Source organism: Bos indicus, chromosome 17 (genome assembly GCF_029378745.1).
Source record: "Bos indicus isolate NIAB-ARS_2022 breed Sahiwal x Tharparkar chromosome 17, NIAB-ARS_B.indTharparkar_mat_pri_1.0, whole genome shotgun sequence".
NCBI lineage: Eukaryota > Metazoa > Chordata > Mammalia > Artiodactyla > Bovidae > Bos > Bos indicus.
This window is the reverse complement of record NC_091776.1, coordinates 72727604-72995913: the sequence shown is the minus strand read 5'-3', so window position 1 is coordinate 72995913 and position 268310 is coordinate 72727604. Positions and strand designations below refer to the sequence as shown.

At 64.6% G+C, this 268310-nt stretch overlaps 13 protein-coding genes, 1 long non-coding RNA gene and 1 other non-coding gene across 50 annotated transcripts in view; 7 read left to right on the top strand and 8 right to left on the bottom strand.

The window, feature by feature from the left end:
- The window catches only part of RTN4R (reticulon 4 receptor), an 18839-nt gene extending 1938 nt beyond the window's left edge, over positions 1–16901 (top strand). Inside the window, exon 2 of the mRNA XM_070770090.1 lies at positions 15224–16901. Within this exon, the coding sequence (XP_070626191.1) occupies positions 15224–16623 (1400 nt within the window). The 3' untranslated portion in view covers positions 16624–16901. The remainder of the gene's footprint in view (positions 1–15223) is intronic.
- Positions 16902–61751: 44850 nt separating this feature from the next.
- Positions 61752–68078, top strand: CCDC188 (coiled-coil domain containing 188). Of its 8 annotated transcripts, none has more exons than XR_011561279.1 (9): positions 61756–63813; positions 64083–64448; positions 65016–65087; positions 65191–65250; positions 65342–65406; positions 65583–65640; positions 65746–65795; positions 65883–66685; positions 67838–68078. XR_011561279.1 is itself a non-coding variant. In XM_019978050.2 (9 exons), exons 1-9 carry the CDS (start codon positions 63067–63069, stop codon positions 66067–66069), a joined length of 1452 nt encoding a protein of 483 aa, XP_019833609.2. In that variant the 5' UTR covers positions 61945–63066; the 3' UTR covers positions 66070–68078. The 8 variants fall into 8 exon arrangements, 6 of the variants coding, with proteins under 6 accessions (XP_070626189.1, XP_019833606.2, XP_019833607.2 ...); XR_011561278.1 differs by having other exon boundaries at positions 65883–67644; XM_019978050.2 differs by having other exon boundaries at positions 61945–63813; positions 64083–64190; positions 64344–64448; positions 65883–68078.
- Positions 66687–81415, bottom strand: ZDHHC8 (zinc finger DHHC-type palmitoyltransferase 8). Of its 3 annotated transcripts, XR_011561277.1 has the most exons (12): positions 81215–81413; positions 74037–74158; positions 73730–73887; positions 73347–73519; positions 73041–73143; positions 72518–72609; positions 72272–72413; positions 71958–72078; positions 71775–71884; positions 70006–70970; positions 68106–69170; positions 67462–67600 (listed from the first exon to the last, which is right to left on the bottom strand). XR_011561277.1 is itself a non-coding variant. In XM_070770081.1 (11 exons), exons 1-11 carry the CDS (start codon positions 81316–81318, stop codon positions 67375–67377), a joined length of 2316 nt encoding a protein of 771 aa, XP_070626182.1. In that variant the 5' UTR covers positions 81319–81415; the 3' UTR covers positions 66687–67374. The 3 variants fall into 3 exon arrangements, 2 of the variants coding, with proteins under 2 accessions (XP_070626182.1, XP_070626184.1); XM_070770081.1 differs by lacking the exon at positions 68106–69170 and having other exon boundaries at positions 66687–67600; positions 81215–81415; XM_070770083.1 differs by lacking the exon at positions 67462–67600 and having other exon boundaries at positions 68008–69170.
- On the top strand, positions 81403–82987 carry LOC139176812 (uncharacterized). Its single transcript, XR_011561280.1, has 2 exons — positions 81403–81704; positions 82511–82987. It is a non-coding gene; the product is annotated as an uncharacterized lncRNA (long non-coding RNA).
- A 6-nt stretch (positions 82988–82993) lies between these two features.
- Positions 82994–89741, bottom strand: RANBP1 (RAN binding protein 1). 2 transcript variants are annotated; one of them, XM_070770089.1, is made up of 6 exons: positions 89523–89741; positions 86728–86864; positions 85289–85446; positions 83930–84058; positions 83566–83631; positions 82994–83238 (listed from the first exon to the last, which is right to left on the bottom strand). In XM_070770089.1, exons 1-6 carry the CDS (start codon positions 89592–89594, stop codon positions 83123–83125), a joined length of 678 nt encoding a protein of 225 aa, XP_070626190.1. In that variant the 5' UTR covers positions 89595–89741; the 3' UTR covers positions 82994–83122. The 2 variants fall into 2 exon arrangements, with proteins under 2 accessions (XP_070626190.1, XP_019833083.1); XM_019977524.2 differs by lacking the exon at positions 89523–89741 and adding an exon at positions 87807–88126.
- On the bottom strand, positions 83416–83537 carry LOC139176862 (small nucleolar RNA SNORA77). Its single transcript, XR_011561342.1, has one exon. It is a non-coding gene; the product is annotated as a small nucleolar RNA SNORA77 (small nucleolar RNA).
- Positions 88253–92420, top strand: TRMT2A (tRNA methyltransferase 2 homolog A). The gene is made up of 12 exons (XM_070770086.1): positions 88253–88518; positions 88637–89172; positions 89369–89477; positions 89666–89847; positions 89974–90088; positions 90181–90296; positions 90368–90479; positions 90756–90878; positions 91034–91109; positions 91604–91720; positions 91828–91924; positions 92019–92420. Exons 1-12 carry the CDS (start codon positions 88495–88497, stop codon positions 92248–92250), a joined length of 1839 nt encoding a protein of 612 aa, XP_070626187.1. The 5' UTR covers positions 88253–88494; the 3' UTR covers positions 92251–92420.
- A 500-nt stretch (positions 92421–92920) lies between these two features.
- Positions 92921–111961, bottom strand: DGCR8 (DGCR8 microprocessor complex subunit). Of its 3 annotated transcripts, none has more exons than XM_070770085.1 (14): positions 111816–111961; positions 106507–107505; positions 105926–106085; positions 104341–104483; positions 103967–104210; positions 102813–103010; positions 102617–102718; positions 102001–102099; positions 101107–101189; positions 96227–96327; positions 95981–96087; positions 95104–95231; positions 94251–94364; positions 92921–94066 (listed from the first exon to the last, which is right to left on the bottom strand). In XM_070770085.1, the coding sequence occupies exons 2-14, from the start codon at positions 107224–107226 to the stop codon at positions 93983–93985; spliced, it is 2283 nt and encodes a 760-aa protein (XP_070626186.1). In that variant the 5' UTR covers positions 107227–107505; positions 111816–111961; the 3' UTR covers positions 92921–93982. The 3 variants fall into 3 exon arrangements, with proteins under 3 accessions (XP_070626186.1, XP_019833081.2, XP_070626185.1); XM_019977522.2 differs by lacking the exon at positions 111816–111961 and adding an exon at positions 108983–111564; XM_070770084.1 differs by lacking the exon at positions 111816–111961 and having other exon boundaries at positions 106507–111564.
- Positions 111962–115764: 3803 nt separating this feature from the next.
- Positions 115765–133863, bottom strand: TANGO2 (transport and golgi organization 2 homolog). 2 transcript variants are annotated; one of them, XM_019977889.2, is made up of 10 exons: positions 133804–133863; positions 126423–126516; positions 123423–123511; positions 120341–120460; positions 119876–119990; positions 119313–119383; positions 117274–117427; positions 116877–116981; positions 116399–116563; positions 115765–116160 (listed from the first exon to the last, which is right to left on the bottom strand). In XM_019977889.2, exons 2-9 carry the CDS (start codon positions 126476–126478, stop codon positions 116443–116445), a joined length of 831 nt encoding a protein of 276 aa, XP_019833448.2. In that variant the 5' UTR covers positions 126479–126516; positions 133804–133863; the 3' UTR covers positions 115765–116160; positions 116399–116442. The 2 variants fall into 2 exon arrangements, with proteins under 2 accessions (XP_019833448.2, XP_019833446.2); XM_019977887.2 differs by having other exon boundaries at positions 115765–116563.
- LOC139176811 (keratin-associated protein 10-12-like) lies at positions 128703–133539 on the bottom strand. The gene is made up of 2 exons (XM_070770080.1): positions 131298–133539; positions 128703–131201 (listed from the first exon to the last, which is right to left on the bottom strand). The coding sequence occupies exons 1-2, from the start codon at positions 131756–131758 to the stop codon at positions 130658–130660; spliced, it is 1005 nt and encodes a 334-aa protein (XP_070626181.1). The 5' UTR covers positions 131759–133539; the 3' UTR covers positions 128703–130657.
- Positions 133864–136992: 3129 nt separating the features above from the next.
- Positions 136993–167601, top strand: ARVCF (ARVCF delta catenin family member). Of its 12 annotated transcripts, none has more exons than XM_070770064.1 (19): positions 136995–137176; positions 150879–151087; positions 158347–158505; positions 158612–159138; positions 159843–160342; positions 160706–160889; positions 161422–161539; positions 161781–161952; positions 162432–162449; positions 163325–163396; positions 164258–164385; positions 164540–164690; positions 164781–164979; positions 165210–165321; positions 165416–165506; positions 165768–165821; positions 166148–166236; positions 166538–166657; positions 166956–167601. In XM_070770064.1, the coding sequence occupies exons 2-18, from the start codon at positions 150893–150895 to the stop codon at positions 166643–166645; spliced, it is 2877 nt and encodes a 958-aa protein (XP_070626165.1). In that variant the 5' UTR covers positions 136995–137176; positions 150879–150892; the 3' UTR covers positions 166646–166657; positions 166956–167601. The 12 variants fall into 12 exon arrangements, with proteins under 12 accessions (XP_070626169.1, XP_070626165.1, XP_070626170.1 ...); XM_070770065.1 differs by having other exon boundaries at positions 136996–137176; positions 166151–166236; XM_070770068.1 differs by lacking the exon at positions 165210–165321 and having other exon boundaries at positions 136993–137176; positions 165355–165506.
- Positions 167541–182538, bottom strand: COMT (catechol-O-methyltransferase). 2 transcript variants are annotated; one of them, XM_070770079.1, is made up of 6 exons: positions 182419–182481; positions 174437–174503; positions 172699–172990; positions 171810–172003; positions 171469–171600; positions 167541–169396 (listed from the first exon to the last, which is right to left on the bottom strand). In XM_070770079.1, the coding sequence occupies exons 3-6, from the start codon at positions 172988–172990 to the stop codon at positions 169196–169198; spliced, it is 819 nt and encodes a 272-aa protein (XP_070626180.1). In that variant the 5' UTR covers positions 174437–174503; positions 182419–182481; the 3' UTR covers positions 167541–169195. The 2 variants fall into 2 exon arrangements, with proteins under 2 accessions (XP_070626180.1, XP_070626179.1); XM_070770078.1 differs by lacking the exon at positions 174437–174503 and having other exon boundaries at positions 182419–182538.
- TXNRD2 (thioredoxin reductase 2) lies at positions 182437–210596 on the top strand. 2 transcript variants are annotated; one of them, XM_070770076.1, is made up of 18 exons: positions 182437–182579; positions 184274–184339; positions 187537–187593; positions 187712–187853; positions 188222–188296; positions 188921–188999; positions 189396–189458; positions 190336–190406; positions 197458–197477; positions 198079–198170; positions 199307–199481; positions 205672–205808; positions 206872–206967; positions 207193–207285; positions 208491–208562; positions 208633–208730; positions 209403–209583; positions 210434–210596. In XM_070770076.1, the coding sequence occupies exons 1-17, from the start codon at positions 182486–182488 to the stop codon at positions 209524–209526; spliced, it is 1554 nt and encodes a 517-aa protein (XP_070626177.1). In that variant the 5' UTR covers positions 182437–182485; the 3' UTR covers positions 209527–209583; positions 210434–210596. The 2 variants fall into 2 exon arrangements, with proteins under 2 accessions (XP_070626177.1, XP_070626178.1); XM_070770077.1 differs by lacking the exon at positions 182437–182579 and adding an exon at positions 182607–182659.
- Positions 210597–216968: 6372 nt separating this feature from the next.
- GNB1L (G protein subunit beta 1 like) lies at positions 216969–247628 on the top strand. 7 transcript variants are annotated; one of them, XR_011561276.1, is made up of 8 exons: positions 219332–220484; positions 234546–234663; positions 235059–235184; positions 236677–236839; positions 238840–238938; positions 241266–241481; positions 244463–246998; positions 247196–247628. XR_011561276.1 is itself a non-coding variant. In XM_019977791.2 (8 exons), exons 2-8 carry the CDS (start codon positions 221269–221271, stop codon positions 244712–244714), a joined length of 987 nt encoding a protein of 328 aa, XP_019833350.1. In that variant the 5' UTR covers positions 219332–220484; positions 221203–221268; the 3' UTR covers positions 244715–247628. The 7 variants fall into 7 exon arrangements, 6 of the variants coding, with proteins under 6 accessions (XP_070626163.1, XP_070626164.1, XP_019833350.1 ...); XM_019977791.2 differs by adding an exon at positions 221203–221281 and having other exon boundaries at positions 244463–247628; XM_070770062.1 differs by lacking the exon at positions 219332–220484 and adding an exon at positions 216969–217156 and having other exon boundaries at positions 244463–247628.
- Positions 247629–253027: 5399 nt separating this feature from the next.
- TBX1 (T-box transcription factor 1) lies at positions 253028–260279 on the bottom strand. Of its 4 annotated transcripts, XM_070770058.1 has the most exons (9): positions 260067–260273; positions 259454–259564; positions 257983–258340; positions 256253–256354; positions 255479–255650; positions 254947–255102; positions 254308–254375; positions 254130–254230; positions 253243–253849 (listed from the first exon to the last, which is right to left on the bottom strand). In XM_070770058.1, exons 2-9 carry the CDS (start codon positions 259485–259487, stop codon positions 253380–253382), a joined length of 1461 nt encoding a protein of 486 aa, XP_070626159.1. In that variant the 5' UTR covers positions 259488–259564; positions 260067–260273; the 3' UTR covers positions 253243–253379. The 4 variants fall into 4 exon arrangements, with proteins under 4 accessions (XP_070626157.1, XP_070626156.1, XP_070626159.1 ...); XM_070770056.1 differs by lacking the exon at positions 254308–254375 and having other exon boundaries at positions 253028–253849; positions 260067–260279; XM_070770057.1 differs by lacking the exons at positions 259454–259564; positions 260067–260273 and having other exon boundaries at positions 257983–258463.
- Positions 260280–268310: the final 8031 nt, after the last annotated feature.

Sequence of the window (268310 nt, the reverse complement as noted above, 5' to 3'; positions counted from 1 at the left end):
CTTCCCATCTGTAAAGTGGGTACCCTCCCCGCTCCTGCTCCAAAGGAGGTGAGAGAGGAACCAGTGCCCACGTGAGGCAGGAGGCTCCTCACAGACCCCAATTCCTGGGTGTGGAATGGCAGGAGAATCAGGGCCCGGATGTGGTCCCAGCTCCGCCACCGGCCGTGGTGTGACCTTGGGTGTGCAGTTCACCTCACTGGGGACATGGGTCAGTGATCAGGCCTCCCTTGGGAGTAGCTAGGGACACGTACAGGGTGAGGCCCCCACAGAGTGCTGGCTCCAGTGCTTCTGCCTGCAGCCGACTGAGAACACCAGCACCCCGCGCTGGTCTGCAGTCCCACACAGGGAAGTCCTCCTGGAACCCTGCACTGCCGGCAGGACGCTCCCCACTAAGATGGGGAACAAAGGCCCATGGAAGCCCCTGGGGAGCTGGAGAAGGGAGGGGCAGGTGGGGGCAGAAGGGAGAGAGGGCGTTGCGGGAGGGGGCATGGCCACGTGTGTCCCCCACGCCAGGCTGCTGAACCCCGAGCCTTGGCTTCCTGACGTGACAAGCAGTGCCAGCCAGGGGCCGCGGTCAGGGCCGGCTCTCCCTGTGGTCGTGGAGGAAAGGTGGGGCAGGCGAGCCTGGGCTGGGAGTCTCAACCAGCAGGAGGTCTTGCGGGGGGGTCTGTGGGAGACATGCTGGGGCTCCAGGAGGCAGAGGGGAGCCCCCCGGGGGGCCGTGTTTCCTGCTGTCCTGGGCCTGTAGCCAGAAAGTCCTCACAGAGCCTCAGTCTGTGCGTGCACAGGGGGTCAGGAGCCCGAGGGGAGAATAGGGGTGTCGCTGGGAGTGGGGGGTAGATGTGAGTGCCTCCCCCGCCCCTGGGCCCCGTCCTGGCCTTCCTGACTGCTCTTGGCTCTGCACGGTCAATGTGCCCTGAACTCCAACCCTCAAGTCCACCCGCTCCTCCCTTCCCAGCGGCCAGTCCCCAGATCCCACCTTTGCTCCTGGGTGGCCCTTCACTCACTCCCTCACTGACTCCCTGGCTCTCCTGGCCTGTCAGACCCCCTCTGAACCCAGCAGCTGAGGGCTGTGGACCTTGCCTGTCTTGAGCTGCTAGGACCGAATGCTTTTGAAGGACAGGTGACCACGGAGCTGGAAGCATCCGCCCGGGCCCAAGGGCGGGCAGCACCCACAGCCTGCATCTCCGCCATCGCTAGAGCCTGTGGGCCTGGCCGGGCGTCCTCTGCCACAGTTTCTTCCTTGGTCGCTGTATCTTAAACTCTGCGCACGATGGGACCCGCTCCTGTGTGTCCGGGTGTGCGGGTGAGGGTGGAAGCCCTTTCCAAGGACCTGCCTTCAGTCGTGTCCTAAGCGGCCCTGGCCTCTCAACACGGCCGCTTGAGCAGCAGGACATGAGACGGGGTGCAAACACCACACAGGAGCCGGGGGCGTGGCCGGGTGCCCCATAGGAGGCGGGGCCTGGCCCAGCCCCGCCCACCTGCCCAGAGCCCGGCTCCGAGGGCCTCTCACACCCCGCCTGGGCCTGCTGGCGGCACCCAGGTCCAGCCCTGGTGCCTCCGGCGCCCTGGGCCGGCCTCTCCTCTGCCGCCTTCTGACAGCCCCCACCCCGGCCCTCCACAGTCCTGACTGCCGTCTCCTAGCAGGCCTGGGGTGGACAGTGGGCCATGGGGGCCCTGGCCATGGCCTTGCCCCCTGCCCACGCTAACCCAGAGGTGGAGCTGAAGGAGTCGGGCAGCCACGCTTACACCCGGCACGTGGCCTGCCCCGGCAGGGCCCTGGCACGTGGAGCTGGGCCCATGCTGACACGGGGAGCCCAGGACAGGAAGCGGGGTGTCCCAAGCTGACTCAGCTTTGTTCAGGCAGCCGCCTGGCACCCCGGGGCGGGGGGGGCGCGACAGAGGAGGGTGCTCCTTGGCCCAACACCATCACAGAGCAGGCTCCAGGGGACCTTGGTTCCATGGAGTGTTGGGGGGACTGGACGAGCGTTTCGTGGTCGAGCTGGTTTGGGATTGGCTGGATAGGAGGTGCCGATGGAGCTTCTTTATTGCAGGGCATTGGATGGGCAGAGCCCCTCTGACGGGCACCCTGTGTAGCATGCTCAGGGCCTGTGGTGCCCAGGAACCTGCTTTGGGAACTGGTGGCTGAGATCCAATGGAAGGGCTGGGAGGGGGACCTTGGGGCCCCCACCCAGGGCCCCGGGGAGGGTGGGCTGTCCCACACAAGCCCTGAAGCCATGCACCTGGTAGGCGGAGGGACCTTGCTCTCCTGGCAGCAAGGCAATGTGCAAATTTAACCTTTGGGTTTATGGCTCTATTTCTTTGCAGCAAATGTCACGGGAAATGTCAGGCTGAGGCTGAAGCTGATGGGTGAGGGGCCCATGGAGGAAGGGGGTGGGGCACTGAGGGGCTCAGGCCATGGCAGGGCCCTGGGCCCCTCACCTCCTCCAGGGAGCCCTCTGAGATTGCCCCTCAACTGCTTGGGCCCAGCATGGTGTCCCTGGTCTGTCCCAACCTTTGCGACCTTGCTGAGACAGTGCCTTTATTTACCTCCTGCCAGAGCCCAGATGGGACGGGCTCGGGGACCTGCCAGAATTCTCCTCAGCCTGAAGTCTGGCAGCCGTTGGATCAGCCCGGGCAGGGCCGGCCTGCTGTGTGACCTTGGGCAGCACCACCCTCTCCCGGTCACCAGAGGCCTCGTCCATGACCCACAGTGGCCAACTCCCGGCCCGGTGCCTTCATGGGTGGGAAAATGCCCTGAGTTGGACGTGTGTGGGGTGCTTGCTGGGTGTGTGTGCGGGGCCCGTGGGGGTGGGGGGCTGGCTCATGGCGTCCTGTGGCTGCTCCAGGCAGAGAGTAGGTGCTCAGCACACACAGAGAGGACTTGCACGGCGGGGCGGGGTCGAGGCTAGTGGGCAGTCCACAGCCCCTGGGCCTGCTGGCCTCTGGGCCAGCCGGGCAGGGCCAGCTCTGAGGCCTCAGCCTGGCCTGCCACGGAGTGCCATCTGGGCCTTAGCTCCCAGGGGTTGGTTAACAAATGTCTGCTGCCTGCGGGCTGTGTGCCAGGCGTGTGCAAATGAGGGGAGTCTCAGGCCCCTGGGCTGCCACCCCTGGCAGCTCTATACCCATTTCCCTCCACGTGCCTCTCTGGGGGTCTCAGGCTCCCCAGCTTCAGTCTGTCTGGTGGTCATTGCCCTGTACCACACATCCCTCCACCCCTGCATCCGGGCCCGAGGCCTAGCGTCCTGGCCACCTCCCGCTACCCTTCCCCAAGGGCAAGTCCAATGTCAAGCTGGACCCCTCCCCGCCCCTCCTCCTCCAGGGGTCTGCTGTGGACCGGCCCACTCCTGGGCCCATGGCCACAGACGCCCACATATGCTCGCCACCATCTCATCTTCCTTTCAGGCTCTGAGACGCTGTCCTAAAATGCTGCCAGCCAGGCTCCTCCTGTCCCGAACTCTCCTGTGTCCGCCCCCCCTCAACGAGGCCTGCACTGGGGGTCTTGTTCGGAAAAGTCTCTTCTGCTCCGGCTCCCAGATCCCAGCATCTGGCACTCACACACCTGCTTCCCCACCGTCCACGTCTCCAAGTTCAGCCCGGGGCTGGCGCCGGGGCGCAGGCTGGGGTGGGTGCAGGAACGGTGGGGTGGCCTCAGGACTGCCCTGAGTCAGTGCCCAGGGCCCCGGGCGCCAGTGGTCTTTGGGGCCAGTGGCTGTTGAGCACGGGCCGGGTGCCCAAGGTGGTCCCCAGGGTGCAGGTCTGCAGAGGGTGCCCACCTGTGAGCAGTGCTCTCCACAAGGACGCGGGGGGCCTGCGTGGAGAGCCTGGGCTTTGGCCCCAAGCCAACCATGCCCCAGCAGGCCCCTCACCCTCTGGGCCTCCCTGCCACTCAGGAGGTTTCGAAGGGAGTCAGTGGAGACTGCTGCCCGGGGCCCCACTGCGGGCTTGACTGTCCCAGCTCCTGGGGGCCCTTTCTGCTCAGCTGGGACCCCCCCTGCCCTGTGCTGGGCCATGCTATGGGAATAGAGGCTGTGATGGTGCTGCCTGAGACCCCCACGTCCTGCCCTGCCCCGAGGACATCGGGTGGCGCTCAGACTGGAGTGTGGGTTCCCCTACCCATGCGCCCCGTCCGGGCCCCCACCCACCTGCCCGCCCGCCACGTGGCAGCCTCCCCTCGGGACGGTCGGTTTGGCTTAGCAGCTGAGGCCAGACTTGGGGAGCACCCTTCTCAGCCCTGCTGGCGGGGTGAGCTGTGCCCCATGCTTAACACGACACAAGGGGCAGGGGGACCCCTGACAGGTCCCTGAGAGAGGCTGGCTTCCAGCTGCATCCCCAGCAGGTGTCCCATGCAGGGCCACGGGGACCTTGAGATTCCTGTGACATAATCAGGCCCTCGGGTCCCAGGGAGACGCCTGAAAGTCCACGAGGGTCCCCAGAGGAGCTGGTGTGGGTGCTGGCAGGCTGGTGAGGAGCCTGAGGCCTGGGCCCCATCAGGCCCCCAATGAAGCCATACTGGGACCCCATCCTGGCCCAGGACCAGGGACTCCTGGTGCGAGCAGAAGCCCCGAGACCCCGGGACGGTCCACCATGTGGGGCTCGGGAGGGCGGGGTCGGGGTGGGGGTCAGATGAATATGGGAACCAAGAAGGGTGCAGGGAGGGGTGAGGGGAGCTCGAGCTGGACAGACGGGGCCATGGGGGTGGGGATGGCGAGCCCCAAGCTCCCGCCAGTGGGCACAGGGCCCCTGGCCAGGTCTAGGCTGCACATCATCTCCCAGCCTCAGCCCCAGTTTCTGCCAGGCAGAGGCTGACACGGGGACAGGTGTGACAAGCTTCTGGCTTCCTGTGCGAGAATCTGCAAAAGAAAAACTCTCCCCATAGAGACGTTCCTGCTGCATCCCTCCCGGACATCACCGAGAGGGCCCGTCACAGCCAAGACAGATGGTGCCCCTCGGGACCGCACTCGTCACCTGCTCCCAGGGCGGCAAGCGGGGCGGCGGGGGTGGGGGCAGCAGCCTGGGGGTTCGGCGCCTCTCCGGAGCCCTCCCTTCAGCACCAGGCCGTGGCAGGCGCTGGGAATCAGGAAGGCTCCCCGTCCGACCCCTGCGGCCCATTTCCTGCCAGAAGGACAGCTCGGACACGGAGCAGGGATCACTGTCCCCACGTTGCCAGGTCTGGCTGCATGCGCTCTTCGGCTGAGGGGACGAGTCTGCAGAGAGTAGACCACCGGGCAGGGCCCTTGAGGGGCTCCCGCTGTCGGGACAGCCTCCCCTGCTCCTCCTCCCAGGGAGCCACCCCGTCCATTGTGAGCATGTGAGCCCAGATGGACCGACGGAGAACACATCTGACTCACCCTGTTCGTGCCTGTGGCCCAGGGTGGGGGGTGGGGCAAAAACAAGCAAGGAGACCGTCGAGGTGACCGTGGAGGGAGGGTGACGGGCCCCCACCCGTGGGGGTCTGTCAGGTTCACAGCCTCCACACCCCCGTTCACAGACCACAAACCCAGGTCTGAGAAGCCGAGGTTGCCGGAGTCCCCGGGCTGAGCAAGGAGAGAGGACGTGAAATAAATCAGGAAAAATCTGGGGGAAAAGGCAAACGTGTGTGTCAGGCTGGGCAGAGCGCGGAGGCCCAGGCGGGAGCCAGGTGGGCGAAAGGCAGGGCCTCAGCGGGGCCAAGCGGTGTGACGTGCGGGTGGCCCCCGGTGCCCAGCTGCGGGCGTCCCCAGCAATGCTCGGGGCCTTCCGGGGCTGCTCCCCAGCCCGACCTCAGCCTCAGGCACTTCTGGGCCCAGGGGCAGGTGCTCAGGAAACCAGGCCAGCCTGCCCGCCCCGCCCCGGGGTGCCTGGCACAGCGGCCGAAGTGCCCTGACCTGCTTTCCACGAGCAGCGGCGCCCTGTGCCCCCACCCTCGCTGGTGAGAAGCCGCCAACGAGCTCCATCCCAAAGTGATTTCAAATAAGGCAAAGTTATCACACAATCATATAGGAATAATTTATCACTCGTTAATAAAAGAGCAATTACTTATTCACGTCACCCACCCCTTCCGCACGCCGGGTGTTTGGACGCAGGCACACGACTGAGGCTCGCATAGAGGCAGAGGGGAGGCCTGTCCGCGCTCTGCCAAAGTCAGCGGACCCCCACCCCGATGCCCCGGGGGTTTTTCCCCCTGGCTTCCCTGCTCCTGAGGGTCCCCAGTCTGGTGTCAGGAGTCGGATCTGTGACCTGGGAGCACCCGGGGCGGGGGACTCTGAGGGGCCCTGCGCACGGATGATCTTCATGCTGGAAGCGATCCCTCTGAGAGCCTGGATTTCCAAGGCCTCGGAGCCGAGCGCCCGGTGCTCCCTGGAGACCGGGGGCGTCCTTGGCCACCCTTGGCCGAGCAGCGGCTGAAGAGCAGCCAGCCGCCCGCCATGCGCCGGAGGCTTGGGGAGAATCAGTCCCAGTTTCTCCCCCGCCCCACACCTTGGAAATGCTGCTGCTAACCCACGTTCCTCTTCACCTTCTGGCAGAGACACTTTATTTTCTTCTTTTTATTTATCTCTGTTTCTGAGGTTTCACTGCCAAGCCTGCAGTCTTTTTAAAAAGATAACACCGTGGTCGGCCGCGTCTTGCTCAAAGTTAAAGCCTGCACCGGGCCCTGGGAGGCTGGTCCCGGGATTCTGGTGTGCGGTCCTCCTCCAACCCACCTGCTGCCGCCGCGTGCCCCATTCCTCCAGGTGGTTACCCCCATGTGTCCATGGCTCCGACCTCGCCCCGCCCCCTTCTACAGCACGCTCACCAGCGAGGCTGCCAGTTGAATTCATAACCACTGTTTCCTAACCCAGGTCACGCAGATGCTCATCACCGCATGGCCACAGAGGGTAACCCCTCGCTCTGGCATGGCCCTTGGTTTTTCCTGGAGTTTACAGCTGACTTTGTCTTTTGCCCTCGTCCCAGGTGCCACCCTCTGGGACCTCCTCTGCTCCACAGCAGGCACTCTGCTGGCGGTCTGGTTTCTCCCCGGGGTCGGGGGAGTATCTCCCTCCAGGCCTTCACCTGCCATCCCCTCCTGGGCCAGGCACGCGGCCGTCCCTTCACAGCTGCCCCTGACTGCCCTTCACCACCCAGTCTTTCTTGGGGTTCGTGTTTCTCTCTTTCTGGGTTCACGTCCAATTTTAGCTGAAGCATGTTCCACTATCTAAAAAAGACCCCGTGAAGAACCAGTCTCTGAGCCCTCGAACGTCAGCAGGTCTAAGCCGCGTGCCCACTCCTAAGTGAGTCTGCAGCCGTGCCGCGGCTCCTCTCCTGACCCTGAGGCCTGAGGCCGTGCCACGAAGGTCCCGCGTTGTGCCAGGCACTCGCCCAAGGGGGTCTTCAGCTCCGGGAAGTTCTCAAGTATCATTTCTCGGTAATTTCCCCTCTTCTCTTCTGTTTTTCTTTCTGGAGCTTCCTAAGACAGGTGTTGGCTCCGTGCTCATCTTTTTCTCTTCTGTTTTTTTCTTTGTTGTTGTTCTTTCTGGAAGACTTCCTTGACCTTGTTTTCCAGACTTTCCATTGATTTTTGGTAACTTTAGCAGGTCTATCTTTAGCTCCCAGGGCTCTTCTTGTTTCCTGACGGCTCCTTTTTCATAGCAGCCTGTTCTTGTTTTATATCCTCTCCTGTCCCTGTGAGGACACTGGTTGGATTTCCCTAGTTTTTATCTACTCACCGCACAGTTTCTGCTTCCTCTAGAATCATTTCCACTTTTGTCAGCATTGGCACCTCTTCCAGACACCTGGTTTTCTGGTAATGTTTACCGGGGAGGCATGGAGGCTGGTGGGGTGCTCTGTTGAGAGAGGGGCCCATCGACTGGTGGGTGTGGGTGATCAGGCAGGAGCCACTCTGCATGTCCCAGAGGCCACAGCGGAGACCAGGGCCGCCGGACCTTGGGGTCCACCTCAGGCAGCCCATGGAGTGGGACTCCTGGGCTGAGGTGGCAGCGCTCAGGGGGTCAGGGAACCCAGAGCCTGCACTGGGCAGGGGGCTCAGCAGCTCACCCGCCGCAGGGGCTGCTTCTCCGCCCAGCTCTCTGGGTCCCTTGGGGCTCAGGGCCTGCCCTGGTCACCTGGTGTGGCAGGCGGCGGTATTGTACGCTGTGCCCAGGCACCTGGTGAGCCCCTGCAGTGAGCGTCCTGCTGGCTCCCCGTGGTCGCTGCCCCTCCATCAGGCTCTGTGCCCACATCTGAGGCGTGGGGTTGATGGTCATCTCCTCGCTGCACTGGGGGCATGTAGCTCAGCCCCCAGGAGTGAGGGTGTCGGTGCCTTGGGTGTTCCCAGGAGGCCCCTGGCGCTGGACGCATGGGAAGCGGGGGTGCCAGGGTGGACAGTGCCTCCCTGGGAGCCGAGCTTGGCCACGAAGGCCTTGCATGACCTAAGGCCCTGATGCTGGAGTGCTCGGGGCTGCCTCGCGTCTGCCCTGCGCTGGGGCGGAGGGTGGGGGGGTCTCTCCTCCTCCGGGGCTTGGGGCCGGGTCACACGGGAGCGGGGCGCTCACTGGCCCACCAGCACCACGCCATCCACTTGGTGGGAGGCGGGGACAGAGAGCTGGGTTTGACGCACTTCCCCCAACGTCAGGATCCAGGCCGTGGCTGACAGCTCTTCCCATTTAAGGACGAATAATAAAAGTGGGGCACCTTGGTCAGGAAAGGGGAGACACCGTCGCGTGCAGGGCCTCCTTGCCAGCAGGCCTCCCCGGAGCCTCTCATGGACACACGGCCACCCAGAGGCGGTGGCCTCGGCCGGTGGCAGCGTCTCGGGCTGAGGGTCCGGGCCCCCCGTTTGCCTCTAGCCGGGGTGTTCCGTGGGCCTTGCTGCTTCTCCCCACCGTCTCCCTTGTTGGTTGCTGCCCCACCCAAGCTCTGCTGCTCAGTTTCAAAGCCCCCAAGCACCCCTCCCGGGGTAAGCCCATCTCGGAGTGCAAACCACCCCAGTCAGGAGCGTTTGGGAGGACTTGACCCTCCTGAGACAGCAGGAGCAGGCTCCCAGTACAACTGCCCCTCCGGTCAGTGGTGACCGCAGCAGTCAAGAGCCAGGACAGGCTGATCCCCAGGGTGAGCGGTCCAGGGCCTCCAGAGCCCGGCCGTTGTCTTCTCAGAGCCAAGTAAGTCCCGCTCTGCAGAGGCTGCCGCTGGCCTCATCACCGATGCCGAAAAGGGCCGAGGGCTCGGGAGCCACTGAGGTGATGGCCCATCAGCTTCCACCACAAAGGCCGGCCGACCCCTCGGCCCAGCCCTGGGACTCCCACGTCTGCCGGTGTCGCCTCGTCACAGCAGCCCTGGGGCCGTCCAGCAAGCTCACCTCTAAGCCCGGGTCACCCAGGCTCCAGCAGCACACGTCCAGAGACGGTGTGTGTGTGTGCGCGCGTGCCCACAGTGCACGCCCGAAGTGTGGGCCCCGGGGCGTGGGCTCCCCCACTGCAGTGGCCTTGCCGGAGGCAGCCAACAGGGCCTCGCGGGAACAGTCAGCTTCGAGCTGACCGCAGAGGCAAGGTCCCAGGAGGACGGGGGAGGGCGGGAGCCAGCCCTGTTGGCCCTGCCAGGCTCGGCATTTGGTCCAGGACAGGAGGGGGCAGTGGATGGCATCGAGGCAGGCTGGTGGGCCTGGTGGTAGCTGTGTGGCAGCAGGGCCCAGGCCCTGGCATGGGGCACGCCCCATCTCTGAGCCCCCCCGGGGCAGGGGCATGTCGGCCAGCAGCCACTTTCTCATTAGCATCCTCTGGGGACGCGAGCCGACAGTGGCCACTGCATTGCATTAGCACAGGACCCTGACGAGCCGGGCCGTGCGGACAGAGATCCCCAGGTAATTAGGCAGCCGGTGTATGCTGCGGGCCTGATGGTGTGCAAGGTCGGAGGAGGAAGTGCCTGCTGAGTCCCTGCTGGGAGTCGGGCGTGGTCTGTACCAGTGGTCCTGGGGCTGGACCAGGCTTCCGGTGTGGTGTCATCAGTGCCACCCCCACCCCCAGCCCACCCAGTGGGGCCCCGGGGAGGTGGGCGCTGTGGAAGAACATGTGCCTGGACAGGGCGGGGTCCCAAGCCCTGCATGCTGGCGGCCCAGCCTTGGCTCCGAGGCCTGCAGCCCACACACCCTGTGTCCCACCTGTCAGAGGGTACTCTTGGGTCCTCACTTTGCAGCGGGCTCCAGCACGTCTCCCTCGATGTCTGCCTGCGGCCAGCTGGGCTCCGTGGCCCCCAGACGCCGTGTGGTGGGGTCCAGTGTGCGCCTGGACCACAGAGTCCCAGCAGGGCCACGACCGTGCCACCCTCAGAGCACATGGGTGGGTGCGCTCTGCACCCAGGCCTCCCACTTCTGTGCGGCCAGGCCCCCCTGCCCTGTTACCCTCTGTGTAACTGCCTCCCAGGGGCTTGAGGCAGGGCTGCTGGCTGAGGCGGCGGTAGGAGCTTTGGCTCTCCGCGGCTCAGGCAGGCCTTTCAGTGCCCGGACCCCCGAGACTGGGATGCCTGCTAGTTCCTGGGCTGTGAGCGGGTGCCCCACCCACCACCCCAAAACCGCACCCCCTCGCCTGTAAAACGGGCGACACGCTAGTCCCCCAGAGACCGCTGGGCCCGCTCAGCCCTGGTCTGCCTGTCACGGGCTCTGCCCACAGCAGGCCTGTCTCCCCTACTGCTCAACCCCATGTCCCTCACCCTCCTGCCACAGGGGGTCACCTTGCCCGCTAGGGATCGGGCCAGCCCATACCCCCCGCCACCCACCCCCAAGCCGGGCAAGGGGCCCAAAACGGCCCAGCCACGTGTGCCGCACTCAGCGTGTCTGTGCCTGCCGGCCGGACGGAAGGTGGGCGGTGAGGATGAGAAACAGCGATGACCGAGGGGGACAGATGGACGTCGGGGGCGGGCGGTGAGCCCATCGCGGGTGGGGCCGGCAGGGATGGGGCGCGGGCGCAGCCGCACTGGGGAGCCGTGACCCTCTGCGGCGCGTGGACACCACCCCCACCCGAGCTATTTCTGGCCTGGTTAAGCTGGCTGTGGCCTCCTGTTCTGCCTTGTACCGCAGTTGGCGATGTGACCCTCCATGGGACGTTCTTGGTGCTCGAGAGGGTCCTGGGCAGATGCTGCCCGAGCCCGCCACAGACCACCGACCCCAGGCTCCGGGACCCGAGGCCAGCTACCCACACCTCCAAGCCTGGGCCCCGCTCTGGCCGTGGCCACACTGGCTGCCCTTTGGGCTGGGACTGCTGGTGCCTCCTGCCCCTCCTGGCTGTTCTGTGGCTCCTTGTTTTGCCCATGTTCCCCCAGGACCTGCTCTGAGTGGCAGCAGGTCACAGCTTAGCCTCTCACTGCCTCAGCTTCCTAATCTGAAGGTGGGCTCACACACCAAAAAGAAAACGGGTTCTCGTGCGACTGCGACTCCGTCTCAGGCCTTTCTGTACCAGCTGGTGGGCCCTCGTGACAGCCCGCAGAGTGGGTGTCACAGCCACCCCCTTGCCGCAGGGAGGCTCTGGGCCTCAAGGCTGGCAGCCCTCCTCCATCTCTTTGGTGCAGATGGCCTTGGAGGCCACGCCAGGCCTGACACCTCCCAGCCTTGTCAGCCAGTCAGGAAGAGAGACCCTGAACAGTATCTGGTCCCCAAGCCCCTGCCCTCAAGGCCCGAGGAGCTGGTCCTCCCCCGAGTGCAGCCCTGAACCACGGCTCCAGAGCAGACCTGGCCTAAGCTGGAGGTGCCCCTCTACGGGGAGAGTACCGGAGGAGACCCTGGCCATTCTGTGCAGAGGCCCCGGGACAGGAGGGCTTGGCTCTGGGGGAAGCTGAGGGGGCCTGCTGACCTGGCATGGGACCCAGGTCGTGAGGTGCAGGGCCTGAGGGGGCCTGCTGGCCTGGTAGGGACCCGGGTCGTGAGGCTTGCAGGGCCTGAGGGGACCTTGGCCTGGCAGAGACCCGGGTCGTGAAGCTTGCAGGGTGCCTGAGGTCACCTGGCTGGGACGCGGGTCATGAGGTGCAGGCCCTGAGGGGCCCTGCTGGCCTGGCAGGGACCCGGGTCGTGAGGTGCAGGCCCTGAGGGGGCCTGCTGGCCTGGCTGGGACCCAGGTCGTGAGGTGCAGGCCCTGAGGGGCCCTGCTGGCCTGGCAGGGACCCGGGTCCTGAGGTGCAGGCCCTGAGGGGGCCTGCTGGCCTGGCTGGGACCTGGGTCGTGAGGTGCAGGGCCTGAGGGGACCTTGGCCTGGCTGGGACCTGGGTTGTGAGGCTTGCAGGGGCCCTGAGGGGGCGTGGCTGGGACCCAGGTCATGAGGCTTGCAGGGCCTGAGGGGACCTTGGCCTGGCAGGGACCCGGGTCGTGAGGCTTGCAGGGTCTGAGGGGGCCTGCTGGCCTGGCTGGGACACGGGTCGTGGGGCTTGCAGGGGCCTGCTGGCCTGGCAGGGACCCGGGTCGTGAGGCTTACAGAGCCCTGAGGGGGCCCGGCGTGCCGTGCTGTGGTCTCTGTGAATGAGGTCCACGCGCTGGGCAGTTTTCTCACCTTGTGTGCGGGAGGTCAGCTCCCATGGGGGCCCAGTGGGGCCGGGGCAGTGGGCGGCCAGCCGGAGCCTGGGGGGGATTGAGGGGGAAGAAAGGAGAGGCAGGTGAGCAGGGCGCAGCCTGAGGGCATCTGATGGGGGCAGACCCGGAGGCCTGAGAGGCCAGGACCGTGGAAGCCAGCAAGGAGCGGGCGGCGGAGGGGGTTGCGGGACAAGGGGATGGGCTGGGAGACAGTCTGGGTACGGCTGAGGGACGGGGGGGTGGGGACACCTTCTAAGGTGGGAGGGATTAGGTGAGTGGTGGGGTCCAGGCCCTGGGGCGTGGCCAGGGGCAGCCTCCCGCTACCTGGTGGGGGCTCCCGCGTTCCAGGGCGCCCGCCGTGATTATGAACACATAACCCAAAGTTGGGCTTGATTATCTCATAAAGAGATGCCCCCTCTGCTTGCTCAGCAGAGGGGTTGCCATGGAGACCAGCGGGCAGGCCCCAAGGGGGCCAGGCCGGAGCCAATTACCGCAGGCTGAGGCAAGGAGCGGGCCCACCGCCGGCCGCTGTGCTGACAGCAGGGCCCATGCAGAGGGACTGACCCTCAGAAGTTGGTTTCCAAAAAGCCACCGGCTGGGCGAGAGGGGAACCATGTCTGTGTGCCTGATGCCTGCCTCCTGGCAGGGCCCAGACACGTGGCCCATGGCCTATGGTCCTCTGGAGGCCCCGCACGGGGACGGCTGGTTCTGGTGGTGAGCCGACCTCAACCCAGACAACTTCACAGACCGTGGCTGCTGGCATGGGAGCCCCGGGTCAGGGGGCGAGGGTAACAAAGCTCAGTCGGCAGGCATGCGGCGGGTTGGTCACGATGGCGTGGCCCAGCCGTGGTGGTGAGGTCCAGAGTTTGGCCTGATGAGGACCTGCCCCCCGCCCGGCCCCCACCCCAGAGAGTCCCCTGCCACAAGGTTTCAGGAACAGGAAGTACCATTTTTATAGCACAGGCACATTCTGCGGTTAACAGCAGTAGGAGGCCACGGAGCTGGCTTCACCGGGCCCTACCTCCCAAAGGAGGCCTGGAAGGAGACAGTAGGGAAGGGATGCCAGCTGAGATGCTACCCGGTCACCTCCTGTGTGCTGCCAGCCCAGGGAGGGGTATCCAGGGCTTGCAGGGGGTGGGCCTGGGGCTTCCGTGTCCCCAGCAGCCAACAAACGGCCCAGCCCCAGTGGATACACCCAGCCTGCTGGGCCTCTGGGCTTGGGGCAAGCGTCGGCACCTGCCCAGGCAGAGAGGACCCAGGAGGGGGCGGAAGCCCAAGGTCACAGTCCTGGGTTGGGGAAGCTGGCCCGTGGTCCTCTCCTTTCTCCCTCCCGGCTCCAACCCCAGCACTTTGCTGGCCTCGGGTCTGCAGAATCCTGCTCTTAGCTAGCTGCCAAGGAAGGTGTTAGCTGTCAATGCAGGTGTTAGCTGTCAACGAAGGTGTTAGCTGATAACTCAAGTGTTAGCTGATAAGCCGTAACCCTCCCAGGGGGATTCACATTTTGATAGACTCACTCCCGAGGCAGAAAGAACCTCTGCATTCAAAGAAGAGGCTCCAACAGTGGGGTGACAGGCAGGGAGCCCAGTGCTGGGCATGTGACCCTGCCAGTGAGCCCAGCCTGGGGAAAGCACCCAGGAGCGCTCTCCCACCCTCTCCAGGTCTTGGGTGAGGCCCCGCGATGGGGGAAGGAAAAGGGGAGCTGCACCCCCCTGGCTGGGGTGGAACCCCTGAGAGAGTGTCTGGGCGGGAGGGTTGGGGGCAGCTGGACTGGAGTAAGCTCCTCGCCTGGGTAGGAGATGGAGCAGAAGATGAGGCGGAGGGGAGGAGGCGGCCGGAGGTTCACCAGGAAGCACATCTGCCTGGAGGGGCTCTCAGCCGGGGCTGCAGCACCCCAGTCCTGGACCTGCCTGCCCCCTGCCTCTGCCCTCGGGGCTCCTGATCCAGGGGCTGGTGGAGCAGATGAGTCCGGCTGTGGGACCAGACCCCAGCTGAGGGCCGAGGGGCTGCAGCTCCCAGCTCCCTAGGTGGTGAGGCCCCCTCAGAATCCAGGCAGGCCTTGGCTCCAGGGGCTCTGGGTCACAGCCCCACCCTTCCTGCAGCCCGTGAGGACCTTCTTGGGGTGGGTGGTGCTGCTGCAGAAGCTGTCAGAAGACAGGCCTGGACGTGAGCAGTAGCCCTGGGCTCGCGGGGTGAGTGGGGCCCACCTGGTGCGCCAGTGTTTGCCAGGGGCTTCTCTCCCCGCCTGGCCTGTGAGCTGCTGGCGCTGGGACTGCGCACAGGCCAACCGGCGCTCTGGCGTCTGCAGGTGTGAGTGTCCATTCCAGGAGGCCTTCCCTTGGACCCCGAGTGGTGGCTGCGGCGTGGCAGCTCGTGTATTTGAGTCCCAGGCGGCAGTCAAGATTTCCCGCGGAGCTTAAGACCCCTGGCGGGTTTGGGGGTGCAGCAGCTTCCTCATGGCGGGTGGGGCAAGGATCCCCGCACTAGAGGTCTCGGGGCGGAGCCCCTCCTGCAAGCCCCGCCCCCGATGGCCCCACCCTCCACGGGGGCGGAGCCCCTCCTGCAAGCCCCGACCCAACAAGGCCCCGCCCACTCACAGGGACAACAGCCCCTTCCGCACAGCCCCCCCCTCGCCGGCCCCGCCCACTCACAGGGGCGGAATCCCTCCTGCAAACGCGGGCCCCGACCCACCCACCTCACCGCCCTCCCCTCTGCCCGCAGGAAGCCAGCTGCTGGCCTGGGTGCTGTGGCTGCAGGCGTGGAGGGTGGCGGCGCCCTGCCCAGGCGCCTGCGTGTGCTACAGCGAACCCAAGGTGACCACCAGCTGCCCGCAGCAGGGTCTGCAGGCTGTGCCCGCCGACATCCCGGCCGCCAGCCAGCGAGTCTTCCTGCACGGCAACCGCATTGCGTACGTGCCCGCCGCCAGCTTCCGCGCCTGCCGCAACCTCACCATCCTGTGGCTGCACTCGAATGCGCTGGCCCACATCGACGCGGCCGCCTTCTCCGGCCTGGCGCTCCTGGAGCAGCTGGACCTCAGCGACAACGCGCAGCTGCGGGCCGTGGACCCCGCCACGTTCCGAGGCCTGGGCCGCCTACACACGCTGCACCTGGACCGCTGCGGCCTGCGGGAGCTGGGCCCCGGCCTGTTCCGCGGCCTGGCCGCCCTGCAGTACCTCTACCTGCAGGACAACGGGCTGCAGGCGCTTCCTGACGACGCCTTCAGCGACCTGGGCAACCTCACGCACCTCTTCCTGCACGGCAACCGCATCCCCAGCGTGCCCGAGCGCGCCTTCCGCGGCCTGCACAGCCTCGACCGCCTTCTGCTCCACCAGAACCGCGTGGCACGCGTGCACCCGCACGCCTTCCGGGACCTCGGCCGCCTCATGACGCTTTACCTGTTTGCCAACAACCTCTCCGCGTTGTCCGCGGAGGCCCTGGCGCCCCTGAGGTCCCTGCAGTACCTGCGGCTCAACGACAACCCCTGGGTGTGCGACTGCCGGGCGCGCCCACTCTGGGCCTGGCTGCAGCAGTTCCGTGGCTCCTCGTCAGAGCTGCCCTGCAGCCTGCCCGCGCGCCTGGCCGGCCGTGACCTCAAGCGCTTGGCCGCCACCGACCTGGAGGGTTGCGCCGTGGCCACACTGCCGGCCCCTCCCATCTGGACCGGTGGGCCTGTCCACGAGGAGCCTCTGGGGCTGCCCAAGTGCTGCCAGCCGGACGCCGTGGACAAGGCCTCAGTGCTGGAGGCCGGGAGGCCCGCCTCGGCCGGCAACGCTCTCAAGGGACGAGTCCCGCCTGGAGACAGCGCACCAGGCAACCGCTCTGGCCCCCGGCACATCAACGACTCGCCCTTCGGGACCCTGCCGGGCTCGGCCGAGCCCCCCCTGACGGCGGTGCAGCCTGAGGGTTCCCAGCCCCCGGGCTCCCCCACCACGGGCCCACGAAGGCGGCCGGGTTGTTCCCGCAAGAACCGCACACGCAGCCAGTGCCGTCTGGGCCAGGCGGGCAGTGGGGGCGGCGGGAGCGGCGCAGTGGAGGGCTCAGGCACCCCATCCGGCCTCGCCTGCAGCCTCATCCCCCTGGCTCTGGCGCCGGTGCTGTGGACGGTGCTCGGGCGCTGTTGACTGGCCCCCGAGCGCAAGGCCTCACTCAGCAGTTGGGTGTGTGTACATACGGGGTCCCCTCCCGCCACCAGCCAGCCGGCCGGCCGCCCTCCCTGGCGGCGTCGCCCACCGTCCACCCGCCTGCCCTCCCCATCTCCACCCGTCATGTTTACAGGGCACGGCGGGGCGTTTGTTCCAGAACGCCGCCTCCCGCCCGGAACGCAGTATATAGAGATATGCATTTTATTTTACTTGTGTAAAAACATTGGACGATGTGGAATAAAGAGCTCTTTTCGTAAGCTGTGGGCTCTCAGGCTGGGGGTTGCTGTGAGCCAGGGGAGGGGGGTGAGCTGGGAAGTGCCGCCCCACCCCCTTCATGGCACCCGGAGGCCCAGGAAGGTGGAGGGCCTGCTGCGGGTGCTGCGGCCTGGGTGGGCAGCAAGACCCCTTTCAGCCCAGCACTTGTGCCAGCAGGGACCTGGAACACTCTGGCCGCCGCCCCTCCCAGCCCTGCTGGCCTTAAGGCCGACCCCCGTGTGCCTTGGCCCCCTCCCTCCTGACTGCCCTGACAGCAGTGTCTACAGCGCAGACCATGCCCAGCAAGACAAGCCTGCCTTTGTGGGGCCATCTGCTCTGCGGTTGCATGGAGTCCCTAGCGGTCCCGGCCTCCCAGCACCACTTTGGCTGCCCCCACTAGCTCCCGTGTGGGTTGGGGGGTCCCAGAGGATCCTGCAGGTAGGCTCGGGTGGCCCTGATGGAGCCCTGGGCAGTGAGAGGCCCTGCAGGGACTGTGTGCCACCCTCAACCCTGGGCCTGGTGGCTGACAGCAGAGCCGGAGCCGGGCCTGCGCTCCACACGCCCACACCATTCTGCACACACGTGCATGCACAGGCCGGGCAGGGACCACACGTGTGCACACATATGCACGCGCACGTGTGCTCACACGCAGCACGGGCAAAAATATCAACACACACGTTTTCCCAAAACCTGGGCGTAAGGACTCGAACTAGAGAAGCCATGTGGGCCCCCCACCCTCCCCCGGGGGCAGGGCCTGGGGAGCTGAGGAGGGAGGAACACACATTCCGCTGGGGTAGGGGGGTGGGGGGTGCGAGCGTTGCCGTGGAGCCAGCTGGCTGGCCGTGGGCGCGGCTGGGGCTCCAGAGCGCAGGGGAGGGGCAGCGGACCTGGTGTGCTCAGCCCCCGCTCCCCAACCTAGCCCCTCCGCGCCCCTGGTGGGGGCTCAGACCCCCACCCCTGCCCCGGCCCAGAGCAGAATCGGACTGCTGTGGGGAGGGGGTCTCTCTGTCTCTCAGGTCCGGCCCCTTCCCCTCCACGGCTGGGTCTTCCCACCACCTTCCTGGTGGCCAGGAAACTGCAGACGCCCATTTGCACAGAGCCTGGAGGCACACCTGAGCTCCTCGCCTTGCACACCTCCTGGGATGGGGTGGACACTGCTTCTCAGTGAGAGGCACCTGTCTGCCCTTGGGGCATTCCTAAGGCTGACTGTGTCTGTTCCCACCAGCTGGCCCTCAGGTGGGGGTTCCTCCCAGCCCCCAGGACAGAGAAACCCAGGCCACAGCAAGCAGGGATACGGGACAGGGCTAGCCAGGCCTCTGAGGGTGAAGCAGGTGGACTGGGGGCGGGGGTGTGGTCTCACGGACTTTGTTCCCGTTCTGATTTCCCGAAAAAGCCCATCTGGCCGCTGCGAGCACAGTGGAGACTCGTGGGTGGGCACACCGGCCTGGCCAGGCCCAGGTCAGATGGGGCCCAAGAGGATGGGCATGTTTGAGCCGGACCCAGCAGAAGGCAGCAGTGGGCAGGGCTCCCGGTCCTGGTGCTGAGCAGCCTATGCCCGAGGTGGGGGTGCCCGGAGGAGCAGCCCCCGTTGTCAAGGCCTAGGAGACATCTGGGCGGGGGTGTCGCGTGGGCTGTGCAGGCTGAGCTCAGGAGAGGGGCCCGGGCTGGAGGACAATTTGGGAGTTGTGAGTTTGGGTGATATTTACAGCCCAGGAAGCAATGACATCACCAGCTGGCACTGGGCCCAGGGCAGCAGGCTCAGCTCCTGCGTGTCCCACCCAGCCCGGACCCCCACCCATCACTGGGTCCCTGGGGGTCAGGCCCACTGGACACTGGGAGCCAGGTAGGGAGCTGATTCAGGCCACGAGAAGAGCACCGAGTGTCCACCGCCCCAGCCTGGCTGCTGGTTTGCCAGGGCGCTCCTGGCCCTCGTCCAAGGATGGCAGGCCAGCCACAGGGCAACGGCGCACGGGTTCCTCATGGCTCACAGCACTTCCCGTCCCCACCCACAGTGGTCAGGGCAGGGCAACTCCCGGGGCCTGGGCTGGCAGGGTCGGTGGGAGATGAGCAGCCCTCTCGGGTGCTGGGTTCAGGCTGGGCTGCTCCCGGGGATCACTTCTCTGCCGGCCATGAGCCCGGAGCCTGGGAAGGACAGGGTGGCCTGCCTGTGGGCCTCTGGGGGCCAAGGGGCCCCGCGACCGCCCCGCGCTGCCACCAACCTGCAGGGCTGGCCCAGGTCCCCACACGCGAAGCACCCACCCCCATCTGGTGCCCGGGGCTCCGCACAGAAATTGGAAGAAACATTAGGATAATCCTTGAATTAGTTCTGAAATAATAGAAGCAGCAGAACGTTCAGCAGCTGATGGTGGACCAACGTCCACAGAGACCAAAAACATGTCAGGAGCACGTTTATGGGAAGGAAGCGTTTATTGGCGGGTAAGCTGGGCCCCGGGGCTTCAGGGCAGCTGCCCTCTACAGGCATGGTAACCTGATCCTGCCTTGGCCCCCACAGAGCCTCTCTGCCCCCATGCGCCGCCCTGAGGCTACCCTGGAGCCCTGCATGCCTGGTCCAGCCTGTGCTTGTCATGGGGGTCGGGGACAGCAGCATTCCAGATGCAGCCCTCCCCACGTGGCCAAGCTGGAACCCTGGGGGGTATAGATGCCCAACTACTGTCCACCCAGTGCCCAGACAACAGTGCCATGGGGTCCTCCTCCCAGCACCCTCTGTTCACATCAACACTCAATTCTGACATTAACCTCTCCTCCAAGAAGCCCTCTGGGATCCCCCCCAGGCTGATCCCTCCCCAGGTGGTCGTGGAGGTCCTGGAAGGCACCCACAGGGCCCAGACCCAAGGGTCCAGGAGGTCCGGACGTGGGGCCTGGGCCAGGGCAGGTCAGCACACCTTGCTGGCCCTCGGTTTCCCTCCTGTCACGAGGAATGAGTAAACCCCCACAGTAGGGTCTCTATAGAGACTCATGGAACCTCTATGAGGGGGGGTCCAGGCCGAGCCAGCACCAGAAGGACTCCTGGGCCGCTGAGACAGCTGCAGCCCCCAACAGGGTGGGCAGCCCATTCCGGCCACACCATCCGTGAGCTGTCCCCCCAGCGGACACACCCCCAACCCCACAGGCCTGTCTTCTGTGCCTTCAGAGCTCGCGTTTGGATTCCCGGGCTGTGCAGGCCACAGTGGGGCTGCTGGGGCCACAGCCGGAGCACCCACCGAGAGTCCCAGTGGCATCCGGGGCTGGGCAACAGGAAGCAGACAGACACCCAGCCTGCGGCCCCCGTGGGAGGCCTGGGGTCCTTCATGCTGGCGTTTCCCAGGCTGAGAGCTGGGGGCCAGCAGGGGTGCGACTGGGCTTGAGGCGTCCACCCCCTCGGCTGCCTGGGACGGGTGAGGGGAGGCCAGCTGTGTGGTCTGGCCTGTGGAAGCCCCCCAGGGTGAGCCTGGTGGCACCCCCAGGAGAGGCCTGGGGCCCTGGCCCCTGCTCTGTGGGGAGCACTAATTAAAGCCGCCACTAATAACTCAGGGGGCAGGAGGCTCTGATCTGTCGTCACGAAGGGCTGTGCAGAGATTTGTGGGCCATAACGGAGCATCCATCTCGGGCAGAGAGGACGGGGAGGCGGACCCTCCCCTCTGACGTGGCCCAGGCTGCAAGGGCGCTCACCGGGGACAGAGGAGCAGTGATGTGAACCACATGGGGTGACGAAGGCTGAGCAGGGGAATCAAGGCCAGCCCCCCGGGAGGGTCTGAGGATGAGAGCCAGCGGCCACATGGTGCACACAATTATTTGTGAAAAATGGTGGAACAGAGACGAACAGTGGGGTGGATGCAGGGGTGCCAGGGGCTCCCAGGACGCAGTTACTGTGCCGAGTCAGGGGAGTCTCCAGGCCTCGGGAGCTTGGTGCAGGGGGGGGGGTCTGCCTCGGGACTGTCGGGGCCTCTGAAAACAAAGGGGGACTTCATGGCTGAGCCCCCTGAGGGGCCCCTCTGCCCCCCAGGAGCAGCTTCAGCCACAGCTGGCCATCTCCAGGCTCTCACCCACCCCCGTTCCTGACTCCTGTCCCTCCCACCCCAGGGCCTCTGTCCTGTCTCCCCTCTGTCGGCACCCCGGGCAGGGCCGAGGGCCCCTTCACACACCCGTCCACCTGCTCGCCATCCACACACACCCTCCACTCTTCCCTAAACAGGCCCTGCCGCCAGGGCCAGGGAGGGGGCCCAAGGTTCTCCTGTCACCAGGACACACATGGCCTTCCAGCCCTGGACCCTCCAGCCCCGGACCCCCAGGCCGGCAGGGGCACAAACCAGCCCCGAGGCCACGTCCTGGGACAAGCCTGACTCAGAGTGACCACCCAGGCCGGGACGGGGGTGTGGCTTTGCCCACCCGCATGCCCACTGCTAGGTCCAGGCTGTTTGGGGGGCCCGGCTGGGGACCCACCTGATCTGCTGGGGACAGACACCCCCAAGGGGCAAGACGGCCCCCACCCGCTCTCCCCACGCAGGTGAACTGGGTCCAGTGATGTTTGCAAGTCTCCTGCCCATGAGGCGCAGGCTGAAAACCAACCCCAATTAACACCACCACACAGAGCACCCAGTGCTGCACTCCAGAAATAGGACGTGCGCCCGGGTGAGAACTACGGGAAGTGAGGGGGCGCCTGGCACCTGCCGTCCCCGCAGCGGCATCTCCGGGAGCTGCTGTGTCCTCACCGCCTGTGCTGGGCACCCAGGCAGTCAGTGCAGCGTCTGGCTCCCAGCGGTCTCCACCCCATGAGTCCTACGGATGCTCCAAGTCCCGGATCAGAGGCCACCTCCTCCTGGAAGCTGGCCCTGACTGTACCCACCAGCCCCAGAGTCTGAGCCTTCATCTGCCTGCAAACAGAGCCCTAGCCATGTTAGGTGTGGACTCAACCCAACCCTCCATGGCCGGAGGGGAACCTAGCCTCCTGCCTGGGTTGAGCCAGCATGTGGCCTGGGCTGCCTCAAGCCTCCCCTAGAAGGCCTTTCTTGGTCTGGAGAGGGGGCGTGGGAGCAGCCATGATGCCTGAGCAGCACCGCCTTCCTGGGACCACGGGGCAGCCTGAGGTGGAGCAGAGCCCCCAGAATGGACAGTGCCACATGGGGGGCCTCGGCTTCTGCCGGCCATGTGACCTGCCGCCCTCCTGGTCATGGAGGGTCTGTCTCCTGCAGCCTGGCTGGGGCCCGGGCTCACCTGTCACCTGTAGCCCGTGAGGGTGGGGCAGGGTCTCCCTGGGGAGCCCGGTGAGGGGTGCTGGGCAGAGGGAGGTGACTGGGCGCCCCTGGAAGGATGCGTCTGGAGGGTCTGCCCATCCCACAGCCTCTGGGGTCTCCAGGCCCCACGACGGGCGGCTGTCTTTCCCGAGCCATCCCCTTTCCCGAGCTAGGCCCACAAGCTAAAGACACTACGATGAAGCACCCTACTCGCGAAGTCGGCCAAATGGCCCTGATGAGAGGACGGCTCAAGTGGGGGTGCGGGGACCTGAGTACAGGGCGCCAGATCTGCCTCAGCTGTGGCTGAGAGCGCAGGAAGTGGGGGCACCCTGTCGGCCCAGCCCCTGCCACTCAGAGCCAAGGCCGCGGAATGCTTGAGCAGGGAGGCAGCCAGGGAGGGAGGGGCAGTGCCCCCTGCTGCAGGCCCAGAGCCCAAAGAAGGCCCGGCCCTTCCCTGGGCCCCTGTGGGGGGCCTGGGTCGGGGTCTTACTCTGGGGGCCTCACAGACTCCCCTGTCCCAGCCGGGACCCCCCTGACCCCATCCAGGAGCCCCCACCCCAGCCAAGACCTCCCAACCCCAGCCAGGACCCAGCAGCTGTGCTCTGCGTGTGGGCCCTCAGTCCTGAGAATAGCAGCTCGTCCCCCCTTTCAGGTCCCCGCAGAGTGGGGAGGGGAGCTGGCAGGGTGGGTCCAAGTGGTCAGAGAGCTGGCACCTCGTCACAGCCTGAGCTAGGCACACATGGGGTGGCCTGCGGGCAGCGTGGGGGGCTTTGGAGTCAGATGTCTCCTCGGAACAGGCTGCAGGCATGCGGTTGGGGGCGGGCTGAGGACAGGCCTTGCCAGAGCTGTGCCCACAAACCTCCTGGAGCCCTCCCACCAGATGGCAATGGCGGGAGGAAGGGCTGGGGCAGGACCCTGCTGAGGCCACTGCCTCCCCAGAGTGTCCCCATCACAGTACAGCCATGCCCTCCACGGTCCTGCCCCTGGCACCAGGGAGGGCATGGGCCAGGCGGGACGCTGTGGCCAGTTGTTCATTAACCAGGAGACTCGCCAGTGATGGCTGTTTGTGGCTGGCTGTCAAGTGCGCCACCCAGAGGGAGCTGAGCAAGGACACCACACCCAGGAGAGCCTTGAGCCCACCAGTGCTTTCCCGGTGACACTACATGGGCAGCGGGGGTCCCTGGGCCCAGAAGGCCCTGGTGCTCCTGTGTCCCGGTCGGGGGCACTGTGCCCAGCACCCACCCCCTGTGACCCCGGCTGGAGGCTGGGCCCCGAGACAGCGCTCCGGCTGGGCAGGCAGGGCTGCATGTGGGCTCCCGGGGGAAAGCTCCCACACCCCGGCCCCCAGCATAGTCACCACGCGTGTGCTGTCCACCCGCTGTCTGGAGCCCCGAGGGCACCCCCACCCTGCCCCACTCTCCCCTCTATTTGGGCCTTCTCCCTGACACGTCCACACAGGCGCCTCGGTGCCCACTTTGTTGACGTCGGCACGATCTTTGCTCGCTGGAGCCTGGCACCGCAGAGAGGCCTGTGCAGCCTGAATAGGTCCTGGTCCCTGGGCACCGGAGGAGCACGGGCCCCAGGGCGGGGGGCAGCCTGGGGCTGGGGGAGCTGCCCCGACCTCCCCTGCTCAGGCCGGTGGGCTGAGCTGGAGTGGACGGTTATCATCGCAAGGCGGCAGGACACGAGAGCCCGGTGCTCCGTCCAGTGCTGAGCACAGCGGCAGGGAGGTGGCTGGGGTGGGGAGGGGCCGGCAGGCTGCGGACCCAGGGGCCGCCCCGCCAGACCAGGCCTCGTTTTTCCCTTCTGTGAAACGGGGTGATAGGGAGACCTCCTCGGGGAGTCCCCAAAGGGCCCCCGGCCTGGGTTCCTCCGCTCAGCCGTGGATGCTCTCCAGGGACCTCACGACGCGGGCCCGGTGTACGAGGAGCCCCTCGACGTGCACGCGGACTCTCCCGCATGCACAGCGTGCACGGCACCTGCACGTCACCCGCCCGCCCCCCGCCCGCCAGCGCTCCACCTTCTTGCACGGTGGCTCCTCTCTTCCATCCTAAGGCCCCATCTGTCGCCCAGCCGCCCTTGGCCGCCCCTGGCAGATGGGCTGCCTGGGCCTGACCATGCGACCCTGGGCACAGCCCCTCAATCCACTGGATGCCATGGGCTCTGGACCTTCACTTGTGCTCAGCCCTGGGCCGTGGTGACAGTCGGGGGGCCCCCTCGTAGTCTAACCCCCGTTTGCCTGGCGTTAACACACTACAAGCTGCTGTGGAACCCCAGGGAGATCCCTGCCCCCAAGGGCAGGTGCTGCGGTGACCGTGGGGCCTGGGCTGGAAAGCCCACCAGCCTCCAGCGTCCACAGCTGGAGCCTCCCGAGGTCTTGGGGCTTCTCTGGAGATGCGCCCAGAGCAGGTGTGGGGGGAGCAGCCCCAGGGCAGCAGGAGACCCCGAGTGTGTGCGCAGGGTCCTGTTCTCAGTGCCCCATGGTCCGCCACGGCCACGCTCCAAACTCACCCAGTGAGCCTGCCCTGTGTCCATGCAGCTGAGGGAGGCAGGTACAGGTCTGTGGAGCTGAGAGAGCTTTTGTGTGGCCCGCGTGGGCTCCAGGCCTTGCATCCCCACTGCACGTCCTCTGGGCACAAGCTCCCCCCTCATCTGGCCTGTGCTCACAACCCATGGCCTCCAGGGGCCTCCCCACCTCCCGAGGACAGGGTCCAGAGGCCTTGGCCTACGGGAAAGTGGACCCGGGGGCTCTGAGACGCCTCAGGGTCACGGGCCCAGCCTCCGTCTGTCCTGAGCCTCGGGCCCCACAGGGCCCGTCCTCACACAAGGAGCCGCAGGGACGCTGGATCCGCAAAACGGCCACCCCAGGGAGTCGCTCAGACACGCTGACTGTAAACAGCTGTTAGTTTCTTGGAGAGCAAAATAAATTGTTTTAACAGCAGAGCCGTTATTCTTCTCTGTGCAGCCTGGGGCTAAGGGCCCTGGGAATTCCACACCCTGCTCCAGCTCGCACCCTGGTCCCACCCCTGACAGCAAGGCAGCTCAGCCAGCCCGGATTCTAAGTGAGCCCGTCCGGCCTGGGCTGCTTCCTGAGACCCTCCAGGGCCCGAGCCCGGCCTGGAGCCCGATTCCCCACCTGCTGTAGGGACACGGTCACTGCCGGGAGCGCCCCCTCCTCCCCTCCACCTGCACCCCACACCTGCACCCCACCCACCACCGCGGTGCTGGGGCCTCTGAGCAGGCCCTGCCGTGGGGACCACACCACGAGGCCCACGCGCCAGAACACTGTGGGCTGGGGTCGCGCCGGGCCGTGACTGCCCCAGGGCTCTGGGCAGGCGAGCAGCTGCCAGGGGCTAGTGATCACTGCTACAGCCTTGACACCCGCCCGTGGCTCCTGCGGTCCCCGCTCAAGGTTCACAGCCAGTTCTGTGTGTGTGTCAGTGAACACGCCGCATGAGAGGCACGCCTGTGTGCCCGTGAGGTCACGGGGTTGGCCCGCCTAGGAGGGAACCCGGCCTCGGTCTTGAGCGGAGCTCCCCTTCCCCCCAGACCCTGCGCAGCACCCTGGCCTTCAGGCACTCGGAGCGCTCCTCCAGGGCCCGGCTGTGAAATGCCGGCCAGCCAGTGACCCCTCTCCAGGCCGGCCGCCAACACACAGTCCCCCACGGGAGGCTTGTGCCCTCGTCACCCCACTCAGGAAAGGGCCCTGGGGTGGTGCCCTGGGCTGGGCAGAGGGTGCTGGCTGGGGATGGGTCTGTGCAGGGTGAGGCCATCTCAGAGCCACGGACAGAACAGCAACTCAGCCCACCCGCCTGCCCTCTGCGACCGAAAAACATCGTGGGGCCGGCCATGCACTGAGTGCCTGCTCGCAGCGCAGCGGCCTCAGTGAAGACAGGAAATCCATACTGGGCTGAGTGATGCTTCCAGCGAGGTCAGACCTGCTGTGGGGACAGGGAGGCGGAAGGAGGGCAGGCCAGGCTGCCCACCCTCACTGCTCACAGGCTGGGCCCACACCTTCATGCCTCCTGAGGCTGACCTGGGCCGTCCCAGGGCCAGACCCCACCAGGCTTCACTGGCCCTTGGGGAATCCTGAGGTCAGGCTCTCGCAAGTGGAAGCAGGTCACAGGCACCATGCCATGCCGCTCCAGGACAGGGGCACTGGGATGGGGTCTGGCAGCCTCCTTTCCCCCGCCCTGCCCCAGCCCACTCCAGCATGGCAGAGCTTCAAAGGCCACTGCTGGGTGTCCCCCACTGCTGCCTGCCCGAGGGCACAGCTCATCCCCAGAGCCAGCTGTCACTGTGGATACCACCTGTACCACCCGAGGCTGTCAGTGCCACTCAAAGTGCTTCTCTGGCCCCCGCACCCTTTGGCCTGGAGGGGTGGCCAGCAGGATTGGCATCCTGTGCCCCCCAGGGGACCCACCTGCCAGGTGTGAGGTCAGGCTGCATACTGTTGGGGCTCAGTGGTGTTTGTGAATAAATTGAATGAGTGAGTGAATGAGTGAATGAATGAATGAGTGAGTGAATGAATGAATGAGTGAATGAATGAATGTGTGAGTGAGTGAATGAATGCATGAGTGAGTGAATGAACAAACGAATGAATGAGTGAATGAATGCATTAGTGAATGAATGAATGAACGAATGAGTGAGTGAATGAATGCATGAGTGAGTGAATGAACAAACGAATGAATGAGTGAATGAATGCATTAGTGAATGAATGAATGAACGAATGAGTGAGTGAATGAATGCATGAGTGAGTGAATGAATGAATGAGTGAATGAATGAACGAGTGAATGAATGAATGTGTGAGTGAGTGAATGAATGCATGAGTGAGTGAATGAATGAACGAATGAGTGAGTGAATGAATGAACAAATGAGTGAGTGAATGAATGCATGAGTGAATGAATGCATGAGTGAGTGAATGAATGAATGAGTGAATGAATGCATGAGTGAATGAATGCATGAGTGAGTGAATGAATGAATGAGTGAATGAATGCATGAGTGAGTGAGTGAATGAGTGAACAGGATAAAAGGACAAATTCCTGGGGGTCCTCCAGCCCCAGGTGGTGGCCAGAACTTGCGCTCCAGGCCCCATGCCTGGGGGCCCCGTGGAGGGCTCTGGGTTCAGCTCTGTTTGGGGCTCCCGTGGTGCCTGCTGCCCGCTGCAGGGTGTCCGGGGCCTCCTGGGTCCACCCACTGCCCTGGGGGGCAGGATGTGTGGTGCGGCCTCTGCAGGGCAAAATCATGCTAGCCAAGCATTCTCATCAGTACCTTTCCTGCCCAAGAGTCCAGCCCTTCTGACACAGTGGCAGTGGGCAGTTCTGGCCAGTGGCCTGTGGACAGAGTGGCTGGGCATGTGGGGCTGGGCGCCAGGCCAGGGACTCCCTCTCACCCTCGGCCAGGGTCCAGCGAGGTCCCGCTGGCGGCTGCCCGTTGGCCTGGGTGGGCAGATGACGCTGACCTGGGTCCCCCAGTAGCAGCGGGTTCACGTGAGCAGGAGCCCTCTGCTGCTGCTTTACAGTTGGGGCTGTTTGTTACGCCAGCAGCTGGTGTCCACCTGACTGATACAGGGTCAAGCCCTGGACACAGAAATGGGAGACGAGCAGGGTCTGAGGCTGCCCTGGGAGGCGCAGACATAACGCCCCCTCCTGAGCGAAAGTCTGCAGGCTTGAAGCCCACAAGGCGGAATCTGACGGGCCGGCCAGCAGCATGGGCGTGTAGCTGCAGCCTCTGGGCCTTGCCGGGCAGGGACGGGCCTTGGGCCCGTCAGTGAGGTCGGCCTCTCCCTCAAGAGCCAAGGCCCCGTGGTCCGGCCTGGCTGGCGCAGTGGGCCGTGCACCCAGCTGTCCTGGGGCCTGAGTCATCCGGCCTCCATCCCCCTTCCCTCCCGCCCCAGGTCAGGCCCCACCCCACTCCCCTGGGCAGGCTGTGGAGGGGTGGGGGTCCTGGTGACCATCACCCGCTGGTCACTCCTCCAGGCCAGGCCGTCCCTCTTATCCCCTGCAGGGTCCTGAGCGTTCGAGCAGCCTGCCTGGCACACAGCAGGTGCTCCCCTAGCAGGATTGAGGGGGTACCTGGTCCCCCATTTTACATAAGGGGACACCGAGGCTCAGGCTCCCTGCCCCAGCCCTCGGGCCAAGCTTATCAGGGAGCCCCAAGACCCCATGGAGGGCATGTCTCCTGCAAACGCATGTTTTCATTAGCAAGAAATGAATAATTAATACCACGGCGCCTTTGAAACTGTTTTGGTTTTTATTTTAAATCTTTTTTCTTCTATGTATAGAAACAACACTTCCGTTAGATACCAAATTTATTCTTTCATAAGCACTATTTAATAGTTACTTATTCCACCCTAGGCTCCCCGGGGTGGCCTGACAGAAGCCGGTCAGCCCCCACCAGCTGCCCAGCCTCCTGAGCACACAGTAGGGCGGCGTGCAGAGGGCATGGGAAAGGGTGCACTCTTCCCGGAGTGCGCCCCCCACCCCGGGTCCTCTCTTGTCGCCCCCGCAGGCCTGGGCTGGGGCGATGGGCGGGTGGAGCCCAGGGCCAGGTGGCCTTGCGGAGTTCCAGGTGCAAGCAGGGTGCCCCTGGCAGAACAGTGCGCGGAGGGTGGGCCCAGCAAGCCTTGAGAATGTGCGCCCCCCCCTCCCTCCGCCGCTGTGAAGCTGCCCTCCTCACACACTGAGCTCGCGACAGAGCTGGCGGCCTGGACCATCAGCTCAGTGAGCGGAGAGTCAGCGGGCGATGATTTCTGGGCTCTGGGAGTCCGTCTTCAAACGCTGTTATGAGACAATGATTTCTTCAACTACAAGCCAGGGCGCGTGCAATCAATAGAACGGCCTCCAAAAGTGCCCCCCCAACCTGAGGCTCCACTGGCCCAGGGCACGATGCCCCGTGTGCCCACAGAGGGGTCAGGGGTGGACGTCACGACCCCCACACCTCCATCCCGCCGCCTGTGGCTAGAGCGCAATGCTGAACAAAAGAATTGGGGTGTAGACATTTTTCTTCTTGCAAAACGTGGTCATTAATTTTTTAGAGCTTGCGATATTGTCCTCAAGAAAACACGTGAAAAATGAGTCGTCTGCTCCTAATAAATATTTTCTAGATTAAGTATCTGTAACCCTATCAATTATTTATCTCCATATATGGAGAATACATAATTTGTAATAAAACGCAGAAAGGATTTAATTTTTCTGCACAATATATGAAATTGAGTTTTTGACTAATACACAAATAAATTGACTCTAATCCCTCCCTGTCACAGTGTATAGTATTGTTTTAGGTATAAATCTCTTAACTTTATACATGTTTTCAAAAAATTAATCTCCAATATTTAAGGACCGGCATAAATCTCCATAATGGGGCATTTCAGCAGATTCCCATTTGTAAAGCCTGTCGTTTCCCACGCCCCGCGGTCATCACCAGCACACGCTAAAGTCACACCAGGGCTCCCCAAACACTCGCAAAAGCTCGCCATCTACAGAACACTTGCCGAGCTGGCTGTAGGAGGTGCAGGCCAGCCCCGCGCTGCCGGCCAAGGGCTCAGTGAGAGTCCAGGCACCCGGTCCGGTCCCTGACGGGCAAACGGGAGGCGGGGCCACCCCTGCAGGCCCTGCACACGTGAGCAGGCGGCAGACGAAGAAGCAGGACTAACGCCTGTGGCCCCGAGGAGACATGGGCCCCAGAGAGCCCACGGCGGTCGGCGGCGGGGGAGGGGGCGTGCCTGGTCACTCCACAGTGTCAGGGTGCAGGGGGCCACCTGACCCCCACCGGGCTGGAGTGGGGATACAGACTGGGCCGAGGAGCAGAACACACCCCCGCATCGGACGCTTCCGTGGGGTTTCTCACCCTGAAGCACAGTTGGATCCACCCAGTCGGGGGTACAAGCCCTACAGTACTGTGGCCTGGGGTCTGGCATGGGGACCCGCCGGTCAGGAAGGTTCACCAAGAAGGGGCATGGCACCAGGGGCCCGGGCACTCAGTCCTGGGGCCACCTGGAGCCCGGCCGTTCTGGAAGACGTCCCCAGGCCTGGGGGTTCGCAGCAGAGCCTGGGCTCCCAGCCCGCGGGACTCAGCATGGCAGTCTTGTTGGCCCCGGGAATGGGCTGCGGGGCTGCGGGCCCCCAGGGCTCAGGCTCCATTCAGGCGCCGTCCACAGCCTGCTCCGCGGGAGGTCGCAGGAACCCCTTCCTCACAAGTGCCCAATCCTTGCAGAACCAGAGAGGCCGTTGCGTGTTTGAAAACTGAGACTCAAGCCCTCGAAATCAAGAGCAGGACATCCGCCCACCCGTTGCTGCAGGGCACAGAAAGCCCAGGTGTCAGGAGGCAAAAGGCATGCAGCAGACACAGGCCAGACGCAGACGGAGCGAGGCAGCGCGGCTCCAGTCACGAGAGGCCCCTGGGGCCATCAGAGTCACAGAAGCAGGACGCGGGCTTCCAGGCTGCAGTGGGACAGCATATGTAACGGGCACAGGGTTTGGAGGTGACTGTTGATGGCCGCAGGACGGCCTGAGCATCAGCGCTGCTGAGCCGCGCACCTGGAAATGGTTCAAATGGCAAGCTTTGTTACATCTTACCACGTTAAGGGGCTCCCCTGGTGGCTCAGACAGTAAAGAATCTGCCTGCAGTGCAGGAGACCCAGGTTCGATCCCTGGGTGGAAAAGATCCCCAGGAGGAGAGTAGAACTATCCACCCCAAAGTTCTCCCCTGGAGAATTCCATGGACAGGAGAGCCTGGCGGGCTGCAGTCCACAGGGTCTCAAAGAGTCAGACATGACTGAGTGACTAAAACACTTTACCATGTTGAAGATAAAAGGGCCGTCTTTCCTCCAGAAACCACCCCTCACCTTGTAAGTCTGTGTGCCGTCAACGCGTTTAAATTTCATAAAAATAGTCCGGGCCTCCATTCTAGGTTGAGGTGCAGGGTCATCTGCTGAGAGGATGTCCCAGTTACATAACCTCTGTCTCCGCATGCAGGTCATCGCGGCCGCAGGACAGAGGCCCAGGTTGGCCGGCGCTGGCTCCCCCGCAGCTGCTGGAAGGCAGGTGCCCCTGTGGGGAAGGGCCCTACGCGTTCCTGTCAGGGAGGGGTCGTACCAGGATCCTGGCAGGTGGGGGGTGGCGGTCAGCAGCCCCTGACCCAGGGCTTCCCACACCTTCTATTTTCTGTGTTCTGATGCTTTGTCACGCTCCTCACTGACCCTGGAGCGACCGCCCCCCAACCCCAAGCTAGCCAGCTCCCAACATTTCATCCACAGCCAGCCAATCCAGAGCCCCACCCCGGGGTTCCCACACTGCAAGCCACGTCCCCCCTCCCTGGTCACCTAGGGGAGGGGCCAGACAAGCAGGGACACCCCAGCACCCCGAGGCCACTCTCCCAGCCTCCCTGTCCTTCCAGCAGGATCCTGCTGCAGTTTCCCTGCACGGCCCCCTCCTCTCGGGATCTGGGAGGAACAGCCCTCTTCCCGGCGATGGTGGTCTCCTGACTGGCCAGCTTTGCCGTTGCTGTTGTTCAGTCACTTGGTCATGTCTGACCCCCGTGGACTGCAGCACGCCAGGCCTCTCTGTCCTTCACCATCTCCGGAGTTTGCTCAGACTCATGTCCATTGAGTCAGTGAGTAATAATACCTGAGTAATATTAGTAACAAGACCTACATTTAAAACAGGCAACCTCCCGAGATGTGTCAGGGCTGTGGAGGGGGTGTCATCTGCAGGTGAGCAAGGGTGCAGAGACCCCATCCCTCTGGGCCAGCCCCCCCTCAGGTGGGGCCCCCCAGGGACCACTGGCTCCCCAGGATGGCACGTACAGTGGACACGGGGCCCTGGGCCCTGGGGGTGTAAGGACAGCCCTGGGCACTGGGGGGCATGGGGCCTGGGCACTGGGGGGCACGGGGCCTGGGCACTGAGGGGCATGGGGCCTGGGCACTGGGGGTTGGGTTGGATCAGGTGGATGCATTCCCCTCACCTCAGTCCGCCGGGTGGGAGCGTGTTGAACAGCAGGGGGCTCTGCCCAAAGCACTGGGGCTGAGATTAGGAAGTGGGCGGCCCCCAGGCCTGGGGTCCAGGACGGGCAGGTTGGATCAGACCTAGGACGGAGGAGATGCCGGGGACGGGCTCCTCCTGCACGCGCACCTTGCCTGGCCCGGGGACCACTGGGAGCTGGGCTTTCTGCGGTCAGTCCCTGCTGGGGGGAGGGGTGGGGGAGGGCGGGGAGGAGTGGGGGAGGGCGGGGAGGAGTGGGGGAGGGCGGGGGGGCACCCCCGCAGCACAGCGGGCACAGCTCAGGGAGGCCACCAGGAGGCCGGGCTGCCGGCTGGACCTCGGGGGCCTGGGTGTGTCCTCGGGCCTGGTGGTCTCTCACCTCCAGGGCGGCCCTTGAGTCTGTCCAGTGGTGCTCAGACCTCAGGGCCCTGGCTTCGCTGGACCCAGGCCAGGTCCATTCCAGATGCGGCCGCTCCCGGGCTCGGGATCCACCGCCAGGCCTGAGGCGCCTCCGAGACTCCTGCATCCGGGGGTGGGGCCCAGCTGGGCAGGGGGACAGAGGCTGGGCCAGGTCCAGGCTTGAGGCGATGGGAGCGGGCAGACTCAGCTGGGCCCCTGGAGGCTGTCATGCTACGGACCGGTCACTTGGGGAAGGACAGGCACATCCAGCATGTGAGAGTGAGGTCCCTCCTCGGAGGACAGCAGCCTTGCCCACCAGGGAAGCAGGTCCCCAATTCTTAGATGGGCGTCTGGCCTGCCAGGCATGGAGACGCAGGACAGGCAGCGGTTGGAACCCTGCAGAGGACGGAGACGCCGCCCCGTCCAGGGAGGGAAACTGAGGTTCCAGGGACGCGGGTCTTGACAGAGGAGCCAGGACCTGCTGTAGAGCCTCAGAGGGGACCCGGCTCTCAGAGCAGGCTCCCTCCTCAGGGAGACGAAGGGGGCTATGAGGGAACCCAGAAACGGCACACATCACCCCGGCAGGGTCCCAATGAGCAGGGGGCAGGGGGCTGCTGAGGCCAGGGAACTGAGAGCCCCAGAAGGCCCAGTTGCATCAGAGGTGGGGTTGGCGCCCAGCTCCCCCCAGGCTCAGATCCACGCCACTCAGGACAGCCAGGTGCCTCGGGTCACTGCAAGGCCTGCAAGAAGGTGGGCATCGCAGAGTCCAGGCTAGACACACCTCCCCGTGCTAGGCCACCCGCCCCAAGCCTCAAGCTACCCCGTCCTCATTGTCTGGAGCCCGGGGACGCATCCAGATGGCAGCCACAGGCGGGGTGCAGCACAGCCCAGCATCCGCCCTGTGTCCCGGGGCCCAGCCTCCCCCACAGCCGCCTTGGCTGGGCTCCCAACCTGTGCCCGCCGGTGCTGGCGGGACCCTGGGGTTGCAGGGTCAGCAGTGCCCCGGATAGCCGCCTGATGAACCCAGCAGCACCCTGCGTGCCCAGGGCACACAGCTCTGGGGAGGGTTAGGCTGAGTCGCCCTCCACTTCCTGAGACGTGTCATCACCTGACGTGGGAATCGTGAAGAGCTCTGCTTCCAGCCCTCTTGCGTCCTGGGAGACCAGCCCCAATCAAGGTTGGAAGGTGACGAGGGCCGGCCCGTGTCTCCCCACCCGGAGATGCGGCCAGAGGCTGCAGGCAACATCTGGCAACAAGATAGAGTCTGGGAGTGGCAATGGCAGGGTGGCTGCAACCCGAGGACGGGGTGCAACGGCCTGAGCCAGGCCAGGCCAGGCCCATGCGGGGCCAGGGGTCCAGCCCAGCTCCCAGCCCAGCCATCAGGCACCCACCAGATGCCCGTCCTGCAAGCAGAGCCCTGCCCCGTGTCCCCCCGCCCCATCCGCCCACCTCTGCCGTCAGTCACTCTGTGCCCCCCCAGGCTGGAGCCAGTTCCCTGAGTGACAGCAATTAGGGCCGAGGCTGGCAGAGCGGCCCGTGGCTCCCCCAGCCTCTGACGCGGGCGGCAGCAGCTCCCCTGGGGGCCGCGCTTGGATCTGCTGTAAAAATGGAAACATTCCCTATGTGAGACACAAGCTGGCGGGCGAGGAGCCTCCACTGCGAAATCTCGCACCGAGAAGGGCGGTGGTGGCCAGGGGTGCGCCAGGCAGGAAGGCAGCCTGGGGAGCCAAGAGCCCCTGGAAGGGGGCTGGTGCAGGGGTGAGGCTGAGCCCCCCCCAGCCAGACAGCCCCGCCTCGAGCGGCCATTTCCCCAAAACACCAATGGAGCCAGCGCCGGGCTTGCCACATCTGCCTGGAGCTGCTGGAATAGTTGTGATGGAGATGGGTGTGCTGGCATGGAGGGGCGGGGGGCATCCAAGCCGGCAGGGGGTGCTCCCCACCCCCCCAGCCCCAGAGGCGTGGCGTCCCCAGTCCAGTCCTGCTTCCCAGAGGGGACAGAGCTCAGCCATGGCGTCGAGGGCCCAGGGTGGGCTGGAAGCTGGCCAGGTTGTCCATGAGCCAGGGGACTCAGAGGAAATCCACACAAGCCAAGCACACGGGACCTGGGCCTGCGCCCCCGGCCGTGGTCAGGCTGGCCCGGGGCGCCCTGGGGCCCCCACCTGGTAGCACAGCCCTGGGGTGGAGTCACCCCTCTCCCGGCCAAGGTCCTCCATGTCTCCCCTCGAGCTCAGCCCCTGGCTAGCGGCTCTGAGCTCCCTGACGGCTGAGTCGGTGCCAGTGAGCTCCCGCTGGCTGGTGGAGCCGTGTTTTGTGTGTGAAACTACCCTCAGCGGGCTGTTCCCACCCCCTCCAGGTCCGCAGCTCAGCCCAGCGCCCGCTTGCTCTGCAGATGATGGGCTGCAGGCCCTGGGCGGTGTCCCTGGGGGGCCGGCTGTGGAGGGCCTCCGTCTGCCTGCCCTGGGGTGTGGGCAGGGGCTCACGGCAGGCACTTTCCACATGAGGCACCGGTTTTCACGAGACCCAGTGGAGGGGAGGGCTGTGTCCCCCGCACCCTGAGGCCCATGCCCAGCTCCAGGCTGGTGAGGGCTGCCCGTCTGAAGGCCCCTGGCCTCTGGGCACATCACCACCCAGGGCTGGGAGTCGGGCATTCCGGCCTCAAGACAGACCAGGGGCTCAGCCGCCCATCCCGTGGGCTCAGAGGTCAGGAGGAGGCCGCAGACAGGACAGGGCCCGTCCCCCTCAGATCTCGGCCCCGAGACCCCCAAGGCCTGGAGACACCTGATCCGCGGGTGACTGGGGCTGGGAGGAGATGGGCAGAGGTCATGACCTACCCACAGGACCCAGTGCTGGGGGCAGAGAGAGGGGCGGGAGCTGTCCACAGAGCCCCTGCTTTGTGGGGCAGCAGGCCCCACACCAGCAGTCTGAGGACCAGGTGGGCCCTGCGCAGGGGTCCCCGTCGGGGCTCTGAAGGCCTCTGTGCCTTTCCAGCTGGTCTGATGAAACCCTGAGGGTGAGGGCACCTGGGAGTCCCTCGGGGCTGGACACTGTGACGGAGTGATGGACCTGGCGGGCCTCCCCTCGGGCAGGGGCCTCCAGCCCCTCCAGGCTCCAGGCAGGGCACCAGGCCGGGGGCAGCAGGGAGGCTGGGGGCCATGCTGGGCTTGGCTGTCTCTGGCAGGGCCCTCAGGGCAGCTGTGCCCGCAGAGGACACTTGGGAACCTGAACTTCAGGGGCCCGTCCAGAAGCGTGCAGCGGTGTCTGCTCGGGCCGGGGCTCGTTCCATACCCTCCCCTGGTCGCAGACAGTCGGCCGGTCACCTGAGGGCAGCCCCTGTCCAGGCCTGCGCTTCCGACCTCCTCTCACCCCCAAGCCCTCGGTGCCAAGCAAACAGGTTTGTTGATTTGCACTGGGTCTGATCTGAGCCTGGGGCCCCCACAGCCGCCCACCTGCACATGCGTCCATCTGTCCGTCTGTCCTGGACGCCAGCTCAGGTAGGCAGTGGGCTGTTGCCCCTGGTGCCCCATCCCAGAGGGCCTGGCCTCAGGGTGCCCACTGCCCTCCCTGTGGCCCATGGGGCCCGTGGGGAACGTTGGGGGCCACGGTCCTGTGGGTCCCCCTGAGGACAGCAGGGAGGGGCTACCAGAGACCACTAGGTGGGTTGGTGTTGTCTCACCCAGGGGTGTCAGCAGCCTGGATGTTAAGTGGGGGTCAGAGGGCTTCTGTGCTTCATCGCTCCCCTACGTTTGCTCTGCTGGTCGGCTTGCCAAACGTGGGGGAACCACACCCGGGCACTCCCCACGGGCACCCGTCACCAGGCGTCACCCCAGCCAGCTGAGTGACTGCAGCAGGGCTTTACTTGGGGGGCAGTGCTGGAGGGGTGTCTGTGATGAATTCAGGCCTCAGAGGCCCCAAGGTCAATGCTGCTGACACCACCCAGCAGCCCCCCAGGCCACGGGGCCCTGGAGCACCTGCCCTCCGGACGGCCCCTGCCAGGCCTCCTGGGCCCCTCACGGCCTCCTGAGCTCAGCCCAGTGAGGTCACACCCGGCCCTGGCGCATCCGCCCGTCCTAAGCCCGTCAGTGAGGTTGGGCACAGTGGTGACGACACCCTGGCCACTCAGGGGCCGTCCTGAGCCCCAGCCTGGGCGCTGTGCCACCCAGGGCCACCTGAAAGGGCCCACAGGGCCACAGCACATGCTCAGGCCCAGAGACAGGTGCGAGGAGGGGGGCTGGCCTGAGGGGATCCATGCCGGGCCCCTGCCGCAGAGGGCAGCAGGAGGGAGCCATGGGCTCCGTGGAGAAGAGGACGTGGGTCCTGAGCCAGCCAAGGGCACAGGCTGGGGCCCCACACACCCGGCCCGGACTGTCAGCGCCGCTGCTGTGCGCCCGCGAGGACCGCCACCCGCTGCTGCAGGGCCAGTCAAACGCGTGAGTCAGTGAGTGAGCGGACGCAGAGTCCCCCACCACATGCACCTGTCACATAAGCACAGCCACAGCTCGGGGCTGGGACGGCCCGGTGTCCTCGCCCAGCCAGAGGAGGGGGGTGTCACACGGCCGCAGGGCTGGAGCCGGCCTCTCGGTCCCTGGGGCCGTCCGGCCCAGGAGATGATCAGCTGATGGAGAGCAGCGTTTAAGTGCCCAAGGGAAAAAATCAATTCTCCCGGTTCCACTTTAATCCATCAGATCCGTTGCTGATGAATTTCCTGGTGCCCAGCAGACACAGGGGGCCGGGCCGTGCTGGCCTCAGCCGCCCCCTCACACGGGGGTCCAGGCTCACAGCCGCCCTCCAGTACGGACCCTTCCCGCTGCCCACCCGAGCCTCAGCTGGGAGGGTGGGGGCCTGAGAAGCTGGAGGGTGCCCCTCCCTGACACCCTCCCCTCCGGCCCAGGCCTGGACACCACACAGAGCATCCAGGTCCTGGACAAAAAGCCGGGCCCACCCTGCCCGGCCTGAGCCCCTGTCTCGCCAGGCATGGCTGTGGGGCTCCAACTCGGGTGAGAGTCAGACCCCAGCTCCAGCCCACCCGCCCGGCCACAGGCCCCTCACCGTGACCCAGCAACACTGCGACCTCGACGGGGCCTGGATTAAGCGTGTTGATTCAGCCGTCGCACCCGGCGCCGCAGAGGAAGCTGGCACCGGGGGCAGGGGATTAGACAGCAGTCAATATTTGCGGAGTCGAATTGAATCTGTCACCCGCGGGCTGTGTGTGTTTTGGTTGGTTTTGCGGTTTCTGCTGCAGGCGGATAGCCCAGTGAGGAAGCTCTTGAGGGGCCCACTTGGAGCCTAACCCGGACGAGGGCAGCTGGGCTGGGCTGGGGGAGGGGAGCATACCCAGGGTGGGGTGTCAGGCTGAGGGGCCCACCCCGTCCACCCTGTGTCCTGCTGGCCCTTCAGGCGAGGGGTGTGTGGTCTCCCAGCAGGGAAGGGACTCCGGAAGACCCAGGCTGGCCTCCTCCCGGGCGGTACGCTGGCCAGTGCTGCCTACCTCCAGTCCCCAAAACCCAAACGGGATTAGCTGTGTTTGGACAGCAGCAAAGCCGCTTACGTCTGAGCCAAGAGGGCGCCAGGCTGTGTGAAGGGGACCTGACAGCACGCGGCACGAAAACGGTGCTAAGCGGCAACTTCGTCGAGGGCACAGTCTGCCTGGCTCAGCTTGGCCCTGGGGACCCGGGGAACAGACGCCATCTGTCCGGGCTGCCAGTGCCCAAGGCCACGTGTGGGGCTGGGACACCCGGGAGAGGGCGAGGTGGCTGGGGTGAGGTCCCCTACGGCGCCCAGGACCCCGCATGTGGGGGCGGGACGCGTGCTTTCTTATCACGTCCCTCCAGCATCTGGGGAGGCGGAGGCCCTGCGGACCAGACCTGGTCCCTGGCCCTGAGCGCAGGCCTGGGCCTAGAGGGGACACTGGCGGGGCAGGGGGAGCACAGCCCGTGGGCAAGGCTGACCCTGCAGCAGCGCCTGGCGGGCCCGTTCACCTCACCCTCCGGGCCCCTGCCCCAGGTGCCACAGGAAGTAGCCCACCGTGAAACCCTCCAGACACGTGGTCCCCAACAGCCCGCTCAGCAGGAAGGAGGGCTGGGCACACAAGGACCTCAGTGCGGCCTGGGCTCCTAGAGGCCCCCATCCCCACCCCCTGGCTGCTTGGGGGTGCTCCGCCCTTAGGCAGGGGAGTGGCCCCCAGGCTGCAGGAGATGGTGGGGGAGGGGGCAGGAGAGCATGGGGATGAGGGCAGGGGTGCCCAGGGGGGTCTCCTCGGGGGAGGCGGAGGCCAAGACTGCCACCAAGGAGAGCTGGGGGCCCCACAACCTGTCCCCACGGCTCATGCGGCCAAGAGACGAGCCCAGGGCAGGCAGAGACCACGTCCAGGCCCAGTGGTCAGGGTGGGGGTTACCAGGCTGCCAGAGCTGCGAGGTTGTTGGGTGGTGGACGGGCGCCAGACAGAAGGGGCAACCGGCTCCGGAGCTCTGAACTCTGCCCCAGGGCCCCGAGCCCGGTCCCAGCCCTCTGGCTGGCCTCCCCGCTCTCCATGGCAGGCGCACGACCACTCGCTCCCGCCCGGCCGGCCTCCCTTCAGATCCCACGGAGCCAGGCCGTCAATTATTCAGCTCCTGCCTCCCGGCCTCTCTCTGCCGGTGCCTCATAAAGTCAGAAAGATAAATCTCCCCTCCGCTGCTGGGGAGGCTGGCAAGGCCGAGGGCCCGCGGAGCACCCTGGCCGCCCGCTGGGCCCTCCGCTGTTAGACCCATCCTTCAGGGCGGGAAGCGCCAGGGCTGAGGGGGTGCTGAGGAGGGGGGTTCCCGCGGTCAGGACTGCGCCCGCCTCCCGAGAGGGTGACTTCTCCGAGGATCTAGGATCTGCGAGCGCAGGGTTAGGGCAGGCGCCTGGTCCACACCAGGACTGAGCGCGGGAGCAGCCCATGCCCTTCAGAAGGCAGAACCACGGCCGCCACGGCCACGACCACCGCCCAGGGCCGGGGCGGGGTGGGGCACTCACAGCCCCAGAGCCCCGGAGAGGCGTGTGTCCCAGGAAAGCAGACAGACTATGCTGATGGGGGCCTTCCGTCGGCCCCATCCCTGCAGAGCCAAGGCTTGCTCTGCCCAACATCACTCATAGCCCTTGGGGTGGCCCAGCGTGGGGTGGAACATGGCGCTCCCTGACTGCCCCCTGGGCGGGGCAGGGGCGGTCCCGGGCAGGGTTGGGGGCAGTCCGGGTGCGTGCAGGACGTGGTGGCCGGGGAGCGGCAGGGCCCACTCTCAGAGCCCCTCCCTGTTGGTTGTCTACCTCTGGGGCTCAGGGCAAGACCGAGCTCCAAGTCATGGAGCTTCCTGGACGGCGGGCCCAGTGCCTGCCGAGCAGAGCTGCCTGGCCACCCGGCACTGGGGTAGCCCCCACCAGGGTCCCCCAACACCCCCAGGACAGGGAACGGGGGGGCCGCCCCATCCCCACAGTTAGCAGCAGTGAGTGACGAGCCCCCACGACCGCCCAGCCTGCTCACTGGCCCCTACCCTGGGGACGGGGGACCCAGCCAGCCATCCCAGGAACATGTCACAGCCAGTCATCAGACAGTCAGACATCGGACAACCTGGCCCTCTCCCCGGAAATGACCCCGGCCACCGGCCACCACCCAGGGCAGCTCTCTGCATCCCACCCTCAGGCACATGTCCAGCTTTGGGTGCCCACCCCCGAGTTCCTGCCTCTGCCTGGGCCTCAGGCCGCGTGCTCCCAGCAGACTGGCCCCCTGTCTCCCTCTGGGCCCTGGCCTGACCTCTGGGAGCGTGCCCAGTGCTGGCATCCAAGTCGGCATCCTGCCACCCTGCGGACCCGTGGACTCGGTGGCCTCATTCTGGCCTCTGTCCTCGTGACCGGCCAAGCCTGCTTCTCCTCCTGACCCTGAATCATCGGGATTTGGGGCAAAGATGAGCCAGTCCACCACGCTCAGCCCCATCTTGTCCAGGCCACGCATCGGCCCCACCTCATGCCCCACGCCATCCCTGGGAGCCTCCTCGTGGGCCCAGTCCCCTCCTTGGAGGGGCCGCGGCCACTCTGCATGTCTCTCCCTGTCCACTTCTGAGGGCTCCCCCAGCGCTGCCACATTCCCCACTCCTGGTTCCCAGACGCCCGACCCAGGGACAAAGTGGGCCTCCACAGAGCACCGCCCACCCTCCGCCACCGGACCAGATGAGGCCCGGCAGGGGCGGCTGTGGCTCTGAGAGTGCGCGGGGGTCCCCGGCCCGCTCCGCGCCCCCCACCCACTCCAACTGTAGCTGTCCCCTCAGTAGCCGCAACTCAGGCCGTGGGGGGCAGTTTCCTCTGAGACAGGGGGTCCCAAATCCTGGGGGGCCCACGAACAAGAAGCCAGAGCCAACAGGCAAACCTGCCCGCAGGCCGAAGGGGAAGGACTTCCTGAGGACAAAAGCAGGCATGCTGGGAGCTGGACTCAGGGGCTCAGCTGGAACCACGCGCTGGAAAGGCCAGCGATGAGCCCGGCAAAGTCTCAACACTAACATGACGGGAAGGGAACACTCTGACGGTAGGCGCGCCGGGCATGAGCAGACCCGGGGGGCGGGGCCTGCAGCCGGCGAACACCCACTGCCCACCCGGGAGCCCCAGACCCCCTCACCCGCCGCCTGCCCTCTAGGTAGCACAGAGGGGCCCATCCACAGCCTCTGGGGCTTGGCAGGCCAGACATCCGCCTCCCAGGTGGTCAGGGGCTGAGGCTTCACCCTGGGTCAGGGGGTCTTTCCTGTGTGGAGGGGTGGCCAGGCCAGTGCCTGAATGGGAGGGATGGGTGGAAGGATGGAGGGACAGACAGTATGTGGAGGGGCGGCTGGTGGATGAATGGGGGGTCAGTGCAGCCACTGACCCCTCCCCCAGCCTGTCCCATGGCCCTTCCAGGAGCTCTGAGAGGGGGGCCCCCTCTTTCTGGGAGGCACACACTCCCTTTGCCATGGCCACATCCTTGGTGCCTCAGACGGTAAAGCGTCTGCCTGCAATGCAGGAGACCTGGGTTCAATCCCTGGGTCAGGAAGATCCCCTGGAGAAGGAGAAGGCTACCCTCTCCAGTTATTCTTGCCTGGAGAATTCCATGGATGGAGGAGCCTGGCGGGCTACAGTTCCTGGAGTTGCACAGAGTCGGAGACGACTGAGTGACTTCAGTTTCCTACTTGCCTTTCCTACCTCAGCACCCTTAGCCCAGCCCCTTGCCGGGGGCTACAGGCCGACCCACTGCTGCCCGCCCTCTGGTTCGCTGTGTGGAAGGACAGAGCCCCGCGCGGCCTCCATGAGTCTTGCCCCGGCCCTGCTGCTGGTCAGTCCCCACCCAGCTCCCCAGCCCCTGCACTTCTCAGCCCCTGCCAGTCTCAGCACTCCACCACCTGGCCTGGCTGGGGGCTGCAGCCCCACCAGCTCAGGATGCCTCTGGCTACATATATTGAACCTGAAGCATCAGATTACATGTTTGTTCAATAGCCATAAACTCCCAAAGTTTTATGGGGTCGTAAAACCGCTGCCTCGGCTCCCACTGTGGCAGGGGGAGTGTGATGTGCACAGGCTGGCTTCCCTGCTAATGGGGCTGCACGAGTGATTTGGGCTTGTTGGCTGGAAACATCACGTCTGCACTTCCCAAACTGTCGTAAATAAAGCCACCCGTCAGAGCGCCCCAGACCTAGCCTCAAAGTTCTGGGAGAAGGGGGAAGGCCGAGAGCGCTGGAGGCCCCCCGAGATGCCTGGAGGTGGGTGACGACGGTGGGAGACAGGCAGGGCCGCCGTACCCTCACCAGGTGGCCTGGAGCGGTCCTGCCCGCCTGTGTCCCGCCCTCCAGGATAGACTCTGAGTGCACCCTCTGAGGTCCGGCTCCAGGAAGATGTGAACTCAGAGGCCCAGCTCTCAGCTGGGGGACGTGTACACCACGGGAGCTGGGGCCAGCTGGGAGGTCAGACTCCTTCGGGGAGGAAGGGGCTGGGCTGGAGGGGCTAGGGCAGGCAGAGGCTGCCAGGAGGGTGTGGGCATTCAGGAGGGTGCCACATCCATGCCACATCCAGGGCTGGGCTGGGTGAGTGCGGAGGAGAGGAGATGGAAGCGGCCGCACGAGGGGCAGTGAGCCCCCTATCCTGGGGGCTCCCTGTCTGGCGGGCTCCCTCTCCTGGGGGCTCCCTGTCCCGGGGGCTCCCTGTCTCGGGGGGCTCGCTATCTTAGGGGTTCCCTGTCTCAGGGGGCTCCCTGTCCCTGGGGGCTCCCTGTCTTGGGGGGCTCACTATATCGGGGGCCCCCATCTCAGGGGCTCCTTGTCTCGGGGGGCTCGCTATCTCGGGGGTTCCCTGTCTCAGGGGGCTCCCTGTCCTGGGGGGCTCCCTGTCTCGGGGGGGGCTCCCTGTCGCACGGGCTGCAGAGATGGCCCTGAGGAGGGTTTCTCCACTGTGGCCTAGACCCTCAGCCGCCAAGCCCACTACCCATGGGAGACACCTGGACACGGCTGGCCTGAGGCAGGTCCCTCAGCTTCGGCCAGGAGAGGGCTACAGGGTGCCCGGGTCTCCCGCACTGCAGGCAGATTCTCCACCGTCTGAGCCACCGGGGAAGCCCCTGCCCCCGCTCACATGGGCACAGCTCCCACACTGGCCCCTGGGTGGGCACACAGCCCCGGCTCAGTGGGGGTGTCCAGCGAGTGGGTGACTTTGCCCTGATCCTTGTAACTCTGCTATCGAGCTGGTCCTCAGAAACACATTGATTTGCCCGAATCAATATTTATTGCAGCTTCAAAGGCTGGGGTAGGGGAGCTTCGGGCTGATGAATGGACAGCCAAGCAGCCCACCGGAGGCTGCCCCGCCCTGCGGGCCTTGGGCCCTGCTCGCCCCACCCAGGGATGGAGCAGGGTCGCTGTGCCTCGGACACCCCGGGGTCCCGGTCCCTGGGGCCGTCTGCTTGCTTCCAAGAGTACCTGGGGAGCCAAGGCCTCTCTCGGCCTCGGCCCGCACATGTGCGAGGCCCTAGAGGCGCGGGGCAGTGTGCACTGGCCAGACCCCTGTGGTCGGTGCCCTCCCTGTCCTCCCCAGGCTGCTGTGTGGGCGGAAAGTCAAGGCACAGCTGGTGTTGCCGCAAGAGCCACGGAGGAGGTGAGTGCAGGTGGGTGGAATCTGATGTCTTGAGCCCAGAATGCCTGCCAGAAACTCAAGGCACTTTACTGGATACTTACCCTAAAACAACTCGTGACAGCCACCCATGAAGACACATGTCTCTTTCTCATGTCTAGCGCAAGAGGCTTTTGCCTTTACAAGCCCCTCTCTCTTCCCCAGAGAGCTCTTTCTGTTTTACCCCAATCTATGTCTTCAGAATAAACTCTAGTGTTTTGCATCTCGGAAGCCCAGGTGTGGCGACATCTCTGGGAGGCTTCTTGGAGGAGGAGGCCCGTTCCTGGCCACTCCCGGGATCCCACAGATCAATCTTCAAAGAAGGATGAAAGTTGGGAGAAGGCCAGGGCCTGGCAGACCATCCACCGTGTCCTGGAGTTGTCTCAGTGGCGCCCACCTCCTTCTGTACTGTGCCAGTCCCCCATCCTGTGCGGTCGTTAGGGCGGGTCTCCGGCTCCTGCCTGCTGACCCATCACCGCTAACACTGAGCCCCAGCATCTCAGTCTTCCGCATTTAAATGCAGCTGTGCCTAGGCCTTCTTCCAGGAAGCCGGGAATTCTGACTCTTCCTTGGTGGGGCCGGGAGCAGGGCCTGGGAGGCGGTAGTCCTGGGCTTCAGGGCCGGGTCCTCAGGGTCTCAAGGCAGTGAGACCCCCAGAGCCCAGCGTAGCCTCAGGCAGAGCGCCTGCCCCGGGGGAGAGGTCAGGCGGGCCGTGGCCCCCGAGGGGCACATGTGCGGCGGGATGCAAGTGACCTTCGGCTCCAAATAGACTGCAGCCCCTCATGCCAGCCCCTCCACCCGTGTGGGCCGTGGGCTCCGGGAGCAGCCCCCTGCCAGCTCAGGGCGCCCCAGACACCCCAAACACTCCTTTCCTAGACGCCCTCCCAATGAATATATGTGCTGAAGGTTAGCGGGCACAGAACGAGCACACCTGAGGGTACAAGCAGACCTGAGGCCCGGGGGAGCCCAGAGCTGGACAAGCAAGGCCACGGCCACTTTCTCGTGCAGGAGCCAACGGGCCTCCACCTCGCGACAGTGGGCAAGGAGGCTCACGTGACGGGGCAGCAGGGGGTTCCCTCCTCAGCCCTCCCCTGCCCCGCCCCGCCCTCACCCCTCCCCAACCCTCCCCACCCCTTCCATCCTCGTCCCTCCTCGCCCTCTCCCCATCCCTCCCCACCCTCTCCTCGCCCCTTCCCCTCCCCGCCCCTCCCCTCCCTTCCCCTCCCTTCCCCCGCCCTCTCCCCGTCCCGCCCCGCCCCTCCCCACCCTCTCCCCGCCCCCCCGCCCCGCCCCTCCCATCCATCTCCCCACATCACCCGCTGCCGCACCCTGCCCACCACCAAGGCTCACTCCACTCCATCCTGCATCCGCCCACCTGCTTCACTATTGTTTACTGGAGGGTTTTCTTCAAATGGATTTTTTTCACTTAAATGATTATATTTTGAAAAGAAATCTTACAGCACCACTGGAAATGGAAAACAAGCCTTGCAGGCGGCAAGGAGAAGGTGTCCGTACAAACAGAATGTAAACAAACCTGTCAGGAAGCTCCGCGAGGCCCAGACCGGCAGGCCTGAAGCCCTGGTCGGAATCTCGGCTCCACACGGAGCTGGGGGGACAGTGGTCCCGGCGTGGAGGCCCCCACCTGAGGTCAGAGAGCCCTTCCTTCACCCAGTGGGCATTAATGGGGCACCTCCTGTGAACACTGTCCAGTGGGCCCCAGTTCAGAGGAGGCATCTGGGGATTGGAAACCTGTAACCGGCACTGTCCTGGGTGGCTCCAGCCTCACCCCGAGCCCACACACAAGGCCCAGGACAGAGCTAGAAGACAGCAGGCCGCACCTGGCAGCACCTGCCACAGACTGGGGCAGAACCAGGAAGGAAGGGGGAACTCCAGGTTAAACACAATCTGGGGTTCCCTGCAGGACTTCTCAGCACCTTGAGTCTGCGCCCAGAGGTGGCCCCACCCAGCTCCAGCCATTGGCCACGCGCTCCCTGCAAGCCTTAGCAGCACCCTGACAGAAGCCCCTCTACCTGAGCCTAGAAGAGGAGAGAGGAGACGTCCTCCTCCTGCATGGAGTCACTTCCTGGGTGGCGGGCTCTGTCCTTGGTGTCAACAGCCAGGGGCATCATTAGGGGGGCAGCACCAGGACCAACCCTCCCCGCTCCAGCCCTGAGCTCACGGAAGCCCCTTGCCTGAGTGGCTCACTGGCCTCGCCCGCTGTGTGCCACCCCAAACACTGGCAACCTATCACTGTGCCTTGTTCGGTTTCCAAGGTGTTCCCTGAATTGGTGAGGTCGGAGGTGGACCCAGGGTGCAATGGAGCTGCCACACCCGGAGCCAGGCGGGCCTTCGCGGTGCCATCCTGCAACCACGCGGACTCACCCCTCAGGTCCAGCCCCAGACCCCTGGGTTCCCTGCTGGGTCTTTCCGCCTATGACGGGCCCCACAGGGGACACTCCAGGTGAAGGCAGGGCCAGGCTGCAGACAGCCCAGGCGCACCTGTGGGGGCCCCGCCTCAGGGGAGACAGCACGGAGGCAGCGAAGCTCTCACTTCCCAGAGGCAGTGTTGGCAGGGTTGTGAGCGCGGCCAGGTCCACGGGACCTGTGACCTGCCGGGAACCAACCACAGGAAGGAACGGGCATGCTCGTGTGGCAATTCACTCCTGGGCACATGCCCCTCCCCGTGCTCCCCAAGCCCCCAGTGCTGGCCCCAAGTCTCCCTGGGACCCTGCCACATCTGGATCTCCCCTCTGGGTTTGCTGGAAGCTGTGCTCCATGCCAGCCAGGAGCAGCCGGTCCTGCTGAAACCCATCTATCCCCCCTGTGCACCAGACGCCCCAGGCGGGATTCTGTGCCAGGGACTCAGAGCAGCCACCTGTCTCCGTGCCCAAGCCTGAACCCCCGAGGCCCTGCACCAGGGGCTGGGAGCCAGGCACTGCCCTGGGGACCCTCAAGTCTGCCCTGGGGAGGGAAGGGTCAGACAAGGGGGTGGAGACCAGCGCCTCTCTGAGTGGCTGGATCCGAGGAACACCGCCACCGGACCTCGCTGGGCTGCCTGACCGCCTCGGACAGGGCAGCTATCCACAGCCATGGGACAGGCGGGGAGACCAGGGTAGGGACCGCCGGGTGCTCAGGACGTGTCCTGGCCCGAGCCCAGGCAGGTCACGCGGGTTCAGCGTCCACGCGCCTGGACGAGCCCACGCGGCCCGAGGCCGAGCGGACACAGACCCGGCTCTAGGGTGGACACGCGAGCTCAAGAAGGAAGGACTTTGTCACCCAGAGGAGCGAGAGGCTGAGGCTCGGAGCAGAGAGAAAGGGCTGGGGCAGCGCGGCCGTGGGGAGCAGCCTAGGGGACCAAGGCTCACGGTCCACCGCTCGGAAGAGGGGCCCGCGGGCACAGGCCGGCTGAGCCTGGCCTCTCCGGAGCGCAGGCCGCTCGGAGGTCGTGTGGGAAGGTTCTTTACGCAGAGCCACTGGGAAGCCCTGCCCTCGCCCCGCAGCCCTCCCCCTCGCCCCGCCTCTACTCCTCCCCTCGCCTTAAGTCCTCCCCTCGCCCCGCCCCTCACTCTCCCATCGCTCCGCCCCTCACTCCACCGTCCTGTCCCTCACTCCCCTCGCCCCGCCCATCTCCCCGCCCCCTCATTCTCCCTCGCCCGGCCCCTCACTCCTCCCATCGCCTGCCCCCAGTCTCCCCGCCACCCCGACTCCTTGCCGCCCCCTGCCCTCTGCGCTCCCAGGTCTAACCGGCCCGGGCGTCTGCACAGCCGGTCTCACGGCCCCCACCCTGGGCACCTCAACACACCGGAGCTCAGGGAGGGACGCCGAGGCCCAGAGACTCTCCAGGCCGCCGGCGCGGAGCTGAGCTGAGGCCCCGCCAGCTCCAGGGCCTCTGTCCCGCAGGCGGGCCCTCAGCGGGCGGACCCTCCTGCCTTTTGGAAACCTCCCTTCCTGGGGGTGGGGTGAGCACCGCCCAGGACACCCCTACGTGCGCAAAGTCCACGTGCAGAGTGCGGGCTCCTCCAGGACTGCTGCCCCAGCTACCTCCTGGGGGACTACGCGCCCGTCCCTCTGGAGCGCACCGCACCCGCCAGCGGGGCTGATTGATAGGCGGTCTCTTCTCCGTGCAGCCCGAGCCCAGCCCCATAAATCTCAGCCCCGGGGCCTGGCTGACAGGGGGCGACACCGGAGTTAAACGGCGGTGTCACGATTAACAGCCTGTCAGAGGGTCCAGAGTGGAGCCCAGCCCAGTGGACAGGAGACTCTCTCCCCTCTGGGGGTCCTCGCCGGCCTCAGTCGTGTCAGCAGGACCCCAGGTGCCCTGGGGGGGGTCTCCCAGAAGGTGCGGGGTCTGCCGGCCCCACACCTGCCCCACCCTCCCCCGCTTCACCCCCCAAACCAGCCCCCCACCAGCATGGGGTCAGGGTCGCTCGGAGGACCTGCAGCGAGACAGGGTTAGTGTGCGGCCCGCGTCTGCAAGGGCTCACATGTCCTGGTGTCGCCCCTGTGGCCACGCTCCCCAGGTTTCCGCGTGCCCACCCCTTCCAAGCAAGCTCAGTTACCCTGCCCACCCTACCACCCCCCGGCCAGAGCATCATCCACCCTTCAGGGCACCCAGGCCCCGGGCTGATGGGACGAGGAGCAAAGCCTGCCCGATGCCCGCGGTGTGACTTGAGCTGACCGGTGTGTGTTGGCGGGGGTGGGGGGCACCCATGAGCCCCAGACCTGGAGGCCCAGCTCCACAGCTTATGCTTTGAACGACAAGACCTTCTCCTGGGGAACACAGCTGAGCCTCCACCCCCAACATGGTCTGAAGATGAAGACCACAGGGCCCATGGGAGCCCTACTGACCTGCAGACAGACACCTCCAGGGTCCCATGGGGGTTGCATGGGGATCCAGGCACCTGGCCATGGGCTTAACACGCAAACCTGTTACTGGGGCAAAACAGAGCCCAGGTGAGACTCCAGTGGATCAAAAGCCCAGACCTTGCATTGGGAACAGTCAAATGGTTAGCACCAGTGTTAGTCGCTCAGTCGTGTCTGATTCTTAGCAGTCCATGGCCTGTAGCCCACCAGGCTCCTCTGTCCATGGAGTTTCCCAGCCAAGAATACTGGAGTAGGTAGCCATTTGCTTCTCCAGGGGATCTTCCCAACCCAGGGATCGAACCTGGATCTCCCGCATCGCAGGCAGATTCTTTACTGTGAGCCACCAGGGAAGCCCAAATGGCTGCTGTCTCTTAATTGCCCTGGAGCTCCCTGTTTTGTAACTCGATAATTGTGATTTTGTTTTCTTATTAATGTCATTGTTTTAAACCTCCTCCTCCACGCTCTCTGCTGGGCCTCAGGGTGCAGAGTGGAGGAGGCACCACTAAAGAAGGGGGACATGGGAGCAGGATCTCAGGGGCGGGAGAAGCCTGGGTGGACGAGGGCTGGGGTGCTCAGGGCACGGGGACCGCTTGGACGAGGGCAGGAGGTGTGAGTGTGGGCACCAAGAGGGTTGGGTGCTGGGGGGTTGGGAGGCACAGAGTCAATGTTGCCAGTGGCGGGGACAGGGGCGTGTGGAGGAGCATGAGCTTGACCTTGGATGTGTCACAGTGAGCTGAGGGGAGGAGCGCCCAGTGGCCCAGGGAGGGTGGCGGGGGGAGAACCCAGCCAGAACAGGGGAGAGGGCTTCCTGTGGAGGGGCGAGCCTTGGGCCCACAACACCCCAGCGACCCCCCCGCCCCCCCCACCCCCCCCACCCCCCCCCCCGCCGCCAGGCCCCAGGGAGCTGCCTGCATTGGGAATTCAGGGCAGGTCCGGCCTGCTGCTGTGTCGGAGAAATGCAACACGATTAATTAGCCCCTAAAAAAAGCGTTTGAAGTGTTTATTGCAGGACGGAGCTCCTGGTTTTATAAGCAGATGGGGAAATAAAGTGGTGGGGATGACAAGCCAGGAACAGCTGCACAGGGACCCAGAACCTAATTCATAATTCAGAGGACTAATCAGAGAACATCTTCTGCCAGCACCGTAAGGAAGGGACGTGAGGCCGCAACTCATGAGCCGCCCTCGCCCAGCCCGCGCCCGCTCTACCCGGCGCCGTCCCAGGTTAGGGTTAGACCCACATCACTGGGCCAGAATTTTCTCTGCAACCCAGTTACTCGTTCATTCTCTTTCCGGGAGGAGGAGCTGAGCCCCAGGGCGCATGAGCCTGGGGACCGGGTCCTGGTGGGCGTGCAGCCCCTCACCCGGGGCCAGGATCCCCCAGCCCTGGCTGCAGCGACCACTGAGGTTGCCCGGCTAGCAGCTGGGGAGGGGACCAGAGTCGGGGTACAGCGCTCAGAGTGCTCCAGGGCCCGGGTAGGGGGGCCCAGGGTGGGGAGAGGGCTGAGGTGGGGTCAGGGGTCTGGGAGTACAAGAGGCAATTCACGGGCCCCCCAAGGGAACGGGACCATTGAACATCAAAAGTCACGTTCATCCTGTGAATCTTCCGCTCCGACAGGAGTGTGTTCACGGCACACGAGGGCTGTAAAACGCGCAGGGGGGAGTAGGTCAGCCTGTTTGCTCCTTGACTGCTGTTGCAATAGCGGGAGGTGGAGGATGGGAGTTGGGTGCCCCCCGCCCCACTGGCCCCTGCCCCTTCCAGGGGTCTGCTGAGCACTGGCCCCAGGACCTTCACCAACAGGCTCTGCATTATGGTCCTTGTGCCCCGTGTGTGCCTGGCACGTGCTCTGAGCAGCTCATGGCCTCCCAGGCAGACAGACCGAGTCAAGCAAACCTTGCACGAGCCTTCTCCTGAACACAAAACCACAAAGTGCCGATGCTGTAGCAGAGGAAGGCCCACTGGGGGGTCGCGGGGGCCTGTGGGCTAGGCTTGGCGGTGTCAGTAGGAGCTCGCTGGTGTGAGGAGCCCCTGTCACCATCCTGTGTGCCAGTGGCTCTGGATCGGATCTGGACCTGGGTTAGAAAGTGAGCCAAGTCAGACCCAGGCCCCACTGCTCTTGGGCCCTCCAGCCCAGCCCAGCTGGGTCTTTCTCAGGAAGCCAGGCCCCTGGGCACCATCTCTCAGCCCACGGACCGGTCACCTCCCTTCATGCTTGAAGGGAGGGCAGGGGAAAGACAGGTACCCAGGCACCTGCCACAGGGACAGACAGGCCCAGAGACCACAGGCTCTAGGGCCACATTTTGGCCCCAGGCTGGCCCTGCCCCTCCCTGCAGCCAGGCCCCCGGAGCCCACATCTGGGGTCCACGCTGGCCGCCTCCCATTCTTCCTGTGCCCACCAGGGGGTTGAGCTGCCTCCCTCAGGGAAGGGGGCCACTCCTCCGGCCTCGGGCTCAGGGCTGGGGCCCTCCCAGGGCAGCTCAGAGCCCTGGCATCTGGGCGGAGGGTGGGCAGCAATGGCCACCGGCTGGACACCAGCTCTGGCCCCACAGTGGGGCCCACCCGCGCCTACCCCACCTCTGCCCTCCAGCCAGGGCTGCCCGCCGCCCGCCCCAGGCCGTTGTGGGAGCCCAGCCCCAAGGCAGCCTGCGCCCACGTGATGGCCTTCCCACTGGTTCACTCCTCCACCACCCAGTTACTCCTGAAACGGAACCAAGACTCGGGGGTGACAGGCCCACCAGGCAGGGCCCCCTTGGCCCCTGGCAGAGTGCCCGTGAGGACTGCCATGGTCAGCGGGCCATCAGGGCAGGAATGCCCCGAGCTGGCTCCCAGCCCTGCCATCCCCTGCCCAGGGGTCCTGCTTGGAACAGCTGGGTCCTGGGGTACAGGGCTCCCCACTATTGGCCTCTGTGCCTACTGCCCACCCCCAGGACCCCCACCTCCAGGACCTTGTCCCAGTGATGGCTGTGGGAGCCCAAGACAGCGGAGGGGCACCTGTTTTTGTGAATTCTCTCTTCTAATTTGTCTGCATTTCCTGTTCTTCTTACAGGGGCACACACTTCTCAGGCAATCAGAACAGACAGTGTCAGCAGGGAGAAAACAACTCCCCTCAGGAGAGGGGAAGCTGGCAGGTGGCCCCAGGGCCCAAGGGTGCCAGGCTCCCTTGTGCTGGGCCCCCCAGCACATGGGCCAGTGAAGGGCCACCTCCTGGACCCAGGCTGGGCGCTGTCCCTGAGCGCGGCTGCCCACCCATCCATCCGGCCTCCTGGTGTGGTCTGGGCCTGTCCCCAGGGACACGCCAGCCTCTTTTCACAGCCACTGCGACGGTTGCATTAACTTGCATCTAACAGGACACAGACGTGGAGCAATTCCAGTTTAATTAGGCATCAGGAAGCTGGGCATTAATTAAAGTAACAAAGTCAGCATAACACAGGCTGGGCCAGCCACGAAGGCTGCAGACAGTGCGCAGGGTGGCGGGCTCAGCTCGGGGAGCGCGAGCCCCCGACCCCTCAGCCCCGCACCCTCCACCCTCGGCCGCCAGCCAGCCTGGGACGTGCGCTGAAGGCCAGCGGGTCCTCGCGTCCTGCACGCCAGGCCCCGCAGCCTTGGGGCCCACCTTGAAGGAGCCTGACCCCTGCCCTGGACACAGACCATGCTCAGCACTCCCACCTCCCACCGCTGGCGGGCACAGGGGCACAGGCCCGGGGATGGGGGCCCAGGGCTGCGGACAGAGACGGGACCCAGGCAACCAGGCCCCCTCGCCCTCTGCCCAGCCCCTCACCTCCCGCCCCCTCACCCCCACCCTGGTCGACAGTCTCAGCAGGGTAGAGGGTTTGCTGCATGTATGGGAAGTGCTTTACTCGACTTTTTATTTTAAGGGCAGGAGAGCTGAGGGCTGATACTTTTTTCTCTAAGGACAAACAGAAACCAGATCAGGTGGTTTCCTCCCCCAGAACCCTGGCTGTCTCCCAGGGTCCCTCTCCACCGTGGGCTGCCCTTGAGGCCTCGCCAGGGCTGTCTTCGGCCCCCGGGGAACAGGCTCAGGGGTCTGTGATGGCTTCTCCCACCCAGCACAGGGTCACCTCCTCCCTCCTGGACTTCATGGATCTGTGGATGCGCCCTGATCTCCGTCCTCACTTCCCTGGGGAGGCTGAACCTGGCGGTTTGACCCAAAGGGCACAGAGCCCTGGGTGTCCCAGCAGGTCACTGGCCAGCAGCCGTCCAGTGAGCTCCAGGCCCCCAAACCTGCTTGAGTGAGAGGGTTCCCATCAAGGCCACGGGGCTGACAGAGTGGGAGCCATGGATTCTCCGTGAGATGACGCAGCCAGGGGTCCCCACGGCCGCCGCCGACTCCGGGGAGCCACCCCAGGAGGCATCCGTCTCAGAAACTGGACAGAACTTCTGAGCCAGCAACGGGTGGACCCGGGCTGGAGCTCAGGAGGGCCCCAGCCAGCTCTGCACGGAGATGGATGGTGGATGCCCTCGTATCGACGTTTCCCACAATGATGACCGTATTTTCCCCATCGGTCGAGCCCCAAGTCGATGGCATTTGAGTAATCAGAGATTGATTTTAATTAAGTCTTAGAAGTTTTGTGACTGTGCCTGACAGAGAACGCCTGTCCGTGGCTGCAGAGGGGACGGTGGAAGCCTGCCCGGGAAGGGGCATCCGTGGGCCCTGGCCTCCCTGGGGCCCGCCGTGTCCTCTGCCCTGGTCTGCAGAATGAGCCTGGGAAAGAGCCTGGAGGTGGGTCGTGGCCGGTGCTGGGGCCTCCCCTTCCAGCGTGAGTCCTCGACTGTGAAAGGATAACGCCCCTGCTCCAGGCCCACCCTGCAAGAAGGGACGCCATTACTTCTCCACATAACCTAGTGGGATCACCCCAAAGATGAGCTCCAAGCCTCCTTTCCCCCAAACCTCCTCTTCTGTGTTTGCCACGGTCCGCAGGGTGGGCCAGCCCAGCCGCAGACCACACCCCATGGTTGCTGACCGCAGGACACAGACCCCTCACCTGGGTCCCCTGCCGGGTCCCGTCCACCCTCCGGAGCGTCTCCCGTCAAGGCCAGGAGCCAGGGAGCCCGTATAGGGCTCCACACCAGCCCCTCAGGGCAGTGGCACCCCACGGGGACCCCAGGCCCCCAGCTGCCTCCCACCAGCCACCAGCCCGCTGACAGTTTCAATGCCTCAGAGGCAGGAAGGTCATTAGCAGGAATGAATTATGAATGAGGAGGCCTTGTTAGACAGACCAGTGAATCAGCTCTCTCACCCTGAGTCCCTGAGCACAAACGGGAAAGCTCTCAGGGAGAGGGTCAGCCAGGCTGAGGGGGGTGGGTCCTGGGCACAGAGGACCCCATGGGTGTCCGGGCCCTGGGGCAGAGCCCCAGGACTGTCCACTTCAGTGCCCTGGGGACCCCAGTGCCGCCGACTGGCTGACACAGGTCCTACCTGCTGAGCCTGTGCAGCTGGCCGTGGGCTGCAACTCCCCGCCCCAGACCCTGACCCAAGACGGGGAGCAGTTCCCCCCGCAAGACTGACCCCCAGCCGGGGAGACAAAAAGGTCTCAGAGTTGCTGACACCTCCGGACAGAACTGCGACAGGCTAACAGTGGGGCGCTGGCCACGGGTCGCTCAGAGTGGTGACCCTGGGCCAGAGGTCAGGAGAGTCTGGACCTGAGAGCTTGGGCCACAGGCGGGACATGGGTGGGGCAGTGGCCAGGGGCCAAGCTCCTGCCTTCGGGGCCTTGGGCAGCCCCAACCCTCTCGGGGCCTCAGTTTGCCTGTCCAGGGAGCCCTTGGGACAAAGCTGATAGACCAACAGGTTAGATAGACCCAGAGCCTTCAGAGCCTTAGGCAAGTATGATTTACTTAATTCCTGATAAGGATTACATCAATTGAATGCAAATCAACCACTTTAATTAAGCTAAATTCTCCCTAGATTGGTGGAGGGAGGTGGAGCCCCACACGGTGGGAGACAGGGGGGAGCCAGGCCAGGACACACCTGCCCACCCCGCCCACGGAGGCCAGCTGTCTGCGCTGAGCGACAGGGGTCCCCACCCAGCCCTGCCTGTAGGCTGCGGTCTTCTCTCTGTCTCTCCACCTGCCCTTAGCTTGTGCTTTGAAAACTGTGAACTCTCAGCAGAGCCGCAGGAGCAGGCCTGAGCGGCCATCCACCTGCCCAGAGCAGGGCCAGGGGCTTCCCTCTCCCACTACTGCCTTGGGGCCAGCTAAGCGGGAACCACTGGCTCGGACAGGGGACGGGGTGCCTCTGAGGGCTCGGAGGAGGGGCGTGGCTCAGGTGAGCCTGCCTTGAAGCCAGGGTGACAGGGCCACACGGCAGCTGGGAGTCACACCAGGTGGGGCCAGAAACCAAGATCGGAAAACCGCCAGTGTGAAGGGCAGCAGGCCCCCCAGGGCTGTGGGCTTCCTGGCTGTCCAGGGCTGGAAGGGTCCAGAGACACAGGCGACCAGCGCCAGGCCTCTGTCACCTGGAGCTGCCCTCCTCCTCGCCCTCAGGTGAAGGCTTCCGAGACAGGGTTACGGCAGCACTGAACAACCACTCACACTTTAGTGAGAACTGGTGGCTGATCCAGGAGACTCAGCATTAGTCTAATGGCAGAGGGGTACTCACAGGGCCCGGAGCGGGCGGAGGCCCAGAGGCCATTCCCACGGGGGCAGAGAATGTCCCTGTCTACCGGCCCTGAGACCCGGGACACCCACAGGTACTGGGTGGAGATTCCTGGGCTCACTGAACCAAGCCAACAGCCCCTCCATAAGCTGCCAAGGGAGGGAGACAGGCTCCTCTCACCTGGCCCAGTGACTGGGCATGGGATCCTCACCCTATGTGTGTGGGTAACACCCATGCCCGGGGCGCAGGCCAGGAAGTGGGCAGCGGAGGGCCCAGGGAACCACACCCGTGTGTGGTTCCAGGATGACTCCTCCATCCCCCACCAGCACTGAGGTTCCTGCAGTGTGTAGAGAACCGGCAGTTCTGATGGGCTTTCGTTTAACATTTTCTTTACCACAATCACTTCAGAAACTATTAAGTGCAGCTATTCATCATTAGGTAATTATTATCTGCTCATATATTAAGTTTCTGGTCACCAAGAGTGTCACGAAGATTTAAGATCTTTAATTGTTAATAGTGTTTCCCAAACACAAGCGAGGTTTAATACCCCTCAATATGTTCCCCCCACCACCACCGCCTGGATGAGGCAGGGATGGCCCCCCACTACATGTGTGTTCTGGGCCCTGGGCATGACCCAACCCTCCCCAGTCCCACTTAGGGCCCTAGAACACCAGGCCAGGAGTGTGGCCCTCTCCCATGGTCCACACCCACCCACATCTGCTGACATCTCGGAGGCCCTGTCATCAAGGTCGACTGGATAGTGGCTGTGCGAGGGCCCTGCTCTCCCCAGGTCAACTCCAGCCCTGTGACCAGCAGACCAGGAGGAGCCGTGATGGTGCGGGTGCCAAAGGGGGTGGTGGAGGTGGTGGTGGTGGAGGAGGTGGTGGTGGTGATGGTGACTGAGGTGGTGGTGGTGGAGGAGATAGTGATGGTGATGGTGATGGTGGTGATGATGGAGGTGGTGGTGATGGTGATGGTGGAGGAGGTGATGCTGATGGTGGAGGAGGTGATGGTGATGGAGGTGATGGTGGTGATGGTGATGGTGGAGGTGATGGTGGTGATGGTGATGGTGGAGGTGGTGGTGGTGGAGGAGGTGGTGGTGATGGTGGAGGAGGTGATGCTGATGGTGGAGGAGGTGATGGTGATGGTGGTGATGGTGGAGCTGGTGATGGTGATCATGGAGGTTGTGGAGGTGGTGATGGTGATGGTGGAGCTGGTGATGGAGGAGGAGGTGGTGCTGGTGGTGATGGTAGGGGAGGTGATGGAGGAGGGGACAATGGGGGATGAGGTGGTGAAGGCAGTGGCAATGATAGTTGTGCCCATGGTGACAGCAGTGATGATGAAAGCGGGTTCTCCTGGACGCAAGTTTCCCAGACAAACGCGGTTTTGCCGCTGCCCTCACCCCAGCCGCTGGCAGGGTGCCCACCTGGGAGCTGCCCTCGGAGGCGGCAGGAGAGAGAGCCTTGACAAGTCCTGACAGGACAGTGGGCTATCCTGAGCTGACAGACAGCGTTTAATCTTAGTTAAAAATAAATAAGTTCAATTATTTTTGAAAGGGAAAATACAGCCTAGTGTTTACTGCAAGTGAAAGGAAGGTGATCACTCAGGGAGAAGTCCACTGCGGGACACTGGGCACCTGTCCCAGCTGTCAGGGGCCCTGTGGGCCGGTGGGGCCACCTCACCTCACAGGCCTGGCGGGAGGGGGCCAGGCCTCCGCTCGCGATCTGGGGCCTCCCTCCACCCCTCCTGCCCCTGGCTGAGTGAGGTCACCTCCCCAAAACTAGCAGCAGGGAGTGCCAAGATTTGGGGGCTGGCAGAGACCCTAGCCCCGACCCCGGGCGGCATAGCTGATGAGCAGCAGAGAGCCCCGGCCCGCAGTAATTAGCGTGAAACGTGACGCCTTCGCCAGGGAGGAAAACCTCATCTTGGAAACACATGGCCAGAGCAGGTTCAATTTCACCCGAGGGGCCATAAAACCCTTTTCCAATCACCTGGAGCCATGGGCTGCCAGCGCCGTTAATCCTGGGGATGTTATTTAAAGCTGAGACGTCACTCGGGAAGAATCAGACCCGAGCCCCACAAGGAGCCCCTTCGGTTTCCACAGGGGCCCTGGGAGCCAGACATGGCTGCCCGGGTGCTGGGCAGGCCAGGGGTGTCCTCAGCTGCTCTGGGTCTCCCCAGCCGCCACCAGGCTGGCGGGGCCCCGCATGGGCCCACGGTGGGTGCAGCTCCATCCCCCCCGCCCCCCCAGACTTCCATCATCCCAGACTCTCTTTAAAAGTCGTTTCCTTGATTACCAAGGGTAACAATGAAAACATGTAATTGAATCTCCAAGAAATTACCATTTTTATAACTTGTGCCCAGTTCCTGGGGTAAATGAACAGCTCCCTGCACACAGCAGGGGCCCCAAGGAGCCTCCGCCAGGGGTGAGCCTGCCCCCTGTCACTGATGTGGGCCCCATGCTATTTCCCGGTGGGGCGGGGGGGCGGAGGTCTCCCCTGCTGGAAAGCCATCGGTGGTTGGAGGGAGTAGGGTCAGGGTGGGTCAGGGAGGGCTGCAGAGAGCAGGCCTGGCCAGGGGGAATGGGGGCTCCCTACCTGCCCCCTCCTGCTGACCACCTGCCCCCAGGAGCCAACTGCCCAGCAGGCCAGGTTGGGCACCCAAGGATCCTGGGGCATCTCAGGTCAATGCCAGCAGGGAGGTTGGAGAGGTGACCAGTGTTGGAATGGTCATAAGCTGGTGGGCTGGTGGGGCTGGTAGGCTGGTGTGTAAGGTAAGTGCCTCTTGTGGCTGCGTGGTTGCTGGCTGGGTGGCTGGCTGGGTGGCTGGCTGGGTGGGTGGCTGGGTGGCTGGCTGGGTGGGTGGGTGACTGAGTGGGTGGCTGGGTGGGTGGGTGGGTGGCTGGGTGGGTGACTGGGTGGGTGGCTGGCTGGGTGGGTGGCTGGGTGGGAGGGTGGGTGACTGGGTGGGTGGCTGGCTGGGTGGGTGGGTGACCGGGTGGGTGGCTGGCTGGGTGGGTGACCGGGTGGGTGGGTGGCCGGGTGGGTGACTGGGTGGGTGGCTGGGTGGGTGGGTGGCTGGCCGGGTGGGTGACTGGGTGGGTGGCTGGCTGGGTGGGTGGGTGACTGAGTGGGTGGCTGGCTGGGTGGGTGGGTGACTGGGTGGGTGGCTGGCTGGGTGGGTGGCTGGCTGGGTGGGTGGGTGAGTGTTGGTCCCTGCTCCCTGGGGAGGGGCACACCCCAAGATCAGCGCGGGAGCCTTAGCTGTTCCCAGCCTGCAGCTGCCACCCTGGGAGCCCCGCCACGCCCAGGCCCTGCCCACTTCCCTGACTTCTGAGGCCCACCCCAGAGCCACAATGGTCCACTTCACCCCCGACCAGCGATTGCTGCTGCGCCTCACCAGGACACAGCCTGGCTCCACGGAGCAAGGGCTGGGCCCCAGGGCTGAGAGGTGCGGGCCTTGGGGCCCGGTCCCACATCCAGAGAGCCTGCCCTGAGCAGCCCCAGGCTCCGTGCCCAGCACATACACCAACACCGGGTGTGTCTGTCTGACCGGCTCTGAGAAGGATGAGGCCGGGCGTTGTGGGCTACAGGTGGGTCCAGGCTTGTTTCCATGGCAGCACCGCGAGGTCAGCCAAAAGCAGCAGCTCTGCCCACGGCCCGGACGGCCCCACCCCAGGCCCAGGGCGGTGGGCACTTGGCACAGATCGCCCCCCATGCACCCCACCGCCGCCTCAGGGGCTCCTGGCTGCCTGCCTAGCCTCCCAGGCACCTTGGAGACCCTGCAGGCAACCGCCTCCGGCCCATCCTGGCCCATGGGGAGTCCTGGACACCAGCCTACCCCGCCCCGAGACAGGCTCTCGCCTCCCAGCGCCTGGGCCTCAGAGGCTGGAACTGGGACCCCCCGCCAGCTGTGTGCCCACTGACAACCGGGCAGCCTGGGGCCAGCCCAGGGCTGCTGGAGGGTCCACACCCCAGCGGAGTGGGGTGGGGAGCCCCACCCCAGGCACCCGCACCCCAGGCAGGGAGCAGGCGAGGGGCTAAAGGAGGCGGGATGAGCCCCAGGGTGAACCCCGGGGAGGCGCTGGCAGGATGTGGTCAGACCCCCACGGGAGCACAGGTCCAGCTGCGGAAGGCTTTCTCCCCCGCACTGGCAGACGCGAGCAGGGATCACCCGCCGGACCTCAGGGTCCTCGCGCCTGCAGCCCTTCTGTGGGCTTGTGTGGCCATCTGGTGGTGGATTCTGGGACCTACGCCTGGCTGGCCTAGAGAGGATGGACTGTCCTTCAGAGCCAAGGAGCCGCGGCCACGCGGTCTCTGCCCTCCACCTGACTCCGGGTCTCACTCACCCCTCCACGTCCACTCCCCAGGGGCAGGGATGGGCCCATGTGCTCCCCACCCCCCGCTCCCAGCGAGTGCGGGCCGGGGGCAGGGTGGACAGCATGGTGCCCATGCGTCCTGGACTCTGGCCCCAGGAAGGGTCTCAGGAGGTGACCCCAGTTTCGGCTGGCTGGGCTGGCTTCCCGGGCTCACTGTGGGCTAGCTCACCGTGGGCAGGTGTGAGCCCAGCTGGCAGGGACCCCCTTGGGGGTCTCTGGGCAGGTTCTGTCCACCCGTCTTGGGTGGGGCCTCAGCATGGCCACCCCCCAGCCTGCAGCCCTCAGCCCCTGCTGACGGTGCCCCGCGGTGAGGATTTTCCTTGACACTTGTATTCTCTCTTCTGATTCTAAAATAAAAAATGCACAGCAGCTGTCCAGAGGGGCTCCAAGGGAGGGAAGAGGGGTGGGCTGCCCAGCGCACACCCGGCGAGCCACCCGGTCACCCACTGTGAGCAGGCATGCCTGACCCCCAGCTGCAGCCTCTGAGACGGACCCGCCGTGGGAGGACCCCACAGGCACCTGCTCGCCCTTCAGCTGCGCCCCACTCCCAGGGCCTGGCCCGGCCTGCTCCCTGTCCCTCAGGCCAGGGCGGGGCGGGGGCCCCCAGCAGGCAGTGGCCGGTGTCCACTCCCCTGCAGTGCGCTGGCCCTAGTTGGGGCGGTCAGTCCACAGGCTGCCCCTCACTCGCCACTCCTGGTGGATCCATCCTCCTGCCTACGGGTCTGGCCACTCCCTTGCGCCCCAGGAGGGCACCAGACCAGCCTCGGAGCCCACAAGGCCCAGCCTTGGGCCAGCGGTGTCCGTCACAGACTCGGACCCCCAGGCCCTGGGAGTGGCCTGAAGGCCCAGAGAGGGGGGGTCCCCAGCCTGGGGCTGCCCCAAGAAGCCTGCAGGCCCTAGGGTCTGAGGAGGGGGTGGGTCCGTGTCAGGGGCCTGCCTTGGGGGTGCGAAGAGGGGTTTCCCTGAAGGCTGCGGCTGGCCCAGGGGCCCCGAGTCCCACGTGCCCCGGGCCTGTTGGCCCACTTGGGAAGCATGCCTGGGGCCCTGGACACTGGGGCCACAAGGAGGCCAGGCCGGGCAGGAGGCGTGTGGCCTCCAGGCCTCTCCCTCGCGGCCCAGCCGTGTTCGCAGCACCAGGCTCCCCGAGGCCCCCAGGCGTCACAGCACCTTGGGCAGGGAGCGGCCGCCATGGCAACTGGCGTCCAGGGAGGCACGCTGCCTGGTAACAAGGGCCGCGGCTCCCCGTGACGCTGGATCTGGCCCAGCTTCCCGCTGCGGCACGGAGCTCGGCCACAGGGACTCACCCCCAACCCCTACTGAGCCTCCTGGGGCCTGGACTCGATTTGGGTGTGTGGGGGCACCCCCACGCTAGTGAGATTTGCAGGGCGCTCTGCCGTGGGCATGTGTGTGTTCGCACACGTGTGCTCGGTCATGTCCAACTCTGCGACCCCAAGGCCTGTCTGTGGAAATGCCTTCATAGCTGGGGTTCCCTCTGAGAGCCCGCCACCCGCTGGGCCACGCCCAAACTCAGGGCTGCACCGCAAGGGCCACAGGGATGGGGCGAGGAAGGGTCCAGGGTGTGGGATCTTCAGGGTTCCAAGCCACCACCAAGCTTCCCAGGCAGGGCACAGCGAGGCACAGGCTGAGTCCAGGAGCGGGTTCCAGGCGGCTGGGGGAGGCTCCGGTGTCATTCGGCGTCCCAGGCACCCCCTCCTGCAGACCACCCTGGGGGCCCAGGTGAGACGCGAGGCCGCTGCCAACAGTTCCCGGGGTGTCTTTGCTGTCAGTACAGGGGCCCCGTCTCCACGAGGAGCTCCTCTCCCCCACATTGAACATTCCCCAGCACCTGCTGGCTCCTGATGGGACGGTGCCCCCACCTCACCCCGGGGGTGCCATCTTCTCCAGCGGGGAGTGGCCTCAGGAGGCCTTGGGGGCCTGAGTTGGGCTCCTGGCCCCGTCTTTCCCGGCCCCTCCCAGCAGAGCCTGTTGCTAGTGCCCAGATGCACCCCCAGAAACACAGAGCAGCCTGCTGGGGCCAGGCCACATGCATCCAGCTGGGCACAGCCTGTCCTCTGTGGGTGTTCCGCACTCAGCAGGGGCGCCAGACCGCCAGCAGACGAGGGGTATTGACGGACTTCTTCAGACAGGAAGCGGGGGGTGACCGCACCTGGGTGTGGACGAGGCAGGGCTGCTGACCCGAGCTGGCTAGGGGGCGGCTCAGGGGGCCACCCAGCACGTGCGAGAGTCAGCAGGTGGCAGGGGACCCACAGGCAACTCCCCAGGCTGGCCCCCTCCAGACGTCTGCCCAGAGAACTCCCCGGCTGCTAATGGGGAGTAGCAGAGCCCTTAACCATTCCTGGCAGGAAGGCCTTCCAAACAGAAGATCCTGAAGCAGAAGCAGCAGGAAGTGAAAGCTCCCCTCCCCCCCAAATTCACTTTGTCCCTAAAGGAGAACAGGAAGCTCTAAGAAAAGACTAGGGAGAGGCAGAGAACAATGGAGACGTCCTGGAACCTTATAGCAGGGTCTCCCACGGGGAAGGGCCTGAGCTACCGGGAAACACTGTCTGACCGGCCCAGCCTCACAGGCAAGCAGCCTGAGGTCAGAGTGAGCTGCCGGCTGATCCCCAGGGCTCTCCCGATCTAGCTCCCCACACCAGAGGCTAAAGCAAACACCCGTCAGCCAGGCCTGGACCACTTGGCTGGCCCTACCGGGTGGGTCTCTGTGGTCTCGCTGGGCTTGTCAATCCCCTCCGGGAGCTGGGGACCCGCCGGATGACCAGAGCCCCCCCTTCCCCGTGACCTGGAATCCGAGAGCAAGGTCACAGAGGATCCAGAGAGCAGCGAGAAAGTCACCGCCCGACACACAAGCGTTGTTCAGACCTCCTGGTAAGAGCCCACAGGCCCAAGCAGGCCCCCTGGGCTCAAGCTAGCCCAGAGCCCAGGGTCACGTTGCCGAGGGTCAAGGATGCAGGGACGGCCGGGGTCTGCAGCTGTGTCCCCCACACGGGCACTCAGGCTTCCGCCAACCCTCCTTTCTGAGGAAGCTGCTTGCGGATGCGCTTCTGTGAAGCAAGGGAGGAAACTCAAAGAGCGGACTGTGAGCTGGGGGCTCCAGGAGTCGGGGCACCGTGGAGGGCGGGGGTGCAGTGGGACAGAGAGCGGGACACCGCGTGACGCTGGTAGGAGGGGAGGGGAGGGTGGGGTGCCGGAGCCGGCTGTCGCTCAGTCCCTGAAAAGACCCCTGAAGCGGCGAAAAGCTGGACCAGTGTCCAGCCACTGAACAGGCCATGGCCATGAGTGGGTGACTCAACCTTGGATAACAGTCCTTGTGGGACCACTGAATGTTCAATAAATGACTTAAAAAAACAACAACAACAAAAACCTTGGAGATTCACAGGTGAAAAGGTCAGGCTGTGGGATGGTCTCTTCTGGGTGGAGAGAGGCATGGCCACTGCCTCTAGGAAGGCCTCAGCCTTGGGGCTCTCGGGTGGGACAGGGCCACATTGGACTCCTGCTGCTGTTTGACTTTGCTTTTAGCTCACGGCTGCAGGACCTGCTGTAGTTTAAGAAAGTAGCTGATGGGACGTGGTGGGAGGGGCCCGGTCAGCCCTGCTCCAGCCACCGCCCCAGCCCATTATGACCTCCCTGGTCCTGCCCAGGCCTTTGTGACAGTCGTCCCTGAGGTGCCTATGAGCCATGACACCCAGAGCTCCCTTAGTAAGAGGGTGGTAGGACAGGCCAGGCCAAAGCCTGGACCTGGGGTCAGGAAGGGGTCACAGGGAGGAATGGAGGGGCCGAAAACCCTGGGACCCTGTGGCCACACCCACCCCCAGTGCCCCCAGCCCCCAGCTCCGGGCAGCCGCGGGGGGTGCCTGGACCCACCCTGCCCGGGGTTCGCCAGGTGGCCCTGCATGGCGCCTCTCAGCCCCACCCACTCGATGGAGACTGCCAGGCCTTTCTCAGCCCTGGGGACAGGGGGTGGGGGGCCCAGGGTCGGGGGCGAGGTACCCGGGAACTTCATCACAAGCGAGGACGGCGAGCTGCAGCGACAGAGGCCGCGAGACCCGGCAAGAATGAGACAAGGACAGATGGACACCAGGCTGGGGTGGGGCTGGGCCCTGCACTCCAGCCACGAGCAAGAGCAAAGGGCTTCCCGGCAGGTGGCAGGGCCCAGCTCGGGGCCCCGGCCCTGCCCGTGCCCACCCCTGATCCCGGGCACAGGGGCCTCGGCCTCACCCAGGGCAGACCCTCCCCAGCTCCAGGGTATTCCCCTGGGGCCCGCAGAGCCGTCCTTCCTCCAGCTGGAGCAGGAGAACCAGAGTCTGGTGAGCACTGGGCCCCAGCCCTGCCAGACCCCAACGCCCCACAACCGGGCCCCACCAGACCCTGCGCCCCGGCCCCATCAGACCCCAGCACACTGAGGACCTGCCAGACCCCACGCCCCGGACCCCACGCCCCAGCCCTGCCAGACCCCATGCCCCACACCTGGGCCCCACCAGACCCCGCGCCCCAGCCCCGCAAGGCCCATGCCCTCTCTCCAGCCCCACCCCAGACACGGCTGTCCCCATCTCCCCATCTCTGTGCCCCACCCCAGAAGAGGCAGAACCAGGATCTGCGGGAGCAGCTGGGGGCCCTCCTGGGGCCGGGGCAGCAGTTCCTGCCCTTGTGCCCCGAGCACTCGAGCTGCACGGCCCTGGCCTGGGTGAGTGCGGGACGGGGCACGGCCCGGCAGGACTGCGGGTGGCACTGTGGAGCGCCTTGTGGCTCCATGCGTTCCCCCCACCCCACTCCCAAGCAGTCCATGACCACGGACGCTGCCGATGGCCTTGGGGCTGAGCCGGGGGCTCCTCCACAGCCCCCTGAGCAGGCCTGCGCCCAGCCCCTGGAAGACAGGGCCCCTCTGCAACTGCTGCGGCAGGAGCTGTGCAGGGGCGAGGAGTCCTTCGTGCAGCAGTCCCAGGTGGGCCGGGGGGCGGGGGAGGGGAGGGGACGGGATAAGGCGGGGCCAGGGCTGGGAGGGGAGGGGACGGGGCGGTGGGGGGAGCGAGGAGTCCGTGCTGCAGCCCCAGGTGGGCCCGGGGGCGGGGCCTTGGAGGGCGGGGTCGGGATGGGGAGGAGCCAGGGAGTCGTTCCTGCATCAGTCCCAGGTGATCCGGGGAGCGGAGCCGGGGGCGGGGCCAGGCCGGGGAGGTGAGGAGGAGTTCGTGCTGCAGTCCCTGGTGGGCCGTGGGCCCAGGGGGAAGGGCGGGGGCGTGGCCCGCATGGGGCGGGGGCGGGATTGGGCGGGGCCAGGCACTCTTTCCTGCAGCAGTCCCAGGCGGTCCAGGGGGCGTGTCCAGGAGCGGCGTGGTCGGGCCGGGGCGGGGCCGGGGCGGGGCGGGGCGGGGGGGGCGGGGACCGGGGCCGGGGAGGGGGAGGAGTCCGTGCCGCAGTCCCTGGTGGGCCCGGGGGGTGGAGCGGGGCGCGGTGGAGCGGGAGCCGACCACTCTCCAGCCCTACCTCGGCCCACACTGCGCCCCCTCCCCAGAACGAGCTGCAGCAGATCCGACTGTCCTTTGAGAGGAAGAAAATGGCTATCACCGAGGTGCCACCTGCAGGGGTGGGTGGGGGCGCCGGGCGGGGGCTCCACCTGTGGAGAGAGGCGTCCAGCACGGGTCCTGCTCCATCCTGAGGGCGTGACCCAGCCTCGCCCCTCCCACCAGGTGTGGGACGGCGTGGCTGAAGTACACATGGCCCTCAACAACCAGGCCACCGGGCTTCTGGTAGGTCCCCAGAGGCGCGAAGCCCAGAGGATGAGCAGGCGGGGAAGGGGCCGGCGAGCAGAACCCCCACTTTACCCTCTCTGGCCCCCAGAACCTCAAGAAGGACATCAGGGGCGTGCTGGACCAGATGGAGGACATCCAGCTGGAGATCCTGGGGTGATGTGGGGGCTGGAGGCCCGGGGGCGAGGGCTGGCTGAGCTGCGATGGTGTCTGGGTCAGGGTGCGGTGCACCCGTCCCTGACGGGTCCGCAGTTCCCCAGCGCCAGGGCAGTGGTGAGGGCTGAGGAGGGGGTATACCTATGGTGCTGACTGCAGCACCCCCGCCTCCCCAGGGAACGGGCCCAGTGTCGCACCCAGGCCAGGAAGGACCAGAAGATGGCATGTAGAGGGGTAAGCCCCCACCCCCACCCTCCCGGAAGCCGCGCTCGGGCAGCGGGGAAGGAGGCGGGTGAGCAGGCCTGCCCTGACCTCACCGGCTCGGCCCCTTCTCCGCAGAAAGCGCGGCTGCAGCTGGGATGCTCCGAGGGCCTCAGAGGCCAGCTCTGGTAGGTGGCCCAGCCTGCGCAGGGACCGAGCCCAGTGCCCAGGGCCGGTCCCCGGGCGCCCCGCCCCCTGACCACCAACGCCCGCAGGCTGCTGGCCCTGAGGCTGCTGCTGGGCGCTCTGTTGGCCTGCACCGCCGCCTACGTGTACGTGGTCGACCCCGCACCCTTCGAGGGGATGGTGCCGCCCCTGCTGAGCCGCGCCGCTGTCTGGAAGCTGCGGGCCCTGCTGGGCCCGTTCCTGCGCCTCGAGGTGGACGGCTTCCTGCCCTTCTAGGCCGGAGGCCCAGCGGCCCCAGCGAGGAGGAAGCCAGCAGGCCGGCGCGGTCCCCAGCGCCCAGCGGCCGCGCCGGCCCCGTCCACGGCACTGCAGCGCACCGTCCCCGCCCGGAGGCTTGGAGAAGGGAGGGGGCGGGGGCTGTCCTGAGGGCCGGGCCTGCGGCCGGACATATAGTCGTGACTCTGGGCCTGTGTGCGTGTTTCCATGGATACCGGGGCTGGCGCTGCTGGAGCCTGTGACGCCTTCCCGGGCTGATCTTGCAGCGAGGGTCCCCGGGGCGGCGCCCCTCTCTGGCACCCCTCGCCCACCTGCTGCGGGGGTAGCCTCTCCGCAGCCCCCTTGTCACCAGGAGGGGGGAGGGAGCCCCAGTGAAAGTGAGCTCCCCAGGCCTCATCCCCAGGCGGGCGGACCTTGGGGAGCAGGTTCTGTCCCAGAGGTGCTGCTGAACCCAAACAACCCGCATCCCTGTCTGGCCTACCACCCACCTCCCACACCTGCCCAACCACCACCCAGCGCCCTCCCCCCCATTCCTGTTTACCTCCCCAACCCAGGGGGTCTGTCCAGTCCAGGCTTGAAGGACAGGGGCACCACGGTGGTGGACAGAACCATGGAGGTAAAACACCAAAGATTTTATTTACTGCATTAAACTGGGGCGAGGGAATACCTTTTAGAACAAGAGACCAGATTTGTGGCTGCTCGTCCCCATGTGGGAGAAACAGCTCTGCTGGCAAGAGACGGGGGCTGGCCAGGGCCCCGCCCCGCCCCTGGGGGCGTCGGGGGGCCCAGCTGGCTGGGGGCTGCAGGGCTGGGGATGGCGGGGCCCTCTGAGTACCCCAGGTGTGCAGAGAAGGAAGGAAGACCGTCGGGGCAGGGCTGGCGGGCTGGGGTCTCCTCTGGCTGGCTGCTGCAGGAGCTTAAGGCATCAGTTCATGTGCAGGGTGCAGGGGGAGGGGGCAGTGCAGAGACCTGCAGGGGCTGCCTGAGACCCCCACCCGGCCCGGCCCAGCCCACAGAGGCCGGGCTCCCTGGGAAGGAAGGGAGTTGGCGTAAAGTGCTTGGTCAGGCAGGGGGCCGGGTGTGGGGGCAGCGACAGCCCAGAAGGCTGTGGTGGCCCCTGCAGCTCGGAGGCCCCCGCCTGGGGGGTCTGACCCTCTGTGGCGGGCGGGGGCCTCCTGAGCCGGGAGGGCGCAGGGTCACGGGCCCTGGCAGGCTGGGGATCAAGTCAAGCTGTGGCTGGTGGAACGGAGGCCCCGGGGCCCCTAGGGTCCACAGCAGCCCAGCCCTCCGGGGCCCCAGAGTGGCCTACTTGGTGCCCCGGTCGGGCCCCGAGAGGCTGGGGAAGAGGCTGGAGGCAGCCAAGTGCAGCCGGCACACAGCCCCCCGGGGAGGCGCCCCTGGGGCTGGGCTCCAGGGGGCCCGCAGCGGCGGGCGGTCCTCTGGGCGGCCGAAGTGGCACAGGTGCAGGCCAGGGGGCGCCCAGGGCTGGCCGCGCCGCCCCCATCCACGGCTGCAGGTGCCGATCCAGCCCCTGCGGGTCGCAGCGTCCAGTGAGAGAGAAGCAGAAAGGCGGAGGTCAGCGGACCAGGCCCTACCCCCGGGCCTCCAGTCCCCGGAAGGCTGTGGATTCCCCCCACCCTGCCCACCGCGCGTCTGAGGAGGGGCGCAGGGACCGGTCCAGCTGCCCAACATCCCAGCCACAGGCACCCCCTGCTCAGGGGCCCCGGGGTGGCTCAGCCCAGCTCCCCCAACACCCTGTTACTTCCAGGTGACACAGACACGGGAGGCCACACACCCCTGCCTGGCCTCCAGCCTGGCACCAGTTCAAGAGCGCCCACAAGGAGCAGCCAGGCCCGGACAGGCTGCCATCCCCTCTCCCGCGGCCTGACCCCTCTGCCCCGCCAGGAGCCCTGGTCTTGCTCAAGGAAAGGACCCAAGTGACTCTTTTTCTTTTTTTAATAAAATTATAGATATATCGATGTAGATATAAAAACATAGAACAGACACAATGCAAGCGGACGCTGCCGTGTGCTTACTCTCGGGTCCCTGGCACCAGATGAAACTCCAAGCCCTCCCGATGTGCTTCCCACGTGGGCCCCAGGCTCCAGAGGGGCCTGGGCTTTGCGTGCCTTGGGTGGGGGTCTCCAGTTTGCAGGGAGGGGCTCGGGGTGGCCTGGGCCCCCAGGGGCGGCATTGGGCCTCCTGTCTGCTCCCCCAGCCCCCGTCACCTCCCACAAGAGCGTAAAGCAGAGGTTAAGGCTTCAATTAAAGCGCGTTTCCAGGCGGGGCAGGGGAGGGGGACGGCAGGGGCCTGAGCGTTGACACGTGGGAGGCAGCATGGCAGCTCAGAGCACAGACGTGGGGATGCGCCCACCAGCGGGGGTGAGACGAGACACATGGAGCCAGGACCCCACCCACAGCTGGCTGTCTGTCCGTCTGTCCACCTGTCTGTCAGAATAGCTGGGTGCCTGTGGGCTGGGCCCATGCTCCCTGTGGGAGAGCTGGCCGTGCCAAGCTACAAGCTTGCAGCAGGTCCCTGAAAGGCAAGGGGTAGGGGCAGCCGGGCAGCGGGGCCCTCGGCCAGGGGCTCAGGCCTCTCTCTCCGTCTCTGGGCCACGGGAACCCACGCAGAAGGGAAGCGGGTGGGGCCGGCCGGGTGACAACCTCAGGGGCACAGGTGCGCTCCGTGCCTCTCGCGGCCCCAGCTCACGGGAGCAGAACCACCAACACACAGGCCCTGCAGCCCCATGGCCCACAGCCCCGCAACACCTGGTGAGCAGGTGCGGACGGGCGGCCGAGGACCAGGGACGGGCCGTGGAGGCATGGCTTTCCTCGCCGAGGCGTCCGCGCCAGGGGCAGAGAAGCTGGGAAGGGTGGCCGCGGGGGGTCGTGGTTCCCATGGCGCTCGGCGACGGGGGGCAGTCGGTCCTCACACCGAGATCTCGTATGTGGTCCCACCCACGCCGGACACCTTCTTAACCAGCGTGTGCCGGGCGGGGCTGGCGGAGGGTCCCGGGGGGCCAGGGGCCGGCCCCAAGCGGGTCAGACCCGGGGACTGCCCATTAAGCTTACTTGGGGGGGTCTTCAGCTGAGGGTGGTCCCTGCATCGAAACAAGCAGACACACGCACACTGTGAACACGGGTACACGGCAGAACACGGCCAGCGGAGGCAACGGACAGAGGACACAGACAGACGGAACCCTGGGCAGCCCCTGCCTCTGAGCTGGACAGTCCCACGTGGAGATGGGGGATGGGGGGTGGAGGACAGACATCTGTCAGAACAGCCACCATCCCTTCTTTCCCAGGCTGCTCAGCACAGACCAAGAGCACAGGGAGGCCAGGTGGACCCTGGCCAGTGCATCCGTGTCCTGGCGCCCTGAGCTGGGGAGCCCACAGTCACCCTCTGACCTCCTCCTTGCTCCCTCTGAGGAAAGAGAGGGGCTGCCCTTCAGCCCTGCAGCCACTGGGCGCTGACCAATAGCATGGACCTTGCCGCCCACTGGGCCTGTCACCCAGCCTGCCTCCGCCCCCTGCCTGAGCCTCCCTTTGCCCGTCTCTGAGCAGGGAAGGCCCTGGACGGCCAGGACCATGGTGCCCAGAGTGCATATCCCGCTGCAGGATGACATCACCCTGACTTGGCCTTCTGAACTCGGGCAGTTGACCATCTCTAGAAAGACCCAGGATGCCCCACGTGCTGGGTCTGTCAGCCCGGGAAGGGTGCGGGCTGTTGGCTCAAGGTGCAAAATCACCTGCCCCCACCCCAGGGTGTCCAGGGCGTCCTTGGAGCCGGTGACCCTCACGCTGGCCAGCAGGAGCCTCCAGGCCGGATGAGGCCCACCCCCCAGGGTAGCCTCAGGCCTCCTGGGCAGCCTCCCAGCCAAGAGCCCCGCAGACCCCTGCCCCGTGCCCGGTGGCCAGCCACACTCCAGCACCCACCTCTGCACAGCCAGCGAGGGCGGCGGTTCCGGGAGGTCCGCATGGATGAAGGCGACGGCCTTGGGGCCGGCATAGGAGGGTGAGCAGGGGGTGCCAGGTGGGGACGGGGGCACCTGGTGCACCGGCGACCTGTGTGGGCCGCTGGTGGGACGGACCCCTGGGCCGCCGCTACTGGCCAGGTCTGTCTGCAGGGAGGAGGAGGAGGTCCGTGGTGCCCGGCTCACCGCGCTGGACAGCGAGGACAATGAGGTCTGCAGAGCGGGGTTGCGGGCGCCCCCGAAGCCAGGCCCGGCCACCAGGTCATCCCGGGAGCCGCAGCGCAGCCCGAGGCCGCGTGGGCCCTCGGACAGCACGCCGGCCTGCTGCAGGCTGTAGGAGCTGGGCGTGTCATAGACTCCCGAGTCGCCAAAGAGTGAGTCGGCCTGAGAGCGCAGCAGCCGCTCCCGCTCCTCCCTGTCCTTGCGCTCCTGGATGGAGGCCATGATGGTCCGGGATAGGTTGTCGTAGCGCACCGGCGAGGGCTCCCGCGGCCGGGGGCCCAGCACCGGGCTGAAGCTGCGGGGCGGCGGCCGTGGCGGGTCGCCTGGAGCCCCCGCGTGCAGGTAGGGCGAACGGTAGCCGGGGGCGCCAGCTGCAGGGTGGGCCGGGCAGGCGTGGCCCCCAGGGGAGCCGGGGTTCAGCAGGCTATCGTAGGACAGGCTGCCATTGCGGTTGGGCAGCGCGTGGGGGGCAAAGAGGCTGCGGTGGGGCGTGGGGGGCCCACCCTCGGAGCGCAGGGGCTGCAGGGCCATGTGGTCCCCGCCCCGCCGACTGGCCGCCTTGAGGCTCAGGGAGCGCAGGGCGCCTGAGAAGGTGTCGGCCGCGCTGAGGGGCGGGTAGTCAGGCAGGTCCAGGCTGGGCTCGGACGCAAAGTCCAGGCTGTGGATGCTGTCCTCCCCCAGCGTCAGGGAGTCGGTGCCCGTGACCTGCAGGGAGAGAAGGCCTGTCCACGTCTGCTCACCCCAGGCCCTGCCAGATGCCCTGTGCCCTCTGGGAAGCTGCCATCAAGTGGCGACAAGTACAGCGACGAGCTGCCCCCAGAAGCCCACAGTCCCCTTGCCCCCGGAGGGAAGAGACCCAGGGTGGGCACGGCAGTGTGGGTGGCCTCAGGGCACATGGACAACCAGCCAGACCCTCTGTGGGGTCCAGGACAACCCCAGGAAGGAGGCGACCATTCTAAGGGCCACGGGACCCTGGCCAGGCAGGCCATCAGTCCTGGGGGAGCTCCCTGGGGATCCGGGTGTGCTGGCCCATAACAGGCCTGCCCTCCAGTGGCCATGAAGGAAGCATGCAGCCCGGGGACCTCAGGGCTCTTGTCCTCTGCTCAGGCCGCCCACCGCCCCACGTGAACGCAGAGAATAAATGTGCTTCCTCAAACAATCTCAAATTCCTCTGAAGCCTTCGCGGGGGCCCTGAAGGCCTCAGGCAGTGACTAACGTGGAATTCCAGGCGCCCCGCACACAGTGCTTCCGGGGGCAGCGCCCACAGTGGCCCGGGGAACAGAGCCGAGCCAGCAGGCAGGCAGGCCAAGGGCCAGAAAGACCAGGACACCCTGCCCCAGATGGCACGCTAACCCTCTGTGACCCAGAAGGGGTCTTCCCGAGGGCCTCACGGGGGCGGGGCCTCCTCGGGTAGGAACGCCTGGGGCGGGGCCTCTCGGGTAGGAGCTCTTGGCTGAGGGGCCTCCCGGGCAGGTCCTCGGGACCCCGGGCGGGGCCAGGCTTCCTCACCTGCTCCGCCGGCCCGCAGAATGGCGCCTTGGGACCCGTGGGAAAGGCGGGCCGGAACTTGTACATGGCGGGTGTCGGGGGGCTGGTCCTCTGCGCCGACAGGGCACTCTCTGGAGGAGACGGGCCGCGGTCAGGCTGGGATCGCTCGGCGCCCCTCCCTCCACTCGGGTGCTCCCGCCTCACCAGCACTCTCCGGGCGCGGGGTCTGCAGGTCGCTGCCAAACGTGCCAGCCTCCACCTTAGGGGGCAGTGGCGGCCCCAGGTCCAGGGGCTTCTCATCCAGCCGGTCCAGGCTGCCCTTGGACTGGAAGGGGATATGGTCAGTGGTGTGCAGGTACCGGCCAGGGGCAGGGCTTTATTGGGAACTCTATCCTAGCGCCCAGGACCCTGACCCTTCCTTTGTTCGGCTCGGTGGTCCTCTTCCTTCTACTTCGTGGTCCCGCCAACCTGGCGGCTTCCCGCCGCTCCCCATCCCCCGCCCACCCCTGGGCGCCCACCTTGCTGCGGCCCAGGCCAGCCTTCAGCCCATTGTCACTAAGCTTGACCTTGAGCGGTGGCGCTCGCTCCAGGAGCTCCGGCCGAAGGAAGGGCGGCTTCAGGCGAGCAGCCAGCGGCAGCCGGGGCGGCTCCACCACATACCTGCGCCAGGGCAGAGGGTCAGTGGCCAGGGCGGCCGTGCTTGAATGCGTGCCGAGGGGAGGGCCCGCCAGGCGAGAGCAGATTGGACAGGCTGAGAGCCTCACCGGGGCGCCAGGGGGCTGCACAGCACGTGCTCCACGTTCCCGTAGCAGCCGCGGGTGAAGGGGTTCACGCCCCCACGGAACTTCCCTGTCACCTGTGGATATGGAACCCCTCAGCCAGCCTGGCCACCCAGGGTCAGCCAAGGAGGGAAGACAAACAGGGACAGCGGGGTTCCTCAGAGGTCAGTTGGGCAGCGTCAGCACAGGGATGTCCCCCACCTAGGTCACCAGGACCTGCCCCTGCATGCAGTGGGACTTCTAGGTTGATTCACTGGTGGCCACAGTGGCCACCGATGGGGGTCTGGAGGGGTACAGGGCAGGAGAGACCCTACGTGCCAAACCCCACTGGGGGCTCCAGGGCTGGAGCCTTCCCCAGCACTGCTGCACGTCAGCCAAGGGCCCCCAGGCCCCTGCTCCGACCATGCTCCTGCACGGCATCGTGTGGCCCAGGCTCCTCGCTCAGCCGGTTGGGGACCCGCCCACACCCATCCCCGTCAAGAATGCGCGGCACCCCCCAGGTCTGCACCTGCTCGTTGGTGGTGCGGCCCCGAGTGACCAGCACCACGTGGAAGCCCGTGAGGCCGACGACGGGGATGAAGAAGAGGCCGGCCACACACATGACGGCCATGCTGGCCCGTTAAGGCCAATGGCCAAGGGCGAGGACGGAGCAGCTGCCTGTGGCTAGACGGCTCAGGCCCTCCCCACCACCCCACTCAGGGAAGGGGACCCACTCCCCGGGGGCTTCCGGGCTCCGCCCCAGCCCTCCGGGCCTCGACTTCCCCACGAGATGTGTCCCCGGGCCACACCGCCTTTGTGGTCAGGCCAAGGATACGTGATGGTGGTGTGGGCGGCGCCCAGCCCCTCCGCGTGGTTCAGCACGTAGACCAGCCCGAAGGCGACGACGCCCACCATGTGCGCGCTGAGCGACAACAGGAACAGGAAGAAATAGCGGTAGTTGCGGCGCCCGATGCAGTTGTTGACCCAGGGGCAGTGGTGGTCGAAGTCCTGGGTGGGAACAGCGCGTCAGCACTGGGGGCCAGACCCAGCAGAGGAGGGGCGGGGCCAGGGGTGGAGCAGAGGTGAGGTCAGGGAGGGGCGGAGCGGAGGGGCGGAGCGGAGGGGCGGAGCGGAGGGGCGGAGCGGAGGGGCGGAGCGGAGGGGCGGGGCGGAGCGGAGGGGCGGGGCGGGGCGGGGCGGGGCGGGGCGGGGCGTCACCTCCACGCAGTTGTCGCAGACGCTGCAGTGGGAGCACCGCGGCGGGCGGTAGAAGTGGCAAGTGGCGCACCACTTCATACGGACCTGGATGCCCCGCACATCCACGTTCTTGTACAGCGGGGCCCGGAAGTCGTCCTCCTTGTCCTCGTCCTCATCCGCTGTGGGCCGGGGGCGGCAGGAAATTGACCGCCCTGGCAGAAGAGGCCAGCCCTTCCCCAGCCACTCCGCTCCCGGCCCGGCTTGCCCTCGTCCAGCCACTCACACTCGAGCGAGAGAGAGTGGGGAGCCGCCCCGCACAGGGCCCTACCTCGGGGGAAGACGCCAGGGTCCATGAAGGTAGCCATGCTGAAGTTGGCCAGGACAAAGAGGAAGAGGATGCCATTGTAGACAGGGACGGCTGGGGACACGGCGCGTGTCAACCATGGGCACCTGTGTCGGACAGCAGGGAGAGCTCAGTCTGGGGTGTGGCAGGTGTGTGGGGAGGGGACGTTGGGGCAGCGGCCTTAGGCCACACACATGCAGTGCTCAGGGTGGCCACCAGAGCCAGCTCTGACCCAGCCACCCCCCAGCGCCTGCCAGGAACTCAACTTCCAGTTGAGAAAGCTGAGGCTCAGAGAAGGGCAGGAGGGGTTGGCCAGAGCCAAGCCTTGTCCTCCCATCCCCACTGGAGATCTTTGCTGGGTGCCCTGCCCTGGGAGGGGTGGACACAGAGGGTGAGAGACCCTCTCTGCGCATGCGGTCTGATGGGCAGAGGCCAGTGACCCGCTGGGCAGCTCAGGCCAGCCCTGGGCCTCACTGAAACCTGTCCCTGGCCCAGCAGGCCCCTGCTTCCAGGGAGGTTCTGGGGTGTGATGTGGGAAGCGGCCTTGGTCTGTAAATGCACGGTGCGGAGGATGCGTGCCGTCCCCTGTGGAGTGCGGTCTCAGGGCCTGGGCCTAGGTGCATCTGCACCCAGACAGCCTTGTTTCATTATCTTATGTATTTGTCTGTGGCTGTGTCAGGCCTCAGCTGCGGCACGCAGAGTCCAGGCGTGCGGGCTTCTCCCTTGTCGAGGTGTGCAGGATCAGTAGCTGCGACCCACAGGCTGAGCTGCTCCGCGGCAGGTGGGACTCAGCTCCCCAAGCAGGCATCCAACCTGCATCGGATGGGCAGGCGGATCCTCAGCCACTGGACCCCCAGCAGCCCCAGTCCCTTCTTAGCTTGCCGCCTTTCTCTCCACAGGGCAGTACAGAATCCCTGTGGCCTCTGAAGGCACATGCCCCTACCCCTTCGCCGTCTCTCATCACCCCTCCACACTGGGCTCCAGGGCTGTCCCCTCTTCCAGTAAGCCTTCCCAGACTGCTAGCTCGCTGCGGAGGTCTTGCACATGTCCCTGGTAGACACTCTGGCACCAGAGTGTCTTCCTAGCCCTCACAGGACCTGCCCGCAGCCCTCTCTGAGGATGTGCCTGGCCTCAGGCAGTGGCCGGGGGGCCCCTGCCTCCACTCTTGGCGGTTCCCTGAGTTTGCCCACCAGGCTACCCTGAAGCGCCTCTGGCTCCAGGCTCCCTGTCCCTCCTGTGCTGAGCAGCGGGTGCCCAGTGGGTCCGCTGTGCACACCCAGGCCCTGCATGGAGGCCAGGAGCCCCTGGGATCCCCGACACCGGCCTCAAGGACAGGCCCTGTGGCCACGCGTGAACGAGTCGTGTGGGCGGCCCTGGCCAGCCAACACTGGTCACACTGGCACCCAAGCCTGCCTTGGCCAGCTGCCAGCCCTGCCACCCCAGCAACCACCTCCGTGCGGGTAGAACTTCTCTATTTTTAGTGGAAAGCGAGAGGCTATTTAAAGACTCCGCTCCCACGGCAGCACACTGGGCGGGCTGGGAGCCGCGCGTCACCCCTTCCTCTTCTCCGGGACCCGCCGTGGAGGTGACACACGGCCCAAGGACACAGCGTCTATGTGCCAGGCGGGCAGCCCGCCTCCACCGTGCCTGTCCACGGCCAGGAGCAGACGCCTTCCCCGCTCCCGTCCCTGCGTGCTGCCCGGCACACAGGCGGCAATCGGTGCGCGTTCGTGGGCTCTGGTCCAGCGCCATTTGGAGGGTCGGCGGTGGGCCCCAGAGGCGTGCTCTGCCCAACGGGATGGGAGGGGCTACCGGCCCAGATGCCAATGGAGAGGGGTGGATGAGACAGAGCCAGGCCCGGCCGGGACCGGGGACAGGTGGGTGCCGCAGACCCGCCCTGGTGCGGAGAACTGGCTCTCCACGCGCCTTCTGGAGACGGCTGGCCGCGGCCTCCATGTGGAAGGAAATGTGCTCTCCTGCACTGGTGCCGTGGAGGAGCCAGCCCGCTCCCAAGGAAAGGGCCAGGACAGGAACAGACAGACACGTGGACGCAAGGTGCAGCGGGGTGGCACACCTGTCAGCTCCAATTCACTGTTGGGTGTGGGTATCAGGGTTGTTGCCCCACCCCCGGCAGCCCATGCCGCCCTGTCCTCCCTGAGCCTCTGTGGCCCTAAGCAGCAGCAGGACCAGGGCGAGAGCTGCAAGGCAGCGGAGCCACCCTTGCCAGATGGCCTCTGCCCCGGACAGGCACCACCCGCCCCCCAGCGCCCATGGGCAGCACGTCCCAGGGAGGGCACGGTGCGGCCTCAGCAAGGGCAGGGCAAGCCTAGGGGGACACGGGTTTTCTGACAGGGGCCTGAGCCCCCTCCATTCACCATCTCTAGCCCCCTAGGCTTAACTCGAACACAGGGTCAGGGGCTGCCCTGCACCCTGGCCCCCGTCCTTCCGCTCGCAACCTCCACCCCGGGCGTGCCGAAAGGGGTCTCAGGCCTGGGTCCCCCACAGGGACCGGCTCAGTCACCAGTGCTGCCAGGGCCCAATTCAGCTAAGCAGGGGAGAGAACAAAAGAGCACACGTCCCTGTGAGCATGCACACATGCACATGTGTGTGGACACTGCATAAGCATGCACACACACAGGACAAGTGCAACACGACAGCCAGGTGTGCACTGACGTGTGTACAGACAAGCACACTCGTGCACACAGGACACGTGATCAACACGACAGCCGGGTGTGTGCTGACGTGTGTACAGACAAGCACACTCGTGCACACAGGACATGGGATCAACACGACAGCCGGGTGTGTGCTGACGTGTGTACAGACAAGCACACTCGTGCACACAGGACATGGGATCAACACGACAGCCGGGTTTGTGCTGACGTGTGTACAGAAAAGCACACTCGTGCACACAGGACATGGGATCAACACGACAGCCGGGTGTGTGCTGACGTGTGTACAGACAAGCACACTCGTGCACACAGGACATGGGATCAACACGACAGCCGGGTGTGTGCTGACGTGTGTACAGACAAGCACACTCGTGCACACAGGACATGGGATCAACACGACAGCCGGGTTTGTGCTGACGTGTGTACAGACAAGCACACTCGTGCACACAGGACACGGGATCAACACGACAGCTGGGTGTGTGCTGACGTATGTACAGAAAAGCACACTTGTGCACATAGGACACGGGATCAACACGACAGCTGGGTGTGTGCTGACGTGTGTACGGACAAGCACACTCGTGCACACAGGACACGGGATCAACACGACAGCTGGGTGTGTGCTGATGTGTGTACGGACAAGCACACTCGTGCACACAGGACACGGGATCAACACAACAGCTGGGTGTGTGCTGACGTATGTACAGAAAAGCACACTCGTGCACACAGGACACGGGATCAACACGACAGCCGGGTGTGTGCTGACGTGTGTACAGACAAGCACACTCGTGCACACAGGACACGGGATCAACACGACAGCCGGGTGTGTGCTGACGTGTGTACAGACAAGCACACTCGTGCACACAGGACATGGGATCAACACGACAGCCGGGTTTGTGCTGACGTGTGTACAGACAAGCACACTCGTGCACACAGGACACGGGATCAACACAACAGCTGGGTGTGTGCTGACGTATGTACAGAAAAGCACACTTGTGCACATAGGACACGGGATCAACACGACAGCTGGGTGTGTGCTGACGTGTGTACGGACAAGCACACTCGTGCACACAGGACACGGGATCAACACGACAGCTGGGTGTGTGCTGATGTGTGTACGGACAAGCACACTCGTGCACACAGGACACGGGATCAACACAACAGCTGGGTGTGTGCTGACGTATGTACAGAAAAGCACACTCGTGCACACAGGACACGGGATCAACACGACAGCTGGGTGTGTGCTGATGTGTGTACGGACAAGCATACTCGTGCACACAGTGACACATCCATACCCACAGACACGGACGCAGACACTTCCCCCTCCGGTGGACTCTCACCCCCACCCTCTCTGGACCCTGAGGAGTGAGGAAGCATGCGCTCGGTGGGCAAGGCCTGGCAGGCACTGCCCAGGCGTCTGAGCCTGCGCCAGGCTCCCGGGGGACCTCTTGGCCCTCGGGACAACCCCCTCAACCCCCCGGGGAACGGCGTGCTCCAGGCCCCCCTGCCAGCTGGGGTTGGACACCGCCCACCACGGAAGCTGTGCTGCGGGCCCAGGCCGGCCCCCTCCCCCCGAGCCTCCCGTGACCCCACCTGGGCCTGCAGGAGGCCCCACCCAGCAGGATGGGGGTTCCACAGAGTAGCAAGCAGCCACGGCCAAATGTGGAATGGAAAATTTTAGCTCAGACGTTTTCATTTAAATCGGATTCTTCATTAACACTGGCTAATGAAGCTCAGGCACGGGGCAGCCCGAACCAGAGGTGGGCGGCCACTCTGCCCTGGTCCGGCCAGGAGGGCCTCTGGCTTCCTGCACCTACCCCACGGACCCCCGAGCAGAGGAGGAACGTGCCTCAGGGCACCGGGGCTCCTCAGGCCACACGTGGCAGGTCGTGGCAGGGGGCTCACCTCTCCCTGCAGCCCCTGCAAGGGGGCCCATCCATGTGGGCCCACTGCAGGCTGGCTTGGTCCTAGGCCAGGCCTCATGGCCCGACTGGGCATAGGGACCACTCAGGTCCATCGTGCCTACGCCTCTGTGCGACATCCAGAGTGGAACCCAGTGGGTCCAGAGAGACAAGACAGCACAGGCCCGACGTGGGTCCCAGCCCCACAGCCCCGGCTCTCTGATGCTCACAAGGTCCCCGTCACCCTGCAGGGTGGCTCCAGGAGTGGGAAGGGGCGGGTCAGGGACCTGGCCTGGGGCTCTCAGACACCCCCGACCCAGCACCTAAGCCGGCCTGGCACTGAGCCTTCTGGTGCCCAGGGGGACAGGACTGTTCTGAGAACCCAGGGAAGCTTCCTGGAGGAGGAGGGCTGCCGGGCAGCTCCCCTGTGGCATGCTGCCCTTCCTCAGCGGGGGGACCCCACCTCTGGGCATGCTCGCCATGCCCAGCCTCTCCTGGTGGCAGGTCTGAATGTCCTGCCAGCCAAGATGCTCAGCAAGCTGGCCCAAAGCAGGGGTCCCCAGTCCCCTCAGTCTGGGCTCCCACTCCGAGCCACACCAGGAGCTGCTGTCCGCGCCGACCTACCTCAAACAGGCAGCTCATATTTCCTGAGCGCAGAAAGGGGCCAGGGGCCCCAGTGTCCAGCAAAGTCCAAGAAGCAGAGAACACAGAGTCCCGATCCCATGGGGGCCCAAGGCAGGGTGGGGAGAGGCCCGGAGCGGGGGTCTGGCTCCGCGCAGGGCCTGGGACCAGAGCTAGGGGGACGCGAGGCCTGTCCGAGGAAGGCACTGCCCGGTCCCCTGCCCACCCGGAACAGCCCACTGCAGGCGGCACCACTGGGCCTGGGTGGCCTGGCAGAGCCCGTGCAGAACCGCACCACCTCGGTGGAGCCCAGCAGGACTGGGCTGAGAGCAGGCCAGGGTCCTTGATGGTCACTCGGCCAAGGAGCACGGCCCGGGGGTGCAGGGAGGGTCCCAGGCAAGAGGACGCTGCACCTGGACACGGCCCGAGCCCCCGCGCCACCTTCCACACCAAGCTGCCCTGGGGCGCTGAGCACAGAGGCAGGGCAGGGACCCTGCATGCTCGCCCCCAGGGATGGGGCCATCGGGACCTTCTGAAACCAAGGGAAGCCACAGGACGAGAACCCTGCCTTGGGGGGTCAGGGTGCTCTGAGCAGGAGAGGGGATGATGCTAAGCTCAGCTTCTTGTTAAACTTTTCCCTTACATCTCACAAGTTCTCACCAAGAACACGAATTCCTTTTAAAGTCAGAAGGACTAAAGCTGAATTGCACTTGGGGGTGAGGAACCAGGACCAGCGAGCGGAGGCCAGGCTGCGAGGAAGCAGGGCTGAGGCTCCCCCGGGGAACCCCACCGGGGCCCAGAGGCCAGAGCAGGGAGCCCGCCCCCCAGAAGCTCCCGCGGGACACGTCCCCCCTCGGCCTGCGCCCGCTGCCCACAGCCAGCAGCATCTCAGTGACGAGAACACGTCTGCTCGCCAAAGCCAGAAATAAGCCCATCCACACAGCCTTTTTTAAACACGCTCCTGGCAGCCTGTGGCGCCCACCCAGCCCAGCAGGGCCCACTCGCCTGCGGGCGCCCACTGCAGCCTGGTCAGCCTTGGGCCGCTGCCCGCGTCCCTGCCGAGGGGAAAGGGTGCCCGGCTGGCCGCAGTCACCCTAAGCCTCAGGTCCCCAGAAAGGCTGGAGCGGTAGTTATTCCGGTCACCTGGCCACGTCCCAGTCTGGAAACCATGGCAGGAAGTGGCCGCAGACCTGCATGGCTAAAGCCGGGGTTCCCAACTGCTCCCTGTGCCTGGGGTGGGGGGCAGGGGGCAGGGTCACGACAACGCAGAGGGAACCTTTTCATCAGCACCCGCCTGGTCTGCACTAGCCCAGGACCGGCCGGCCCCCTGCCTCAAGGGTCCCAGTGCCCACTGGAACCAGAGTCCCTGGGTGTGGCCTGGTTGGGTCCTTTGGCCATGACCACTGGGCCTTCCTGAGGACGTCAAGGGAAAGAGGAGGGCACTGCCAGGCCAGCGTCGGCAGTGGCCGTGGGGCAGGCACGTGGCAGCCGGGCCAGGCCACACCTACACGGGAACAACTTGGCTGGGGCCTGGGGCCGGACGGCCGGGAGGGCACCTGGGAGCCACCGTCCACTGCTTGCAAGGGGGGGTGGTGGCCCTGGGTGGCCGGCGTCCCCTCCTGGGCCCACAGGGAGGGCAGGGCTGCAGCCACACCCCGTGCAGACCCACACGCACTCCGCTGCCCTGGGCGGGCGCCTTGCACCCAAGGGGGCCTGCCTGGGCACTCCGGGGTGCGGGGTGGGTGGGGGGGCCTGCAGGATACCAGGGTCCTCACACCCAGGACTCACCTGGCTCTGCCTGGCTGGCATCAGCCATGGCCCAGAGTGGGGGCTCGCGGCGCCCACAGCCCTGTGCCCCCCACCCGGCCCAGCCCACTGTCCAGTCCCCGGTGGGGTCCAGTCCCGCCGGGCGAGTGCAGCGCCCTGCGCGCAGCCCTGCCCCTTCTGGCCCCGGCGCCCGCCGCGGCCGACTCACGTGAACACGAAGAACAGGGTGCTGGAGCCGACCAGCAGCGCGGCCGCCGTGGCCACCGGGATGTACTTGGCGGGTTTGAGGCGCGTCCCGGGGCTGCGGGGCATCCTGGGTGCCGCGCCGCCGCATCCCTCCCCGGGGCCGGGCGGGCGGGGCCGGCAGGACGGGCAGGACCCGGCGGCGGCGGCGGCCCGGGAGGAAATCCCACCCCGCGGGCGCGGCGGCGCGGCGGCGTGCTGATGTCAGCGCGCCCCTTAAGGTGGACCGGCGCGGGGCCAGGGGCCAGGCGAGGCCCCTCGCGACCGCCGCCCCGCCCGCCCTCCCCGCCCATCGCTGGGGGCGGGGCCGGGCTCAGACCTGCCTGGAGCGCCCCCACTCCCACCCCAGGACATGTCCAAGGGTGGCGGATCGTGACACGGCAGGGCGCCTTGGTGGTTTATCCCCTGCCCACTTCACAGGCCCTGAGCTGGACGAGAGGGCGGCAGCCGGCAGGGTAAGAAGGGCGGCCGGCTGGCCCTCTCCTGTCCCAGGCTGCAGGCCTCACCGGACAGAGTGGGGTGCCCTGCCCCTGCCTAGGACAGGCTGTCTGGGTAGGCTCACCCCTTGCAGGAAACCCCACCCCCAGACCCCGCGGCTGCCACTTAAGGTGGACCTGACCACAGTGAGATCGGGCCAGCCTGGGTCCGCTGCTCTGAAACCAAGACCTTCAGCCCCTCCCCAGGTGGGAATCCATGGGGAAGGGTCTGCTGTTCTGTGGCCAGAACCCTGTGCAGCCCTGTGCCTGAGCCCCTCAGGCTGGGAGACCCCACCTGGCCCTGGGGCCCCAGGCAGCTACTGGACAGAAGAGAGGGTGTGGGTGTCCTCCCACCACTCCTGGCCATAGCCTCTGCCTGGCGAGGAGCAGCCCCCTGGAGGCCCAGGGCCGCAGGCAGGCAGGAAGCGGACACCTCCTGGCTCTACCGGCTGCCTCTGCCTCCGGTGGCCCGAGGTCCTGAGGACACACTGCGATTCTAGCCCTGCCCCTCAGGGTCTCTGGGTCTGTAGGGGGTGAGTGCAGGGAGTGGGCAGGATGTGTGTCCCTCTGGGCAGAGGGTCCCAGGGAGCTGTGGCCCAGGGATCCCCTTCCAAGGGCAGCGGGGAGCAGGCCTGACCTGCAGGCCGGGCTGTGATACAGACGCGGCAGCCACTTCCCTTCCCCACGCCACCCTCTCGCCCTGCCCCACACAGCCTGGCTCAGGGCCAAGCACAGGCATCCTCCGGCCTGGTCCTGCCGTGTTCCCTAAACCCCTGCCCCCACAGGACTCCTTCGGAGCCGGTGGTGTCTGCGGAGGACACAGGGCCGCACTAGACCAGCGCCGACTGTGCACTTGGGGAGACCCACCCCCCGAGGATGCCCCACCTCCACCCAGACAAGAGGGCCCAGAGCTGCGGGGGACAGTCTTCTCTGAGGACGGTCACGGGGCTGTGCCCGGCTCCAGGTCAGACGGGTGGCTCTGCCAGGGCAGAGGGCCACCCAAAGATGCCCGGTCAAAGCCCGGGGCACACCGAGGGCACCTGGTGGGCGTCCCCACCCCAAAGCCGGGGCAGAGCGAGGGGGCGGCGCACACACGTCCTGCCTCCGTGCAGGTTTCAAATGTGTTGTTTATTCGCTATTTTGATGACTATAAATAAGTGTTTCCACTATGGAAAAGAAAGTTAGCACGGTACATTCTCGTGACCAGGGAATGGATTTTCTGAAGTTGTCTTCATGAGGGCAAAAACTTGGAAAAAAAACAACCTGAATGTTGGAAGTCAGTTCTTTATATAAAGTCCCTTGTAAAAACAAAACAGAATAAAAACAAACCGAAAAGAAGGCGCAGGGCAAAATTAAAAAAAGAAACGGGGAGACGGGGGCAAGGTGCCCGGGGCGCCTCACTGCTCCTCCTCGACTGCCGCCGGGGCCGCGTCCTGGGGCTGCTCGCCCTCCTGCACCGATAGCGCCTCGAGCTTCTCCACCACCTTCTCGGTGCTGTCATTCTTGCCGGACCCTGGGGGACACAGGGGTGAGGTCAGTGGGAGGCGCAGCAGCCGGCCGTGCCCCAGCGTCTCCAGGCGAGCGTGTGCCCGGGACTCTGGCGGCAGAACAAGCCCAAGCAAGCAGGCACAAGCACCTCCCCAAGCCCCCACGGCCCCAGGGAGACACAGCCAGCCCACCCCCAGAAAGCACCCGTGTACCGGGGTAGCTGTGCTGCCCGTAACAGGGCAGAGGTCACAGCCCCCGCAAGTTCCTGTGGCAGACGGAAAAAGCACCCGCCTGGGGCTGCGGCTGGGTGCAGAGTGAGTCTGCAGAGCCCCCACCCACAGGCCCGCGGCACCTTTTTTTTCTTTCTCTTCAATCTCTTTCCTGCATTCTTCAAACTTCGTCTTAAATTTCTGTGCATCTGCAGAGATAAGAGAGGTTGCCCCCAAAGATCCCTGAGCAGCAAGGGGGACACAGTCCTGGAGGGTCCCACGGACACCCCGCTCCCATCTGGGCAGCCCATCCTGCCAGGCACTGTGCTGGAGCAGGCCCCACAGAGCAGAGGCGAGGCCGCCTCAGCACCAGGCGGCCAGCGACTGGGTGCCACGCTCGACAACACCAGCGAGAGGACGCCGCAGCCCGGGGAAGGCAGGCTGGACACAGCCCTGTGAGCGCGGGCCTCCCCGGAGGGCCCCCCGCACACGTCCAGGCCCACTTACTCTCGGCGTTGAGGAAGCGGATGGCCAGGAGCTCCTGCTTGGGGCACTCATCGGCAAAGTCGGCATGGGTATTCCAGACCCAGGCACGGTCGCTGCCTGCGTTCGGCTTCAGCTCCATCATCGGCGTGACTGGAGGGAGAAGCCCCATGAGGACCGCATGGCTGCCAGGCCGGCCCCCACCCCGACCCCTAAAGGCCCGACTAGAGCAAAAGCCTGGTTGGGGCTTCGCCAACCAGGCCCAGACAAAGGCTTGTGGGTCTGGATCTTACCCAAACCCCTGAAAACCCCGTGTCCACTTAAAAGCAGGACTGTCCTGAATCTGGGAAGAGGGCAGCCATTCCCTGACCACGAGGACACCTCAACAAGGGCCTCCGACGCCACGAGACCTGTTCACCACCAGCTGCCATGGCCCTGTCCCTGTCTGAGCAGACCCAGGGCAGATGTGGACCGCAGCTGGGCAGGCCCAGCCTTCCTGAACAGGGTGCCCACCATGTGGCCAAGTCCATGCCTGGCCACACATCAGGACCCAGCCCACAGCAGGCAGGGCTGTAGCCGAAATGCATAAGCCACAAGTGGGGTGAAGGAGACCCACCACTCTCGGCCTTGCACTGCCCAAGGACATCCCAGGGAAAGAGGCCTCTGGAAGTGGACACCGAAGGCCCATGACCAGCGTGTACACCACAGAGATTGAGCCACATCCAGGAATCTGCGTGGCCACCCATCCCTCAGGCCATGCAGGGACTCAAGGAGACCAGCTTCCCAAGAAACGAGTGCCCCACGGCTATACTCGCCCCACGTGCCTGGCAGAAGTCTCCCAGGACCAGCCCCAGGAACACGTCAGGCTCAGCACCGAGACCACTCATCCCAGCCCAGACTCCCGGTGAGCCCACGTGCCTACCAGGCACTCAAGGCCCCTCTCTGCCACCACACACCTACAGGCACACCAGGCCGGAAACCCGGTGACCAGCCAGGCTCTGAGAGAAGCAGGGTCAGGGAAAACCCCTGGGAAACACCTCAAACTGGGCTGGAGAACAAAGACCAAGCCAGAAGCGACAGGCGGGGCGGGGCGGGGCAGGGCGGGAGGACCTCGGAGCGCGGGCATGGGGGCTGGCTCACGAGTGTCGATGGGGCCGTGGTACTGGGAGGCCCGTCCCCGCCTGTCCAGCCACATCACCCTCCCGGGCCCTCTGGTTCCTGCCGGGTCACCTGTGCGCCGAGATCCCCGCCCCTCGCCCCGCCCCCTGCAGTGATTGGTGTAGATAGTGAGGGGCCCTGCTCCTCGCCCCGCCTACTGCAGTGATTGGTACAGATCTCGCGGGTCCCCGCCCCCTCGGAGGCCCCGCCCCTCCCCCCGCCTACTGTAGTGGTTGGCGCAGATCTTAAGGGTCTTGTCCCTGCGCATGAGCAGGCGGATGGTCCCCTTCTCCTTGTGCTTCAACAGCTTGACGTCCCCCGTGCCCCGCTCCTTCCACTCCGGAAGGTCGTTCTCTGAAGCAAACCGGAACAGCTTGGCCCGCCTGCGAGGAAAGCCGTGGGGCGAGGCGTTAGGCGGGCACAGAAGGGACGAGACCGGGTCTACACCCGAGGCCTCGCCAGACATCTCTGCCTTTTACTCCAGAACTGCAGGTCAGGACATCACCAGAATAGCGAGGAGGCCCAACGAGCCCCAACTCCTACAGGAAAGCCTGACGTTTCACAGGGCCCACTGCACTGCCGGCCGAGGCGGCCATCACGGTGCGGGGGCTCCCTAGCGCCACGGATGAGGGCAGGGGACGAGGAGCCTTTCCTCTGCTGGGAAGACAGGCTGCAGGCCTCCACTCGGGGCACAGGTTCTGGGCCAAGAGCTGGCCTTCCCACCCACAGCAGCTCGGCCATCTGCCTCGCCAAGGATCCCAGCTCTGCCGGTCCCTTTCCTGCAGAGACTACTCTCTGCGCCACACGAAACCAGCAGGGAAGCAGTGAGCCCACGAGGAGGCCCCTCCCGTTGGCCCGGCCTCCCTGGGGAGGCTGGGAGGCACAGACGCCCCTCCCACCCCAGGAGCTTAGGACTGGTCTCAAGCCTCCCGGTCTTAGAGGAGAGGTCACAGTGCTGGTGATCCCCTATGCTTCCCTCCTCTGACCCACAGCAGAGCACTCAAACCGTACTCTGGTGTTTCTAAGGGAACTTGAAGCGGTGGAGAGTTGGCCCTTCCGTCCCTCCCACCGCCCAGCGATTCCCACTAACTGGCAGCTGTGTCTCCCAAGGCCCCGTGTCATGCGGTGCCAGCACTCTCTCACAATCACCTGGCCACACAGCTTCCGAGAGTGCTGCTTCAAGGTGCGTGGCCACCATAACATCTTGTTGAAGGCACCAAAATCACAATGATTTTTTAAAAATATAACTTCAATGACTAAGCACCCACCTTTTATCTGTAATTCCGAGCATCATTTCATACATTAAAAATACTAAATCGGAAATTCAGGAGCTTCAAAGGATGCCAGTGTCGAAGAAAATAAGACAGTGTTGGTAAAGACCCGATGCTCAACCAGACACGGGGCTGTGGGAGTCTTAAAGGCAAGGTGGCAAAGACAGGGGTCTGTGAAGATGTCAACTGTGGGCAGAGTGGGACAGGCCTCAGGGCAGTGTGGGTCCCAGGGGCCAGGAAAGAGTGTATTCAAGAGCAGCTCAGTCTCAACATGGGAGTAACCATCACAAAATTCTGTGGTTAAAGGTCAAGCCAAGACCTTAACACCTATAAAAAAAAAACACTTTCGACCTCAAAGTGAATGTGTCTACTTCTGAAAAGATGCCAACTTACATTTTAAAAAGTTCCTCTTCATCTTCTTCCAGCGTTTTAATTTCTTGCTCGGGAAGAGAAACTATTGGCTCAAACTGGGGGTCGTGGTTGGACTCATCAGCATTCTCGGTGGAGGTGTCGTGGTCCTCGTGGGTGTCCTGCAGAGGCGGGTGGAGACGTGAGTGACCCTTCTGGCTGCGCCAGACCCCACCAGTGTCCAGAGCGAGGCATTCCCACTAGTGAAGGGCCTATCCCCCTCAAAGCCTTTCTCCAATCTGCAGTGAGCCACTAGACTCCGATATTTTCTTTCAGATGCAAGACACCACCTCAGACTCCCCAAACTCTCCCGTGCCCCCGCACTTCATTTGTAAGATGGGAACGCAGATACTGCCACGTGCAGATTAAGGGCACAACAACGGGGTGGGGGGTGGGGGGAAGGGCCTCGAGTCGATCACTTCTCTTACAAAGCCTTTTTTGAGTTTTTACTGGGTGAGAAAAATCTGTGCTCTTGCTTAAAAGTTGCGGCGGCGTGCTACTATGTATGCAGAATTCAGTTCTGCCAACTTTATCTCGGTTGGTGAAATGACGCGTGAAAATCAAGAGGATTCACGCAAATAAAAGCCACAGAGTTCTGATCCAGTGCGGAGGACTAACTACAGGGCACAAAGGATCAGGTTTTGGGTTGTCTCACGGAGCACGTGGCTTGGAGATCCATAGCCCCAGAGGGTAAGACGCCCGAACTAAGCTCCCCGGCTCGGCCCAGGAACGCAGGCCTCCGCCGGCCACTCGGCCGGACGGCAACCACCCCCCCCTCCCCAGCCCAGGTGGCCACGGGCCGCCAGCCAGGCCGCGCGGGCGCGGAGGCGGATAGCGGCTCGCGGACCGGCACCGGATGAATGGGGAGCCGAGTGGGCCGGCCGCGTCCGCGCGGGGGGCCGGCGGCGGCCAGGGGCGGGCGCGAGGCCCGGCCACCCCAAGGTCACGCGGTGCGGCGCCCGGGCCCGCGGGCCGGCGGGGGTTGGAGACGACGCGGCCGCCCACGTGGCTGCCGGCGGGTAGCGGCCCCAGAGCCCCCCGACGCCCGCCCCGGCCCGGCCCACCTTGGCGGCCGCCATGGGCGCGGCGGCGGCGGCGGCGGCGGCGGCGGCTCGGCGGGCTCGGTCGTCGCGGGCTCCGCGGCCTCTCGGCGGCTGCTCACAGGTCCTTCCTCCGCGTCTGGCGCCGGCGCCTCCGCCCGCTCGCTCGCTAGCTCGCTCTTCCCTCCGCCCCGCGACCCGAACCCCGACCCCTGACCCCGGCGGCGGGAAACGCGCCGCGATTCAAAACCGGCGCAGCTTTATTGGGCTTGGGCGGCGGACACTCGCATTGTCCGGCCCGCCCCGCGCTTCCCGCCAAAACGCCCGCGGCGCATGCCCGGCCAGCCAGGCAGGCTGGGAGGGGGACGGCTGGGGAGCACACACTCCGGGCGGCCCTCGCGCGCACTTCCGCCCCGCGGCCGCGCGCGCGCGCCCCTGGAGCTAGAGGACTGGACTGCGGGGGCGGTGGGGGGGCGTCGAACTGCGCGTGGTGATGACGTCGCCGGAAGCGGGGACGACAGAGACGCCCCTCCTGCCCTGAGCACGCCGGCGGCCTGGCGGGAGGGCGGCGGGCCCGGGGAGCAGGCGGGCGGCGCAGCGCGTGGCCGAGGCCCGGCCCCGAGCACCGCGGGTTCGCGTCCCGGCCCCTCCCAGGCCGCAGCCGGACAGTGTGCGCTCCAGGCCCCAGGCAAGGCGACGGACACTGCGGACGATGGGGGACGAGCTAGACAGCGAAGTATGGTGCTGGGGAGCCGGCAGGGTTGGGGGCCGGGGCGGCGATGGGCTGGGGAGGCCGGGGCGGGGCTCCGGGCGCGCGGGCCGCTGCCAGTTCCGCGCCTGCCGTCTGCACGCAGGGCCCGGCGCATGTTGGGGACCCCTGCCGGGACGGCGCCGAGGCGCCTGGCCCGCGGCGGGAGGAGGAGCCGGCAGCGGCGGCCGGGCCCGCGGGGCCGGGGCCCTACGGCTACATCCGGGCCGGCCTGTTCACCTCGGAGGTCTTCAAGCTGGAGCTGCAGAACGTGCCGCGCCACGCCAGCTTCAGCGACGTGCGGCGTTTCCTGGGCCGCTTCGGGCTGCAGCCCCACAAGACGAAGCTCTTCGGGCAGCCGCCCTGCGCCTTCGTGACTTTCCGCAGCGCCGCCGAGCGCGACAAGGCTCTGTGCGTGCTGCACGGGGCGGTTTGGAAGGGCCGTCCACTCAGCGCGCGCCTGGCCAGACCCAAGGCTGACCCCTTGGCCAGGAAGAGGCGGCAGGAGGACCGTGGGGAGCTCCCCGCTGGCCCGGCCGCGTGCGTCGCCGACGTGGTGACCCCTCTCTGGGCCGTTCCTTACGAGGAGCAGCTGGAGCGGAAGCGGCAGGAGTGTGAGCAAGTGCTGCAGAAGCTGGCCAGGTGAGTGTAGGCGCGGGCATCGCGGGCTGGGCGCTGCGTTCGCTCAGCCCGCTTCCTACACCTCGCACACAGGCTCTTAGGGAGCTAGCCCGGTAAGAGCCATGTGTTATGGCTCAGACAAAGGGGTCCTGAGCGCCCCCGGGGCCAGGGGGGTGGGGTGTTTGGAGCCCCACCACCGCCCCTCCTCTGCCCACAGGGAGATCGGGAGCACGAATCGCGCCCTGCTGCCCTGGCTGCTCGCACAGAGGCACAAGCACAACAAGGCCTGCTGCCCCCTGGAGGGCGTCCGGCCCTCCCCCCAGCAGGTTAGGCCTTGGGGACCCGCTCTTAGAGCTGCTTCTGGTTCTCACCAAGCACCCGTTGGTTGCCGTCGGCATGGTGCCCTCAGCTGCCAGGCCCGTCGGGGAGCCTGGGCCTCGCATCACCTCTGCACTGCCAGTGTTGGACGGTCAGAGTGAGAACCAGCATCTGTTTCCATTGGCCCTTCCTGCAGACCGAGTATCGGAACAAATGTGAGTTCCTTGTTGGCGTCGGCGTGGACGGGGAAGACAACACAGTGGGCTGCCGGCTCAGCAAGTACAAGAGTGGGACATGTGCCGTGGCAGCCCCCTTCGACACAGTGCACATCCCTGGGGCCACCAAGCAGGTGGTGAGGGCGTTCCAGGAGTTCATCCGGTGAGGTCACTGGCAGCCTGGGATGTCCAAGGCGGTCTGAGAGCAGAAGATGGGGTCCAACCCGGGAGGGGGCTCTGGTGGTGGGGCTGGAGGACACAGGCACTCAGGGCCCTCTGGCTCCCTCAGGTCCACTCCCTACTCGGCATACGATCCGGAGACGTACTCAGGTCACTGGAAGCAGCTGACCGTGCGTACCAGCCGCCGCGGCCAAGCCATGGCCATTGCCTACTTCCACCCACAGGTCTCGGGCGGGCAGAGTGTGGGAGGGGCGTCCAGGCTAGAGTGAACTTGGACACAGTCTCACCAGCCCTTTCTTTCTACCACCTGCTTCAGAACCTGAGCCCGGAGGAGCTGGCGGGGCTGAAGACATCTTTGGCACAGTACTTCATGGAGGGGCCGGGCAAGGCCAGTGGGGTGACCTGCCTCTACTTCGTGGAGGAGGGACAGCGGTCAGTAGTCAGGATGGCTGGGGCAGGGGTCCACATGAGGGCTGTGAATGAGCGCTGTCTCGTGCCCACAGAAAGACCCCCAGCCAGGAGGGCCTGCCTCTGGAGCATGTGGCCGGGGACCGATGCATCCGTGAGGACGTGCTGGGGCTGACCTTCCGCATCTCCCCCCACGCCTTCTTTCAGGTGGCCGGAGTCAGGGCTCAGGAGGGCGATGGGGTGGTGGCCGTGGAGCAGAGTATCTGGGGGGAGCCCAGGCCCACTGGCGGGGTCTGCGGTGCCTGCTGCTGCGGGGCCCGAAGGGCTTGCGCTTGGGAGGAAGCAGGGTGCAGCAGCACTGACTGAGCTGTGTTCTTGAGCCAGGAGACTGGGAGGGGCCCTGGGGTGCCCAGGGAGTCGGAGGCAGGGAAGCGGTGAGGGAGTCAGGCGGAGGGCTACTCTGACGGCCCGGTCTGCACACAGGTGAACACTGCTGCAGCCGAGGTGCTCTACACGCTCATCCAGGACTGGGCCCAGCTGGACGCAGGCAGCACGGTGCTGGATGTGTGCTGTGGCACGGGCACCATCGGCCTGGCTCTGGCCCGGGTGAGCCCCACTGCGCCGGCCGGGCGCACCCCCAACACCGCTCCTGTCGTCCCCCTTCCTATCTGTTGTGCGACCCCACCCTGTACCAGCCCCTCCTTCACTGCCCCAGGACGCCCGGGCTGGGTGCTCATCAGTCCTTCCTGTCTCCGCTCCAGAAGGTGAAGAGAGTCGTGGGGGTCGAGCTGTCCCAGGAGGCCGTGGAGGACGCGCGGGTGAATGCCCTGGACAACGGTGAGGGCCAGCAGTGGGGGGGCAGCCAGGCGGCCATGAGCCGTTACTGCCCGCGTGGCGTGGGCCCCACTGCAGACCTATGGTGCACCACGACGCCTGGGGCCACCCCGCTATGCTAAGTCCCTTCAGTCGTGTCCGACTCTGTGTGATCCCATAGACGGCAGTCCACCAGGCTCCCCCATCCCTGGGATTCTCCAGGCAAGAACACTGGAGTGGGTTGCCATTTCCTTCTCCAATGCATAAAAGTGAAAGTGAAGTCAGTCGTGTCTGACTCTTAGCGACCCCATGGATTGCAACCTAACAGGCTCCTCCATCCACGGGATTTTCCAAGCAAGAGTACTGGAGTGGGGTGCCATTGCCTTCTCCAGGGGCCACCCCGCAGGGAAGGGCTTTCCTGAGGCATCTTGGTCCCTGGGCTCTGGGCTCTGGGACACAGGGTGGCCTGGCGGGCCTGTAGGAGGCGTCCCGTGACACAGCTGCCCTGCCCCTTGCAGAGTTGAGCAACGTGGAGTTCCACTGTGGCAGGGCTGAGGAGCTGGTGCCCGCCCTGGTGAGCAGACTGGCCTCCCAGCAGCTTGTGGCCATTCTGGACCCGCCCCGCGCCGGCCTGCGTGAGTGGCAGCCTCCCCAGGGGCTGCTGGGAGGCAGAAGGCTGCCCAGGGGCCTTTCCCTCGGGGGGCTCTTTGGGGACCCCCCGTGAGGCTCTGTGTCTCCCCAGACTCCAAGGCGGTCCTGGCCGTGCGCCGGGCAGAGAACGTCCGGAGGCTGCTGTACGTCTCCTGCAACCCGCGGGCAGCCATGGGCAACTTCGTGGAGTGAGTGTGGGGTCGGGTGGGTGGCTGGGTGCCCGGTTCACCCCTGCAGGGGACCTGCCACACCCACGCACTGACCATGCTCTGTCCTGTACAGCCTCTGCAGGGCCCCGTCCAACCGCGTTAAGGGTACTCCCTTCCGACCGGTCAAGGCTGTGGCTGTGGACCTGTTCCCTCAGACCCTGCATTGTGAGATGCTCATTCTGTTTGAGAGGGTGGAGTACCCTAATGGTGCGGGGGCCCTGGAGCCCCAGAAATCTCTGGTCCAAACCCCACCAGCACCCCCAGGTGACACCCCACCGGAAGCCAGGGTCTCCCCCGCTTCTTAGGGGCTGCGGAAACCAGCCTTCTGGAACAATGCCTGGACTGCCACAGGCGGAGCCTGGGGTCCTCAAGGCCCGCCTGGGGACAGCCAGGCAGCAGCCACAGAGGCCACCAAGCCCGTCCCTCACCCACAAACGAGCCACAAGGGCCAGAATAAACAAGTGCGGAACTGCCAGTGTTTGTGATATGAACCTGGGGGGCAGGCCCCGAAAGGCGCCTCAGAACTGGGAGTGGCGCTTTCAGCACCCCACAGCCTACGCTGCTCAGAGGTGCAGGGCCTGGAGGCCCACCACACCCCACGGGGCACACAGGGCACGGTGCCGAGCCCCCATCCATCTCTCCCTGCCCCAGAGGCTGCCCCTCCTGGTGGCGGCAAGAGCTGAGAGGAGCTGGGGACCCCCACCCTCTGCGAGGCTACAGCCTGTGGAGGACCCGCAGCCCCAGGACTAGCAGGCTGGCTGTTCCCTTGGGACAGCTCCGCTTCCCACCCGTCAAGACTCATGCCTATGGCCGTGGCCCAGCTGCCCCCACAGGCCCTCCCTGCCCTCTGCCCCTGCAGCAGAGCCATGCCCACACCCAGGGAAGGGGACAGAGGGAGGCAGGACCATGGTGAGGTCACCACCTGCTGCATGACGCATTGGGTCAGGGTGGTGCACTGGCTGCTTTAAGGGCAAAAACAGTTACAGTCAAGTTATTATTCGCCACCGTAGACGGGACAGGACAGAAGCAAGCGTATAATTACAGCGACTTGATTTGTGGATTGCTTAACAAAGGTCCACAGGGGCTGACCTCAGTCACGTGGGGGGCGTTCAGAAGGCTCCGCAGCTAAGGGTGGGGACAGCAGCCCCCCGCCGGGGCCTGGGGTGGGACAGACCCGCCCCCATCCCCGGGGCCACCTGGTCACGCCGCACAGCCACAGGTGAACTCGAGGGCCACCTGCACCAGCATGAGCATCTTCAGTTCCTCTTTAAGTTCACGAGCTAAAATGCATTAACTGGTCACATCTGCTACGTGATTCCACACCTATCTTCTACCCTCACTGTAAAAGCTTCTTTCCAAATGCTAAAATATCATAAAAGCTTTAAAAATTGATGGGTTGACAGACTGGACTGTGCAAAAACTTAGTAAAAAGTTACCAGAGGCCAGCAAAGGTGAGGGGCCTCTACCTACGAAGGCGTGTTCAGGGCACTAAGAACGGACGCCAGGCCAGCAAGCAGGCAGGGCAGCGCCCACGCCCGCAGGCAATGCCTCTCTGGTGGTGGTTTGCCTGCAATCTCTGAAAAATAGCTGTGGTACTAAATCCTGTTCATTTTAAACAGTCCTTCCTACTGTTAACTTTTTCAGAAAAAAGAAGGAAAACCCAGGAGGCTGGAAGGGGAGGGGACCAGCCTGCGCCTTCTGGCTGGGTCACTCCACGCCTGTGGGAGCCGGGGGTGCGTGGCCTTCACATTTCACGTCAACTATCACTTCTGGTCAGTGCACGTTACATATAAAATTCATGAAAACCTTCAGGGTCTGTCCACACGACCAGAGCCTCACAGCGATCTCCCAGCTGTCCGTGTCTGCCTGTGCGGCAGGTGGGTGGAGGCCGGGACACAGCCGCCCGGACTGTAGGTGGCCTCCAGGGGAGCTGCGTGGCCTGCCGTCGGGCGTGCGGCGGGGGCGGGGGCCAGAGGCCTGGGTGGCAGGGTGTGTGGGGAGGTCCCCAGTGCGCTGGCAGCCCTGCGCCGGCCGCCCTCACACATCCACGGTGCACAGGGGCTCGCCGCCGGGCTGTGCGGAAGCCACGATGGACATCTTGGGCTTCTTGCGCGTCTCCTCCTGGAAGGACACTGAGGTCAGGCGGGGCCGCAGGGACTGCAGCCCAGGCGCAGTGGGGCCCTGGGGAGGGAGCGAGCCCAGCACACAGCACCACGCACTGGTGCTTCCGGGGCGTCAGTCGGGATGCACGCCCCAAGAGGAGGGTCAGGGTCGCAGCCCCCAGGGGCTCGGAGCCAACGCATACCCGCTCCTCCGCCAGCCGCCGCATCTCCTCCTGCAGCTTGCTCAGGATGTGCAGGTTGGGCTTGTTCTTGCGAGCGAACTGCTGCAGCTCGATCACACTCTTGTCCGAGGTCTCCTGCGGAGCAGAGCCTGCTGGCAGCACCGGCCGGGGCCTCCCCTCCCACAACCCACCTGCCAAGCTGCTGGCTGCCCCTGCTTCAGCCGCCTCCGGTGTGGGGCGTGTGCCAGCCCCCACAGCCTGCCAGCCAGGCATGCACCATGCCCAGAGGCATCCGGCGAGGGTGGCCGGGACCCAACGTGGTCAGGGGGACGGCACGCGCCGGCCCAGGCTTGCCCAGCCCCGCGGCTGCCAGAGGGCCGACGCCACACTCCCCACACATCCATGGGGTGAGCGCGGTGTGAGGGTGCCTGCAGGCCGCGCCCCACCCGATGGCTCTGGGGCCTCCTGGCAGGGCCGGGCACACTTCTCCCCGGCTCCCGGACCAACAGGACGCTCTCCACGCAGAGACAGGAAGGCAGCGGCTCAGCCACACACGGCCCAGCGCCTCAGGGCCCCCCACACCCCCCAGCCCAGAGCCAGGAGCTCTCCGGGAATGGCTGGGGTGCCCCCCGCAGTCCTCACCCTCCATACCCACCACTCACTGGGGACTGTTTCTGAAGTCGGGGGAAAATAATCAAAAACCAGACGTCACTTTCCTGTACTTTCCCGTAAATGCACAAAAACTTAACAGCATTGTGAAATCTCAACATCTCGGCCGAAACAGAGAACAGACACGTGCGGGCTGTTGAGAGGCACATGGTGCTGGTGCCCGGGACAGCGCCCGCCCGGCCGCCGTGCCCCCCAACTCCGTTACCTGCTTGACCATCTTGCTGCTCTCACGGCCATACATGCGCAGCAAGGACCCCCAGTTCTTGACATGCGGGTGCAGCAGTTGCAGGATCTTCTGAGACGCCAACTGCTTCCCAACGCGCTTGTTCTTGCCTGGGCGGAGACGCGGACAGAGTCAAGACACCCATGTCCACCGGGCACTGTGTGCAGACGGCACACTCCACACAGCCCTGCCCACCAGAGGCACAGGGGGGCAGGACGTCCCCCAGGCCGCAGCTGTCAAGGCCCCCTGCCTGCAGCTGCAGACACATAGATGATGCATCCCGCAGGGCAGGCTGGGGCCGGAGGGGAGTGCTGTGCGGCGGATGTTTCTAGACGGAGGGAGGAGAGGCCGGGGTGCAGAGCAGGCTGGAGGGGCACGGGGCTTCTGGCCTGGGTGGGTCTGTTCCCACCCTGCCCCCTGCTCAGCGCTGGGCCTCAGCAAGCACTGGTGTCCGTGGGGGACGGCCCAGTCTGCACAATCTCCCGCAGCCTGCTCGAGCATGACCTTCTCCCTTACCCGGTGCTGGGCTGTGTTTAGACAGTCCCACAGTCTCTATGTGAGGCTACCTCCAGCCCTGGGCGAGGCGAAGAGCAGCGGGCCCGGTCCCCTCCCACGGACCCAGCGCTGGGCAGGCCATGCTGGCAGCCGGGGCCACGGCCCAGCCAGGTGAGCAGCTCAAGCCCGGGACACTAGCCACTACAGCGGTGTGCAGGCTGGCTGGGTCTCAGGGTGATGTGCAGAGCGGCAGGCATGCCCGGAGCTGCCGGCACAGGGCTGAGGCCCCAGTGGGCCTGGACAGCGGACCCTGCGGCCACTGAAAGCAGGCCCACGTGTGTGCGGGGGGAGGGGCGGGGCTTACACCAGCCGCGCACTGTGTGCTTGCCGCACGCCATGACGTATTCGCTCTTCTGGTTTTTACCAGGAACCACTTCAAACTTGATGGAGGTATCTCCCATCCCGTGGTTTCTGGTGGATAAAGCAGACAGTAAGCAACATCGCCCCGAGACGGCACCCACCGTCCTCCCCAAACCGCAGCTCCCAGCCCAGAAGGGCTCTCCCAGGCCCCACCGGTCCCCTGGGGAGGCCCCCAGCAGGGACACCCCACCTTTTAAGGCACTCGTGGAGGATCTGGTAGGGGGAGAGCAGCCCGGCCTTGCTGGTCAGCTCGTAGACCCGCGAGTCCTCGATACTGATGTGGTTGAAATACTACAAAGAGAAGCAGCCGGTGAGTGCCAGCCATGCCCAGGGCCTGTCCAGCCGCCCCAGCCCTTGTCACGGCCTCTCAGCGACACTGCACCACACCTCGGGCCAGGTCGCCCAAGACACGCCTGCCTGCTGGCCGCGGAGCCCATCCTGAACCAGAGTCTGATGGGATGACTTGGCCAGAAAGCTAAAGACACACAACCTTTGGAAAAAACCTTGAAAACCATTGTAAGTGAATTTAGAATAGAGAAAGTGACCAGACACAAAAGAATAGAAACTCAGCCACGGTGACGAAGAGGAGGCGCCCAGCCGGTTCACAGAGAAGGAAACTGGCAACAGGGGCCTCGCCAGCCCGGAGCCAGCTGGGACCCTCAGGAGCACAGCCCCTCCATGGCAGTGCTGTGTTCACCTCGCAGGCTGGCCGTGACCCAGAACCAAACACTCTGTCAGAGCCTCTCGGGGAGGCCCCTTCCCCGACTGTCCAGCTCCTGGGGCCCCCAGCCCCACCATCTTCATACAGAACTCCAGGAACCTGCTCCTCCAGGAGCGAGGGGGCTTCCTCCCCCACAGCGTCAGGAGGGGGCCTTGATCCCAGCGAGTGGAAAAGCACCCTGTCTGAGTGTGCCTCCCTCCCAGCACCTCTGGGTGTTAGCCAGCCAGGGCACCCTGAGCCCCGCAGTCAGGGTGCTGCTCAGACCGCCGGCCACGAGGGAAGAACCCACCCCCGGGCACGGGGGGCAGAGGATGGGGCTGCAGGTCCTACCCCCTGACTGCACAGCGGCGCCCCCAGCAACCAGCCCCCTGCCTTGGGCCACCTTGACGTGAACTCAGGCGGAGGGAAGGGGTTAGAATAAAGGGTTCCCTTCACTTAAATTGTTTTTACTTTCTGGCTGCACCTCCTGGCACGCAGGATCCCAATTCCCCTGCATCAGAAGTGTGGAGTCCCAGCCATAGGACCGCCAGGGAAATCCCAAATGTCCCCTTCACTTTTATCAGAAGGAGCTGTTTCAGGAACTGGGGACAAAAACCAAACGGCAATTTCTCTACTGCAGTAGCTCTTTGCAGGGACCAAGGACAGAGACCAAACGTCTATGTGTTTCTTTATTACATTATCACAAAGACATATGTGCCTAACAGCCCCAAATATAGGGAGCAAACCTGAGGGCAGTGAAGCGACAGCTCGGCAGTAGCTGGGGACTCGCCGCTCTCTCCAGGACAGACCCCCCAGGAGGGCGCACACCCCTGGACAAGCCTCGACAAGCGTTAAAGGGACCAGCTGGAATCACACAAGCTGTGGTTCTGAATCACAATGGAATTAAGATAGAAATCAGTAACTGGAGACCTCCCTGGTGGTCCAGTGGCTAAGACTCCATGCTCCTAATGCTGAGAAGCAGGGTTCGGTTCCTGGTCAGGGAACTAGATCCTACATGCTGCAACTAAGACTTGAGTCAGCCAAATAAAGAAATATTTTAAAAGAGAATAACTGAAGGAAACTGGGGAGATGCACAAATACATGAAAAGTAAACGGTCCTAAACGGTACAGAAAAAGATCTTCACGACCCAGATAACCACGATGGTGTGATCACTCACCTAGAGCCAGACATCCTGGAATGTGAAGTCAAGTGGGCCTTAGGAAGCATCACTACGAACAAAGCTAGTGGAGGTGATGGAATTCCAGTGGAGTTATTTCAAATCCTGAAAGATGATGCTGTGAAAGTGCTGCACTCAATATGCCAGCAAATTATCAGCAGTGGCCTCAGGACTGGAAAAGGTCAGTTTTTATTCCAATCCTAAAGAAACGCAACGCCAAAGAATGCTCAAACTACCGCACAATTGCACTCATCTCACACGCTAGTAAAGTAATGCTCAAAATTCTCCAAGCCAGGCTTCAGCAATACGTGAAACGTGAACTTCCAGATGTTCAAGCTGGTTTTAGAAAAGGCAGAGGAACCACAGACCAAATTGGCAACATCCACTGGATCATCGAAAAAGCAAGAGAGTTGCAGAAAAACATCTATTTCTGCTTTATTGACTATGCCAAAGCCTTTGACTGTGTGGATCACAATAAACTGTGGAAAATTCTGCAAGAGATGAGAATACCAGACCACCTGACCTGCCTCTTGAGAAATTTGTACGCGGGTCAGGAAGCACCAGTTAGAACTGGACATCGAACAACAGACTGGTTCCAAATAGGAAAAGGAGTACGTCAAGGCTGTATATTGTCACCCTGCTTATTTAACTTATATGCAGAGTACATCATGAGGAATGCTGGGCTGGAAGAAGCACAAGCTGGAATCAAGATTGCCGGGAGAAATATCAATAACCTCAGATATGCAGATGACACCACCCTTATGGCAGAAAGTTGGCTTAAAGCTCAACATTCAGAAAACAAAGATCATGGCATCTGGTCCCATCACTTCATGGGAAATAGATGGGGAAACAGTGGAAACAGTGTCAGACTTTATTTTTGGGGGCTCCAAAATCACTGCAGATGGTAACTGCAGCCATGAAATTATAAGACGCTTACTCCTTGGAAGAAAAGTTATGACCAACCTAGATAGCATATTGAAAAGCAGAGACATTACTTTGCCAACAAAGGTCCATCTAGTCAAGGCTATGGTTTTTCCAGTGGTCATGTACTGATGTGAGAGTTGGACTGTGAAGAAAGCTGAGCACCGAAGAATTGATGCTTTTGAACTGTGGTGTTGGAGAAGACTCTTGAGAGTCCCTTGGACTGCAAGGAGATCCAACCAGTCCATTCTGAAGGAGATCAGCCCTGAATATTCACTGGAAGGACTGATGCTGAAGCTGAAACTCCAATACTGTGGCCACCTCATGCGAAGAGTTGACTCATTGGAAAAGACCCTGATGCTGGGAGGGATTGGGGGCAGGAGGAGAAGGGGATGGCAGAGGATGAGATGGCTGGGTGGCATCACCGACTCGATGGACGTGAGTCTGAGTGAACTCGGGGAGTTGGTGATGGACAGGGAGGCCTGGCGTGCTGCAGTTCATGGGGTCGCAAAGAGTCGGACATGACTGAGCGACTGAACTGAACTAAAACGGTCCTAAAATAACCACTGGCTCAAAGAAAAAAATCACAAGAGAAGTCAGGAAAATATTGTGACACAGATAAGAAGAAAAACACAACATATATTAAAGCAAAATTATGGGATGCAAATTAGTACACAGAAGAAAATTGACAGCTGTAAACTCCACATTTAAAAAGACCTCAAATCAATACCCTAAACCTTAAGAAACTAGAAAAAAGGACAAACCAAACACAAGCCTGGCAGAAAAAAAAATAAATAAATAAGGCTGGAACTGAAACAGAGAATAAACGAGAACTGCCACACAAGCAGCAGCCGCTGTGAGAAGACCAGCGACGCACAGACACCGAGAGTGGCCGAAAGAAAACAAGACTCAAACTGCTGACACTCAGGGACGAACGCAAGGATGCCACCAGAGGGCACGGCGAACGCCAGGCCCCAGGAGGGCCCGGCCAACCGGGAAAACTCCTGCACAGACCCAGAATCCCACAGCCGGCTCGAGCAGCAGCAGAAAACCTGAAAACGCATAACAAGTAAACACCTTGAAAACAAGGAAAAGTCCAGGCACAGACGGTTTCCCTGGTGAATTCTACCAAGTGTTAAAAAAATTAACATCAATCCTTCACAAACTATTCCACACGATGAAAGAGAAAGGACCACTTTCCCACTCATGCTATGAGGCAAGTACTGCCCTGATACCAACACCAAAGACATCATAAGGAAAAAAATACCGACCAGCACCCCTTAGAAACACAGCTTCAGAAATCCTTAACAAAACGGCAGCGAGCCAAGCCCGTCCACACACAAAGGTAGCTGTGCGGCACAACTGAGGGCACTCATCCCAGGAAGGCAAGGTCTGTTTCATGCTCAAAAGCTAAGAAGCACAACCCCACACCAGTGGAATCAAAGATAAAAACCATGTGATCATCTCATAGAAGCAGAAAATTCAAAACCCAACATCCACTGCAGACAGAAACAGTCAGCAAACCAGGAGTGGAAGGAAACGTCCTCATGCCGATAAAGCCCCGGCTCAGCAGCAGGAGCACGTGGGTCTGGCCCCACTAACTGCAGAGGTCAGAGGCCGCGGGCCCAGCACAGAAAGCAGCCAGCACCGCAGGGCTGGCGGGCGGGACAAGCCTGGGCTCAGATGGCGGGCCGGGGCTTCCTTCCGGAGTGATGAACACAAGCTGAGCGCACAAAACCCACTGTGCTGTGTAGCGTAAAAGGGAAAAACTACGGTGTATCTAAGTTACACTTCAACAAAGGTGCTGTGGAAAAAGAGTGCAGGGCTTCCCTGGTGGTCTGCTGGTTGACAGCATGCTTCCACTGCGAGGGGCCGGCCTGGGTTCTGTCCCTGGCCAGGGAACTAGAGCCCACGTGACGCAACTAAGCCCGGCACGGAAGAAACAGAGACAGCTCGGTATTTAAAAAAAGGATGCATCCTTCAGTGTGAGAAGCCCTCGCTGCAAAAACCCACAGAAGCAATCCACCCAAAACAGCTCACAAACAGTTCTAAGTGGTTCTCAACACAAAGAACAGTCCAGCTTTTGCAGCCTCTGCCTCAAAGGCTCGTCCACCACACAGCTGTCGGTGCAGCATGACTTCATTGCAATATGGCAAATGCAGCCTCTCACACCCACAGCGAGATGGGGACGCAGACCCGACAGGGGACGGCCCCCGCCCACAGAGACAGGCGGGCTCCCGGTCCCGATGCGAACGGCGGGCCCATGCTCACCTCCAGCTCCTCGCTGTCTCTGGGCTTCTCCTCCGACGTCTGCTTGACGAAGTCGGGGATGAGGATCTCCAGCGTGGCGCGGGCTGTGGGGAGGAGCACCAGGTGAGGGGCCAAGCTCAGACAGGATGCAGGCCCCAGGGGTGGAGCAGCACTCGGGGAGTTCTGCGGGCCGAGCGTGGGTGCCCTGGGCACAGCACTGGGCACAGGAGCGCGCCTGCAGGAGCCGGCCTCGCCAGGGTGGGCTGGGGATGCTGAGCACCTCACAGCTTTCTGCCCTGAGAGCCCGCAAACAGCCCACTGATGGGTGGAGCCGGAAGACCCTCTGGAGCCTCTCTAAAGCGGAGGGGCCTCCTGGGCGGTGGGGGAGAGACCACGTGACCCCGGCGCAGCCTGGCACAGTGCCTCCCCAGGAGAGGGGCTAGACAGCTCCCAGAAGCACGCTGCTGCGCTGGCAGGGGTACAGCCAGGCAGCAGGCTTGACAGGAGGAGCCCCCAGGGCCTGCCCAGCTGTGCTCCAGACTGGCAGCCCCAAGTTTCACCGGAAGCACTCGGGAGCGGTCCTCACGAATGTCAGGACCCCCAAGGAGCATGCCTGCCGTGCGGGGTCTACACAGACGGCACCCAGGCTCAGGCAGCACAGAGCGCTGTGTGTGTGGCGGTGGGGGAGGGCGGGGTGTGGAGGGCCGGGGCAGGAGGCGTGGGCACCCCGCCCCCCCGAGCGGACGAAGGTCTTCTATGTTCGCTTCTCACATTCTGCCTTCTTGGTGAATCCTTCCCAGTGAGTGTATGACTTAAAAAGATCCAAGTGGATCACTCCATAGATACCAGACTCGCCCGCCCCACCTCCAGCCAGGATGGTTCACATGGTCCCTCTGACACCAGGAGGCACGTTACCAGCTTTGTTCTTGGCCAGTTTTTTGCTGCTCGCCGTTCCAGATCCATAGGTCACACCGTCAATGGTCACCGAGGCACCAAAAGGCTCACTTGGGTTCTCTTAAATTAAAATGACCACTTTAAAACACACATGGCCAGGATGTTCACAGCACACCAGCACACACACACTCTGCTCACCGCAGAGTGTGGGGCAGGGCTGCTGCAGGAAGGCAGGGCGGGGGTCCCCGGGGCACTGGGCAGCCACACAGGGAGACAGGCCAGAGGCAGAGCCGCCAGCGACAGAGACCAAGGTCTGAGAAAGATGGACGGGCGTGGGGTGCACACAGAATGCGAGGGGCAGGAACCCAGACTTGGTAAGCCCGAGAAAAAGGGAGACCACGGTGGACCTGAGCTTCCAGCCTTCACTCAGGAGTGCTGAGGGCAGCACCGAGGGAGCCGGCAGCCCTGCGGCTCCTCCAGCCCGAGGCCTGGGCGGGGGGCTGTGGGAAGGAGGGGACAGCAGGCAAGGATGACCCCCTCCATTTCCTGTCTCATCCCAGCAGGCGGGGCTGCCCCTGACTGATGCCCGAGGCCGAGACGGAAGGCGGGACGGGGAGGCTGGGATAGGGGCACTCACCGCACTCAAAGAAGCTATACACGGGGCGGACCTTGAGCACGCGCTGCATGTACTCGTGCAGGATGCACACCTCAGACTTCCCGTTGGGGTTGATGACAAACTCTGTGACGTGACGACAGGGGTCATCTCAGAACAGCCTGAACCCCCGCCTGCGGGAGGGACCCCTGGGCCGCAGGGCGGACGAGGCCAGGCTCACCTTTCTTCGTGGGCGCGTCCTGCACAGACAGCGTGATGAGCTTCTGGTTGGCGGGCAGGATGGGCCTCTCGGACTCGGCCTGTTTTCGCTTCATTTCTCGGTTGAACTGCCGACGCTCAGCCCACGTCCTGAACTTCTTCACGGTCACTTGCTCAAAGTCAAAGCGCTTCTCCAGGTAATTCCGGAACTCCTCAAGGTCTGCACGGATCGACCAGACACCCGAGTGACTGACTCCCAGCCAAAGTCACCCCCTCGGTGGCAGGACGGGTCCAGCCACACAACACCCCTCCCGCTTCCCCTCAAGGATGAGGAGCCAAGCAATCAAGCTCCTTCGCTCTGCCAGGTCCCCCAGGGAGAAACTTCCAGGCTACCCTTTTAGTTTATTTAGAACAGAAAAACAAAAATAAACAAAGAAAAAGGAACGCTTAAAAAAAACACCACTATTAGCCTCCAGGACCTTCTACCCATCCAGAACCAGGTGCCAATGGCTCACAGCAGAGGCGTCAAGCCCAGCACGGCCTCCTGCCCCCGCCTCTCCCCCAGGACCCCAGGCCTCCCGTCAGCACCCCCCCGCTGTGTCCCCCAGAGGCCTGGACGCCACGCACATGCTTGCACACTTAGGGACGGAGCGAAACCACAGAGCTCCCCACACAGCAGTGTAGACCAGTGGGCACATGCTGAGGATGGTGCCACAGGGAGACCATCAGGCAGATGGGAGCCCCTCCAGCTGTGTCTCGAGAATACCCTCGTGCCCATGGAGCACCAGCGTGCCCCCCGGAGGCTTCCCCACCAGCCCCAGATGCAGCCCCTCCTTGGGAGCAGCCCCCAGCCCCTCACGGGCAGGAGCACAGACAGCTGGGATCAAACACGCACCACCCTCTAACAGGGACTGGACAGGGGCTAAGAGAGCTGCCCCTACAGAAGAGACGCGGGCCAGGGAGGGGTGACCCAGGACTGAGGGCACCCGCGGGGCTGAGAGAGTGGCTGCGCCCACCCCAGCAGTGGGACCCAGGACCAACACGCACACACCCTGCGCCAAGAGGCCCGACGGTCGTGACCAAAGGCTGTCTGGGCAGCGGCCCCGGTCGGCGGGCGGGTCTCCTGAGCGCGGGGGCGGGCTCCTTCTTGGGGACCAAGTTCGCCCCGAAGCTTACCGACCGACTCGTCCTTGCACACCTCCACCTTGGCCTTCACCTGCCCCAGGGCCCCGGGTGCCGCCTCAGCCCCCAGCGGGTCCTTCTCGTCCGGGGGCCCCGCGTCGGTGCCCAGCGGGTCGGGCTCGTCCGGGGGCAGCTCCGGCTCGGGGGGGGCTATCCCCGCGGCCCGCTCCCGCTCCTCACTGTCCTTCATCTTCCGGTAGTGCAGGCAGGGGATGCTGGTCAGGGGAGGGCCGTGTTTCTGCGGGCGGGGAGACCGCACAGCTCACCAGGCCGGACGTGCGGGCCTCTGATGCCCCCACCGGCCTGCCTGGCGACCACCCTCCTCCTGCAGCTCGCAAGACCACGTGCAAGACGGACACGGCCCCTACCCGGATGCTCCCCGTGCCCAGGAAGTAGGGCCTGGACCAGGTGACCACCCGCGACTCCCGGTGCAGGTACACGGGCACTCCGGAATTGTGGAACGTCATGATCCAGCCATCGGGCAGCGGCTCCGTCGGCGGGCGGCCACGGCCTGCGCGGAGCAAGAACAGCTGTGGTCACAGGCGCATGGGCGCCGTCAGGACAGTCACAGTCAGCCCCCGGGGGGAAACAGCAGCATGCTGGAGCCAGCCTTACAGAAAAGCTCTGAGCAGGGTGGGGTGGCCCACCCCCACCAGGAGAGCCCAGCCCCGCCTGCAAGCCTGCTCCTCTGCGTGCTGGGCCCGAGCCTCTGGGGGACCCACGGGCACCAGACCCTCCTCACCTGCTCTAGTCCCCGGACACACCGCAGAGCCCTGAGCAGCGCTCCGCAAGACACGGGGCCTCGCTGCAGCTCTGCCGCCCTGACACTGCCTCTCTGCCCGCCTCCCGCGGGTACAGCCACAGGGGCTGGGTAGGCTCCGCTAGGAACCACAGACTGTGGGTCACTGCTCCCTGTGACCAGGTGGCAAGCCTGCACTGTCCCGAGCTGCCAAGGACAGGCCTGCTGCTGGGAGATGCCTTAAGGACAGCTTGCTCTTCTTACTAATATCGGGAGCCAAGTGAAAAGCTCAGAAACAAAAGTGAAACGCCACGTGGAATCTAAAAAACACACGGATGAGATGAAAACCACCCCACCGACTCTTGTGGAAACGGAACGACTCCCTCGTGCCAGGTCTGACACCCGCAAGCGGCTGACGCCAGGCGAGCACCAGCATCAGGACAGCCCCGGGAGGGCAGGCAAGGCTGGGCACGCACAGGCCCCCTCAGGCACCCCTGCCCCGAGGGCTGGGCCAGGAGCTGCCTGCAACCAGCCCCGGGTACCCGAGGAGAAGGAGGCGTGTTCGTGACCGTGAGCAGACCAGAGCCCACGCGGCAGACACACGCCCTGCCCTGCCGACGGGAAACGGCGCACCGGCCACGCCTCAGTTCCTCCTGTCATGCCGGCCACCTGCACGGTGCTCAGCAGAAGGCATCGCCTGTGTGCCCGAGTCTCTCCAGCCCCTTCCCACCGCCCACCCGACACCAAGAGGCACCCCCAGGCCAAGGCAGAAACAGGGAGCCCGAGACGTCCCCGTGTCAGCAGGTGGCCGCACAGGGCAGCTCTGGGCACCCCAACCGCTCTTTCCAGTGTACCCGTGACCCCTCCACCTCTGCCCACACACGGCCATGGGTCGTGCTTTCAGAGCAGACTATGGAATGAGTCCTGCCTGCTTCCAGTGGCTTCCCCAGCACTCGGCACAGAACCCAGAACTCAGACGGGGGCCATGAGCAGCCCCTACGCTCAGCACCGCCTCCATCCGCGGCCTCCACACCCCAGAGCCCCCTCCCCCACGCCCTGGCAGTGCTGTGTCCTCACGCTCCAAGCTGCTGGCACCAACGGGACCCTCCTGCCCACAGTCGCACACAGCCGCCCAGACCGCCTCCCGGCAGCCTGAGGGCTCTCCCAGAGTGTACATGCGCCCGAGAGCCTTGCTACTTCCCGGCCCTACTCACTTTTGAGAACGGTTTTAATCTTGGTCATCATTGGCTGCACGCTTGTCTCCCCATCCGACGGGTGGTCGCTGTCTCCTCCGTATTTCTCCTCCATTCGCCTCTTTTTGGGAGCACAGAGGCCCTCTTCCAGAAGGGCATCAACATCGTTGTCAAAATCATCCTGCAAAACACGCTGTTCAGAAACCGCGGCCCCTGGCACCCGCATTCCTGCCCGCGGCAGGCATCAGCGACAGCACAGAGAAGAGGTGGTCTCAGGGGCCTAGGTGCGCCTCTGTGGTGCGCGAGCATCTGAAAAACAAACAGGGTGAAACAGCAGCCGAGGCACACGCTCGTGACCAGCAGGTCCTTCCAAGTCGGCGGAGACAAGGGTGCAAGGCAGACCTGCCAGCCAAACTATCTGTTAGCAGAGCTGGGACCCCTGGACTCCTGACGGCTCTCTCTTTCCGCATGGACCTTTCCACCTCCTGTGGGTTTTTTCCTCTGCAACATTGCAACATGGGCTTCCCACAGATGCTGCAACTCCCAAACACCTCTCTTTGGGTTTTGCTAACAGTGCTCCAAAGGAGGGGACGCCGACATACCTCGTAGGAGAAATTCAAGGCCTCTTCGTCCACTCTGTCTCTCTGCACGATCGCTTTAGCCGTGAACCCGCCTGCGCCTTCTTCATCTAGCTCCAAATTGTCAGTAAAATCTTCTAACTCATCGAGCACTGCATACTCCACTCTCTTTTCCTGATCCAGCTCATGTTCCTCATCCCTCTTACCCGCACTCTCACCCCCTGCGCCTACCCCGTTCCCCACGCTCCCGCCAAAGGGACCAGCATGCACGTCCCCAATGACAGGGCTGAGGGCCAGGCCACACTCTGCCCGCACGTCGCGCTCCGCTCCCGTGTACAGCACCTTCCTGTCCTCACTCCTGCAGCTCTCCGTAAAGCTCACGCTAATCTTTACATCCTTAAGCAACTTAAGGTCAGGGGAGAACTTCCGGACCGCAGGTGCATGCCGCGCTGTGCGCGGGCTGTGGCCACTACAGTTCGGGTCTACGAGGAGGCGGGCCTTAGAGGAGGATCCTTTGGAGAGAAGAGAAGCTCCGTAGAAGTTGAGCGGGTCCTCGGCAGGGGGTTCGGCCTGTCCATCACCACCAGAGCCAACGTCCATTACCTCTGCATCACTGGACGTTTGCAGGGGAGGTGGTGGAGACTGTCCACGGGGCAGCGCACGGAGGGGGCGAGCTCGGTCCTCCATCGCCACTCCTCCTGCGGGCTCGCGCGGGAGAGGAGAGGGGCTCCCACATGTCTCCATAGTACAGTGGTTAGGACTACTTTAAAAGACCAGAGTTTTTAAAACCCTGACATAACTCTAGACAGCTAACATGCACAAGTCCGTCGAGACCCGGGTGCGTCCTGCCCGCGCTGTGCACGCTGGCGGCTTAGTCAAGCTGGCCACATTGCTCTTTTCATTAATGTAGACAGCTTTTAGAACCACTGCCTCAATTATTGGAAATCACAATGCACTCAGCTTAAATGACTGACGACTACGCGAGTCTGTCCTCGAGCCGAAGGGGCACCCGTCTTCCTCCACCTGCAAAGAGACGTAAAGGCGCCGTCACACAGCGACCGAGGCCTCCGCTTCCCGGCACCGAGAGTCCAGTGACACTGCCTGAGAAGGGCGCCTTCCATGCTTCAGAACGGGCAAACTTGACTCCCTTCTTCAGAACCTAAATTATAACTTAAATCCTAAGTCAAGTATTTTACTAATTGTCCGCTGTATTTCCAGCTTCAGAAACACAAAAACCGTATTATACTTAGGTTCAAAAAGGATTAAAAAAACCAAAACTCCTCTACTACACTGCACCGCGGCACTCCCCTGGCTCGGCTCACGTGGCCGACCTTCCACAGCACACGGGGGTGTGTGGCTTCCATCCAGCACCAGTGATGTGGGTCCACTCACCTGCTCGGGCCGGTCAGTCAGAGGGCAAGCGGGCGGCCCTCCGCTCAGCTCTGCGGCACTACGGCCTCAGAGGCATGGCCGGGGCTCCGCCACCCGGGACCCCAGGGCACGGGGGCAGGGGCAGTGATGCGGCGGGCTGGGCATGGCTCTGCTCCCAGGAGGAGGAGCGCTGGGAGCCACGGGGACGGAGCCCGGCCGGGCGGGCAGGGAGAGGCTGCGGGGGTCGGCTGAGCCCAGGCACGGGGGTCCTGGCAGCCTCTTGGAGCCTGGCTCCATGCTGGGGCAGAAGGCAGGCCCAGGGTGAAGGTACCCTCAGGCCACAGTTCAGTCCCTACACAGAAGGGAGGCCCACACCCGCGAGAAGAGCGGACACAGAACTGACCACACTGCCGAGAGGGTGGAGGCGGAGAGCGGGACGAGGCAGCCCCGAAGACCCACAGGGCCTCTCCCCAGGGGACACTCATGCCGAGCGGGTGGAGGCGGAGAGCAGGACGAGGCAGCCCCAAGGACCCACAGGGCCTCTCCCCAGGGGACACGCAAGCAGGGCCCGCAGAGAAGGGTGCTCGGAGCCTCTGGGCAGACCCGGCCAACGGGGCCGAGGCCACCAGGACGAATCAGCCAGGCGGTCACCCACTCCACAGGAGAGGCCACCCAGAGAGCGAGGGCAGACCAAGAAAAGGGCTGGGGACGCAACCCTGGGGAGTTCGCGCCAGAGGGAAGACACCAGGCTGAGAAGGCAGGGCGGGGCGTCCAAACAAGGGGCCGCGGCAGGGAGGTCCCAGCAGAGCAGAACACGTGCAGACACGCACGCAGGCGCACACACGCACGCACGTGCACACACGCACCCCCACACCGTGCAGACACGCGCACGAACATGCCATGCACATGGATGCAGACACACATGCGTGCGCACACCACTCGGGGCGGCTTGCGGGTTGCAGACAGACAGGAAACAGCAGACACCACACGTTTTAAGAGGTTACGGTGGAGGGACAGGACATCAAAGACAGAGACTTGTTTAGGTGTAACCAATTCATCCAACAACTATTCACTGACCACCTACTCTGATGGGGGCAGCAGCATCAACAAGAGGGCAGCAACCACTGACCTGTCTTCTACTTCCCGGGTCCCAAGGTGTCCTCATGTTTCTGAACACAATACCTCCCCCGCAGGCACGTCTGCCAAAAGCGCTAAGGACCAAGGAAACAGGGCACGCAGGTGGTGACGGACACGGGGCCGGGAGGCCACGGAGGCGGCGCTGGACGCACGAGGACCGCCGAGCAGGGCACGGCCAGTCTCCTGGCACCAAGAAAGCTCATTTCAGACAGGCAGGCCAGCACGCCCAGCACTACAGAACACTGACACGACCAGGACCAAAGCCCTGGGCACCAGGCAGGTCTGCCAAGACCCCAGCAAGAGCCCACCCGTGATTCTGGGGGCCAAAAAGGCTAAAAGAAAAGACGTGAAGAGGACGGGGACACCTCCGGCCATGTTCAGAGGCTGAGCAGCTCAGTGTAGAAGCACAGAACTAAGATGATAACGAGGAAACCTGATGAAGGGAGGCCTTGAAGAGGTGCCCAGAGTGCAGGCTGGGAGCTGCGGCAAGTGGTCCTTGGAGTTTGGGGAGCCGCCGGGCCCCGGGGCAGCAGTGGGCTGAGGGCTCCGCTGCAGGCTGTCCCGAGCACGCTCCTGACCTTCCCTGTTCGCTATCTGCACCCGTCAACGCCTTCCATGCGGCGCACACAAAACACTGCAGATGCTGAGGACGGGAGACAGACGAAACCCCCGGCCCCAGAGCTTACACGTTAGCAGAGAGACGGACAAGTAACAACTAAGAAAAACTGAGACGCGTTCAAGAGAAAGCAAAGCAAGGAGCTGAGGAAAGGTGGGCAGCGAAGGCCTCACAGCCAACACCCCCTGAAGGCAGAGGAGGGGATATTCCAGGCAACATCGAGAAGAACAAAGGCCCCGGGGTGGGAGCACGGGGTGGCGGATGACAGCAGTGTGCCCGGGGGAAGAGGCCAGGGCAGTGAGGGTAAGGAGACCAGGACTCCGGCTCTTATCTCGAGAGACAGGCCCCTGGACGGGAGGGTCCAAGCGGTGAGGTCACATGATCCAAGGTCAGCAGTCACGACCAGCCCCCGGGCAGGCCCTGCTCTAAGCACGTTGCACACTATCACTCACCAGTTCTCACACAGCACCGTGAGAAAAAGGTTAAGGACAGAGAGGTTAAGCAACTTGCTCAAGGTCATACAGCGAGAAGGTGGTGGAGTGCTTTACCACCCAGGTAAGGTAGCTCCAGTCTGTACTGCCTTGGATTACACTTACGGTTGAAAAGAACAGCTCTGTGTCCTGAAAATCCCTACGTGGGTAGATAATAGGAGGCACAAGGGTGAGAGCAAAGAAACGAATAAAGAGGCTCACCAGACAGCCTGGACCAGCACGTCAAGCTGGAGGTGGTGAGAAACCGCCCTGAGGAGTGCATGGAGACCGAGGAGACTCCACACTCAGGGACAGAGGTGTCGCGCGCAGAGGTGGTGAAGGCAGCGTGGGGAGTGTTCGGGCGGGTGAAGATCATAGCCTAGGTTTAGACACGGCTACTTGGCACCAAAGTAACACGTGGAGGTGTGGAAGAGGCAGCCAGAAGCATGCAGCTGTCAGAAGGGAGGCCGGGGCTGGAGACGGACATGCAGGTCTCAGGAGAGACAGCGTTAAAATCAGGGACTGGACGAGATCGCCAAGGAAGGGAGCGCAGATCCTACAAGAAGCCAAGACTCACTTCCCTACCCTGAGATCACAGTCAGATTATAAAAGCCCGGAGACATGCCCCACATGGTGGCCGGGGCCACAACGGGCTCAGAGGCGGGCCCTCCCGCCATCGCTACTGCTCCAGCTGACGGCACACACGGATGCAAACCCGGGCGTCAAGTGGACGGTGAGCCAGCAGCAGGCTTGCAGCAGGCACCCCCGGGCCCGGCACAGTGCAAAACCAAGACACTCGGACAGCGCCCTTCACTTGGGTCCACTTGCTGGGCGGGCGTGGAGGCGCTGTCTCGAAAGGTCCAGTGCTGTAGCTGCCGCCTTTCGTCAAGCCTCTCGCTGCAGCCTCCCGCCCAACCCAGCGGCAGAATGACCTCACCCCGTCCTTTTCTCATCTTCCCTCCGCCTCGCATCCCACACTCACTGGCGCCACTGCTGACTGGCCGTCCCCCCCCTTCTGGTGGGTGACCACCTGCGGCAGGGTTTCTGGCCCGCTCTACCCGCCGCCCAGGACTGGAGTCCAGTCTGCGGCCAGGACACAGGACACCCGCCTAGCATTTGGGGCCTAGCAGTCCCCTGCCCTAGCCCGGACGGCTGGGCGCCGGGTAACCGAGGCACATGCGAGCATGCAAACAAGTCAAGTTCCTACCCTGAGCAACCCAGGTCCATCGGAGGACACCTGGCGGGGACCACTGTCAACAGGTGGTCACCTTCCACTTGTTTCTACCCCAGGGTCATTGTTACGACAAAACCACATCCCGATCGTCTACGTGACCCTGGGTCCGTGAGCGTGTGGTGGAAAAGACGGAAGGCTCCTCACGTTTCCCAGGCTCTCGTGCCCGGCAGGGTCCCGGGCCGGCACCGCCGCGGTAGGGACCTTGCCCGCCCGAAAGCCCCTTATGGCTTCGGGCCCACCGGACGAGGGGTCTCCTCACACCCCGGGGCCGGCCCGCGCGGAAAGCGAGCGGCGCGGCGGCCCCCGGCCCCGGCCCAGACCCCAGCGGGCCCCGCGCCCGCGCCCTCGGCGCCTCACAAAGGCGGACGGGGATTCCGCGTGGCCGGGCCCGCCCGCGCCCGCCGGCCCCGCGGCCTCGGCCCGGGAGCGGAAGGGCGCGCCTCACGCAGGCCACAGCGCCGCCCACCCGCCCGGCCGCGGGGCGCCCCTCGCGCCCCGCACCTACCTCCGGCGCCCGCGGCCCGCCTGCAGCGCAGAGCCTCGCGGCCCGGCCGCCGCCGCCGCCGCCGCCCTCCAGAGGGGCCGCGCGGGCGCTCTTCGCTCGGCGGGACCCGCCTGCCGCGCGCGGCGAGCGGAGGGCGGGCCTTGGCGCGCGCAGCCAATCCGGCGCGCGGCCTGCCCGCATTGGGGGAGCCGCCGGGCGGGCTGCGGAGACCGCCAATCGGCGGCGCGCGGCGCTCGCGGCCGCGGAGCGCGACCCAATGAACGGCGCGGCTGCGCGGGCGCGACCGGGCGCTGAGGCCTCCGCCGCGCTAACGGTCGCCGCCGGGGCGGGTCTCGGCGCGCGGAGGGCGCCGGGAACGGGGGGAGCGCGGGGGACGCCGGGAACGGGGGGAGCGCGGGGGACGCCGGGAGCGAGGGAGCGCGGGGGACGCCGGGAGCTCAGGACGCGCCTTGGGTCTGAGCGAGACCGCAGGCACGCCGACCTCCACGCTCTCCGTGTGAAAGCGGTGAGCGTAACGATAAGGGGGCCAAAGTCAGGAGGGCGCCGCTGTCCGGCCCTTCTCGGCTTGCTGGTCCTGCGCGAGGAGCCAGGATTGCCCCTGCCGAGGCGGGAGCTCCCCCGGCACGGAGACGCCTGCAAACCAGAGCCGGCGGTGCGGACCGAGGGCCGAGAGCGAGGGCCGGGCGGGGCCCGTCAGTTTGACGGCGTTACAGAGCACCACCCCCCCCCCCCCCCGCCCCGCGCCACCCCCCAACATTCCCTGGCTGCAAGGCCAAGGCGGTGACTTTGCAGGAGACAATTGGGAAGACCGCTCCGCCAGGCGCCCCAGCAAAGGTGCGCACGTCCACCATCAGAGCGGATAAAGACGTGTCGGTTTGTGTCTTCAAGATGCCTCGATTAAAAAAAAAAAAAAAGGAGGGAAAAACGCCAGTAAAGGGACATACGGAGGGCCTCCCGAGAAAGACATACTAAAGCCGGAAGGGCAAAACCCATGTGTAATCACAAAGAGCCGGCAAACTCACAGGAGGGTCCTTCTACCCCCAAAATGGCCAGTGCTTTTCAAAAAATGTCAAGATCACTCAAGTCAGAGAGAGACTGGGGAGCCGTTAGAGCTGGAGGAGCAACAACTAAGTGTGATGAGGGGTCAGGCAAGGGTTATTAGTGGGACAAAGCTCAGCAGATTAGGTAACAATATTGTATCAATGCTAATTTCATGGTTGTAAATGTTCACTGTGGTTAGGTAAGGTGTTGAGATTGGATCTCTGGGAAGGATACTGGATTCTTTGTTCCATTTTTCAAGTTTGTAGCAAGTTGAAATCATTTCCTAAAAAGAGCCAGGGGAGGGGTGCTGCAGGTCACTAAGCTGGAGGCCCACCTAGGTCTTCCCTCCCTGCCTGCCCTCTGCTTGCCAGGCTGTGCCACAGGGTTGGCACCAGGCACCCCACAGCGGGCACCGAGCCCTGTGAGGGTCTGGCTCTCGGACTCAGCCAGCTGCTGGCCTTGCCCAGTGCACTTAGAGCCCATGGGAACCCCCCAGCCCACCACCCTCCATCTAGCCGCCTCACCACACTTCATTGCCTCCTGAGGTAGGGACCCCACCTACCCCAGTCAAACCTGAGACAGCCCTGCACACTACAGCCAACTTCCCACTTGGCCTGGCACCAAGCAGGTGACAGACAAGGACCTTACCACGGGACCACCCCGCTGTTCTCAGCTGGCTCCAGCATCGGAGTCACAAAGATCAATGCCTGGAAGCTGGAACTCCAGCACAAGCTGGGGGAGGAAACCTTTTCCCTTGGGGCTTCTGAGTTTCCACCTCAGCCTGGCTCACTTGAGGGGGTCTCTGCCAGCACAGGAGATCAAAAGACTCCGTGGGGGGCGGGGGGGGGGGGTCGTCTCTGCAGACAGGAGCCAGGAGCCCAGGCCCGACAGACTGACAAGACCTGAGGATCCCTGCATCCCTCACTGATGGTGTGCTCACAGGAGATCAAAAGACTCCGTGGGGGGCGGGGGGGGGCGGGTTGTCTCTGCAGACAGGAGCCAGGAGCCCAGGCCCGACAGACTGACAAGACCTGAGGATCCCTGCATCCCTCGCTGATGGTGTGCTCACAGGAGTCAGGCGCCCAGGCCCGACAGGACTAGACCTGAGGTCTCCGAGGTCCCTAGCTGGCTGTGTGCTCACAGACGTGGCTCTGTGCCTGCACACCTCCGCTCGGCCGTCCTGGGGCTGGAGAACAAGCAGCTCATCGGGGAAGGGGCATGAGAGACTCCAGCAGGGACTCGGATCAGATGCATCTGGTGACAAGCACAGAGGCCTCTTCTGGGCATGTCAAAGGCCCTTCCAGGAGACAGCTAACCCGGGTCCTGAATCCTCCAAACAACAGAGACCTCGCTTCCAGACACTGGCCTGAGCCAAGGGGGTGTGCAAAGGGTTAGGCTCTACTATCTATCTGGCCAGGGCATCAGGACACAGGAGTGGAATAGATGAAAGGTCTTCACACTCTTGTTCCGACTGGGAGACACACAAGCAACACTCGGTCAGTGCAAGGCCTGCCTGTCAAGACAAGGGCTTTCTGTTGTGCAGCAGAGACCAAGATGGGGAAGCTGCCTCAGACAGGGTGACTGTCAGGACTTGAGCCAAGACCTGTGGGGCAGGGGAGGGGGAGTGCAGCGTGGGCATCTGGGGGAGGAGCCCTTCCGGCAGCGGGAGCCGCAGAGCAAAGGCCCTGGGGCACGAGCAGCCCTGGGCACTCGGGCAAGCCCGAGCCGGCACGGCTGGGCCCCGAGGGCTGCCTGGCCGCACCCTGCTCCACCCTGGCCTGCGGGCTGTGGCGCTGTCCCTGTATCTCCCCAGGCCTGTTTCCTGGTGTGTAAAACAAGGTCACAATTTTTTATTTTGCTCAGCTGCCAAAACAAAGTATGCCAGTGAGGGGCTTACACAACAGAGATTTATTTACCTGGTTCGAGACTGGCCGTCTGAGGTCAGGGTGTCCGTCACAGGCCCTGCTCCTCTGAGGGCTTCAGGGGACAGCAGGCCCCCCTCCCTGCTTCTGGGGCTCCTTGGCAGGAAGCAGCTTGGCCCCAGCCTTCGCAGGCATCTGTCTGCGTGCCTGCCTGTCCCTGTGCCCATGTGTCCCTTTTCATAAGGACATCGCTCCTACCGATTCTCTTCTGATTATCTCTGGAAACACCTGACGAAGTCACCTGAGGGGCCAGAGCCCAGCGCCATCTCCCAGGGGGCACCAGGTCAGCCTAGATCCACAGAACCAAGCCTGGAGCTACTTCCTTGGGCCCAGGCTACCCAGGGGCACAGGGCAAAGGGTGCATGGGGAATGTGGGCAGCAGACATCTGAAAGCCTCTCCGGATGGCCCTGCACCAGTGCAGCAGTGCCCCCAAGGGCGGCATGGCTGGCCAGGGGGCCTGTGAGGCAGGCAGAGGGCACTGGCCGTACCAGAGCCGGGGGCTTGGCCGATGGCAGCTACGCAGGACGCGGTGGGTGGGGAGCGGCACAGGCTGCCTCACACGGGGCCGCCTCCTGCTGGGCCGTGAGGGGTGAAGAGGGGACAGAGGAGGGCCAGGGAGCCAGGGAGGGCCCGGGGTGTGCCCAACCCGCCTGAGCTGTCAGTGCGCTGAGGAAGCCAGGTCGGGGGTCGGCCGCCAAGGCGGAGGGAAGCTGGGTGCCCACACTGGACGCAGGACTCCAGATGCCCAGCCCCAGCTGGGGACAGGAGCGCCAGGGTGCTTGTCCAAAACCAGGGCCCGGGGCTGCGCGGGGATGGACGCCACTGCCCCCTCAGCTGGCGCACAGCCCCCAGCACCCGCGGGCCTCCGCAGGCCTGACCCCACGGCCCCCGGGGTGCAGGGCGCCCACCTGCACCGGAGTCTGTGGACCAGAAGGGCGGCGGCCCAGCCCACACGGGCACCCTGTCTCACAGTCAAGGCGTGGAATGCACTGGCCTCAGTTTTATTGTCAGCATCCCCCATTCACGTACAGGGTCCTATGCCATTTAGTTCTTCGGGAAAAGGAGAACGGCAGGGGCCTCTGTGTGCCCTCCCTGAGACGGGCCTGCCTCGAGCTGGGAGCCCCGGGCAGCGCAGTGCGCATGGACACCCGTTGTGGGTGGCCCCAGGCTGTGTCTACCTAGGGAGAGGCTTTCATCCCTCCAGAGGGCCCGTCCCCTTCCAGGAGCAGGGCCGGGGTCAGCGTGGACCATGGCCAGGATAGGAGGGGCTGCTCTGAAGCGGACGTCCACTGTCGTGTCTGGATCGTGGCGAGACTCACAGGACGAAGCACACAAGGGTGAGAGGCACTCGTCGTGGGGCCGGCTCTTGTGGGTGGCACGCCTGGAGCATTTGTGCGTCTGAGCATGTGTACACATGCCTATGGCCTGCAGTGTGTGCACACCTGCATGACGTGTGTCACATGGGGCTCTGCACACGGGCAGGGGAGGCCCAGCACCCTGACTGCAGGCCGCTGTCATCTCCAGGGCCCAAGGCTGGACCCCGAGCTAGACCTAAGGATGCAGACGGTTCACACAAAGGGCTCTGCCCTGGGGAACGCTGGCCGGCTCACGGGCAGTACCTGTGACAGGGCCTCCCGGGAGCCCCAGCCACAGCGGCTGCGGGCTAGCTCTGCAGCCGGAACTCATGGGTAGTGGTCTCCCAGCGGGTGGGGTCCGAGCCCAGCATGCTGCGCTCCGTGAAGGTCACGTGCCCATCTGCATCCACAAGGATGACCGTGCTGGTCCTGAAAGAGTGCAGGGCCCATGTTCAGCCCCGAAAGGTGCAGATCCAAGGTGGGAGGGGCCTCGATGGGCCCTGGCTTGGTCCGGTCTCAGGGCGCTCAGGCCCAGCGCCTCTGGGCCGGGGTGGGGGGGGCGGGCACTGAGCTGGGGGCCCCACAGGTTTCTGCCCAGCGGGACCACCCCGCCACCACTCGGCGGGTGGGCCCTGGGCTGACGAGGCTGAACGCCCAGGGCTCCCAGCCAGGGAGGTGGCAGGAGGGGCTGGGGAGGTGGGCCCCCCGGGGCGGAGGCAGCACCTGTGCCTGCCCGTCCTACCTGGTGCCGTAGTCCGGGCAGCGCACGCACACAGCCGCGTACTTGCTGAGGATGGGTCGCACGTACTCCCTGCCCTGGGCCTCGATGGCTGGGTCTGGCAGCTGCCTGAAGGACAGAGGCGGCGTTCTTGCTGCCAGCTCACAGCCCTGCAGTGCCCGGGAGTCCACCAGACTGGGTGGGGGAACCACACAAGATGCTCCCTGCACGTCCCAGGTCAGGGCCCAGAACCCCTACTCAACCTGCTACTAGGGGCTCCGCTGTGGGGGCCACGGGACAGCGACTGCCAGCCTGTCCCTGTGTCAGGGCCCCCAGGGCTGCCCGGGGCTCGACCACGCAGGCCCCACAGATGGAAGCGACCGGCTCGCAGAGCCTCCGTGTGTGTGCAGGGGGCACTCACGCCTCGTCATTGCTGAGCACAGCTAGGAGCTGGGCCACCAGCGCATCCCTGGGGAGCTCCCGGCCCCGCTCCACGGCCTCCAGGAAGAGCTGCTTCCCGAAGCACAGCTTCCTCCAGGGCGTCTCCAGCAGCGCGTTGCTCAGCCCATAGGTCCCTGCAGGAGGCCGGGGGTTCTGCCAGCGTGGGGGTGGGGGACTGTGACCCACACTCCACCCACCCACCCCTTCTCTGCACGCCTCTGTCTCTAGGAACTTGCCAGGGCTGGTTGTGGGGAGGGCTCGGGTGATCAGAATCAACACCAGGATAAGGTCTGTCCCTAAGTCGGGGGAGCCCGAGGTGGGGTACACCTGAGAAGGTTCAGGCTGGGACCCCCACAGCCTCAGGCCAGGAGGCTGCCCGCCAGGGTCAGCCGAGGTCAGGGAGCCCGACCCTAGGAAGCCCCAGGTGCCAACACGTAAACTGGACGTCATCACAATTTAAAATGAGTCCTTGCTTCAGGAGACAGCAGCGGGAAAGCAGGAAGACAGGGTGGAAGAGAACATCAGAAAAGTCAAATATCTGATGGGCAACTTGTATTCAGAACACATAAGATAATTCTTGCGATTCAGTAACAGAAAGATGACCCAGCTGAAAAATAGGGAGAGGACTTGAGTAGACATTTCTCCAAATAAGACACAAGAACGACCAACAAGCAGGTGGCAAGTTGCTCAATGTCATTAACTACCAGGGAAATGCACACCAAGGCCACAGTGCGACCACATCGCGCTGGGGACAGAGGCGACGAGAAGTCGGCCAGTGACAAGTCCTGGCGAGACGCGTAAAGTTGCTGCTCGCAATGCAAAATGGTGCAGCTGCTTTGGGAAGCAGCCTGGCAATTCATCAAACGTTCAGTTACTTTACAATCTGCCAACTCCACTCGAACTACCCACATAAGAGAGATGAAGGTACCCACGCTAAAATGTGGAACCAACATTCACAGCAGCCAATTAACAGGGACAACCAAGTGTCCTTCACTGGGCAAGGGATAAACGAGGCAGAAAACCCACAGGACGGAATACTATTCAGTCACAAAAAGGAACGGAACCCTCACACCACGGAAGGGCGAACCTTGAAAGTGTTCCCCAAAGGGAAAGGCCAGACACAAAAGGCTGGTACTGTCTGCGCCTGTCTACATAAGTCGTGCAGAATGGGCAAACCCACAGCGATAGAAAGCAGACGGTGGTGTCCAGGGCTGGGGGTAACTGCCAGCCCTGGGGTGGGGAGCGTCCCTTCTGGAGCTGGATTTTGGTGACGGCTGCACCACTTTGGAGACAGTGAAAACGACCAAAGCCATGCTCCAATGGGTGGGCTGGATGCTGCACGCATGGCTCGATGAAGCAGTTCCTTTTTTTCTTTTAAAGTAACATGGAGGGCTTCCCTGGTGGCTCAGTGGTAAAGAATCCACCTGCCAATGCAGGAGACAGGGGTTCGATCCCTGACCTGGGAAGACCCCACGTGTTGTGGAGCATCTCTGCCCCTGCACCACAACTACGGGGCCTGCCCTAGAGCCCCTGCTTCGCAAGAAGGGAAGCCACCGCGGGGAGCAGCCCCGCTCGCCACAACTAGGGAAAGCCCAAGCAGCAAGGGAGACCCAGCACAGCCAGAAATGAATAGATAAAAAGATGCAACTTTTTAAAGAAACAGAAAGCGACAGGGATCGGGGCGGGGGGAGGCTCTGGGATGACACAGCAGTGGAGAGGTGACAAGAATTTTGTCCCAGCAGCGATTCGCAGATGAGCAGCCTCTCTGGGCGTGGCTGAGGGCAGCGGCGGGGTCCCGGCGCTGCCACAGGGGTCACAGAACTGGGAGCACCAGCGGCTCTGCACGGGCAGAAGCAGCCCGCCTGTGGGCCAGGTGAGGCCACAGCCACCACGGGCCACAGGGGCACGAACGGCTGCGAACAGCGGAGGAGAGACCCCGGCAGAGCCCCGGGCCCGGGAGGCGGCAAGGGGCCCCCAGGGGAGCAGCCCACCCTGCACCGCCCGCCGGGGCAGCCTCACCTGGCGCCAGGACAACAGGCTCCCGCTCCCCCCGGTTTCCGTAGTAGCAAATGACGTCTCCCTTCTCTGCGCTGCAGCCAAGGGCAGAGAGGGTCAGCCAGGGCCACGGGGGCCACACCCTTCCACACAGGCGCCCCTGTTATGAACTACCTGTGCCTGACCAGCCCGACACCTCTCTGCGCATCAACACGGGCCTGTCCACAACCTGACCACTGCGTCCCCAGGGCCCCCTCAGGGCCCAGCAGCCCAGCTCCTGAACCTCACAGCCAGGGCGGCCGCCCAGGGCTCCAGGGCCCCAGCCTCCCTAGGTGAACCGCTCCTACCGCCTTGGGGCAGGCCCCCACCCCTGCCCCTCGCTGCCCACTGCACCCCAGGCAGGGAATGCCCCTTGCCCCAGGTCCTCTACCCACAGGGCCCACGGCTGGTTTGGCTGGCATCACAGCCCCTTGGCAGCTCCAGACAGGCCGACAGACAGCTCCCTAGCCCTCAGAGGACCTGGGGTCGCCTCATTGCCCTCGGCCCAGCCCCAGGTGGTGGTGGGGCGTCCCCGCCTGAAGACCCACCTCAGGTCGGCCGTGATGAGGTTGAAGCCGTTGTACAGATGGCCCTCGGCCGAGACCTTCTTTAGGTAGGACAAGCTGTCCATGTCCGAGGTCAGGAACTGGGCCACGAGCTCACCTGTGGCAGGGGACACACGCCCATGGAAGGGCGGCAGGACTGAGCCTGTCTCCCGGGAGACAACAGTCCCCCCGGGCCTGCGCCTCCCTTGCTGACCGGCAGCCTAGGAGGTGGGTGTGGAGGCTTCTGACTCTGAACATCCCCTGCTGAGCCCCCACGGGGAGGTCCAGCGCAAGGGGACGTCGGAGACAGCGTGTGTGCACAGGACGGGGGTGACCACACAGTGGTCGGGAGCCAGGCTGTGGCCTGGCCGAGGTGGCTCCCGGTTTCACCAGCCAGGGGGCTGCAGGGCCCCTCTCCTCGCCCCGCCTCCCACCCCTGCAGGCGTCTGCGAGCCCCCAGCCCTGTACCTCGGCCCCGGGCATTGCGGTTCAGCCGCGGCTGCAAGTAGTTGGTGAGCGCGGCCAGCTTGCCCCGCGTGCTGATGCCCAGCCACGTGCCGCCCTCCTTGCCTTCCTCCATGTCCAGCCCTGCAACACACGGCAGCGTCGCCAGCAGCCCTGGGGCCGGCCGGGGCTCAGACTCCGCGGGACGAGGCAGCCTGCAGGCCCACAGATCTGTGGGGGGACCTTCATCCGGGACAACACCTGCTGTCCCCGGGAGCCCCAGCCCGCGCACACGTGCCGGCACCTGGGTGGGCGTCAGGCCAGGGCGCACACAGCACCAGCTCTGCCACGGAAACCGCGCCAGGCCCCAGCCAGGTGCAGGGACACTGGCTGTCGTCCCTGGGCAGGACCAGGCTTCACTAGGAGCCCTCCTGCTGCCACCCTCCACAACCACGGGCCCGCCCTGGGCTGGCAAGGTAGCCACAGCCACCAGCAGTGAGTTCCTGGCCGGCGGGGTCACTTTGCTTGAAGACTGGGGTGAAAACAACTACATCATTAACACGTTATTATTACAACAATAATAAATTGCTATAGTACGTGCTACATCGCTCAGTCACATCCTACTCTTTGCGACCCCATGGACTATAGCCTGCTAGGCTCTTCTGTCCATGGAACTTACCGGGCAAGAATACCGGAGTGAGTTGCCTTATCCTCCCCCAGGGGAATTACGATAGTAGAAGAACTAAAAGAGGGAAAGATCTGAACAAGTATTGAAATAAAACTGCCCTTATTTGTATGTGAAGAAGATCCAAAGAGAATCTACAAAAAAAAAAAAGCCTTCCATAACTAATGAGTAAATACTAGTAAGAACTGGAAAATGAAAATTTAATTAATCATTTACAACAGCAGCAAATGATTTTCAAAACACATAGAAAAACGTTACAGGAAAGACGTGTGTGCTGAGGACGCACGTCAGGCAGACCTGACTGAAGGAAGAGCCCTGCTAGGCGCTCAGACGCGCACATGGTCAAGAGGAGCTCTGCCAGAGCGCGGGCAGAAGGGAGCCGTCCGACACCGCTGGGGAGTGCACGCTGGTGCAGCCGCTATGAAGTCCAGGACAGAGGCCCCCAGAACACTAACACAGAACTTCCATAAGATCCGACAAGCCCACTCCTGGGGTGCATATCTGGACAAAATAACACGGAGAGATCCATGCAGCCCGATGCTCACTGCAGCGCTATTTACAGCAGCCACAGTGCAAAAGAAAGTCAACGCCCATCATCAGATGCATGAAGATGCAGCGTATTTATACCACAGAACACTATTCAGCCTAAGAAGCACAAAATAATGCTATTTGCAGCAACATGGGTGAACCAGAGATTGTCATATTGAGTGAACTAAGTCACACAAAGAAAGACCAATACCACATGGTACGGCTCATACGTGGAATCTAAAATATGACCCAGTGGCTAAGACTGTGCTCCCAATGTAGAGGGACCAGGTTCGATCCCTGGTCAGGGAACTAGACGCTGCGTGTGGCAGCTAAAGATTCCCGACCCACAACTGAGACCCGGCACAGCCAAGTAAACACTCAGAGCCAGAATGTGACACCGACGAACCTACCCGTGCGACAACAGACGCACAGACACAGAGCACAGACACAGAGCACAGACCTGTGGCTGCCAGGGCGGGAGGGGAGTTTGGGGTGAGCAGAGGCAAACTCGTGTACACAGGGGAATAAACGGGATCCTACCGCACAGCACAGAACACCAGACTCAACGTCATGTGATAAACCACATATAAAACATATGAAAAAGAATGCACATGTACACATGGAAAACTGAGCCACCGTGTCGAACAGGAGAAGCCAGCGCAGCGCTGTAAATCGACCATAAAAGCAAGGGTGAGGGTTCTCTGCAAATGACCAAGAGTGACCACAAGCAAATGAAGACCCGGCAGGCTGGCATTTTATAGAAGTCACAGACCTAAGCATAACCAAAACCAGAAGGGTTCCAGAACCACACAGAGGAAGGTACCTTTACAATCTCACGAAAGGCAAAGCCTTTGGGTAAGATGCAAGAAAACCTATGACAAACCTAGACAGCATATTAAAAAGCAGAGACGTCACTTTGCCAACACAAGTCTGTATTGTCAACGCTATGGTCTTCCCAGTAGTCATGCATGGATGTGAGAGTTGGACCATAAAGAAGGCTGAGCGCCGAAGAATTGATGTGTTTGAACTGTGGTGTTGGAGAAGACTCTTGAGAGCCCGTTGGACTGCAAGGAGATCCCACCAGTCCATCCTAAAGGAAATCAGTCCTGAACATTCACTGGAAGAACTGATGTTGAAACTGAAACTCCAATACTTTGGCCACCTGACGCAAGGAACTGACTCGTTTAAAAAGACCCTGATGCTGGGAAAGATTGAAGGCAGGAGAAGGGGACGACAGAGAATGACATAGTTGGATGGCATCACCTATTCAATGGACATGAGTTTGAGCAAGCTCTGGGAGTTGGTGATGGACAGGGTGGCAATAGCATGCAGCAGTCCATGGGGTCACAGAGAGTTGGTGACGACTCTGCGACTGAACAACACCAAACCTAGGATGCTCCTTGGCCATGCTCACGGGCTCCCCTCAGTCCTCCTCCAGCGGCTCCCAGGCCTCTGGGAAGCCAGGCCAGCCCGGGCAAAGACCCCACACACAGGACCGCCATGCCCAGAGCTCAGGGCGCAGGGGCCAGCCCGCCCACTGCGCCCCCAGCGCTCTCCCCACCTCCCGCAGGACCTGCTCCTTCTTCCCGTGCCCAGCCTCCTCTGCCCGACTCGGCACACGGAAGCCTTCACGGATGTCTGAGGGCCCTGGCCCGCCCACAGTGCCGGGCGCTGCTCCCAAGAGGCCCGTCTGCTCCACAGGCCCCCCGTTGGCCCCCGAACTCCGGCGGCCCTCCCTGGGGCCAGGGGTGCGCGAGGGCACCATAACCACGTGCGGCTGACAGGACAGACTCGTGCAAGACCAGCCCCAGCGGAGGGTGGATGCAGGTACAGCCCCCACCTTCCGGCCGCTTCCCCGGGGCACCTGGGTGCGTGGAGGGCGGAGACACTCACCGCTGAGGACCTCGTTGTTGCTCCCCCAGAAGTCTGCGGCCCTGGCCGGCCGGTGGTAGAACTCGTCCCTGTTGGCGGCCAGGATGAGCCTGAGGAGAGAGCACGAAGAAGGGTCTCGAGGGAACTGGAGCGTCTCGCATGGGCAGGCGGTCTCGACGGAACAGCCGCGGTTTTCCTCTCATTACCAAGACGACGGCGCCTCAGTAGTCAGGCCGCAAACCCCCGGGAAGGAGAAAGCGGACTCGGCCCAGCCCCGCTCCCCGGTCACCAGGTGCCTGCTCCGGGCCGTGGGCCCCTTCCCTGAGGACACGCTGTGAAACCCCCGGCAGCGCTGAGGGTGTCCCCAGGCTGCTCCCTCCTGCACTTTGGGGCGTCTCTGGAAGGGACAGCTGAGGACTTCTCTGTGTTTTCTTCCTGTTTAGTATTATGAATCAAACAAGTATTTTTTTGGCAACTAGAAAACATGTTGATGTTTTCAGATCACTGGTTTTGAAGTACGAAAAAGAAGTTTCTGGTCAGTTTTGCCATTTAAAATAACTGCGTGAAAAGAGCCCCTGGAGAAGGGCATGGCAACCCGCTCCAGTACTCTTGTCTGGGAAACCCTATGGACAGAGGAGCCTAAGGGGTACACGCCACGCAGTTGCAAAAGAGTCCCACGTGATTTAATGACTAAAAACAACAAGCTGTTCCTCTGCCTCCAGTTTCTCGGCTTTCGATCTAGGAAGTCCATGGCCACGAGGGTCAGCAAACACAACCTCCCCAGTAGGTCTAAACGAACATTCAAAACTACCCCAAGCTCTAGAGGGACTTCCCTGGCAGTCCAGTGGTTAAGACTCTGTGCCTCTGCTGTGGGGGGTGTGGTGGGATCCCTAATCAGGGAACTAAAATCCTGAGTGAGGCTTGGCAGGGCCCAAATACCCCAAAAACAGCAACAGAAGCAACTATAAACACAGGTGGTGATCAGGTGGGCGGGGCCAACGTGAAGGCTCCGAGACCCAGTGTCTGTTTCTGATGAGGGACCCTCCGAGCAGCATGGCATGGGCTGGCACTGGGCCGGGGTCCAGCCCGTATTCGGTCGTCAGATCCTCAAAACTCTCCAAGAGTACCATTCGCATGGACGCCTGACTCCATGAACACTGGCTTGTGGGGAACACTGGCGTGTGCAGCCCAACACCCACCCACCGTCTCAGCCAGGTGCTCAGCTTGGGGCCCCGGGGGCGACGCAGGTGCTGGCCCGTGGGGTCTCCGCTGCTGCAGGGGTCAGTCCCCTGAAGCCGCAGGACCGGGCCGCCTGGTCTCACCTGTCGTGGGCCAGGATCACTCTCCTCCTGGAGGCCACCCGCAAGCTCTGGCCATGGGCCCCTCCAAGAGCAGCAGGGGTCAGATGCCCCCCCAGGACACACCCACCCCCGTGTGAACTCAGGGTCACCTCATTCAAGACTTCCATCATTTGGCAAAACATGGAGGTTCCAAGTGCTGGACAACAACAGGCAGGGGGGTACAGAGGCTGGGACCTCCCGGGAGGGTCATACCCAGGCAGGGCACAGGGGGTGGGGCGGGCGTGTTGAGCCAAGGCCAGCCCCAGGAGGGTCTGACACCAGTGCATGAGGCCGAGTGCGCAGCCTGGGAGGCAGGCCAAACCCGAGGGCACCTGAGGGGTCATCCCAGGGGTGATGGCAATGGAAGGTGACGTGAGGAGGGGTGGGTACCCCAAAACAGGGCTGTGGGGCGGCAACCAGGGGTGCAGTGCAGGGCACAGACGAGGGATCCAGGCGGCTTCGGCCTGGAGCTGCTCAGCTGAGCCACTCACATACCCCAGGACCCCACATGTACCTCAGCCCCCCACCAGCCACGCTGTCTCCCTCCCCCGACACCGCCACGGGCGCTCCGCCGAACAGCCCACAGGACACGCACTTTCGCACTGTGGGCCCAGTCCTAGGAGAGCTTGGCAGCGCGGCACCGGCGCCCACCACCGCCCTTCCCAGGGCTCCACAGAGGCTGTGGGCCCAGTTTTGTCAGCAGAGAGCACCGGAGGGACGCTGCTGGGGAGAGGTTTTCACTCCCTGGCTCAGGGCATGGCCCAGACGGTGGCCAGTGCAATCGAGCAGACTTCCAGCAAGTGCCCAGAAAGCTCTGGCCACCCAGTGTGCCAGCCCGAGCTGGGGCTCAGCCCAGGGTGGAGGACGGGCTCTGCCCCCAGGCACCCCGGCCCCTCTAATCACAGCCCTGGGGCTCTGTCCACTGGCTGGACCCCGACTCCCAGCTCACTCTGCTGGGGGCTGTCGAGGGCCAGCCCCCAGCCCCCAGCCCCCAGCCAGGCCCTGCGGCCCACTCCCCCGCAGGAAGGAGACGCTGGGCACCGTTCACTCCCTGGCCTGGAGTGAGTGACCTCAGCCACATGTCAGGCATCTGAGAAGCAGCTGAAATGACCCAGGTCCTGGGACAACGGCAACTTCACAGCAACCGCACCGGTGACTCATCTGTGGTTGGGGGTCACAACTCAGCCTCCCTCTCCGTGTGGATCAGTGTCAGGGGGGTCCCCACCACGGAGCTGGAGGACGGAGGGGTGCTCCCCAGAGCCGGCGTCCCCTCCCTGGCCTCAGCCTCCTGCCTGCTCCGGTGGGTCCCCCAGCTCCCCTGACCCCCGCCCAGGCGGCCCTCAACACGCAGGCTGCTTGCTGGCCCAGGGCCCCGGGCCCCAGGCCAGTCTCCCGCGCGGCCACTCTGCCCTGCTGCCACCGGGGCCCCAGCTGGGGGCAGGGGCTGTGCGCACGCCCACTCCGCCCTCCGTCTTGCCCACGCGGCCATCTCCCGAGGCTGCGTCTGAGCACCTCTGCACATCGACGCGGGGTCCCCGCCCTGGGAGGAACCCCCTGTGGGGCCCACCTGAGCAGCTGCTGTCGGGGGACCCAGGCACTAGCCTGTGCCCCAACCCCGCACACGGTGCCCACACGGGCTCCCGAGGCCGAGTGGGACAGCGGGTGCAGCCAGGGGGGTTACCTGTACGCATTTTTGGAAACAGGGCGAGGATCGAACTTAAAGAAGATGATGCACATGAGTCCCGAGGGGGGCTTGGCTCCACAGGTCACGGGCTCTGCAGGAGAAGGAAATGTGTTGAGTGGATGGCAGATGACAGGCCCACCTCCTGAACCGGCAGCGCCCCCTTGCCCAAACTGAGCCGGCCTCAGTGCCCAGACCCTCACTGGACGAGGGGCCTGCATGGTGCACGCTGCGGTGCTTGCCCGTCTCCGTAAACGTGCTCTGGCGCAGCGGCCAGACACATCCCCGAGGCCGGTGACCTCGCTGGCCCTGGTGGCCGGCGATCACTCCCTGGTCTGGGGCCTGAAACAAAGGATCTCCCATCTCAGGAGTCACAGGAGGACGTTCCCAGCACACCGACCCGCCTTCAAAGCAGGCAAGCGATGAGGGAGCCCTGGCCGCCCCGCACGGAGTCGCCAAGGAAGGCTGGAGCCCACGGCCAGCACCACGGCCGCGACCGCGATGCAGAGCCACGCGGCAGCCGCCCAGCTCGTGGCCTTCCGTGCCCCCTCCCCTCACTCTGCTCACGGGTCTGGCCAGGGTGGCCGCCAGGCACTGGGTGCACCCGGAACTCTCCCCGGCGGTGCCCACGGGCCCGGTGGGACCTCCAGGACTCAGCCCCGTGCTTGTCCAGGCACAGGTGTGCTGATGGCCCAGCCCACCAACCTCTGCCCTCAGTAAGGCGCCGTGGCCGTGCAGGGGAGGTGCAGCTGTGGTGACCAGTGCCATGTGCAGGAGCCCAGGGCACCGCACCACACGAAGTGCCCACACAGAGGGGCCTGGGGGTAGTGTGGACGGGCCAGGTCCCTGCCCATCAGGGGCACTGGTGCCCATCGTCCCGGGAGTGCCCGGCAATCCCCATTCTGTGGGCAGACCATTGGGACCAACCTCCTTGGTAAAAGTGACTCAAAACACTTGAAAAAATATGGAAAATCCTCAAAGCCAAGAGCTGACAAGGTCATGCAGGATTTAGCTGACACCTGAGAGAACAGAAAAACCCAGAGAAGAGAGCAGCAAACGGTGCCCATTCCTGCCCCAGGGGCCGCCCATGGTGCAACCTGGGCTCTGGCGGCCTTGGGGGGTTGAGGGAACAGGGACCCAGTGTGTCTGCATGGCCACACGGGGGCTAGGCAGGTTAGGTGCACAGAAATGGTGGGGGGGCGGTCTCTAAGAAGCTCCATGTGCAGAGCCAGGGCCACCCAGGGCGCCCAGGGACTTGGTCTGAGGGGTGTCTGCACTGGCGGTGCCCCTGGGCACTGGGCACACTGAAGTTTCCGTCTTCATCCCAGACTTCCGAGAGTCTCTGGAATGATTTCCTGGACAGAGAGCAGCGCAGTGGAAAAACCCGCATAACAAGATGGAGCACCACGAGCAAGAAGTGGCGGGGCCCCCCGCGCGCCCCACGACCCGCCCATCTGAGTGCAGGAAAGGGGCTCGGGAACACGTGTGCAGAGAAGATGCCAGGGGCCTCCCAGCACCGGAAAGATCCTCCAGAAGCAGCAGCCTCAGGGACCTCCCTGCACACCCAACACAGGCACGCGGGTTTGATCCCTGGTCGGCGAGCCCCGCGGCACGGGCAGGTCAGACACGGAAGATGGGACAGTCAGCAGGATCACCCAGGAGGCAGGGCAGGGTGACGGGCAGCCACGGATGCCTCAGAACCCTGGCATCCCACCTGCCCCGTGACCAGCGTGCACATCCAAGACACAGACCCCTGCCCACCCGGGGGCTGCTCACCCCCAGACACACGGATGCCCTGAGCGGGTGGGCCAGGGCCATCTGCGGCGGCCAGGCTGGCACAGACTGCGGGAGGAGCCCCGCCAGAACGGAGGGAACACACCAGGAACACGCCACGCCGAATGTGCCTCCCCTGGCCTGCCCCAGGCTGCGTGCCGGGCTCGGGGGCCCACCAGCCACTGCTGAGCACAGGCCGGACCCAGAGCCCCTCTGCTACAGGGCCCCCGCGTCCGAGCCACCTGGGGCGGGGGTAGACGAGCCCCCAGGATGCAGCGGTGAGCAGGGCTCCCGGTCCCAGGAAGGCCGCAGCGGGTCTCCAGGCAGGTGTGGGCGCGGGCCCAGGGCTGTGGCCTTGGTGCAGACGCAGTCATCAGGAAGGAGGGGCCGGAGGAAAGCCAGCCCCTGGGGAGGGGACCATCAGGAACTGCCTTTCTCTCCAGTCCCTCACCCCCCACTCAGGAGGCCTGCTGCCCTGGCCCCTCTCCCCGCCCCCACGCCCTCCTCACACCCGCTCCGGATCTGAGTCCTCCCTGACGGCCCCGTTGCCGTCCAGGGCTCCCAGAGCAAGCCCTGGACACTGCACTGGCGTCCCGCCACAGCCGCGCGGCGGGGCACCCAGGCGCTCCCCTCCGCTTGCTTCCAGAGACTTCTGAGGTCAGGGGCGGGCGGCAAGCTGAGGGCTCAAGGTCGCAGTGCTCCAGGTGAGCCGGACTCCTCCTCTCCGAGTGACACCAAGGCTGGAGTCAGGACAAGGTCATCCTGAAGGGCACTGGGCTGAGGGCACTGGGGGACGCCGTTCCTGGCCCTCTCGGGGGGTCCCCACCCTGCCTAGCCCAGCTCCACCTGCAGCCCAGGGTGCCCACAGGCCCAGGGCAGCCTGAGAAGTTGGAACTCTGCAGTCCTGGCACAGCCCCGAGGGCCGGGCGGGCAGGAAGGTCCCAGGCTGGAGTGGACACATGGAGATGGGCGAAGCTGGGGGTACCAGGCGCTGGAGGAAGCCATCCAGCCCGGTGGGCAGGGGGGCCACGGTGCTGACAGCCCCCTGCCAGGGGTGCCAGCCACAGTTGGACACCAGCCGCCCACCCTCTGCAGGCGAGGGGGCTCAGCCCACGGCAAGCAGGGTGGCCAGGGGGACCCAGGCCGGGGGGTAGGGTCCCCACTGATGGGGCGGCTGCCACGGAACTCAGCTCTCTGGGCTCAGGACACGCGAACCTGGAAGCAGCGTGGGCCCCAAGGCCGCAGGCGGGGCAAGGACAGCAGCAGTGTGTTCCCAGGCGGGCTCCTCCCACACCAAGTGCTCAGCAGTGTCGTTGCTGAGCCCACATGCGTCCCGCTGGGGCTGCAGCTAGGCCCCAGAGCGTTCCCCAGGGAAGGAAGCCCCCAGATGGCGGCCTGGGCTGAAGAGGGGAGGCCGCCCAGGACCACAGCTTGGAGACTGAGAGATGGCTGAACACACGGTGGGTAGGGGGCGGCATCCCCGGTCACCTAGGAGTTTCTCGTTGGCTGTGTGCTTCCAGACCTTTCTTGGCAAAGTACGGGTGCACGCCGGGGTCATCACTCACACAGGACCCCGCCACCCCGTCTTCCTGCCCACTGGCCGTCAGTCTGCATCCCCTGTGGCAAGAGGTGCTCCATGCGTCTGCTGGCTGCTGTCCCGCAGTGCAGTGGCTGGGGGGTGGCCCTGCCCGCTGCCCGAGCTGCCCCCGTGCAAACCTGCCTGTCCTCCCAGAGCGTGTCTCTCCATCCAAGCTGCACGGGACGTGCCCCCTCGTCCCTGAGCAACACCCCTTTCTCCTGAGCTCCAGGCACGGCTGCCTTTGGGCTCCATTCTTGGACATGTCTGCCCGGGTGGGAGGTGTGAGCCAGGGACCCCCGTGCTCCCCAGTGGACAGTGTCCCATCTGCACCACCGGGCCTCCCTGGACGCCCACCATGCGACCCTTTGGGCCCCGAGCTTCAGCACACGCTGAGCTGTCTCGGGCAGGGGTCTCCTGCTCAGCCTTTCACAGAAGCCGCTGACACTGACAGATCGGGCACGCCAGGCGCCCATGTTCGTGAAGTCACATGGGCGAGGAAGTCCACTGGCGGAGCTGGAGGCCAGCCTGCCTGTCCGGGACCCACAGGGGTTCCCAGTCTCATGCTGGTGGCGGGTCCACACCCTGATCTGGGTGGCGGCCACGGGGCTCACTCCACGCCATCCCACATGCTGGCCACTTGGAACGGGTGCCCTTCCTGGGGGAGCCGGAGCACCCTCCCGGAAAGCTGCCCACAAGAAGACCACGACAGACCCCGCTGTCTTCCCCATAGGCTCTGAGCTGTTCCAGGGGCAGGCAGGAAGAGGGGTTCTCAGCAGACCGGGGAGGCCAGATCCAGCCCCGGCTCGGAGTGGCCAGCAGCCAAGAGTTTGCACAAGGACCCACGTGCTCAGGTGGCTGCTGGCTGGGGTGGGGGCCTGCACCCTCAGCTGAAAAGGCAAAGAGGCACCAGGTCAAGGGGGCACACCGGACAAGGGGAAACACTCGGATACAAGGGGGCACACCCGGACAAGGGGAAACACCTGGACAAGCGGGGCACACCTGGACACAAGGGGGCACGCCCAGATGCAAGGGCGCATGCCTGGACACAAGGGGGCACACCCGGACAAGGGGAAACACCCAGACACAAGAGGGCACACCCGGACACAAGGGGGCACGCCCGGACAAGGGGAAACACCCAGACACAAGAGGGCACACCCGGACAAGGGGAAACACCTGGACACAAGGGGGCACACCCGGACAAGGGGAAACACCTGGACAAGCGGGGCACACCCGGACACAAGGGGGCACGCCCAGACACAAGGGTGCACGCCCGGACAAGGGGAAACACCCGGACACAAGGGGAAACACCCAGACACAAGGGGGCACGCCCGGATGCAAGGGGAAACACTCGGATACAAGGGGAAACACCTGGACAAGCGGGGCACACCCGGACACAAGGGGGCACGCCCAGACACAAGGGTGCACGCCTGGACAAGGGGAAACACCCGGACACAAGGGGGCACGCCCGGGGACAAAGGGGCACACCCAGGGACAAGGGGGCACGCCCGGACAAGGGGAAACACCCGGACACAAGGGGAAACACCCAGACACAAGGGGGCACACCCAGACAAGGGGAAACACTCGGATACAAGGGGGCGCACTGGCCAGAGGAGCCAGGAGTGGGGGACTCAGGTATGCAAGCGGCGGGGGCTGGGGGGGTGTGCGCGGGGGAGGGATCCAGGGCCTGGCAGTCAGCCTCTTCCAGCTGCTCCCCAGGGCTCTGGGCAGGGGTGACCGAGCCCTGGGGTCGGCACTCCTTCTGTTCGGCACTGCACACTCTTGGCGGAAGGCGATCAAAGACCAGCCAGCCAGCCCATCTGGCCTGGAGCCCAGGCGCCGGGCATCCCACCCTCAGGCGGGGCGGAGCTCGGAGCTCCAGGCAGGAGCTGCTCACAAGTGACATGTGACGCGTGACTCCGTGGCGGCTGCCAGCACACGACATAAACACACGGGGACACACGCCCTGCCAGCCTAAACTAATCATTCAGAGCAGTCAGCTGCCCACCCCGCCACCACCCACCGCGCCCCCTCCCCGCCCAGGACTCCACAACCCAGCTCTGCAGCTCTGGCTGATAAGTAGCATTTCACGAGGATGCATTTTCTACGGCGACAATGTTTCCTGAGATCTTAGAACTGGCACTCATGCAGCCTCACAGCGAGTGTCATTGTCCCTTCAGGGTTCAAAAGAGCAACACCAACAAGGGACACAGGGAGTCACGGTGCACGCTGCTCACTCTGCACTTTGGTCCCCATCCCCCCCAGGAACAGGCTTCCCCACAAGCCAGGGGCTAGCCCTGCGGCTCGAGGGGTCAACAGGGGAGGAAGGGGGCACTCCCACCAGCCCCTGAAAGGAGTGTGGAACCAAGTACTTCTACTGCGCATGGTCTTGAGGACCCGGCAGACACACCAGGGGGTGGGGCCTGGGCCTCTTCACTGTGAAGCGTGTATCCATCACTCTGCAACCCAGAAAGAAAGTCAAGAAGGAGGGAACACAGCTGCACCAATACCCGGAAAAGGGAAGTCAGTGGCCCGGGGGCGACCTTGTTATCTCAGAACCATCACCAAACCCCAAGGTCCAGACCAACCAATTGTCCTCACACACTGGCTGACACAGCCTTACTCACACACCCAGGGTGTCAGTGACGAGTGTGGCCCCACTTGCAGTGGCCTCCCTGCCTGGGGCCACAGACAGACCCTCAGAAGCAGCACGCAGGGCACCAAGCTGCCAGCAGGGGCCTTCTAGAGCCGCAGCCAGCACAGGATTAAGTCCCCAGGACGCCACACGTGACTGTACCGCGGTGAAGCACAACCTAAGTGACAGCCCAGAAATGAACACACAGAGGACGAGCGAGGCTGTCCTAACAGCTCAGGGACGGGGCAGTGCGGCAGAGCAGACGGCCGGAGGCCTGGTCCGAGCGGCCCGCGTCCTGCCGACACACCGGTGACGCGAAGCCACAGTACTGGGGCACGCGTGCCTCTGCAGCCAGCGGTCAGGGGTCCCAACAGGTGGGGGCGCCAGGACAGCACGCTCCGCCCACCGGGAGCCCTGGGCCCCAGGGAGGAGGAGCGGAGGCTCTGCTCTGTCCACCTGCCAACACGCCCACCCTCTCATCCCACCCCACCCAACAGGTCACCCAAGGCAGGAAGGCTTCTGGGAGAGGGGCTCGGGAGGACAGGCCAGCCTGGCTCTGAGTGACCTTGGGGACAACACTGGCCCTCAGCCTGAGTTTTCTTCATTGTGAATGCTGTCATCTGACACTTGCCCTGAAAGGCTGCCCAGAGGACAAGGAGCAAGCAGCAGAAAGCCGTTCCCACGAGCTCCCGGCTGCAGGCACCCCTCACAGCTCCATCCCTTGTCCACCGAGACCAAAAAAGCAACACACGGGTGGGCAGGCCCGCAGCAGGAGAGCAGGGCAGGCCTGGCTGACCATGAGACTGCCCCAGCAGAGGCCGGCTGGGCCTCAGGAGCTGTCCAAGGGCAGAAGGCCCATGCCAGATCTGTAGCCCAGAGGCGCCCGGGGCTGCTGGAGCAGGAGTGTCTTCAAAACCAGTGGCTACAGGGCCTTACCCAGGGTGCAGCCCTGTCCAGCCCCTTGCCCTGAACTCCCATGGGGAGGGCCTGACCACCGAGCCAGCCCAGGAAAGCCTGTCCAGGAGCGCTTATGACATGGCCCCGGCTGCCTCCCCGGACAGGCATCAGCTATCCCCTGCAGCAGGGCGCAGGGAGGGAGCAGCGTGACTCAGGGCTCCCCGGCCCACCGCCGCGTAGCCCACCCACCCTGGAAGGGACACCGGCCGGGCCTGCGAGGCCCGCGCCCCGTCCAGGCGGGGACACTGGAAACGTGGTTTCAGGAACGCGAGGGACTCTCCGGCTGGGGTCGGCTCGGTCTCCGACCGGACCAGGCGCTGGACGGGCAATCACCGCTTCGAGAAGGGGAAATCGGGGCGGGCGCGGTGGCCACTGCTGAGTCCGAGCCCCGCGCCCCGCGGGGAGTGCCGCCCGCCTCCCGCATCCCGGCTGACACTCACCGCCTCCGCCGCGGCCGCCGACTTCCGGGTGCCGCGCCCGCGCGCCGCAGCCGCCACGGCCCGGGCCCCACCCCCGCTGTCCGCGTGCTCGCCATTGGGCAGCCAGGCCAGGGGGCGGGGCATCGAGGCGCGAGCCCGGGCACCATTGGCTGCCCACGCCGTCGCTCCGGGCTGCACCTCCCGGCGCCCCGCCCCCGGGGCTGCGCCAAGCGCCTGGGGGCGCCTCGTGACCCCCGCGGGCTGGAAGGTGCCGGCCCGCAGCCCTACTACCCTCGTGGACACGTCCCTGGCCAGCGCCGCACAGGGCCCTACAGGAGGCTCCGCAGGGTGCGCACTTGGGGGCTGCCTCCCCGCCTCCCCAGTCCATGCTTTTGGACTGGCCATCTTTCCCCACTGCAGCTCTGACCGCGGACATACCTGCTGCGGTCAGGACAGACGTCGGACCGGTCACCTCAGCCGTTAACCCGCCTCGAAGCTGTTCGGCAGGGCCGACCCCAGGATGCAGAGCTGCCTGCCTGATCTCCGCACCATCCGCAACAGAGCAAAAGTCACTGACTAGGTCCCTTACCGGAGGACAGAGGCGTTCGCTGCGGCTCCCTGCCCACAGTGGCCTCTGGGCTGTGTCTGGGGTCTGAGTGGAGATTCAGAGGCCCAGGGCTTGCTCCAAATGGGCCCTCAGCAAACTATGACGAGGATGACAATTGTATCAAGGTTGCTAATAATGGTGCTTCCCAGGTGGCATAGTGGTAAAGAATCCGCCTGCCAATGCAGGAGATGCAAGAGATGCTGGTTCAGTCCCCGAATCCGGAAGATCCCTTGGAGGAGGAAATGACAACTCACTCTGCTCCTGTATTCTGGCCTGGGAAATCCCATGAACAGAGGAGCCTGGCAGGCTCTATATAGTCCTTGGGGTCAGAAAGAGTCAGATAGGACTGAGCACACACACACACAACAACGTGCCTTGTTGCTCAGTGATTAAGTTGTGTCCGACTCTGAGACCCCATGGACTGCAGCACACCAGGCTTCCCTGTCCCTCACTATCTTCCAGAGTTTGCTCAAATTCATGTCCTTTGAGTTGGTGATGCCATCCAACCATCTCATCCTCTGTTGCCCCCTTCTCTTCCTGCCCTCAATCTCTCCCAGCATCAGGGTCTTTTCCAATGAGTTGGCTCTTCACTTCAGTGTGCTAAATGCTCTAACCCAGCATTCCAGGACCCAGCTCTCATTTTTCCATTTTACAGATGCAAACATTGAGGCTTAGAGCAATTATGTGTCACTTGCTTGAAGTCAGAATTAAGTGGCCAGTGGCAGTGGCTGGATTAATTCCACAACCCTGCAGTGAGGATGTAGATGCCTGATCCTTTCTTGGAGAGCTGATGCCCTGTGAAAACTGGGACTCAGAGAGGGCAAGGGCCTGACTGGTATTAACCCCAGGCAAGAGTCCAACTCAAACCTGCATGACACCCCTAAAAGCCCATTCCACTCCACTGTTGTGCTGCCTCATCTGTGCTACTCCTGGAAGTCCACAGAAACTCTTTGCAGGCAAGGAAAGCAACGACTCCCTGTGTCCCGGGGCTCTCCCTGTTCCGGGGTTCCCCGGGTCCAAGGGCTCTTCCTGTCCCGGGACTCCCCAGGCCCCCCGTGTCCAGGGCTCTGCCTGACCTTGGGCTCCCCGTGTCCCAGAGCTCCCGTGTCCAAGGTCTCCTCCTGTCCCAGGGCTCCCCATGTCTCAAGGCTCCCCCTGTCCTTGGGCTCCCCGTTGTCCGAGGACTCCTGACCAGCAGGTGGCAGACCCAGCGAGAGACATTCAGTCCTCCTCCCACCACCTGGCAAGAGAGTCAAGCTGGGTGGTGCCAGTGATTCCCCTCCAGGCAGCTGGATTCTGCAGTCCAGCTGAGAGGTGGTAGTGTTGGATAAGCAGAATCTGGGGTTTGGAGGTGAGTGGCAATGCCCAGGAGGACAACAGGCAGCAGCCGCAGAGTGATCTGCCCCAAACCACTGGGCCCAGAGGTGCGGGACCCCTAGTGGCCAAGCCCTCCTGACCAGCACCTTCCCATTATCTGCAAAGGGGATGCAGCCATGCTTGGGTTGGGGAGGTGGAAATCCCACTCCGCTGTCAGCCAATGAGATGGGTCAGAGTGGGGGTCTCAGGGCCACCACGGGTTCCCTGTCACCCTACCTCTGAACACATACATCCTTAGATGGGAGATCATGACCTCGTGTGGTCACCCTTTTGACTTCAAGCATCTGCAGCTGGTGGGAACTTCTAACATCCAGCTGAAACCTGGCCCTCCCTGCAGCATTTCACACATGCCCGAGGGATGGCCCTACAAAACTGGCCAGAAGCCAGGTAGAGGGTGGGTGAGAGGGGGAGACGGGGCTCCTGGGCCCTGTGGCGATGGGCCAGGGGCGGAGGCCCCCTTCCCTGAACTCTGACTCCTTCCAGCCCCCATCTGCAGCCTGGGTCAGGGAAGGAAGCCAGTCCCGCGGGCCCTGCTGGGTGGGCGGAGCCCACGGTGTTGTAAATTCACCCCTGAAGGAGGAGAAAAGCCACCGTTCCCCGAGGGGTCCCACCCATTCGGATCTCCACAGTGGGAACGGTGGAGCGATGAGGGTGGGAGACCGCCCAGATGGACTGGGTTGGGGCCCCACCGCCTCCTCCCAGTGACCTACAGCTGGCGAGAACCTCTCTACGCCTCGGGCCTCGGTGGGCTTCCCGTCTGTAAAACGGGAGAGCAGCAGAACGCTCCCTCGCGAACTGTGGGGAACACAACTGGTGCCGATGGGCGGGCACGGCGTGCAGCCAACAGCAGGCGCTGGAGGAGGATACCCAGGAACTGGGGGTGATGATAGAGCCGACCGGCCCAAGTCCTGGGATGGGGCGCCAGGCCTGCCCGGCTCCCCACGCGGGCCGCATGGCCTGGGCACGTCCTCGAAGGCGGCCGGGAGAGGACGGCCAGCAGCCCGGGCCACAGCCGCATAGGTCCCGGCAGGTGCCCCGGCCTCCGCCGCTCCACGAGGGGCCGTGATCGGCAGAGACGGACACCCCCAGCGCCCAATGGCAAGCCGGCGTCCCTTCGCGCTCGTCCAATCGGCGCCGGTTGCCGGGCCTCCCGACCAATGAGAACAGTGGCGGCGGCGGGGAGGGGCGAGGGTCTCGGCGCCGGCAGGCCGGCTTTGCGCACGGGCAGCGCAAGGGGCGGAGGGCTGGCCAGGGTTGCGCTGGGCGCTGAGGGTGCGCCCCGCACCGGCGCGATCGGAGGCCCCCGGACGGTCATCCGCGCCCTCCCGGGGACGCCGCGCGCCGAGGGACCGGCGGACGGCCGTCTGGGGCTGGGGCCGTGCTGCGGCACCGCCCACAACCGCGCTCCAGGTAGGCTCCGGCCGGGAACCCGGGTCGGGGTCGGGGCCGGCATCCGGGCTGCGGGCCGGGCAAGGGCTGGAATCGAGGTCTGGGCAGGGGTCAGTGCCGGGAGTCCAGGCCAGCCCCGCTCCACCCGCACCGCGCGGCGGTGCGCGAGATCCCGGACCGGCGGGGGCGGGTCCCTTTGTGCGCGGCCTGGGGTCCTGCCCGGCCGGCCGTGCGCCTCGCTCCGCGCACCCCTCCGGTCGCGGTGCAGCCTGAGCCGTGTCCCCCCTACTCGACCGGGCGCCTTGGGCCGGCGCCACGCAGCCACGGAAACTTTCCATCGGCCGAACCGATCAGGGGCTGGGGAACTTTCCCGGGGCTGCTAGCTGCAGGGAAGCACCCGCACGGCGGGGACGGGGAATGCCCGGGCGCCGGCGCCGCGCCCGCCGCCCAGAGGACAAGGGAGGGAACGCTGCCCGGGGTCCCTGCCCGGAGCCCCAACCTGGCTCCCCATCCTCGCCTCCCCTGCGCCCCGCTGGTGGGTCCCCAACCGCTGGTGTGAGGCGCGTTCCCCCCGACCCGGAATGGGACTCGGACCAGATTGGCTGTTATCCTGAGCACGCAGCCGGAGATCCCCAGCCTGCCTCTTTTGATCTTAAATAATTAAATATTGGGTTATTACAACATGTCACCATTTCTAACCTCTGCATAACGTGTCACAGTGAAAACAGGAGTTGGAGACTCCCGTGCCCCTTTCCCTTTAACCCAAAGGTTTTAGGAACAAGGAGAAAAGCTGCTCCGAGGGTCTCATTCCGTGTGTAACCCCCTCTCCCCCGCACCCCTTTCACAGGTCACCCGAGTCGCCATGCAGGGCATGCGCCAGGTGAGGGTCTGTGAGCCCAGGGGCGTCCTTCCGATGAGGGCATGCCCAGCCCCACACTGGGAGCCTTGGGGTCCAGGCTCCCGCAGGTCCTCCTGGCCCAAGCAGGTCCCACCTGCCCTGTCTCAGTGTATCTGGACGCGCAGCAGTTCCCGAGCAGGTGGTCTGGGTCTGGGGTTCGGCCACAGCGTGTGGAGCCGTGAATCTGGCACTTGTGTTTTCCCGCAGCCTCGCCCGTCCCTTCCACAGCGCCCTGTCTCTCCCCCATCGCCCACACCCCCAAGTCTGAGGTCCACCGGCACCCAGCCCAGGGCCGGGCATAGAGCACGCACTGCACTCAGGACTCTGGTCTGGCCCTGGCCTGGGGAGGAGGTCCCACAAGCACAGCCCGGCTAGCCCCTACCCCGCTCTCCACATGGGCATGATGCCTGCTAACCACATGCCTCCTGGGGGAGCGGGGCCCGCCCTCAGTCCTGCCAGGCTAGAGCTGCACCCCCCCCACCCAGCCTGGGCCACATGCCTCCCCCCAGGGTGGCCCCTCAGGTCGCTTCTCGGACCCAGGGGTCCCTCTGCATCTCCCAGTTTCCCTGGGGGCTGCACCACCAGCCCCATCCGTGCTGCCCAGGATTCAGGCGGGTTCCCTCTCCTCCACCCCTGGGCCACCAGTGAGATCCTCCACCTCCAAGAAGAGCCAAGGGGCGAATGGAGACACCAGCCCACCTGAACCAGTGGGAGGGAGGGAGGGGACAGCCGGGGCGGGGGTCCTGGGGGTAAGTGCTCTGGGGTGCCAGGGAGGTGGCCAGGGTTCCCGGGGCTTTCCCCAGCAGAGGCTCAGTTGGGTACCTGCTCCTTTGCTGCCTCATCCATCAAAACTCAAATGAGGTGTCAGCCACTCCGCAGGAACCCCAGAGTCAGAGCGTAAGTGGGAACTAGGGGTCGGAGAGTTACTGGGGGGACTCAGGGTCAGAGAGGAACTGAGGCAACTCAGGGTCAGAGAGTAACCAGCGGGACTCGGGGTCCAAGAATAAGCAGGGGGAGTCAGGGTCAGGAGCCCCTTCCTGGGGCTTCTCCCGGGAGGGCTGCACAGCCGACCTGCCCGGAGCTGGGGGGCATCCTCATCACTCGCGGGGCCCCCCCGCCCCGGGTGGTGGGAGGCGGTGGGTGTGAGGCACAGCCCTCACCGAGGCCCCGGCGCACCCTGAGCACCGGCGCCCTCCAGCAGAGCAGGCACAAGCTGAGTGCGGCCACCAGAGGGCGCCCGGGGCCGCCACAGCCAGCAAGAGCGGCTCCACCCAGCCCCCCAGTGCGAGGGTGGGGGGAGTGGGGGGGGGAGGACCTCTTCCCCAGGCGCCCAGAAGCACTCACTGGAGCTTTGCTCTGTCCGGGTCCCCTGCCCAGAGTGGGAAGCTGGAGAGGGCAAGGCCCCTGGGTACTGGACACAGCAGGGGGAGCAGGCTGGGGCCGGGCTCCCAGTGGCCATCCTGTCATGCACGGCCCCTGGGTCCAGGCCAGGCCTCAGTGCCAGCCACTCAACACCAGGCCGTGCCTCTCTGCCTCAGTGTCCTGGGCGGCATAGAGGGCACAGCCAAAGGGGGTCCTTTCAAGATGCACAGAGTGACCAGTGGCCAGCAGGGGCTGGCCAGGATTTCCATGGTGGAGCAGGATTCCAGACAGGGCAAGCTTGGGCTCCTCGCCACCCTTCATGGCCCAGAGCTGCTGGCCCATCCCCCCCAGCCCAAGCCCCATCCCCCGTCCCCCCCATCCCCCCATCCCCCCCCAGCACCCAGCCTGGGCCCCATCCGTCCACCCCCCATCCCTGGCCCCAGCCCGGGCCCTACACCCCTCCAGACTGGGACTGTGCCGTGGGGGCTCCCTCACACTGCCAGGTGTCTCTGGTCTGTGCTTGCTATCCTGGCTCTTGGCCGGCCTCTGCAGGGGGTTCCTGCCCAGCCAGGGGCACCACAGGCCTTTCCGGGGCAGGAGCAGCCCTCTCGGACCCCGGGCTATTGGTGCAGGGTCCTTGTCCGGCAGGGACCCCCAAGCCCGCTGACCAGCTCTGAGGGTTGCTGAGGAGGGCTCCCTGCGACAGGCACCCTCAGCCTCGCAGCACAAGCCCCGCTGCTGCTGCTGCCTTCACGTCTCAGGCCTGCCCGTCTGTCTGTCCATCCACAGCCCCAGGGCTCTTAAGAGGCTCTGCCCCCAGCACCCTAGGGTACAGTGCTGCCGAGGTGAGGTGCCCTGGGCACGCAGACCCCGCCCAGGTCCACACCCACCACGCACCATCCAGACCCTCCCGGTTCTCAGTCCTTCTCGCCCTGAAGATGCCCCCCACCCCTCCACCAGCCTGGACCCCGGGTTGCCTCTGCTTTGGTGGCTTCTTGGCCCACTGGAGCCCCCGAGGTGGGAGCCCTGTTCTTCCCGTGGTTGGGTGGTTATCAGGACTGATAATAAAGGCACGTTGTTCTCGTGGGACGAGGTCTTTGTCAACGCTTAAGCCAGAAGCAGATGCGCCCCAGACATATCACATTCGGAGCAAACGCTGATTCCTGACCTCGGTGGGGGCCGCAGGTCCTGCCACGAGCGGGCAGACTCCCAACCATGCCTCCCTCCCAGGCACTCACGCACACACATGTACACACGTGCACGCACACGCCTGGCTTGGGCCCTCCCCCCCGCCCCCCGCCTTCTTTCTTGCCTCTGGCCCTGGCCTCCTGCTCTCCTGTCACAATCCTGCCCCAACTGGACGCCCTTCCCCTTGTTGAAGGGGCTGCCAGGAGCCAGAAGGCCGCACCTCAGGCCCCTGAATGAGCCATGTCCGCAAGGAAAGGTTGGATGGAGGCTTGAGACCACTTGGGTGACACTGCGGAGCCGGGGGGGAGCTCCCGTCACTGTGATCCCCGGAGGGGCCTGCCGCCCGTCACACCACCCTGTTTTTCATTTTTCAGCAGTATCGCCAGGCCTGGCTGCAAGCAGAGAGAGGGGAGGCATCCCCAGGCCTGGACACAGGGAGGGGAGGCATCCCCAGCACCCTGGCTGAGACAGGCAGCTGCAAGGTCCTTGGTCTGGGCCTGGGAGGCTCGCTGCCTGCCTACGAGGCACACGGATGGGGCCAGCCTCAGGGGACCTGGGGGAGGTGGGGCGTGGACCCCTGCACTGGCCTTGGTGTAGGAGCATATCACAGCAGAGTGCGCCCAGCCTCGGGAAGCCGGAGAGGTTATCCGCTTACAACTCTGAACGCTCCAGGTTTTGAAGGATAGTCGTAAGAAACACCCAGGCGGCCAGTGCTAAGCGCGGACGCGACAGACCCATTGCGGAGGAACGAGAACGTGCTCAGGGTCCTGTGGGGCGGGCCCCTGCCGGCGCGCCGTAAGATGCCCCTGGGCTGGGATGACCAGGGATGACCAGCCGGGGTCTGACCCTGTCCAGGAGGGACTCAGCCCCACAGATTGGCCTCAGCGGGTGCCCTCTGGACGAAGAGCCCGCCAATGGGTGTCTGGACGTGCTGACCTCCCCAGGGATGTTCCGTCCTCACACAGGTGGAGGGCAGGGCGGCTCGTGGTCAACAGAAGGACGGACTGTGGCCTGAGTGTGTGTGGGCGCCTCTGGTCAGCCTCAGCCCAGGTAGGCACAGTGCCCCGGGCTGGACAGGGCTGGATGTGAGGCCTCCTGCCAGCCCTGCTCGAATCCACCAACGGGCTGGGCGTGGACCATGGACACTGGCTTGCGGGACGCCCACTAGGACGTCAGCCGGGCAGGTCTGTGCTGCCCTGACGTGGGTGCCCAGCGGGTCAGTGCCCATGTGTTCCACAGGCTGCCGGCTCTGATCCTGCTCGGGGCCGTTCCTGACAAACCAGAGAGTCTGGAGCCGCCAGCAGTGACGGGCCACAGGCCCACGTGAGGGCCCAACGGGGCCCGGGGGCCTCCAGCACACACAGCCACACTTGGCCACGGTCAGAGGGGGAGGAGCTGTGCCTGGCGTGCGCCGGCCCTGTCTCGTGGGCTCCTCTGCGGTGACAGCTCCAGGGCACAGGGCGCGGCGTCCAGGGAGGGGGCAGGGACGGAGGCGGAGGGGCGAGGCCGGGCAGTCCGTTTGCTGTGCCGATGGACTCGCTGAGGGTGGCGAGCTCTGAGAACACCAGCCCAGCATCTCAGTGGCCAGGCTGCAGGGCCGCAAGGGGCCTGCTCGGTCGGGATGAGGAGGCTCGGCCGCGTCCAGGCTGTGGGGCCTCTTGGGGCCAGGGTCGTTGCCATTGGCCACTGCGGGCGTTTTGCAGCCTTCAATGTTTGCCTGTGGTTGGTGACTTTCTGTTTGAGAAAGTTTCAAACTTTGCATGTTCTGTGTGGAAGCTATGGAAGTCTTCTTCCGATGGTTCCATGTCCCACGCATGTCCTCTGAGCACGGCCGAGCGAGCACACATTCGTCCACCCTGTTGGAGTTTCCAGGTCGGCGTCCACGCCCGAGACTTCACCCACCTGGAGTCTGTGTTGATGCAGATGGGAGGTGAGGGCTGAGCTTGGTTGACACAGTTGTATCTGAACTGTTCCCTGACCGACGTGTCCTGTCAGTGGAAACTGGAAACAGGACCCCCGGGTCCTCGTTGGACACTCAGGCCAACCAGCCTCTGTGTGGGACAGTCCTGGGCGGCCTCGAGCTGGCCCCGCAGGTGCGGACCGGTCCACGCTGTCGGGGGGCCCCTGCCGTGCTGGCCTGTGCACGTGGGTCCTGCTCTGGTCCCCCTGAGTCTCCAGCCCATCTGAGCCCCCTTGGTGACCAAGAACAGGTCCCTGCTGTGGGGAAGCCTCTCAGAGGCCCGCAGAGTGATGCGGGTCCCCTTTGTGGCATCCCGCCTCTGAGCGTGAGGCTGCCCGCAGCTGGGCGGGCCTGGGGGTCCCCCGAGGCTCTCCCGCTTCTGGTGGCCTGCAGGGAGTGTGTGGGCCTCCTCCTCTAGGTGTGGGCTTGGCACGCTCGTGACCTCCAGTGGACGCAGCACCAGCTGCACCCACACCTGCCTGTTTGCGTCTCTGCACGGGGTGGGGCCTCACCAGCCACATCAGCATCTGCCTGTTCCCTGGGTGCTCTGCTCTGCTCTCGGCCTGGGCCAGCCTGTCAGCTTCCTTCCCCAGGCCCTGAGCCTGTGCCCCGGCCCGGCCAGGCGAGACCCTCCGCGGGGCACCCCGAGTCATCAGCCCCGCCCTGACTTCAGTCTTGTGCTCCGATCTGGGGAGGGCCGCCTGTTGTCAGGTGGGGTGAGGCCCCCGCGCCCCCTACCCTCCCGGCACACGTTGCCGGGTTGACATTTGCAATTGATGACTTTGGTATTTCAAATATGCCTTTAGTTAAACTTTCTCTTTTCAAAATATTTTCACTCTCTGTGAAATCCTAATTAGGCCATTCATTCGTCTGAATGTACTTTGCTGCTCTCTGCATTTTGCAAGATAACGAGACTGGGAGCGGGCTGGCAGCCCGTCCTCTGGGGCCTCCGCTTGCTCGGCTTGCTCGTGCCCTGCAGGGAGAGCCTGGCGCCCCGCAGCCATGGATGGGGTTGAGTGTGCAGGTAGAGGGGCCTGGGTGGCCAGTCGGCCCTGACAGTGGGAAGTCTGCCTGATGTTTTCTTAGAATGTCCAGAGCTGGGTTTACCCTCGGAATGTCGGGATGTCATGAGAAAGGAGAAAGGGAGGCGCCCGGCTTGCAGAGCTGTCAGCCGGGGCCATAGAGGAGCGTCTGTCTGTGGCTAGGGTGGGTGGGCCGCTGGGGGCTGAGCCGACATCACAGACCGCCTGGTGGCACCATGGACACCTCGGTGCTCCCTGGGGTGGCCCAGCTCCCGGGGCACAGAGCCCGGGGAGAGCGAGCCGTGCAAGCCCAGCTTGGCGTGAGCACAGCCTTCCCGGCTTCCTCCTGGGTGAACAGCTCAGGCCCGCCGTGACCCCGCAGCCCTGCTGGAGGCCGCTGTGTGGGCCGGCTCCCGGCTGGATCTGGGGTCTCTCGGGGACCCCGTGCCAGCGGGCGTAGCCCGGCGCCCTGGCCTCACGCTCCCTCCCCCGTCCCGCCGGCTCTGGGCTGTCCCCACGGTTCGGCAGGCCTGCCTCTGGCCTGTGTCCATGGCCTCGACAGTGTCCTGGCCGCCAAGCCTCCACTGCATTTTTCTTCAAATCCCTGTGGGGTCCACGATCAGTCCTTCTTAAAGTTTGTTCCCAGTTCATCAGATCAAGGTCGTCTTTCACCTCTCAAGGACACGTATCAACAGCTCCCTTAGGCTTGTGCCAGTTAACTGCCGCTCTCTGGGGCGCTGGAGCGGCAGGGGCGGCCCGGGCGCTGGGGTCTCTGCCGCCCTAGGGCTTCTGTCCAGGGTCCTGGCCCAGCCACACACCCCCTCCCATGTGGGGACCTCCAGTGTGGACCAAGGCTGGGCACTGCAGGCCAGGCCTCACGGGTCTGCCCGACCCTCCAGGAGCCAAACTCTTGCCTCCCCCAGCACACGGATTTCAGAGACCACTCACCACCCATTCCCCAGGGCAGGCGAGGCCACTTGGGGCAGCTTGGTGGGCTCACAGCTGCATAGCGTGGATGGGCGTGTGTGCGCATGACCGTGTGGGTGGCTGGAGGTGTGTGCCTGCGGGCGGGTCCGAGGAAGCCCCCAAACTGCCAGTCAGCCTGCCGCAGTGATCCGCGTCCTGCTGGTGAGGCCGGAGCACACGCCTCCTTTGGTCTCACAGGATGGGGGCGTCAGGGAGCCAGGCAGGGGCACTGAGGAGGCGCAGGGGAGGGTGTGGAGGCAGTCTGCACGGGGTGGGGTGGGGTGAAGCCCCTTGCCCCTGCTGGGGCGTTTGCATATAAAATATGAGACTGTGCTGTTGGCTGGAGACTGCTAGTGTCTGGACCTGTTGCCATGGGCACTCCCGGGCTTCAGGCACCGGTCTGGTCGGGGGGAAGGGCAGTCTGGAGCAGAGGAACTGGCATAGCTCAGCTTCTGGGAGGAGGTGGGGGTCTCGGGCCCCCGGGAGGGGCCGGTGCCAGCTGGAGGCCACACGGGACCCTGGACGAGGGCAGACCAGCGGGGCCCTTGGGTGCTGTGGGCTGGGGGGCAAGGCTGGAGGGGCCCGGGGCCCCCTTCCCAGGGCGAGCTTTGCTCGGTCGCCCGCTCATTCAGGCCCCGGTGACCCAGCCGCCCTGCCTCTGCCCACAGCCACTGGAGGGTCTTCCTAACACCGTCGCCCCCAGGCTGTGGGCTCTGTGTCTTCAGGGCCCCCATTATTCCCCAATAAGGGGATAGGCGACCCGTTTCCTACTCTCGAGCTTCCCAGGGAACCTCCTCAAAGCTGAGCCACAGGACCGCGAGGCCCTGGGCTGGGCTTGGTGGGGGGAGGGCCCGGGACTGCTGACAGAGGTCCGTGCGCCCAGAAGAGTCAGCAGCTCCCAGGAATGCAGGCGGGGCAGCCGGCCAGGCGGGTGAGGAGCCCCCACCCCTGACCGGGAGGGCCGCCCCTTGGCAGCCCGTGCCCCTGCCCCGTGTGGGTCTGCCCACAGAGAACCGACCCGACCGGACCAGCGCGGCCCTGTGTTGCCCCCGAGGCTGTGGCCCCTGCTCTGGGCGCTGGGTTAGCAAAGCTGCAGGGGTCAGACTGAGGTCACCCAGGGAGGGTTGCCGGGCAGGGTGCCCGGCACACGGGGCACTGCCAAGTGCCTGCTCAGCAGTGGCCAGGGTGGCTGGGGCCCATGGGGATGGGGGGCAGCGGGGACCAAGCAACACGCTGGGGGGCTCCACACTGGGCCCACACCGCCCCCGGGGTCCCATCTCCCCTCCCCGGCAAGGCCCCCTCCTGCCCCAGTCTGTCCTGAGGTCCTGGCTGCGGCAAGCCTGCCCCAGGCAACCCGGCTGGCCCAGCTGCACGCCCTCGGGGCAGGCAGGTGAAGGTGGGGTGGGACGGGGGACAGGGCCAGCCTGGCCCCAGACCTGCACTGTCTCGGACACCATCCACTGTGTCCTGAACCCGACTTCCCGTCCGGCAGGGGGCTTCCCTGCTGCCTCCATCCCCTCCCCTTTTCCAAGAAGAGTAGGTCTCCTGTCAAAGGTGGGGAGGCCATGGGAAGTCCCCAGGCCCCCTCAGGGAGCAACCCCCCTGGGGACAGGGGCTCACCCCAGGGTCCCTTGTGTGAGCAAGCGGTGCTGGGGGTGGTATCCCGAACCACCAGACTCTCCGGCTCCCTTGGCTCTGCAGCCTCAGGGCGGGGGCTGGGCTGACGGGCCCAACCGTGTCCCCCAGAGATTTGCTGGCCACAGGCTCCCCGGAGCTGAAGCCCCTCAAAGGGACTTTGTGCTGCCACAAAGAGCCTCTGTCCCTCTTGGGGAAGCTTGGGCGTTGCCATGGTGACAGAGGGGGCCTGGGAAGAAGGGGTCCTACATCTTGGAGGGGAAGGGGTGTTCCGGGCAGAGGGCACCAGTGCACGCGGGCCGCAGCCCTCGGCCTGGACGGACAGCTGCCCTGCTGTGGCTCCCTGCGCTCATCGAAGTCTCAGTGACCTCTTGGCTGCTGGGCAAGCAAGAGCTGGACTTCCAGGCCTGGGGGCCAGCAGGACCCCCCGGTTTGGTCCCCTCTTAGGAATGCCTCGGCCTGGCATCCACCTAGAGCACAGTGCGGAGGGGTTCTCCCAGGGTGGAATGGGGGTGGGGGAGCCACCTCCCAGAGGGACCCTGGGGCAGGCGATGCAGACAACAGGCCGCTCCCCAACGTAGCTCACTGTGGGCTCCCCTTTTGTGGCCGGGCTGGAGGGGGTGGGCTGCTGGTGCAGAGAGCAGTGTGCCCACCAGCCCCATGCCTCCCTGCCCTGCCCTCCCTTGGGGCGGCCCTGGACTGGCTGCTGCAGACACCGTGGTAGGGGGTGGTCCTCAGCGCCCAGCCCCCGCTCAGAGCCTGTCGGGCTTTGCCCTCAGGCTGTGACGCAGCCAGAGTCTGGGGCAGGGGCGGGGGCAGCCGTCCACCAAGTCTCCCCAGAGCGGCAAGGCCCCGTGACTCGGAGCATGTGTCTGTAACCCGCCCCAGCAGGAATCTCAGACCAAGACCCTTCTCGAGTCTGACGGGGGCTCCCTGTGTCCCAGGCCTCCCATCCCAGCAGCTGGCATGCTCACCCACCCTCTGGCCAGGGCCAGGCCTGTCCCTGCTGTGTGCAGCCTGCGGCCCCCTGGCTGCTCCCAGGCCTCGGCCCTGGACCCAGCCCTAGGCTGTTGGATGTCGGACCTCAGGCTCCACATGCCCCGGAAAGCATTCCTGCCTTAGCCTGCCCCCAGGCCTCCTGCAACTGCCTCTCACATCCTCCGGTCCTCCCAGACTGCCCGTCCAGTAGGCCCCTGCCCTGCGGCTGATCAGTGCTGCCCAGGCCCCGGGCACCCCCTCTGTGTGGGGCAGGAAGCCCTCAGGAATTGCCCCTGCCCAGAGCGGCCATCCTCTGTGCAGTCAGTGGGTGCTCCTGGGTGTTCATGGGGACGGCCTGGGGGCAGGAGGAGGTCACCGAAGGGCCATCTGTGTCCACCTCCCACCCCTGCAGTGTCTGGCCCAGGTGACAGCAGGGTACCTCCTCTGCTGGGCAAAGCTGATGTCCAGCCTGACGTCCAGCTCCCTGAAGACGCGGCTGCTTCCCTCGGGGCCCCTGGGGCGAGTTTCCAGGCCCCACCCTCACCTACTGGCTGCTGTGGGGAGGGGCACCCTCCTTCCCAGCTCTTACCCGCTTCCTGCCTACGCCAGTGGTTCATGCACCCCTCCACCCAGAGCCCCACCACGGCCAACGTGCCCTTCTTCCCGTGTGTATGTGCTAATGTGCGCGCGTGTGACCATTTCCACACTCATCCTGCACACAGCATCGCTGGGCCACACACCTGGTCTAGTGGGGTCTAGTGAGAGTTGCTCAGTCGTGTCCAACTCTTTGCAACCCCATGGACTTGGAATTCTCCAGGCCAGAATACTGGAGTGGGTAGCCTTTCCCTTGTCTGGGGGATCCTCCCAACCCAGAGGTCGTCCGGGGTCTGCACTGCAGGTGGATTCTTTACCAGCTGAGCCACCAGGGAAGCCTAGGACCCCTGGCAGGCGTCCTTTTTGCTCTTGGGCTGGGTGTTGGTTTCTGCAGGCTCCTCCGGGCACCGTGTAGATGACGGGGGTCACTTGTCTACTGGACATTGTGAACCCTTGGTTCCCGCATGTCGACAGTATCTCAGTCTTGTGGTTTTCTTCCTACTGCCTATCGTGGAAAACTGGAAACACACCAACAGTGGAGAGCGATGGCGTGTGTCCCATGAGCCTGCCTGGCTTCCGCGGTGGTAGGCGTGCGGCCCAGCGGCTCCCGTCTGAGCACTCACTCCACCAAGGACAACCTCATCCAGAGGCGCTTTTTCTGGATGTTCAGAAACCCTTCCTTCTCGCGAAGGCGAGCCAGTCCTTTCTCCTCTGCAGTTTCTTCCACGGTCTTATGGTCGAGGACAGTCTCTTCCCACCCAGGCCTGCTCCCAGCCCTGCATCAGCTCCGGGTGACCCCGCGGGCCTCGCCATGATGGGCGGGTGCGGACCCCACCTGGCCGTAGCGCCGCACCGTCCTCGTGGCTTCGGCCAGCAGCTCTCCCCAGGGCTGAGGGCGCCCTCTGATCCCCACGGGGCAGCGGGGTGAAGGCAGGCCCTCACGGGGCCAGGGCAACACGGCGCCCTCCCAGGCGGTGGGCTGCGGCCCACTCCCCTCGCGCCCGGAGGAAGGGGCCAGTGAGGAAGCAGAGCCCTGTCCTTCCCTCGCAGAGGTCAGGGGCGCCGGGGAGCAGGCCTGCTGGGGAGCAGGCCTCGCGCGAGGGGAGGGCCCTGGAGCCCCGGCCTCCTGCCCGCCTCCCCGCCGGCCTGACCCATCGGAAATTCCTCTAATTCCTCAGCCCAGACTGGACTCCGTCCCCATAATTTGATTTCTGGAGCCGGGTTTGGCCGGGCCTGTGAGGAGGAGGAGCGGCTGGCTCAGCACAAAGACAGATGCCCGAGTGCAGGCACGGTTTCGGGGATGGTCAGTGCCCCGCCAGTCCTTCTGGGCACCCATGCCCTCCTGGGGGAGCAAGGGCTGGCCACAGTGCTGTCCCGGCCAGCTGGGAGCCCCAGGGGGGGTGTCCACCTCACCCCTGCCCACCCACTCAGGCCCCCGGCTGCCCGCCCCCTCATGCCGTGGCCAGCCTCCCTTCCTCCCCGAACTGCCCCCTCAAAACCCACCCACACCCCCGCCCCCCTGCAGCATCCACATGTCCCCTCACTGCTCCCCAGTGCTCCCCTCAGTGTTCCCCCTCATCACTCAATGTGCTCCCCTCACCCCTCCCCATGCTCCATTCAATGCTCCTCCGTGCTCCCCTGAACGCTCCTCATGCTCCCCTCAGTGCTCCCCTGTGCTCCCCTCAATGCTCCCCTGTGCTCCCCTCAGTGCTCCCCGGTGCTCCCCTCTGTGCTCCCCTCACCGCTCTTTGTGCTCCCCTCAGTGCTCCTTCTCATCGCTCTCCATGCTCCCCTCAGTGCTCCCCCTCATCGCTCTCTGTGCTCCCCTCATTGCTCCTCCATGCTCCCCTCACTGCTCCCCTGCGTTCCCTTCCACCTGCTTCCTGCCCTTCCATCTCTCCACCCAGCCGGGGCTCCTCCCAGGGGTGGTCAGCCTGGTCACCCGCCCCAGGACAGGCGAGGTGGTCTCTGGACGGTGTGTCTGTCCCTGTCTTCCTGCTAGACATCCCCCATCCCCATGAGCAACCTGCACCCAGGACTCAGGACGCTGGGGTCAGGGTCTGGGCGGGGGTGTGCCCGGTGGGCAGTGCGAGGCCCTCACTAGTGGACGGGGGCAGGGAAGGTGCTGGCCAGGCAGGAGGGCGAAGGTCACCGCAGTCCCACAGGGCACACACTCCCAGCCCCCAGGCCTCCCGGGCCAGCAGGGAGGTGAGCCTGGTGCCCACCTCTCCCCTGAATCTGCCGGGGAGGCATCGTCACAGTTTCTCGGTCCAGCTTAAAAACGCATGGCCTGCAGTGGCCCGCGGCCCGCGCCAACCGCTGTCCTGGTAGTTCAGCTGGTTGCTGTGTCGTTGGCGTAACAGGCGCTGGGCAGGCAAAGGCCAGCTCTGGGGCCCTGCTGGCCTCTTCCCTCATGGGGCCGTGCTCTGCCCATCTGTCATGGGCATGGGGGTGTCTCTGAGGTGTGCCCATGCCCCCAGCCCAGCCGCGCTGGTACAAGCCGAGCCCAGGGCTGACTCTCCTCCCTGGGCTCTGTCCTCGCGGCCAGCACAACCTGGGCCTGTGAGCAGCTCATTTGACCCTTTTGGGGCACCCAGCGGCCGCGGGGCGGCTTCCCACTCCCTGTGCGCTGGCGCCCTGGGCCCGCCGGGCCATTCCTGTGGCCACAGAGGGGCCTCCCATGCTCTCCAGGCCCCAGCGTCCACCTCTGAGCTGGGCTTGCGCGGGGGCCGCGAGGCTGTGGTGAGCTGGCGGGTGCCCTGGTCAGCGGAGGACCTGGGAGGTCTGAGAGCTGGTCACGCCTGCTCTTCCGTACTTTCCCTTCCCTCCCCAGTCCTCCCCCGTGGGCTCAGGGCCCACAGTTCTGCCAGGCCCGGCAGGAAGCAGGGAGCCTGGGTCAGAGCCCCGCACGCCCTGGGGAGGGAGCCGGCTGCTTCCGGCCAGCCTTGGATTAATGGCTTTTAATTTAGAATTTAATCAATGTGGCGTCTCTCCAGAGGGCTGCACGCTCTGGTTTGGTCGTGAGTCACGTGCTCTGAGAGTGGGGTGGGCAGGGGGCCCACGACGCCTTCCTGGGCCCCTGCCCTGGCCGCACCCTGACTTGCTCTGCTCTGCCCGCAGCTGGCGCCCTGGTCATGGAGGACTGCAGCGTGCGCTCGGCCGCCACCATCCTGGCCTCGGTGAGAGAGCAGGAGGCCCGCTTCGAGCTGCTGACGCGGGCGCTGGAGCAGGAGCGGCGCCATGTCGCCCTGCAGCTGGAGCGCGCCCAGCAGCCTGGCGCAGGCGGCGGGCAGTCCCTGCCCATGGCCTGGCAACAGCTGGTTCTGCAGGTACTAGCCCTGGGACTCGGCCCAGCGGGAAGACAATAACGGGACCCCGGTGGACCACAAGCCCGCAGGCAGCCACTTATTTTGAGGCCTCCTGGGGCCTCGGGAGGGAAAGGGAGTGGGATTCCGGCCCCCCTGGGTGTGCAGGACATCATGTGACAAGGGGGCAGGACACAGCCATACTCTCAGAAGGGCGCTTTCCGCCTGAGGGAGCCCCGGGGCCCAGGCGGCTGGGCAGGGTCCCCTCTGGGCGGCTCAGCACTCAGCCTGGGCACGCAGAGGGTTCGGCTTCCACGGAGTCCCCCTGCCTTCGCTGCTGCTGCGTCCGTCAGCAGGCCAGCCACCAGGAAGGCTCAGGTAAGGCTGGGCTCTGCCTGCTGCCTGGAGCATGACGGCGACCGCCCTGCACCGCCCCAGGAGGAGTGAGCCTGGTCTGCTCCTGGCCTGAGAACTCTGAAGTGGGGATGGACAGTCCCGTGCGGCCTCCTGGGCTCCTCCCCATGTGAGCTGTGCCCTACTGCCAAACCACAGGTGGGGGCTGGCTCCTGGGGTGTCGGCAGAGGAGGGAACGCTTTGCCTGGAGGTTGCTGTGACAGGCTGAGGTGCAGGGCAGGGCGCTGGCAGGGTTCAGGGGAGCCAGACTCACATTGGCAGAGTGGGGACCCGAGGCCCCTGTGGCCAGAGAGAGAGGGAGCAGGGTACGGGTCCGGGCCGAGACTGGCCCAGCAGGCTCGGCTGCCCAGCCTGGGTGTGTGGGACTCAGAAGCAGTGGCCCGTGGTCAGATGGGGGACATGGCCAGTGACTTCCCCAAGCCTTGATGTCCTCATCTGATGGTGGGCAGTCTGCACGCACAGCCCAGCTAGGTCCGTGGTCACAGCCAAAGACACCTCTCCACAGACCGGACACGTTGGGCAACTCTTTCCATGCTGGCTGGCGCTGACGAGGCCGCACAGCTGGTTCACAGAGGCTGGAGCTGAAGCCAAGTGGGTCTAGGTACGAGGGCCGCCCCGTGGCCCCCTGGACCCCGGCCACTCCAGACAGTGAGGCCTGCACCCCCAAACTTGGGGAGCAACACAGCCGGCTGGGCCTCATGGGGACAGTGGCAGCCCATGACCCCAAGGTTACTCTTGGGTGCTCTTTCCAGGCTCCAGCCCTCCCAGTCCAGAAAGGGCTCTGGCGTCCAGCCCAGAGGGTGCGCTGAGGGTCGATGACCCGGTGGGAAGACGTTCCCATAGCCTGGAGCTGCCCTGGCCTGAAAGGCCACCACCCTCCCCGGCCACTGCCCCTCCCACCGGGGGCCCTCCAGCCCTGCCCCTGGTATTCTGTCTCTAGGCAGGAGATGGTTTCTCAGGCTGAGATCAGACTAGCAGGACTGATGGGGACACTGGGGAGGCCAGGCCACATGTAGCCCGCTGGGCCTGGCGGCCTCCACACTGCACCTGCTTCCCAGCCCCGTCTCAGCAGGAGGTGCCTGGTGAGCCACCTGTGACCCTCAGCTGCCTGGACCTGGCCCTTGGGGTCAGAGCCCAGGTCTATGAAGCTTGGAGGCTGGTGGCCAGGCAGGCGGCTGGGGCTGGTGAGCCAAGGGGTGGGGGCTGCCATGACCCCAAGGCTGTGCTGTAGGCCTGACTGCAGGCCTTTCATCGTCCAGCAGAAAGAGTGGCCTCCTCCGGACACCTAGAGCAGGCTGGCTGGAGCAGGGCTGGCCCTCACCCAATGTGTGTGTGGCAGGAGTCACCTGTAGGGACCTGGCCAGCAGCAGGCCAGGCCGAGATGGGGGTGTGGCCGTGGCACCAGCCGAGTGTGAAATTTGGGAGAAGGATCTACTCACACGAAGCGTCCAGGTTCTCTCAGGGCAGTGGTCCCGTCTGCTGCTCCTGCCTCGTGTGGCTCCGAGTTACAGGGACCAGTGATTAGGAGCAACTTAAGGAAAACTGAGGCTTAGAAGGACATGCAGTGGACACCCAGAGAGCTTGAGCATGCTGGCTGCATGGCCCGTGTGCTGGTGTGACTTGGAAGGGACAGGGGGTCTGGGGAGAAGTGGGTGGAAAGCAGAGAGCCCAGGCCAGGGCCCCCTCTCGTGCCCAGCCCCCCGAACCTCCCCCAGGTCTGTGTTCCCTTAGGGGGAGCCAGACTCCCGGGAGTGGCCTGCTGCAGGCGGAGAGTTAGCCCCCAGACGGGTCAGAAGCCCTGATAACCGCCCCCACCCCAGCCACCGCTTAGTACATCAAAGGCGGGAGGAGAGGGTCTGAGGCCAGCTAGGCCCGCCAGCCTTCACCCAGCCACCCAACAGTGATGCTCCCTCCCCTCTCTGTGATCTGTCTGCTCTGACACCGCTCAGCGGCTGGGGGACCCAGAGCGGGGGACCTCAAGTCTCAGAGGCCTCTGGGCCACCTGCAGGGGTGGGGAGCGCTTTCACTGGGAGCAAACCGAGGTCGAGGAAGGGCTCAGCGGGAAAATGCCAGCCCCGCGGCCGGGGCGTGGGGACCGGGAGCCCTGACCGGCCGCGGGGGCGGAGGGCGACCCCGGCCCTGCCCCGCCCCGCCCCGCCCCGTCCCCCGCCGGGCGCCGCCCCTACCGATTGGCTGCGGCCCACCCCGCCCGCTGGGCGCCGCCCCATCCGATTGGCTGCTCTCCGCCCCGCCCCAGTTTCGCTCCGCCCCACCCACCTTGGCCCCGCCCCATTGGCTGTTCGCCGCCCCGCCCCAGTTTGGCTCCGCCCGATTGGCCGCTCGCCTCGTCGCCTCGCCCCGCCCCGCCCGTCGGCCGCTAGCCGCCGCTCAGCCAGGTCCGACCGCCGGGAGCGAGTCCGCCGAGCCCGACCCGAGCGGCCGAGGCACCGGAGCCGATCCCGGTCCAGCCGCCGCCGCCGCCGGCCCGCGTCCCCCGCGCCCGGCCCGATGCCGGCCGAACTCAGACAGGTTGGAAGGAACTTGGTCCCGGGCGGGGGCTCCGTCTCGGGGACCGGTGGCGGAGGGCGGGGCGCTGGCCCTCCGGGAGGACCCGCTTTTGTTTGTGGAGCCGCCGGCCTGAGGCAGCTATTGTCTGCGCCCCCGGGGCCGGGGCCGGGCGTGGGGGCTGAGTGGACGCGCCGCCGGGGGTGCGGAGAGCGGGCCGGGGTTGGGGCCATGGAGGCGGGGGGCCGCGGGCGCACCCCGGCCAGCGCCCCGGACAGGTGCCTGGGACAGGGTGGTGGGAGGGCCTCCCGGAGTGGCGCCTCTGCTGCAGGAGGGAGGCCGCGTCTGGAGAGGGCGGCGCGGCTACGCCTCCCCCATGTTCCCAGGGCCCCGGCTTGGGGGGGCCGCGCAGGAGCTTCAGGATTCTAATGGAAGCTGGTCTGCCGCGGCAGCGCACGTGGAGTGAGGGCTGGGGGCCTGCCCTGCCCACGTGCAGAGGCGAGGGGGTGACCTCCGAGCACCACCAGCACCGGGGAAGGCTGGTGGATAGCCTGCACGCTTGCTCAGAGTGTGTGTGGGGTGGTGCACTTACAGGCACGGAAACTGAGGCAGAGGGGAAAGGCAAAAGGTGGGTCTGGACACCTGCCCAGCTGGACAGCTAGGTGCCTGCTGGCTCCAGAGACCGAGGGACCAATTCAGGGGAGCCGAGGGCATCTGGGGCCACCATGTGGCTGATGGTTGCGGGCTGGGCTCGGGGAAGCTGGGTTAGGGGAAAGCCCACCCTGCTGTTGCCCACAGGCTCGCTCCCCTAGTCTGCAGGGCACCCACCACCCTGTGTCCTCTGGTTACTTGGCCTGGGGCTGTGCACTCGCAGGTGGAGTGCTGCTGTGGAGGGGTGAGCTTCCAGTCAGCCAGGCTGGGCCCGCCGCTCTGGGCAGGACGGGAGAGGGCTTCTGTAGTGGCCAAGAACTTGCTCCCTGGGGACAGAGGCTTGCGCTGCCTGGCCTAGACCCTACCAGGATGGCCATGCAGGGTAGGGGACTGGCGATCCTCCCCTTCCGTTCATTCATCCAGCAGCCATCTCGCACTCCAGGGCCTGGACATTGGCCGTAACCCATCCCGTGTGTGCCAGTGGGGTCGTGGGCACCCCACATCCTGGTCTTCATGACGGACACTGAGTGCCCCTCCGGGGAAGGCAGGCAGTGGGGGTGGATCCGCGCCTCGGGGACCCCGTCCTGGCCCCCAGCTGTGCCTGTGCTTGTCTCCTGTGCCTTCCTGCCATCGCCGCACGCGCCCCTAGAGGCTGCTCTGGGCTTTTGCCTTGTCCCCCGGGTCACTTTTCTATGCCCTGCACACCCTAGATCTGGTCACAAAGGCAGGACTGGTGCTACCCCCTGTCCCACAGCCTGGACACCTGGCTTCCTCCTGTTTCCGTGTGAGGAAGCTGAGCCCAGGTGTGTAGCCGGCCCAGGGCCCTCTAGCTCTGGGCCCTAGGGACCCTCTTGAGAGCAGTGGGGTGCTGGTCACTCCGGCCCCTGGCTTGGCACCCTGGACCAGGCCCTGTGCACAAGCTCCAGGAGCTCATGGGAAACCCCAGGCCTGGACACAGCCCCTTGCTGGGCCGGGCCCAGGGGCTGTGGACCCAGCCACCATGGACGGGAGGACCACGGAACTGACGTGGGCTCAGGGGAGAGGTGACGGAAGGCTGGATGGTTATCCCAGCGTGAGAGGCAAGGGTGGGGCCCGGGCCAAGGACGGGGTGGAGAGGCGGTGGACGGGACTGTCGGGATGGGGGTTGGGGGGCTCCGTGTCTAGGGTATGAGGGCGGTCTGGGGCTGCAGGGCTGGTGGTCCCTGAGGCTCAGCTGGCCTGGGTAGGTGGACACAGGACACGGGGCCCTGGAGCAGGGCCTGGAGCCAGACGGGGGTGCAAGCAGGGTGGTCCGCAACCTCTGGTGAGTGCCAACCATGTCCTGGAGGTCAGTCAGTGACCCCACGTCCTCATCCCAAAGCTGTTTTGGAGGCACCAGCCATGGTTTGACCTCGGGCCCCCGCGGCCCCCAGGCCTTAGCTCCCCCACCTACGGGCTCCTACCGTCCCTGTGGTGGACGCCAGGGGTGCTGAGGGAGCCTGGAGGCACAGGTAGAAGGCGGGGGGTGGTATCATGGGGGTGTGGGTGATAGGTGCTGTTGGGAGAGCCCGGGAACCGGGCTGGGTGCTCTCGCACGCGTGTGTGAGTGCACATGTGTGTCCAGGTCCCTGTCTGCATGCGTGTGCCCAGGCGTGTGTACAGGGGCCAGGCCTCCCCATGCTCCCTGGCTGACTCAGGCTGCCGCCTCCCTGCCCGCCTGCCCCGGTGAAGTCATCGCCATTTTTAGCTCCCTGAGGTCACTTGCCAGCGGGGGCTCTTAGGGCCTCGGGATCCCGCTGCCGGGCTGCCTGGGCTGGTGTTCGTGGGAGCTGCCACAGGGCCGCCAGGCCTTCCTGGGCTCCTGGCTCCCCTGGACCCCACACCCTCAGCCCCCCACTGCACAGTGTCTACAGGCTGGGCAGCCAGGCACCAGTGGCACTGAGACCCAAGGGGTGCACCCCCTGTGCCCTCCCAGAAGCCCGAGCCCAGTGGGGCGGGACCTCTTCTCGGAGAGAGTTAACGTATGCAAGTCTACGCACACCTCCCCAGGGCCCTCCCACGACAGGTCTTGGAGTCCCTGCCCTCCCTCCTCTTGGCGTCATAGCCTGCGGCCTGCCGGCCCCTGGCCCCCTGTGCCAGCAGAGTGCCCACTGCCTGCCACACTCATGCCCCTCCCTTGACCAGTGCAGATGCAGGGGACGGGGGTGCTGAGGGTCTGTGGGTTGCCCCTGCACCTCCCTGGCTCCCCAGGGCCCTCAGACAAGAGCCAGGCCACTCTGCTGGGCCTACCGCCCATGTCCCCATCCCAGGCCTCCACCTGCTTCTCTTCCTTGGGGGGCGGCCTCCCTCCTCCGGACCGGGACCCCGGCAGACATGCTACTTGCTCTCTAGGACCGTGGAGGTGCTGCCGGGCTGAGGCCCGCGAGGGGTGATGTATGGCCGGGAAGCCTTTCCCGGGGCTCTGGGGTCCTGTTAGCAGCGCACACATCCTGCTCACACTCTGTCCTCCGACAGGCCTCAGCATCACTTTATAAAACCACACCCGTCCTCAGGGCTCTGCTTCTGGAGGAGGGGCGCGCTCCGTAGCCCCTGGCACCAGAGCCTGTGGGCTAGTCCTTCAGGCTCCCCCTGGACCCCGAGGAGGCCCCGACCCCAGCACTGTGTGCAGTTGGGGGACACGCGTTCCTTTAGGACGGGACCCCACCCATCAGGGTACGGGTCTCGCCGTGGAACAGGGCCTGGCCTCCTGCTGACCCAGGAGTGTGCGCCCCTGTGCCACCCACTAGGGCTTGGATCTCAGCCACTGCCCCTCCTGGCCAGAGGCTGGTCCTGGGGTGCTGGTGCAGGCAGGGGGGACCTCGTGCTGCTCGGCACGGCAGGGATCCGGCCCAGCCGTGCTGTGGGCTGGCCTGGCCTCTGTGGGCCTCAGTTTACCCTCAAGAAAGTCTGACCCGCAGGCCCGTGGCCTTCAGAAGCGCCTCTGTGCAGCGCTGTCTTGTCTGCGGGGATGTTGGCAAGGGGTGCTGAGAGCTAAGGGCCCGGCTGGGGAGACTGGGGAAGGGTGTAGGAAGGGGACACCAGGGCTCCCTTCCGGGGTCGGCTGGGCCCCGCTGGCCTGGATCCAGCCTCTCTAGGCTCTGACCTGGCACCAGGTCTCGGGGAGCGGGCACCGGCCCCTGGACCGAGGGAGGCACTGCCCACACAGCAGCCCTGAGCATCCGGCCGGAAGGACCCAGGGTATTTTGTTGCTCCGGGTGCGCAGGGTTTTCTGGGAACTGGGTATTTCTGTCCTGCGAGGGCGTCCGCAGGCCCTGGGGGGTGGCGGGAGCCTGGGTGTGGCCTCCAGGAGCCAGTGAACAGTGCAGAACCTGCCACCCTCTGCGCTCTGAGGTGGGCAGGGAGGTAGACCCACCAGGGATCATGAGTGTCCCGCTGGCGCCTGGGTCTCCAGGAACAGCAGCAGCCCAGCCGCACAGCCCCCACGAAGGCCACCCCCCCCCCCCCCCCCCCCCCCCCCGCAAGGCTGCCCACCACGTGGGGAGCCGGGCTTTACCCACTCGCTCAGCCCTCAGGAATCCTCCCCACCCGGAAGCGGGTGACCAGCCCCTCCGCTGTCAGAGGCAGGAACATGCCGCCCCGGCTGAGATGGGCCTGGGGCAGGAGAGCGGGGAGGCGTCCGTGCCCAGGGATGGTGAGCTCGGGGCTGTCCTGCCGACACCTGCCCCCTCGCCCAGGAGCAGAGCCCGGGCAGCCAGGCCTCACTGGCCACGATGCCGGAGGCGCCCGAGGTGCTGGAGGAGACCGTGACGGTGGAAGAGGACCCGGGCACCCCCACCTCCCACGTGTCCATCGTCACGTCGGAAGACGGCACCACGCGCCGCACGGAGACCAAGGTACACGGCGCCCCGCCTCCTGCGTGTCCACCCGGCGTAGGGCGCAGGGCCGAGCCGCCCTGGCCTCCCAGGCTGCCCGCCCACCGGCCACCCCCTTGCCCACCAGGTCACCAAGACAGTCAAGACGGTGACCACGAGGACCCTGCGCCAGGTGCCCGTGGGCCCCGACGGCCTCCCCCTGCTGGACGGAGGGCCCCCCCTGGGCCCCTTCACCGACGGCCCCCTGGACCGGCACTTCCTGCTGCGTGGGGGCGGCCCAGCGGCCACGCTCTCCCGCACCTGCCTCGGCGGCGGGGGCGGCTTTCCCGACGAGCCCCGCGACGTCCCCGGCTACGGAAGCCTGTCTCGAGGGCTGGGCGTCCGGCCCCCACGCGGAGGCCCCCCAGGCCCAGGCCCCGGCGATGGCTGCTTCACCCTGCCCAGCCGCCGGGAGGCCTTTCCTGTGGGGCCAGGGCCGGAGCCGGGGCCGCCGGCCAGCCGCTCACAGCCCGAGCGGTTCCAGGCGGAGCCGTATGGCTTGGAGGACGACGCTCGCAGCCTGGCAGCCGACGAAGAAGGGGCCCCTGAGCTGGAGCCGGACTACTGCACCGCCGCGCGGAGGAGGCCGGACTGTGGGCGGGGCCTGCGCTCCAGGTGAGCCCTGTGCCCTGCCGCCACCTCCAAGAAGTCCGCCCTGCGCCCCGTGCCAGGGTACCACCTGGGCAGTCTCGCTGCGGGATCGGCCTTGGCTCTTCTCGGGGACAGCGGCAAGGGCGGGCTCAGGCCTGGGGGGCTGCACTGGGTCCCCTCGTGCAGGTCAGGAGTCAGAGAAGCTGGTGAAGCACCGGCACCTCCCGCCCCCGCTTCAGCTAGATGGCCCCGGAGATACGAACTCAGGGCGTCTGTCTGAGCTTGGGCCAGACGCCTGCCCCTGCACAGGGGTGCCCAGAACCCAAGCCCCGGCCCTTCCCTTCCCGCCGGCACTTCTGGTTCTGTCTCTCCCGCTCTCAGCGTCTCCATCTGCGAGTGGGAACATGCCCACAGGCGAGACACTTGCCCAGCCGCAGCCCGTCACCTGGAAGGGGGTTGGACATCTGACCCCGGGCCTGGTGGCCCCTCACGTGGTCCTACCAGCAAGGCTGTGTGCAGGGGGGTGCACTTGGGCCTCGCGGGAGGTGGGACCCCATCCTGGTGTTTCACAGAAACACCAGGTTTCTGCTGGGAGTCGGGGGTCTGCCTGGTGGCGGGAGTGAGCGACTCCCCGGGTCTGGGGACAACCTGCCCGACAGCCAGTGCGATTGCTTGGGGGCAGGGCCGCAGCCGCGAGGGGATGGTCACGCGCGTGCTCTCTCGCCCAGGGCCTACGAGGACGTGGTGGACGACGGCGGCGAGCTGATGGAGGAGCGGCCGCCCTTCCCCGCCACCGCGGCGCCCCTGGCGCAGCCGGAACGCGGCAGCCTGGGCAGCCTGGAGCGGGTGGTGCGGCGCTCGCCCTCGGCAGACAGTGCCCGCAAGGAGCCACGCTGGCGGGACCCCGAGCTGCCCGAGGTGCTCGCCATGCTGCGGCACCCCGTGGACCCCGTGAAGGCCAACGCGGCCGCCTACCTGCAGCACCTGTGCTTCGAGAACGAGGCCGTCAAGAGGCGCGTGCGGCAGCTGCGGGGGCTGCCGCTGCTCGTGGCCCTGCTGGACCACCCGCGGGCGGAAGTGCGGCGCCGCGCCTGCGGGGCACTGCGGAACCTCTCCTACGGCCGGGACGCCGACAACAAGGCCGCCATCCGGGACTGTGGCGGAGTGCCCGCACTGGTGCGCCTGCTGCGGGCAGCGCGGGACAGCGAAGTCCGCGAGCTTGTCACAGGTGAGGCGCCCGCCCCGGCCCCCAGCTCCCCACCACGACTCCTCCACCCCTCCCTCCCTGGTCCTCCTGGGAAGTGGTGGGCCCGTGGCTGGGTGCGGGTCACGTGAAGACCACCTCTTGACCCTGGAGCACAGTCCCAGCTGCCTGGGTGGCTGGGAAGGGGTGCACCTGCCAGCCCCTCCCGTGTCCCGGCCCCTGGGGGCTCCTTCCCCTCCCCTGTACGCCAGAGTGCCCACAGCCTCTCACCATGGCTGGTGTGAGCTGGGCTGAGCTGGTTGAGGAGGGGATCCCTGAGCTGGCCCTCTGGGGAGGAAGGGCAGACAGAGCCTGCGGTCAGCCCAGGCGGGTCGATGGTGCTCACAGGCACGCTCTGGAACCTGTCATCCTACGAGCCCCTGAAGATGGTCATCATCGACCATGGCCTGCAGACGCTGACCCACGAGGTCATCGTGCCGAACTCGGGCTGGGAGCCGGAGCCCAATGAGGACTCCAAGCCACGGGACGCCGAGTGGACAACCGTCTTCAAGAACACGTCAGGTTGCCTGAGGTGCGGGCCCTCAAGGCTGCCGGGGCTCTTCCCTGCCCAGGAGACGGGACCCAGGCGCCTAGCTGGCCTGTGCCCTGGGGACATCCCCGTGTCCCGGATAACGTGCAAGGCAGCTGGCCACCCAGGCCTCGGTCTCAGAGCTGGTCACAGCGCTTGTCAGGGTCTGAGAACGGGCCTGCTCTGCACGTCTGTGTCCCTCCACGTATCCCTGCCACAGCCAGGCGGGGAGCTGGAACTCGCAGATCCAGGTCCCCTGGGTCCTGTCTGTCCGTCAGGGTAACCCCCTGTGAGGTCCCTGAGAGGTAGAACCCTGAGCTGCACAGACTCAGGCCTCTGGGAGTCAGAGGAGCCCCCACCCAACGTGGGTGCAGGCGGGCCCCCGGCCCAGGTCCCGCGGTCTGCCATTCACTGCCAGGCTCCCTCGTCTGCTGGCAGCCCTGACTGTGTGTGGGCATTTCTGCAGACAAGACCCCAGGGCTGGGGGGAGAGTCCCCACAGGAGCCAGCCCACAGGCTCGCTCTTGGCCTCCCAGGAATGTGAGCTCAGACGGCGCAGAGGCCCGGCGGCGGCTCCGCGAGTGTGAGGGGCTGGTGGACGCCCTGCTGCACGCTCTGCAGTCGGCCGTGGGCAGGAAGGACACTGACAACAAGGTAGGCAGGGAGCCCCGGGAAGGGCCGGACTTGTAGCCCCCACAACGGGCTGGGGTCTGAATAGGAGCCCTGGAGCACTCGGGCAGCAGGGGGGTGGGCACGTGGTCCACGACGGGGAGGTGCTCCCCTCCCCTCAGACGCATCCCTGAGTCTCACCCCAGTGGGCCCCGGCCCCTCCCGCCTTCACGGGCCGCGGCGTGCCCCCGGGAGGGTCAGCGCCCCATGCCCCCTCTCCCCACAGTCGGTGGAGAACTGTGTGTGCATTGTCCGGAACCTCTCCTACCACGTGCATAAGGAGGTGCCGGGGGCCGAAAGGTACCAGGAGGCCGAGCCCGAGCCCCCGGGTGGTTCCGGGAGCGCCCAGCGCCGGAGCAGGGAGGACGCCGGCTGCTTCGGTGGCAAGAAGGCCAAAGGTGTGTGGGCGGCACCGGGGTTTGGCTCTTGGATCCCAGGCCCGCCGAGCTGAAGGCCCTCCACACCCACGGGGGTCACGGCCAGGGAGCCAAGCGGGGCACCCAGGGGCAGGCAGGAGCGAACCCGTGCGGTGGTCTCCTTTGGTGCCCAGACCCAGACCTTCAGCTCCAGGAAGGGTTCTGGGGGCTCATGTTTGGACATCACCACCTTCCAGCGTTGGCAGGGAGCCCGAGGACCCTGGGGCGGGGGGGTAGCACCCACCCGCTTCACTCCATCCCTGCCTCCGGCGCGGCTGCCCGGGGTCTGTGCTGACCTTACCCGCACACCGCATGGCCTTTCCTGACCCCGTCGCCCGTGGGGTCGCTCCCCCAGGAGTGATCGGGCTGAGACTCCCCGTCCCCCACCCGATCCTGGGGGGGCATGGGGTGCTGCCCGCTCAGGCTCCTCTCCTCTCTCCCGTGCTTCCTCGGCCGCCCAGAAGAGTGGTTCCATCAAGGTGAGTCCCTGCTCGGCCTGCGTGCAGGCCTGGCGGGCGCAGTGGGCACCAGGGACCCCCCATTGCTCAGGCAGCTGTCTCCATGACAACCACAGGACCTGCGTCTGCAGGAAGGCCCCTCCCTTCTCCTGGCAGCCGTCTCTATGACAACGGCAGGAATGTCAGCCTGGGGCTGGTTGGGAGGCTGAGGGGCTGTCCCTCTGTGAAACCTCAGCTGTGGTCCTGGGTGGAGGGAGCCCAGGGTGGACAGGGCCGGGCATGTCCATCCCCAGGGCCCTGGGGAGAGAGTCTGCCCTCCAACGGAGCGGGTGAGGCGTGGCGCAGACAGCGGGAGCACGCAAAGGCCCCAGGAGGCTAGGCAGAGCCAGCCCTGGCCGTCTGGTCTCAGCTCTGCCTTCCATGAGGAAGAGGGTCCAGCCTGGGTGGAGGAGCTGGGAGGTGGTGAACTGGCCCTCGGCTGGCAGGTTAGGGGGGCATCTCCTGGCTGCCAGCGCCCAGGGCCGGGCCCGGCCGCCGTGAGTGGCACTGTTCGCCCCAGGCCTGCTTCACCACAGCCTGGCGCGCCCTGCCCCCACCAGGCCTCACTGCCCCATCTGCACCTCCCTGCCCAGCCTGGGCTGCTGGCCCCTGAGTTCATGCCCTGGGACCCCAAGGAGGCTGTGGGGCGATCTGAAGCGCGGCTCCCAGCACCCAGTGGGAGACGAGTCCTGGCCCCCACTGCACTCTGGGCCGACACGTCTGGCTGAACTCGGGACAGCACCCTGCTCCAGCCTCCTGGTGCCCGTCTCTGACGTGGGGGTGTCTTCTGGGCCGCACCTGATACACGCCTGTGCCCTGCAGGCTCCATCTCACCCTCCACTGCCCTTTTGTTCCAGGGAAGCGGGATGGAGAGATGGACCAGAACTCGGACACCCTGGACCTGCCCAAGCGCACTGAGGCTGCCAAGGGTGAGTGTGGGGAGGCAGAGGCCAGGCCGGTCCAGGAGTGAAGTTCTGTGCCACCGAGCTGGCCTGAAGGGCCTTGGGGGCCAGTGGGGAAACTGAGGCCCACAGGGGTGGGGCTCCCAGAGGACTGTGCCAGCTTCTGGCCATCTGCTCAGGGCTGGGAATCAGGGTCTGTGCCAAGGTAACTTCAGGCAGGTATAGGAGTGAGGCATGGAGGAGTGGGTGGGGATGGCAGCGAGGGTCTTCAGCGAAGGGCAGGGCTAACCAGTAGCCGCCTTTGCCAGCCTAGGCACCAGGTCAGGCCCAGTTTGGAGGCTGGTCCAGAGCACCCTGGCACATTGGGGCAGAATTGGGGAGGGGCTGATGACACGCAGGGTGAGGGACGGGGGATGGAGGTGATGCCCAGGGACACAGGCCGCAGTGTGGGGCAGATCTGGCAGGCTTCTCCCCGCTCCGCCGTGGAGCACAGTGGAGCGACTCTGCTGCTGGGCTGGGGCCTCCATTGAGGCGGCGCCAGTAGGGGTTGAGCCGCTGTGTCTTGGAGGGCAGGCCTCTAACATAGGATGCGCGGGTGGGGGCTGTTGCTAGGCAGTCTGAGTCCTGTTGCTAGGGGAGCAGTCCTGGCTGTTGCCCACGCCCCACACCCCTAAGCCGGGTCCGTGACCTCTCCCAGCCTCCGTTGCTTCCTCTGTGAAATGGGAAGGCTTTTCCTCTCGGGCAGCTAAGGGGTGATCACGTGGGTGCGGAACGTCCCCCGGTGACGTCATAGCCGCCCTGGGCCCCAGCTTCGCTGCCCCGGGAGCGCCCAGGATGGGAGGGTGACGGGCGGCATGCGTGACCGCGGCGGGGGCACTCCGTGCCCAGGCTTCGAGCTGCTGTACCAGCCCGAGGTGGTGCGTCTCTACCTGTCCCTCCTGACGGAGAGCCGCAACTTCAACACCCTGGAGGCCGCGGCCGGCGCCCTGCAGAACCTCAGCGCCGGGAACTGGGTGGTGAGAGAGGCCCCGCGGGGCAGGGAGGCTTCGGGGTGGAGCTGCTGGGGCGGGCTTTGTCCGCAGCGGGAGGGCGGTCCGGCTCGAAGGGGCGGTCAGGGCGCCGCTGGGCGCGCGACGCGGCCCCAGCTGAGCACGCCGCCCCCCGCCGCAGTGGGCCACGTACATCCGCGCCGCGGTGCGCAAGGAGCGCGGGCTGCCGGTGCTGGTGGAGCTGCTGCAGTCGGAGACCGACAAGGTGGTGCGCGCCGTCGCCATCGCCCTGCGCAACCTCTCGCTCGACCGGCGCAACAAAGACCTTATCGGTGAGCGCGGGCACGGGGGTCTGGGGCCCGGGCCCCCCGACCCCGCCGGTGCGGCCTCACCGACCCTAGCCCGCTGCCCGCCGCCCGCAGGGAGCTACGCCATGGCCGAGCTTGTGAGAAACGTGCGCAGCGCGCAGGCGCCCGCCCGGCCCGGTGTCCGCCTGGAGGAGGACACAGTGGTGGCCGTGCTCAACACGATCCACGAGATCGTGTCCGACAGTCTGGACAACGCGCGCTCGCTGCTGCAAGCTCGCGGCGTGCCCGCGCTGGTGGCACTGGGCGCCTCCAGGTGGGTGCAGGCGTGGCCGCGGGAGGGGCGGGGCAGGGCCTGTTGGGGCGGGGCCTAGGTGGGTGGAGCGGGAGGGGGCCCCGGGTGGGTGGGCGGGGCCTGTGCGTGGGCGGAGTGGGGGGGGCGCCCCAGGTGGGTGGGCGGGGCCTGTGGGGGGCGGAGTAGGAGGGGCCAGGTGAGTGGGCGGGGCGGGGCGGTCCAGGCAGAAGCTGATCCCGCCTGGGCCGCAGCCAATCGGTGCGCGAGGCGAAGGCCGCGTCGCACGTGCTGCAGACCGTGTGGAGCTACAAGGAGCTGCGCAGCGCCCTCCAGAAGGACGGTTGGAGCAAGGCGCGCTTCCAGGTTAGGCCCGCCCGCCCCTTCTCACTTCGCCAGGCCTGGTCTCCTGTGGCAGCGCCCCGACCCACGCCGTCTGCTATGTGTTCCCCCGCCGCAGTCAGCCGCTGCTAATGCCAGGGGCCCCAGGGCAGCCCCGAGTCCGGGAGGCTTGGACGACAGCACGCTGCCGCTGGTGGAAAAGAGCCTGGGTGAGTATGGGGCCAGAGCTCATCCCGAGGTTCAGCTGTGCCCCTCTCCCGGCCGAGGGCTACAGGGAGGTGGGCCTTCCTCCAGGAGGATGGCCCCCACTCTTCGCACCCCCTACCCCCCGGGCGTTCACCTTGGCACCAAGCTGGGGGCGGCTTTGCCAGGGAGCAAATGTTGGTGACAGGGTACCCAGAGTGGCTGAGGCCAGGCCTGGGCCCCCGCCACCACCTGCAGCCAGCCACCCATACGCTCATGCCTTGCAGACGGTGAGAAGCCAGGTGGCCGGGACATGATCCCCATGGAGGCGCTTGGTCCAGGTGCGGGCAGGTGCAGGCTGTTTGCTCTGTGTGGGGAGGGCCTTCCAAGGAGGGGTGGTTAGAAAAGTGATTTGGCTTAGGGGTGCTCAGGGAGCGAGGGGCGGGCCAGCCAGGGAGGGGTCACTGTCCAGCCAATCTGGTCTGCCACTTGATGGCGGCTGGAGGGCTCTGAGCTGTGGGCCGGGGGGCCAGCAGGGGGAGTGGGGACAGATGAGAAGACCCGGCTCCGCGCAGTCCAGGCGGACGCCCTCCCCAGATACACCCTGGGCGCTGAGGGACAGCCACACCTCGGTGCCTGCCTCAGGGTCCCCTCTGCCTCCGCCCAGCAGACGGCTACTCCACCATGGACAGGAGGGAGCGTAGGCCTCGAGGCAGTGACCCAGCGGGGGAGACCTCTGAGAAGGAGCCGTTGAAAGTGAGTGGCCTTGGGCGTGTCCGGGGCGGGGCCTGGGGCGGGGCTGTGGCTCTCCTGGCTGGGGAAGCCGGGCACCGGTCCAGTTCGAGGCTGCACACGCACCCTCCCTCCTCAGCCCCGCCCCCACGGCAGCGCCGCCTGCTCTGCGCCTGTTCTTCTGTCCCCCAGCCCCGCTGGCGCTCAGCCCTCCCCTGGCACACACCCCTGCCCTGCTGACCTGCCCAGCTCCCACCCGCCTGCTCATACTAACCTGCTGCGTTCTGCCTCTAACGCCCGCCTGCCCGCTGCCCGCCCGCTGCAGCCCGACCCCAGCAGGAAGGCTCCTCCGCCCGGGCCCAGCAGGCCTGCGGTCAGGCTGGTGGACGCTGTGGGGGACGCCAGGCCTCAGCCTGTCGACTCTTGGGTCTAGCTTGCATGCCCGGTACGTCCCTTCTGGGTTCTGCGTCAGGGTGGGGCCTCCTCCCCGTGCCGCTGCCTGCCTGCCTGCCTGCCCTGCTCTCCCTGCACGCTTCCTGCAGGGCCACCCCAGCTCAGCGGAGGGAAGCCCAGGTCGGGGGCGGGGCGGGAGGGACCCTGGGCCATCGGAGCCTGGAGGTCACAGGGTGAGATGGGGGCTGACCCTCCACACCTCCCAACGCCCCAGCACAGGGCCCCCCGAGACCCACCTTCCCTCAGCGGCCGTCAGCAGGCCTGCTCAGGCTTCCCTTTTCCGCCCGCAGGGCCTGGGCCTGGCCGTTTGCTCTTAGGGTCTGACCCCTGAAGACACCGCGGGAAGGGGCGCCTGGACGCCCGTGCAGAACCCGCTGCGGAGCTGGGAGCCCTCTGGCGGCGGGCTGGGCGGCGCCTCCCCCTCCAGCCCTGGCTCCCCACTCCTAACTCCCGGGCGAGTTAGCGTCCTGACATGGTGCTGTGTGCAGCGTGCGCCTGGGAAACCCAGGCCAGGGTGCCCGGCGTTGCTCTGGGGCCAGCGGGGACCCCGCGGAGTGCGGACGGGTGAGGAGGGGGCTCAAGGGCAGGGAGTCTGGCCCAGAGGCTGCAGGGGCTTCCTTGGGCCCTGAGCAGGGGCGGCGCTGGGGGACAGCCCCCGCAGAGACCCTGAAGGCAGAGAGCGGGGGCTAGCTGTGCGTGCCCTGCCCACTGCCCGCCGCGCCGGGAGCCCCTCCCTGGGCACTGTGGCCCTCGAGTGGCACCTCTGGGACTGGCCTTTGGCAGCAGTGGGGGGACCGCTGTTGAGTGCCTGCTGTTTGCGGCTTAGAAACCAGAGAGACACTGATAAAACATCAATAACAAAACCAAACTAAGACTGTTGGTAGACATCTAAATTTTTGTAAGAAAAATTAAAAATTATAACAAGCAACAAAGGAACTTCCCGTGTCTGTCTCCACAAGCCACTCCCCTGTCGTCTGCTGGGTGGGCCAGGGTGGCCCCGTGGGGTCCGCTGCATCTAGGCCCCCGGGATGTGCCCCCCACACGGCCCCTCTCTACGCACAGAGGCATAGGCTCGATCCTGGGTGGTTAGCGGGGCCCCGAGGTCTGTGGCTGGTCTTGGGCACAGGTGGGCTTGGCCAGAAGGGGTGATCTCGAGGTGAGGGACCCAGAAGACCCTCCGAGGCGGCTGACGGTCCAGCCGGCCGCTTGAGGGCCTTGTGGCTGGAAGGCCAGCGTTGGGGCCAGGGGTGCCTGTGGATGTGAGTGGGCACCGGCCAGTCACGTCATTACAGGCAGCCAGGCCGCCACAGAAGCAATGCAGCTGCTCCAACTGTGCCATCTTGTCCCAGACCAGGCTGAGCGGGATGGGGACACGGTGCACCCAGAGCCACACCAGGCCCGAGGCCAGCACTCGGCATTCCACACCTGGCCCAGCACTGCTTGCTTAGTGGCCTGCGGGCTGCCCAGGTTCTCAGTGGGGCTCAGCCCAGCCCGCAGACATCCCCGTGGGGCTGAGCGGGGCGGCCAGTCTGCAGCGGCCGAGGGGAGCGGCGGGTGCCTGGTGCGAAGCTGGGGTGTTGGGGGGAGACAGAGCAGCACTCGGGTCGTCTCTCACCTAAAGAATCAGGTCCTTAATTTCTACCTCAGTGTCTTCTAAACAGGGTGTTCGTCTGTGAGATTGGTAGCGGCTGAGTAGAAAAGTTGCATTTCATTCTTAAAAGGAGGCGAAAGGAGTCGGGAGGGTATGTTTTGGGGGCAGGGGGGGTAGGGGGTGATCACCGAGGCACTGCTGCCACCTGGTGACGGCAGAGCGCAGGTGCAGGCTGCGAGGGGTGCGGCCTGCCCGACCTGCTGATTGGAGGGGGGGAGGGGGAGAGGGAGAGAGGGGAGGAGGAGAGGTGTGTGAGTGTGTGAGACTGTGACTGTGAAAGTGAGATACTATGTAAGTGGCTGTGTGACTGTTACACTATGAAACTGTGACACTGTCATCCTGTGTGACACTGCACGTGTGTGACTGTGGGACACTTCACGTGTGTGTGACACTGCACGTGTGTGTGTGAGGCTGTGACACTGCACGTGTGTGTGTGAGGCTGTGTGTGACACTGCACGTGTGTTTGTGACTGTGTGACACTGCACATGTGTGAGGCTGTGACACTGCACGGGTGTGTGTGACTGTGTGACACTGTGCACATGTGTGAGTGTGGATGTGTGTGACACTGCACGTGTGTGTGTGGCTGTGTGTGACACTGTGCGCGCGCGCGTGTGTGTGCACGCGTGCACACGGCACTCACGGCCACGGCTTGCCTAGCTGGTCTTCGCAGGCAGGCACCTTCCTTCTAGATGGACTGCCACGATTCTGGAAGGGGAGCTGGTCGTGCTCGGGGCAGGCCAGCCTGACAGCCTGGAGCTGAGAAGGGGCGGCCGCGGGGCTGCTGCCCTGAGGAATGACCGGCGCCAGGGACGCATGCGCCCAGGGCTGGGGCCGCCTCACCCTTCAGCGCCAGGCGTGGCGGGGCACCCCGAGTGGGGCTCAGGGCCGAGCAGGGCCGCTCAGGCCCTTGTAGACGACCTTCTCCAAGCCGTCCACCACCTTGGAGTACTCCAGGTACGAGCTGAAGTGCGAACATTCGAAGCGGCTGTTCCCGCGCACGTACTCCAGAAAGTCGGGCGCCCCAGGGTAGATGACGTTGTCAGCCAGCAACACTGTCCCCTCCCGCAGCAGGCCGCACTCCTGTGGGGACAGATGCAGGGCTGGAGGGCATGAGGGCAGCCTGGCCGGAGGGGGTGGGGGTGGGGGGGTGGGGGGTGGGGTTGGGGGCGGCCCCACCCCAGCCCCTCCAGGCAGTGGCCACTTCGAGGAAGGGCTGAGCAGGCAGGGGGGGCCCTCAGGCCCTAGTACTGCACATGGCGCACAGGAGGGGCTCACTGCATGCTGGGGGGCGTGAGAGTGCAGATGGCGGGGACCATACTGCGGCCAGTGGGTGACCAAGGGCCGTGGGTGCCAGGAACACGGCCTCCTCCAGGTCACCGAGATGCCTGATGACCCATGCGGGGGCCGCTGGCATTGGTCACTGGAGGTTCAGTAGAGCCCGACCAGGGAGACCCTGCAGGGTGGGGAGGCAGACCTCCACACCCACAAGCCTGCCCCTCAGGTCCACCCTGAGGCACCCCAGTCTCCACCAGCGCCTGGGCAGTCGGCCAGCATGTCAGGCCTGGCTCTACAGAGGGAGGGGCAGCTGCACTTCCATGCCCCGCCAACCTCACCCCCAGTCTCTCTAAGCCAGAGGAGGAGCTGCTCGGTGTGTGTGAAACTTGCTCAGTTGTGTCTGACTCTCTGCGACCCCATGGACTGTAGCCCACCGGGCTCCTCTGTCCATGGGATTCTCCAGGCAAGAAACGGGAATGGGTTGCCATGCCCTCCTCCACGGCAACTTCCCAACCCAGGGATGGAATCCAGGTCTCCCACATTGCAGGCAGATTCTTTACCATCTGAGCCACCAGGGAAGCCCTGCTTAGGTTACATCAAAAACCGAAAGGAAATGTTTCCCTGGGAAAGAGGTGAAGGGACAGCCCAGCTGCTGCGCTAGAAGATCACAGCTTTCTCTAATGATCATTAAAGTGGCAAAAAAAAAAAAAATCCCCCAAAAGGAAAGCCAAGTCAAGCAGGAGGCCCCAGGCGTGTCTTAAGTTGCTAGTGAGACCACAGAGATGGACGGGGATCCCCTGGTGACTTAGGAACACGGGGGCCACTGGAGTGGGTGCAGCCCTCAAATCATCCTGGTAGCGGCTGCCTCCCTTCCATGCCTGGGCCCTGAGGCCGGAGTGGAAAACACAGCTGTGAGGTCAGTGAGGTTGGGATAACAACCCATGAGCCAGAATCTGAAAAAAGTGGGCCTCTGAATCATGGAGTGTTTCTCCTAAAAAAGGAACTTCCCCGTGATACAGATGAGGAAGGGCCACTGGGAGCAGCAGCCCGGCCTGCCCAACCCCAGGAGCAAACACTCAAGGTGAGCTGGGGCTCAACATGTGGGGCACTGAACCCATGGGTTAACCTCGGAGGAGGCAATGCAAAGGCCGGCCGCCTGCCCGGGGACGGAGCCCTGGAGTGTCTGACCAGAGCCGTGTGCCAGCACTCAGAGGACCAGAGTGGGGTCCCCTGTTCCCGAAGCCCCTCCTTCCGCCCTGGGTGCGGCTTCAGGTCACGAGGGTGCCAGGCCTCACCATCCTTCGTCTCTGGCCGCCCTGCTGTAAGGACACCAAGAAGCCCGTGGAGAGGCCTGAGCGATGGGGACGAAGGCCACCTGCCCTTCCAGCCCCTCGCCCAACCAAGGCGGCGTGGCCAGGCCAAGGCAGAGCCAACTGCAGAACACGCCTTCCCTTCTCTTGAGATGACCAGCCGTGAACAAGTGGTTCTGAGAAAGCTGTTAGGTTCCTAGTTGCCAAGGGCAGCAGGGCTTCCCTGGTGGCTCAGATGGTAAAGAATCTGGCCACAGTTCAGGAAACCTGGGTTCAATCCCTAGGTCAGGAAGATCCCCCTGGAGAATCCCATGGACAGAGGAGCCTGGCGAGGACAGTCCGTATGTGGGTCACAAACAGTAGGACGCAACAGAACTAACACGTTCGCTTCCAAGGGCAGTATCTGCTGCTTTCTACGGATGCAGGCCGTCCACGTATGCTCCCCGAGGCCCACGCGCCCCGGCCCAGGCCCCCACGCCCCTCTGTGTCCCGAATGCACACAGGCCAGCCCATAGCTCCCCAGCCAACCTCTGCAGGGCCCGACCTGGCCACAGACACAGGGCTCACCTCCAGGAGAAGCATGTCCGGCAGGTAGCGGTCCTTCCAGTGGTCGAGAAAGACCATGTCCAGGGTGTCCACATCGTATTTCTTCTTCAGCTGGGGGATGATGTCCTGGGATGCTCCAAGAACAACGGTGACCTGGAGCAGCAGACCCCCACCCAGTGAGCCTGGGGGTCCCGGGAGACAGGTCCCACTCTGCCCCACCTCTGGAAGTCTCCCGCCCTGCAGACGGGGCTGCCAGCCAGGTGAGTAAGCATGGCTTGGAGCCGCTGGGGTATGACCCCAGCCCTCCTGGCCCTCGGAGCCTGTGCCCACATCCGTCCACCACCTCAGGGACAGCGCCGCACCTTGTCCTGCAGGCCTGCAAACTCCACCATCCGCTGGGTGATGGCGGCATAGTCGGGATTGAACTCGATGGTGAGCAGCCGGGCGCCGGGCAGCAGCAGGCGGGCCATTCGCACTGCCGAGTAGCCGCAGTAGGCGCCCAGCTCCAGCAGTACGGACGGCTGCTGTTCCCTCAGCACCCTGTCCACGATCTGGCCTGCGGAGGTGGGGGGGGGGCGCCGGGGGTGATCAGGTGAGCAGGGAGCTTCCCACCTGCCACTCCCCCACCCCTCCCCGCGCTGCGCCCTCCGGCCAGGCCAGCCGCAGGCCCCACCACGCTCAGCCCGAGCTCCCGCCCCCAGGCCTCTGTGTTTTGGCTTGGGCTTGTCCTCCCCTCCCAGCATTCCCGGCTGCCCCCAGCCTGGCCCCGCCCAGAGCGGTACTCCGTGGAAGCCCCACCCCACTCTGGCCACGGGCTGCACCGAGAACCTGCCCCGCTCCCTTGAGCTGGACACAGTCGGAAGGTTCAAGGCTGCTGGAACCCTGACGTCTGTCCCCAGGGTTCATGTCCGCTGCCCTGACTCCGGGGGTGCCACGTATACCGGCTGGAGTCCAAAGGGCGGGAAGCGGCCTCGGGGGCGGGGCGAGGCCAGGCGCCCCGCAGGACGCAGTCCAAGGGTCTCCATGCACCCTGGGGCCAGCCGGGACACCCAGGGACCCACGGCCCGCCCCGGAGGGCACCTGGCTCTGCCTGGCGGCTGCCAGCGAAAAAACCATACAATGACTCTGCTGTTCCCCGTCCCCTCCAGCACTGGCCGAGGCTCCCTGACAGCACCTCCGGGAGTGGGGGGCGGGGCTTCCCCTACAGCAGTCCTCCCGCGGGACCCGCGCCCGAGCCTCCCCACCACCCACCTTTCTTCTCGCCCACGTGCATGGCCCACTCCTTCTCCAAGCTGTAGCTGTCGATGGCGGCCACCACGCTCTGCGGGTCCCCGGCCACCGCGTGCTGCAGCACGTGCTGCAGGATGCGCTGCTCCTTGCTGCTGCCCATGAGGAGGTTGCGGATGGGCTTCATGATGAACTCGTTCCAGCCGATAAAGGCCCGGCCGAAGAACTGCAGGTCCGTTGTGGCCAGCCACCGCAGCGCGAGCAGGGCCAGGCCTACGCCACCAGCGACCAGCAGCAGGGGCGGGGCCTCCAGCATCTGCGGGGCAAGGGGGGGGGGGCTTCAGGGCGGGGCCTCCAGCATCTGCGGGGCGAGGGGGGGGGCTTCAGGGCGGGGCCACCAGCACCTGCACTGGGGCGAGGGGCGGGGCGGGGCTTCTGGGCTCTGCTAGGCCCCGCCGCCCGCAAGACGCGTGGGACCACGTGGTCACCACGGTGTTAGTAACCTTCCCGCCTGGCTGACCCACCCAGGAGGTTCGAGAGGCCAGCCCCGTGCCCGGTGGCTAGACCCAGGTGAGACGACCGGGGCCCCGCCCACCTGCAAACCACATCCCCAGGGACTCCGCCCTGGGTGGAGAGACCGGGGTCTCTGGCAGCCTGGGGCACGGCTGGCCCGAGGCTGGACACTCCCCACAGGGACGGCCAACCGCAGTCAGAGCCCCCTGGGGCACACACTGGGGACAGCCCGGGAGCTCGTGTGGCCCGTGAGCTTCCGCGGACGGACACAGGCAGCCCCAAGCCGGCTGTTCCACACAGGGGCAGCCTGTCCCGCGAGGACGCTTACCCTGCCGCCCACCTGCACCACAATGAGCAGGAGACCGGCCCTCCCCCTGGCAGGCGACCCTTTGGGCGGGTAGCAGGGGTCCCCAGTCAGAGGAGGGGCCCGGGGCCCCTGAGACACAGCCAGGCTGAGCCGGCACAGGGCAGAGGCCCTAAAGTGGGAAAGTGTGGGAAGCTTCCAGCAGGGCTGTGGTCACTCGTGGGTCACGCACAGGGAGGGGCCGCACAGGACCGGCTCCTCCAGAAGCACCTGTTGGGAAAGGCACGTTGGAGAGCAGGCAGCCTGAGGGTCTTGGAGAGGTGACCGCCCCTCCCTGGACAGCTCAGGGCTCCAGCGGCCTGGGCCACAATGAGGGTCTCGGCAGGCAGAGCAGGGAGGAACAGGGGAGCGTGCACACCCAGACTTCCCGGTGGTCTTGCATGCATGGCCTGTTTACACCAGGCACAGCCAGCACGTGGTCAGCAGGTCAGGGCCCCACCTGACCCACCTCCCTGATGGCCACGGCCCATGCCCCTCCTCCGAGCTCTGCTGCAAAGCAGACAGAGCTTGTGTGGAGTTCTCCTGCTTGTAGACAGTTAATCAGGAACCACAGCCTGAGGGACCGGAGTCCTGGCATGGGGGCCTGCCGCAGGCCGGCCCTGCCCTCGGGGGAGAGCAGACAGGCAGCAAGACATCGCCTGGAATGTCCCCCCAGCCCTGGACACCACGGACGGTCTCCCTGGTCCCTGTGGCACTGCCTGCAGGCCAAGCCAGCAGGTGCCCCACGGGGCAGAAGGCAGGTGGGGGGACTCTGGGGGTGCGGTGGAGTGGGGCTGACTGCACGTCCTGGACAGGTGACAGAATATAATGGGGGCGCGTGGCATGAGGTGGCCAGCACTGCCCACTGGGCTCCGTCCTGCCAGCTTAGGATCCTCAACCACACACCTGTGTGACTTTATCACGACTGTGTTCAGCAGCAGTGGAGAGAGGCTGGGCCACTTTGATGGATTCTCTGGGTTGATGAAAAAAACTAATCAATGTTACACATAAATATAAAAAAATAAAAAGTAATATTCCATTTAAATACCAAAGTCCTTGCTGGACCTGGAGTTGTGAAGGATAACGTAATTCCCACAATGCCTGAACTGTATAAAAATCAGGCGAGGACTCAGCCACCTGACAGCCCAGGTCTGCTAGGAGCTTCACACGGTGCCGAGGACCAAGAACAGAGCCACTGACGGAACCAGGCAGACGTGCTGGGAGGAAGCCCTCCAGGTCAGGGCCAGGCAGACCCCTCCTCGGGGAGACAACCCAGGGGGCCCCTTGTGCTGGGGGTCCCAATACTGGAGCGCCCACAGCTCTGCCCTTTGGAAGGGCCACAGTGAGGTCGCTCAGTTCCCCCAGCGGTGGCCTGAGGTTCCCGCCACCCTGCATGGCTCCGGGCCCCGGGAGGGTGAAGGGCCCTGCTGCCCTGAGAGGAGGATAAGGGAGCCACTGGCCAGAGGTGAGGGCTGGAGGCCGAGCGGCACCCTCAGACCCCCTGCTCTGCGCATCCCACACGTATCCCCCTGTTCCGTGTGTTCCACTCGCGTCCAGAACCTAATTTTAAGAAATAAAACCATAAAACTCATAGAAGAAAACATAGGAGTAACTCTTCATGACTTTGGATTTGGCTATGGATTCTTAGATACGACACCGAAAGCACAGGCAGCAAAAGAAAAATAGAATTTCACCAAAACGAAAGCTCTGTGCATCGAAGGGCACCATCAAGAGAGCAAAGGACAGCCCAGGGGGTGGGGAAAATATCTGCAAACCACCATCTGATGAGGGTTTAAAATCCTAAGTATACATAAGAATTCCTACAACTCAGAAAGGACCCAGTTAGAAACGAGACAGAACACAAACAGACATTTCCCCAAAGAAGACACACCAGCGACCAGGAAGCTCATCACTTGGACGTCTGATCAAAGCCGCAAGGCACCACTTCATACCCGCTGGGATGACCCGCCCCGTGCTGGCAGGGCCACGGAGAAATCCGAAACTCAAGCACGGCTGGTGGGAACCCAAGACGGAGCAGCTGCTGTGGAAAACAGCTGGCGGTTCCTCAGAAAGGTAAACAGAGTGACCGTATGACCCAGCAACCCCACCTCTGGGAGTGGACACAAGACGCCCGAGAGCAGCGGCTTGAACCGGTATTTGTCCACCCACGTTCAGGACAGTGTGACGGGCAGCGGCCGCCAGAGGACACGGACCGTGGACAGAGGAGGCGTGGTCTCTCCGCACACTGGGGTATCCCTTAGTCACACTAAGGGATGACTAAGGTGACTGCAGCCCTGACCCCGTCCCACTGGGAGGGACGTGCGGACACCTGCAACTTCACAGAGGGACCGGGGGGACGTCACGCTTAGTGGGATGAGCCGGACACGTGAGGATCAATTCTGAATGATCACACCCGGATGAAACGCGCACGAGGGGCAGTTTCACACAGGATGGAGAACAGAGGCTGCCAGGGGCTGGGGGCCGCGGGGAGTCACTGCTGAAAGGGGCAGAGCTTCTGCCTGGGGCGGCGTGGGAGTTCTGAAGACTGTGGCAACGGCTACACAGCCACGTGGACGCTCGATGCCACCCAACTGTACACGTGCACGTGCTTAGAGTGGTAAATTTCAACTCATGCATGTTTCACTTCATCAAAAATGGTGGAAAACCAAGAAAACAAGCAACCCTGTTTCTGGTCCTCTCTGTTCCCACAAGAAAAAGGAACACGGCAACTCCACTGGGAAGCAGGATCCAGAAAAACCAGCCCAGCTCCCAGTCTGCATGCCTGCTGGGCCGGCGCCTGCCCCCCGAGCCTGGGCACCTGGGGGCCTGCCCCACCTCACCAGGAGGCGCACACTCACCCCCTCTGGGAGGAGGGGAAGGCCATCGGTCCCGGGCCTCCTCCCCAGGCCCCGTGTGTGTTCCCCAAGCCCTAGAGATGGAGCACAAACCTGGGGGGGCGGCTCTCTCACAACAGCAACAACAGCCCACCCCCAAAGCTTCCTTATTATAAGCCCGTTCTTAAGTGGTCTCCTTGCAGACCCTCCATCACCTGGGATCGCCACCTACCCTCCTCCTGATAACCCCCCAAGGAGCTGATGGAGATGCCGGCCAGGTCCCCGGCCCCCTTAAGCCCAGGCAGGGGCTGCAGATGGCCCATATGCTCTTCAGTCCCACGGTGCACAATCTGCTAGGGCGCAGTGTCTGGGGTGGGGGTGGGGGGGTCCTCGCCAGGAGTCACACAGGCCTCCCTGCCTCCCCGAGAAAGGCAGGCCTGAGAGCGCGGTGCGAGGGAAGGGGGGCCGTGGGGGGCAAGAGGGGGAGTCCTCACGAAGGGGGAACCAAGCGGCTGCCCGAACTAGGGATGTGCCTGGGCCGGGGGCCTGTGCTCTTGGCTGGCGTGGGGCACGGCGTGGGACACAGAGGCCCGGGGGCTGTGGCCTCGTCTCCTGTCCGCTGTGATTCTGGCTCCGGACCGCAGGCCACAGGGACCACAGCTCTGCCGCTCCTAGGCTGGGGCGGGGCTGGCTCCGCCCAACTGGCTCCGCCCACTTCCTCCCGGTCAGCAAAAGAGCACGTGGTCCTCGGGGGCTCCTGGGCCGCCTGCCCACCACGCCCTCCTCCCCGGCCCCTCAATTCCCCCAGTCCCTGAAATCTTGTGCCCCCTGGCGCCTCTCCGGGGGCTCAGGGATCCCCCAGAAGCAACCAGCTGATGCTGAAAAGGAAAAAGAACAGTGAATTTGAAGCATTTAGTCTATGCCTCCCTGAGATGATACAGCAGGGTCCAGAGGGGCTTTCAGGCGTCACAGCACACTGGTGTCAACCTGCCCCACTTGCTACAACACGATTTGGATTAAGATACCAAACGAGCAAAGAGACGGTCCAACTCTTACATATACTAGTGGGTCTTATGTAACTTTATGACTGATGCATAGCTAGGCATAAATTTTTATGTACGATTGTGTTTTTTTATATACATACGCTGCTTCCCCACCTCCAGATGGTATGACCAGATCAAGTTCTGCAGTGCCTTCCAGGGACTCTATCCTGACTGGCTTCCAGAGGAACAGGCACTTACGTAAAGTAAACCTTCCTAAAACTCCCAAAGATAGAAGCACCAACTCAACTGTTTTTCTCGTTCGTGTACTTGGGTAAATCTTTGCTAAATAAAACCAGCTTAGTAAGTGTTCATCTCATAAAATAGGTGTATCTTTAGAGTTGTCAACATTACATACATTGCAACACACTTAAGTCTCCTTGGTTGACTATCGATTAGTCATTTAAATTATAAATTTGATTTTAATCAAAGCCAGTCACTATTCTCTCTTTTTTAATATTCACTTATGCATTTGGCTGCACCAGGTCTTAGCTGCAGCGTTGGGGATCCAGCTCCCCGACCAGGGATCACACCCGGGCCCCCTGCACTGGGAACGCAGTCTTAGGCACTGAACCACCAAGGAAATCCTCCAGTCACTATTCAGACAAACTTTCTTTCCATAATGATTGTGTTTCAGTCTGCCTGAAAACAGTTTCCAAAATCTTTTTGGTAACTTGAAACCTTAAGAGTTCTACCAAGTTAAGTTAAACAATAGACATCCCGTTGTTCTGCCAAAAGTTTTCATTTTAGGTTTGAGGCATTCGTCAAAAAGAGAAAGCACTCGTTACACACAAACAAACAATTTCACTTTTTAACAGAAGATTACCCAACTTAATCTCAAATCTAGGGACTTCCCTCACGGCCCAGTGGTTAAGAATCCGCCTGCAAATGCAGGGGACACAGGGTCAATCCCTCGTGCGGGAAGACTCTACGTGCCACCGAGCAGCTGACCCTGCCTGTGCGGCTACTGAAGCCCGTGTGTCCTAGAGCACACACCCTGCAACAGGAGAACCACCGCAATGAGCAACCCGCACTCCCCAGCTAGAGAGCAGCCACCGGAGAAGCCACAGCAACAAGACCCAGCTCAGCCAAAAGTAAATAAATAAGACAATTTTTTAAAAATCCCCAAATACACTCATTAGGAGAAAAGAAGTAAGAGAGAAGTAATACTGCACACACCACCAAACTGAGCCGGCATCTACACCCAGCCCTTAACAGTGTGGGCGAGTCCCACATCACGCGGTCTGGAGTCCCAGAGGGGAAGGGTCCTGGGCGGTGCGTCCACCACACGAGCGAGACTCCAAATTGCAGCTCTGGGGGCTCCCGCTCATAATCCCAGGCAGCAGACCGACAGCATCATCGGTTTGTGCACAAAAAAATTGCAGTTGTGGTTTAAGTTTCACAATGCTGTTTGACTCGCTTTGTGAGTCATAAGATTCCTTAGACCTGAGGGGGCTGGCTGGGTCCACAGGGGCTTAAGAAATTCCAAGACCCAGTCCCTTTCTTATCTAAGTGCCACCTGACTTGCCGGTAGGACTGATGTGCTTGTGGTCGAGGGGTCAGAGGTCGGTCAGAGGCCTGCTCCTCTACTCCTGAAGCCTGAACAAGACAACCTCCATTTAAATTTCCCTGTCACCGAATATCTGTATAATTTCTATATAAGATAAAGTGCTGAAACACTCATGATTAAGAAGGCATGAGTTTAAGTTTCTATACTTTGGCTTCTGATGTTTATATAACAAAGAAGCTAAAGACATTTGAAGGTGAAAGTGTTGGTCGCTCCGTCGTGTCCAACTCTGTGTGACCCTGTGGACTGTAGCCCGCCAGGCTCCTCTGTCCATGGGACTCTCCAGACAAGAACACTGGAGTGGGCTGCCATTTCCTCCTCCAACCTTATGGATTATGCGAGCCTATCTTCACAAAAGTTGCTCATCTGCTACAGAATACTGGGATAGGACGGATAATTTGCAGTTGTCTGCTTCCTCATTCTCTCTATAAAATAAAGGCTGCTAACGGTTACAAACTTCAATCAACGCGTGAGAATAAAACTGCCACTAGTCCAAGCAAAGGAAAACAACTTTGTCCCCGAGCCAGGAAAACGAACGCGAAAAGCACGCAGAGAATGTGGAATACGTTTTTGTTGAGGGAGGAGAGTCATTTTTGTCCTCAAGCAAAATAACAAAGGGAGACAGGGCTCCCCTGGTGGCTCAAGGGTGGAGAATCTGCCTGCCAACGCAGGAGACACGGCTGTGACCCCTGACCCGGGAAGATCCCATGTTTCGCAGAGCAACCAAGCCCGTGCGCCCTAGAGCCCGCACTCTGCAACAAGAGGCCCATGCACCAGACCCGAGAGTAGCCCCCGCTCGCTGCAACTAGAGGAAGCCCACGCAACAATGAAGACCCAGCACAGCCAACAAATAAAAGGTAAAAAAAAGAGGGAGACAAATCCTTGTCAATTACAAACTTGCCCTCTGCCTTCCACAAGGGTTAAGTCACGTGCCCCTGCAGATGCTGACCTCCCACGCCCCGAAGGAGTTCAGGGAAATGAGGCCCTCCGTGCTCAGGGAAAACCGGCAGGACAGGTCTTCAGAGAGTCAGTTACTCTCAGGAGCTGATTTTATGAGCCCAGTGCTTGCACCTTCTCGTATCTAGAAAAGCACTGGATTCCTTCCTGGCAACAGCTGCTCCTTGTGACCAGCAACCTCCCGCAGGCTTGACTGCAAGCACTCCCCTTCGTCAAAGTCACACGTACACTGGCCTCTCCCCTTCCTCTTTCGAGCGCCTTCCCGAGCGACCTGAAATGCTGCCTCCCAGGCTGTGGGCCTCATTTTGCCCCAAATAGAAGTTGTCGCAACTCCTGTGTTGTGACAGAGGACAAGATGGTTGGAGGGCATCACCGACTCAATGGACGTGAGTTTGAGCAAACTCCAGGTGTCAGTGATGGACAGGGAGACCCACGCACTGCAGTCCACAGGGTCGCAGAGAGTCAGGCACGACTTAGTGACTGGACAACAACAGAATGGGACCAGAACTGTTTTGTAAACATGAATACTCTTCACTTGACCACTGATCAAAAATGGAAGCGACCACAGAGAGAAATTCTGTCTCAGTGGAGAAAACAATACACCTTGCGGGTCGTCAGAGTCCAGTCCTGCCCAGTCGATGCCCTTGAAGTTTTATCACCACCTGCGTGTCGGGCTGCACAGCCCGCCTGCACCTTTCGTCATCGCCGGATCCTCAGTCCTTCCGGTTTACTCAATATTCGGGATAACGCTCCAAACGTCAGTTTTCCTCATTTTCCTCCCTCCCTCCCGGCCTGGGACTCAGTCCTATCACTGCCCATGTCCTCCTCGGTCTGACAGAGCCCTGCACGCTGAAGGGAGACACAGTGGCGGGAACTTCAGATGTGGGCCACGGCACGAGCCGCAGGGCGCCCGCATCTCCCGAGCTCTGCTCCCGATGGAAGTGGCCTTGCCACGCAACCCTGATGTCTCCACAGACGTTCATTCACATGGCAACCAGAGAAATCCAGCAGATGGCCACCGCGGCCTCACGTCACCATCTAGTGACCTGAGAACTCGACGTCTAAAATCTTCTCAATTGACCTCCCTCAGGACTCAGAACGCTGGGTTACTGTGGCCTCCGATCACCCACTGAGGAGACTTGGTCCCTGCCAGACCCAGCCACGAGGCCTCTTGTAAAGACTGGAACAAAGAGCTGAGTGTGTGTCACGGCTCGAGGCCACTTCTCTACGATGCCCGAGCCCCCCACGGTGTCCACCCAACAACTTCACAGCTTCCGGAAGAAGCGACACGTCCAGCACCACCACCCAGCTCTGCAGGAGGGCAGGAGGCCAGGTCCAGCGGGCAAGCTTGGGTGGGGGTCCCAGGGACCTGTGCTTCCTCTCTGACTCCCTCAGGCCCCGACACCCCACCCGCATTTCCGCTTTCTAAGGCCCGGCGGCCCCTGAGCCAGTCCGGTACAGTGCTGTCACCTGTGTCCACCATGTCTATCTGACCTGACAAGCCTAAAGGAAGCTGCTGGTCAAACCTCAAAGGTGGCAGCAGGCCGAGGGGCCCAGGCTTCTTCCTGGGAAGGCTGCCAGTTTCACAAAACGTAAGGCCCAGGAGGCCCCAGGCCTGCCAGTGGGACGGGGACACGGCTGAGCCCTCGTCTGGGCCCCAGAGTGCTCCCTCCCTGGGGACCCGAGGTGCTCAGACCCTGCTCTGCAGCCTGGACCCAGGTTCGCACTCTCCCAGAAACCGCCAACCTGGGAGTCCGGGTCCCAGAGCCCTGTGGTGGCCCCCCCTCCACACCCAGTGCCCAAGGGGACTTTCTCCTGCAGCACGGCTCCCTTCCCTCCACCAGCCTGGTGTCCCTGCTGCCACCATGTCACAGGGCCCCAGCCCAGGTCAGAGTCCCCACCCAGGTCGGAGCCCCCATCCAGGTTGGAGCCCTACCCAGGTCAGAGCCCCCAGCCCAGGTCGACGCCCCGACCCAGGTCAGAAGCTCCCAGCCCAGGTCTGGGGCACCTGTCCCACTTAAGGTCTGGGGAAGCCACCTCATGTCCCGAGACCCACTCCAGTTCTGGGAGCCTCCCCATCATAGGTCTGGGAATCCCCAGCCCAGGTTAAACACCCCTTCCTCTGGAGACCACCCCAGGTCCTGAGACCCTCACTGCAAGTTGCAGCCCCAATCCAGGTCCAGAGCCCCCCTACCCAGGTCAAAGACCCCCACCCCAGGTCAGATTCCCCCCAACCAGGTCAGAGCCCCATCCAGGTCGGAACCCCCCACCCCAGGTCCAGAGCCCCCACCCCAGGTCCAAGCCCCAGCTCAGGTCAGAGGCCCCACCCCAGGCTGGAGCCCCCCAGCTCAGGTTGGAGCCCCCGCCCAACTTGGAGCCCGCGTCCCGGGAGGATCCTTCCCCGGGGTCCTAGACGCCCCGCATCCGTGGCTCCAGCCCCGCGCGGACCCCGCGGGCGGCCCGACTCCGGGCCCGGCCGCGCGCACCCACCTCGGGTTCGTAGTCGCCGGCGCAGGCAGCGCGGCGGGCAGCCCGGCCCGAGGTCCCCGGGGCGGCGATGGCGGCGCTGCGCGGGGCGGCGACGGCGGCGCTGCGCGGAGCGGCCGCGCGTTTCCGGGGCCGCGCGCCGGGAGGGGCGCGGGGCGCCGCAGGTCAGCGGGCGCGGGCCGGGGCCGGGCGTGGAGCGGCGATCCCCGCGGCGGCGTTAACCGGGGAGCCGACCGTGGTGGGGGTGGGTCACCTCCCGGCTCAGCAGGAGCGGTGACCGCCGGCCAGGTCTCCCCGCTCCTCCCCAAGGCCCTGCCCCATCCCTGCACGTGCGGGACTCAGGAGGGGCCCTTCCCCTCTGCTGGTGGGCGCTCCGCGCTGTGCTGGGGCGCCCTGGGGGAGGGAGCTGACACTGCGGACCCCCTGGACGGCCAGGGGTCCTGGGCCCACCCGTCCCCCAGGGCCACAAGCAGGGGTGGGGGGCGCCTCCAGGGTCCTGAGCAGGGGCGGGTCTGGGGACTCCCAGAGGTGGCCTTGGGGGCACCACACACCCCGACCTCTCCCAGCACATGCCTGCCCTGGGGGGACCACGCGGGGAAGGCGGGGCAGGCCCCTTAGTGGAGAAGGCGCCCTGGGCAGAGCACCGCCCCCTGCCGGCTGTGTGTAGCTGGGGCCTTAGGGCGTGGGGCTGGGGAGGTCGCGGGGTCTGGCCAGAGGGTCACAGCTTGTTAGGCAGGGCAGGGGGCGCTGCTCCTGGGGGCTCTGCTGGCCCTGTGCAGGCCCCAGGTTCAGGGCTGAGCAGAAAGCCTGGCGGGGGAGGGCTCAGGACACCGGGCGACAGGCCTTGCAGGCCGAGCAGAGGGCCCAGGCTGTGAGGCGCCCTGGGGAGCCTTGGAGCGCACGGGTGCGTGCCCAGCGGGCGCTCCAAGGGCAGTGCCCTCTCTGGGGTCCACTGGGGCCCTTCCTTGCAGACAGGCTGCCCAAAGCCCACAGGTCTTAAAGGTGGTTTCCCGCAGTGGGGCCTACAGAGGCCCATTGGTCCGCCTCCTCCCCGCTTATCAGACGAGGGGGCTGCTGGGTGTGCCCCATGGGGAGAGCAGACCATCGAAGATAAGCCCACAGTCCTCGCGCCATCTGTTCACGTGGGCAGGGAGAGTGGGGCTGGCGGAGGGGCTCTGCGGGCCAGGGAGACCCCACAGACACCGCAGGGCGGCAGGAGGGACCTGCCCTGGCTATGGACGGTAGGCACCTCCTCCCAATCCCCGCCTCCCTGAGCAGGGGAGAGGAGAGAGGCCCCGGGCTTGTGCTGATCTTCTTTCTGCCCACGGGCGAGGCCTGGTGCTGGGGGTCCCTGGCTCGGAGCTGGCCGCCCCTGAAGACACACCCCCCCTCCGCCCCCCCTTGCGGACCCCAGTTCTGCTGTCTCTGGGCTGCTTTCCGTGGGAGCATCTGCAGAGACGGCCTTCTGCGGAGAGAAGACGGGGCGGCCGGTCTGCCAGGGGCAGGGGTGGGGGCTGCAAGCGGCCTCCAGGGGGCCCAGAAGCGTTTCAGAGCCGCTGCCCCACCAGGGTCTGCAGGCCCTCGGAGCGGCTGAGCCGCACGGCCCGACAGGTGGACTTGAGAGAAGCTTTCCCGCCCGCTCCTGCTAGGACGTCGGGTGACGTCGCGCTCAGGGCGGCTCACTTGCCTTCTCGATGTGGGTGGCGGGGGTCAGTGCATGCTGGGGGACGCGTGCTCACCCCAGACCATCACAGGGCCGGGTGTGGCTGTGGGACCGCCCCGGAACGTGGGCGGCCTCCCTGGTGGCACCTCCTGGCTGGTCCCGGTCCTTCCTTCTGACGCCCCCTCACCCCTGCAGGCCGGCAGTGCTACGACCTCCTGGTGATCGGCGGCGGATCCGGCGGCCTGGCCTGCGCCAAGGAAGGTGCGTGTCCTGCGTCCTGCATCCGGCCGGCGCGGCGGGGCCTCCGGGAAGGCACTGGAGCTCTGGGGGCTGGGGGTGTGCCCCGCACGCGTGCTCTCTGCCGCGGGCCTGGTCCCCCTCCCCAGGCAGCCGGTGACCCACTTTCTCTTGCTGTAGATCACCTTGCGTTTTATGACATTTTGTCTCAATGGACTCACGCTGCGAGTATCCTTACTTTCCGGCCTCTCCCACGGGCCCCATCATGTGGAGATCATCCGTGTTGCTGCGTGTATCCAAGTCTTGCCTTCTCACGCGGCTGCATGGACTTTGCGTCCATCTCACCTGTGGTTGGTCCGTTCGCCCGTGGACTGGATTGTTTCCTGTTTGGGGCTGTTGGAAACGTTTGTGTGCGTGTGTCTCTGTGTGGATGCGTGTCGTGAGTCTGCTGGAGAGTCGCCTGGAAGCAGAACAGCGGGGCCGTGTGGTGAGCCTCCCGTTCAGGTGCTCTTTGGCTCTTTCAGCGGGGTTTTGCCGTTCGATGAACAGGTCTTTGACGTCGTATGTCAGCTTGATCCCTGAGTGTTTCATGGTTTTCAGACTGCTTTGTTAAGACGTAAGTCACACACCGTGTAGATCGCGCGTGTAAACTGCCTGATGCGGTGGATTTTGCATTCGCAGAGTTGTGCGACCGTCACCCCGAGTTTGTCTTCTGTTGTTTCTCGTTTGTGCTGGTGTTCAGTGTCCGGGCTTTTCCTAGTTGCAGGAGCGGGGCTGCTCTTTGCTGGGGGGCTTCTCAGCGCGGTTGCTTCTTTGCTTGTGCGGCGCAGGCTCTAGGGTGCACGTGGATTCTTCCCCACTGGGAGAGGCTCACCGGAAGGGGGACTGTGACGCGGAGACGTAAGTACCCCGACCCGGAGGCGACGACTTCGCCCCGCGCCTGCGTGTCGCCCCACAGGGGACCATAGGGCTCTGCCCTGTCTGCGCCCGCATCCGTTCTGATGAGAAACCTGCCGTTTGTATCTTCGTTCCTCTGTTGCGTCTTTCTCCTCTGCTTGCTTTTAGGGTTTTCTCTTTCTGTTACTTTTGAGCAGTTTAACGATAGCATGCCAATTCAGGTGTGTGCTGAATCCTCTTCTGCCGGAGTTCATCGAGTTCTGTGGGTCTGTGGGTCAAGGTTCCGTCCTCTGGGCCCTAATGCCTGAGGTGGAGCGGATGTCATGGCAATAGGAATAAAGTGCCCATAAATGTGATGGGCTTGGATCATCCCGACACCACCCCTGACACCATCCATGGCAAAGTTGTCTTCCACAGAACCGGGCCCTGGTGCCCAAAAGGGAGGGGAGACCGCTGGGTCATAGTTTCACTGATGCATGACACTGTCCAACCGTCAGTCGCTCCTTCACAGGGGCGACGCTAGTCCACGTGCGTCCGCTACTCCGGCTCCCCTCCGAGCTCGCCCAGCTCTCTGCATTGTGCATAGTTTCCATTCCTGTTTGCAGGCTCCCTAATGAAAGAGTCTGCGGCGTCTGCTCCTCTGTGAACCCCGCGTGGGGCAGGTTTTAAACGTGTTTTTATTGGAGCACGGTTGCTTTACAATGTTGAGTTCGTCTCCTCCGCGTCAGCCGTGCGCATACACGGCTCCCCCATTTTGGATTTCCTGCCGCGCGGTGCAGTTTCATCGCTACACTTTGACGTGGGCACTTTTTTTCTGTCTTTCGTGTGGCTTCTTAGCTCTGCGCACACGTGGGGTACAGTTGTAACGCCTGCTTTGCTTTCTTTTCTGCTGCTCCTGACGTCACTGTCAGTTCTGGTCAGCTTCATGGACTGGTTGCATTTTTTGCTCCTCTGTGTGCCTGGTAATTTTTGTTAGAGCGCCAGACACTTTGGACTCTACCCTGATGGCTTCACTTGGTAAAGAATCTGCCTGCAATGCAGGAGACCTGGGTTTGATCCCTGGGTGGGGAAGATCCCCTGGAGGAGAGCGTGGCAACCTGCTCCAGTCTTCTTGCGTGGAGAATCCCACGGACAGAGGAGCTTGGTGAGCTACAGTCCATGGGATCACAAAGGGTCGGACATGACAGAGTGACTTACACTCGTTCATTTTCGTTTGCTGGGTCCTGGGTCTTTTTTGTATGTCCTGGGATGTAGGTAGGGACAGCCTGGTCTTTTCGAATTTTCTGCGTGAGGACTGTTAGGCAGGTCTGGTGCGGGGCCCAGTCCAGGCTTGCCTACTCGGAGACACGACCTTCCTGAGCCCACCCACTGCCCCAGAAGGCTGGGCAGCACTTCCACCCCACCTCCTCTCGGGAACGCCTGGCTCTCCCGGGCTGGGTCCTGGGGAACCCATTTCTGGGGTTCATGTCCGCCCGCTCCTGCCTCCCAGAGATCGCGGACCTTTGTTTTCTTCTGTTCAGTTTCTTGAAACCAGTATTTTGCACACTGTGTCAGGATGCTTGGTGGTTTTGAGCAGGAGAGTAACTCTGGTCCCCGTTGCCCCGTCCTGGTCAGGCCCAGAAGCTGGGTGTGGTTGTGTCTGAGGAGTCCCCTCGGCCGCAGCCTGTAAATCCAGTGCCGGGGTCCCGTCGGTTATCGCTGAATGAAGTGATTTTGTTAATGAAGACTTGTATACTCGCTTCTGATCGTGGTAGCCACGAGTCGAGCGTGTTCTATGGTGTCAGACGGTCATGCCCTCAGGGCGCAGGTCCAGGGCCTGGGGCTGGCCGCTGCTGTGCCCCAGCAGGGCCGGTGGGAAACCCACAGTTTTCCCTGGGCTCAGAATGCGGGGCTCGCAGCTTGGGGACCTGCAGGCAGCAGAGGCAGGGGGTTGCGGGGCAGGGCGTGGGGTGGAGGGGGCTCCAGGCGGGGGTGCAGTGTGGGGTCTGGTCCTGCTCCGCGTCTCGGGGCCTGGCTGACCTGCCATCTGACTCCCGAGCTTCGCTTTCCTGGGAAGAGGCAGCAATGCCCAGCTGGGGACTCTGTGTAGGTGGATGGGAACCCCCCCAATGGTGTCCAGGAAAGCGCGGAGTGAGAGGGGCCGGGGGCCTGTCTGTGGTATCCCAGGTCTGACCTGCCCTGGAGCAGGGTGGCGGGGTGGGCTGGGCAGCGCTGCTCTGGTGGGCAGTCAGGGAGAGTCCGGGTGCCTGTCCGCGGGCAGCGTGGCTGAGTCCCCCGGGGGGACTGGTCCCCAGCGCGCTCACCTGCCTGTTCCTCGTCCTTAGCCGCCCAGCTGGGGAAGAAGGTGGCCGTGCTGGACTACGTGGAGCCTTCCCCCCGAGGTAGGCCAGTCCTGGGGGTGGGGGCGGGCATCAGTCCTGAGGGGCTGAGCCCAGCCCGCTGGCTGGCAGAGTTGGGGTCAGCAGGGTGACAGCTCACCCGAGCTCCCCCCACCCCCAGGCACCAGGTGGGGCCTTGGCGGCACCTGCGTGAATGTCGGCTGCATCCCCAAGAAACTGATGCACCAGGCAGCCCTGCTGGGGGGCATGATCCGCGACGCTCCCCACTATGGCTGGGGCGTGACCCAGGCCCCGCACAGCTGGTGAGGGGCGATGGGGGGACCAGGGTCCCCGCAGCCCCCGGGCAGTCCCTTCACCCCCATGTGTGGGCCAGGCTTCTGGTTGTCTCCCCGGGTGGGTGGCAGAGGCTGCCTGCCCTCTGGGTGGGGCCTGGGCCCTGCTGCGCCCATGGCGCCCAGGACCCACCTCAGGGTGCCAGGCCCGGCAGGTGGTGGGGGTCTGCTCAAGGCCCCCCAGTCAGGAGCCCCTCGCCTGGCCCGGGGACGGCCTCCACCCCCACCACCTTGAGAAGTGCGTGGCCCCCGGGTGCGCCTGTGAAGGGCCCTTAGCAGGCCCGTTCTGGCGGGACCCACCCCTGAACCGTGTGGCCGGGCGCTATGTGTGTCACCAGGGCGACGCTGGCGGACGCCGTTCAGAACCACGTGAAGTCCCTGAACTGGGGCCACCGCGTCCAGCTGCAGGACAGGTACCGCTGCCGCGCCGGGCCCCGGGCGGTCGTGGGTGTTGAGGACTCCCCAGGCTGGGGAGGTAGGGAGAACTGCGGAGAAAGCCCGGTCGTCAGGACTCCCTCTGCTCCAGCGGCGGACTCCATGCTCCCAACACGGGGCCCGGGTTCAATCCCTGGTCGGGGAACCTAGACCCTGCAAATGGCAGCTGAGACTCGGCACAGCCAAATAAATAAGTAAATATTTAGAAAGTAAAGACACGGCACCATTTGGAAGTATTTTTTTAAAAGAAAGAAAGCCAGTTTCTGGGCACCAGGTGCCCCTCACCCCTCCTGGGGCCTGGCCTCACAGTCCCCTGCCTGCTGGCCCCCTTCCTTGGCAGCGGGACGTCGGTGGGTTCTGGGGGGACAGTACTGGGTGCGTGTGAGAGCCTCCTCTTCCTGGTGGAGCGTTCAGGTGACAGGACTGAGCTCAGAAGAGGCCCGGCCGCCTCTGTCCCCACACACCGGAGCTGCGCTGGGCCTTGGGACGCCCCTGCGTGGCAGCTGTGGTCCCCGTGTCTGGGGAGACGGCAGCCGTGCCCCCTGTCCCTGAGCCATGGGTGGCCTGAGGTCACGTTTGAGCATCCTGTTTTTATTTTGCAGGAAAGTCAAGTATTTTAACGTCAAGGCCAGCTTTGTCGACACGCACACAGTTTGCGGTGTCTCCAAAGGCGGGGAGGAGGTGAGCACCGGCCTCCTGGGCTCCCAGGGGCTGGTCTGTGGCCAGGGTGGGCAGACCCTGGGTTCACACAGCCTCTGCGCTGTCCCCAGCGATCCGTGCCGCTGGGATTGACAGGACATCCCTCCGGGGCCCAGGCTGGTCCAGTACTCTGTGACGGAGGAAGCGAGCACGCGAGGCTGCCCGCGGCTCAGGCGGCCCAGCCCAGCATGGCCTTGTGGGATTCTGGAGACCTTCTCCCCGGGGACGCTGTGTAAACTGGGAAGCTCTCCTGCTGGTGCTCAGACCTGTCTCGGGGCTGCCGCGGGGCCGGCGCCACAGGGCAGTGGCTGCGACCAGGGCACAGTGGAGCCCTCGCGAGGTGCCTGGGTGACCGCGGCTTCCTCGCTTTCTTCCCAGACTCTGCTTTCGGCCGAGCACATTGTCATCGCCACCGGAGGTCGGCCGCGGTACCCCACGCACGTGAGTGTCCCCGGAGCCCCCGCCCCAGCCCCTGAGGTCCGCCCAGCAAGAGCTGCCTCCAGGGTGGGGGACCCGGCGGCTGTGACTGGTGGCTCTGGACAGGCCTCCGAAGGAGGGCAGGGCGCTTGTCCGAGTGACCACACAGGCAGGGCCCAGCAGTGACTGTCAGTGACCCCCACCCGCAGCTGGGCCCGCTAAGGCTGCATTCAAAGTCCCTGACGGCCGTGGTCGGCTCCCAGGACCTGGCGATCAGCTCGGCTGCCTGGCTGCCCACATGCGGACTGGCCCGCTCCCACCCCACTGTCCCCTGAAGGGCTTTGGGGGTTGATGTGGAGCCACGGGTCCTGAGGAGGCCACTCGTTGGCCGCTCGCCCCGCTGCCGGCCAAGTCTGCCTGTGTTCTGGTCCCTGTGTTACCCAGACCTTTCGGTCTCCCTTGAGCAAACCTACGAAACTTTATTTTTTTTGCCAATTGGAACTGTAAACTGTTTGGAATCCGTTTCCTCTCTCCAGCACTTCTGACTCCCGAGGGCCACGGGGAGGGCACACGTCCCACGTCCCCCACCTGCTGGGGCATGGGGTGACCTGCACAGCCCCCAGGCGCAGGGCCCACCGCACTCTCCCTTGGGGACTGCCCAGCCTTCAGCCCAGCACCCTGGGGACCGGCCCGCCTGGCCTCGCCCCTCCCGCCCCCAGCCCTGGGTCTGATCCGGGAGTCCTGGAGAGCTGGAGGAAGAGGCTGCAGCCCCCCGGCCCCCAGCCCAGAGCCGCTTCTGGGGAGGTGCAGCCGCTCATGGGTGGTGTCTGCGAGCCAGCGTCTTCTGTGGGCACCCTAGGGGCCAGAGATGCCACCTCACATCAACCCTTCTCCTGGACAGATCGAAGGTGCCTTGGAATATGGGATCACGAGTGATGACCTCTTCTGGCTGAAGGAATCCCCTGGGAAAACGTAAGGCCTGAGGGGTGTCTGGGGCCCGCTCCCTTGTGCACAGGGTGGCTGGGTAGCCTGTGTTCCTTCACACGGAGGGAAGGCGGAAAGCCGGGCCGCTCTGTGCGTTCGGGGCTGCTCCCGCCCAGGGCTGTGTCACAGGGCGTGGCTGTTGTCCGCAGGCCTGGCATTCATCAGGGTTCCCGTGGGCCACCGGGGGGAGCCTGGCCCCTCTCCAGCCCTGAAAGATGTCCCGCTTTCACCTGCCCCCCTAGCGTCCTGGGCGCCCCTGAGATCGGCAGGGCCCAGGGGCCGAGCTCACTCCCAGCCTGGGGTCCAGCTCTGGGCACTGCTGCTGGGCGTCTCAGGGACCTGTGTTTGCAGGGACCAGACAGGCCACCAGAGGGCGGCAGAGGCTCGCTGTCACAGCGCCGGGCTGGGGAGGCCTGCTGCCCGAGGCCTGCGGGTGCAGGCTCTGCATGTGGGTGTGTGCCCGTGTGCGAGCATGTGTGTGAGCGTGTGTGTGTGCGCCTGGTGTGAACGTGTGTGTGCACACGTGTGTATGCCTGTGTGCGAGCATGTGTGTGTGCCTGTGTGTGAGCGTGTGTGCGCACACATGTGTGTGCCTGTGTGTGTGTGCGCCTATGTGTGTGTGCGCACCTGGTGTGTGCCTGTGTATGAGCATGTGTGTGTACACCTGTGTGTGAGCGTGTGTGTGTGTGCCTGGTGTGAGCGTGTGTGTGCACACATGTGTGCCTGTGTGTGAGCATGTGTGTGTGCCTGTGTGTGAGTGTGTGTGTGTGTGCCTGTGTGTGAGCGTATGTGTGCACGACTGGTGTGAGTGTGTGTGCGTGCCTGTGTGTGAGCGTGTGTGGGTGCGCCTGGTGTGTGTGTGCACGCCTGGTGTGAGCATGTGTGTGCGCCTGTGTGTGCGCCTGTGTGTGTGTGCCTGTGTGTGTACACATGTGTGTGCGCCTGTGTGTGTGTGTGTGCGTGCCTGTGTGAGCGTATGTGGGTGCGCCTGGTGTGAGTGTGTGTGCACGCGTGTGTGTGCGCGCACGTGTGTGTGCCTTGTGTGAGCCTATGTGCCTGTGTGGGAACACGTGAGCGTGTGTGCGTGGCGGGCCATGCACTCTGCACGTCCTCACTGTCCTGGCCTCACGAGGCGCCCTTTCAGGCCCAGGTGCAGCCCTTCGCGAGGGGCTCCTGAGAGCCCCCAGCCCCTTTTCTCTTCCCTGGTCGGACTGGCTGCAGAGAAGCCCCACGTGCGGGTCCTGACCATCCCTGGCTTCTTCCGCGCCGTGTGCACGGCCGGGGCTGTGTCCAGTCGAGAACTGCAGTCCCGGGTGGGTGCTGTCTCGTGGGCCAAAGGAACCGGGCCTCCCCTGCCAGGTGGGGCCCCTCGGCCACTCCCATCTACAGCCTGGGTCGCTCTGCCGCCACCTCCACAGGCTCCAGCTGTGCCCGGCGCTTCCGCCTGAAGTAGGGTATAATTTTATGTCACGTTTAGCACATTATCTGTTTACTCTGTAGTATCTGGGCTAATTCTCTTATCTCTAACTAGTAGGTTAAACGTGGTGTGGTTTCTTTTGCATTTGCTGTTATGTCATCTTTGGCGTCGGACACGACTGAAGCGACTTAGCAGCAGCACTAGCTGTTTAAAATGAGTGTGGGTGTCTAAGTGTGGGTTTTGAATGTGTGGCTGTGAGTGTGAATGTGTGTGGCTCAGTGTGTGTGTCAGTGACACTGTGGATCTGTGTAAGCATGTGTGTCAGTGAATGTGTGTGTCTGTGAGCCTGTGTGTCTGTGAGCATGAGCGTGTGTCTTGAGTGTGCCTGTGAGAGTATATCTGAGCGTGTTGTATGAGTGTGAGCATGTGTGTCTGTGAAGTGTGCGAGTGTGAGCATGTCTGTGAGCATGTGTGTCTGTGAACATGTGGGTGTGAGCGTGTGTGTCTGTATCTGTGTATGTCTGTGGGCTGTATCTATGTAAGAGTGTGTGTCTATGAGCATGTGTGAACATGTGTATCAGTGAGCGTGTGTATCTCTGTGTATGTGGCTGTGAGCACGTGTGTCTCTGAGCATGTGTGTTAGTGAGCATCTGTGTGAATTTGTGTATTTGTGTGTGTGGCTGTGAGCGTGTGTGGCTGTGAGTGGCCGTGAGCGTGTGGTTGTGAGCGTGTGTGCCTGTGAGCGTGTGTGTATGAGTGGCTGTGAGTGTGAGTGGCTGTGAGCGTGTTTGTGAGTGGCTGTGAGCGTGTATGGCTGTGAGCGTGTGGCTGTGAGCGTGACTGGCTGTGAGCGTGTGTGTCTGTGAGTGTCTGTGAGCGTGTGTGTCTGAGTAGCTGTGAGCGTGTGGCTGTGAGCATGTGTGGCTGTGAGCGTGAGTGGCTGTGTGTGAGTCTATGAGTGTGAGTGTGTGTGTCTGAGTGGCTGTGAGCGTGTGTGTCTGAGTGTCTGTGAACGTATGTGTCTGAGTGGCTGTGAGTGTGAGTGTCTGTGAGTGGCTGTGAGTGTGTGGCTGTGAGCGTGTGGCTGTGAGCATGTCTGAGTGGCTGTGAGCGTGTGTGTCTGAGTGGCTGTGAGTGTGTGGCTGTGAGCGTGTGTGTCTGTGTGGGGCTGTGAGTGTGTGGCTGCGATTGTGTGTGTCTGAGTGTCTGTGAGCGTGTGTGTCTGTGAGTGGCTGTGAGCGTGTGGCTGTGAGCATGTCTGAGTGGCTGTGAGCATGTGGCTGTGAGCGTGTGTGTCTGTGAGTGGCTGTAAGCATGATTGTCTGAGGGGCTGTGAGCGTGTGTGGCTCTGAGCAGGGCTGCCCTGCCCTGGGACTGCCCTCTGCTTTCCTCTTTCTTATCTACTCACAGGTTTGAGCATGTGACTGTTAGCGTGTGTGCCTGTGAGTGACTGTGAGCGTGTGGCCCTGAGCGTGTGGCTGTGAGCAGGGCTGCCATGTGTGTCTGTGAGTGGCTGTGAGTGTGTGGCCCTGAGCGTGTGGCTATGAGCCTGTGTGGCTGTGAGCAGGGCTGCCGTGTGTGTCTGTGAGTGGCTGTGAGCGTGTGGGGCCCTGAGCATGTGTCTCTGTGTGTGGCTCTGAGCGTGTGTGTCTGAGTGGCTGTGAGCCTGTGTGGCTGTGAGCAGGGCTGCCATGTGTGTCTGTGAGTGGCTGTGAGCGTGTGGCCCTGAGTGTGTGTGGCTCTGAGCAAGGCTGCCCTGCCCTGGCACTGCCCTCTGCTTTCCTCTTTCTTATGTGCCCACAGCTTTGCTGTCAGAGCTGAAATCTCATGTTGTTTACAATTGCAGATTTTTTCAGCTTGTCGTGTCTTTTAACTCCAGTAACGTACCAGTGTTTTGGGTTTTTTAAGTGTGGCTTAGGCTCTTTTATGCTTAATTGCTGTTAGATTTATTGCATGTTCAGGAGAGCCTCCCCCCCAGCAAGATGGTTTTTGACAAAAGCCCTGGATTTCCTGTGGGTCCCAGGGCCTTGGTGGGCGTCTGCAGCTTGTCTGCGTGAAGACGGGGTCCCAGGCACCCACCACGAGCGCCTGCGGTCGGCCTGGAAACTCTTCCGAGTGGGGCACCATCCTGCTCTGGCCCTGTTCCGGGTCCCGTCCGCCAGGCTTTGGACCCGCGTCGTTTTCTCGGGCGTGGGTTTCTGGGGGTGATGCAGGTCCATGGAGGGCCGTGGAGACTGTGGTGCCATCGGCCTTCACGGCGCAGCCGCCTGGATGCTGGCTCACGGCGTGGGGCCTGTGTCCTGGCCGAGGCCACCACTGTGGCTCGGTCGCGTCTGCCCAGCGCCAGCACTCTCTGAATCTTGGTTTTTCGTTGACTCCGTTCCCGTGTGTTCGTTTTCTTTCGTTTGTTATTCCCACTTGGCCTTCTGAATGCCGAGTCCAGCCACCAAGAGGGGCCGCCGTCTGGTGCCCTCACTGCCTGCGGCTCGCCGGGGCCTGGGCACGGAAAGGTCTGGGTGCAGGGCCCCGCGTGGCCGCCCTGCTGACCACGTGCTGGGCCCGGGGCATGCGCGGCCAGGGAAGACAGCCCCAGATATCAGGGTCAGCAAAGTGTTTATTTTCTTCAGGAAAAAAAAAAACCAAACCATTTAGAAGACTTTTTTTTTTTTTTTTAGCTCTTTCGTTTAGAAGGAATCTAGGTATGTTATTGTTTAAGGAAAAAAAGTGTTTGCAATGTATCAGTCACCCATTCCGTTCTGAGCATGATTTATGTGAGGAAATGGTTTTTTTAAAAAATTAAGCTGGAGATACATCCCCGAACGCTGCTTCTGTGAAACGCAGCTTTTGTGCCGAGCTGTGAATGCAAGTTGTAACAGTGTGATACGGAGGCACTGTTTACTCGCTACATTCCTGCGCGCAGTCAAAATAAGCCGGAGGGCCGACAGTAGCATTTCTGTATTTTATCAGCTCTGGCCGGGCTGGGGGCCTCCACTCACACTCCGAGGGGCTGTTTCTACCAGATTTATTTGCCTTATAAATATTCCTGGTGTTTATTTTAACTCGCCTTTAAAATGGAGCTGAAATGAATATGGGCCCGAGGGCTGCCCCCGCCCTGGAGGCCTCGCGAAGCCAGGCGGGCCATGTCCCGGGGCCCATCCAGGAGGCCAGCTGGCCAGCGGGGTGCCCAGCATGCCCAGCTTCGCCTCAGCCTGCAGCTGCGGGGCCTCCGCTGGCCAGCTCCTCCCTGTGTGGACCGCCCTCAGGGTCACCTTCATGAGACGGGGTGGCCAGCAGCCTCCACGGGTGACCCACCTGCTTTGCCCCAGGGGTCTGGGAGCCCTCTGGACAGCCCATGTCCAGCTGCTCCCGGGGCCCCTGCCTGCAGGGCCTCAGTGTTGCCTGCGCTGGCGGGGTGGCCGTGGGCCCTCGCACTGTGTGGGTGCCCCCCGCCGCCCCGGGTGCGGACTGGGGCCTTCAGACCCGAGAGGCAGGTGGAGAGCTCCTTAAACTGGGGCTTCACGCCTGGGGAAGCTTTGTTGCTGCTTCCTCTGCCTCCAGATGCGAGGCGGCGGCCAGCCCGTGAGCAGGGTAAGCCTGCAGCATCTACACCTCGGTGTGCTGTGTCGGCAGCACCCAGGGGTACACGGGGGGCTGCCCAAACACACACGCAGCCGCAGGGCCCCAGGGCACAGGCCTTGGAGGCCCGCCCCGCCCCCAGGGCCTGCCAGGGGCACCTGCCGGGCACCAGCCTTGGCCTCACTCGAGACAGGGTGTCCTCGGGGGCCAGCAAAGGCCACCCGCAGCTCAGACCCGCCAGCCCCCAGCTCCAGAGTCCAGCCCTGGTTTGGGTGTTTTCTCATCGAGTCCGCCTGAAGGGAGTTCTCTGGTTAAGACCTTGGATCCTGCCTTTTTCAGATAATTGTTGTTTGATAATGAATTGCTTATTTGATGAACTGGGGGCCAGGGGTGGAGTGAAAACCAACCCCGTTGAGGAGACCGAGGTGGCCATGGGCGCCAGCACACGCCCTCCCCCGGGAGTTTTCGCCCGCCCACACGTGGTCAAGGACGTGCCCTCCTGATGCACCCACTGTTGGTGGCTTGGAGCCAGCAGCCTGGGAGCGGGGCCCCATGACCTTGAGGTGGGAGTGGGACACCCAGGGCTTGGGGGGACCCTCACCCACCCCCACTCCCCACCCGCCTGTGCAGGGCTTGGGAGCATGCTCAGGAGCTGTGGAAACAAAACGTCTTTGCCAAAATCAGACCACATTGCTGCTCTGCCTGGAGCTGGGCTGTGGGCTTCAGGCTGCAGACCCCCACCAGAGTCTGCTCTGTGGAGACAGGAAGACTTGGACGGCAGGACCGCGCAGTGGGTGGTCAGTGGGCTCTCCGGGCCTGCATGGCTCAGCCGCGCAGGCCGTGGGCGCCCTGGCGGGGCACAGGACACCACCACGAGGTCTGCACGCACGCCCTTCACTGGTTCTTGCGTCGGGGCAGGATATTCAGGGCAGCCCAAGCCTTGCAGTTTCTGTCTAGAAGGAAGGCTTGTCCCTTCCCCGTTCACGTCCAGACGGAGGGAGAGAAGGCCATCTTGTGTGTACCCACGTGTGGACACGGCGTGCCTGCGTGTGCCCCGTGTGCGCGTGCCTGCGTGCATGTGCCCCGTGTGTGTCTCCATGTGTGCTCCGTGTGCGTGTGCTGCGTGTGCCTGCGTGTATGCCCCGTGTACATGTGCGTGTGTGTGCCCCGTGTGTGCATGCCTGCATACATGCCCCATGTGCATGTGCCTGCATGTGTGCTTCACATGCCGAGCTCTCCCCACTCACCCACATAGACACCCGCGGCTCCGACCCGTCCCGAGGAAGCTGAGTGCCAGCAGCTCCCCACAGGGCGCCAGCAGCAGTCCTCCCGGGACGAGCGTCTGTTTGAAATGGAATTATATCATTAGTACCTGCCGGGATCAAGCTGACATCTGCTGATCCTCCCCCGCGTCACCTCTTCTCGTTCAAAGGCTGAGGGTGATCTGACGAGCCCACCCACACTGCCTGGGCGGGGAGTCTGCGCTCAGGTTCAGTTCGGTGCACGTGTGCAAGCATGTGTGTGCACGTGTGCTCAGGTGTGTGTGCACGCAGGGTGTGTAACGGGAGGTCTGCTGGGTCCTGTGGCCCCTCCCTGCTGGCCGTGCTGACTTTCCCAGCCTCTGCATGGGGGAACTTGGGGCAGGCAGGCGTGGGCCCTCCGCCCGGCCTCCGTGGCCCCGGAGCATTACTGCCCACATCCGCACCTCCCTGGTTGTCTGCAGCCTGACGTCAGGGTCCAGTGGGAGTCAAGGAGAAGCTTGCAACATCTGGGCTTGGTCCACGTCGGTCCTGCCTGCGGGCCCGTCCCCAGACACGCTGGTCTGTCACCAGCCGCCCCTCCCTCGCCACCAGGCAGTTCCCCGATCCGGCAGCTGGCTGTCACTGTGGCAGGAGCCCTGGGGGGGCTATCATCCCTCAGGGTGGCCTGTCGGACAGTTCGCGGCAGCTACCGGGCGCCCGCACAAGGCCCGGCCCTCGGAGCCCCAGGGGCAGCTCACGACCCGTGGACGTGTGACCCATGTATCTCTGTCTGTCCCTTCAACAGGTTAGTGGTCGGGGCCAGCTGTATCCTTTGCTGCATGCAGGTGATGGACAGACAGACGGCGCTGCTCACCGTCCCAAGAGCGGACGCTCGGGTCCGGCCCCCGCCCTCGCCCCTCCCGTGGGGGCTGCCCCCTGTGACCTGTAAAGGCCCACTCTGTCCTCTGTGCTCAGGGGACACTCTGAGGTTGACCTCTGAGTCTGGGGCTTCCGGGAGGCTCTTCCTGAGCCGCTCACTGGCTAGGCAGCTGGACACAGCCTTGAGGCAGGTGGTCCTCCCTGGAGACCAGCCCCCTCTGGCCAGTTCCTTCAGATGGAACAGTAAGACTGGGGGCCCGGAGGGGCGACTGCAGGGGAGACAGAGGTGTGAGGCCCGGGCGCTGGCTCCCGACCACCCCCATGTGGCCTGGGTGAGCCTCCAGGGGCGTGGAAGGCGCCTGTGCATGGAGCCCCCACCTGGCCCTCGACGTGTGTCCAAGATGGCACCGGGGGGTGGTCTCTGCAGCCAGGTCGGAGCCTCCTCTGGGCTGGTGGGGCGGGTGGGTGTGGGCTTCTGGCGGGGCGTGGGGGTCTCGCTGCCCGGCCCCAGCGTCACCATCGTTAACACTCCTTAGCCGCCTGGCAGACGTAGCCCTGGAGTGCGCGGGCCTCCTCACCGGGCTCGGCTTGGACACCACCGTCATGATACGCAGCGTGCCCCTCCGGGCCTTCGACCAGGTAATGCCGGGCCGGCGCCCCCACCCGTGTCCCTGCTGTCGTGAGGGGGCTTTCCCACCCCCCTACCTGGGCGGGGGCAGGTGTGGACTGGCACCGAGGTCTCAGTCTTTGGAAACCGGCCCTCAAGTCGAGCGAAGAGACTGTTGGCGACATAGACACCTATTGGCGGGTGGCAGCAAGGGTCAGCTCACAGCAGACACAGCGGCCAGCCCCAACCTGGGAGGGCAGTGGCCGGCAAGCATGGGCAGCTGTGCCATCCCAGCTCCCTTGCTGAGCCTCTGGGGCCCGAGGAGTGTGTCTTTCCAGGGCCAGCGTGGTGGGGAGAGAGGCCCTGGGTGACCGTCGTGGGTGACGGCAGCCCGGCCACCATAGACAGGACGGACAGGACGCCAAGCCGAGCCAGGCCCTGTAGCCGCATGGCCTCCCCGTCCACCACGCAGGCGGCCCCATGGCCTCCCAGCCTGGGGCGCGGGCACCCTTGCTGACAATGGATGTGCCCACGTGATGAGCACGTGTACTTTCTTTTTAAGCCACAATCCCTTCGAAGAGATGTCACTTTAAAGCCCAGGTCTGGGTTGTCGCTGTCAGAACACCAAGTGTCTGCGCAGTGGGACGGTGGGTGGGCTCCGGGGCGATGCACCCCCCGATGTCCTGTCACCCCCTGGACAGATGCCCGAGTGCCTGCCTCTGGCACACATGTCCAGGGACGGCCTCGAGCCTCGGGCTGGATGCAGGCAGAGAGGGCCCAAGAGACAGAGGCCCGCAGGAATGAGAAGGGGGGCAGAGGTGCCCACATCTGCTCGCAGCTACCTGGCCGCCGCGCCCGGCAGAACCTGGCAGACAGAGCCCGGGGCGGGTCTCAGCCCCTTCAGGGAAGACTCGGTTCATTAATGTCTAAGAAGTGTCCAGAGGTCACACATACCCCAGGCCAGGGGCCTGGGCCCGCAAACTTGGGGGGACAGGGGCTGCCAGAAGCTCTGCCGGGTTAGTCCTCAGCTCCACAGAGAGCAGGGTCCCCAGAGCGGGGCGTGAGGCCTGCCCCCGCCCCCGGACGGCCAGCTCAGGCAGGTCGTCTCTGCAGGCCCCCCTCCCCCCAGCGCCAGGCCCTCACCCCGCACCCTCTCCACCCTCTGCAGCAAATGGCTTCGCTGGTCACCGAGCACATGGCTGGCCACGGCACCCGGATCCTACGGGGCTGCGCCCCCGAGAAGGTAGAGAAGCTCCCAGGCCAGCAGCTCCGCGTCACCTGGGTGGACCTCACCTCGGACCGGAAGGACGCGGGCACCTTTGACACGGTGCTCTGGGCCATAGGTGAGGACGTGCGTGCCCTAGGGCCCAGGTGCCCCCTTCCCTGCCGTCGGGTGTCTGGACCCCTCCCTGCCCCTCCCCACGCCCCCCCGGGCAGCAATGCAGAGAGCTCATGGGTGACCGTGTGGAACACACTCCCAGGTTTGGGCCCCCTACACCCGGCTGACCCTGCGGAGGGCGTTGGGGCCCCTGCAGGGCTCAGGACGGCCAGCCTGGAGGGGAGAGGCCCTGAGGGCACAGCCTGGAGCCCAGAGCCGTGGCAGGCGGGCCTGCCCCAGGGGTCCCTGCACAGAGGGCGCTGGGCCCACCTGCCGGGACACCCTCCTGCCCTGGGGCCTGTGGCCTGCGCGTTTGGAACCCGTTTTCCCGACCCGTCTGTGTGCACGTTACACCTAGAGGCGATCAGGGTCTTCCCTCCGTGTCTCCAGCCCGCGGGCCTCTCATCCCCCTCCCCCCGGGCCTGGCTTCTGAGTCTCTGTGCCCATCAGACCCCACATCCGGCTCCGCAGCTCTCGACGTGTCCACTGAGCCCTCAGAGGGCCTGCCTCCCGCTCTTTCCCACCCCGGCTGCCCAGGTCCCCACGTGCCCCGAGGTGGGGCTGGGGTGGGGTGTACTTCTGAGAAGCCTACTGCTTCCGAAATGCTCAGAACGGGTGGAAATCCGAAAATGAAATAAACCCCGGAGCGGTCAGCGCCTGGCTGTTGAAGCTTGACGCGAGCAGGTTTTAGGAATGAGGCAAAAATCTGAGACACCCTGGAGCGAACTCTTGGCCAAGATTCGCTAAATTACCAGAGGAAATGTTCTTGATCGAATCGAGAGAGTAGACCTAAAAGGGGGTTTGTTTTGAACGCTGTGAAGGGTCGTCTGAGTGTTCAGACCCGGAGAGGTAAACTGATGGCTGTCGTTTTCAGCTTGGTTCTAAAGGCTGAGGGGACTGCACCCACCGCCTGCCTGGCCCCTCGCCTGCACCCCGCCCCTCCCCCCGGACCCTCGGGGTCCTCCCCGCGTCCAGACGGCCCTGGTGGGCTACAGGGTGAGGCCCTGGGAGCCTTCCCCCACCAGGAGTCCGTTTTGTTTTCTGTATTTTCAAAACTGGCATCCCCCAGACGGTCTGCTGGTGTGATTGATGCCGGGGGTGGGGGCTTTTCACAGTCCTTGGCCTCTGACCTTGCTTCCCGAGGCAGCGCTGCGGTTCCCGGCACGCCTCCCAGCCGCGGGCAAGTGCTGGCGGGGCACAGCTCGCAGCGGGTTTTGTAAACATCCAGGAGCCACGTCCCGTTTCAGCAACCGGAACGTTCTCTGCCCTTTACCTGGAGAGCCTGGAACCGGGCATTACTTCTGTGTGCGATAAAGGGTGGTCCCAGGGGTCCGAACACCATGGCCGGCCGGGAGCTGGCAGACCCTGGGTCCGCCCGGGCACCCACCAGACCCCAGGTGTCACAGATGAGAAGGGCGGGCTGCGGCTCGTGCCCCTGGACACCCGCGGACACCAGAGTGGGCTGGCCTGCAGCCTGCCAGCCTCTTCCGCGGCGCAGCCTTGATCCCCACGAGGTGGATTAAGCACATTAGCAGCTAAAGCAGTTAATTGCTGTGCAGGGGGCCGGCTCATTGTTTGTCTGTGAATCACCCGCTCACACCAGGTGTCTTAGATAACAGGCCGGGAGCTGGGGAGGAGGATTTCCTGTCTGCAGATGCGCCGATTACTGTGATGAGTGAAGACAGTCAGCCCGCCCCGCAGGCTCCGGCCGCCACAGTTAACCACTTGTGGCCTGGATCCCGGCTGGGGGGGCGGTGCGTGGAGTGGGACTGGCGAGCCCAGTGGACACCTCTGAGCAGGGACCCTTGGCTTTGCTGTGACTTCCTCTTGTTTTTAGAAACAGCCTGAGCACCTTGGCCTCGGGAAAACCCAGAGCCAAAACAGTCCCCAGCGCCCTCCCCCCTACCCCCATAATCAGCGGCCTCCAGGCAGGGCTCAGTGTCCAGGCTGGAGGAAGGCTCAGGCCAGAGGAGCCCCACCCCCGGGTGGTGAAGCAGCGGGGCGCCGTGGGCAGTCAGCCCCCGAAGCCGGCGCTTTTTCTTCAGGCTTTTTCTTTGCAGCGGGCTGTTGCCATTCACCTGTGTCACGTGGAAGCCTCTGGCGTCGGGGGAAGCAAGCCCCTGGGTCCCAGCCAACCCCCTCTGGCCGACCCCCGTCCTGAAGGGCCAGCCACTCTGAGCACTGTCCCCACGCTGGTGCACACGTGGACTGCAGCCCGGGATGAAGGCTGGCCCAAGGAGACCGTGCCGGGCCCGAGGGGCCGAGGTTGGCTGCGGCCGGGGCCCGTCCAAGGCCGCCACCCGGAGGCTGGAGGTCTGAGCAGTGATGCAGCCCGCTGGGGCAGCCACCCGGCCTGCCCCTGGAACCGCGTCCTGCTGTGGCTGCAGGACACCCGAGTGGGGCTCTGTTCTCCAGGTGGGGGCCCCACCATAGCCTGACCGGGCCTCCAGCCCGGGCCCCTGCCCAGCCTCCCAGCGCCGCGCCCAGGACTGCCCGCGCGGTTTGTCCAGTCGCAGCCCGCACTCCCGTGTCACGCCCCCGCCGGCCCCGAGTCCGCCCTGGCTGAGGGATCCCCTGCGCACCAGCACCCCGTGTGCTCCAGGGAGGCCCGTCTTCCTGTGACGGGCACGTCTGCTCCTCTGCGTCCCCGGCTGCACGGAGCAGGTCACGACAGCCAGCAGGTGGTTCCCTCAGTGCCACCAGAGGAGGCTGGCCTGGCCCGGCCCACCAAGAGCTCTGTCTTGGGCGGTCAGCGCTGGATGGGGGCCGTCCAAGCTGCGAGGGTCATGAGGTCCCCCTGAGGGACTCTGGCCAGCAGGCGAGGGGCAGCCCCAAGGCAGGGGGCTGAGGTTTCAGAGCGCTCGTTTGTTGCAACCGCGGCAGCAAGTCACGCACGTCCTAAGGAAGACGCTCATGGGATCATATAAACGGACACAAAGGGCCGGATCAGTCATTCTCAGGAGGAAGCCCAGCTCACTGACATGTGGCCAAAGGACACTGCGTTGTACGACTCACTGAAGAAGCGCACGTTGAACCTTCACAGCTCCCCACCCTGACAAGGAGCAGAGTGCAGAGCGAGGGGGCCGCCTGCCTGGAAGGGCCTCCCCCAGGGACCAGCTGCCAACCCCACGCCGGGGTGAGGAGTGGGCGGCCTGTGGGCTGGATAGGGTGGCGTGTGAGCCATCACTGGGGAGGACTGCCTGCCCTTGGGGAGGCCGTGGAGGATGGCATGACCGCTGCCGTTCAAGCCCAGCCCGGTCTGAGCGGACGTCCAAGCAGCCGGCCGCTGGGCCTCCCGCCCCACCCGTTCTCCGTCTCCGTCTGCCTCTGGGGCTCCGGGCCTGTTTGACGGGGAGCATGACCCCCGGCTCGGAGAACACGGGGCAGTGTGGCGGAGGCCGGGGCCCATCCGCCGTCCGTGGCCCCTGTCCAGGGCCTCCCTTCCTGCACGGTTGGTCCTGGAAGCTCGCCACCGGCATTGTCCAGCGTTATTCTCTGTGCCCGTGGCCTGGCTTACACATTCCACGTACCTTCCCACTTACGTAGACAGCGCGTCCTAGAGAATCCTGGTTTCAAGATGGACCACGGGGGCCAGCGTGGCCGCCGTCTCCTGCTTCTGCCTTCAAGTTTATCTCTGTTTCTTCGGGGACCTGAGATGTGGTTTGTTAGTCTCTGCAAGGTGTGCAGTTACCATGGTTACCACAGGCCCGGGAAGAAGCACTGTTGACCTCCTGTGACCAGCTGGGCGGGGTGCAGGGGTGAGCTGCGGGCAGCGTGGCCTTGTCGGAGTGCCTGGCCCGGGTGCTGCCCGCTTTGCCTGTGGCTCATCAGCCCGGCCCAGTGTACTGGGAAGCTCAGGGCCCAGGACCTGGGGAGGAACCCAGGGGCTGATCGAGGAGCCCCTGCCTGCAGCACTGATGCCCCCCATCCCACCCGTGGGGCCCACTTCTTCCTTGCCGGAGCACGGTCCAACCCGTTCCCAGGTGCCCGCTGGGCCCCCAGGCCCCGGGCAGGATGTTGGCAGGTGGCACGTCACACTCTACAGGCTCATGGGCCTCCATCAGAGCTGGAGCGCCAGCATCGGTGTGGTCAGAGGCGGGGCCCTCCTGTCCTAGTGGGCCTGTGTCTGGTCTGCTGGAGAAGGGCGCCAGCCCTCAGCCCCTGATCCCTGGGGCCAAGCCGGAGTCATTGCTGAGAAGGAGGTTTAGCTGAGCCTGTGTTTTGACTTCCCGCGGGGACAGCAGCTGGAGACTTAAGGCTCCCCTCCCTGGCTCCACCAGCCCCTGCCGACCCCGGGGGCCTGAGCCGTGGGAGCTGTGGGATCTGTGCCTTTGAAGCCGAGCCTCCCGCCTCCGGATCCCCCGCCCAGTCCCGGGAAGACGGGGTGCCCACTGCCCCCCCCCACCACCCCCACTCAAAGAGGCCTTGTCGTCTGAACGAGGCCCCAGGCTGTGAGCACACCGGCTGGCAGTGCTGGGGTGTCCGCCCAGCACTGCCCCCTCCAGGCCTCTCTCCAAGGGCGGAGTCCACAAGCTGATGGCCCCCCAGGACGGGCGGCTGTGCCTGCCAGCCCTGGACGCCTCAAGCTGGGGCTGCCGGCAGCGGGGGTCTGTCCTGGACCCTGGGCAGGATGCGGTTGAGCGCACCATCTGCCTCCTCTGGATCGGCTCACCCTCCTCGGGCATCAGGGGGACGTCCTTGCCAGGGGCTGGGGACGTGAGGCACTGCCTGTCCTTCACAGGCAGCTTCCTGGCAGGTGGGGTGACCTGGCAGGTAGAGGGCAGGGACTCCAGGAGTGTTGGGGGGGCGCCCTGGACCAGGGAGGCCACCTGAGGGCCCCTGAGATGCCCTGACCCACCAAGGGGTGCACGCAGGGACAGGCCGGAGTTTCCGAGTTGCCCTCAGGCCTATGCCTCGAAGGCTGTGTGGCCCCATCGGGCTGTGTGTGCAGCCAAGCTGGCCCTTCGCCTGCGTCACTCTGCCACGTGACCTGGGGTCCCTGGCCCTTGGAGTGCAGCCATCAGTGGGGAGGGGCTTAGGGATCTGGTCAGGGGCTGGGGGCATGTCGCGCCTGGCTGCTGCTGCTACACAATTCTGTTGTCAGAGCCAGGCACCTTCGAAAGAAATCACAGCTCTCCCGCACAAAGTCAGCGTTATGGGGCTTGAACGTCCTCTTTGAGTGACACGTCCTCTCACTTGCTGAGACGTGACCTGCAGAGGTACAGTTCCAGGGTGGGCCCCCCAGGTCTCCCGAGCGAGTTATCTGTTACCCCAGGCACCTTTGTGGACTTCCCTGGTGGTCCAGTGGTTGAGAATCCACCTGCCGATGCGGGGGACACAGGTTCGATCCCTGGTCAAGGAACTAAATCCCTCGTGCCACAACCAAGATGCTGCGTACCGTAACTAAATATCCCACGTGCTGCAAATACAATCTGGTGCAGCCAAATAAGTAAATATTTTTGAAAATAAAAAGTAAAAAATTAAAACAAAAAACCAATAAGCCCTTTTGGTTGTTCATCGGTTATAGGGTTTTTTTCCCACGTTTATTTTTTGAATATGTATGACTCTTAACTGTGTATAATTTAAAAAACCAAAATTGTGTCATAGGCTGTGTTTAGGATTTCTTATTCCAGACTCTGCACACACACCCCACTTCCTCCTGTTCTTGCACTGTCCTTTCGTTTTCTGTGCAGATGTGTGTGTGTGTGTACTCACACGTGCATGTGTACATAAAAAGTGTGTGTACACATTGCGTGTGTATGTGTGCAAACTGTATGGGTGTAGTGCATGTACGTGCACATGTGCACGCACATGCACGCGCGCACCTGTGCAGCACGTGTGTACGCGTTTGCACGCGTGCGTACATGTGTGTGCAGGTGTGTGCACGCACATGCATGCGAGCACCTGTGCGTGTGTACACGTTTGCACGCGTGCGCACATGTACGTGCACATACGTGCGTGTATGTGTACACACGTGCGTGCAGGTGTGTGCACACACATGCGTGTGTGTGCATACATGTCTGAGGCCCTTGGCACTGTCAGTGCTTGGTGTCTCACCAATTCTAAGTGGACTTTCTGAGAAGGGCTTTAAATAAACCCGGAATCTTGATCAGAACCTCTCATGGAAACCTTCCACCTTGCTCTGTGTCCTTCAGGCCGAGTTCCAGAAACCGCAAGTCTGAATTTGGAAAAGGCTGGTGTGCATACGAACCCCGTCACTGGGAAGATCCTCGTTGATGCCCAGGAAACCACCTCCGTCCCCCACATCTATGCCATCGGTGATGTGGCAGAGGTATGGCCGGCGCCCCCTGCTCCTTGTCCCTCTGACCCTGGCCACCCTGTCAGCCCAGTGCTGTGGACGAAGCTTCATGCATGCTCGCTGCCCTGGGGCCTGGCTGCTTAGGCAGTGCTGTGTGTTAATTAAAACACGCGTGTGTGCCCAGTCGCTAAGTCGTGTTAGACTCTGTGATCCCATGGACTGCAGCCCGCCGGGCTCCTCTGTCCATTGGGTTCCCCAGGCAAGAGTACTGGAGTGGGTTGCCATTTTCTCCTCCAGGAGATCTCCTGACCCAGGGACTGAGCCTGTGTCTCCTGCATCTCCTGCATTGGCAGGCGGGTTCTTTACCACTGAGCCACCTGGGAAGACCATTGATTAAAAGTCATGACTAAAAGTCACTCAGCGGTCAGAGGCATTCACCCCCAGGGTCCAGCAAGGGCGCCGTGGCTCAGGGAGACGTGTGTGCTGTGTGGGCCACGTGTGTGTCAGTCAGGCGGGTGCTTTCTCGCTGCCGATCCCTGTCATTTCCAGAACGTCGGTCATGGGTGTTTCCCACTGTTGTGGGGGATCAGCCCCCAGTCCCAGGCTGGCGCATGAGGGGACACGGGGCTGTGGCAGCTCTGCTCCAGGGCAGGACGCCCAGGGCAGGGGCCTCCACGGAATGCGGTCCTATCCGGGCTGTCTTGGGCTTGGCGTGCCGGACCAGCTGTGTGTCGGGGCCCACGGGTGCTCCTTGGGCCTGTCTTAGCCCGAACCCCAGCCAATGGGATCTAGTGCATGGCGGCGGGTCTCACATGGGCTTTGCTGTGGGAACGCTCTCCAAGGGCACTGACATGAAGCAGGGTCCCGAGAGAAGCCCCCGGTGGATGTGGGAGGTGCCGCTGGTCTGGCCAGCGTGGCTGGCGTGGCCGGGCTCGTTAGCAGCCCACCCCCTCTTCCAGGGAGACTGGCAGCTCTCCAGGGTGGGACAGAGGGGAGCACGCAAGAGCAACAGAGGCAACCTGCATCTGGGGGGTCTCGGGAAGGTGGCGCCCCCACCATGAGCCGTGCTGGAGTAACCCGTGCTCCCTGCTTCCAGGGGCGGCCGGAGCTGACGCCCACGGCCATCATGGCCGGGCGGCTCCTGGCCCAGCGGCTGAGCGGCCGGACCTCAGACCTGATGGACTACAGCAGCGTGAGTACCTTTGCTCGCCACAGCCACGCCCAGCCTGCGCAAGGCTACAGCTCGTTCTGGGGGCATGTGCGTGTGTGTGAGCGTGTGCGTGTGAGTGTGAGCGTGTGTGTGTGTGCGAGCGTGTGCGTGTGTGCAAGCATGCATGCGTGACCGGACACTCACTGTCCCTGGGGGGTCTTCGCCCTGGGCCCCCAGGAGCCTGCCTGATGCAGGCCTGCCCTCCAGGTCCCCACGACTGTCTTCACCCCACTGGAGTACGGCTGCGTGGGGCTGTCAGAGGAGGCAGCCGTGGCTCGCCATGGAGAAGAGCACGTGGAGGTGAGTCCAGGCCCGGGGGTGGGGTGCAGCATGCAGGCCCCCGTGGCCCCCACCCCGGTGACGGCCACCCCCACAGACGCCGGAGGGCAAGCGGGAATATTGGAGCCTTGCTTCCCGGGGCCTGAGGCTCGGCAGGGCGGCATGGGGCCCCACACAACAGGTGTGACAGGTTGGGGATGTCGGCAGGCATGGCAGGGACCAGGGGGGCCTTGGAGCAGCGGCCCCCTCAGTGGGGTATGTGTCTCCCTCCATCTGGAAAGTCTCCTCCTGCCCTCTGCCCGCCTCCCCCGCTGCCCTCCTGCCCACTTCTGGTCCTCACGGGCCTCTGCCAGCCCAGCATGGGCGTCACCCGGAGGGAGGGCTTGGTCACCAGACGGGTGCCTCTGGGGTCTGCTTTGGCTGCAGCTTGGAGGCGGGCCGGGAGGCACTGGACCCCACGCGGCCACCAGCATGGCCAGCTTCCCTCTGGGAGCGAGCCCTGGGCTCCAGGGCCTGCCCCGTCCTCCATCAACTGTGCTTTATTTGCTATTTTTGTTTAATTCATCACAAGGGCCCTGGGACGTGTGTCGTGGCATTCCGTGATGTTGTTTTATGTTTCACAATGTTGAATGGCCAAATGCCCTTTGTTTGTTTTCTTTTCAATCCTGTCTTCGTTAGAACAATATTCTCTGAAGCTGCATTAATTAATAATGGCTGTGCAGCACATGTGAGCGCCCTGCTCATTTTTTACGCAGCCGCAGCCCCAACCCCGCTGTCGGCCCTTCTCGGGCGCTGAAAGCCTTTGTCCGGCAGTCGGTGGGGGCTGTGCCTGCCCCCCTGCTGGCTGGAGTGAGGGCCTGGAGAGCACTGGGGGCCCCAGGGAGACGGGACAGGCAGCCGGCCCCCCTCCAGTGCTAGCCTGGGCAGCGTCCGCCTGGGTGGTGCCCAGGCCTGCTCTGCGCCCCGGGCTCTGAGGCAGGTCAGAGGGCAGCCTGCCTCGCTGCCGCAGCTCTCCAGAGTCTCGGGCCTGGCCACAGGCTGCGGTGCCCAGGGGCGCAGGCTGCCTCCAGGCCAGCGGGGCCTTGTCCTCAGCCCGGATCGAAGCCTACAGGCCCAGTGGGTGGTTGCGGCTCCCCTGCCGCACCCACAGCCTGACCAGCTCGAGGAGATCCCGGGGCTTGTTGTGCTGCAGCCACTGAACCGGGAATCCCTGTCTTGGTGCCCAGGTTTACCACGCGTTCTATAAACCACTGGAGTTCACTGTCCCCCAGCGGGATGCATCTCAGTGCTACATAAAGGTGAGTGTCCCTATGGGCCTGGCCCGGGCACACGGGCCCCTGCCACCCCCACTGACCATGTGCCTTTCAGATGGTGTGTCTGCGGGAGCCCCCACAGCTGGTGCTGGGCCTGCACTTCCTCGGCCCCAACGCAGGCGAAGTTATTCAGGGATTTGCCCTGGGGATCAAGTGAGTCCACAGGAATGTCAGCTGATACGCCACTCGCAGGCCGCTGGGCTGTCGAGTCTGCTGTGTCAGGCCACTCGTCCGTGGAGTGGTGTTTTCAGACAGCATCCACCCGACGGGCCAGGTCCAGTCACCTGGGGTGTGGCCATGTTCATCTCTGGGACAGGCTTGTGTCCTCGACTGGCCAAGGGGTCCCTGTGGGTCTTCTCTCCTCAGAATGCGTGCCCAGGCAGTCGGGAGCAGCTTGGCATCGCATGTACCGGGAGGGCCGCCTAGCGGGCACACATCCTCTGGGGCCAGACCTGCAGTGGGGTCCCGGGATCCGTGCTGTGGCCGCTCCGGCAGGGCTGGGAGTGAAGGGGCCGGGCAGCTGGTGAGGGCTGTCAGAGGCAGGATGGCACAGGGGAGCGGGCTGGACTCATGGAGGGCCGTGTGGGCCTGGGGGCAGCAGGGGGCAGTAGGGGGCCAGGCCGGCAGGTGGGAGGTGGAGATGGCAGGTGTTCCTGGCTGCCGGCTGTAGAAGAGGGTGGGGGCCGGGGCTGGAGGGCAGTGAGGAGACTGACTTCCGGGCCCTCCCCCAAGTCCTGCCATTGGTGACTTCTCCGGGGGGGCGGGTGGGTGTACAAACATTGCCTCCCTGCACTAACTCACCCTCCACCCCCGTCCCGCGTGCAGGTGTGGGGCCTCCTACCAGCAGCTGATGCGGACAGTGGGCATCCACCCCACCTGTGCGGAGGAGGTGGCCAAGCTCCGCATCTCCAAGCGCTCTGGCCTGGACCCCACAGTAACCGGCTGCTGAGGCTAGGCGGCCATCCACAGCCCAGGGCGCTCGGCCCACTGCTGCCCCCATGGCCAGGTGTGCGTGCGGGGCCGGTCCTGTGTTTGAGGGGGGCTGGGTGCCACCGCCAACTGCTCTCCAGCTGCAGGTGACCTCAGGCAAGTGGGCCCTGCGCCCGGGCCACTGTGGCCAGACAAACAGCTGAGAAGGGAGGCCTTTGAGGGCCCCACCTCCACTGGACCCTCCAGACCCCGGCCTGACTGCTGCCAAGCAGGGTGTCTGGAGGCCAGGTGCGCATGCGGCCTGTCCCCGGGGGCGGGGCGGGGACACAGGGTGGGGAAGCAGCCTCCCCCGCCCCGCCTTCCCCGTCCAGGGCTGCCAGGTCCCTTCCCTCTGCTCAGAAAGCGGACTCTCAGTCTGGCTGTGTTAGGCTTGGCACAGCCAGCCGGGTGGGCAGCCGGAAGCCCTGGTGTGCCGTTGGTCCTGAGCCTCTTCTTGGAGGAAACCCCTTCTTGCCCCTGGCCTACAGGGTGCCTGTGGTCCGGGCCTTTCTGCCTGTCAGCTGGAGGGGCTTCACCCGGCCCTCACCCCCTCCTGGGTTGGGGTCCCCAGGGCCCCCGGGGGCTGTGGACAGAGCAGTGAGCGCCCAGAAGATGCCTGCAGGCATCTGATGCGTCAGGCTGAGCCGTGGCCGAGGGTTAGCGGGCCAGGCCCCGGCCTCTCCTAGGCACTCAGACACTGGTTTCTTCACAAAGCCCTGTGACAGCCTCTGAGGAGCCTCATCGACTCATGGCATTTCTAACAACGATGCCCCACCTGATGGCGCAGGGCCGCCCTTGCCTGCTCTCTCATCCTACCCCCCAGGGGCCCTCCGTGTGGGTGGGTGTGAGGACGCAGGCTGCCCCACACTGACGCTCATCTTGGGCAGGACACTGGACTGACGCCGAGCGCCCGGCAAGGATGGCCCAGGCCGGCATCACGCACCCCGGACCCTGCCAGATGATGAGGACCTGTGCGGAAACCCCCCGCGGGCTGCCCATGTCTGAGCCCCTGGCATCACCCGGTGCAAATAAAGAGGCTGTCTTCCGGAAGCGTTCCCGGCCTGTGATGTCTCCCACAGGCCCGTCACCTCCCCGGCGTGGGCGCAGGGGTGGCGGCTTGTGGGTGGCGGCAGTGGGCCGCTGGGGTGGGGGAGCGCGGGGTCGGGGGCCCCCAGCAGCCCCGCCACGGGGCACCTCGCTCCGCTCCCGGCAACACGGGCTCTGTGCAGAGCCACCGCCAGCGGCGTGGCCGGTGATAGGCGGTGGCCGGCGCTGAAGCCCCGTCCCCCGAGCGGCCCGCTCCCCCGGGGCCCCAGCCAGCTTGTCGGCCGGGCTCAGGCTTAATCCCGCGCACGGAGGCCGACGGGGAGCGAGGCCCCCGGCACCTGTCAGTCAGGCGGAGAGACGGCGCTGACAGGCCGGGCGGGGCCCTGCGTTGCGCTGGGGCTTTAGCGGCAGTTAATCTCGTGTCTTCCCTAAGAAAACATCATTCAGTCTGCCGCCCGGGAGCCCTGGGTGGGACCCTGCTTGTCAGCGAACAAAGGAATGTCTTTGCGCCTGGATGGGCTCGCGCGAAGCGCGCGCGGCCGCCGCAGACGCCCAAGCGAGACCCCGAGGGCCGGGCCTCGGGCAAGAGCAGCCGACCGTTGATCGCCCGGCCGGCGGTGCTGTGGGAGGGGCTCCGGCGGTGGGCGTGGCCCCCGCCGGCTCAGGGTCTACGAGTCAGCCGACCAGGTGGGCGGGGCCTCTCCTCTGGGCGTGGTCTCCGCCGGCTCGGGGTTGGCTGGGTCCGGGCCGCCGGGCCGACCGCGTGGGGCCGGCGAGGGATGCAGGCGGCCTCACCGCTTCACGTGACTCCGGGTGACGCAGCTGGGCGGCCACCTCACCTCGGTGCCCCGCAACCCCTTTCCCCAGCTGGGCGGCCTTGCTCCAGCTGTGCCTGCGGCGTCCACGTCCGGGCCGGTTGACATGGTTGGTGTGGCCGCCGAATGGAGAGCAGAACCCCCTCATGGTGCTCGGGCCAGCCCTGGGGCGCCGCCTGTTGGAGGCCCCTCCCCAGCGCGGGGCTCAGCCGCGTCCCGCCACCCAGCGCGGTCACGGGCCGGGGCCTAGCCCCTTCGCCAGCCGCAGGGCCGCAGAGTGGACCCGTCCCAGTGTACCCTGCTCTGGGGGCTCCAGCGGGGCGGGCCGCGTGGACCCAGGCCCCTCTACCTGCGCCCCGCGCTCGCGGAGGCTCCCACGTGCTCTCCGGTCTCACGCCTGAGCTGGCCCGCCACGGGTCCTGTCCTGGGCGTCCCTCAGGCCTGCCTGGCTCCACAGTTGCTCCCCGGCCCGGCCCCGCCCCGCCCCGCCCCTCCCCCCGGAGGGCGCAGGGAGGGGCCAGAAGCCCACAGGCCAGGTGCTCTCCTGCGCCTTGGCATGTTTTTATGGTGCAATGAAAATATGACTTTAATTCCTCGGTTGCTTCGTGTAACCTACAATTACCCCCAGGACGTCCTGCGCTCCTCGGCTTATGGCTGCAGGTTGTGCAGGGATGTGAGAGGAGTTGCCAATGCCGAAGCCAGCCCCCACCCTCCCCTGCCTCGCCCTCAACTGCCAAGCCCTCCAGCCACCGAGGTATTCCTCCAGCCCCCTGGGGTGCTGTCCCCAACGTTCTGGGTCCCTGGGGAGGTAGATAATAAGACAGGAGAGTGACCTGTCCCCCAGGGCTGTGCTGAGGACTCATAACCTCTGTAGGCCAAGGGTGCCCCCAGCATCCCACAGCCCTGCTGGGACCCCCAGCATCCCTGGGTGGGTAGCAGGGAGCACCCACCCCACACGTGCTTCAGCCATGCTTTCCTGTGGCCAGAGGCCTGGCTGAACAGGTACCCGCCAGGTGCGTCCAGGGTCCCTCCAAATGGAGATCTCCTGTAACAACAGCTGGCATCAGTCAGCACCTGCAGGTCAGGGTGTGTGGACACATGTCAGGCGGTAGCTCAGACGTGGGTGATGCCTTGGCCTGAAGCAGGCCCCCGCACTGGGCCCGAGACCCTCACCCACCACTCATCGCCTGACTCAGAGCTGCCAGGCGGCCCCAGGCTCTGCAAGAGGGACTCGTGAGTTGGCTGAGCAGTGTACTCATCCAGGGGCCAGGGCTGCCAGGCCATGTGACTGAGCCTTGCGGACCCTGCTCAGGTTTCGGGCACCCTGCTCCAGTCACGGGCCGCCCAGCTCACGTCATTCTCGGAAGCATCTGATCCTTGACGGGTCCTCCACGAGACGCTCCTGCCAGCTCGGGGCTGTCCCTACCTGTCCCTGAGTTCCCTGGAAGCCACTTCCCTCCCCTGCCTGGCCCAGGGTCCCTGGGTGCCCTCACCTGGGCCCAGCCCGCTGGTCCCACTCAGAACACCCTTGGGTCCAGGTCATTGCCAGAAACAGGTTGGGAGGTGCCTCCACCCCAGCGAGCAGGCCAGGAGGTTGGGCCTGAGGTGACCGAGCCCAGACAGCCCCATGAGTGTCCCTGTCCTGCCCCCACCATCGCGCCAAGGTCCCACGGCACGCCACACCACTGGCCTGGCCCCGTCAGGAGGCGTCTCTGCTGGAACCAACACCCTATCCCCATGGCCGCGGACCGCACCCCTTGGACCTGACCTCCTGCAGTGCCTGGGGACGGAGAGGACAGCAGTGTGCGTCCTGCCCCCAAGGGTCCAGGGTCCTCCTCCTGCTGACCTGTTAGGTCTCTGGGGCAACCCTGGGAGGGAGGAGACCGCGAGGTGCCCGGCCTCAGGACAGGTGGGCCACAGCCTCCAGACCTGGGTCTGACGTCTGTCAGGGAGCGCAGCGGGTCCACCCCCTGCAAACCACCCCCTGCTCCCCCACTGCCGCCCCCGCTGTCTCCCCGTCTGCCCTCCCCCAGCCCACTCCTCCATCACCAGCTCCTGGAGGGCTCTCGGGTTTCCAGGCCTGCCCCAAGGGCTCTGGGAGCTCTGCATGCCCTGGGCCCCAGCCAAGCACCTGTGCTTCCCTGGGGCCAGCAGAGCCTCTTAGAGCTGAGCCTGCCTAATCCCTTATGTTGCTCGGGTGTCCCTGATCCTGAAGACCAAGCTGGGGTCCCAGCGCCGTCGAACCGGCAGCAGGAGGACACCCCCTCCCTCCATGTGCCTGTTGCCTGGAGCCGACCCCCCGGTGGGATCAGGGCACCTGTAGGGTGAAGACCCAACCCTGACGTACCCAGGTGAACTCAGGAACCGTGGAGCCCTCACTGCCTGGCGCGTCCTGCCCCGTCCACTCCTCAGGCTGCCCAGCAGCGACAGCAGAAGCAAACAGGAGAGGGAGGCTTGTCTCAGGCTTCCCAGGTGGCCCACTGGTAAAGAACTCACCTGCAGGAGACTCAGGAGGGGCGGGTTCAATCCCCGGGTCGGGAAGATCCCCTGGAGGAGGGAATGACAACCCTCTCCAGTATTCTTGCCTGGAGAGTCCCATGGATAGAGGAGCCTGCTGGGCTGCAGTCCCTGGGGTCGCAGAGTAGAACACGACTGAGCATGCACAGGCCTGTCTCAAGCCTCAAGGCTCTGGCTCTAGGGTTTCATGGGAAGGTGATCCTGCCTTGCACTTCCACAAGATTATGTTTGTTGGTTTTTTTTTTTTTTCCTAATAAAATCAGGATCTTTATGGCATAAAACTGATGATCAAATAACACCAAAAGCTTGGGAATAAAGTGGGACCAAGAACAAGACGCTCTATGGCCTCGCTACGTAGCAGCTGGTGGTCAGAAGCCTGCAGGCCCCACTCTCTGCCCCAGCTGCCAGTCAGTGAACCAGCGAGGGCTCCAGGCACTGGGCATGCCCTCCATGGGCCCCGTTTCATAGTGATGTTAGCGAGGCACGCAGCCCATGACAGGATGGCTAAGAGGCCCCAGTGGTCTTCGTGTCTTTGAAGACTTTTTCACACCCGAAAATTTCCCCCAAGCAGACCTAAGTCGTTCCTGAGGTCCCAGCACGGTGGAGACGTGAGACAGGACAGGAGGCAGTCAAGCAACACCTGGACGCATTTCCTTCGGGCTCCACCCGATGAGACAGACCGATGAGCAGAGCTCCTCTGGGCAGGAGTCCCGCGGGCGCATAGGTACAGCCAGGGCCCTGCCTGTGGGAGAGGGTGGACAGGAGGCGAGTCCTCCGCACGGCCTCAAAGGGACATTGTCCTGCCATGGTGGCTGGAATCGGGCCGGGTGATTGTAATAATAACGTCTTGACGCTCAGCCAGCAGTTGGGTTTCCATAGCTCAGGGAGTATCTGGTTTTCAAAGGGAAGACCTCATACAAGTGCAGCGTTGTTCCCATCAGCCGTTCTCTGCAGGTCAGAGACCCGCTCGGCGCCTGCCTCCTCCCAGAGGCGTGTGCCCATCAGTGCCTGGGGCCTGGGCCCGTCAGGGGAGGAGCTGCACCTGGAGGCCCTCCCACCCGCCCTCCAGGGCCGCAAGTAGCGGGTCCTGCCAGGGAGAGGCCCACACCGGGGCCTGGAGCCGCTTCCCGGCTGCCCTGGCTCTGGGGAGCCACAGTCCTGACACCAACTGAACGCGTGAGGCTGCCCACGGCCTCTGGGCTCCCCAGTCCAAACACACACCCAGCTCGGATGAGCTCAGGAAGAGATGCTCAACATCGCTGGTCACTAGGGAAATGCCAATCAAAACCACAAGGTCCCATTAGGCCACCTATTAAAAAAAAAACATAGGTAAGAACACCTGTTGGTGAAGATGCAGAGAAACTGGAACCCTTGTGCACTGCTGGTGGGAATGAAAAATCATGCAACCACTGCAGCAAAGTTTAGCGGTTCCTCAAAAAGTTAGACATAGCCTTACCACGTGACCCAGCAATTCTAGTCCTTGGCATACACCCAAAAGAACTGAGAACAGGGACTCAAACAGATATTTGTATACCCACATTCACAACAGAATCAATCGCAACAGCCAAAAGACGGGAGGAACACGAGTGTCTACCAACAGATGAACGGATAAACAAAATGTTGTATACAGTACAAAGGAATACTATCCAGCCCTAAAAAGGAACAAAAATTCTGATAGGTGCACACCGTGGATGAACCTTTAGAACATTCTTCTAAGCGACATGACAAATATGTGACACCACTTACATTAGATACTTAGAAGAGGCAAACTAACAAAGTAGCACTGAGGTCCCCAGGGGCTTGGGAAAGGGGTGGTGGGGAGTGTTTGATGGGGATGAAAAAGTCCTGGAGATGATGGTGGTGAAGTTTGCCTAACAATATGAATGTACTTAATGCTACTGAATGCATACTTACAAATAGTTACGATAAATTTTAATTATTACATTTTACCACAATTAAAATACATATACATAGATGACCTGAACAATAACAACAAAAAAAGCGTTTTGGACCCAAGAATGTGTTTTCTGACGGCATGGCCCAGCTGGATGAGTGCCTTGCACAAAGCCAGCTGCCCACTCTCTCCACTGACCTCCCTGAGCTGCCTAACAGTCGGGAACTCCCCGTCTCCTCTGAAGCAGGAAGTTTAAATTATCAGGTCAATTAGGAAAGACACAACCGAAAAATACAACTTTCATTCACACTTCCAGGAGGCGTTTCCTGGCTGGGTGCCACCTCTATTATTTTTGGCGAGGCTGTTGAAAGGCCCATAGACCCTGAGAAGGTACAATGTAACCTTTGATTCCGTTTCAAGGATCAAAGCAAGTAAGCTTGGGTGCAAACGCAGATAACATTTCAGGGACGGTCTCATGAAAGGAGTCGCTAGACCAGGGCAGAGAGGGGGCTCGTTTGACACCACTCCCGGTGACCTCGGCCCTGGTAACCCGCCCGCATGGGGCGTCCCCGGGGAGTAGGCTCGGAGGGCGCCAGCGGCCCCCGCAGCTGCGCTCCCGGGGTCCGTGCCGGCTCCCCCCCGGCTCGCCCACGGCGGACGGTCCTCGGACAGCCCCGCTCTGTCGCTCCGGGGCGCAGGTCCGCGCTCGGCCCTGGCCGGGCCTCCACGACGGGCACTCTGCAGACACGCCGTCCGGCGGGCGGGCGACGCAGCCCTTCTGTGCCAACCCTCCCGGTACCCCTCCTGGCGCTCGGCAGGAACTGAGGGCAAGGGACGCACCCTCAGCCCGCGGAGGCCGGAGGGCGCCGCGGTCTCTCAGCAGCGAGTCAGCCCTCAGCCCGGCGCCACGTCCACCGCCGGACGCAGCCCCGGCCGCGCCTGCGCAAGCGCCCCCAGCGCGAAGCGCTCCGGGGGGCCCACGGCACGGCGCGCTCCCATCAACCCCCGCGCCGCGCCGCCCGCGGGCGGGGCCGGAAGCGCCTGCGCGTTCGCAGCCCCCGAGCGCAGGGCGCAGGCGCGGGCCCCGCCGGGAGACCGGCGTGGGGCGTGGTCGCGCCCGGCGCGGGGCCGTAAGGGGCGGTCGCGCGCACGTAGGGGGCGGGGCCCACGTCGAGGCGGGGCCGGCAGCCTGGCCGCTCGGTCTGCAGTCCTCAGAGGGCCGGCGGGCTGGGTCTGCGCCCTTCCTTCTCTCCCGACCTCGGCCCGCGCCGCCGGTCCCGCCCGCTCCGTGCTTGCCGTCGAGGGAGCGGCACAGTCGTGGCGCCGCGCGGCCGCAGGTAGGTGGGCTTGGTGCGGCGGCGCGCGATCCGGGGGAGGGCCGGTCGGGCTGGGCACCCGGCTCCCTCAGGTAGCGCGGGCGGGTGGCACGGCCGCTGCCTCCCCTCTCCTCGTGGGGCCGGGGCCGGAGTGCTCCGTGGGCAGCTCGTTGTCAGCGGCCGGTGGGACTCTGGGTTGCTGGGCAGGGCCGTGCACGGCGTTCACCTGCCGCCTGCGTCCTCTGCCGCCCCAGAGTGTTAGTGTCAGGATGCGACGGGCTTTTGGGTGGAGTATCTCCCACCCCAACACGCACACAAGAGGAGTGGGTGCGGAGGGAGGTACCGGGGGCCACCCTGGGGTGCGGGGCGGAAGGACCTACAGGCCGTGCCCCCTGGAGGAGCTCCGGCAGACGGGGGGGGGCAGGTGGATCCGCGGGGAGCCGCCCCGAAGGTGAGTGCAGGCCGGCGTCTGTGGGCGACAGGTGGAGGGGGCGGGTGTGGAGCCTTGTTGGCGAAACCGCCCCCAGAGGGGTGAAGCGGGGCGCGCTGTGCCGACCACGGGTGGACATCCTGTTGCAAGGAGACTGGGGAGGGGGTAGCCCTTAGGCAGGTTCCGTGCATCTGATGGGAACCGCCCCTTCTCTGCTCTGTGTGTCTTTGGCCCACTTAAGCAGGTGGCCCTTTGCGTGGTGACCTTGGAGTGGCGAGAGTAGACACAGCAAGCAGAATTAAAGCTGTCGGCCGGGAGGGGCTGGATGCCGGGCTGTTGACAGGGAGGGGGATGCCGGGAGGAGGCCTTTGGAGTGGGGGTGGCTGCCCTGTGAGTAGGGACAGGGGTCTGGATGGGGGTGTGGGTGGGCTGAAGGGCAGACGGGTAACAGCTGCCGTGCTCTGGGGGTCTCATGATCCTGAGCGCCTGACAGTGCAGGGTGGGCGTGAAGGGCATCCATCCATGGGACTCTGACTCGTCGTGGGTGACGGGGGGTGATGTGTGCTGGAGTAGGCCAGGGGAGTCTCAGGCCAGGGTCGGCGGTACCTTCACTGAGTGGTTGGCACGTGGCTGCAGACGAGCGACTTCACTCAGCACCGCGCCTCAGACATAGCAAGAGGACCAGCCTCGTCAGGGTCAGTGTTGGCCGTGCATAGAGGCCCCGGGGACTTGCTGTTGTCAGCCTCCTCCTGAAATTCCCTGACAGCCATCCAGGCTGTCCCAGGAAGCCCGGGGGACCTGACTTGGGCCCTCCTTCTCTTGGGTGGACCTGGCTGCCATCACACCCTGTCCTTGAAGGGGCCAGGCGGCATTTGCCTGCCTTCTTGGCCTCCCCAGTGGGTCTCCAGACCCCTTGCTCGGAGAGGTCCAGTGGGGCCCAGGGTCGGCTGCCCAGGGGCGATGGTGGGGCCTCTTTCCCACTTCTCCTGCCTTGTTTTTGGACAGATTGTCTTGGATGGTGGCCTGCGGCTTTCAGTCCCATCGGCTCTCCTGGGCTCTCCTGAGGCGGCCGCAGTCAGCTGCCCGCTCAGCACTTGCCTGGAGCGCCCCTCTTCAGCTGCCTCTGCCCGTGTGTCTGTTGCTTCTGCCCACCCTCCGGGCCCCTCTCCTCGCGTCCTCTCTGGTTGGCACGGCAGCTCCCGTCCACTCCCAGCTGCCTCGTCGCTGGTGGCAGGGCCCTCACTGTGCTGTCTGGGTGGCGGCCAGCTGCACCACGCACACCCCTGGCAGCAGATGCACGGGGCCTCTCCTGGGTCGTGGACTCCCCCGACAGAGGATTCCTGGATTAAGCGGTCCAATGTGGGGACCCCACGCGTGTACACGACTGTGGAGCAGACGAGCTCGGCGGGTGGTGCTGTGTCGCAGAGAGGGCCGCCCCTGCACGCTCGGCTCGGCCCCAGGCGCCTTCGACTGCACTGCTGGACCGATTCCTGGTGCAGCAGGACAGTTGCCTGACCTCCCACTTCGAACACCGCCGGGACAACCTCAGGCACCTGGCGAACCGAGCCTGGGCGTGGGCAGCCCCGTGCCTCGACGGGGACTGGGGACGACCATGGGCTTTATCCCCAGGATCTTGAGGATGTTATTCAAGCTCCAGACGGCCCTGCCGAGTGCCGCGCTGCAGTGCCCTGGGCCCTGCCTCCAGCCTCGAGCCAGCCACCGGTGGCCCCACAGTGGCCTGTGGTGAGAGTGCTCACTTAGGTTCTCAGAGGCCCGGCTCGCAACACGGGCGCTCCGCCCAGGCCTGGCCCCACTGCTCTGGGCCTCTGCTGTTTCTAGTTCAACTCCACATCCAGAAACACTCGCTGTGAGCAGCTGCTGGCCACAGAGGGCAGCCCAGGCCCATAGGGCCTCCTGCCTTGTCCAGCTCTGCACACAGTCCTGGTCCTATGGGGCCAGCCGCCCCCCAGCCAGGGCAGGCGCCCCCAAAGCTTCCCCTGCACGTACAGGATCAGCTGAGCCCCTGCCCAGAGACCAGGTTCCTCTCACCCAGGGTGTCCAGGAGTTACCGTCAGGTTCCCCCCAGGGGGCGGTGGTCACCACCAAGGCCCTGGGAGAGCCACCATTCCATCCGCGCCCCCATCCGCGCCCCCATCTGAGCACGGGCTGCACAGGTGTGGCGGTGGCCCCGGCGAAGCGGCCTGCGCGCCCTGTCTTGGTGGGGTGGCCCTGCTGGACGCCCGGTGTGGTTCCAGATGGTGCCTGGGCACTGCGCCCGCTGCTGGGCGGAGGGTGCGTGTGTTCAGGGTGTCTGGGCGCAGACAGCTCCCCGCGGCGTGGTGGTCTCTGCCCTGTGCCCCTTATCCTCCGAGGCCCCGGGGGCCCCTGGACCTGGCAGGGGCGCTGCTGGCGGCCGGACCGAGGTCCCTGGATCATGCCTGTCGGACATCCATGTGGCCTGGTCCCCGCCCCTTCAGTGCTGGGTGCCCCAGCCTGCGTGCCAGCCCTTTTGACTCCTGTGTGGCGTCTGCTCTCACCACTGCCCCAGGCTTTGCCCGGGTGCGTCCGTCCTCGGGGCAGGAAGTTAAGAAGGCTGCCTGGAGGAAGTGGCTGTTCTCAGTCTTGGGTAGGAGCGGGAGGGCCTTGGTGGAGAAGGGTGCCCCTGGGGCTCACAGCCGCCCGCCCGCCAGGTAGACCCCTTCCAGGTCCGGTCTCCTCTGGGCCCTGCTGCCCTCCCCAGCTGTCCCGCCCACTGCACCTCTGCCTCAGCCCACACACCTGTGCTGTGACGGCCATGTCCCCGGCAGACGGCGAGCCCCGCGGCGGGGCCTCCAGCAGTCAGCCTGGTGTCCCCGGGCGGGGCTGTTACACGTGCACGGGATCTGTGGCCAAGTGTGAGAATGGTCACCGGCGTTGCAGGTGAGGCTCCTGCCTGGGCCGTGGGGGGTGCGAGGTCTGGCTGAAGGAGTTGGGGCTGAAGCGGGGGGCGCGGAGGTTCAGGGGAGCAATGTGGCCCCGAGGACCGGCTTCCAGGCCGCCGGCGACGGCAGGAGTGGGCTGCAGACTGGGTGTGAGGCTCAGGGCCAGCCGCAGTGACCAAGGCCCGCTCTGCTCGGGGCCGGGGCGGGGTCCTGGTAACGGGCGCTGAGGCACCTCGGGTAGGTCAGTACAGACGAGTGGATGGGCCGGCTCCCGTGGGCGGCTGGGCCAGCGCTTCAGGGCCCTGTGGGTCTTAGAGTTCTGGAGAAGACCGAAAAAGGATCAGTCGAAACCTAAGCGCAGCTGAGAAGTCATTCTAGGAAAAACGAATAACCAGCTGGTTAAACGTTTTAAGTAGAATAGACACTGGCGTCATCTCACCCTCTACCGTGACGGAAAAGCCTCTGGGTGCATGTGTGTTATCTCACGGCACAGACACCGCGTGAGCAGAACAGCTTCGAGTCTGGAAGCCAGGAGGCTGCTGTTCGGTCCCTCAGTCGTGTCCGACTCTTGTGACCCTCTGGACTGCGCCCCCCCAGGCTCTTCTGTCCGTGGGATTTCCCGGGCAGCAGTACTGGAGTGGGTTGCCACTTCCACCGTTCCCTGCTCCAGGGGACCTTCCTGATGCGGGGTTGAACCCGTGTCCCCTGCATTGCAGGTGGATTCTTAACCACCGAGCCCCCTGGGAAGCCTGGCAGGAGGAGGCTGCTACAGCAAAGCAAGCATGCAGACGGGAAGTGAGTGTCGTCTTGTCTCGTCTCTGATTGGATGGAGGAGTCTGGATGTGTCCACCTGGTCACACCGCGACCTCTGGCCCTCCTCCGTCTAGCCTGGTCAGTCGTGGCCTGGCCTGCTGTGGGTTGGGAGGGCGGCAGGCCGCTGACCTGGCCTTTCCGGTGGGTGTGGGCTTGGTGGCGCGGCTGGCCTGTCGACACCTGACGTGGATTGCGTGGTCTCGCGTCCCGGCCACCTCTGGGTGCCGGTGTGAGTGTCCCTCCGACATCGCCCCGCTTGCCGAGCTGCTCAGCCCCGGGCAGCAGTGTTGGGATGCCACCCTGTGCCCCCAGTTTGAACTCTCCTCCTTCACGTGACTCAGGTCGCCTGGCCTGCAAGGCACCCTCGCCAGCCCCTTCCCACCCTTCTGGTCCGGTCTCTGAGTCACGGGCCCGCCTCTCCCTGGCCACCTGTGCGTCTGAGCAGCGCTGGCCCGGCCAGCGGCTGGGGTGAGCCCATGCGGGAGCAGCCTGCTTGGGCTGCCTGCTGGCCGCCAAGGGGCCCCAAGTGGGCGCACCCTTTACCCCCGCAGGTATGGGCCCTTCCAAGTTCCCTGGAGCTTCCTGGTGCCAGCCCGTGGGTGTCGGCTGCATCCCAGGCCCTGTGGAGCACCGTTGGGCAGCGTGGTCAGCCCTCAGCTGCCGTGCCCTGGGGGGCAGACCTCCTGGTGGGAGTGGGCCCACGTCCTGGGCAACGAGGAGCTTTTCCACGCCCGCACCAGGGACACACAGGCCGGGGTCCCACCTGCCCTCCGGTGCCGGCAGCTGGCCGAGCACGCTCTCATGGCCTGCCTTCCTGTCGCGTCCAGCTCCTGGGGCAGCGGCCCCTCACTCTGGCATTTCCTCCTGGCCTGTCCCGCCATCCCAAGGGGTCTGATGGGCGGCTGCGCGCCCACGGCTGCCGGTTGGCCCTCGCAGCTCATGTGGGTGAGGCCACACCATGGAGGCACTCGGGGAGTGGGCCGTGCTGAGGTGGGCCGCTGGGCCGTCGGGCTGCTCCTGACCGCCCTCCCCACACACAGCCATGCCGGGCTGGGAGGCAGGGGTGGTGGGTCGGGGACGGGGTGCAGGTTGGGGCTCCTGGGTGCCTGGTTCCTGCCTCCCGGGCCCTGAAGCCACCTGGGGCACTGGCCTGGCCCCCACCCCCTTGCAGCCCTGAGCTGCCTGCCCGAGCCCCTCCCGGGCCTATGTCTTTGAAGCCACGGATACTGACAGAGGATCCAGTGAATCCAAGGTCGCCCAGCAGGCGCTGACAGACGGCTAGCCACGATACTATTTCTGATTTAATAACCAAATGGGGGCCGGCCCTTGGTAATAATTAGGGCTAATTACTGAGGAGGTGTTGACAGACTGGCTGAGAGGAAACAAACTACCTTTATCCCGGAGCTTAGAGTCGGGTTTCGCAGCGCTATCTGCCCTCCGAAAGGAGACGCTTCAATCACTCACCGAGGCTTCAAAGGTGCAGGGGCCCGGCGGGGAGGGTTGTGACGCGAGCCTTTGACTCCGCAGCCAGCCGCCCGTCCCAGAGGCGCTCCTTTGTGCAGTTGGGGTCCCAGGCAGACGCGCGGTTGCACTGGACCAAGGGTTCCCCGCAGTGTCGTGGGCAGGACTGGCCTCCCTGGTAGATCGGGGCGGGGTCGCCCCCACCAGTGAGCCAGCGCTGTGGACAGGACGCTGACCCATGGGCCTCGGCGACAGGAGCGCCATGGCGTGTTGCAGGCTTCCACAGACCTCCCCACAGCTCCGAACTGGGGGGTGGTGGGCAGAACCCGCATCCAGCCAGGACGGGTGTGACGCTGCTTCCAGGAGCCAGTCCTGGGTTTAGGCCTTGCCGTGGTCCAGGCTGATCAGGACAGTAAGGATGACGGCCTGTTCAGGTGTGGCCCGGGAGGCCGGGAGGGACGGGTCTCGATTCCTCCTGCCTGCAGGACCACAGGGCATTCCTCAGGGCATGCCTGCCGGCAGGACCACGTCACATGAGGGAGGCCTCTTGCTTCCCGACTCCCCTCTGTTCCAGGAGGAGCCGCGAGCGTGCAGATGAAGGTTCCCAGGCACCTGGTTAGCTGAGTGTGGACACCTCCTGTGGGGGCCGGTACTGATGGATCTGTCTCAGTTCAGTTCAGTCGCTCAGTCGTGTCTCACGGCGACACCATGGACTGCAGCACGCCAGGCCTCTCTGTCCATCACCAACTCCCAGAGTCCACCCAAACCCATGTCCATTGAGTCGGTGATGCCATCCAGCCTGTCATCCCCTTCTCCTCCCGCCCTCAATGTTTCCCAGCATCAGGGTCTTTTCCAGTGAGTCAGCTCTTCGCATGAGGTGGCCAAAGTATTGGAGTTTCAGCTTCAGCATCAGTCCTTCCCATGAACATTCAGGACTGATCTCCTTTAGGATGGACTGGTTGGATCTCCTTGCAGTCCAAGGGACTCTCAAGAGTCTCCTCCAGCACCACAGTTCAAAAGCGTCAGTTCTTCGGCGCTCCTCTTTCTTTATGGTCCAACTCTCACATCCATACATGATAACCGGAAAAACCATAGCCTTGATGAGACGGACCTTTGTTGGCAAAATAATGTCTCTGCTTTTTAATATGCTGCCTGGGTTGGTCATAACTTTCCTTCCAAGAAGTAAGTGTCTTTTAATTTCATGGCTGCAGTCACCATCTGCAGTGATTTTGGAGCCCAAAAAAATAAAGTCTGACACTGTTTCCATTGTTTCTCCATCTATTTGCCATGAAGTGATGGGACTGGATGCCATGATCTTACTTTTCTGAATGTTGAGCTTTAAGCCAGCTTTTTTGTTCTCTTTCACTTTCATCAAGAGGCTTTTTAGTTCCTCTTCACTTTCTGCCATAATGGTGGTGTCATCTGCATATCTGAGGTTATTGATATTTCTCCCAGCAATCTTGATTCCAGCTTGTGTTTCTTCCAGTCCAGCATTTCTCATGATGTACTCTGCATAGAAGTTAAATAAGCAGGGTGACAATATACAGCCTTGACATACTCCTTTTCCTATTTGGAACCAGTCTGTTGTTCCATGTCCAGTTCTAACTGTTGCTTCCTGACCTGCATACAGATTTCTCAAGAGGCAGGTCAGGTGATCTGGTATTCCCATCTCTTTCAGAATTTTCCATAGTTTATTGTGATCCACACAGTCAAATGCTTTGGCATAGTCTATAAAGCAGAAATAGATGCTTTTCTGAAACTTTCTTGCTTTTCTGATAATCCAGCGGATGTTGGAATTTGGTCTCTGGTTCCTCTGCCTTTTCTAAAACCAGCTTGAACATCTGGAAGTTCATGGTTCACGTATTGCTGAAGCCTGGCTTGGAGAATTTTGAGCATTACTTTACTAGCATGTGGGATGAATGCAATTGTGTGGTAGTTTGAGCATTCTTTGGCATTGCCTTTCTTTGTGATTTGAATGAAAACTGACCTTTTCCAGTCCTGTAGCCACTGCTGAGTTTTCCAAATTTGCTGGCATATTGAGTGCAGCACTTTCACAGCATCATCTTTTAGGATTTGAAATAGCTCAACTGGAATTCCATCACCTCCACTAGCTTTGTTCGTAGTGATACTTTCCAAGGCCCACTTGACTCCACATTCCAGGATGTCTGGCTCTAGGTGAGTGATCACACCATCATGATTATCTAGGTGGTGAAGATCTTTTTTGTACAGTTCTGTGTATTCTTGCCCTCTCTCTTAACATCTTATGCTTCTGTTAGGTCCATACCATTTCTGTCCTTTATTGAGCCCATCTTCGCAGGAAATGTTCCCTTGGTATCTTTAATTTTCTTGAAGAGATCTCTAGTCGTTCCCACGCTATTGTTTTTCTCTGTTTTTTTGCATTGATCACTGAGGTAGGCTTTCTTATCTCTCCTTGCTATTTTTTGGAACTCCACATTCAGATGCTTATATCTTTCCTTTTTTCCTTTCCTTTTCACTTCTCTTCTTTTCACAGCTATTTGTAAGGCCGCCCCAGACAACCATTTTGCTTTTTTGCATTTCTTTTCCATGGGGATGGTCTTGATCCCTGTCTCCTGTACAATGTCACGAACCTCCGTCCATAGTTCATCAGGCACTCTGTCTATCAGATCTGGTCCCTTAAATCTATTCCTCACTTGCACTGTATAATCGTAAGGGATCTGATTTAGGTTATACTGAGTGGTCTACTGGTTTTCCCCACATGCTTCAATTTCAGTCTGAATTTGGCAATAAGGAGTTCATGATCTGAGCCACAGTCAGCTCCCGGTCTTGTTTTTGCTGACTGTATAGGGCATCTCCATCTTTGGCTGCAAAGAATATAATCAATCTGATTTCGGTGTTGGCCATCGGGTGATGTCCATATGTAGAGTCTTCTCTTGTGTTGTTGGAAGAGGGTGTTTGCTATGACCAATGCATTTTCTTGGCAAAACTGTTAGCGTTTGCCCTGCTTCATCCTGTATTCCAAGGCCAAATTTGCCTTTTACTCCAGGTGTTTCTTGACTTCCTACTTTTGCATTCCAGTCCCCTATAATGAAAAGGACATTTTTTTGGGGTGTTTGTTCTAGAAGGTCTTGTAGGTCTTCATAGAACTGTTCAACTTTAGCTTCTTCAGCGTCACTGGTCGGGGCATAGACTTAGATTACTGTGATGTTGAATGGTTTGTCTTAGAAACAAACAGAGATCATTCTGTCGTTTTTGAGATTGCATCCAAGTACTGGATTTCGGACTCTTTTGTTGACCATGATGACTACTCCATTTCTTCTGAGGGATTCTTGCCCACAGTAGTTATAATGGTCACCTGAGTTAAATTTACCCATTCCAGTCCATTTTAGGATCTAAGTCTGTTAGGGCAAAAATAGGGTGGGAAATCACTTTAAATAGGAAAAGCACTTAAAAACTGGCAGTGAGTCTGTTTAAAGTCCCCTTAACTGGAATGAGAAATTGGATCTAAAACCAGAAAATGTAGATAGGAAGCTGGGTTTTCATAATATCTTGGTGGTAAGTCACTCGAGAAGCAGTAGCCCCCAAATATTCCCCAAGCCACATTTGGAGATTGGCCTCCTTGAGGATGGCAGGAGGGTGCTCGCCCCCAAGTTGGCGCGGTCATCCCGTGCGGAATGAGCGATCTCACACACTGTGACCCCCCCCAGACCCGGGCTTATTCCAGTTTCCTTCGTTTTCCCTTCAGTCCTTCCCCAGGGTCCCAGCTGGGACGTGGCCCTCAGTTGTCACATCCGTGGGGGCTCCTGTGGGCTGTGGCGCCCGAGACAGTTCTAAGCGAGTGCCCTCAGCTGGGACTTGCCACCTATGTTCCTCAGGACGGGCCTGGGGTTTCGGTTTCAGGGAGCAGGACCTCCCACATAAAGGGCCATTGCACGCGCCGTACCCAGAGAACGTCTGTCCACACGGGCCCCGTCTCCCCAGAGGAAGGTGGCCTCCGGGGTGGGGTTCAGCCCGCCTCCTCGCAGGTCTCTGCCTGGCCCATATGCTGGCCCATATCTTCAGCTGTTTTTTCATCACTGTGGCCTCAGGTTGATCCTTACGACACATGCTTATAGGGAGTTCCAGCATGCAGGCAGAAACCCCCTCAGGGGCCCCTCCCCTCTGCGCACCCTGGATCCTGACCCCTGAGCCCTGGCACCTGCCATTTCCAGCATGCCCAGTGAACCAGGCCGTGCAGAATGTAGGCTAGTCCTTGCTCCCGTCCTCCGTGGTCGCGTCCACAGCGTTGCGTTCCTCAGTACTGGGTTCCTGCATTGTTGCTCGAGGGTGAGTGGTCATTTGGTCATTTTGCATTTGAGAGATGATGTGAACAGAGCAGACCGCTCAGGCACGGTTTCGTTTCTGCAGAGCCGGTGTCCCATGGTCACAGCGCTGGCGGTGCAACTCTGCTGCTCTGGACCTCCCAGCAGGCTGTGGGCTCGCGTGAGGCTCCGTCCTCTCGGCGGCTCTGCCAGCCTCACCTGAGCTGTGGTGCTTTTGTTTGCATTTCCCCGAGGCTAAGGGCGCTGAGCTGTGTGTTCACCGTCTGCACACCTTACAGGTGAAGTGTCTGCTCACATCGTTGGTTTAGGTACTGTTGAGTGTTTTTAAATAACACTGACGTACACTCAAGCACACACACGTGAAGTAGATAACTGGATACGTTCCGGCACCTGTGTAAGCACTGCCACACCTGAGGCACACACGCCCGGAGACACACGCACATCGTCCTGGGGGAGCGCCCAGGGCCGCCTCCCGACCTCACCCGGCTTCCCGCTCCCCCACCAGCCCTCCCCAGGGGCCCTCAGCTGCTTTCTGTGGCCGCTGGGCGGCTTGCCCCTTCTACAGTCTCATCTAAACGGCGTCACGGTGTCCGCTCTCCTCCACAGGCTGCTTTTCCGCGAGTTTGAGGCTGACCTGCGGGGAGCCTGGTCAGCACTGCTTTGCTGGGGTGTGGGGCCCATCACCGTGTGTTCGGCCTCCGTGGCTGTGAGGACCATCCCTAGTGGGGGGCCTTTTTCTAGAGACAGCCAAACTGCGTTCCGAAGTGACTGAGCCAGTGCACCCCTGGGAGAGCTCCCCCGCGTCACATGGGTCCCAGCGGCCGGCGGCGTAGCCTGTCTTTAACACTGGCCGCTCCGTGAGCCTGCAGGGCGTGTGGCTGTGTCTGTCACTAGATTTCCCTGACGCACAGGGCCGGTGAGTATGTTCTCGTGTCCTGACTTGCCACTTCATATCTTCTTTTTCTAAGACACACACACATTTATCTGGATTTACTAGCGGGTGCGCCAGCTCTTAGCTGCAGCCTGCGTGGCCTTGTCCCCTGACCAGGGATCAGACCTGGGCCCCTGCACTGGGACTGCAACATCTCAGCCACGGGACCGCTGGGGATCAGACCTGGGCCCCTGCACTGGGACTGCGACGTCTCAGCCACAGGACCGCCAGGGAAGCCCTAGGAACCTGTCTGCTGGCAACTTCCCTGTGTTCCTTTCAAGAGTGTTTACCTTCACCTCCCGGAGCACAAGCACAGAGGCCGCTCAGAACCCTCACCTGCTGTTCCCGACTTCAGAACCGTCAAGGCTGCATCTGTGAATTGTCTTTTCCTGTGAGAACTGCTCTCATGGTTCTGTGTGTGGAGGAACTTCATGTTGTAGCCTGGACGGACTGTGATCTTGGGTCCCCTGGAGAACGTTGAGTGTCGTGTCAGCAGGCTGTCACCCCGTCAGACGGCCTCCCCCCTTCGTGGACCGCAGTTTTTTGCTCACATGTCCGTCTCCAAAGCTTCCAGTGCTCTGCTTTGGGCCCGCGCACCAGCCACTCAGGTCAGCCTGAGCCCTGGGCAGTGTTCGGTGGTCCCAGCTCAGGTGTTGACGCTGGTGCTGCTGTGGGTCCGCCCCACCCCACACAGCTCAGAGGTGAGCACAGGCTTTCCGGGGTTCATTCCATGACCGCCTGTCTGTAGCCCTCTGCTCTCTGCCGTCTGTCTCACACAGGATCCAGTGGGGCCCTTTCTGTGCGGTCCCTCTGGCCATGAAGTTGGGGTGGCCCTCAGAGCCACTTCTCCTGCACAGCTCCATGTCTGGGGCCACGCCTGGGGCAGGGCCTAGAGAGGAGAGAAGCAGACACCATCGGGGAGTCAGACCCGGACTCTTCAGAATCCGGGGTCATGGTGGATGTTTGACGCTCTCTCTGTGCCATGTATTACGTTTTTAGCTCAGTCCAGGACTCAGACTTTTCCCTGCACTGAAGTTAGTTCCTCTCCAAGTCTTAGCCACCCCTGCCTCGCAGCCCTGCAGCCCAACCCAGCCTGAAGGCAGTGCCCCAGGACGCAAACACAGAAGCAGGAAGCTTGTCCCCACTCAGCTCAGCTCTCCAAGTTCCTGCCTGCCTCCAAAGTCTGTCTGCCGTCCTTCACTTCTTGGAGCTTCAGTTCAGTTTATTTCAGTCACTGAGTCGTGTCCGACTCTTTGCGACCCCATGAATCGCAGCACGCCAGGCCTCCCTGTCCATCACCAACTCCCAGAGGTCACTCAAACTCAGGTCCATCAAGTCAGTGATGCCATCAGCCATCTTATCCTCTGTCGTCCCCTTCTCCTCCTGCCCCCAATCCCTCCCAGCATCAGAGTCTTTTCCAATGAGTCAACTCTTCACATGAGGTGGCCAAAGTACTGGAGTTTCAGCTTTAGCATCATTCCTTCCAAAGAACACCCAGGGCTGATCTCCTTTAGAATGGACTGGTTGGATGTCCTTGCAGTCCAAGGGACTCTCAAGAGTCTTCTCCAACACCACAGTTCAAAAGCATCAATTCCTCGGCACTTATCTTTCTTCACAGTCCAACTCTCATATCCATACGTGACCACTGGAAAAACCATAGCCTTGACTAGACGGACCTTTGTTGGCAAAGTAATGTCTCTGCTTTTCAATATGCTATCTAGGTTGGTCATAACTTTTCTTCCAAGGAGTAAGCGTCTTTTAATTTCATGGCTGCAGTCACTATCTGCAGTGATTTTGGAGCCCAAAAAAATAAAGTCTGACACTGTTTTCACTGTTTCCCCGTCTATTTCCCATGAAGTGATGGGACTGGATGCCATGATCTTTGTTTTCTGAATGTTGAGCTTTAAGCCAACTTTTTCACTCTCCACTCTCACTTTCATCAAGAGGCTTTTGAGTTCTCTTCACTTTCTGCCATAAGGGTGGTGTCATCTGCATATCTGAGGTTATTGATATTTCTCCCAGCAATCTTGATTCCAGCTTGTGCTTCTTCCAGCCCAGCGTTTCTCGTGATGTACTCTGCATAGAAGTTAAATAAGCAGGGTGACAATATACAGCCTTGACATACTCCTTTTCCTATTTGGAACCAGTCTGTTGTTCCATGTCCAGTTCTAACTGTTGCTTCCTGACCTGCATACAGATGTCTCAAGAGGCAGGTCAGGTGGTCTGGCATTCCCATCTCTTTAAGAATTTTCCACAGTTTATTGTGATCCACACAGTCAAATGCTTTGGCATAGTCAATAAAGCAGAAATAGATGTTTTTCTGGAACTCTCTTGCTTTTTTGATGATCCAGTGGATGTTGGCAATTTGGTCTCTGGTTCCTCTGCCTTTTCTAAAACCAGCTTGAACAACTGGAAGTTCGCGGTTCACGTATTGCTGAAGCCTGGCTTGGAGAATTTTGAGCATTACTTTACTAGTGTGTGAGATGAGTGCAATTGTGTGGTAGTTTGAGCATTCTTTGGCATTGCCTTTCTTTGGGATTGGAATAAAAACTGATCTTTTCCAGTCCTTTGGCCACTGCTGAGTTTTCCAAATTTGCTGGCATATTGCGTGCAGCACTTTCACAGCATCATCTTTCAGGATTTGAAATAGCTCAACTGGAATTCCATCACCTCCACTAGCTTTGTTCGTAGTGATGCTTCCTAAGGCCCACTTGACTTCACATTCCAGGATGTCTGGCTCTAGGTCAGTGATCACACCATCGTGATTATCTGGGTCGTGAAGATCTTTTTTGTACAGTTCTTCTGTGTATTCTTGCCACCTCTTCTTAATATCTTCTGCTTCTGTTAGGTCCATACCATTTCTGTCCTTTATCGAGCCCATCTTTGCATGAAATGTTCCCTTGGTATCTCTAACTTTCTTGAAGAGATCTCTAGTCTTTCCCATTCTGTTGTTTTCCTCTATTTCTTTGCATTGATTGCTGAGGAAGGCTTTCTTATCTCTTCTTGCTATTCTTTGGAACTCTGCATTCAGATGCTTATATCTTTCCTTTTCTCCTTTGCTTTTTGCTTCTCTTCTTTTCACTGGAGAAGGAAATGGCCACCCACTCCAGTATTCTTGCCTGGAGAATACTATAGACGGAGGACCTTGGTGGTCTACAGTCCACAGGTCGCAAAGAGTCGGACACGACTGAGCGACTTCACTTTCACTTTCTCTTTTTTTCACAGCTATATGTAAGGCCTCCCCAGACAACCATTTTGCTTTTTTGCGTTTCTTTTCCATGGGGATGGTCTTGATCCCTGTCTCCTGTACAGTGTCACAAACCTCAGTCCATAGTTCATCAGGCACTCTATCTGTCAGATCTAGTCCCTTAAATCTATTTCTCACTTCCACTGTATAATCATAAGGGATTTGATTTAGGTCATACCTGAATGGTCTAGTGGTTTTTCCCTACTTTCTTCAATTTAAGTCTGAATTTGGCAATAAGGAGTTCATGATCTGAGCCACAGTCAGCTCCTGGTCTTGTTTTTGTTGACTGTATAGAGCTTCTCCATCTTTGGCTGTAAAGAATATAATCAGTCTGATTTCGGTGTTGACCATCTGGTGATGTCCATGTATAGAGTCTTCTCTTGTGTTGTTGGAAGAGGGTGTTTGCTATGACCAGTGCATTTTCTTGGCAAAACTGTTAGCGTTTGCCCTGCTTCATCCTGTATTCCAAGGCCAAATTTGCCTTTTACTCCAGGTGTTTCTTGACTTCCTACTTTTGCATTCCAGTCCCCTATAATGAAAAGGACATCTTTTTTGGGTGTTAGTTCTAAAAGGTCTTGTAGGTCTTCATAGAACTGTTCAACTTTAGCTTCTTCAGCGTTACTGGTTGGGGCATAGACTTGGATTACTGTGATATTGAATGGTTTGCCTTGGAAACGAACAGAGGTTGACCCCACATCCGAGGTCAGGGGCGGTGGCCGGGAGGAGCAAACTCACCTCCAAGGAGCGGTGGCTGCGCGGGCCCAGGAGGGCCTAGAGGAGCTACTCCAGGTCCCACGCTCTGGGAGCTTATGGTGATCGCTAATGATGTTTTGCCTGGAGGTTTTCTTTGCAGTTGGCCAAAGAGAGAGGCGACAGTCAGCATTGAGCCCACTCCATCCGGCCAGAACCAGAGCCACTGGGGCGGCGTTAGTCCCAGGCGGGAGCGCCTCTCCTCACCTTCAAGGCCATTCCCCTGTCTCCGTGCGTGCATTGTCTGTACTGTCTTTTGCCCAGTTTTCTATCTGGCATTTAGCTCTACCTTCGTTTTGAAGACTTCCACGTGTTTTAAAGATACTTTAGGTTTTTAGCTCTTTTGACGTGCAACAGTTAAACGATTCCTGGTTAAGTCTTTTATCTTCTTAGTTGGGACTGTAGTGGAGTTTTCTCTGATGGCATGCTGTTTGTGTCCAAGGAGCCTGTTGAGTTCTCGCTGCTGGTTTTCTTTGCTGCTGCCGCGCTGAAGTTGCCTTTGAATGTTTGAGTCTGCTTTATCCCTTTTTATCTTGGGCTCTCGATGTAAACCAGGACCTCACCGAGGCTGCGTGTCAGTGTGCTCCTTACCCTCTGAATTCAGAAGAGCTGCCCTGCTGTTCCCTTGACCTTGACCTTTACCCTGAGTCTGAGCCGAATGTCCTCTCTGGGTGCCTGTGGGTGCTTCAGGAGGTTCCTACAGGCCTGGGTGGACGGACAGGCCTGTCCTCCCGTGTCCCCCGGGAGGTGGTGGACGGGGAGCCTGTCCTTGTCCCCCATGATGGACGGAGCGTCTCCGCTGCAGCCCCAGCGCACCCCCTGCCCCCAGCAGCCTCTCCCTGGCCGGGTCTCTCCGGATCTGAGTGGGCCGCGTTCCGTGTAGCTCAGGCCGTCTCGGGCCTCAGAGCCGCTCAGTGTTGTTGTCCGCCCCAGCCCTGCGCTCTGCTCGGTCCCTCCACACCTGTGGCCCCTGCAGGCCCCCTGCGGGGCCAGCCTCCTCGTCTGCTCGTGCTGTTGACGGGGCCCACCCAGGGCGCTCCGTGTGAACCGCCAAGGCCACGTCTCGGGTCCTCGTGGATGACGCTCAGGCTGCGGTTTGGGCCCGAGGTGGCTGAGAGCCGCTGGGCAACGTCGGGCAGCCGTGGGCGCAGCTCCAGCTCTGGCTCAGCCTGATGGTCCCGCCTGCGCAGGGGCTGCTCCTGTGCAGTGACCTGCCCCCAAGCACCCTGGGCCCTGTCCTCCGCGGCCAGGGGTCAGCCGCAGGCTCCTGCCCCACACTGTGCCCACACGGGGCGGGGCTGGGGGGCCTGCAGAAGGCCAGGACCCCTGCACAGCATCACCCCCATGGCCTCCTCGTCTGGGGGCCTCCGGGGGCATGTGTCACAGTGGTGGAAGAGCCGTCAGATTCTCCCTTTTTAATTTTTGAAGGAATGTATCTCGCAGACCCAGGCCTGTGCTCTGTGGATTAGCTGTCAGACTCCTCTGCCCGCCGAGGGGGATAGTGACAAGCCAGGGGTGAGGCGGCCAGGCGGCTGGGTGCTCACGGCTCTGGGCGGCCCCCTGCCAGGAGATGGGATGATGTGATTATTCTCAATTAGATTAATAAAGAATAATTAGGCGTCATAAATCAAGTCATCACGGGGTATTGTCATGGGAAAAATATGTAGCTAGAATTAATTAGTTTTTAAATAAAGCGTTTACTTTAATTGCCTGAAACGATGGAGCCCTTAATTGCTGAGGCTTCGTCTTGGCCTGAGCGTCCGGCTGTTGTAACAGCAATGTGACGGGTTTGTTCCCCGCGTCCTTCCGTTGGGAAACGGGGTGGGGGTGGGGCCTGATTCATCTGCTGGAGCCAGCCCCGTGCAGGTTCTGGAAACTCCCGTCAGGCCGCGGCGATGGCAAGTGCGGACTGGGCCTCTGCTGGCGCTGCGTGTATGCGTGTGCCCGGGGGCCTGCATCGTGGGAGCTCTCGGCCCCGGCCCCGTGGCACTCTGATGGCTGTGTGCAGACTTCGGGGGACGGTCCTGGGGCCCAGCAGGACGGCCCCTCGGCCGCCCCAGGCTCTGCTCCCTGCTGTGCCCTCAACCTGGCTCAGGACCTGCGGCCAGACAGGTGGCCATGGCCATGGCCACCAGCAGGACTGGGGCAGGGTGGTTGCAGGGGCTTGGAGGGGCCCTGGCAGCTCCTCCTTTGGGGGACCCGCAGGCCTTGCTCACGAGACACGTGCTCTGTGAGAGCGGCCCTCCCGGGCAGTGGCAGGATACTGGGCCTGCGTCTTGTCTGCACACCATAGGGGCATGCAGGGTCCAGGCTGGACAAGGCCATTGGCTGGCCCGTTGCTTGAGCAGGGGGGCCGGGGGGCCGAGCCCGCAGCCCTGTGAGGAACAGACCTGCACGCCTCTGACTGCACGGGGAGGGCTGGGCGGGAAGGGCCCCTGGGGGCGCAGAGGGCAGGGCGGGGGCTCCAGGCGAGGGGGGCCTGCTGTCTGGGGGACCCAGGGGCGCCCGTGCCGTCCTGAGGAGCCCACGGTCTTTCACGCCCCCTTCCGTCCGCAGGCGAGCACATGGCAGCCCCCGTGCCCAACCCCCAGTTCGTCCTACGCGGTGCCCGCTCGGCTGTGCACGCGCTGCACTTCTGCCACGGAGCCCAGGGACACCCGCTGCTCCTCTCGGGGTGAGTGCCCCGCCCCGGCAGCCAGGAGCAGGTTGGGGAAGGGCCCACGCTGTCGCCCCCTCGACCGCCCTGCCTGGAAGTGGAGCGCGTCTCCTGGGCGCGTGTGGCCAGCCGTCCCCTGAGAGTTGCTGGCTGGAGCTCCTGCTCACCAGCCGAGTGGTGTCCCCCCAGCCCCCACCCCACACCCAGGCCTGACTGCAACCCATCCAAACCCCCAGGCCTGAATCCAGCCCACCCCCCAACCCCCAGGCCTGACTGCAGGCCGCACCCTGGCTCTTAGCCTGACTCCAGCCCCCCGACCCCCCCAAGTCTGACTCCAGCCCACCCTGACTCTCAGCCTGACTGCATCCCACCCCCCACCCCCAAGGCCGTCCCTGACCACGCTGTCTGAACAGGTCGCTGCGTGGGCTGGTGCACGTCTGGAGCCTGCAGACGCGGAGGCCACTCGCCGCCCTGGATGGCCACGGGGGCCAGTGTGTGACCTGGCTGCACACACTGCCCCAGGGACCCCAGCTGCTCAGGTGGGCCGCGGCGGTGCTGACCGGGGTGGGGGGAGGCCGCAGTGGACCTGGCCTGTGCATCCCAGGAGGGGCTGGGGGCTGGCATCAGGGCAGGGGCCCGTGGAGGTGATGGGACGCGCCCAGGCTGGGCAGTCGGCCAGGAGGCGGCCATTGAGCGCTGGGGGGTGTGGGGCACTCTGGGGGCCTCCGCCTTCCCCTGGAGAGAGGCACGGTGCGGGTGGGGCAGGGCCAGGATGGGGGCCCCACTGCCAGAGTGACTGCTGTCTGGGGGCTCTCTGCTCGTGTTCAGGGGTCACACCCCCAGATAGCTGAGACATCAGAGGGCTTTTCAGGGCACCCTCTGCCCTGGAACTCCCGGACAGGGCAGCTCTGGCCTCTGGACTTGAAACCTGGGCACCGTGGAGGCTGGTCCCCAGAAAACAAGGCCTCTAGGCCCCAGGGGGCTTCAAAGCACTTTTGTGCTGGACACAGGCCACTCGCAAGCCCTGGGGCGGCTGAGGCCGGGTGAGTCTAGGGCCATGCCCTGGGCGTATGCTTGTTCAGCCCCACAGGGCCTCGACCCGTCCCCTGAGCTGCACAAACGCACCCCTTGCACATGGGCCTCACTCTCTCCGTGATGGTTGGAGTAGGGGCCGTGTCCGAGGGCCCCGCTGAGCCACCCCCACCTTCCTCCTGGGTGTTGAGTGGAGGTGTAGGCCTTTCCAGGCCCCCTGCTCCCCCAAGCACCCTGGGCTGTCCTGGGGGAGCCCCCACGGGAGGCGGGCCCCTTGGAGAGCCGGCCTGCGGACGCATGCGGGACGATTGTGGGGGTGCTGGCGTGCGTGCGTGACAGCTGGCCGCGGTGCTCCGCCGGGCAGGATGCAGAACACGCAGGTGCTTGGGGGGCCAGGTGTGTGCCGCTGCAGTGGCGGCCGGGGCCCAGCTGTGTTTGCAAGTCCAGCCTCCTACACGGCCCTTGAAGGGAAGGTGCCCTTTCATGTTGGGCTGGAGGACAAAGCTGGGGCCCGGGCCGGCCTCACCAGGCCCCGCAGACCCCCCCCCGGCCCGGCTCGCACACCCGAGGCTGCACCTGTGCCCGTGGGCGGCCCCTTTCGCCTGCTCTGGACCCCTGGGGTTCTCAGGTCGGACTGCTGAGGCAGGCCGTCGGGGGGAGACGCTCCATGTCCGCGCCTCGTCCTCCGGGGTGTGTGCGTGCTGCACGTGTCAGCGATGGCCCCTCCTCCTGGGCTCCTCGGATGGGAGACCTGAGGGCCAGCGAGGGGCCGCTGCAGGGACACAGGCTTGAGCTTTTGGAGCGTCAGTGCCAGATGGTGGGTGGGGTCCTCGGTGTCTGCTCCCCGTCTGCCTCGGACCTCAGGCCAGCACGTCTGGGCCGCAGGTGTAAGTGTGGCCTTTCTTAGCGCAGGAGCCGGGGCCCTCCCCATGAGGGGTCCCATGCCGTCCTGTGGCCTCCACCGGGAGGGTCACGGCCTGCCGCTTCCTTTTCTGGCAGCCAGGGCCGCGACCTGCAGCTGTGCGTGTGGGACCTGGCGGAAGGTAGGAACGCTGTGGTGGACGCCGTGCACCTGGAGAGCGTGGGCTTCTGCAGGGCCTCCGTCCTGGCCGAGGGCCCGCAGCGCTGGATGCTGGCAGTGCCTGGGAGGGGCAGTGACGAGGTGAGTGAGCTCCAAGCGGCTCTGGGGTCTCCGAGCAGCTGTGGCCGGCCGCCTGGGTGGCCCTGGTGTTGGGCTTGGGCAGGGGGCCCAGGTAGGCTGGGGTCTCCGTGAGGCCCTCAGGGCGTCAGGAGCAGAGCCAGGCCAGCAGGGGAGGCGGCCTTTCAGGTCAGAACTGGGCACCGACGTGAGGCCTTGGGCAGGGCTGGGACGCTGCTGGGGGACACGCACCAGGGTGGCGACTGCAGGACAGAGGGGACGTCAGAGAGCAGGGCCCCAGGGTCACTGTCGGGGGGCACAGGCTGAGCAGGGCCAGGTCAGCTGCGCCTGGGGGTGGGGCCTATGGGGATGGGGGTCGGGGGGGTTGGAGCCACATACCCGGGGGTGGCAGCCCCTCCATCCCCCACCTTGTCCCTGCTCCCTGAGGGCCATTTGGCAGGCCGGGCTGGGCGGGCACTCAAGCCCTGCACCCGGGAAGTTTGGCCAGCGCCCAAGAGGAGCCGTGAATCTCAGAGCAGACCCAGCTCGTAAATAACGAGGCAGGAACAGGCGTCTGTTTGTTCGCCGAGGCGCTCAAATCTCCAATTAGGAGCTACATGTGCTTTTGTTGCCAATTTGCCAAAAACCTGTTAAAAGTTTTATTAATGTGAAGACAGAGGGCTCCACGCTCTCCCGCGGCAGCAGCGAGACGGTGCTGAGCCTCCTCCGTGCCTGCCCTTCCCGAGCAGGCGGCGGGGTCTGGGCCAGGGCCGGCCGCCTCCTGGGAGCGGGCCATTCCCCGTGTTCCCGCCTGGACTCAGGCCACAGGCCCAGGGGCTCCCGATGTGACTAGGACGTGATCCCGCCCCGCCAGCCCAGCCGTCTGGGTGGCCACACTTGCCCAGACCAGACATCTTTCTGAAAGCAGAACGTGCCCTTGGATGCCAGGTGGGAGCAGCAGTGTGTAGGAGGCCCCCCGCACCCCTGACCACAGGGACCGTGGCCAAGAGCTCTCACGCCAGCACCACCCAACCCCTGGCCAGTCCCGTTGACATGCAGGCGCTAGGCCCCCGGGCCCCGCCCTTGGCCAGGGTGGGCCTGGATGTCTGAGGCCTGGGGGACCTCCCCCGAGAGGCCCCCGCGTCCTCCTGGTCTGCCCGGTCACGTCCGGGCCACACCCTGGACTTCTGCGTCCTCCCAGCGTCCTTCGTCCTGCTGGCGCCTGTCCTGAGCTCACGGCTGCTGTGGGGGCGCCTCGCGTTCCTAGCTCGTGGTGGGGCGGCCCTCTGGTGGCTCAGGTTCTTTGCCGCGTCTTTGGGGCAGTGAGGACAAGGTGTGCGGGGCGGAAGTTAGCCCTGCAGACACGACGGTGTGGAGGGCGTGTGTGCGCGTGTGTGGTGCTGGTGAGAGCGTCGCCCCCGCCCTGCACGTCGGCACCTCTGCTTCACCTCCCAGGGGTCCTGTGTTCCCAGCAGGTGTTCATCGTCTTGATGCCACAGCCCATCTGCACCACAGCCTCGCTGTCTGGAGACTTGGGCTGCCCATGTCCCCCCTGGCACACTGCCCGTGGTGCTTCGCCCACAGGGTGGCCACCAGGCAGGGCACCCAGGAGGGTCTGTGCTGGCGTGGGCAACTCTGAGCACAGGCTACACGCAGGCGGAGCAGCGGGCACTGGGCCCAGGACAGCCCAGAGGCTCCAGGCCATCCACATGTGAGGCCTAGCCAGGCGGGGGCGCCAGGAGGGCAGGGGCACCAGGCGCTGAGTCAACACGTCGGGCAGAGCCGCCCGCCCGGCCGGAAGGTCAACACGAGGGAGGCCCCAGGTGGCCGCTGGACAACGACACCTTCGAGGGCCCCGCCAGTGACCCGGGAGTGACGCGTGCATCCTGCGTGGCCTGGGACCCAGGGGGTCGTGCAGAGGCACAAACAGGCCCACAGCACCAAGCTGAGCCTTGAGCCTCCTGTGCGTGCGGCCCAGACTCGACCTGGCTCCAGCCCAGACCCGCCTGTTCTCTTGCTGTCAGGTCCAAGTTCTGGAGCTGCCGTCCAAGACGTCAGTGAGCTGCCTGAAGCCCGAGGCGGGGGCCAGGCTGGGCATGCCCATGTGCCTGCAGCTCTGGCAGGTAAGGCCCCGTGCCTGGCCACGCCCCAGCCACGCCCCCGGGCGTGAGTCATGCCCGTTGGGGACAGTGTTCCTGGTCCCCCTCCTCCCCCACTGTGCCATCCCCAGCCTGCCCCGCTCCTGCTGCAAGGGCGCCTGCAGACCCCTCGGGCAGTGGGGTCAGCGGCAACCTCCCTGGGGAGCCACGTGCTGTCCTCTGGTCTGCGTGGGGCCGGTGGGGGCGGTGCTGGCCCACCGTGCAAGCCACGTGGCCTCTGACTGCGGGACGAGCTGCTTAGCTCTCCAGCCCGTGGGGGGCTCAGCGCTGTCCAGTGGCCGTGTCCTCCTTCCTTGGCCGATCTTGATGACCATTCGCAGTCAGGAGGCATCTCCGAGGCTGTGGCGAGGGTGGGGGCAGCCTCGGTCACCGGGGCGTCAGTGCTCCGGTGGCAGCGAGTGGACAGCCCAGGGCATGCCCTCCAGAGTCCAGGGGGTGTCCTTGCAGTCGCAGGCGCCACGGGGAGCAGGCCGCTGACCAGGGCCACTCTCCTGTGCCACTGGGACCAGGGGAGCCATCCAGCCCTGCAGGTAGACGCAGCCCCGCGGGGTGAATGGGCCTGTGCGCCCCACTCCTGGCCCTTCCTCACACTCGCTGCCCCCACAGCTTTTGAACTGAGAGCAGCTCTCGGGGGCGTGGGGCGGCGTGGGCCCCGAGACTCTCTTGGACAGTGAGGCTGTGGGTGCCGGGCTGGCGGGCTCGGCGGGGCGGGGTGCTCACAGGCCCCAGAGGGGACGCATCACATCCGCTCACTCTCCCTGGAGACGCCGTCAGCGTCGTTGCCTAATGGTGTAGGAATTCCACCAGAACCACGTGTAGAAACAGGAGGTACAAACTCATCAAGGTGAGCGACGCGGGTGCCGGACACGCCGAGCTGCGTTGGCTGATGTGGATCCAGCCCGGAGCCCCTGGCTCAGAGTCGGCCCTGGACGCATCTCCAGGCCTGGGGGCTTGGACTGCCTACCGCTGACGGATCCAAGTGTGGCGGGGGCCCTGACCAGTCGTCAGAGGCCGCCTTGTCCATCCCACTCCTTAGAACGGATGGCCTGTGTTGTGAGGAGGATGGTCACATGGGAGGTCAGAGGTCATGCACACCCGACCTGGAGGCTGGCCCTCCAGCGCCCGCCCTTTGGCCAAGGGGCTCCCCAGGAACCTGGAGGTGCTGGGGCCCCTGTGGCCGGCACACCCAGAGGCTGGCGGGGATGCTGAGTGAGTAGGGTGGGCCTGCCCATGCGGTCTTTGGGCCGCGGGGACCCTGTGTGCATCGGGGGGGCCTAGGGGCCTCAGCGCAGGGGGTGGGCCCTGGACCAGGAGCTCTGGTGCCCCCGCCACCACGTGGGGCCTGGACGGGTCAGCAGCATGCAGCCCTCACTCAGCCGGGGCGCCCCAGCCCAGGAGCGGGGCAGCCCCCAGTGCAGGGGAGTGTACGGGTGGGGGCAGCGGGGGGGCCAGGGCGGAGCCCCCGGGGGTTGGACCCAGGCCCAGCAGTCTTCACAGCCGCTTCCTTGGACTTTGCTCCTCTCTCCCGGGCGCTCCTGTGGTCATCAGAAAGCCAGGCACACAGGTCCTCCCATCCCTCCAGACCCCGGGTGGGCCCATGCGGGGCTCCCCACCCCCTTCTGTCCCTGGCATCCTTAGGTCACGCCTGCGGTGCAGCCCCGGGCCCGCAGGAGGGCCATGTCCAGTGAGGCCCAGACTGCATCCAGCACCAGCCTCCCTCCTCGGGGCTTCGGCAACCCCGGGCCAGGCCCCCGCCGGCCCTCCAGGGCCCAGGGCGGCCGCTGAGCCCCTGGTCAGGGAAGTCCCGCAGCCCAGCTGAGGGGCGGGCATTCTCAGTCACCTCTGAGACCCGGGAGCTCAGCCAGCAGTCCCGGGGCAGCCGCTCCCAGTTGGTGCCAGGCTGGCCTGGGGTCCATACGCACCCCCACCCCTCGTGGCCGCTATGCAGCCTCTGACCCGCGCCCTCATCCATCACGTGGCGGGCGGGGCGCTGACTCCGCGGGCTTGATGGTCGGAGGCGGGGGGCTCGCGGCGACGTTGACAAAGTGCAGAAGGTTCATTTTTCATGGAGACGGGGCTCGTGGTTTTCTTTGGCTGGCTTGCCAGACAGGTGGCCGGCCCCGCCCAGGGGTGGCCGCGCATGTCAGCAGTGGGAAGGAGCCGGAGGGCCGGCGTGGCCCGTGTCCCCCGGTGCTGGTCCAGACTGCCTGTCAGGCACGCGAATCCAGCGGGGTGGCCGGCCCGTCCCCAGCCCCTTCTCCCCTGGCGCTGACACCCTGTTTTCCCCGCAGGCCGAGTCCAGCCCCCGCCCGCTGCTCCTGGCCGGTTACGAAGACGGCTCGCTGGCCCTGTGGGACGTCTCCGCGCGGAAGGTGTGCAGCCGTGTCGCCTGCCACTCGGAGCCCGTCATGGCCCTGGCCTTGGACCCGCGGAGGGCCAGGGGCGTGTCGGGCTCTGCGGAGAAGGTGCTGGCCGTCTGGAGCCTGGAGGGGCAGCAGGCACTGCAGGTCAGCGAGCCGGGCCGCGGGTTCATCCATCCTGCTCCGTGCTGGCGGTCTGATGGGCTGAAACAATATTTAGGCATGAAAAGGACTTGGTGCAGGCCCCTGGCTAATTAATCATCGGGGCCGGCGCGGGCAGGCAGCGGGCAAGGGGCCGCACTCCTGAGCCGCTCACAGGGCTTGGGTTTCTCTCGGGCCTTGGCCGACAGCGGTCACGTCTCGTCCATCTAGGGGAAAGGCATGTGGGATCCGGGCTGTGCAAGCCAGTTTGAAAACTCAGAGGAATTTGGTCAGTAAGGAACTGATTAATCAAAAAAAAAAGAACCAAACTGTACGTGGAGAAATCCCCCAGTGAGGCGCCTGTAGCCGTCTGCAAGCTGCCCGGCAGGGTGGGGGGCCTTGAGGCAAAGTGACCGGAGCCTTGCCCGCCCTCCATGGCTGCGCAGCCCCTGGGACCACGTCTGGGTGCCCAGTGCCCAGCCCTGTGGGGAGCCTGGGTGCACGCTGGCTTCTGGGTGGGGCGGGAGCCCCGGTTAGCCAGGAAGCCTCGGGAGGCTGAGACCTGTCCACAGCCGGTTCCGAGGGCCCAGGTGTGGGGAAGCAGGGCCCCGGGGGGAGCCGAGTGGGACACTGGCTGCGTCCTCTTGGGCTGTGTGGCCCGGGCTTCCCCGCAGACTGGAGGCCGCAGAAGAGGGTGTCTCTCAGACCCTCCACAGGGGGGGCCTCGCCCAGGAGCCCAGACCCCCATGGCCAGGGAGCAGGTCCTGCCCCTGGGGAGGCGGGCCCGGGTAGAGATGGGGACAGGCCTCATGCCCACAGGCATCGCCCCTCCTGGGGGCAGGACCGCGGGTCAGGGCTGCCAGGGTGGAGCCCCAGGTAGGAGCGGGGGGCTAAGGCTGGACTCCAGTGGCTGGGGAGGGCAATGGCTTCCGGAAAAGCGCCCCCTCAGGAGGCCTGCGCGGGAAGCAGAGCAAGTGGTCGTGGCTGCAGGTGGCGTCTGAGCCAGGTCCCGTGTGCCCGCAGACAGGGTGGCACCCTAGCTCCCCTGGCATCAGCCTGCCCCTGCATCCCTGCCTGTGCCGCGCTCACAGACCAGCACGGCAGCTGCCTGGCCTGTGTCCCAGCGAGCCCTCGGCCCCGTGCAGTGGGGCAGACCACCTCCCCACAGGGCACTCTGCTGTGAGGTGGGGCTTCCCCGGTCTCCAAGGCCTCGGAGTCCCAGACGTGGGTGGTGGGAGCCGACATCCCTGAGGTGGGCGGGGCCGTGCCGTGCTCACCTCACATTGAGGGTGGAGGGCCCCCAGGTGGACATCAGGGTGCCCTCTGCCTCTGCTCCCGCCTGGTGGGGCTGAGGCAGCCCCCCCAGTACCGTGGGCTCTGCGCCCCTTCCCAGTGTCGCCTGGACTTCAGCCCAAGTGGCTGAGGCCTGGGGACCAGGCGGCTCTCCGGAGGGCCCCGCCTGCTGCGGCGACCCCAGGCCCCCCGCCCCTCCTGTTGTCTTGGCCCAGGTCGGCCTGATCCGTCCTGCGTTGTGGGGGGAACAGTGACAGAGATTTAAGACTTAGAGCGCGCGCGGCACATCCAGCACAGAACCGAGGTGCCGTCACCAACAAACTGGGAACCCTGAGGAGAGGGAGGCAGGGAGGCTGCTGGGCCTCACTCAGCGCTGTCCCGGGGGCGCCTCTCCCCCTGGCCACTTGCTGCTGCCAGTCCCAGAGGCCTTGGGGGCCTGGGCACGCTGGTGTCCACGCGAGTCGCGGGCCCTCGGTGTTACCCTGGAGCCTCGTGAACAGAGATGTGCCTCGCCTCACGGCCACGGCTCCAACGAGCCCAAATCAATCTCCGCGCAGGCAGGCAGGCAGGCCAGCACTGCAGACGCAGCTGGGGCTCCGCGCGGAGCGGAGCGAGGTAATGGGAACCAGATGGGCCCAGCACATTCCCAGCACCTGAGGTCACGCGCCAAGCAAGCCCTGGTGTCCGGGTCCTTCCCCAGGGTCCTGGTCCGGGCGGGCTCAGCGGGGCCCATGGTGCCCAGGCCCTGGGTCACCCTCGCCAGGACGCTGGGCGCCACCCACCTGGGGGTCCCAGCTCTGCCCCTCAGGCAGGCTCTGGGCCGCAGCCGCCCTCATACAGGTGGTGTGCAGACTGCCCTGCCTCCCTCGGGCAGGTCCACATCCTTGAAGAGGCTGATTTACGCCAGTCAGGCGCGCTCCCACCATGCCTGGGCTGGTCGGCCAGGCGTCCCCTTGCCCCGCTGCTGGCCGCGGCCCGCCCGCCTACTCCCTGACCCTGCCAGGGGCACCCCACCGAAGCTGGCAGCGGGATACACAGGCCAGTGGGCGGGAGATGCTGCCCACACATCCAGGGACCAGGGACAGGGCCCTGCCCCCTTGACCATCCCTGGAGCCAGCAGGAAGGATGGCCCGTCTTCTCCAGCCCGGGCATTCCCAGCTTCCAGGAGGAGGAGGGAAGGTCCCCCCTGCCCCCTGGGTCCCTCCCAGGCAGTGATGCTGGCCTAGACGCACCCTGCTCCGCAGGGACCCCCTCTCGGTCCCCACTGTTAACAGCCCCCCAAAGCAGGCCACGTGGGTTCCAGTGCATCCGCCGCTCTGATCCCAGGGCTAGAGCTCCCAGGAGAGACGGGCAGGTCCTTGCCCGTGAGAGCTGGGGCGCAGGCCTGCTGCGTGTGCTCTGCCTGCTCCCTCGGGGCCTTGCATGTGCAGCAGAGGAGCGGCTGCTCTGGTGCTGGGGCGCTGAGCCCCAAGCCTGAATTCCTGGGCAGGAGGGGCAGAGGGCGTGGGACACGCAGGGCTGCTGGTCACCATGGATGGGGAGGAGGAGGGGCGTCCCGGATGAAGGGTTGGCGGGGGGGCTCCTAGGGGCAGGGCGTCCAGGAATGGGATGTCCTGGGGGCAGGGCATCCAGGGGTGGGCGTCAGGAGCCGATCTAAGGAGCTACCCGACGTCTCCCTGCCTCTCTGATCGCAGGTGCGTGGGACCCACGAGCTCATCAATCCCGGGATCGCCGACCTCAAGATCCGGCCAGACAGCAAGATCCTGGCCACTGCGGGCTGGGACCACCGTGTCCGCGTGTTTCAGTGGCGGACGATGAAGCCGCTGGCCGTGCTGGCCTTCCACAGCGCCACCGTCCACTGCGTGGCCTTCAACACCACGGGCCTGCTGGCTGCGGGCTCCGGGGACCAGCGCATCAGCGTCTGGTCGCTCTACCCGCCCACGTGACTCAGCACAGAGAGGGTGCGGGCACAGAGGCCTGGGTCCTGGGCCCCCCGGGTCGCTCAGGCCCCCCTCCTGCCCGGGACCAATTCCCCGTCCTGATGCAGCCGTGTGGGCCCTGGTGGCTGCTGTTTGCAGCATAGCCAGGCTGGACACGGCGCCTGCCGTCCAAGCAAGGGGCCGCACCGCGTGCCTGACAGTAAACTTGTTTGCAGACCTGCAGCATGGAGGCGTGGATTCTCCCAGGCGGCCCCTGCTTCCCTGGGGCGTCAGAGCCAGGGCCATCCCCTGGCGGGCGGCCAGCCACACAGCACGGCGGGGCTGGGGGTCGCAGTCCCGGGCTCCAGCCCCTCGCAGACAGCCAAGGCTGAGGGCTGAGCACGCACCCCAGTGAGAGGACGCCACTGGGGGTGTGGGGAGGGGGCCAGGTCTGCAGCAGGGTCCCAGGAGGAGGACTCAGCCCAGGCTAAGGTGGCCACCGGGCGTGCGGCACGGCGGCTGAGCCGGGCAGACGGGGACCCAGGGCAGCTTCTGACCCTCCTTGCTGGGCTGTGGGCTGGGAGGAAGGAGACCCTGGCGCTGGGGTGGGGGCTGTGGGAGACCCCGGCAGAGCCCAGGCCACAGGCCGTTGGTCCCACGGGCTTTTTTGTGAAGGAGCCCCTGCCGCCTGGCCAGGGAGGAGTCCCCACTTTGGCTGTGGCCTTGGAGGCCTCCCCGAGGGGCGCCCAGGACCCCCACCCTGCACTGCGCTTTATCCGGTGGGTCTGAGGGTGGGCCTGCGGTGGCTGTGCTCCAGGGGCGCCGCCCAGCCTTCAGCATCTGGAGCCCACGTGTGCATCCAGGTGGAGGGCCCCGCCGGGGGGTCTGGCTCCCAGGTCCAGCGCGGGGCCAGGGGACAGCGAGCTGGCCGGTGGGGTGAGGCAGGGACGCAAGTGCGGTTGGCACGCCAGCATCACGTGGGGCGTTGGCAGGAGGGCCCAAGGGGGTTGGGGGGCTTCACGTGAGACCGGCCCCCTGCCCCCAGAGGACGCAGCTCCTTGCAGCCCTGAGAGGCACCTGCATCCTCAGAGAGCTCTGTGGTTGGATACTGAGCGTTGTTACTGACCTTAGAGCCAGCAGCGTGTCGGGGATTCTGCTCTATCACAGCCATAAGCTGATTTATGAGCGGAGGTGGGGTGTGACGGCATGGGGGGTTATCACTGCACAACATCCAGCTGATCAGTCTGGATGTTGTTTTTATTTGGAAATTTCAAGCATAGATCAAAGTGAAGGAGAAAAGCACGGAGCCCGCGCCCAGCTTTAGCGCGAGGCCTTGGCCTCCAGGCGTCAGGCCAGCTCCGGAGTCTGTCCGGGGGGCCTGGGCGAGCAGAGGCTATGGGCCTTCCCTGGGCCTCAACGCGCCTCTCAGCTCAGCGCCTTGGAGAAGGATGGCAGGAGATGGTTGGGGGAGTGACTGAGCCCCCAGGCTGCACTGCCGAGCTCAGGGATGGGAGGAAGGGCTGGGGGAACACGGGGCGGGGGGCGAGCGGGCCCGGCCCAGGGCGGGGGCAGGTGGAAAGCCACGGGGCACCTGGCACAGCCCCCAGCCCCGCTGCCCCATTCCTCCCGGCATCTGGTGCCACCTCTCCCAGTCTGGGTGTGGACATGGTGCCCAGCCATCCATGCCACCGTCGCCCTCATCTGGGCCGGGCCCTGTGGACGGAGGGACCCCATGGGGCGTGCCCCTGTCTGTCCGTCCCGCGTGGTGGACGTGCCCCCTGAGGCCCCCTCCTGCCCAGCCTGGCTGTGTGCAGCCCGAGTGCTGGGCCTGGACCCCCCGAGCCTGTCCCGGCCCTGCTCTCCCCGGAGCACGGTGACTTCCCATCCTGGTGGACGTTGCTGTCTTCCCTGGGCACATGCGGTGCTCGAGCGCAGAAACTCTCCGAGGACGCCGTGGGGCTGGAGGTGCCACTCTGCCCACCCCCCTCCCCCAGCCTGGCCCCGAGGATCGAGGGTGTCTTCCCCACAGAGGGGAAGACGCTGGGCGGGCCAGGAGGGGGCGGGGGCGGTAGGATGCCCGCTTCCAAGGTCAGGGTCAGGGGTCGGCACAGGCTCTGACCGTGATGCTTCAGCAACCTTCCTGGTGGTTTCAGGGACCTTTCTCAGGGTCCCCACCCCCGGCCTGCCCCACGGGCCCCTTCTGCTCCAGAGCCTCCAGGACTGGCCAGGCTCGGGCTTTCGGAGGAGCCCTGTCCTGGGGGTCCTGAGCCCACACCCCGCTGGAGCCCACAGCTGGATGGCCTGCCTCATGGTGAGTCTGGGCCCCTGGACACAGGGGTGTTTGGGCCGGGCGGGTGGACCCAGCCTGGTGGGCACACAGCCAAGAGAGGGGCTCCCACGGAAGGGACACACGCCCATCCAGCTGCTGTCCAGCTGCGTGCTAGGCAGGCCATGGGGCTCAGAACATCGGGCTGCACTGTGAGCTGACCCCGAACCTGTGCCCCCAAGATTCCTGTGCCCGCAGCAGGCTGGCCTCCAGCCGCCTAGGGTGACAACCAGCAGGCGTCTCCAGACACGAAACTGCCCTGAAAAACTGCCGGTTTACAGACACGTAAGGACAGACTGGGGCTTCCCAGGGGGCGCGGTTGTAAAGAACCCGCCTGCCGATGCAGGAGACGCAGGTTCGATCCCTGGGTCGGGAAGATCCCCTGGAGGAGGGCATGGCAACCCATTCCAGTGTTCTTGCCTGGAGAGTCCCACGGACTGAGGAGCCTGGCGGGCTGCAGACCACGAGGTCACAGAAGAGTCAGACACGACTGAGCGTGCACACATGTATGGGGACCTACTTGATCAATTCGAGATGAACAGCATGGTTTTAATAGACGGAGGGTAATCCAGGGGTTATAAATTGTTAAACATACATAAATACACTTAAAAGTCACTACTGTCTCGGCTGTTACTTGGTGCACGGCTTGGCAGCATCAGGGACCCACACGGGGTCCTGCAGCGGTCAGCACACACAGCTCCAGAGCTTTCCGTCTTCCCAGACTGACGCTCTGCCCCGTCCCCCGCCCTGGTCCCCACCGTCTACTTTCTTCTGTGAATCTGACAACCCCGGGACCTTGTGCAGGTGGAGCCAGGCAGGGTCTGTCCTGGGTCTGGCGCTTCACCGGGCATCCGGCCCTCGGGGCTCATCCGTGTCGTGGCACCAGAACATCCTTCCTTTTCATCCCCTGTGGACAGACCGGGCCTTCTGTCCATTTATCTGCTGAGCCATTCCAACCACTGATGAGCCGTCCGTGGGGGTGCAGCTCCCGCTGCTCGGGGGCTGGGCTGCCCTGAGCCTGGGTGGACGTGTGTGGGCTCAGGGCCCGCTCCCAGCCCTCCTGGGTCCACACCGCATGTGGGATTCCATCCACCAACTGTGCCCACTGCCCGGCTGTCTTCTGCTGGTTTCTGCCGTTGGGCCCTCGTGGGTGTGAGCTGCTCCTTGCCGTGGTCTATCCGGGTTCTCCGTTCACCCTTGGTTACTTTCCGGGTATGCACATGACAGGATCTCCGTCTTCTGGGAGCTCGCTCCCTGGGGCGGCACACTTGCATGGCAGCCGCTGACCACTGGAGGGACCCAGGAGCAGAGAGCAGGCCTGGGCCGGCTTTCCGGGGCGAGTCCGCCCTGTCTTGTTCCTGTTTCTGTGGGTGGGAACGGGTGTCCAGCCCACCCCAGACCGGGCCCCTTCCCGGCATCCACGGTGCTGGGCGGCCGGGATGCCAGGGCCCCAGGGCCCCCGCCAGCAGCCTCGGGCCTGGGAGAGCACGTGGTGGGCACGGCCCCCAGCCCTCCCCAAGCGGGTGCCAGCGGCGTCCTGGCCCCTCACTGAGAGCACCCTCCCAGCTGGCCACCTGAAGTCACAGAGGGCCTGCTCATCTGGGCCACGGAGAGGAAGCGTGCGGGGACCCCCAGCCCCAGGACCACCCACCTGCTCGGGGTGGGATCAGCTCTCCAGGAGCGCCTCTGGTCCCGCAGCCCAGGGAGCAGCAGCCTATGTGGGGCCCATGGCCCCCACTCAGTCACCCCACGGAGATGGGGCTTCACCCTCAATGGCCGGAGGCATCTTGCTGGCACAAGGGGCACAGGGGGGTGGGGACCACAGGGGTGCATGGAGGGTAAGGTGGGGGTGGGGTGGGCAGGGCCCCGGGGTGGGTGCTGGGTGGTGGCCTCCTCAGGGAGGCCTGTGGCCTCTGCGGCCGTGTCCCCCCCTCACTGAGAGGCCCTTGGGCAGGGGTGCAGCTGGCAGCCCAGGGCCCCCAGGCTCTCCCGGAGAATGGCCGCCCTAGAGCCCCCAGATCTGGCCAGCTGCCTCTCAAGGAAGCCGCCTGACTTCCTTCTCGCGTTAAGAAGATCCACTCACTGTTACCAGAAGGAAAGCCACTTGCACACATGCAGCAGCTCCCAGCGCCGCCTCAGAGCGGGGAGGTGGCCTCTGGGTGCCCGGTCACCTGACCCAGGCTGGTCAAGGGCACACGGCCTGCAGGGCTCCTGCAGCCAGGAGCCGACGGCCAGGTGGCCCATGGGCACAGGGCGTCCCAGGGCGTCCCAGGGCTGAGGCATGTGGGAGGGCCCAGTCGACTAGGCGTCCCCACGTGGACCGCCTGCCTGCCCGCGGCACACAGCCTGCTCGGGGAAGGCCTGTGTGCATCCCAGGCCGTGGGGAGATGTGCCGGCCCCGCCCTGCACGAGGTCCTCATCGTCCTGGCCGCCACCACAACCCTCGCTGGGTGATGAGCTCACAGAGGTTCTGGGGAAGAACCTCAGAAATGCATGCAGGATAAAGGCTGTGTTCAGAGGCAGGACAAAAGGGAGAGGAGTTGAGGCCAGGATGACGAGGAGGAGCCAGGAGGGTCAGCGTCCTGGAGGGGCCAGTGTGGGGCAGGGTGTCTTCCAGGAGAGAGGGCACCCCAGAGCAGGGGCCCAGCCCACCACGCACAGCCACGTGGCTGAGAAAACGAGGCTCCAGGTGGTGCCGCCGAGGCAGGCTGAGGCCCTGGACATCGGCAATGGCGCCTCAGGACTGCCAGTGCCCAGGGCCGTGCCACAGGAGTGCCGGGTTGTCCACGGGCCCGGCCGGGGCGGGTGGTAGGATGTGGAGGTGGGGCTGGGAGGAGGGGTTGGGCGTGTGCTCCCTATGATTGAGACCTGATGGAGAAGCGATGTCAACATTCCCCTGTATAATTAAGAAGATCGTTTAATCGCTACTATTAAGACCTAAGCTCCCCCAAAGTGGGCCGCGTCCATCAGAGCCCCTTTGGTTCTGCCAACTCCCGTGCAGACCTGGCAGCAGTTGAGTGGAGACTCCAACTGTCCCCGGTTTCATCTCAAAAACCCATCTGGTTTGAAGAACGACAACAAGCAGGAAAGGGAATTTGTCAAAGGCACAATCGGTGTTTCTCTGAGTACAGAGCGCGGGGGGCAGAGCAGCGGTGTCACACCCCACGCCCCACTCTGGCCTGCTCCCAGCTGGGAGGCCGCTGTCAGGGCCAGGCTTGGTCGGAGGTTCTACCCCGGGACCCACAGAACCTGATGGGAGATTGAGGCACAGACCCCCCGCACGCACCCCCTCCCCAGTCATACAGCATGGAAATCGAGGCCCTGGCTGCAGACCCAGGCGCCCTTGCACCCAGCCCAGCTGGGTCACGCTCCTGCTTCCCTGGGATCACCGCTTCGGTCCGTGAAGCAGCTCTGGGCCCATCTCCCCCGGCGGCCTGCACGCAGCTTTCTCTGCAGCAGACCTGCCTCACTTTCCCCCACAATGTGGCCCACACGCTCTGGGGGCCTCCCCGGCAGGGACGGGCCTGCAGACCCCAAGAGACCTCCGTTGTCCAGAGGCTGCACCACCGAGGCCTCCCCGGGAGGCCACATTGCAGCCCCCCCCCCCCCCCCAGAGCACAGCCACCAGGGGACCTCCTCGAGGGCCTCACTGTGGAGGGGGTCCGCCTCGCGGCCTCACGCGGTGGGGTCAGGTCAGCACAGCGGGCCTCTGGGGACCTAGGTGAAGGGGTGCCGGGCGAGTCACCGTAACCGTAACCGTTGGGCCGGGGCGGGCAGTTCCTGAACACCCCGGGAGGTGGCAGGACCAGGGAACGGCCCACCCCAGGACGTGGTCCCCCACACCCCTGGATGCTTGGGCTCCGGGGGCTCCTCCCTCCACTCCTGCCTTTACCTCCTTCACATGGTGGACATCGAGGTTCTTCGAAGAACTTCGGGACTGAAGGATCTGGAGCCCCTGGACCAGGTCTCTGAGAGGTCTTTCCTGGCCCTGGAGACATACAAGGGGCCGGAACGGGGTCTCTGGGCCAGCGGGGATACAGGGAGGATGCTCAGAGTGTCCAACAGCTGGGAGGGAGCCCCCAAGGAGGATCCCAGCCCCATCCCAGAAAATGGTTGTAGTGGGAAGCACAGGCCGGGTGCGGGGGAGGACATGGCCTGTCCCAGGGAGGGGCCTGCACCTGGGAACAAGTGACCGAGAGTCCCAAGTGCCCTTCAGAGGCCTGGTGACCTGAGCCAGGCCTCCCCCGACCCCAGGACGAGAGGCAGGGCGACTACAACGGGGGGGCACAGCACAGCCCAACACCCACCAAGAATACGTGAGCGCCCCTCACGTGAGTCTGGACGTGGGTCTGCAGTGGCTGGCAGGGGCCCCCGGCTCGCGGCCAGCCTGTGACAAGGTCTCAGCCAGAACAACTCAGCCCCGGGGGCAGTGGGAGAAAACACACCTCTGGGGGCCGGGGTCGCACCCCAGGGCAGGCAAGCATCTGCAGAGCCCAGCCGCAGGTGCCCGGCTCTCGGACACGGCTGGTGGGAGCCCGGCGTCCACCTTTATTCCGTCTTGCTTGGCATGGGCATGCCCCGCAGTGGGCATAGCGACCCTGGCTCTAGTCTGGGGAGGGGGCGGTCTCGGGAGGCACCTCTCATCTGCCAACGCTGGGCACCAGGGAACACGTGTCCTTACTTCATGTCTGAACAAACCCAAAACAGACTTCTGCATCTGCGGTTCTCCCTGGTCTGGATGGGGCGTGGGAGGCCGGAGCGCCACACGGAGACCAGCTGGTCAGAACAAACCGCAGCGTGTCTCTCCTCCCGGGACGAGGAGGGCTGGCTGGATTTGTGGCCCCAGGCAAGGAAGCCAGGGGCACAGCTGGCTCACTCAGAGGCAGACCTGGGGTTGGGGGCAGACTGTCCACTAGGGCGGAGCCACTGGGGTGGCGCCCAGGGCTGCGTCCCTGAAGCTCTGTCCACCGAGCCTGCTGGCCACTCAGGCAGACACTGCAGGAGTCTTCACGCCCAGTGCCAGGTGCCCCTCGAGGATCTGGGGGCCCTGGCTCCACTGCTCGCTCCTCAGCAGCCGTGGTCACCACGTCCCGTCCTAGACCGGACGCGAGAATGGCTCCTGCCGGCTGATCACTGAGCTCTACTTACCGCCTCCAGGGCGGACACGCCCGGAAAGAAAGGGTCGGCCGAGGGCAGACATCAGAAAAGCCCAGCCGTGCCCTGGGAGAGGTGGCCCAGGCCCACAGACGCAGCGGGTCAGGCCCGGAAGGGGGACAGGGCCTCGGCCACTCGCACTTCCCGTCCCTCTCGAGCCCAGGCCAGCAACCTTGACGCTGATGGGCTGTTGGCTCTTCCTGCCTGGACTCAGGAAGGGACCGCATCAAAGGTCCGGTGTGGCGCTGATGGGGAGAGGTCCCACACCACCTGGCCTGGGAAAAACGCTTCCCAGGCAGGTTTCAGGATGACTCATGACCACTGTCATTGTGGCTTCGCTCAGGCCACCCCATGGGGACCCTCGAAGCAAATAGAGTCAATAAACAGGGGAAAAACACAGGCCTGGGCCGGGGCAGCCAGGGCAGCGCTCTGAGAACAGAGCTGCCTGTTTCTGTCTTTCCCGATCAGAGTCAGGGTTTCTTCCTTTCCCAGCCCCCAACGGACAGTGTCCATCCTGCTCGACCAGGACTGTTATCCCAGCTTCCATGGAAAAACAGGACAGGCACCGGTCCTGAAAACGGGCCACGGGCGGGACCCGGGCCCTAGGCAGAGGGGCAGCCGCCAAGGCAGGAATGTAGGCCGGATGCACACCTGGAGCTCCGGCCGCGGGGACCGCGAGGTGGAAACGGGGGGGGGGGGGGGCGGGGCCGCGCGCGGGCTCCAGGGCGCAGGGCTGGGGCGCGAGGCAGGGACCCCTGGCCCTGCGGCCGGCCTGGCCGGAGAACCCGCGGGTCCCCAAGTCCGGCTCTCCCCAGACACCCCGCGCGATGTAACCCGGCGCAAAGAAACGGACACTCAGGCAGCTTCCAAAAGAGGCGAAACCGTTTATCAAGGCGGCGCCGGCGCGGTATCTACAGTTTATCTACAAATATCTACAAGTATCTACACCACACCGCCTGCAGACGGGAGTTCTCGGGTCGTCCCGCTGCAGCGGCCAGACCGGGGCGAGGGCGGGGGGCGGGAGGGCCGGGGCCGTCGCGGCCTCGCCGAGAACAATAAATACCACTTCCTTCCCGCGCGCACCGCGCACTTCGGCGCTGACGGCGCGCCCCGGGGGTTCCGGGGCCGGGGAGCGGGGTCCTCCGGCCGCCCTGGGGCTGGCAGGGGGCGGCCCCGCGGCCGCGTGGCCCGGGCCCCGGGCAGGCGCGCGCACTATCTGGGGCAGTAGTCGTAGGAGCCCGGCGGCGCGGCCCCGGCCGACGAGTACATGCTGGCGGCAGCGGCGGCGGCGGCGGCGGCGGCGGCCGCGGCGGCGGGGCTCACAGCCGGGTGGTGGTGCGGGTGCGCGTGCGGGTGCGGGTGCGCGTGGAAGCCGTGGCCGCGCAGGCCGGGCAGCGGGTAGGGCGCCGGCCGGCTCTTGGCCCCGAGGTAGTGGTCGTAGGCGGCGGCCGGGTACTTGTAGGGGTGGTGGTGCAGCGGCTCCGACGCGCCGGGCGCCTCCAGGCGCAGCTCGGGGTGCGGGGGGCTGGGCCGGCCTCCGGGCGCACCGGGCAGCGGGACCCCGGGCCCGGGCAGCGCGGGGCTGAGCACCCGCGCCAGCAGCTGCGGCGGGTGCGCCGGGTCCCCGAGCCCCGCCGGGCCGCCCGCGTCGCGCTCGAACTCTCGCCGGGCCTCGGCCGTGTCTGCGGGGAGGGCCGACGGCTGAGCCGCGGCGAAGCCGGCGAGAGCGCGCCGGCCCCCGCCCGGCGCCCCTGCCCAGCTCCGGGCCCTCCCCAGGGGCCCGCGCCCGCCGGCGGGCGGGGCGGGGTGGGCGGGCGGACGCAGCCGTCGGGCCGACGGGCGAGTGCGCGCTTGCCCGGCCGCCGCAGTCGTTGCGCAACCGCCGCGGAGGCCGCGAGCGCCCCTGCGGCGCGGGCGAGGCCGGGCGCGGCCGCCCGTCCGGATCCCACGACCCCGGCCTACCTTTCTCCGCGCCGTTGGGCTGCGTGGGGGAGGCCACGGGGTTGCGCGAGCGGGCGAACGCGCTCATGATCGGCAGCGCGCCGGGCCTGTGATTCCGGGGCCTGCGGGAGGGAGGCGGGCGGGGTCAGGGGCGCCAGCGGGGCGCCCGCGTTCTCGCGCTCTCCTGGGGGACACTCACCAGTCCTCGGGGTCACAGTCTCGGAAGCCTTTGGCGAAGGGGTTACTGGCGATCTTGAGCTGCGTGATCTGCGGGAAGCGGGCACTGGGCTCGCTCTGGGGGCCGCGGGACTTACCCGGAGGGGAGGGAGCCGTAGGAGCGCCCGCCACTCTCCCCTCTGCTTCTCCCCCACTCCCTTCTCCACCAGAAACGGGCTGGAGCACACCCGCTCCCTCCCCCGCAGGGGGCTGCACCTCTCCGCGGCTGGGGAGCCCTCCTTCTGGCTAAGGAACTACTCCTCTTTCACACCCGCAAGTGCCCCCCAGGCTGGGCTAGCAATGCAGTTAGGTCCACCCCCGAGCCGCGAGGTCTGGACTGGAGGGCACCCCAGGCATCTGGGTAGACCGCGCATCAGGCCCCCAGTGGGAGCTTCCGGAATGGTTTGGAAAACAAACTTTCAGGCTTCAGAGATAGCTGCTGCTTGAGGGGTCAACCTGATAGGAGGCTGGTCCGGACAGCAACACAGAGGGGAGGAGGGTGGTCTGAGGCCGCAGGGGCGGGTGGGGGGGAGGTGGGCTCCATCCTGGCGGGGTTTCCCCAGGCAGCCACTGAGAATCACCCCTTCCCAGGGGTGCTGAGCGGGCTGCCCCAGGGCCTCACCCGGTGATTCTGATAGGCGGTGACTGCGGTGAAACGTGTCTCCTCAAACACGAAGGTTTTGAAGTTTTCCTCCGCGTACTTCTCGCTGTCTTTGCGCGGGTCCACGTAGACCACGTGGAAGCGTGGCTGGTATCTGTGCATGGAGTTGAGAATGATCTGGAAGAGAGGTGGTGAGGGCCGAGCTCAGCTCTGCGGGGCCCAGACCAGCAGCGCACTTCCCTCCCGACAGCCCGGCACAACCCTGCACTCCCCCAAGGAGGCCAGCCTCTTAGGAGCCTCACCGCCAGATTCACAAGTCTGCTGCCCACCGCCCCACCCCACGGCCCCCCATCTTTTCCAGGGAAAATGCCTCCAGCAAAAGCCCAGAATGGGGTGAAGGGACCAGTGCGGCCCTCTCTCCCAGGCCCAGGCCCCTGACCCGAGGGCTGGCTCTCCCTGATCCGTCCATCATTCACACTCTGCCATGGCGCGGGTCAGCAGGGACTTCCTCAGCCTGCCGGGGGACGGGGCGGTAGCTCGGGGGGCCACTCACATGGCCATTGTCATCCAGCAGATTGTTGGTCAGCTTGAGCTTGTCGAAGGAGACAATCTGCTTCATCCACTGGGCCCCCTTGGCCGGCGAGTCAGGGTGGTAGTGCACGCGGCCCGGCGTGGCGGGGTCTGCCTTCCCGGCCACCAGCCAGGACGAGCTGTGGAAGGCGTACCTGGGCCGCGGTGGGGGGCAGGGGCCACGACACGCCGGGTGAGGGCCTTGCCCAGGGAGCCCGAGGTGCCCGAGGCTCCCACGGGGCAGATGGGGGGCTGCCCAGGGGGCCGCAAGGAAACCATCCCGACAGGCGGCAGGAAGCGCCAGCAGGGAGGCGGCCGGCCTTGGCGCCACGATTCGCTGCACGCGGGTCGGTCCGCCAGCCTGCAGCCTCCCGAGTCACCAGCCGGTGCGGCGGGGAGGAGGGGAGCCTGGATCTGGCCCGCCAGGGCCTAGGGCGCAGGGCGGACCGGGCTCTCTTTATTAATTGCTGTTAATTGTCCGGGCGGCCAGGCCCGCCCAGCGTAATCTCTCCCGGCCACCCCACCTTTCCTGCCGGCTCCGGGGCCGGCGTCCCGGGGAGGGGGTGGAAAGGGACGCGGACAAGGCTGGTGGGGAGCCCGGGCACGTCTGAGCCCCCTCAGGACCAGTCCCCAGAACTGCTGGGGGCGGATGAGACCTGTGGGGCGGGGGCTGGCGGGACCGGAGAGTTGGCCAGCGGTCACCAACGAGCATCCTGGGCCGCCCGCCTCCGCCCGCCGGGCCGGGCCGCACTCTCACCGGTAGCGCTTGTCATCCACGGGCACAAAGTCCATGAGGAGCATGTAGTCAGCCATGGGGTCCATGCCAAACAGCTTCACTTGGAAGGTGGGGAACATGCGCCTGGGGATGGCAAGACCCCGTCAGCTCAGGACGGGAGGACCGGCCTCCGGCTTCCAGCGGCCGAGGATGCAGCCTCCGGCCGGCCGGCCAGCCAGGACCCTGGTCATATCTCCCCTCACCCGGCTGCCTGACCGACCTGACTAGGCCCCTGCCCCACCAAGGGCGAGTGGATGGCAGGACAGCCTCTTGCCCCCCCACCCCGTTAGAAACACAGAAACGGCTAACTCAGCGTGCCAGCCGGGCCTGCAGGCCCTGACCTCGGCTTCTGGCTTCTCACTGCACCTCCACCCGCGCAGACCCGGCCTAACTGACTGCCGATCCGGCAGTCTGGGGCCGGGTCAACCCAGGGGGCCACAGCAACAGCAGTCCCGGGTCCTGGGCCGTCAGCAGGACCGTCCCCACCGCCTGATCTACGCCATCGCTTCAAGCTCCCGGCTGGAACAAAGTGAAAGCGAGGCGGACAGCGGGGTTCCAGGAGCCCCGGGGCCTTGCCGCGAGTCTGCGCCTGCTTCCCCGGTTCCCCGCAGAGGCCGAGCTGGGGAGTCCACAGCCCTGGCCCTGAGGCTTCTCGTCGGGTCCTGGGGTTCTCCCCATCCTTCCTCGAGGACACAGGCAAGTTCCCCAGACACAGCTACTCCAGGCTGGCCTGGCCTGTGTTCTTGGGGTCCCCTGAGCTCCGACTCGTCCTGCACTCAATCCCAGCTCGGGCCGATGGCCGCCGGCTAGTCCAGCCCCGGTGCCGGCTGCCGGCTGGGAGGACAGCGTGCCCCCCGGCCCCCGCCCGCCTGTCCGGCTGCTGCCTCTTACAGGCACCTCCTCTCGGGTAGTGGGCTGACGCCAGCCCTCCCGGACAAGCCTCCCCTACCGCCCGCCCCTGCAGGCCAGAAGGGGCTGCAGAATGCTGGCTGGGCCGGGTGGAAGGCTGAGCGCCCAGGGCCAGCAGGAGAGCCTGCAGAAGGCCCCGGGCTCCCCGGGGAAGACGCCGTGACAGGGCAGGAGGAGCCCCGCGCGGGCTCTGCAAACAGGCCCTGAGCCCTCCCAGGCCGTGCGGATGCAGAGCCGGTGTCTCCTGTGTGCATTAGACACAGATCGGCACCCGCCTTTGTCTGCCGGTCACATCGGCTGCATCGCAAAACTTGTTCCCCTTCTCTCCGGGCCCTTCAAACAAACACAGGCCAATGGAAGGCGGCGGCCCCGTCAGCAGAGACGTAGGCCTGAGAAAACGGGGTGGCGGCCTCCCCATAACACAGCCCGTCTGAGAGGGTCTTAACTGTCCCAGAGCGGTTCCGACCCACTGCCCCGTTGCCGGGCGAAGCCTCCAACTAACCCGGGTGGACTGAACTAGGGAACCAGAGAGGGGAGTTTCCTCTGAAAAGTTTGGATCCACTGGGATCCGCCGGCTGGCGAGGCCCAGAAGAACTGAGCCGGCCCCTGCCTCAGGCCAAGGGTGTCCCGGGGCGGCGGGTGGACTCCAGGACTCCATGCTCCTCCCCTGACCCCTCCGCCGGTTCCCCAGGCGGCTGTCGCCGGAGCCGGGACCCCGGAGCAGAGAAGCCGGCCGTACCCCCGCCCCACTCGCCGGCCCCTCCAGGCTGGGGCGGCCCACGGCCAAGGAGGGGCGCCCTGACCTGCCGGCCTTGGTGACGATCATCTCGGTGCCCAGCTGGTTGAACTCGTCCCACAGCGCCTTCATCTCCAGCTGCACGCTCACGCTGGCCACCTTCGCGTTCTTCTTCACCGGCGCCTTGGCGGCGGCCACGCAGCTAGACCCGGGGCCCTCGGGCTCCGCGGCGCTGCTGGCAGCCCCGGCGGCCGGCGCGAACGGGTAGGCGTGCGGCGGGCCCGGGGCGCCCGGCGCGGCGGCGGAGCACGGCTCGTAGCGCGGCGGCGGGGGCTCGCGCGCGCCGTACGGGTCGGCGCCCGGCGACGCGGCGCCCGGGAAGCCCCCGGCCGCCCCCAGGCCGCTCAGGCTGCTGGCCGTGAAGGCTGCAACGTCGCAGAAGTGCGAGAGCTGCGTGAGCCACGGGCTGGACACGGCGGAGATCATGGCCCGCGGGCCGCGCGCCCCGCCGAGGTAAGCGCTGCCCCGCGCCCCGGGCCGAGTGGCGGGCGCGCGCCGCCCCGCGCCGCCGCCCGCGGAGCCGCCCCGCCCCGCCCCGCCCCGCGCCCCCGCCCCCGCCGAGACAATGGCCTCCCGGCCCCCTCCCCGCCCCCGCCCCTCCCGGCCCCCGACCGCCCGGACCGGCTCCCCGGCGGCGGGCGAGCGCGCGAGCGCCCGCCGGCCGCCCTCCCGCGCGGCGCTGCCGCCCGGGCTCCTGCAGTCAGTCGCTCCCTAACCTTTGTTCCCCTCGCTTGCGTCTGCCCTCCGCATCCTCCGATGCCCCTGCACTGTCTGCCTCGCGTCTCTATTTCTGGTTTATTTTCCGCCTCTTCCTCTTTTTGCTGCTGGTCCCTCTGCGCTTTGTCTTTCCTTCTAGTCTGCCTGTCCCCCTCCTCTCTGTGTGCGTCTCTCTATTATTCGTGGCTTTTAACTTTTTTTTTATAAGTTAAGACGGAACTCCTTCCCTTGGACTTACTCCTTTCCTTAAGACTCGACTTTCTCAGCTTCTTCTCCGCGCGCTTCTCTTTGGTTCTGGCCTCTTCGTCTCCTTTTCTCTTTCCCCTTTTGGGTGTTCTGTTTTCCTCTCCTTTTCTCCAGCTCTTTTCCCCCCGCCGTCCCCTCCTGCTGTCTCTCTCTGCTTCTCCGAGTCTCCCGGCTCTCTGGGGCTCTCCTCCTGTCCCCCCACCTCTCCGAGCTCTCTGTCCCCCGCTGCCAACTCCCTCTGGTCCGTCTCTCCCGTCCCCCTCTGACCTCCCACGCCCTCTTCTGCTCTGGGCTCAGCTGCACGGATCTCTGCAGCGGGGTCCCCAGGCGAAGGGGGCGCAGGATTGGGGCAGGATGCCGCCCTTCCTCTGCGCCCCAGAGTCCAGGCTGGAAGCCGGGCACTCACCCCGCCAGTGCTGCCTTTTCCGTCTGCCCCATCCCCCTAGCCCTCTTTGCTTGGGCCCCAGGGGCAGGGGTCTGGCAGGCCTCTGCCCAGACGCAGCGGGGAGGCTCACCTTCCATGTCCCTGGTGACGGTGCTGAAGTGCATGCCGGCCGGGGATCCCAGCGGCTTCACAGGCTCGGAGGACCCAGGGGCCGGATGCGTGGTGCGTTCTGTGGCCTCTGCTGCAACCAGAGAGGCGATGCTGAACGCGCTGGCCCGGGGAGACAGCGGGCCCCGCGCGTCCATAGGCGCCCGGCGGCCTGGCCGGCGCCGCCTCCGACTGCATGCACCCGGCCCCACGGAGGCCAGCCCAGCCCACGGCCCGGGGGCGGGAGCCTGCGGTGCCACTCACTGCCGCGGCCCCGTGCCCAGGGGACATGGCGTCACGGCCCCCCACCCCGGGCCAAGGGGGCCCTGGTGGGTGGAGAGCCCCGGGGGTGGTGCGGGCCCTCCTGCATTTCAAGCTCCCCGGGCCTTCGCCTCAGCTCCCAGGGGCCTCTGTGGCCAGCACCCCGGGACCTTCTGCGCCTCCCCAAGGCCTGGCCTCCCTCTGTACAGCGAAGCCACCAGCTTCCACCGCCCCGAGGGGAGGCTGCAGCAGGCGCCCCCAGCCCCAGACCCCGGCGCAGGGCTCCAGCCGGGCCCTGCCCTGTGCTCCTCCCGCCTCCCCAGCTGCCCCTGAACCTGGGCGTGGAGAGGACCGTCCAGGCTCCGGCAGCGGCCACGGGTGGAAGGCCCCAGGGCTGCAGGGTCGTCCTTTTCTCGGTGCCCAGGGACAGGACCTGGCCCCGCGAGCGGCTCCCGGGCCCCTGTGGGCGGCTCACAGTCGCGCCCGGGGACCCTGAGCCGAGGGACACCGCCCAGGCCGCCTAGCCCGGGAACCGAGCGTCACGCGCACCCGCGCACCGCCCGCCCCTGGCCGGGAGGCTTATACATCCGGAGGGTGGGCAGTGCCCGCTCCTCCGACCTCCCCGAGCACCGGCCGGGCGCAGGGAGGGCCGGGGGCGGGGCCTGGACTGGCCGAGGGAGCCGAGGACACGTCGGAGGAATTCAGGCCGAGGCCGGGTCCGGTTGCTTGCTGCCCCTCGCCCGCCCCGCGGCCAGCCTGCCCTTCTAGAAGGCCCGGCTGCCCACTTGGGCCTGCAGGCCCAGGCTTCCCGGATGCTAAGCCTGACGCGGCCCGCCCCTGCCCGCACCTCCTGCCTCCGGGGCCGCCTCTGCCCAGTTTGGGGCCTCCATGGCCGCCCAGCCCAGACGCCCCCCTTGCAGGGCGCTAGGCCTCTGGGACCCAGGACTTGCTTGGGCCCTGGGCTGAGCCTCTGGCCCTCAGGCCTGTCTCCAAGGCCTCTGCTGCTTCGCCTGGATGGAGCGGGAGGCAGCAGCCTCTCTGGGGGTTGTTGGATCCCCAGGGTGGAGGGCGTGCTGGCCCAGAACCGGAGGGGGGTCCTGGGAGCCGCTCCAGCTGGAAGCACGGGGCTCCCGGGCCTGAGGCTCAGGACTGGCGCAGCCTGGCGTGGAGGCGGTGAGCACGTGGGCCCTGCTGTGTGACGGGGTGGGCGACCGTGACCTCGTGAGCGCTGAGCCCCGCCCCTCCCCCCGGACAGCCCCTGCAGCTCTGTGGACCAAGCTGGGAAGGCGCAATGTTGCCAGGGGGGTGCCCTCCCCGCGGGGTGGTCATGGCCGTGATCTGTGCGGCCAGGAAGCAGGTTCAGGGAGTCGGGTGATGCGAGAGCAGCTGGGCTTGGGCTCCCCGCCCCCTCCGCCGGCCACCCCCGCAGCAGGGCCAGCCAGGGGCCTCTAGAGCCCAGGTCGAAGGACCAGCTGGCAGGGGGGCTGCTGCTGCAGGAGGCGAGCGTGTGCTGGCGGTCAGCACCCAGAGGGGCGTACGGGGCGTCCCCAGGGGCACTGGCGGCGGATGGGCGGGCTGTGCGAGGTCCTGGTGTGTGCGGGTGCCCGTGGTTGTCCCATGCACCCGAGGAGTCTTCCCGTATACCTGGGCGAACACTGGAAGGCAGTGGGCAGGTGCTGAGTCCGAGGGAGAGGCCGGCATTGGGAAAGGAGCAGAAGTGAAAGTGAAAACCCCGGGGCCTCTGGAGTTGCAGGGTCAGCCTCCCGGGCTCTGTCCTGAGGGCCCTGGCCCTCTGAGGAGGAGTCTAAGGTGGGAGACAGGAGAGGGATCCTCTCTTCCCTCGTTAACCCCTTGGTGCCTGAGCTGGGACCTGGGCAGCCAGGCCAGATGGGGAAGGTGCAGAAGGGAGTGGGCCAGATCTGGTTAAGAGTGCGATGGACGAGGTCAGGGCGCTCTTTCTGCAACTCACAACTCTGCTTCCCCCGCTGCCGCTGCCCACTCCCACCACCACAGGCCCCAAATGCAGCGGTAGTGCCAGGCCCAGCTGGAACCCAGCTGCAGGGGCCAGAGATGCTAAAGATCCTGCAACACTCTGGTCACCTGACGGGAAGGGCCGGCTCATCGGAAAAGACCCTGATGCTGGGAAAGACCGAGGGCAGGAGGAGAAGGGGACGACAGAGGAGATGGTTGGATGGCATCACCGACTCGATGCACATGAGTTTGAGTAGGCTCCAGGAGTTGGTGATGGACAGGGAGGCCTGGCGTGCTGAAGACCATGGGGTTGCAAGGAGTCAGACATGACTGAGTGGCCGAAGAACAAAGGGGACCGGACCCCTCAGAGTTGCCACCTCCTGCGCCCCAGGGGTGTGCGCGCCCGTCCCTCCCGGCCCCCCGCCACTCTTCACTGCGCCCACCCCGTGCCCTCGCTGCCCAGTGGGAGCACGTGCCCTGCGGTGCCCCCCGCACGCCGCTTACACGCTCCCTCACCTGGGCTAGCATGGTTCCTTTCCGCCTCGCTCCCCCTGCCGGCCGCGCCTCCGAGAGCGAGAGGTGGGAGTCGGGCTGGGCGCCACCAGAGCCCAGGGAACCAAGAGCCCCTCCACCTGGGACGCGGGCGGAAGACGCCCGCCTTCCCCACGCCAGTCAGCAGGATGGAACAGGATGAAACCACATTACAGGCCCTACGAGCGAGGCTCGCATGGACGCCCAGCCCAAGGTGGGGGTGGGGCCAGAAGGGAAGCCGAGAGCAGAGGCAGCTTGCGGGAGGGAGCGCGCGGCCACCCCCTGCTTCTCGGGGCTGCTCTGGGACGAGCCCCAGCCGCACTCACCCTCGCCCCCAGCATCCTAGCTGGGAGGTTCAGTCCCCAGCTCTTGAGGGGCAGCCCGGGGCGGCTGGGCGGCACCCAGCTCCTCCCTGGAGCACACGTGGGTCCCCAGGGGAGCCAGCAACACCGGGGTCCACACGTCACTCCCACCACCGAGCAGGCACATCCACGGCGTCCGCCCCGGCGCTCTGCGCACCCAGCCCTGGGAGGACCGGCGGGCGCTTGGGTGTCGCTGTGCTTGAGTGCTCCGGGACACACGATGGGCTCCACCTGTGCCCCCCGCCTGGGTCTCTGGCCACAGCGGGGCCCAGGGGCCAGAGCGCAGAGCTGGGCAGCAGCTGCCACAGCGTTCCGGAAGAGCGGGCTGGGCTTTCCTCCGCCCGGCTCCTCTGTTTCAGGACTGGTTCGCCGGAACGTTCCCCACGCCCGCAGTTCCCCTGGCCCCGCAGGAGGCCGACCCCAGAGCAGCCTGCACAGTCACTCCCCCGCCGGGGGCAGTGCAGGGTCTCAGGAGGCCAGCGGGGACCAACCTTCGCTGGAACTGGGGTGTCTCTCTCCTCCTCTTCTCCTGCCCTCCCCCGGGTGCCTGCTCAGGACCTTGGCCCCTGGGCACGTCCTACCTGCCTCCCTCCAGCCAAGGTGCTGCAGCTGCAATGCCAATAAAGGCGGCTTTCTGGGTGGCCCTCGTGGGCACGAATGGGCAGCGACCCAGAGCCCCGGAGGCGGGCGGGAGGCCCCCTTCTCCCCTAGCGTGGCAGAGGCTGGAGGAGCAGGAGAGGACTCTGGGCTCTGCTTGCATAGGGAAGCGGCGCAGTCTGAGCCGGGCTCCCACACACCCAGCTCTCGGCCTTGGGGTCGCCTGTCGGGGAGGGGGAGTACAGACCTTCAGGCCCCAGGGCAGGGCTGGGGCTGGGAGGAGAGGCTGGCAGGCAAGCTACACCATTCATCCCGGGTGAGGGCGGCTTCCCTCCGCTGCACCCACCCTCCCCCCACACCCCATCCCCTCCCCCACACCCTCTCCCACACCTACCCCTCCCCCACACCTGTCCCCTCCCCCACCCCTCCCCCACCCCATCCCATCCCCCTCGCCGCACCCCATCCCCCCTGCCCCCACCCCCACTGACCTAGTCTCTTGTGACACCACCGGGGTTTGGAGAAACCGCACTCCCAGCCAGCCTGGGGGCTCCTTGCACTGGGGCCAGGGGCAGCTCTGTTGGCCGCTAATTGCCCCCAGGCCCTTGGCGCAGGGTGCCCCCAGCTGAAGCACGTGTCCCTGCCAGCCCCCCGGGGTGGGGGGCTCTAACTCTGAGGTCCGGCGGGTGCCCCGTGACGGGCCCTGAGACCCAGGTGTACACTGGGGTTCACATGCGGGGCCTGAGCATCCGAGGAGGTGCTGGTGAAGGCTGGCACCACAGCAGCCTGGTGTGTGCTCCTCACTGGCTTGCAGGTGTCTGAGTGGGGTGAGCTGAGCTCCTGTGTCTGGGGGGCTGCCCCCACCCCTTCTGCGGCATCACCTGGAGCTCTTCCTGGCCCCTGGGGGCGGGTGACTGCAGTGTGAACACAGGGCAGTGACTGGGGGGCGGACAGACAGCACCGAGCGGCTCACAGCGCTGTGACCCCAGCCCCTCGGAGCCGGGAGGGTCGGTCGGGTCTGCGAGGCTGGTTGCACCTCCGCCCCCACCCTGAGGGTGCTCCTTCCAGGCCCAGGAGGACAGAACAGAACCGGAACCGGGGAGACAGTGAGGAGGGGCTGGGCCGGCCAGACCCGGTGTCACCACCGCCCCCACAGGCTGGAAGTCCGCCACGGCTGGGCCCTCTCCGATTTCTGGGCCTGTTGATTTAGCTGCCCACTTGGCGGGAGGACCCAGCTGCCTGGAGAGCTGGCTGTCCATCTGTCTGTCCTCTACTGCCACACCGGCCCCTCGACCCCAGGCGCTGTCAGGCAGAGACGAGGCTCAGAGGCCCCAGGGACCTAGATTGAGGCCCTGAGGCTTCCGCCTCTGTCATTGGAGGAGGGACAGGCCCCGCTGGGGGTCTCTGCTGGGGGCGAGGGGCAGGGAGCTGGACGCCTGAGACCGTCTCCTCAGGCCCCTCTGGTGGGCGGGGGACCTTGACTGTGCACACGCCGGTGAGTGTACACTCGCCACACACGTAACACACCCACAGACGTGCGTGCACACCGCACACTCTGCTACACACGCGTGTAGCGACACGGGCCGGAGCGCACGCATGGGCTCGTAGAACACGTACGCACAGGAGCACGTGCAGGTGTCCCCATGGCCCCCGTGGGGAATCGTCACTGTCCGGGGCGCTCAGCTCAGTGAGTCGGGGGGCCTCGGCCTCACCCGGCTTGGATGAGGTCCGTGTGGAGCCCTGGGCACCCCGAGGTGAAGGAAGGTCCGAATGTCTCGGCCTGCTCTTGCGGGTTGATGTCCTGAAGGTGATGCCCTCAGACCGCCCTTCTTGAGGGCGGGTCCGACGGCAGGGACAAGGCCCTGGGCACCCGGGACAGGAGCAGGTCACTCTCCGGGGACCTTGCCAGGCAGGTCCCCAGGAGGCCAGCCTCCCGGCTCAAGCCGCAGGCCTGAGTCGGGCTTGGTGGACAGGTGGGCTCCAGGAAGCAAGACTTGGGGGTAGGGCTGATGGACAGTGGCCACTGGGCTGGGCCCAGCACCTCTGGTTACAGGGCCGTAGCCTAGGGCTGTAACTCTACGTTTCGAAACTTAGAGCAGTTAGACTAACCAAATATGTCAGACTGGGAATTTTCATGAGAGGCTTGATCCAGTTGGTAATTTAAATTCAAGCTGTTCTCGCTGCGACAGCCCCAGGCAGGAGTCTGGCCTGAGTCGGTGAAGGGTCGGCTCCAAGCTCGAGCCCCCTCTGCGTTCCCCAGAGCGACCTTTTGCCCAGAAGCTGAACCGGCACAGAGGCCTGGCTTCCGAGCACTGTGCCCACGGCCCCGGGCAGGCTGCCTCACGCTCGCCTCACCCGGTGCCTGGGGGCTGACGGCAGCGGGCAGGCCGACTGGGCCGGCTGGGACACCGTGCGGGCGGCGGGGACGCTGCTGTCGCGGCGGAGTCGTGTGAAGGCAGAGGGGCCTGGGTGGCGAGGCTCCAGGGCCTGGACCCCTGGGCGGCCGGGCCTGGCGGGGCGGCAGGGGCAGCCAGGCCCCTCGGCCGCGGGCTCGCCCAGGAGACGGCGGGGTCAACGTTTTGAAGGGATGGGCCTCTCAAGCTGGCCGAGCTGGGCCGGACAGTGTGGCCTGCAGCCAGTGTGCTCCCCACACCTCCGGTCCTGGCTGAGCCAGCTCCCCCGGCTCCCGAGTGGTGCTGCTCTGCCCAGGCCCACCACCGCCCAGCCGGCCCCCCAGGACCGTGGCAGGGCGGCCGCTGCGTCTGTGGGCCTGGGGACTGGGCAGGAGTTCGGGGCGGGGGCGCCTGGCTCTACCCCCAAGGCCCACTCGAGTCCCCTCCGCCCGGCTTCCCTGCCCGGCCCAGATGTCCACAGTGGCCCTGGGCTCCCATGTCTGCGGGCGCCGCCCCGCCCCGCCGCAGCCAGACAAATCCCTTTCCTCCTCCGCAGCTCTGCAGAACCAGGTTGGAATTTCTCAAAAGCAAACAGCTCAGAGCTGTGGTTTTGGGAGCCGAGATTCCTCCTGTCTTGTCTGAGGCAGCATCAGGCAGGCTGGACGGGGCCCACGGCCGAGCCCCTGGGACCCCACGAGGACCGGCCCGGGGCTGCAGCCCGCGCTTGGGCAGAGAGGACCCCAGATGTGGACACAGCCTGCTGCGGGGCCGCCCGCGGGCCGCCGGCTCCGTGGGTGAGCACCGGGGGGCGGGGCTCATGGCGCCAAGGCTGGGTGCGTGGGAACATGGGGGTGGGGGCCCCCCCGGAGAGCACCTCGAGGGGCCCGCGGGCTGGGCGAGGGGGGAGGGGGCTCTCGCCAGGTGGTCGTAATCTCCTCAGTGAAATAGGAGTCGGGGTGGGCGGGGGCGGCGGGCGCCTGAGGGGCAGGAGACAGCTGCGGGGAGGGGGCGGCCTGGGGCCCTGCGCGCGGGCCCACTCCCACAGGCGCGGGCGTCTGCTCCCCCCGCACGACCGACCCTGCGGCCCACGAGGCTGAGAGGCTCTGGGCTACCCCCAGGGCCGGCCCTTCCCGCGGTCTCCCCTGAAGCCCCCCACTCGGGCCGTCCGGCCTCACCAAAGCCATCGGGCCCCTCGGGGGTCCTCGTCCGCGTGCAGGGCACGGGGCGGGCCTGCCAGGTGGGCACCCTGAGCCCGAGGGCCCGGGCAGGGCCGGGTGGATGCCCCATCCAGCGAAGCGGGTGCTTGGCACCAGCTGTGCAGACAGACAGACAGACAGACGCAAGCTTTCACCAGCCCCTCCTGCCGGGGTGCCTGCCAGAACCCAGAGCACGGGCCGCCCGCGCTGGGTGGGGTGTCAGCGGGCGCCGGGCTGTCTCAGGCCCGGCTGGGATCGGCCGGGCCCCGGGGCCAGTGGGAGCCTCCGAGGTGCCGCCTGAGGAGACCGAGGCAGCCCTGGCCAAGCCCATGTGGCATGCGGGCCTCTGCGGCCCTGGCCTGCCCCTCTCCAGAGCGCCTGCCTGGCAGGGTCCCCGCCCTGCGTCCCCCTTGCCCGGCTCTGTGCCCCCAGCCCTGTGCCCCCAGGCCCTGCCCGCCCGGAACCCCGGGCTCAGTGCCCTGGCCATCCCCTCACGTGGCCGCGGACGTGGCTGCCCCGAGTGCCTCGCCTTCCCTGTGCGCTCAAGATGGGACGCTATTAGTCATGCTCACCTCACCGTGGAGGGGATCTTGCAGATTCTTTCTCAACCTTTGCCTCCAGCAACAGAAGGAGGAGGTGTCCTGCAGAGACTGCCCCGGGCGGGTGGGCACCCCGGGCACAGGGAGGAGTGCACTGGAGGGAGGTGCTGCTCCCAGTGGAGACGCGTCCGGATGGCCAGGGGGACATGGGGTCTGGAGGGGGTCTCTCCCAACTCCAACTTTCAGCCTCTGGCTTCGCAGACACAGCCTGTTCTCTGCGAGAGGCCTGCCCCGCGACATGTGGCCCCAACGCTGTGGCCTCCCAAGCCTGCCTCCCTCATCCGCAGACCCAGGCCCGGGCGGAGGGGAGTGACCGCGGTATAGACGGCGGATGAGGGCAGCCTCAGGCAGCACTGGGGACGGACGTGTCCCCGCTCGGCCTGGGGGGCCCTCGGGGGTCGTTGAGAACCGATGGCTGACCAAGGGCCCTGGGCACTGGCGTGAGCTCTCCGCTGGGCCGCGGCGGTCACCCCTGAGGGGCTGCGGGGGCTGCACCCGCCCTCTTGGTGCAGCGTGTCACCGCCTCCAGTCCACGTGCGCAGTCTCTTCCGAAGTGGCCCCGGCTCCTGGCTCTGATCTTGCCGGACGTCTCCAGAGAGCTGCCTAGGTGCCCCCAGACCAGCCCGTCCCACCCCCCGCTCCCTGCCGGTTGGCCTGTGGCCTGAACCTAGGCCCAGCGCGGTTGCAGCAGCCGGCGCAGACGTCCAGCGTCGGGCCTCTTGGGCTTCTGAGCAGGGGACCCCCCACCTGGGGGCAGCTGACACCTGAGCCCCCGCCCAGAGGCAAGGGCAGGGGTGAGCGACCTGACTGGCCACGGCCGCCGTGGGGGCTGGCAGAGACGCCCAGCGCCCCTCGCCCTCAGAGCGGGCGAGGCCCTGCCCACGGTGGCCCCAGCTGCCCACCGCCCGCCCAGGCAGAACGGCCATTTCCTCC

Bases quoted from the DNA above. Each gene is read 5' to 3' on its own strand.
- CCDC188 (XM_019978047.2), top strand. From the start codon at position 63,067: ATGGGACGTGGTGGGAGGGGCCCGGTCAGCCCTGCTCCAGCCACCGCC. The intron at 65,088-65,190 runs GTGGGTGGGGGC...CCCTCCCACCAG, and splicing joins CCGAGGTGCCACCTGCAGGG to GTGTGGGACGGCGTGGCTGA. The intron at 65,641-65,745 runs GTAAGCCCCCAC...CCTTCTCCGCAG, and splicing joins AGAAGATGGCATGTAGAGGG to AAAGCGCGGCTGCAGCTGGG.
- GNB1L (XM_070770060.1), top strand. The intron at 234,664-235,058 runs GTGAGTGCCCCG...CTGTCTGAACAG, and splicing joins CACCCGCTGCTCCTCTCGGG to GTCGCTGCGTGGGCTGGTGC. The intron at 241,482-244,462 runs GTCAGCGAGCCG...CTCTGATCGCAG, and splicing joins AGGGGCAGCAGGCACTGCAG to GTGCGTGGGACCCACGAGCT.
- TBX1 (XM_070770055.1), bottom strand. From the start codon at position 258,401: ATGATCTCCGCCGTGTCCAGCCCGTGGCTCACGCAGCTCTCGCACTTC. The intron at 256,355-257,982 runs GTCAGGGCGCCC...TGCCATCCCCAG, and splicing joins ATCGTCACCAAGGCCGGCAG to GCGCATGTTCCCCACCTTCC. The intron at 254,231-254,946 runs GTGAGGCCCTGG...TCCCTCCCGCAG, and splicing joins CCGCCTATCAGAATCACCGG to GCCCCGGAATCACAGGCCCG.
- ARVCF (XM_070770064.1), top strand. From the start codon at position 150,893: ATGGAGGACTGCAGCGTGCGCTCGGCCGCCACCATCCTGGCCTCGGTG. The intron at 163,397-164,257 runs GTGAGTGTGGGG...CTCCGTGCCCAG, and splicing joins GCGCACTGAGGCTGCCAAGG to GCTTCGAGCTGCTGTACCAG. The intron at 165,507-165,767 runs GTGAGTATGGGG...CATGCCTTGCAG, and splicing joins GCTGGTGGAAAAGAGCCTGG to ACGGTGAGAAGCCAGGTGGC.
- TXNRD2 (XM_070770076.1), top strand. From the start codon at position 182,486: ATGGCGGCGCTGCGCGGGGCGGCGACGGCGGCGCTGCGCGGAGCGGCC. The intron at 198,171-199,306 runs GTAATGCCGGGC...CACCCTCTGCAG, and splicing joins CCCTCCGGGCCTTCGACCAG to CAAATGGCTTCGCTGGTCAC. The intron at 208,731-209,402 runs GTGAGTCCACAG...TCCCGCGTGCAG, and splicing joins GGATTTGCCCTGGGGATCAA to GTGTGGGGCCTCCTACCAGC.
- DGCR8 (XM_070770085.1), bottom strand. From the start codon at position 107,226: ATGGAGACATGTGGGAGCCCCTCTCCTCTCCCGCGCGAGCCCGCAGGA. The intron at 102,719-102,812 runs GTGAGCCTGGCC...GTCACGTCACAG, and splicing joins GGACGCGCCCACGAAGAAAG to AGTTTGTCATCAACCCCAAC. The intron at 94,067-94,250 runs GTATGCGTTGGC...GTGTCCTTCCAG, and splicing joins GGCGGCTGGCGGAGGAGCGG to GAGGAGACGCGCAAGAAGCC.
- COMT (XM_070770078.1), bottom strand. From the start codon at position 172,990: ATGCTGGAGGCCCCGCCCCTGCTGCTGGTCGCTGGTGGCGTAGGCCTG. The intron at 172,004-172,698 runs GTGGGTGGTGGG...CCACCTCCGCAG, and splicing joins GCACGTGGGCGAGAAGAAAG to GCCAGATCGTGGACAGGGTG. The intron at 169,397-171,468 runs GTGAGCCCTGTG...CTGTCCCCACAG, and splicing joins CGGACATGCTTCTCCTGGAG to GAGTGCGGCCTGCTGCGGGA.
- ZDHHC8 (XM_070770081.1), bottom strand. From the start codon at position 81,318: ATGCCCCGCAGCCCCGGGACGCGCCTCAAACCCGCCAAGTACATCCCG. The intron at 72,610-73,040 runs GTGCAGACCTGG...CCATATCCACAG, and splicing joins GCCGCACCACCAACGAGCAG to GTGACAGGGAAGTTCCGTGG. The intron at 72,079-72,271 runs GTGGGCGCCCAG...ATCCCCTTCCAG, and splicing joins CTGGCCTGGGCCGCAGCAAG to TCCAAGGGCAGCCTGGACCG.
- TANGO2 (XM_019977887.2), bottom strand. From the start codon at position 126,478: ATGTGCATCATCTTCTTTAAGTTCGATCCTCGCCCTGTTTCCAAAAAT. The intron at 119,991-120,340 runs GTACAGGGCTGG...CCCCTGCCACAG, and splicing joins CCGCAATGCCCGGGGCCGAG to GTGAGCTCGTGGCCCAGTTC. The intron at 116,564-116,876 runs GTAGGACGGGCA...GCACTCTTTCAG, and splicing joins TGCCCGGACTACGGCACCAG to GACCAGCACGGTCATCCTTG.
- RANBP1 (XM_070770089.1), bottom strand. From the start codon at position 89,594: ATGCGAGGCCCAGGCTCCCCGACGGGCCTGGCAGCTGAGGGCACCATG. The intron at 86,865-89,522 runs GTGAGAACCAGA...CCGCCTCTGCAG, and splicing joins CGGCAACCAACGGGTGCTTG to GACACCCACGAGGACCACGA. The intron at 83,239-83,565 runs GTGCCGCGGGCC...TGTGTCCCCCAG, and splicing joins TGAAGAGAAAGAAAAAAAAG to GGTCCGGCAAGAATGACAGC.
- TRMT2A (XM_070770086.1), top strand. From the start codon at position 88,495: ATGGGGGACGAGCTAGACAGCGAA. The intron at 90,089-90,180 runs GTCTCGGGCGGG...CACCTGCTTCAG, and splicing joins TTGCCTACTTCCACCCACAG to AACCTGAGCCCGGAGGAGCT. The intron at 90,879-91,033 runs GTGAGCCCCACT...TCTCCGCTCCAG, and splicing joins TCGGCCTGGCTCTGGCCCGG to AAGGTGAAGAGAGTCGTGGG.
- LOC139176811 (XM_070770080.1), bottom strand. From the start codon at position 131,758: ATGATTAGTTTAGGCTGGCAGGGCGTGTGTCCCCGTGTGTTTATGTCG. The intron at 131,202-131,297 runs GTGTTTCCCCTT...CCCCTTGTCCAG, and splicing joins GTGTTTCCCCTTGTGTCCGG to GCGTGCACCCTTGTGTCTGG.